The 288,358-nt window shown below is 40.0% G+C and overlaps 3 protein-coding genes and 2 long non-coding RNA genes across 19 annotated transcripts in view; 2 read left to right on the top strand and 3 right to left on the bottom strand.

Moving 5' to 3' along the window:
- The window catches only part of DCBLD1 (discoidin, CUB and LCCL domain containing 1), a 91,599-nt gene extending 83,908 nt beyond the window's left edge, over positions 1-7,691 (bottom strand). The window contains exon 1 of one of the 2 annotated variants that reach the window (XM_043439094.1): positions 7,448-7,687. In XM_043439094.1, the coding sequence (XP_043295029.1) occupies positions 7,448-7,559 (112 nt within the window). In that variant the 5' untranslated portion in view covers positions 7,560-7,687. Of the gene's footprint in view, positions 1-7,447 lie in introns of both variants that reach the window. The other variant, XM_043439095.1, reaches the window with a different exon arrangement.
- Positions 7,692-8,354: 663 nt separating this feature from the next.
- On the top strand, positions 8,355-21,742 carry LOC122422593. Its single transcript, XR_006263892.1, has 3 exons — positions 8,355-8,450; positions 19,036-19,295; positions 21,645-21,742. It is a non-coding gene; the product is annotated as an uncharacterized LOC122422593 (long non-coding RNA).
- A 21,131-nt stretch (positions 21,743-42,873) lies between these two features.
- Positions 42,874-153,788, top strand: ROS1 (ROS proto-oncogene 1, receptor tyrosine kinase). Of its 8 annotated transcripts, none has more exons than XM_043439619.1 (44): positions 42,874-43,492; positions 55,261-55,305; positions 57,733-57,792; positions 60,360-60,386; positions 65,249-65,309; positions 67,608-67,756; positions 68,715-68,853; positions 71,766-71,967; positions 72,630-72,706; positions 74,182-74,304; positions 74,468-74,652; positions 75,848-75,945; positions 77,558-78,054; positions 79,417-79,629; positions 80,329-80,439; positions 81,414-81,592; positions 83,696-83,887; positions 89,404-89,504; positions 94,939-95,156; positions 95,483-95,643; positions 96,017-96,161; positions 98,875-99,137; positions 101,653-101,716; positions 102,475-102,677; positions 104,460-104,665; positions 105,746-106,029; positions 108,993-109,172; positions 110,966-111,168; positions 112,677-112,821; positions 113,684-113,916; positions 114,004-114,180; positions 117,711-117,879; positions 118,584-118,701; positions 121,703-121,893; positions 123,828-123,911; positions 127,461-127,593; positions 128,874-129,036; positions 130,344-130,408; positions 131,370-131,499; positions 137,591-137,688; positions 137,904-138,107; positions 139,478-139,612; positions 147,049-147,212; positions 152,985-153,788. In XM_043439619.1, exons 1-44 carry the CDS (start codon positions 43,370-43,372, stop codon positions 153,293-153,295), a joined length of 7,029 nt encoding a protein of 2,342 aa, XP_043295554.1. In that variant the 5' UTR covers positions 42,874-43,369; the 3' UTR covers positions 153,296-153,788. The 8 variants fall into 8 exon arrangements, with proteins under 8 accessions (XP_043295554.1, XP_043295559.1, XP_043295556.1 ...); XM_043439624.1 differs by having other exon boundaries at positions 108,993-109,127; XM_043439621.1 differs by having other exon boundaries at positions 108,996-109,172.
- Positions 79,650-167,782, bottom strand: LOC122422869. 3 transcript variants are annotated; one of them, XR_006263991.1, is made up of 7 exons: positions 167,654-167,782; positions 163,692-163,784; positions 131,472-131,593; positions 93,649-93,943; positions 83,744-83,876; positions 82,133-82,318; positions 79,650-79,978 (listed from the first exon to the last, which is right to left on the bottom strand). It is a non-coding gene; the product is annotated as an uncharacterized LOC122422869 (long non-coding RNA). The 3 variants fall into 3 exon arrangements; XR_006263990.1 differs by having other exon boundaries at positions 163,645-163,784; XR_006263989.1 differs by lacking the exon at positions 163,692-163,784.
- A 1,932-nt stretch (positions 167,783-169,714) lies between these two features.
- On the bottom strand, positions 169,715-178,071 carry VGLL2 (vestigial like family member 2). 5 transcript variants are annotated; one of them, XM_043439629.1, is made up of 5 exons: positions 177,780-178,070; positions 175,209-175,521; positions 172,722-173,252; positions 171,549-171,611; positions 169,715-171,466 (listed from the first exon to the last, which is right to left on the bottom strand). In XM_043439629.1, exons 1-4 carry the CDS (start codon positions 177,858-177,860, stop codon positions 171,568-171,570), a joined length of 969 nt encoding a protein of 322 aa, XP_043295564.1. In that variant the 5' UTR covers positions 177,861-178,070; the 3' UTR covers positions 169,715-171,466; positions 171,549-171,567. The 5 variants fall into 5 exon arrangements, 4 of the variants coding, with proteins under 4 accessions (XP_043295564.1, XP_043295566.1, XP_043295563.1 ...); XR_006263992.1 differs by having other exon boundaries at positions 171,549-173,252; positions 177,780-178,071; XM_043439631.1 differs by lacking the exon at positions 171,549-171,611.
- Positions 178,072-288,358: the final 110,287 nt, after the last annotated feature.

The following is a 288,358-nucleotide window of genomic DNA, read 5'->3' on the forward strand; positions in this document are numbered from 1 at the left end:
AATGACCATATACAAGCGTATACAAGACAAAGACATTTCTGCAAATATGGGGAATTACGTCTTCCCTGGAGATAGTCCATGAAAACTAGATAAATAGATTAAACAGAAGTGGCATTACACAGTCAAGGCATAGAGGACTCTACGGCTTGACACAGTGCTCATGTCACAAATACCTAAACTAACTGTCCCCAAATGATCTTCAAGGCAAAGCAGGCCCTGCTGCCCTCAAGGTATAAGCACCTGCAGACCTTAGGGGACCACTGGCTCACCTGGCCTAAACCGGTATACCACCTGCTCCCCTGTTCTCAAGACGGCCAGCGCCTAACACGGCAGCTTTGGAGTGTTGTTTGGAAAGGAGTCTCAGATTCCCAGCCCTTTTCAGGGTTGAATTTAGTTATTTTCTGGAACACATGTATGGTATCTCTAAGGACATCACAATAGTCATGTGTGCAATTTCCTCTAAAAACACTTAAGTGACTATTACCCTTCACCTCCTTCTCTCAGACCTCAGCCACAGCGTTCATGCCCTGACTCAGGAAACAGTTATCTGGAAACAGTTATCAGCCAGACACTGAACTTGGTGCTGGTGGTGAATTAAAAGGCTCTGTTTCATTCCTGCCTTCATGAATCTTAGACTTTCCTCCTCTTTTTCTCCCATTCCCTCCCTCCCCACCACCGCCATCCCACAACTAGGACTCAGTTTGAATTTATTTCCACATTGGGTTAAAAATCACCATGTGGCTTTTTCTCCTCATCAATTAAGTCTCTTCCATTCTTGAACTCCCTAAGGCGAAAAACTATTTTTAAAAATTTTATATACAGAGAATGAACATCTGGAAGATGATATCAATGTGACTCTTCAGTTACAGAAAGGCAAAATTACTCCTTAGTCTATCTTACTCCAGACCTGAAAGTCTGGCAATAGTTTTCCTTTCATCTTCAATGCCTTTGAATACACCAGAAGTTCAGTTCAGTTCAGTCCAGACACTCAGTCATGTCCGACTCTTTGCAACCTCATGGACTGCAGCACGCTAGGCTTCCCTGTCCGTCACCAGCTCCCGGAGCTTACTCAAACTCGAGTCCATCAGATTAATGATGTCATCCAACCATCTCTTCCTCTAGTCATCCCCTTCTCCTCCTGCCTTCAATCTTTCCCAGTATCAGGATCTTTTCCAATGAGTCAGTTCTTCTCATTGGGTGGCCAAAGGATTGGAGTTTCAGCTTCAGTGTCAGTCCTTCCAATGAATATTCAGGACTGATTTCCTTTAGGATGGACTGGGTGGATCTCCTTGCAGTCCAAGGGACTCTCAAGAGTCTTCTCCAACACCACAGTTCAAAAGCATCTATTCTTCAGCATTCAGCTTTCTTTATACTCCAACTCTCACATCCATACATGACTACTGGAAAAACCAGAGCTTTGACTAGCTGGACCTTTGCTGGCAAAGTAATGTCTCTGCTTTATAATATGCTGTCTAGGCTGGTCATAGCTTTTCTTCCAAGGAGCAAGTGTCTTTTAATGTCATGGCTGCAGTCACCATCTGCACTGATTTTGGAGCCCCAATAAATAAAGTCTGTCACTTTATTATAAAGTCCATTGTTTCCCCATCTATTTGCCATGAAGTGATGGGACTGGATGCCATGATCTTAGTTTTCTGAATGTTGAGTTTTAACCCAACTTTTTCACTCTCCTCTTTCACTTTCATCAAGAGGCTCTTTAGTTCTTCTTCCCTTTCTGCCATAAGGGTGGTGTCATCTGCATATCTGAGGTTATTGATATTTCTCCTGGCAATCTTGATTCAAGCTTGAGCTTCATCCAGCCTGGCATTTCACATGATGTACTCTGCATATAAGTTAAATAAGCAGGGTGATAATATACAGCCTTGATGTACTCCTTTCCCAGTTTGGAACCAGTCTGTTGTTCCATGTCTAGTTCTAACTGTTCCTTCTTGGCCTGCATACAGATTTCTCAGGAGGCAGGTCAGGTGGTCTGGCATTCCCTTTTCTTGAAGAATTTTCATAGTTTGTCGTGATCCACATAGTCAAAGGCTTTGGCATAGTCAATAAAGCAGAAGTAAGTGTTTTTCTGGAACTCTCTTGCTTTTTCAATGATCCAATAGATATTGGCAATTTGATCTCTGGTTTCTCTGCCTTTTCTAAATCCAGCTTGAACATCTGGAAGTTCATGGTTCACATACTGTTGAAGCCTGGCTTGGAGAATTTTGAGCATTACTTTACTAGCGTGTGAGATGAGTGCAATTGTGCGGTAGTTTGAACATTCTTTGGCATTGCCTTTCTTTGGGATTGGAATGAAAATGAACCTTTTTCCAGTCCTGTGGCCACTGCTGAGTTTTCCAAATTTGCTGGCATATTGAGTGCAGCACTTTCACCGCATCATCTTTTAGGATTGGAAATAGCTCAACTGGAATTCCATCACCTCCACTAGCTGTGTTCGTAGTGATGCTTCCTAAGGCCCACTTGACTTCGCATTCCAGGATATCTGGCTCTAGGTGAGTGATCATACTGCCGTGGTTATCTGAGTCATGAAGATCTTTTTTGTATAGTTCTTCTGTGTATTCTTGCCACCTCTTCTTAATATCTTCTGCTTTTGTATGAGTTCCTCTATTTTAAGTCCATATTTTCAGATTTTCTGTTTACAAATAGCAGTTGGACTAGACATACAACTTCATACTCTGTCTTGTTCAGGTTGTGATTCTCAGCTAGAGTCAGCTCGGAGTCTTCAGCCACAGGGCAGGAACTGGTTCTTCACTGTCTTCTCAGCCTGTCCTCACTGAGCACCCATTTCCTACCGAGCACCCTCCATGTGCTGGCCACTATTCACCACACCAGGCTTCTCATGGACCTCACATTCTCATGGAGGGGAGACAGACAAGAAAGAAAAGTATAAATTACTCTGTTAGAAGATACGGAGTGCTCTGGAGAAAACTGCAAGCAGGGAGCAGGGCATGTGGAGTTCTGGGGAGGACGAGAGGGCTCCAGGTGGTTAGGGCTGGTCTCCTTCCAAAGGCAAGGTCCAAAGAAAGACCAACGGGGAAGGAAGTGTGGACATTTGGGGACAAGCCTGTTCCAGGCAGAGGGAATAGCACATGCAAAGGCTCTGAGCTAGAAGGGAGACTGATACGACCGAGAAATAGAGAGAAAGTCAGTATGCTGGGAACATGCAGTGTGGTAGAGAATGAGGTCCAGGAGGCAGTGGGGGAGGCAGAACAAAGGGTCCCTGTATGTGTCAAATTAATAGTAACAAACAATAATGATTAGTAAGGTAGCTGCCATTTACTGAGTTCTCTGTGCTACCAGCAAGTCCAAATAGGTATTGTGTATTATCTCCTCACCTGGAGGAGGGCATGGCAACCCACTCCAATATTCTTGCCTGGAAAATCCCACAGACAGAGGAGCCTGGCGGGCAACAGTCCATGGGGTTGCAAAGAGTCTGACATGACTAAGCACAGGACATCACCTCCTTAAAATTTCAAAACAACTGGTTGCTCCAATATGCAGAGATTTGACTTCCTGATTCAGGACAAGCACAGCAGTAAGTCCAAAACTCTCTAGGAAATATTTCCCTTCACAAGTCCCTCTCCCCTGTCCCATAACCCCACTGCCTTAACATGACTAAAATCTTTGCTACATGCTGCAGTTAATTTTCCCTTGCACCTGAAAAATAAAAATCTAGTTTCTTATAAATGTCAAATGTCTTGCTTACTTCCAAGTTGTGGTTTTTAATATGATTTTCTAGTCTGCTCCAGTACCCTAAGGTAAAAGGGTTCAACTTATGAAAAGTTGGTAAGTACAGTTTGAGACACTTCAGAGTTCAAATCCTTTTAATAACATCCTTTGATGTGTTTAATTAATCCTTCAGCACAACTTTTTCTCCTCTGAAATATATGGTATAACTTAATGTTTCAGGGTGCCAGTTATAGATTGCACCTACTAGTGCCAAAAGACATATTGTTCTGGTGGCCCCCTCCCTTCTTTCTGCTGCACTTGCATTTAGAAGGCATCCTGGTGTATAAAAATAAGCATGCCAAGAGACCTGGGCTTGCGAAACACAGTTAATTAGTGGAAGCATCAGATGTGCCTTCATAAGAACTTGGGTAGACCCTTCATTACTTAGTTTCCTCTAAGGAGGACAATTTGAAAATATCTTCTAAATAAAAAGACACTGTTCAGTTCAACTTGAGAAACATTTATTGGTCAGGTGCTATGAAGACAAAGACAGTCCCAGTCACTGCCCACCAGAACTTAAAGTTCATCACATTGACCAAATGGCAGACCTTCAAGATGAAGGAAAATCTGGGATAACTGCATGCACTGATGCAGAAGGTGCCAGAAGAAATTGGGAGTACTTTTTAAAAAGCCACTCACCCAAAACATCAGACATCAGCTGTCCCCTGTTGAACCAAATGTAAAGGATGGATGGCTTAAAAGCAGAACTTCTGAAAGTAAAAAGTTAAGAGTTGGGCAGAATCTTATAATCAAATTTTCTGTATCTAATTGTATGCTCACAAGTTTCCACAGAGATTAACTGCTTATTTTTATTCTCCTAATACTTAAACCACAAGAAGGAAATCTTTAATATCCATTTCCAAATATTTTGGTTAAGAGAGACTCAGAGATTTTTAGTTAGCACCAATTCCTCACATGAATAAAAGGTATTTTATTTCACAAAACTGATAATCAAGGTAATAAGACCTAAGCCCAAGCCTGTGGATTTATACAAACTGAAACAATGCTAATCATCAACATACATGTGACATTACTGTTGTTTTAGTCACTAAGTCATTCTTTTGCCAGGCTCCTCTGTCCATGGGATTTTCCAGGCGAGAATACTGGAATGGGTTGTCATTTCCTTCTCTAGGGGATCTTCCCAACCCAGGGATGGAACCCACATCTCCTGCATTGCACCGAGATTCTTTACAGCTAGACCACCTGGGAAGCCCCAAATGTGATATTATGTAAAGTCAAAATGATGTGAAACAATCTGTGGAAATGCTTAACATTAGTTAAGTGGGTCCAGAGGAGCAGGGCATAAGAAGGAGCAAAAATCAGCCCATGTTCTGCTCATCAAGCCCTAATGCCTGGGGCCTGCCTGGCAGTGAATATAGAAGAATGGACTTAAAAAAAAATATATATATATATAGCAAAAACAGCACATAGGCAAGCAGCAGTCTTACAAGGAACCAGTATAGCTTCAGGGGTCACCAGATTCTGACTTTTTTAAAAAAATGAATAATTTCATTGACTAGGCCTATAAATATTCAGATTAATTTATCACATTTATTTTCTGAAACAATACAATGAATAAAAGTCTAATATTAAAGAAATGGTCTATGACACAGATGGTAGTATCACTTTATCATATTATCATTATACAGTATTATATGATATATGTTATAATAATATATATGATATATATAATTAACATTATACAATATCAGATGTTTCCACCATCTCAAAGCTGATTTGAATCAGAATTACCTGTGGGAACTTTTTAGAATCGCATCTTCCCAGGCCCCACCCATTGGATGTTCTGATTCAGACTTTGGGTTTGGGGCTTTACAAAGCTTCTGGAGACAGTGGTGATCAAGCAGGTTGGGGAGCCAAGAAGACTCCCAAGAATGCCAAGAAGGCAGACTAAGCTGCCTTCAAAAACAATGATAGTAAAATGCAATAAACCGTGTCTTCTCAACAAAACCAGACTCACGCTAAGGCACGAGTCTTACTTTTTAAACATTAAGAACACTAATATCACTGAAGATCATCAAACAGCTATATACCCAGTAGCATATTTCAAAACCTAAAATGGTTTTGCATGCTTAAATTTACAAAAACTTGAAAAACAAGTGAGCAAGGGCTAATCCAAAATACCACAGACGTGAGAGATACTAAAAAATCATTGATTATGCCTCTTCACTCAAAAGATATCAGAACTCGAGTTCCTGGATTTTTTTCAGTAAATATGCCAAATCTAAGTTTTACTTCTTTTGTGACTGAATACCTATGCCTTCATTGGTTCTTTTAACGTCCTAAATATACAGGATTCTTCATGGAAACATGACATCTTCTTCCAACAATTTTGTGCAATGAAGTATCAAATGTGAAGCTCTAAGAATCTAAGCAGTCACACTGCTTCCCAGAGACTGCTCTATAAAGCAACCAGTTAACAGTCTGGATGGATATAACGTCTAAAAAAACTGCATTTGGAAAGATGGTGGCAGCTCTGGCCAGACTAGTATAGGAACACGTTGCTGGGTCTATTCATAGATGTACAATACTGAAGGTGCGTCTTCCAACAATGACCTGGGAAACATTTTCTACCGGCTTAAAACACCCATGATCAAAATCCTACATATTTAATAAAAACACACACATTTATCAATATTTTACAACATTCCTAGCATTCTGCTACAGTGCCAAGACACAGTTTGCCTGAACTTCAGGGTTTTTCTTTCTTTCTTTCTTTCCTAACAAATAGGTATGTAAGCTAATTTAGGAACCAAAACCAACATCTTGACTATCAAAGTTTCAGACTGAGAATACAGGGTTCAGTGACCAAAATGCCTGCCTTTGGTTTAGTATTGGTTCTTGTCCCATTAGAAAACACGGGGTGGGGAGCCGTCAGAATAGTCTGGATAGATGCACTGCCATTAAATCATCTGGGTTGCAGAGGGGCAAAAGTAAGGCAGGAGGGAAACCACAGGAAAACTCCGCAGAAAGCTGCCCCTCGCGATCAATAAAGAACTAAATTTCAAGGATTTGCCTACAGCTGGTAAAACGGCTTACTGCTTTCATCTGCTGGATAAGCAGCAGTAAACTCGCCGGTGGGCTAATTAGATCCAACTTGAAGGCAAGCACCGGGTCCAGAGAACGATCAGCCAGGTCGGGAGACTCGCTCAGACACCCAAGAAGGAGCCGAGCCACACGGTTCCAAGTCGGGGCGCAGCAGCACACTCTAGAGGGGCGGCCTGTTTGGGGCTGCCGGCTTCCCAGGGCGGACCTCGGGGAATCATTTCCCAACCATCCGTGCCAGCCAGAAACTCACACGCCGCGCAGGGACGAGAGGCGGCCGGCTGTGGGTAGCTCTGTCAAAAAGTTTGAGAGGCGCCTCCCCCACTAACATCCTCCCCCTAAGGCTGGGGTCTTCATCTCGCGACCCCCCCGGGCCATGTCACTTCTCACGGGGCCCGCAGAGGCAGGAAGTCTGGAAACCAACCGAGAGGGGAGAGAGAGAAAGTTGGGAGGCGCGAAGTGTCTGCGGGAGAAGGAAGGAGTTTGGTGGGGAGCGATCGGAATGCAGTAACTTATTTTTGACCCGAGCCGCCATCGGCCGGAGAGAGCGGGACTCCAGACACAGGCTGCAACTCCGACTTCCCCCCGCGCGCTGTCCCTCCAGGCCCAGCCCGCCGCCCGCCGGACGCGCTCCACTCACCCAGCTCCTCCGCCTGCAGCCAGAGCGGCGCGGAGACCGCGAGCAGCAGGGCCAGGAGGCCGCGCCGGACAGCCCCCGCCTGCGCGCAGCCGCCGCGGGCGCCGGCCACCATGGCCCCGCCGGGCGCCAGCTTGGCAGGCTCGGCTTCCCCTTGGCGCGCGCAGCGCCGCCGCCGCCCCGGCCGGCCGCCTCCTCCGCGGCCGAGCGCAGCGCCTGGACTGGGCGCAGCCGCGGCCGGGCACCGAATCTCATTGGGGCGGCCCGGGGCCCAGCCCGGCGGGGGCGTCTCCTGCCCCGCCCCACACGCCGGCCCCCAAGGAGGAAGTGGCTCCCGGGTGGCGGCGGGCCGCCGGGGTGGAGGCGCCCCGGGAGCTCCCAGCACACGCTCTCTTTTTCCTCCGCCCCTCCTCCCCGGTGCACGTGAACCTGGGAGCCCCGAGGACTCCCGGCGGTGAGACCCGCCCCGAGCCGCACTGTGCCTGGGGCGTCCCGGGAGTGCCGGAGCCAGGGGTGGGCGCGCCGCCTGCTCTCCTCCAGGGCGTTGCTAAGCCCACGGGGTGAGCATGCCATTGACAGTAGCAATGGGGGACTCGAAATATTGTCACGGTAGGATGATGGTGGTGAAAACATCCAGTTCAAGTTCCCTCATTCATTCATTCATTGAAAAGTTACTAGGTTTCAGAAGTGTGCCTTCCAGGCACGGCGGTAAAACTTTGTGACCCTTGGCAGACATTAAAAATAATCAGGCAAGTATGCAATGAAAATTGCAATCGTAGACGAAGAGCTCCAGTGTACACCCAGGAAGGTCTAATTAGACGGCAGGAGTCGAGACTGCAGATAGGAATTACACACGAAAGGCTTCACTTAAAAAGAGGCATCTAAGCTGAGGCTCAGAGAGCGAATGGGGCTCGGGAAAGCTGAAGGCGGGGGACAGGAGAACTTGCCTGCTGCGCAGAAGAGCTGAGGGAGAAAAGGGCCTGCGTGGGGGGAGCAAGGCGGACAGGTGAGTTCATGGCCGGGAGTGGGAAGCCAGAGTACTGAGCAGGGGCCGAACGCGGAGGGCCTGGAAGGGTGTTTAAACTTCATCCTCGGAGCGAGGAGTAGCCGCAGAGGGTTCAGACGAGAGGAAATGTCATATCCCGATTATCTGGCGGGTGAAGGAGGGTTTGGGGGAGGACAGTTTGGAAGAGGGGAGAATTACAAGGCTATTAGCGAATAGCTGGGTGGGAAAGAGGTAGTGGACGTGAACGAGGACGGATTGAATACACATTTTAAAGACCGACGTCTCCAGATCGCTAGACCTCGGCTCTCTACCATAGCCTTCTCGCTACCGCTCCGCGCCCTGCGGTTTTCCTGGGTAACAATTAACACCTGCGGAAGCCGAGAGGCGGAAGTATTGGGACGAGGGGCGGGGGGGGTGGGGGGGGTTACCAGTAGCCTCTCTAAGGTCCAGTAATCAGTCCGTCACGAGCTTTTTGGATACCCCCCGATAAGAGTCTGTTCACACATGCCTTCCTTTTTCCCTCTATTTTTTGACTAAATAAAGTTAGTCGAAACTTCCAATGAGATTATCTTTGGGGCTTTGCTTTCTGGAAGGCAGCAGAACTTAGAGGAAAGAATTTAGGCTTAGAAATGAGGTTGATACAAGTCTGGATCTCAGATCAGCCACTGGCTGGGACTGATTCTCTCTGGATTTCTCTTCACTGGGGAGTATGATACCTAACTTTCCTGGTTGTCACAAAGACAAGATAAAATATGTATAAGAAGTTTTAGCATACTTCCCTGGTGGTCCAGTGGTTAAGAATCCACCTGCCAATGCAGGGGATTTGAGTTGGATCCCTGGTCCGGGAAGATTCCACATGCCATGGGGCAACTAAGCCCAGGGGTCACAACTACAGAAGCCCTAGTGATGTACTATGCTTAGTCGCTCAGTCGTGTCCAACTCTTTGCGACCCCGTCGACTGTGGCCCGCCAGTCTCCTCTGTCCACTGGGATTCTCCAGGCAAGAATACTGGAGTGGGTTGCCATGCTCTCCTCCAGGGGATCTTCCCAACCCAGTGATCAAACCCAGGTCTTCCGCATTGCAGGCGGATTCTTTACCATCTGAGCCCACCAGGAAAGCTCAAGAATACCTAAGTGGGTAGCCTACCCCTTCTCCAGGAGATCTTGCGGGACCCAGGAATCGAACTGGGATCTCCTGCATGTCAGGCGGGTTCTCTACCAGCTGAGCTACCAGGGAAGCCCCACAGAAGGCCTTGGGCAGCCACAAATAAAGAAATAAAAAGGGAGATTTTTTTTTTTTTAATTCTAGCATGTGAGTAATCAGTAAATAATAGGTTTAGTATATTTGTATTGAAAGCAAATTCACACCCATGAAAATATTATATATTCTTGCACACAAAACACAAAAAGATACTTTGATACATTGAATCATTTCCTAACTCCATTTTTCCTGGTTTTTTTTTCTTTCATTCTTTCTAGGAAGGTGGGTATGGGCAGCTTCTGGCTTCTACCAGGTGTGGCTCTGAGCGTAATGAATGAAGATAAACAATGGGAGCATTGTTCACCTGGAGGAATTCCTAGGGTGGGGCAGGTGGGCTCCCTTGGGGATCATTTCTAAGACAGTACCTTGATGGGAATCCAGTAGTTTATTTTACACCAGAATCCTGAGCCAGATCAGGAATTTTGGGATCAGGTAATGAGAAAACTAAAAGGCCAGGTGGATCCTAGTACTTTCAGATGCCATTCTTTCCTTAAAAAAGACAGTCTCTAGTAAAAAAAAAAAAAGCATAGTGAAAGAAAAACATGAAAATGCAACAGATTATCAATTATACTTTTGTATATAGTACAATAAATAAGCCTCATTGAATTGATATACTTCAGCCACACAGACTTTTATGTTAGGCCTGTGTGCATGTTTTATTCTTGAGTTTGTACCATTTTGATTTTTCTGTTATAATGCATCTCTGAAGTTCATGTAAAGTTCCAAGATGCTATTAAAGATTATAGTTGTTAGAATCCATCTACAACATCTCACAAACTAAGATCTAAAAATTACTTACCATGTGAAACATTTTTCAGAAGGGTCTCTCACAGGCTATCTAACCCCTACTCCTACTTACTATCTAATCTTTCTGTATTTTGCATATCTAACTATAATTTATGCTTATATTTGCTAGCCCTTCTGTGAAAATTGAGAACAGCTGGTCAGGGCTCCTTTGTTTTATGTATAAAAAATGTATTCTCTATTGTTTAGATAAGACAGAATTTAAACAGAACTGCAAGCCTAGTTTTATTTTAAAGTAGTTACAGTTCTTCAGATTGTCAATTTGATGACCTAATCAATATTGTCCTTAATATTTAGTAACCCTGTTTGTGACTGTCTGGAGTAGACCAAATGAGGTATCAGTTTGAAACCTTTACAGGCTACGGCTTCCTTAACACTCTTCCTTTTCTGATTCAACTCAAATATATTTTGAATATTTTCTATATGTGAAACAATGTGACAGAGATTCAATTAAAACAAATACAGGTACCTCTCTCCCTCATTCATGATCTATTGATAGAAATTTGAGACAAGTAATTATATAGGTTGATAAATACAATGAATGGAAGAGATCAGAGAGGAGAGAAAGGTTCATAACTTGGGAGGACATGGGAGAGGTAAAGATGGGAAATAGAAATAATGTTTGTCAGATGAGAAGAACTTGTGAGAAAGCAGAGAACTAGACTTGACGGGTGCTTACAGGAATGGAGTCTAATTCTTGGGAGCTGGAACAGTGAGCCTGAGACAGGAGTGGGTGCCTGAAGGCGAGGAAGGAGACAGCAGCAGGATCTGAGGCTCTGAGGGTTATGGGAAGCAGAAAAACTGGTAGAACTCGTTAGATTTGCATTTTTGAAAGACCACACCGGCTGCAGCATGGGGAATGGATTGGAAAAAGAGGCAGGGAGACCATTTAGGAGTTTATACCAATACTCTAGACTAGAGACGATGACACCTCACCTTTTATACTCTAAGTGCCCCGAACCAGCAGCATCTGCAACACGTAGGAGCTTTCCAGAAACACAGACTCCTGTCTCCACCCCACCAGGACCTCTGAACCAGATTCTGCATTATAATTATATTTCCAAGTCAGGATAGAGCCATGGGCAAATCTGAGCAATAAAGGGTGACAATACAAGATGTATATTGAGTCTTAGAATGTAAACAGTGCAAAAAAAGAAAGATTAAATTTTTAATGCAATGGCCAAAATAATTTGTATTATCCACACTATTTCCTCATCTCTAACTCCCTATTGACTTTTCAAAAACTGGTTGCTGCTGTTCACTAGTCACTCCGTCATCTAAGCTCCAGCAGTAATTCTTAAATGCTGTAGCTCACCGTGGCCAGGTCTCACCTTCTGGGCCTCTCTTTTGCGGGCCCAGAAACTTCTTTTCTGTCAATGTGCTTGCCGTGGGTATACTGCTCCATGATTAAGTTAGTCACAGAAGCATAGAAACCAGCACCAATGCCAGTATATTAAATATCAGTGAGAACTATAAGATGGTGAGGTACAGTCTCTTTAGCCTGAAAACAACTTTGGGAGCTAGACTCCATCAGAGGTTGTTAGGTAAACATAAAGAAAAGCAAAGTTGACTGCTTGAGGGATTCTAATGTTAGAAGCAACAAAATAAGGATGTTTGTCCTTCTCACCTCTCAATCCTATTAAAGTACAATCTTGTTCTGACTCTTTTTAAAACTGTAAGGAAGACTTTGTTCAGGACTATTGCAATAGGGGTCAAGACTATGGCAATAGTGGAGAGAGATCAAGGTTCACCTCTGAATATGGCAAAGACAGCCGGGGATTTCCAGGCAAGGAGCAGAATGACAAGGAGTCCATGGGACAATACTAGGAAGAGACAATGCGAGGGGGATTCTTGTTGAACCCACTTAACAGGATTCCTGCTGAAGGCAGGTCAAGGATTTATACCTCAAAGGTGGAGAATGAGGAACTCAATCAGATATCAGGGGTAATCAGACATTAAGGATGGGGGATCCTCCCTAAACTGACTTAGCAGAAATCTTGCTAAAACTGGACTAAGCAGGCCAGAGAGGACTCAAGGATGAGGCGTAATCAGAAAGAGGCTTGGAGGAGTTTGGTGTTAGTTTGATCAAGAAGAGAGTCTTTGTCATCCCCATCTGTGCAGTTCTGCCACCAGCTCTGAGTGAGGAAGTGAGTAAAAGTCACTCCGTTGTGTCCGACTCTTTGCAACCCCATGGACTATACAGTCCACAGAATTCTCCAGGCCAGAATACTGAAGTGGGTAGCCTTTTCCTCCTCCAGGGGATCTTCCCAACTCAGGGATTGAACCCAGGTCTCCCACATTGCAGGCGGATTCTTTATCAGCTGAACCACAAGGGAAGCCACCAATGCCACACAGCTAGAATAAACTGACCAAATCCTCTCCCAGCACAGAGCTTAACAGAGCACTGTCTAGCTTGCCTCCTAAGCTGGCCTTTCTCTAATTTCCATTTCTTCTTTGGATGTTAATGAGAGAGTCAGGCTTTCTCCTGCCGAGACTTTTTCCCATGTTCCCTCATCCTGTTTCCAATTCATTTTCTGTTGATTTACAGTGTTAACTTTCAAGGAATATCCCTGCTTTCAAGTTCTAGCTGCCTGCAATACATTTGTGTAGTTTAAAAAAATAGTTTTGGAAGAACATTTGTATACTTGATCTGAATGGGTTCTTAGTTTACCTAATTGGGGGACACTCAGAGAGCCCCTGAGGCTGGACAAGTTGTGAAGCCAAGAAAGTGATTTATTGAAACTATTGTTTCCCAAATGGATTTGAAATTTTATTTCTGTTTCCTGTGGTGTGTTGGGTGAGATTTAGGGTAACTTCATAGTTTCTATTTTGTTCTTTTTCCAAACACCTTCAGAAGAGGCACAGGTGGGCAGCGTCCCCCTCCAGGCTTAAAAGAGACCATGACTAGCAGTGGCCTGTTTCCACTCTCTTGTGGGAGACTGAGATGGAGGGGAAGATCAGTGTGGATTTTGGAGGAGAGTTCTAGCTTCTGCTGTCATCACAGTTGCCACCTGCAGTCCAAAGACCTGAGTTGTTTGGCTGAGAGGCAGGGAGGGGAATTTTGAGGCTGGCTCATTTCTGCAAACAGGCTGAGCCAGGGTCCTTTTACTTCTCCTGGAACTACATGTCTTTAACAGATGTTATACAGACACCCCACTCATAACAGCCACAAACCCTCAACTTAAGTGTTGAAATTTGTCCTGGGCACTGATTGTCAGGCTTAGTTTATGGGGCTAAGATCATTAGGGCTCCACCCTCATGACCGGAGAAAGGCAATGGCACCCCACTCCAGTACTCTTGCCTGGAAAACCCCATGGACAGAGGAGCCTTGTAGGCTGCAGTCCATGGGGTCACAAGGAGTCGGACACAATTGAGCGACTTCACTTTGACTTTTCATTTTCATGTATCGGAGAAGGAAATGGCAACCCACTCCAGTATTCTTACCTGGAGAATCCCAGGGATGGGGGAGCCTGGTGGGCTGCCGTCTATGGGGTTGCACAGAGTCTGACATGACTGAAGTGACTTACCAGCAGCAGCAGCACCCTCATGACCTGATTACCTCCTAAAGGCTCCACCTTTGAATACAATCGCACTGGGGATTAGAGCTTCAACAAATGAATTCTGGGGAAGACACAGCAATTCAGTCTATAGCAGAGGAGCTACTAAAAACAAAGATATTAAATTCAACTTCCTGGGCCAATGTTTTCTGGCCCTACTTGAAGGTGAATCCAATTGGCTTTATTCCTAAGGCATCTCTTGAGGACTAGGACACACTCAACAGTGGGACTTGATATTATGTACTATTTATCAAATTTAGGGACTGGTGACCGATCACATCTTGACACCCATATTCTTAAGTTTTCTCCTCTGTTGAATGTATTTGAGATTCAATGCACCAGCTTGCAGTCACCAAATTTTCCATGGGAAGTGAGATTGGTCTTACTTTTCATTGGAAGGAAGCAAATACACCTGATTTCCAGCTGCAGATATGACAGGGAAGTATCAAAGACAAAAGAGAGCAATGTTAGGTTCACTGAGACCAAGTAAAAAGTCAAGACTACCAGCCAGAAGTACTATCAGGATGAGGGTCTCAGAGCCAAGTCAACAAACCAACCTGATTTGAGGACAAGGTCTGCTTATGAAGGATAGCAAGTTCTCATCATGCTGATCATGCCCAGCTGACTAAGGTGTGAAAAACGGCTTGGATGCTCAAAGAATAGAAGTACAACAGTGGAAGTGACCAGCTGAGGAATTGCAGATTTTGTTAAGGTTTCAGCTGCTTGCTTCTGCACAGTGTACTGGGTCAGTGGCTCACTTCTATTGGTGTACAAGCTTGATCAGATTATTACCCTGGAGAAAACTGTCTCTTTTCCACCTGCCTGGCTTTGATGACAGTAAGGCTTATTTCTTCCTATTCTTCTGCGTGTTCAGATATTATAGAAGTTCTATAAGCCTCTTAGTTTACTCTGAAGAAAATCTGCTCTAGAATGTACTGTGTGGTGTGTTATCAAAATGTGTCATTTAAAAAGAAGCAGCTTCGATCCCTGGTCTGGGAAGATTCCACATGCCTCGGGACAGCTGGGCCAGGGAGCTGCACTACTGAAGCCCAGGCACCCTGGAGCCCATGCTCCGAAACAATGGAGATCACTGCAATGAGAGACCCCTGTTCACCGCAGCTAGAGAGTAGCTCCCACTCTCCACAACTGGAGAAAGCCCGTGCACAGCAATGAAGACCCAGAGCAGCCATAAAATAAATAAATAAATCTTTAAAAACAAAAAAAGGATTCAAGAAGGTGAATGAATCTCAAACACTATAAATCCAAAGAAATCCACAGAATGGCAAGTCATAATTAAACTTCTAAAAACTAAAGACAAATACAAAAAATTTAGAAAATAGAAAGAGAAAATAACACCTTACTATGGTGGGGGACAATATCAGAATGACAGCAGATTTCTCATCAGAAATCATGGAGACTGGAAGGAAGTTGAACACTATTTTCAAGTACTGAAAGAAGTCAACCAGAATCTTGCATCCAGAGAAAATGTCTTTTAAGAATGAAAACGAAATGAACACATTCTCAAAGGAAGGAAAAATAAGAACTTATCTCCAGTAAATCTTAAAGAATGGCTGAAGAAATTCCTTAAATAGAAAGGGAACTTTAATGGAAGAAACCCTGGCATATAAGAAGGGAAGGAAGAAGACAGAAACCAAAAATACAGGTAAATACAAACTAAACCCATCTCAAGAAGAAGCCAGGAAATAATAAAGGTGAAAACAGAAATAAATGATAGCAATTTTTTTTTAATTACAGAAAATCAATAAAATAGAGAGTTGGATCTTTGGGGGAAAAAAACAAAATTTGACAAATCTCTAGCAAAACTGATAAAACAGAGAGAATATACAAATTACCAATATTAGGAATGAAAATGGAGATAGCAGCACAGATTCTGCAGACATCAAAAGCATCACAAGGGAACATTTACAGTACAAACAACTCTACACACATATATTTGATAACTTAGATGAAATAAACCTCTTTTTTTTTTTTTGAAAGATGTGGACTACTGTAATTCACTCCATATGAAATACTTTGTAGATCCCTGTAACTATTAAGGAAATTCATTTCATAAGTAAAAATCCTCCAAAAAACAAATCTGCAGGCCCAGATGCTTTCACTGGAGAAATCTACCAAACATTAAAAGAAACCAATATCAATTATATACAAACTTCCCAGAAAACAGAAAAGGAGGGAATAATTTCAATTCATCTTATAAAGCTAACTTTACCCTGACTCCAAAATGCACAGCAAACAAAGAAAAAACATCCCAGAAACATGCAGACCAATATTCCTCAACAGTACATATTCTAAATCCCTAACAATGTAGAATTAGCAATGTATAAAAAGAATTATATTCCATAACCAAGTGGGGCTTATTCCAGATTTACAAGGCTGGTTTAATATTTGAAAATAAATCACTGTCATCACCATATTAGAAGGCTAAAAAAGAAAATGTACATGCTCATATCAATTGAAGCTGGGAAAATATTTGGTAATTCGGTATTCACTCACTCACCAAAAAATTCAGAAAAATAGAAATAGAAAGGAAATCCCTCAACTTCATAAAGAAAATCTATCAGAACGCCTACAGCTAACATCATATTTAATGTGAAAGTCTTATGCCTTCCCACTAAGATTGGGAACAAGGTAAGGATGTCTGCTCTCACCATTAGACGCTCTAGTCAGTTCAGTAAGACCCCCCCAAAAAAAGAAAAGAAAGGGCATAAGATCACAAAAAAAGAAAATAAAACTATTCCTTTTTAAAATTAATTAATTTATTTTAATTGCAGCCTAATTATTTTACGATATTGTAGTGGTTTGCTGAAAACATGATTGTCCACATAGGGAAGACCCAGGAATCTACCAAAACTTCCTAGAACACAAAGGTGAGTTTAGCAAGGAATCACTTGATTTGTAAGTTTTTGGGCAGGTCCAGACAGTTCCCTTTCTCTCTTCCCACTTATTAATTTATTGGCGGGAGCAATTCGGTTTGTATTCACTGTAGGATTTGGGGGATATTTTCATTCAACTCATATTTTGTACTTATCAAGTCTGTCTGCCTACACTACCCCAATACTAAAACAAAACAGCTTTTTTATTGAAAGCAGAAAGCTACTATTTTTATATAGCTAAAACAGGTCATATAAATCTTTTCACCTTGATTGTGTAGGGAATAGCACATATAGGTAGCCTAGACTAAACTGTCATAAGAAGAAATATGAACTCATTTAGGTTTCAGAAAGAACTAAAGAATAGCCATAAAGCAAAAATAATTTAGGAGTTTGAAGAAAAAATAAGGATGTCTGTTTTGCAAAGGACATACTGAACAAAATCTGGTAGATGGACATTCTGGACATACTGGTAGATGAAAGACTGGGGGAAGATATTTGTGACTCCTACACAGACAAGGAACCAACATTTGGAATACATTCATATATATGTATATATAAATCACCCTGAAAAATCTAGGACTTGTTTCAGAAAACAGGCAAATTGTATAACATATCATTTACAGAAACTTAAATGACTAACGTGTATCAACAGCTGTCCAAACTTAATAATGAATTTTTTAAAAGTTTTTATTGCAAGATATTGGTTTTACAATGTTGTACTGGTTTCTGCCATACATCAACATGAACCAGTGATAGGTATACATATGTTCCCTCCCTCTGAAGCCTCCCTCCCACCTCCCACCCTGTTCTACCCCTCTAGGTCGTCACAGAGCCCCAGGTGGAGTTCCTCGAGTCATACAGAAAATTCCCACTGGCTATCTATTTTGCATATATTAGTGTATATGTTTCCATGCTACTCTCTCCATTAGTCTTACCCTCTCCTATCTATCCCCATCTCCTTGTGTCCATAAGTCTGTTATCTACGTCTGCCTCAATAATGAATTTTAAATGCTGTGGAACACCATCTTATACTCTGTGAGAATGGCAAAAATAGAAAGTTATATAAAATTTGGTGGGGACGTTGGATAATAGGGACCCTCCTGCACTGCTGGAAGGAGTGTAGATGGGTGCAACCATTCTGGACAGTAATTTGGCAGTACTCAATCAGATTAGGTATCCACAGCTCTGTGACCCAGCTGGGAACGTAATGGGACACGCATGAGGATGTGGAGGAATCAGGACATCCATCACTTGAGGGATTGAGCAAAGTGAAGTGTGGTGTTTGTACACCTTGGAGCACCGTGCAACATTTAGGATAAATAAACTTGATATGCATATAACAACATAGACAGATATTAAAAACAGAAAAGACTCAGAATAGGACTTTGTGTGTGCAAATTTATATAAAGTTTTAAAACACACACTCAAACAACAATGCTTTTTATCAAGTTGCATGTAAACTCAAGAAAACATATAAACTACATTAGTTTTGTTGCCTGTAGTGGAGAAGAAAACAGGGGTGGTGTATAAATAATCAAGCATAAAGGAGCTTTGTATAGACTCTTGACATTGATGACGCTGTGACTTGCAATGAGTATCTTAGCTCAATCCTCTGAATCTAAGGCAATTAATGAAGAAAAGATGGAGTAACGGAAGGCTGGTTGTATAGAAGGGTGAAAGCTGAGATGATTTCATGTAACGTCATCTAAGTGGAGTTGATAAATCAGAAAGAATAGGCATGCACAACTCAGCTGTTTCCTGTTTTCTTGGGAGGGAGGCCTCCATCGTGTAAGCCTGCTTCCGTCCAGGGCTGTCTAGGATTGGGTGGGAACATTTTCCTAATTTTGTAGTTTAGTCAGCAGGCCTAGTTGGATCTCACATTTGCAACCAAGGACTATTGGTAATGGCTTCTGTTTTTACTTTATTACTTAAATTGTTTAAAATGGACAGGGGAGAGGGCTACTATTTATTGGGAGCTGACCCAGAGACTGTGACTGTCACAGGCACTCCGTAACCTGAACTGCGTTGCTTTTATTATTTGGCAACTAATTTTTTCTACCATTTTACCAGCCTGGATCAAGATACAGCCTGGACTTGGCAAAAAGCTGTGGAGTACAGAGTTGAGTCGTAAAGGTCATGATCTCACCACCAGAGTGGAATGAAGCCATTAACAGAGCTTGACATTGATTCCAGGGGTGACGCGCTAAAAGACGGACCTCAGTTCTTGTCTTCTTTGAAGAAAGAATTTGGCCGAGACTGTGAAAAAGACGAAAGCATTTATTAGAAGCAAAGTATGTCTGAAGAAACAAAGTGCGTGGAAGAGCAGGCAGGTGAGCCCAGAGTGAGTTACCCACCATAAGGGCGGCTTAGGTTGCTTATATAGGGGCATCTTCTGGGTTGTCTCTGGCCAGTCACCTCTATAATTGGTCCTGGTGTGGGCATGGAGGGGCTTCCCAGGTGGGATAAAGAGCCCGTTTGCCAATGCAGGAGACGTGAGACGTGGGTTTGATCCCTGGGTCTCGAAGATCCGCTGGAGAAGGGCATGGCAACCCACTCCAGCCTGGAGAATCTTCATGGACAGAGGAGCCTGGCGGGCTACAGTCCATGGGGCTGCACAGGTGAGACTTAGCAGGCAGGCAGGTGGGCGTGGATCTCTCAGTCCAGATGGACTCCGGCTTCTCCCTCCTTTTGTCCTTCCCCTGGACTGAGGGCCTTCTCTGTGCGTGTGTTAGGGAATCCGCAGGAATGCACCCAGTCAGGGCCCATTGCTGCTAAGCCATCGCAAAGTGTTGGCAGGAGACCAGGGCAGCCGCTCAGACTGGGGCCTGGATGTCTCCTACTTCAATGTCAGAGCTTGTTGACTCAAGTTTGTGAGTAAAGTTACATGAGCTTGCTTATCAGTCTTTTTGCTGGCTACTTTCAGTTATTACTGTGTTCTTAGGGTGTGGTATACCAGGAGGGAACGTGAGACGGGGGCTGTGACATTCTGGAAAAAACAGGCAGCGAAGGAGGTAACAAGGGAGCCAGACAGCGTGTAAAACCCTTAGTCATCGCGGCGTGCCTCCCGCAGCAGAGTCCCTGATGTCCCTGAACCGTAGCACAAAGGTGAAGTGTTCCTCCATATATTCTGTTCAGTTAGGCAAGAAAATGTCTGTTACAGCTTTAATAGATTGCCATTAAAACTAAGAGGCTATTTAATACAGCTAACTTCAGCTATCTTAAAAATTGCTCATGTACCACACCTAATTTCCCAATCTTGTTTGATAAAGACTTATGACTTGATTGTACTATTTAAAAATAATTACTGTATTTACAGAGTCTACTCTTGGTACTTTTCTAAAAATGTATATCTTATTCTTCTCCACAGTTGTCGAAGTAATAAATCCAAGTTCATTATTAAGAGTTCCAAGTCCTTTCCTAAAGCCAGTGAAACGTGTAAGAGTTTTAAACAAAAGAGGTATCTGTAGTCTGTCATTATTTATTTCAAGTTCTCTATTGCTTTAGGGAATGTTGTGATTTTGCAACATATATATTTTGTGTTATGTAATTGTACACTTTGATCAGAAACACACAGTTAAATAGTAACCTGTAATACATTTATATTACATATGTAGCTAGGTTTGCAAATTCTCTGTCCAACTTAGAATGATAATAACTTTTAATTTCTTCAGTCCAAGTCTGAGGAAACTGTGACTGTGTTTGAAAACCTGGGCCAGCAGTAATGTTTCTAGCAGGACTGTGTGCCTGTGCTTGGTCACTTAGTCATGTCCAATTCTTTGCAGTGAACTGTAGCCCAACTGGCTTCTCTGTCCATGGAATTTTCCAGGCAGGAATACCGGAGTGGGTTGCCATATGCTACTCCAGGGGATCTCCCTGACCAGGAATCGAACTCATGTCTCCTGCATCAGCAGGCAGATTCTTTACCACTGTGCCACCTGGGAAGCCCCTCTCATAGGACTAGAAACACACATTTTGCAGTGTCTGAACTCTGATCTCTGCAGCCCTCGTATTCACTCAGTTGTTTAAATGTCTGTGTGCCCTGAATTAGAAGGAATCACTATGAATGAGAAAACATCTTTATAATAGACAGTAGAAATTTGCTGGGAATTATCTATTGATCATGCAAACTCCAGAAGCTGAACATAAAGTTTTGAATTATTTTTCTGCTTAAAATACAGTATGTGATTATTGTAAAAAGGTAAAACATTCCAGAAGTGTAGGACAGAATTAGGATTTTTTGTCTTCTTCATTCCTTTTCCTCACCCACACCAGAAAAACACTGTTAGGTTTTTGTGTGAATTCCTCAAGAATTTGCAAAATTGAGTTTTGATTTTGCCTCAAGAACATCACTATTTACATGTAATTAATATTTTGTGATTATATTGCCCATCACATAGACAAAATTTTTTAAAAGCAGGTGAAATTTGGTTCACTATCTGTAAAGTTATCATAGGAACTCACTTCCCAGTGTTAGACGTGACTCATTTTAGATTCCATTCTTTGGAACAAGAAGAGCTGGTTAGGCCTGTTTCTCTTGGTTCCCACAATCTTTTCATGACCCAATCCAACTTTACCTCAAATTGTTACACACCCAGTAAAACTTGCTTTCACATTATTGATATATCTTTACTTTTAATAGTTCTTGGATAAATTGCTTTTTTTGCTTCTTTTCTTTGTAGGGAAGAAGTCAGCTGGTGTAAGTACTAGCAGCTTAAACTTTGATGAAAGCCTCTGTCAAACAAGAAAAGCTTTTGGGGCAATTAATACCACGTTCTTTGTATCCTGTGCTGTGCTGTGCTTATTCGCTCAGTCGTGTCTGACTCTTTGCAATCCTATGGACTCTAGCCTGCCAGGCTCCTCTGTCCATGGGATTCTCCAGGCAAGAATACTGGAGTGGGTTGCCATGCCCTCCTCCAGGGTGGTCTTCCCAACCCAGGGACTGGACCCAGGTCTCCCGCATTGCAGGTGGATTCTTTACTGTCTGAGTCGCCAGGGAAGCCCTCTTTGTATCCTAGATGGATAAAAAAGCTTAGCAATTTGTCATTTTACACTTTCCAGTCCATTAAAGAGGTAGATAATTGATCTCTGTTGATTTGCAACAGAAATTCTTGGCACATTAAATGGATGAATAAAAGCAGCAGAGTAATTCTCAATCTTATGTTTCCAATTAATAATGCTTAATTAAAGTGACAAATGCTTACTAAATAAGTGGATAAATGTGCTTTAAAATTAATGATTAAATACATGGCTTTAACAAAGATGTGGTAATATTTTCTCATCAATAATTGAAAAGCTGAATAGTCTGAGTCCATTCGTTAATTCATTCACTCATTTGTTGTTTGGTTAACATATCCAGTCATCTATGCATCTATCTTTCTTTTTATCCATCTATCTTCTCAAAAAGTACTTTGTGGAACACCTTATCTGGAGGTGGCACTGGGAGAATAAAAAAGCAAAAAAAAAAAAAAAATCCCATAAAACATTAAAGGTATCCTGAGGCTAAACAACAATGCTCTGGATATAATTCTTGAAGTGGATTTTTTTGGGGTAGTGTTTCTCTTTTAAAAATCATAATATTGATGTATATGGATCTGAAGGGGATTTTCTAAGAAACTAAAATTAGAGGTAAAAATGTATACTTTCAAAGTCCCACCCTAGAAGATCTTGATTTAGGAGGTCTGGATCTGTCATTTACTAACTGTGAGCTCTTGTTCAAATAGTTTTATTTTTCTTTGCTGGATTCCTCATCTATAACAGAGAGATAATAAAACCTACCTTTCAAGCTCATCAGGAATATGATGCTATACATAAGAACCTTTGCAACTCCAAAGTGTTATACAGTTCTAAGGTAAGTCATATATAAGGTGCCTCAGTGAAGCACAAACACATTTTCAGGGGTATAGAGCCTTTTTCTTAGTTTTGACAAACACTGTTAATGGCTAATGATGTTCCATTCTAAGTAATCAGTCAATGTTTGTGAGTTAAGAAAAATACATATCTAAAATTTTTTTCTGATTGATTCCAGTGTGGGGTGTGGGGAGGACTAGAGAGAAGAAGGATGGGCAGAGGAGAGAGGGGGTGTGGAACGCCGGGTAAGAAGATGGAATTGGGCAGGAAGAGTTGGTGTATGGGGTGGTGGCTCTGCAGACCACGGCTGACCATGGATGGTCTTGTGCTGGTGATCCTTCTGGGGATCTCAGTCATCCTGAGAGCCCTTGGAAATTTTGGAAGTACACTTTGAAACCCTAGAGTGTTAGCTCTAGAAAAGAATGCACAATTGTCCATTCCAATGTTCCCAGTTTGGAAACAGGAAATAGTACCAGAGAGGTTAAGCGACTCAGTCAAAGTCACACAGCTAGTTAGCGGCAGGGACACATGACAATCAGCATGAGTTGATTTGACACTGGGCCATTTCAGAATTCTAAGACATAAAGTGGTTTAGTTGCTAAGTCATGTCCAACTCTTGTGAACCCAAGGGATTTCCCAGGCAAGAACACTGGTGTTCCATTGTTCCATGTAACACTGGGTTACTATTTCCTGCTCCAGGGAATCTTCCTGACCCAGGGATCGAATCCAGGTCTCGTGCATTTCAGGCAGTCTCCCGCATTGCAGGCAGATTCTTTACTGACTGAGCCACCAGGGAAGCTCTACAACATAAAGTATCGAACTTCTATTTGTTCTTATTTTTAAATAATGTCTACAACAGACATGGGGTGCATCTTCTGCCCATATCACATTGGTGTCAGAATTAGTGAGGGGCTGGGATGGGTGCGGCTCAGCAGCATGCTACTAGAGCACATGTTACTAGCGCTAGCCTGCCGACCACACTAGCTCTTCCCAGATTTTGGCCCCCATTCTATGAGAACGCTCTTATCTCTCCATCGGGTTACGTCTTACCTTCTATGATTTCACTTGTGAAATTACAATATTTTTTATTTTTTATATTTAAATGTGTGCTTTTTTGTTGGTGATGCAAAAAACCAAAATATTGATATTGAATCCAAAGCTATATGTATTCACTTGCTTTAAGTTCTCCATTTATGGAAATGTCACTAAGTAAGTGGAAAGCACCCCAAATATGTACATTTCAACTCTGCCTCTTACTAGCTGGATGAATTTTGGCAAATAACTGGCCTTTCTCAGTATTGGTTTCCTTACTAGAAAAAATTTTACGTAATAAAAGTAGTAATATTTATATAGAGGGCTATAGTGAGTACTGAAGGAGAAAAATGTATGGGAAATAGTCTGTCATAAATAATAGGTCCTCAGTGCAGACCATTTTCTTTATGGAATTTTATCATTTTATCACTTTGTCTCAGCAAATGGTCTTTAATTTTATGAGATAAGGTTCTAGTAGATTTGAATTCTACCTTTCTAAGCAACTTGGTTATAGATTTATGTAGAAGTGTAAGTTGGCAGAAGAGCACAATGTTTATTTTTATTTACCTTAAATTAATAAATATATTTGTCTGCATAACAAAGGAAATGGATTTTCACTTGACAGTCTAGGACATGCCTTAGCTGATGATAGTTTTTCTAACAATGCTAACCTTACTTGAGTGGGTATAGAGAAGACAGGTGATGATGGAGAGATATTTGGATCATAGTATGATCTCCTAGTCTCAGTTCCACACTGTTCCGAAAAATCTACAATTCAATTTTATCATTTCTCTCAGTACTCAGTAACACATATGCTATACTCAAAGTTATCAAATGCCTAAATAATGTTGGTTTTGGCCAACCTTTCTGCAACAGATTTTTAAAAAATGTATCTTCACTGCCTTAAAGATTATAGAAGTAACAGATGTATAAAAAAATTCAGACAAACAGATAAATGAAGTGGAAAGAACCTTGAAATGGGGCAAGGTTAGGGAATGATAAGAGTCAGAGACATACATAATAAAAAATAATGTTCCCACTATTGGGGAAAAAAAAACAGCAAATAACAAGTTTTGGTGAGGATGTGGAAAAATTAGAACCCTTTTGCATTGTTAGTAGGAATGCAAAATGGTGCAGCTGCTATGAAAAGCAGTATAGAGTTTCTTAAAAAAAAAATAAAAGAAAACCCAGAATTACCATATGTTCTGGCAATCCCACTTCTGGGTATATATCCAAAAGTGCTGAAAATAGGATCTTGAAGAGATATTTGCACATCCATGTTCATTAAGGCATTATTCACACTAGCCAAGAGATGGAAGCAACCTGTGTCCATCCACAGATAAATAAACTGTGACATGATACAGGTGTTAAGGCTACAGTGAAAACCATACTGCAACATCTAAATGTATCAATCAAGCCAACACATTGTATACCTTAAACTTACACAATGGTATGTGTCAATTATATCTCTTTTAAAAAAGGGGAAATGTGGTCTATACGTATAACAAAACATTATTTAGCCCTTAAAAAGAAGGAGATTCTGTCATATGCTACAAAATGGATGAAGCTTGTGTACATTGTTCTTAGGAGAGGAAGCCAGTCACAAAAAGACAAATACTGCATGATTTCACTTAAATGAGGGATCTAAAATAGTCAGACTCTGAGACGCACAAAGTTCAAGGCTTGTAGAAGGGGCTGCGGGGAAGTGAAAAAGGAGAGTTGTTTTATGGTGTTTTTTGTAAGATGAAAAAATTGTGAGCTCTGTTGCACAGCAGTGTGCATATAGTTAGCACTAAGAAATGGTTAAGATGGTAAATTTTATGTTTTTTTTTAAGCACAATAAAAAAATAGAACCCACATGTTCTTCAAACAAACAAACCCCAGTGATTATATTTTGATGGAGGGCAAATGTTCTGTCTCAGCAGTTCTGGGGCTGGAGCTGGAGCTCTCCAGCTTTCTAACTTGTGAGTTGGGACGTGTGACCCTCTGCTCTGCTGTCCCTTAGGCTAGAGACACAGATGTTTCCCAGGGAAGCCCCGTCGTCCTTGGGGAAGGAGCCCCCGGACCGCAGAGTGCTGCTGGAGAATCAGCCCCAGCTCCAGAGCACTCTGCACTGGGTACATCTCTGCGTCTCTCAGCCTCAGTTTCCTTGTCTGTACCTGTGGATAAAGCTACTATGCTCTGTTGTGAGGATTAGACCTTGAGCCTTCCCAACTGGCTCAGTGGAAAAGAGCCTGCCTGCCAATGCAGGAGATGAGGGTTCTATCCCTGGGTCTAGAAGATACCCCTGGAGGAAGAAATGGCAACCCACGCCACTATTCTTGTCTGGGAAATCCCATGGACAGAGAAGCCTGGTGGGCTGCAGCCTGTGGGCTCTCAAGAGTTGAACAGGACTTAGTGACTGAACAGCAACAACTTGTTAGCAAAGCATTGTAGCTATTTTGATTGCCACCCCCAGGCTGTTCTAGTTTGATTTTCAGGGCCCCTCTGTTAGCAACTCAGATTCTCAGTGATCCAAGCAGGCAATTCCAGGGGAAGTTCTTGGGGACAAACCTTAATGAGCTCAGAAGGGGGGCATTGCTTTCCAGAGCAACCAACAATAGGCAAGTTATCTGAATAGGTCTTGAAATCTGTTATAAAGGTGAGCAACCATCCCTAAAAGAAACATCAAAGACACAGCTCTCAAAAGCATCATTCATAGCAAAACAGTGCTTATACTGCCTATTTTATCAAACAGGAAGTTGTTATGTAAACTTCGGGATCATTGAGAAACTGTAAGTGGGAAGGGCCTGGCTTCCTGTGGAAGAGAGTGATGGAATTAACTAATTAGTGACTGAGCCCCGCTACATGTATCAGGCAATGCAATTTAGAGAAAGGACTAACTCAAGCAATATATTCCATTTTTGAGGAAAGTAGCTTTCACGGCCTAGATATGTACTTTAGGCCTCAAAGATCCTCTGCCACCGTGAATTGCCGTCCTGGAGGGCACTTGTTAATACAATAATAAAAACAATATTGAAAACAAAAAAATGACACTATTCAATCTAATTATAGCTATTCAGTGTCCATTTTTACAAGAGTTATAAAGGTAGGCATTTAGAATTTCCAAACAGAAGTTCATAGACAGAGTAGGACAAGAATTTAAACATATGCTACCTTCTCTCTTAGAGAATTTGATAGAGTTAGAAAAAATTAGATAGTCACTGTCTACCTGTTCAGATTTCAGCAATGTCATGATAAATACCTGAGTCAAACATGGGCAAACAAGAGACAAGTAAAATTAGGACTAAAGACTCCTAGAAGAAAACAGATCGCAGCACAAGGCACCCTTAGAGATCAGATTGCTTTCTATGCCATGAACGTTGGGACCTGACATTAAAAAGTGAGACAGAATATGTCTCTAGATTCATGTTTAGTCTGTGTTTCTTTTTTTCTCCTTTAATTTTACTCATTTGTTGAATCTGTAGTGCTGCTTTATTAACAAGAGGCGAACGCTGGCCTGGTGCGTGACTTAGAAACTACGACAGGGAAATGGTTTCTCTCAGTAATTTCAGTGTTGTCTTTTCGTCTTGCAAAGACCTCCCTTTACCCCTACCTTTAATGATGTGAACAAAGTTTCCAAACTCCAAGTCTGCTGTCATTTGCAGTAAAATGTATAATTTCCGTCTAGACTCCTTTTTCAAAAGTAAATATAAAAATTTGTGAATATCATGTCTGCAGCATTGGATTTATGCTAATAGAGCCAATTCAAACTAAAGGTAATTGTTTTTGTGCTCATTTTCCAGATAACTTTGAGAATGTTCAAGGAAGGGGTTCAAGAATGTTCAAGAAAGGTTGGACTAGAATTATGTTTTCTCAGTTTAAGAATTTTAACACACCCATGTGTCGAGATTTGGTGTTAAGCATGTAAAAGTAATTTATTTCTATGAAGCAAGTACTGAAGCTAGTGAATGAATAAATTAAAAACTAGACAAGATTCAAGATTATCCTTATATCCCTGTCATGCACCTGAATTTCCAAATTCTTCCTTAAATTGAGGGAAAGGAGTGAAGTTATAATTCATGAAATGTCAGGGGCATGTGTAGTGTCTGAAAATGTGTTTTGTGTTTTTTTGTGGAAAAAAGGCAGAAAACACTGAATTTTGTGATTTTTAAGGCCCTAAGATTCTAAGATTTTGTCAAAAGAAATGTTTAAGAAAGCTTTAACAAGGGCATGCAATGTTAGCCTTTGAACTGTTTGATTAAGTTTGTATTTCTTCTGCCATACAACCCAGCAATCCCACTGCTGGGCATACACACCGAGGAAACCAGAATTAAAAGAGACACGTGTACCCCAGTGTTCATCACAGCACTGTTTACAATAGCCAGGACACGGAAGCAAGCTCGATGCCCATTGGCAGACAAATGGATAAGAAAGCTGTGGTACATATATACAATGGAATATCACTCAGCTATTAAAAAGAATGCATTTGAATTAGTTCTAATGAGGTGAATGAAACTGGGGCCTACTATACAGAGTGAAATAAATCAAAGAAAAACACCAATACAGTATATTAACTCATATATATTGAATTTAGAAAGATGGTAACGATGACCCTATCTGCAAGACAGCAAAAGAGACACAGATGTAAAGAACAGAATTTTGGACTCTGTGGCAGAAGGTGAGGGTGGGATGATTTGAGAAAATAGCATTGAAACATGTATATTACCATATGTGAAACAGATCTCCAGTCTAGGTTTGATGCATGAGACAGGGCGCTCAGGGCTGGTGCACTGGGATGACCCTGAGGGATGGGATGGGGAGGGAGGTGAGAGGGAGGGTCAGGATGGGGAACACATGTACACCCATGGCTGATTCATGTCAATGTATGGCAAAAACCACCACAATATTATAAAGTAATTAGCCTCCAATTAAAATAAAAATTTTTTAAAGTTTGTATTTTTGTTAGGGCTCCAGGGTGGTTTGGAAATATCAATCCTTAACCATCTGGGTCCATTTACCACCCACAAAACAAAGCCACTGATCTCAGGAGGAGTTGATTGGCCTTTGCCATTTCCCTATAAAGATAAAGATCAGGTTTTATTAACACAGGTGTTACTTAAATTCCGTTTGGTTTCATGGAGTGTTACACTGCCACCCTGTGGACATGAGGCTTTTCAGCTTTTGGGGTAGTGGGGCTCAGTCATGTCTGACTCTGTGACCCTGTGGACTGTAACTGGCCAGGCTCCTGTCTCTGGGCATTTTCCAGGCAATAGTACTGGAACGGGTTGCCATTTCCTACTCCAGGGGATCTTCCCCACTTAGGGATTGAACTCATATCTCTTGCATCTCATGCATTGGCAGGTGGTGGATTCTTTACCACTGTGTCTCCTGGGAAGCCTGCTTCAGCTTTTAGGGAGGTCTTTAATTACTAACTAGTACTCCACCTAAAAATATTCAGGGCAAGCAATTGTAACAAACATACCACTTTACTGGGAGACTTTGATTATGGAGGAGGCAATGTATGTGTAGGAGCCGGGGGTATATGGGAAATCTCTGTACCTTCCACTTTTACTGTGAACCTGCTCCCAAAGATAAAGTCTTAAAAAATATCAAACAAGGAAAATAAAAATGCAGGGCAAATAGTATCTATCTACTCACCATCTAGTAGATAAATATATATAACTTTAAAATAGTATATGTGAAATTGTAAAATTTTAGGCATTGTTCACCATGCAGGAATTAAAAGAATAATGGTTTTCTACTCGAATGAAACTATGTAAAACAATAGTTACTCCATAAGCAAGTTTAAAAAATATAACTATACCATCACCAGAAATATGTAAAATGATAGTAGGTATCACAAAAGCCAGTTTAAAAAAATTAACTATACCACCACCAGAAACCACAAAACTCATTTCGGGAAAGTGAGTTTCTTTTTTGAGCTAAGTCCCAGTTGAGATTGGCCAACCATCCTGGTTTGTCGGAACGAAAAGTTTTCCTAGGATGTAGGAATTTCCATGTTAAAACTGGAGAAGTTCTGGGCAAACCAGAGTTCCCTGGTAATGCAGACAGTAAAGAATCTGCCTGCAATGCAGGAGACCTGGGTTCGATCCCTGGGTCGGGAAGATCCCCTGGAGAAGGGAATGGCAACCCACTTTAGTATTCTTGCCTGGAGAATTCCAAGGGTAGACCATGGAGTTGCAAAGAGTTGGACACGACTGAGTGACTAACACTTTCACGATAAACCAGGAAGACTTGATCACCCAAAGTGTGACCCACATATTGCTCTCTTGCCCAGGGATTTTAGCCTTCTTTCTTTCTAGTAATCTGTCACAGACATAGGGAAGCTCATTGTAATCACTAGAGAATAAAAGGAGAGTATGGTGAGCTTGAAGCAAATGGAGCTAGTGTTATGAACAGCATTATTCATAATCATCCCAAAGTGGAAGCAGTCCAAAAGTTTGTCATCTGTTGAATGGACAAATAAAATGTGGTATATTCATACAATGGAATATTATTGAGCAATAAAAATGAATTAAATACTGATACAGGCTACAACCCTGGATAACTCTTGAAGACACCACGCTAAGTAAAAGAAGTGGACCTAAAAGGCCATAGTTGTGATTCCATTTATACGAAATGTCCAGAGTAGGCAAATCCATAGAGACAGAAAGTAGATTAGTGGTTGCCACGGGCTGAAGGGAGGGGGGATGAGGAATGTTAATAGGTATGGGTTTCTTTTTTGAATGATGAAATGTTCTTAGATTAGATAGTGGTAATGATTTCACAACTCTGTAAATAGACTAAAAGCCATGGAATATCACACTTTAAATGGGTGAATTGTCCGGTATGTGAATTATATTTCAATAAAGTTGTTTACAAAAGAGAATAGATCCTCAGTGTCATGCTTCCACTGTAGCAGACTGTCAGGAAGCAGAATGATGAATAATATGGAAAAACGTGAAAAATTAACATATGTGTAAAAGTTTCCATGATTAACCCCTTTCAGGTCTATAAGCTATGGAATCAATTAACTTGCAAATGACTTGAGAGAGTAAGGAAGCCCTCAATTTCAGATGCAACTTTGCCTGAGAGAGTCAGAGATATATCCATCTGGGTTTGACTCCTGACTCCAGCACCTCACTGCTCAAGTCTCGGTTTCCTCACCTGTAGAATGGGCTTGGTAACATGTTCACTGAGTTGAGTCACTGTAAGGACTGAAGGCAGGTGGGTCTTGAGCCATCTGGTTGGCCTCCTGAGACACAATTGTCGTGACTGTTGTTCATGCACATCCTATTTTCCTGTTGTTGTGACCCCAGATACTGACCAAGTGCTGGATTGGGTGAACTGTCACTCTGGGTAAACTGTTCAGTATATTCAGTATAAAATTTAGGGGAGTTTTGGCAAGGCATCCCTGGAGAGGCGCTCCTAACTGAGAGGACAAGTTGCGGTTTTAAACATTTCAATTCAGGAAGGGAAAGTGAAGAAGTGTGTCTGAAGCAGGTGTGTGGCAGTGCAAAATCTAGATTGGGTCCCGGTTCCTCCTTCCACAGGTAGGAGGGTGATCCTGTGGAATTCACCTGTAGGGGCTCCCAGGAGCTCCAGGTATGACTGTTTTGGCTAAATCTACAGAAGAATGAAGAAAACTCTCATGAACAGAAAACTGGCCTAAGATCAAAGCAGTAGAGGGAAACTACTGATGTATTTCAAGTAGGACCCGTTCTTCAGAATTCATTATTGTATTTAACTTTGAAAAAGATGTGTGTGAAACCCAAGCACATTTTTAAAATTAGCATAACTTGAGATTTTTAAAATAACATTTAACACTTCTAATAACAGTTAAAATTAGCGTGATTTGAGATTCTTTTAATAACAGTTAACAATTGCTGAACACACACACCCCCAGAAATCCTAAAACCACAGTGAATGTTTTTTAATGTGTTTGCTTAATAAGTATTTGTTGAACAGGTGTTAGGTTGACTCATGTGAAAGTGATGTTCAGATATCAGCCCATTTCACATGCTTGAACCTATTGGCTAAATTTTAGTTCAAGGAGTCAGCAGTGAGAACTCTTCTACTCTCAAGTGATTGATAATCTAGTAAGGAATACAGCCTTCATACAAATACTGGCAGAGTAATTAATCAGCAAATAATTACAGGTGTGCCAACTGTGAGCCGAAAGAGGGACCCAGGGGACCATGGAATGAGGGCACCAACCTAGTCTTGGGAGGGTCACTGGGGACGTGATGGGAGGGATGGGCAAGAGGAGTCAGATGGAGAAAGGGGTGGGTCTCCTAGGTGGTGCAGACTGAGAGGGAAGGCCGCTGGAGAAGAGAACCAGAAAGAGCTCTGGCCAGCTGGAGGCTGATGTCAGGAGGTGATCAGAGGAAGAGGAGCTGAGCAGGGAGGCTGAGCAGGCCCTTGTAAACCGTATTCATTTTAGGATAGATGTTGAGCAGCTAAAGGGTAAACTGCAGTACATTAATAATTTTAAGAGTTTATGTGAGCAAATACAGATTCTAATGCGGCAACGCCACATCGGAACTCGTTAGGAGGGAAGTGGGTAGAAGTGCTCTGCGGACAGGAGCTAGGGGAGAGACACACAGCTAAGTGAAGAGGCAAAGCAAGGAAATTATTTATCTATTTTATTTGGCCATGCCGCTTGACCTGTGTGATCTTATTTCCCCGACCAGGGATCGAACCCCGACCTGGGCCCCGTGCATTGGCAGCGTGGAGTCTCAACCACTGGACCTCCAGGGAAGTCCCAAGGAAAGTATTTGATTAAGCAGTTGCCTCATTTGGGAAAAGCCCAGTTGGCTGTTCATGATGGATTGTTTTCAGGTTTCAATTTCTCAGCCTCGAGGCATTTACAGACTTAAGTTTTGGTTTGCTTACCTCGACCACCAGAGCATTAGAGCCAACTCAGACTAATGGCCTCCCTGTTTAATTAATTAAACAGTCTAAAGGGAAAGGGGAAGCCACAAAGTGTTTTAGGTAGGGGAGCAGCTGATTTTTATTAATACATTGTGTATTGGTATAGAATTAGTCTCTGAGACCGTCTAGTTGGCATTTCCAAGTCTGAACAGAATGAAGCATCCGAAGTCTGAATTGGTGTCCAGTCTTAGCAGTGAGGGCTGTGCGCCTGTGCCTCTAGAAGGAGTGTCCATTCGTGATGAGGGCAGTGCTCGTCCTGGTGGGCAGGGAGGCAGTGATCACACCACAGCCCTCACAGCTGGGTCCCCTGAGATTCATTCACAGGCTCTCTTGTTCCTCTGAGAAACTGTGACTATTCAGTTTCCAGTGGAACAGATGGAAGCTGAGATTCAGAAAGGAGGTGGCATATGGAAGACATCATACTTCTCTTTTACACTTGAAATAAATGGCTTGGGGTGGATTCGCTGCTGAGAAGTCCCTTCGAAACAACTGAGCCAGGGTTTTAAAGTGACTATTTCAGTGAGAATTCAAGGTAGGTATAAAAGCAACTGAAAGAGTACAATATTGATTACAGTAGTTGATCTGCTTTATATAATCACACTACACATAATATTGAAACACACAGCCATGTTGACTGTAGATAGGGCACCAAGTTTGGTTGTTGTTCCGTCACTAAGTCACGTCCGGCTCTTTGTAACCCCATGGACTGCAGCATGCTAGGCTTCCTTGTCCTTCACTGTCTTCCAGAGTTTGCTCAAACTCATGTCCATTGAATCAATGATGCCATCCAATCATCTCATCCTCTGTCACCCTCTTCTCCTCCTGCCTTCAATCTTTCCCAGTATCAGGGTGTTTGACTTGTCACATCCGGTGGCCAAAGTATTGGAGCTATAACTTCAGCATCAGTCCTTCCAATGAATATTCAGGATTGATTTCCTTTAAGATAGACTAGTTTAATCTCCTTACAGTCCAAGGGACTCTCGAGTCTTCTCTGGCACAATTAAGAAGGATCAATTCTTCGACGCTCAGTCGTCTTTATGGTCCAACTCTCACATCTGTACATGAAATGTCAGAAAAACTATATGCTGGAAAAACATAGCTCTGACTATAGGGACTTTTGTCAGCAAAGTAATGTCTCTGCTTTTTAATATGATGTCTGAGTTTGTTATAGCTTTTCTTCCAAGGAGCAAGCATCTTTTAATTTCGTGGCTGTAAGACTGTTTAATACCTGAAACATACCTTACTAGTAAATAACAGCTCTGTGCTCCTAAAGCTTAATTAGGATCCATCCTTTCCATGTAATTAGGATAAGCTACCAGAAAAAGAAAAATAGAGTTATTGTGAATTTTTGACAGTAAATATTTTCATGTTTGGTACCAATATTATCACCCACAAACACTTTTGTATGACCTGCAAGATGTTAGGCTTCATTTTTATCTGTTATCGTTTCATATACTTTTGTTTTTATTATAGTGTATCACTTTAGAAGCTCTTGACTAAGAATCACAGTAACAAATTGAAAATGTCTTAAACAACACAAACATGATCTCATTTAAAGAAGTCTGAAAGTAGGTGGGCCCAGTGTTAATTCAATAAACTGCTAAATTTGTGCAAATTTTAAAGTCAAAACTAGAGATAGAAAGAAAATTTGGGCTCGTGAATGGCTCAAAGACCAAAACGCAAACCCAAGTCCGGAGATGGCCATCATCCCCACTTAACTCATAAATTCTCCTTTGCTGTCAGAGTTGTCCCAGGGAGAGGACTCAAAAGCACAGAACATTGTGATCTTGTGAACATAGTGGTGTTGGTGGTTAGAACAGGCCAATGAAGTTTAGTTACCTCACACATGTCAGAGGGATTTAGTTGGATCAACTTTTCACAGTTCTAGAGATCAGGGAACAATCTGATTGACCTAATGACATATTCATAAGGACAGTCTTAGTTCCCAGTAAGCCAGAATTTTGGCTTCTGTGGTGGTTTAGGCAGTAAAGAGTTTGCCTGCAATGCGGGAGACCTGGGTTTGATCCCTGGGTCAGGCAGATCCCTTTGAGAAGGGTATGGCTACCCTCTCCAGTATTCTTGCCTGGAGAATTCCACAGACAGAGGAGCCTGGTAAACTGTTACAGTTCATGGGGTCACAAAGAGGCAGACACGACTGAGTGACTAATACTTACTTACTTAAGCCAAAATTTAGTCTCTTGTCCAAACCCTGTTTAGTCTTAGATCTTTGTCTTGGTAACTCCTTTGAGAAATAGGTGGTATATTTCATATATTCTGAGAAATATCTAGCATAATGTAAGTCTTATATAAAGAATGTTACTATTACAAATGATAATAATATACTTAAAATGTTGCCATTCCTCCAAGAGCTTTATTCAAATCTAAAACTTGAGAAATGATTAGTTATAGCAACAATCAGAATGTAATATATTATAATTCAGGGATTGCTTTTCTCCTGTTATTATTATTATCATTGTTTTAAATTTGGGGGTGAAGGTGGGAAGTGGGAACTACTCTAAACTTTAAATTGATAGTGCTAAATAAAATGCATTTCTACCTTAAAAGGACCATTCAATAAATTAGATAGTCCACTTCAGAAAGATGAAAAGATTGCTGATGAGCCACTGAAAACATCACCTGGCTAACGACAGTTTAATGTCGAGGTTAATGTTAAGATTAAGGTTACGGACTTTAGCGTTAGATAAATACGGGTTTCATTCCCAAATTCTGCTACCTTTCATCTGTCTGAACCTAAGAAACTTTTTTAACCTTTCAGACCTCAGTTTTCTTAACTGCAAAGTGGATATGCTAATAGTTGTTTTTTTGAGTCTTAGAGTATAACAAGATAGCCCACATAAACCATTTCTCGGTGTGTAGTGCACAGACGTTGCTCATTCTGTGTGAATTAATCACAACAGCTATATTGTGTGTTGATACAAAACTCATGATAGAAGAAAACCACAAGAACCATCCTGAATTATGTGTGTATATCCAAACAGGGAAATTAAACTCTGACACGTAAACAAAAACATTCGAATAGCATATTTTCCAAACTTCAATTGCAGACGTTTTTCCTCAGTGATTGCCTTTTAAAGGGGAACCCTGATTGAGGCCTGCAAAGCAATTTACTATGCTCTTGCCAGGCAGAAAATGGACACTCATGCCTCCTTGATGATATGAAAGCTCGGCACTGATTGCCGCCTTAGGCTGTTGGCTATTAATGTCCAGATACCTGTGGTTTGAACTAACCTCCTTCTCCAAGCCCAGTCTTTGAAATAAAAAAGTAAATATTATAGTATTTTAAGTTACATTGTTAAATATATTTTTAGTAATATTAAACTACATTGTTTAATGATATTTAATCATATTCTATTATAGCTAATAGTATATCATATTATTACTTATATTTAAAATATTTGATTAAATTTTAAAATTTAAAATATTTAATGGTATAAATCTGTTAATAAGACTTAAATAATTAATAAAAATAAATATTAATTATTTCAAATACAAAATTATATTATTATAAACTATTTTAGAGGGGCTTTGCAATCATTTTGTGTTGTAAAATTTCTAGCAAAAGATTTAATTGGAATGTTTGTCTGAGGTATATGTTGCAATATTTTCAAATGCAGATCTGATGATTTGATAAACAAACAACCTTGCTAAGTCCGAAGTCATGGTTTCCTAGTTCATCATCTCTGAGTTTAAATAGTGTGTCTATCATCCACAATAGCAATAAGGTTTTGAAAGAAAGCACTTTGCTCTCGGCTCTAATCTTTGCTTGTAAGTGGTCGAAGAATTCTTGTTGAAAATATGTGAGAGAGATGGAGACATCTTTTTACTAAACACAAAGAGCTAAATAAAATAATGTTTGTGCAAATGTTTTTAATTTGTGAACAGATAACCTTGTTATATGGAATTAGTTCATATAATGGAACTAGTTTGCTGTTCCAGTTAAAATCACAATCTTATATATATTTAAATAATAAACAAAATTATAAAGAGTTTACTGAGTGCTATAATATTGCATATAGCAACCTGCAAACTCAGCCTTCTATCCCCCCAAATCTGTCCTTTTTCCTCTTCAGAACTTATTAGCATATAATAACTTAGTATGAGTTTTACCTGTTTATGTCTAGTGTGTCTTCTGGTCGCTGCCCAAGTGACGACAGGGATTTTGATCTGTTTGGTCCACTGGTGTCTTCATAGTTCTTTGCATGGTCCTTGGCACACAGTGCCAAATAACTGTTCAAACAGTCAATTCAATAACTGTCAAAGAGTCAATGAACCAGTCATTAGAGCTAATTTAACCTCAACTGGAGCAACCTGGGTACCTAGAGTGACAAAATTCTTAAACGTGAAGAAATTGACCAAGAACATACTAGGTAGCAAGTACTAATACACAGTGATTGAATCTGTTATAATCCCCACCTACAGATGAGGAAATCGAGTCAGACAGAACTGAAGTAACTCCAAAGCTCATCGGTGGAGCCAGGATTGGACACAGGCTAATATAGGAGTCCGTGTTCTAACTACTGTATTATTTCCAGAAGACAGGAAAGGTGAGGGCTCTGACGTCAGAGACATGTTGAAGGTGGGGGACATAAGAGAAATAAAGTGCTTTGAAATCTAATACCATGTCTACCATAATGGTAGTAACTGATCTTTCCATACACGCTAAGGGCGAAGAACTGTTTTCTGACATACCAAGAGCCTTTCTTTACCACTGCAGTAATTTCTGAAGCAAAGAAAAACCTGGAAGACTCCTTTTCTTCTCTTTTCTAGGTGAACTTTAGTGTATTCTTGGAAAGACATTGGTATTTAAAGCCAATTGTTTTTGTGCTCAGACTAAGTCATAAATGGTAAACAACAATAAATGATGTAATAGAAATAAGAAGGAAGGGGCCAGGGCACAACCATTAAAAGAATGACACAGCTGTTGAGGACATAAGGAAAACTGGTTAGAATCTACCAGGCGCAAGATGGTGGAAGATTGGACTTGCCCTAGACCTTGAGCCTCATTATACAGTCATTGTAATGAATTAGCATGCTAAATGACATGCCCACAGGCACCATGACGGTTCTCAGGCTGATCAGCAGGGGCCAAAAAATGGGCAGTGCCCCTGTTCCTGGAAATCTCTACCCATTCTCAGAGATAGAATATTCCTCCCGCTCGGTAGCCTATGAAATTACCCAGCCCTTAAAAACTACTAACAGCCACTCCTGCACCCTGGGGCTGCTGTCACCTTCTGAGATGGACCTTATTCTGATCCAGGAATGTGTATCTCTCTAAATAAACTTGCTTTCACTTTACTATGGATTGCTCTTGAATTCTTTCCTGTGTGAAGCCAGGAGCCCTCACCTGGTGGCCCATCCCAGGAATTCGCCCAAGACCTGGGACAGGACCATCCTCTTGATCCCCATTTTCCTGCAACTTGATTAGTTATTGGGTAAGTTTTCCTGTTTTCACCCCCTCTTTTGTTTGTTTCTCAATATCTGTAGTAAGGGCAATGTTGGCGTTTTGCCCACATCACTCACAGCTTAATAATTGCAATTATAATCCCACATTTCTTAGAGTGCGCGACTTCACTACCAGATAAAAGTCCTGGGACTTGGTTCTCACGCGTCAGGGTCGCTGCCTCCCTTGCCTGCTCCCGTGTCCCATCGAGGTGCCCTGGCTCGGTGAGCTGCGTCCGCGCTTTCTGGCCCTCGGCCCACCTTCTGTCCTCTGGCAGTTGCTCTCTTTGCTCCGCTCATGTATTTCATGCCTGGATCAGGGCTTGAAACGGCAGCAGTTCTGTCCTTGCGGGGTGCTGGTGGGGTGCATGGCGGTCTGCAAGGTGGTGGGTGACAGTGCGGGGTGCCTGGGCCCAGAGCCACACTGGTTGGAGAAGCCTTTTAAGAACAAAGGCTGGGACTTCCCTGGCGTCCAGTGGTTAAGACGCTGCACCTCCGCTGCAGAAAGCACAGGTTCTATCCCTGGTAGGGGAACTGGGATCCTGCATGCTGTGGGGTGTGGTCAAAAAGCAGAAAAAAAGAAACCAAAAGTGGGGAGCACTCTTGTCGGAGAGGAACCATGAGAACCCTGCTGTAGATTCTGACTCCTCTGATCGGGAGGCTGGGAGAAGAGGGCCTGATTTGACGTTTGAAAACCTCTCAACTTTATTACAAAGGCAGTTTTCACTTCAGGGCTGGCTGTAGGTAAAATGTCAAGTGGTCATCCGGTGTCTGGATTCAATCTCTGAAAGTATTTTCCATGACACACAAGGCCTCCTAGTCTCAATTAGATTGAAAAGGCTCGAAAAGTGCAAATACTTTCAAAATAAAACCAAAAAAAAATTGGTAGAAATATATCAGAATATTTTTTTCTCTGAGGGGTGAAGAAAGAAAGAAAGGAGAAAGGAGGGAGGGAGGAAAGGGAAGATGGGAGAGGGAGGGAGAGAGGGAGCTGGTGTTACTTTACATACTTGAGACCAGTCTCAGAACACATATATAATTTTATACACTCCTTTCTACCTAATATTACAGCATTAATTTCCTCAAGCCATTAAAAAACTCCCCCTGAGGCAGATTTTTAAGAACTGTTAAGTACCTCATACAAAGAGCAACCACTTAAAAACCAGCTTCCTAGAACTTTATGATTCTGAGAAAGCTCCAAACTTGGAAGCAGCAGGAAAACAGGCTCTGAACAACAACAATAATAAAATCCCCTGAGCACTCAGAGATAAATAAATATACGAGAAGAGCCGGAAAAAAAAAACAAACCAAATGATGCCTTTATATTGTGATTTTTATCTTTTGTTGTTCTGTGCAAAAAGTGTGGTGTGATTGATATTATTTCCACCTTCAAGTCTCAGGGAAGGAGAATGGAGGACACGAGTGTCTAATAACTCCTCACTTGTGCATTTCAGCCACTGAGGTCCCAGGCTAAAAGAGAGCTTAAATTTGATAATAATGTAGCAAAGCCAAATTGCAGACCAGAAACTGAAATGTGTGTTTCTGGCCTCTGTTCCTCCTGGCGAGGACATTGGCTGTTGAACCTTAAAAGCTAATAATTTAATATTTTCCTCCTTGGCATGCTGTAGCATCACCCCTTCCTTGAGGCATGGAGAGGAGATGCTCTGGCTCTGATGAATGTCAGTGGGGGACCATACCCCCTCGATTGATACCCACCATAGGAATAATTACTGCCTTGGTGATGGCTAGTGTATCTGTCTTTTTAGCCAGTTTCAAGGTTCAGCATATGTGCTGTGGCACACCATGATCAGGCTTCTAGTGGGTCTGATAAAGTAGAAACGCAGGATGGCAAGGCCATGTGCTGGAGTAAGAATTTGCTTGCATGGCAAATTCTTAGGCCATGAATGTTGACGTGGCCCTTTCCAGCCAAGGTCCTTCTCTGGGGCTCCTTTTGATGATTATAAAATTTTATTTCCCTATAAAATTTCATTCCCCATGTGGTACTGATAGACTGCAACTGAGTTTGAGAATGTACATTGTATATTTTCAATATATGTAATTCCAAAACTCAGATGTATTTGATCACATCAAATCTGTTGTTAACCATCTGTAAAGCTTATTCTAACAAAATAGGATTAGAATAAAGGAACATTTTAACAATTTCTCCTTTCATAGTGACACCTCACTGATTCAACTATGAATCAGGCCATTGTTTCAGAATGTGATCTGTTCATTACAGAATTGATCCCATGGGAAAGTCAATTTATTCTAAGGGATTTGCAGGAGTTTAAGTCTTACTTGTTAGGATAACATTGTTAATGCATGTACAAAAATTTTGTTCAAAGCCATCTTGGAGGAACTTGTTTGGTGTGAACTCTAGTCACATGTTTCAAGTATCCTATTCTAACTTGAGATGAATTTGGAGGCTTGCAAGTAAGTCCTATGCTTTCAAATTCTCATTCAGAATATATTAAAAAGTTATTATTTAAATTTTTTGAAGCTGTAGTATGTACACAAGGTACAAAACTCAGACATTACAAATAAATATTAACCTCTTGTCAGATATGTGATTTGCAAATATTTTCTCTCATTCTGTAGGTTGTGTTTTCATTTTGTTGATGAGTTCCTTAGCTATGCAGAAACTTCTTAGTTTTCTATAGTTCTCTTTGTTTATTTTTGCTTATGTTGCCTTTGTTTTTGGTATCAAATCCTCCATTTACATTTGATTCAAATACCACTTCCAGTTTTTTCAGTTTTTATTTCTCTGCTGCAATTTTATTTTTGTCAGTCAATTCCTTTTTTTAATTATCCATTTTCCTAAACATCATTTTGCAAAATGTCATGTGGATTTATCACTGGGAGACAAGGAGGCAACACGATCCCTTGCTTTGCTGTCTGTGTAAGAACCGAATAACAGATATGCAGTGAGTGGTCAACCACTGATAAACTCTGAAAGAAGTGACATGATTGATATCTGATCTTCATGGGCATCTGTTATATACATCTGATTTGTGGACTGCAGAGATAGAAGAGAAGTTTGTATTTAATGCATAATACTCACAGGTAATATATTGTGCTGACTGAAGTTTGAATTGTGTTATTAGTTAACTAAACTGCGGTAACTGAAACGTCTACATTCCAGTCATGACTGCCTACCCAGTGGCAGATTTTATTCCAAAGATGGTGCAATAGTCTCTCCCATCCTACACGTTTTTCTAGGACTTTGCCGTTTCCATCTCAAAAGGTAGGGTCTAATTCCCCTTTTCTTGAGTCAGGGCAGTTTTGTGCCTTTCTGGTAACCAATAAAACAGGGGAAAATAGCCTCATTAAAAAAAAAAATAGCTGAACGATTTCTAAAGATGAATCACGAAAGTCAATACACGTAACACTGGCACACTTTTATCAAAGCTCTAAGTCACCCACCAACTGCTGGGTGACTACTGGGCTGTGAAGAAGTCCAAAGAAGTCTATTTGGAGAAATCACCTGGACAAGTTGTGTGAATTGCTTGATCCACTATTAGATTATTGAAATTTTAGGTTCAGTCTTTTGCTAATATAATTAATTTTATAACAAACATCTTGGAACATACTTCATTTTTCACAAGTGCGAATCTATGTGCCAGTTAGATTCCTCAAATCAGAATAAGCACAAATCTTGATATTGAAAGGATACACCAAAGAATTAGATTAAGTGAGAGTAAAGATTATATTTAGGTTTTCAAGGAAGTATTTAGTGGTCCACTTGGTGAAGTAACAGTTACAAATATTACTTGTGCTAATAAGACAGAAGCTGCTAGTGGCACCGGGAAAAGACACATTTCTTTGGGAAGAGAAAATTCCATAGGCAAGAAAGTTTATTCTCTGACTTAAACATGCTTTTGTAGAAAAATGGCCATATCCTCTGACCAAGAAATTGGAGAGTTGCTTATTCTTTGATCTATGTTCTTTCAAATGCAGACAATGAACAAAAAACAGACAGAGGGTGGGGAATTTTTTCAAGAGAACAGGTTTTAGGGATCAATCTAGAGTCAGTACCATCCTTCTTTATGTTGTTCATCAGTTTGGTTAGCATTTACTAAAGGATGCTCAGCTGGAAACAAACCCTGATGTGGGTGTTCCTCACAATGGGAACTTCACATCATTAACACAAGGGTAAGTTACATCAGTATAATTTATCTAAGAAGACAAGGAAGTTGATTTGATACTATAGATCGTCATAAGAAAAAATACCAACATGACAATATTTGGTCTTAAAGAGTTAACCCTCCGCAATCTAAAAAGTAGCTATCCAGAATGACTCACTTCTGTAAGTTGCAAACTTTTCAAATTCTTTGTTTCTGGCTTGAACTTTATCTCCATGCTGAGTGATTGAAATTTGTACAATGTATCCTTTTCAAGACAGTTACCCTCACACATACCTTAGGTCTCTTTGGTGGCTAGTTTCAGTTCTCTATCTCAATAGACTTGATAAGGCAGTGTTATAGTTAATATGTAGTGAAGTTCTGAAAGTGCCTAACAGACTTCCTTGTCTTTATCTGACCCTCAGAGCATTTGTCTATTAATTTCAGGTTAGTTTGCTTTTTCATTTTAAAGTATGTGTGTTTGGTTTCAAAGGGTTATGTTTTTCCTCTTTGCTGCATCATTTGATTTGGGCGCTTTGAATTTTTTTTTTTTTGATAATTCTTTATTAGAATAGTGTTACTGTTTGCTAAACATGGTTAAAACCCAGTTTCCTGCATAGCTGAACAAACCTCAAAGAAGTGAAGTGGTGGAGGGTCCGCTGAGCCTGATCCCGTCTCAGACTGCACGTGTCACGTGCTGGCTGAAATGCAATTTGCCTTCTCTGCTTTGTTTACTTTCCCTGTGAAGCGCTCTCCTAAGACCTAACCTTTACTCGGTGGGTGACTTTCTTTATGGGAGTAAAAGGAAGCCTCCTTATGAAATCGCTGTTATGGGAATGATACAAGCTATCTAGTATTCAAAGTTCTAAACATTATTTAAAAGGCAAAGATACCCCAACACATCAAAACAAGACCAAAAAGTCCACCAGCCACTCTTTCAACTGAAGTGATGAAACCCAAAGAATTCAGATAGTGAAATGGAGAAAATGAGAAGAAAGTTCATCTGAAAATCCGCCATTAGTGAAGTGATGAAGAACGTTTACTGGCTTAGTCTGAAACTTGTCAAGTTTGCAACTCTTGGCTGCCTATGGATTTCTGTGGTCCAGTGTACAGTTTTAAACAGCTGTTTAAAGTCATGTGTAACTAACCTGGTAAGTTTTCCTGGTCTAATATTTGTCTTTGTAGGAAGTAGAACAGATAGAATTTAGCTTGTTATAGTGGTTGAATTACTTTCTCTTTATGAGAAGTTTTCTCATGAGAAATGATGGCAAGGCAAGAGTCTTTTTTCCAAAATAAATTAGGAGCGTTAGTGATTATAGTAAGGAGGGCAGATCTGCTTTATTTCTTTCAAGTTGTCTCTTCATAGATTGTTATTATTATTATTTTTGCAACTGGGGGCATGGGGTTCTGGCAAAGGAGGCATAAATGAAATCAATTTGCACACCTTAAAAAATACCAGTTAAACTCATTTATTACAAAATCATTTATATTCATCTTAAAGCATGAAATAGGTTCAGCCACAGGGCAATGCCTTGTCATTGCAAGCAAAAGTACTATTTATATTGTGGATAGACGATTGTATCGGGAGGGGGATGATGAGGGAAGCAGATGTGGATGCCATGTAGAACACTTTATCTTATTATTGATCACTATATATTTACATGTTATTTTATGTGTTATATACTTATATATGATTATCATTATTAAATGACAGAATTGTTTGTAAATTCCTGTCTATCTGTGCATTTATAATTTTTTTGGTGAGTTTTTCTGGAAATCTATGATTTTCTTCTCATTTTGGGTATTATTCCTCCTAAATAGTGTTTCATATCTTTACAGTTATATTGTGACTTATTTGTGCTTAAAACAGTCACTGAATCAAATTTAAAAGCCAAATACATTCTAGTCAGGGAAAGATGTACTCTTCTTATCTAAAGACAATGTGACAATACTTATAGTTTTAAAACAAAAAAATACCAAATACAGTATTCATTATTAGGCTAAAGTATTAAAGATAGAAGTCTGTGGTAGAGTAAAAAAGGAAAGGTATTTGTGTGTTATACTCTTGGTTTAATTTAAACCATCATTTTAAACACTACTTAAGCTTACTATTGTTTCGGCACTTTTTAAAAATATGGTTGGTATTTTATAGAATTCTTTGCTGAAGACTTCACTACCGCGGATGTAGAAATATGTGCTTTAGAGTTTTTATAAACCTAAATATCCAAACTTAAAAATGGAAAACTGGGACTATTAAATGTTTTCTTTTTTTATTAAATGTTTTTCTCTGATTATAAAAACAATACATATTCATTTTAAAATGTTTATAAGATAGAGAAGAACAAAAGAAAAAAATCCTGTAATTCCACAACTATCGACCTATAATTATATTTTCTTTCAATGATTTTTCCTCAAGTATGTATATAATTTTTCACACACTGTGCACCCAGCTCTTTCATTGAACATTACTTTGTGGATTTTCCTGTATACCTTGATGTTTTTATGGAAATAAGGTCCTTAATATATTTTAAATATTCCATCATATGAATGTGCCACTATAATTTGTTTATTAATTTCCCGACTACCAAAACTGATGTTGGCTGTTTCTATTATTGGAGTCTCCACTTTATTTTTTAGCTAAACTTAGTTTTATCTTATTTCTGTGTGTGGGCTCCTTGATTTCAGGGTTTGGCAGAAGGAGTAGACAGTCTGTTCCTTTGCTGAGTTGCCTTCCGTTCACCTCCTACAGAGAAAGGCACAGCTGATATGGTGGAACTGCAGAAGACACGGTCTGCCAATTTGACTAGTGATTGTAATCATGTTCTCCATCTGTTCCTCCCACATCAGGGCAGGGGAGACAAAAGCTAGGTGAAAGACCAGTGAATAGAGCCACGGATCAGAGGAACGATATGAAAAGTGCTGGATTTTATTGCACTGTTTGATTTTTTTTTTTTCTGTGCTATTGTTTTTAGCTTGGACTTTGCTATGAAGGTCATCCTTGATTTCATTGGGTGGTTCTTTCTGTTAATTAATTTTTTTATTATCATGCTTGGTAAATAACATACAGCATACCCCCTATAACTGCCAATTCATGTATCTCAACATTTTTAGAAAATTATTAGTCATTATTTCTCAAAAGGTTGCCTCTACTATATCCTTTTCTTGCCTACTGATACTCTGTGCATGTTCAGTCACTCAGTCATATCTGTCTCTTTGCGCCCATGGATTGTAACCTGCCAGGCTCCTCTGGAATTTCCCAGGCAAGGATACTGGAGTGGGTTGCCATTTCCTCCTCCAGCGATCTTTCCTACCCAGGGATCAAAACTGCGTCCCCTGCATCTCTTACACTGGCAGGCAGATTCTTCACCACTGAACCACCTGGGAAACCCTGAGACTCAAATTAGATGTATATTATATTATCATTCCCACTGGGTGATTCTTGATATTGAGGCATCTTTGCCTTTTAAAAAGAAATGAAAGTGTCTTATAGAAAGGAATGTTAAAACTGCTGTCCCAAAATGCATAAATCATAGTTCTATGTTTGAGCATGGGTTTTACACTAATGGAGGAATCTGTATGTATTAGTTGAGTGTATTAACTGACCTGATATTTTAAGATTGCATATGCCATGTGCTGCAGAGAACAAAAAAATAATTATTGTTTTTCAGAACACTAGCATTGTGAGATCCTTTATGAAAAAGAAACAAAAGAGATTCATGGCCAAATAATTTATGGAAATGCTTTTTGCCATACCCTCTTTTTGTAGATTCAACAGGATACAATCTCATATTGGTGACTTTGTTTATAACAATTTTGTGATCTTCTTTGGCAATAAAACTCTCTTTTTTTTTTTTTTTTGAGTAACAAATCCCAACCATGAGGACCTAGTGCTCAGAAGTGCTCTTTTAGAAGCCTCAAGTCAATTCAATAAGATTGTCAGAAATAATAAGATTCAGAAGGTTGTCCTGTTTAAAAAAGTATATATATACATATGTGTGTGTGTGTGTGTGTACAATACTTCTCTTGTATATCAATATACAACTTTATAACATGCGTGCTAAGTTGCTTCAGTTGTGTCTAACTCTTTGCAACCCTATGGACTGTAACCCTCCAGGCTCCTCTGTCCATGGGATTCTCCAGGCAAGAATACTGGAGTGGTTTGCCATGTCCTCCTCCAGGGGATCTTCCCAACCCAGGGATCCAACCTGCGTCTCTTATGTCTCCTGTATTGACAATTGGGTTCTTTACCACTAGCGCCACCAAACCATAACTCCAAAATTCCATAACGTATCCAGAAATTAGTACACCATGCACTGATACAGGAATAGGCAAGCCAGTAAAACAATATGCTCCAGAAATTATACTATGTACATAAGGGAGTGTGGAATATGATAAAGATGATAATTCAAGCCAAAGTGAGGCTATCCATTTAGAATGAAAAATAACTCCTTCCTTCAGTAGGTGAAAGAATAAGTAAACTGACAATTCAGGTAAGGAGATATTATTCAAAGCTACTATAAAAAGAAATGAGCTATCAAGTCATGAAAGACATGGAGGACACCAAAATGCCTATTACTAAGTGAAAGAAGCCAATCTGAAAAAGCTGTGTGGCTCCAACTGTATGATGGTCTGAAGAGGGCAAAGCTACGGAGATACTGGAAACATTGATGGTTGAGAGCGATGGCACTGGGCTCTGGGGAGATAAATGGGCAGAGCACAGAGGATTGTCAGAGCAGTGAAAGTACTCTGTATGGTAATCATTATACTTTTGTCCAAATACCAAGACTGAACCCTAAGGTAAACTGTGGACTTTGGATGATTGTGATTATTCCACTGTAGGCTCATGCTTACTAAAAAATGTGCTATTCTGATGAGTGGTGTTGATAATGGGAGAAGCTATGCATATGTGGGAGCAGAGAGTTGATGGGAAATCTCTGTACCTTAAACTCAATTCTGTTGTACACCTTGAGCTAATCTAAACCAAATAAAGTAAAAAATGAAGTACTCCTTTCTTTGAAAACAAAGGTGAAAAAAAATTCAAAGAATTTCAACTCCTATTAACATATTACTACCAGATTCAAATAAATTCCACGAGGTATTTTAAAAAGATATAATTTAAATACAAACAGACAAAAAAACAGAACAAGACTTCATCCTATAAAATATTTTGATAAGTTAGGAAAGACTATTTGTATAATCTTGGAGTGGGAAAGAAGTCCGTTTCAAACCCTAGACTCACTAAAAGAAATTATTAATAAATTCAACTGCTTAGAAATTAACTATATGACAATAAACAGAAGACAATAAAAACAAATCCAAAGAATGGAAAAAAGTTTTACACATGATAAACACAATTTTACCAGCTCTTATAAAGGAGAGTATTTAAATATTGTTCAGAACAAGAAGGCCTGCTTTTTTTTAAATAAGAAACATTAATGGCTAAGAAACATTAATGACTAAAAAATGTGATAGATGTTCAACCTCACAGCAACATAGAATTGCATAGGAAAAATGAATGATCAATTTTTATTCTATCAGATTGGCAGAGATAAAGACATCTTATAATTGGCCAAGTTTGGATAAGCTGGAACTTCCATGTGCTTTTCATTAGGATGTAAGTTGATAGCATTCTAGAAAATAGTGGGTAAATAAATATCAAAAGAGATAAAAGAGAAAGCATACCTCTAACCCTGAACATCAAGAAATTTATCTGAAGAGATTATTGCGTCAATAATGATATGTCTGCAAAAGGCTGTTTACAGCAAATTTGTGCATAATGTTAATAATAGATTTCTAAGCACCTGGCACTGTACTATAATAATGAATATATAATTTAATTTAACCGTCACAAAACTTTAAGCACTATTTATTATCCTACTTATGTTTCAGATGAGAATACTAAGTTTAAACAACACAGCTAACTTTTAAAATGATCACATCAGGAGCAAATATATGTGGGATTAAAATGCAGATCATTCTGCTCTGTTTCATTACTAAGGCAGGAAGTAAAGAGGGAAGTTAGTTTTGGCTGAGGTGGGCAATATAGGGACACTTGTGCCAAGAAGTAGGAGTTGGGTTAAGGATTTAAGATCTGGGACTGGGATAGTATCTTTCAGGCAGGTAATTGGAAGAGGTGAGCTCAGGTAAACGATGAGAACTCTCACTCCAAAGTGAGGAATTTTGGTACGGTTTATAGGAGGCATCCGTGCTTTGGTTAAGGACATGGGCTCTGGAGGCAATTAGCACCCCATTCAAATCCTAACTCTTGGACAACTTACTAGACCTCTCTGTCTCTCAGCCGCAAAATGAAGTTAATAAAAGTATCTCCCAAATAGGGTTGTTGGGATGTTGACTGAGATTCAGTGTAGAACACCAAGAAGAGTGCTTGGAACTCGAGACTCACTCACTAATGTTAGCTATGATTATGGGGAGGAGGGGGATAGAGAGGGAGTTGGAAATTAGGGAAGAGTGTTGACAGAATCATCTTCATCTGAAACCCCTAGACCTGACTCATGAGGCTACCTTGCCCAAGACCATTTGATGGGCATGCCATTCAGTTTGTTAAACTTAATTTTGAGAGCTGCCAACAGAAAGACTCAATACTATTACAGTGTGACTTAAAGGTCACCAAGAAACATCTCTGTTGTCTCATTGTTTAAAAACTACCCAGGCATCCACCCTTTTGCTTTCATGATCTAACACTGATTTTTGAAGGGATAGGAAAAAATTCAATTGCAAATTCACTGTCTTACCTGTCATTGTATTTGGTTGTATTTCAATCACATAAGGGGGAATCAAAAGCTTCATTTTGAACAAAATTATGAAGACAAAGAACTATGAAGCATGTGGTTGCACAATTAACCTAAAAGATACAGTTCTTACTCTCTATGTACTTAATTATCTAAAAACAAAAAAATATTAAGCTTTCTTCTCCTTTCTCTACAAATATAAATGGTTAGGGCGATCAGAGGACTCTTTCTTCACACACCAAATGAGAGGAAAAGAAGTCAACAATTGTCCTTTGGTTCCTGTGTCTGATTACTTCTCAAGTACTGAGAGTAATCCTTCATGATCCTAGGCCACTGGGTGATGCTTCCAAGGCACTTCTGGACCCCTTCCTGAATAGTAGGCCATCTTGAATTCTTGGATTTATTCCTTCAGCGTATAGTTATGGAACACCATTATCCTTTTGGCATTGTTCTAGAGGCCGGAGAGAGTGAACAGCAAAGTGGATGGTGCTTACACAGAATGGAAAGAGAGGGCTCCATGAACTCAGTGATGGTCATTTTTTTGCTTCCTTCTGAAAAGCACCGGCTGTTCAGAAGGCCACAACAGATGTTTAAGCCACCTTCCGAGCCCTTTTAGATTTTTTATTGTCTCTTGAAACGTATCTTGCTCGCATCGCTGGGTCAGCCCAGGACAGATGGTGTGCCTCCTTGCTAAATTAATCACCTCTCTAATTCAATGGCTCAAATTTAGCAAGTTTTAAGGAGAGGTTCTGGTCAGTACTGGACTTTCTAAGTGACTCCATGGGAAAAGAATTTGCCTGCCAAGGCAGGAGTCACAGGAGGCACCGGTTCCATCCCTGGGTCAGAAAGATCCCCTGAAGGAGGAAATGGCAATCCACTCCAGAATCCTTGCCTGGAAAAGCCCACGAACAGAGGAGTCTGGCGGGCTACCATCCACAGAGTCCGAAAGAGTCGAACACGACTGCGCACAGGCAGATGCTGGTTAGTACCGGTTAGAGTTACTAAAAATATTCACTTAGTTTTCCTCTGCCTATAATTCTAAGTCAATGAGTAGGGCAGGTTGATAACTATATCATAGCCAGGTAACGTTATTTGGGTGCATACCAGGTTATCATAGACTCAGCATTGCCATCTTTTGTAAGCCTTTCTGCTCATGAAGGACTCCACTCAAAAATGACTGGATAGAGGATGAACAATTTATAGACTCTTCCTTCTTAGTTTCCATTTGCTTTCCTGCAGCATAAAAAAGTTCTTAAAATTTGTGAAAATGTGAGAAATAAAAAGAGGAATCTGTTGTTTCACTATATGCAAAATTCTGAATTTGTATATTTCCCTTTGCTCTTAATAAGACTGCTTTTAAAAAAAGAAAAATGCCATGCGCCATGAGGTAGGGTTAGAAGACCCGATCCCTAATTTGTCATATGGCAGCAGTTGCACTTGCTTGCACACATGTATGCAGACACACTGCCTCTGTGTAAAGTCTCAAATGTTTGCACACTGGGCTTTTAAGAATTAATATCAATCTCATATATATCTATGAGAAAAATGAGACTTTAGTATTTGTTTGTTTTAAGAAAAAAACCCTGGGCTTCAATGACCCATCAGCAAAAAATGTTGAGGCCATGACTATATGAATGAAAATAGGATGGTCTTCAATCAAAATGCTGTTAAACCTGCACCAAGCTTGACCTATTGTACTATTTGTGAACAATCTAGAAATTTCTGGGTTGTGATTGTATGCTAACTTGGTAATTCATGGGAAATCCAGATGGGAATCTAATAGTTCTTTTTGCCCGGCATGCGGGATCTTATTTCCCACACCAGGGATTGAACCCGTGCCCCCTACAGCAGAAGGGTGGAGTCCCAGGGGAGTCTGGTGGGAATCTAGTAACTCTTGACTGTTTCATTTTCACAGTAACAGGCTCTAATAGTCACGTACAAGTTGTTTTGTCTGTGAGATTCAAGCAATGTGAAAGGAAGATGGATATAGATACTCAAAAACTTAAATACTAAACAAGGTTGATGGCCCTTATGTTTATGAGAAGCTGAAAAAAAATGGAAAAAATGTTTAATTTTTTTGAAGATTTGCGTCCAAGTTATAGAGATATGAGTCAGGACATCTTTTAAATAGGAGCGCAATTTTAGACTCTGTGCCTTAAGTCTTCATGGCAGACTGATTGAAAATGTAGCGCTACTCTTCATTTAACTATGGATAGTTGACATTTTAGAAGACTGGGTGGCAGAAAATTATTTTTATATAAAAATTGCTTCATCAAATGTGAACACTTTGCAAAGTGGCTTATGAAATTTGCCAAATCTCTTGAAAAAGCAGCAGTTCAAAATGAGGTTGAGGGTGTAATTTGAAACAGGATGTCCTATTTTGTTGGTTTGGCTGCTTTGATTAAAACCTTCTGTGAGGCAACTTTCGTGATCGGCTGAGATGCAAGTTAACAAGACAACAACATATTGACCCAGTAAACAAAAAGAACGATGGCTCTGTAACCATGAACAGATACAGTTACTTCACTGCTTATTGAAAACAGCACACCCTAACCCCTTAACCACTACTTCCTGCCCTTCTGCCCCAAGGAGGGGAAGAAAAGTTTTAGCAGTGACTTCTTTTGGACATATGTAAATCCCTTCATGGAAAAGTTATGAAACCCCAGGAAATCGCTCCTGTGAATCATTGTAGTTTTTGACCCAGAGGTTAGTTCCTATAATGCTTATTTCATGAAAAACTTCCCCCAGCCCCCATTTTTAGTGGTTAGTTTGTATAAAAAAATGCTCAAGACTATAAATCTGAAAAACCATAATTTTCCCAAACAGGCAGGATTTTTGGCAATTAACAGGTTAAGCTCATTATTCAGACAAAGTAAAAGTCTCTGAGTATGTGCATGCCTGCTTAGTCCCTTAGTCTTGTCTGACTCTTTGAGGCCCCATGCACTGTAGCTGGCCAGGCTCCTCTGTCCATGGAATTTTCCAGGCAAGTATACCGGAGTAAGTTGCCAGTTCCTACTACAGAGGATCTTCCTGACCCAGGGATCGAATCCACGTCTCTTGCGTCTCCTGCATTGGCAGGCAGAATCTTTACCACTGAGCCACCTGGGAAGCCCCATGATGGTATAAGCCACAGATTAACTACTATGCTAATCACTATGCTAATCACGCATGTGATTATATGTTGTTGTTGTCAGTTGCTCAGTCATGTCTGATTCTTTGTGACCCCATGGACTGTAGCACTCCAGGCTTCCCTGTCCTTTGCCAACTCCAGGAGCTTGCTCAAACTCAAGTCCCTTGAGTTGGTGATGCCATCCAACCATCTCATCCTCTGTCATCCCTTTCTCCTCCTGCCTTCAATCTTTCCCAGCATCAGGGTCTTTTCAAATGAGTCAGCTCTTCGCCTCAGGTGGCCAAAGTATTGGAGTTTCAGCTTCAGCATCAGTCCTTCCAATGAATATTCAGGACTGATTTCCTTTAGGATGGACTGAATTGATCTCTTTGCAGTCCAAGGGACTCTCAAAAGTCTTCTCCAACACCACAGTTTAATTCAGCTTTCTTTAGGGTCGAACTCTCACATCCATACATGACTACTAGAAAAACCATAACTTTGACTATATGGACTTTTTTTGGCAAAATAATGTCTCTGCTTTTTAATAAGTTATCTAGGTTGGTCATAGCTTTTCTTCCAAGGAGCAAGTGTGTTTTAATTTCATGGCTGCAGTTACCATCTGCACTGATTTTGGAGCCCAAGAAAATAAAGTTTGTCACTGTTTCCATTGTTTCCCCATCTATTTGCCATGAAGTGGTGGGACTGGATGCCATGATCTTCATTTTTTGAATGTTGAGTTTTAAGCCAGCTTTTTCACTCTCCTCTTTCACCTTCTTCAAGAGGCTCTTTAGGTCCTCTTCATTTTCTGCCTTAAGGGTGGTGTCATCTGCATAGCTGAGGTTATTGATATTTCTCCCAGCAATCTTGATTCCAGTTTGTGCTTCATCCAGCCTGGCATTTTGCATGATATACTCTGCATATAAGTTAAATAAACCGGGTGACAATATACAGCCTTGATGTACTCCTTTCCCAATTTAGAACTATGATTATATGTGTCATGTGGAAAAAATCATTCAAAGGACCCTAAGGTGATGATGGTATAGGCCACCATAACCTTGGGGTACTTTGAGTTTTTGCATGACACATATAATTGTATGTCTGATTAGCATAGTCATTAATCCATTTCTGGTATGCATATTCTACGTTTATGTTTTCAAGCTCCCGATATCACCTTCATCTCTGTATGAGACAATTTAAGTGACCTTTGTAATAAGGGCATTGTGGCATTCTCCAAATCATGTGCTTGGAAATTTACTCAAGTAAAGTTGAGTACAATGTTTTTTCATTATTCCTGTTTTGGGGGGCTTCCAGGGCTTCGCAGGTGGCCCTGGCGATAGAGAACCCACCTGGCAATACAGGAGACTTAAGAGATGTGGGTTCGATCCCTGGGTCAGGAAGATACCCTGGAGAAGGAAATGGCCCCTCCAGTATTTTTGCCTGGAAAATCCCATGGACAGAGGAGCTTGATAGGATATGGTCCATAGGGTCGCAAACAGCCCCGCATGGCTGAGTTGACTTTGCACACAAACACTAATTTTTTATACCATAACTTTCTACAAAACTGTTTCATCTGTCTTCTGGTGTATAGTATTTACAACAGAAATGTTGTATGTTAAATGGTGTACTTTTCAAGCAACCCAAACACCTGGTTAGCATAAATCTTTTAGTGGTAATGCCATTCCATTAACTCCTCTGTTTGCAGAACTTCTGAAAATCTCTTTGCTAAAGAGTTGGAGAGTGACTGGTCATATAAACCTCAAATATTTCATAGCCCAATGGCTCAGCTGTAAAGCACCTGCCTGCTAATGCAGGAGATCCAAAAGACGTGGGTCTGATCCCTGGGTTCAGAAGATGCCCTGGAGAAGGAAGTGGCAACCCACTCCAGTATTCTTGCTTGGAGAATCCCATGGACAGAGTAGCCCAGCAGGCCACAGTCCATGGGGTCACAAAGAGTCAGACATGGCTGAGCATGCATGCACACACACACACATTGCCTAGCCATGAGAATTAAGAAACACTGTTCATATTAGTACATGAGACTTTATAAGGAACAAAATCAAGTTGTTTCTGGGCTTCAGGTTATTAACCTCATGGTCAAATAGTCTGTTTAGCTTATGAGTTTATTTTTCCATTTCTTAATTCTGGATCCAAGGGCACTAATGATATTTATACAAGAAGTACTTTCTTGGATGGAGGAAAATAGCTTTTCACATTATAAAAACAAATCCAAGATAATAGGCATAGAAACACGAGGAAGAGATACAGCTTGAAAAAATCTTGCCTAGGGCAGCTGTTATTCACACTTTTATCTTATGTGTCATTAACACAAATGTATACAGATTTAGGTTAGAACATGAATGCATTTTTTGGTATGGTTTGTTATATAATGTTAATTAAATGCAGTCAATTATTTTAGTCTCTTTAAAAAAAAGAGAAATGCAAACGTAATTCATCTCTAATCCAGGAGACCTTGATTGACTAATGTCACAGGCTTATTTAATACTATATCTCCCATTGTTCTTAACCACTTCTTTCAGCTACATCCTGACTCCCACTTTTATCATTTCTACAGAATCTTTAGGCATTTCATCTTATCCAGGCACACTTTGTTTTATTGCACTCTGCATATATTGTGGTTTTTTACAAATTGAAGATTTGTGATAACCTTGTGTTGTTTCACGATGGTTAGCATTTGTTAGCAATAAAACATTTTAAATTAAAGCATGTACTTTTTTAGAAACAGTGCTATTGTACACTTAATAGATTATAGTGTAGTGTGAACATACTTCTACATGCACTGGGAATCCCCCAGATTTGTTGATTTCCTTTGTTTCAGTAGTCTGGAACCAAACTTGTGGAATCTCCAAGGTATTCCTGTAAATTTGCAGAGGCATCTTGTCTGGTTTTATGACTGATTTAATGACTTTAAAACATTTGGCTCCTTAATTTACAGTTAGAAAACACTGGAGAGGCAAAAAAAGGAAGCTCTTTTTTTAATGTTGTGGTAGTTATACCGAACACAAGATTGATAAGGTATTCATTCCCTCCTCCTTCATTTCAGGGCAGACAGCTTGACGTCGGCACACCTCACAATCTGAGTGAACCGGTAAGTAATTGCTTCCACTGCCTGGGACTTTACAGTGTTTGCATTGATAAAAAAAGGGACAAAAGTCAGGTTTGATTACCGTAATAATAAATCCTAAGTAAAAGCTCATTTAATTGTGCCCGATGGAGGAAGCTGGATGGAAAATAGCAAGAAGTCTGCATCACAGATTATTCAAACATGAGTTCAGGGACAGTGCGTTGAAGTGAAAAGAACATAGGACTAAGACAAGACCATGATTTTGATTATACCTAGCTGTGTTCAGTTCAGTTGCTCAGTCGTGTCCGACTCTTTGCAACCCCATGGACTGCAGAACGCCAGGCTTCCCTGTCTATCACCAACTCCCAGAACTTGCTCAAATTCATGTCCTTCGAGTCAGTGATGTCATCCAACCATCTCATCCTCTGTTGTCCCCTTCTCCTCTTGCCTTCAATCTTTCCCAGCATCAGGGTCTTTTCTAATGAGTCAGTTCTTTGCATGAAGTGGCCAAAATATTGGCGCTTCAGCTTTAGTTAGTATCAGTCCTTCCAATGAGTGTGGCTTTGGCCAAATTACTTAAAATTTCTGAGATGTAGTTAAAACTACTAAAATATGGGTATTCTGAGAGGGTTGGATTAGACAGTGTCTGCTCTTTCCTCTATCAATTACATTTATGGTCTTAATTTCTTTCCTGCGCCTGTATCCATTTACACAATACGTGTTTGGTGACTCCAAGTATAGGTATGAACTAGGCACTGTGCTGGGTAGTAGAGACGTAAGAATGAGTAAAATAGAGGCTCTGTTTCAAAGGACTCACAGTCTTGTAGGAGAGACAGACATGTACATAAAATCTTAGCCAGACAGCATTGCGAGAGTCAGAACAGCGGTGGGTGGGAGGAGAAAGAATAATATGCAGGAGGAAAAGCAGTTTGCTTGCCTGCAGGTCTTGCATGGCTAAAACTAGAAAAATGAAGAGTTTTCTAGAAGGACTAGAGGGGAAAAGTACACTAGTCAGAGGGAGCCCTTTGTGTCCAAACCCAAAAGTTTGAGACAGCTGAGTTGTGCAGAAAAGGAGGGGTACTTCAGCTTGCTTGGGGGAGTGTGCATGTGCAGAGACAGGACGGAGAAGACTGGGCTGACAAGCTAGGTGGGGCCAGATGGCGGAGAGCTCGGCATACCATGTTGGGAATATTTGGTTTCAATGACACACAGGGTTTTAGACAGGATAAGGATATGATTAGGTTTTGTTGTCCCCCATGAAGCTGTTAGTAAGCGGTGGTGGGCCCAGAAAAGCAAGAACAGTGAGCAAGCAAGGAATGGAGACAGAGTCCAGGAAACAAAGGAGTGAATCCGTAGAACTTGGTGATGGATTGTCCATGAGGATGGGGTGGGAAGGCAGTGAAAGAAGGAGAAGCTGCCTGATTCCTGGCTCAGACAGCTCAGAAGATGGAAGCATATTAACGGAAAACACAGAAGAGAGAGCAAATTCGAGGGTACAAAGGGAGGAATTTGATGTTTCATATGCTGAATGGGGGGCTTCCCAGGTGGCCCTAGTGGGAAAGAACCTGCTTGCCAATGCAGGAGATGTAAGAGACATGAGTTCAATCCCTGGGTAGAGAAGATCCCCTGGAGGAGGAAATAGCAACTCACTCTGGTATTTGAGGTGCTTGTCCGGACTCAAATGGAGCTATTTAACAAATAATTGAAATCTGGGTCTGGAGCTCAGGAAGGGGTCTCCGCTGAAGTTCAAGTTCGGATGGTTGATGCTGAGAAGGGAGATGAGCTCAGTCTTGGAGAATCTGAAGAGTAAAAAGAGAAAAAGTTGAGGATAGAACATAGACACAAAAGGAAAAAGGAGAGAAAAAAAGAGACGGCAGAGCAGAAGGAACTGAGGAAAAGAGGAAGGCGATTTAGGTGTTATTGTGGCCTTGGACTGAATGGTCTACACAATCACAGGCATAGACAAACCAGGTAAGGAGGCCCCAGCTGAATCTGTCCAGTGGGAGGTCAGGGCGGCCGACTTCCCAAACTATCCACCTACCTCGGTTTTGATGTGCTGCCTCTGCTTGAGTCTCCAGCTTTAGGTTTTGCTTGTTGCGTGACACACCCCAAGGACTTAAATGATGTGCTTGACGCCATGTGGTCCTGGACTTCCCCTGCCCCAAGCACCCAGGGGTCAGTGTGTTCCCAGACAGTCCATCGCTCCCTGGGATCTAGGCCTGCCCGTCCCAGGCTAGACTCCACTCAGCAACCCCGAGCCACACCAAGCCCTCCTCTGTCTGTGAATACGACAGCTCTGCTTAGAGTCTCGGAAGTCCTGATCGCTACAAGGCCACAGATTCCTTGGTAGACAGATTTTTACTCCAGGGACACTTTGTTGCTATTTGCACTTCAGGTGACTAGAAAAATCACACTTCTTCAGTCATCATTATCTCTTACTCTCTCTTATAGTGCATCCAAGGATGTCATTTCTGGAATTCAGCAGATCAGGAAAACTGTGCCTTAAAGTGTGTAAGTATTAATTATGTTTCTGTTTTGATATGAATGTTTCCCTCAAGAGAATCATTCTCCATGAGGATTCCCATTTGAGTTTCCATTGGCTTTTAATTAGCTTGCTTGACTCGAAAGCAAAAGTATGAGTAGTACACAATGGAAATGGAGTAATGCAGAAAATGAGATCGGTTTTTTTTTTTTAATTAATTAATTTGACTTTGTGGGGTCTTAGTTGTGGCACACGGAATCTTGGTTTGCATCACGGGAGATTTTTCACTGTGGTGAATAGACTCTTTGGTTGTGGAGTGAACTCAGGAGTTCCAGTGTGAGGGCTTAGTTGCCCTGTGGCATGTGAGATCTTAATTCCTCAACCAGGGATTGAACATGCATCCTCTGCATTGCAAAGTGGATTCTTAACCCCTGGGCCACCGGGGAAGTCCCCAAATCAACATTATTAACGCAACTGGTGAACTGGCAACCAAGAGAAGTTAATGCAAACCATGGAAGCCAGAAATGACCAATTGCTCCAAACTATAGTGACCTTTTAGTAGAATGTTAAGTATTTGTTAAATTTCCTAGTCCTGTACTTCTCAAATTTTAATATACAAATATCTGGGATCTTGCTGAAATATAGATTCTGATTCACTGGGTTTTGTGGGGGGAACTAGAAATTCTGTGCTTGTAACATGCTCCCAGGTGATGCAATGCTGAGTGTTGCCAGACCACACTTTGAAGGGACCTAGATCACGTTCAAGGTTTCTCTGTGGGGAATGTGGAAGCAGTCTAATCCAGAGGACACACACACCTAGGTTTACTTCACTTCGTGTAGGAAATACATTCCCTAATACTTTTTCATTTTTCATTTATCCTGGCTTTGCCTATTAGTGTGTGACTTCGTTAAGGTACTTGGTACTTTACTTTCCTAATAGGTAAATTAAGATAGTAAGCGAATCCCTGCCAAGGATAGTGCTTGTTACACTATAATTAATTACTTCAATCTCATGGATAACAGTTTTGTAATTTAAAAATGGATTACTTTGTTCAGTTCAGAGATTAAATTAGTTAGGATCATGATAACTTTAGGTAATATCATTTTCTTGAACTTCCTTGGTGGCTGAGATGGTAAAGAATCCGCTTGCAATGTGGGAGACCTGGGTTCAGTCCTTGACTTGGGAAGATCCCCCGGAGGGGTGGCATGGCAGCCCACTCCAGTATTCTTGCTGGAGAATCCCCATGGACAGTGGAGCTTGGCGGGGTAGAGTCCATGGGGTCTCAAAGAGCTGGACACGACTGAGCAGCTAAGCACACAGAATATCATTTTCTATGAATGCCTCAAATTACAGCATTGAGATTTAAATAAGGGTATTAACGTCTTCTTCTGTATAGTCAGTCCTCACAGCTGTTCTTGTACTGTGTCCTCACAGATCTCAGCCACAGGAGTCACTTACACCCACTCTCCTGCTTGTGACACTGTGCTTCATAGACTGGAAGTTACCAAAAGATGGAGCAGATGCTGTTTGGACTTGTGAACAATCACACACTCTAAATACACTTTTCCAGGGACTTCCTGGGTGGCCTGGTGGCTAAGACTCCACACTCCCAAGGCAGAGGGCTGTAGTTTGACCCCTGGTTGGGAATCTAGATCCCACATGCTGCAACTAAGACCCAAGGCAGTCAAGTAAATAAATAAGCCAAAAAATAAAAACACTTTTCCTACTCCTTGGTAGCACATTGTCCAGATGGTAGTTTGAATCATTATTTGCCTAGTCACGTGTTTAATACCCTTTGCTGACATGTAGGGCCATCAGGGGAGGATGTTTTCTGTCTTGATCACACTGTCCTCTGCACCAAACACAATGAGGGGCATGGAGCTAGTGCTCAGACTGCACTGAGCAAGTGAAGGAATGAGAAGTACCATTTGTTGAGGGAATCAGTCCAGGAAGCAGAGTGGATGCTGGAGTGGCCAGTTTGGGCAGAAGAATCTTCTGGCCTTTCCTAATCAGACCTATTGATGGCTTTTCATTTTCGATTCTGTCTCCCTGGGCACCTACCAACATCCCTTCATTCTCTAACCTGGTCGGTCAGTCACGGATTACTGCTTAGTTGAGACTTTCTAGTAGACATCATGTGTCCTTGTTTTTCCAGGGATGCAAAGAACATAATTTTTACAGCAGCTTGTACAGTGAGTGGCCTTCCTGGACGGAAGGCCCAGCTCTGGAATCTTTTGCTTTTGATTATTCTTTATTGATTATTTTGTCGTGTGCTCATGCTCCATTGCTTGGTTTTATCCAACTCTTTGTGACCCTTTGGACCATAGACCCCCAGACTCCTCTGTCCTTGGGATTTTTCAGGCGAGAATACTGGAGGGGGTTGCCATATCCTCCTCCAGAGGGTCTTCCTGACTCAGGGATTGAAGCTGAGTCTCCTGTGTCTCCTGTACTGAAGGTGGATGAACCACTGGGGAAGCATTTTGTTGATGGTGGGGCATGAATTAATTTGGTAGAAATGCCTAGCTAAGTGTCAATAAAATTATTTACAACTTTAAAGATTCTAAGTAATTTTTCTTTCCTTTTTCCTCTATGCAGAATGAAACCTATGCTGCAGTTTGTGAGGTGAGTGCCAGTCACTTGCAAAAAAGGTGTCATTAAACCCCACGTCTTTCTCTCTTATCCTTAAAATGCTGTTAAAATAAGGATAAAGAAAGCCGAGTCATTCTTGGTGCACAGAAATGTTCTTCCTAGGAGTGCTCTAACTCCGGGTGTAAAGATGACTGTATTTCCATCTTTGACTCAGGTATTTGCTGTGCTCTACGTACCTATGTGCATATATAAAATGAATTTATGAACGTACATAGATGTATGTATGCACTCATACGCATTCACACGTGTACATATGTTTTACTCTAATCTGGTTGGAAAGGTTCTTCTGATTCCTGAAGCCTGGGTGGTGGGAAGAGAGGGAAAGGCATAGCGGGGATACCCTCATCTCTGCTGATTTCACCTCCTCCCCCTAAAGCCTGTGGGTTATCATTAAATACAGGGCATTCGAAGAGAACCCTTCATTTATTTGCTTATTTATTTTCTCTTTTGGCCACACTCCACAGCAGGGATTGAACCCAAGCTCCTTGCATAGGAAATGCAGGATCTTAAACACTGAACTACCAAGAAATTCGCAGAAGAGCACTCTTAGGTTGCAATCTTCTTCTTTATTCAGCAAACTCCTTTGACAACACAGCTTTTTAAAATTTAAATTTCAGTTAATTAATTTACTTCTTGCTGTGATATTGAGGGACCTCATACCGACTCTGGCTGCCCAGGTGTCTTCCAATTACCCTCTCTTCTAGCCCCGAGGGAGGTCTCTCCCCTGCACCTGACCTTCTTCTCCTTCAGTCTTCTTCAATTAAAATTTCCTGGCCAAGATTCTGTACCCTGCAGAATTTATTTTAGTTTATTTGACAATAGGTACTTATGATGAAACTGAATTATTTCTGTTTCACATCTATGCTGTATTCTATTTAAAACATCCTTGAAACCAGAGAACAGAACTATCCTATCTTACCTGAGGAAGAGATACAGATGATCATTCATTAGTAAAATAGAAAAAATTCCTTCGAATAGAATATAAAAGCAAAAAATTAAATGGGAATATTCTCTCAATAGTCTGTGGTGACCTTGTATCTGAGTGATTTTTCCTTGGGAGTGAATGGTGATTGAGTTAGCTAAGAAGAAATAAAACAAAGAGGAAAAATTGCTCCTTATATAAATAGACAATTAAAGCTTGTTCCTGGATGAGATTAAAAAAAAAACAACAACTGCCTGAGAACTCTTTTATGTGACCAAAACAAAAGCAGCAGCCAAAATAACAGTCCCTTTGAGGACTGCGATTAGAAGCCAAGCAGTTCAGGGCTGGGTTTCTTTCTCTTTTTTCAAACTTTGTTAATTTAAAGCATTTTTTTTTTTAAATTGGAGGATAATTGCCTTACAATGTTGTGTTAATTTCTGCTTTACAACAACGTGAATCTGCTGTATGTATACATATCTCCCCTCCCTCTCAAGCCTCCTCCCACTCCCTGCATCCCGAGCGCCCGTCTACATCATCACAGGACACAGAGCTGAGCTCCCTGCGTTATGCAGCAGCTTCCCACTAGCTATCTGTTTTACACATGGCAGTGTATACTGATCAATGCTCTTTTCTCAATTCGTCCCACCCCCTTCCCGCCCTGTGTCCACATATCCATTCTCTGCATCGGCATCTCTGTTCCTCGAGGACTGGGTTTCTAGTGCGATAGTTCACTGTTCATCAGTATGCTGCCCACTTGCGCTTATGTAACATGTACCTTTGCTCTCTATTGTAACATGTAATTATTCCATTCTTTTCTATTATATTTTTCTATTTTATACGTTAAATAATGTAGACCTGAACAGTCATACATGCTCGATAGAGGTGGAGGTAAAGAGAGAGATATAGAGATAGATGTTTTTAACTCAGCTGCTCATACCTTTAGGAAATTTGAACTCCTTGACCATCAGTGCTTCCACCTAGAAAGCTTGGGATTTGCCCACGTGTTTCTTGGAGGGAATAGTTTTAGAAGTGGTAGCTTGCAAGGTGTAACTCAGAAAATGATGTGAGTAAGTGAGATGGCTTATCCCTGATAATTTAGAACACAAATTAGATTATCCTAATCTAGAAGGTTCTAAAACCATTTCTATGACTTCTCATTGCCATTTGAGAAAAAGTACAAACTACCAGTGTTTGCTGGCTCATCCACCTCCTCTTGCCTCCTGTTCCTTGTTCTCTGAACCAGCCATACTGGCCTTTCTCTCGTCTCCAAGTCTATGCACCATATTCCTACCTCAAAGCATTTGCCCTTGTCCAGATTTTTGCAAGGCCAGCTCCTTCTAATCACTCAGGTCTTGTCTTGATGGTCACCTCTGCACGGTTCTTCCTGACCACCCTAACTAAAGTTAGTCCCCTTCCTGTCTAGTCATGCCTTATGTCTGACTTTTATCTTCCTCATGGGTGCGTGCTAAGTCTCCTCATTCATGTCCAACTCTTTGTGACCTTTTGGACCATAGCCTACCAGGCTCCTCTGTCCATGGGATTCCCCAGGCAAGAATACATTATCCAAGTGTATTATTTTTTAAGTTAGTTACTTTGTTATTGTGTATTTTCTTCTAAGAGGATATAAATTATGAAGTCAGGGAACTTACTGGTTTTATACATTGCCATAGCCTTAAAATCTAAAACAGTGTTTGACATGTAAAAGTTATCAGTAAATATTTTTTGAATGAATGACTTTTTAGGAGATGAAGCCACAATTCATTTTGAGACTCTGCAATGGAGGCATCCAGGGAGGGTGGTGGGGCCTGTCCTCCTTGAGCTGCAGGAATAACAAAAGTCACCAACAGCAGGTGTGACAGTCAGGGAAACACAGGAGTGGAGCCAGAGGGATGATGGCAAAAGTGATCTCACTGCTGCGAGAACAGAGAGAGCAGATGGGTATAGCCCCTGGGAAGGATGAACTTTGGCTTTCGCAGTGGGAATGGCAGCTCAGTAGCCTGGAATATGTTGTATAAATGCCCCATCCAGGGCTTTCAGCTCGGATTCTGTGAACTTCTTAAATCCAAATTCCTTTAAGTTCTCTCCAGGGCAACTTGAATTTGAGAAACACTGGGTAACTTCATTTGAAGTCTAATGTTAGATTAGAGAGAGAGAGAGAAAGCAAGATAGAGGGCAGAAGGCACAGAAAGAGAGAGAGGGAGAGACAAAAGAAGGAAATCCTATTCAATAGCTTTGCCTCCACTTGAGATAACATTTAAACTCTCTGGAGTACAAACTTCTAGTTATGAGATTAACAAGTTCTGGGAATCTAACGTACAACATGGTGATTATAGCTTATAACACTGTATTATGTTCTTGAATGCTGCTAAAGAGTTGATCTCAAATATTCTCATCATGAAGCAGAAATGGTAATTATATGATGGAATGAAGGTGTTAACTAATGCTATGGTGGTAATCATTTATCTTAATAAAGCTGGGAAAAAAAGGCAAGCTTCATCTAAGTAAACAGAACATTTAAGCTCCTGGATAGGTCGGAACTAGCTGTATTATCAAATACTCATTATTCCATTTCCTTTCTTCTTCCTCAGTTGTCTTTCTTGAAAAGAAAATCCCATGTTAGTGAACCATGTTAGTGATAATTTTGCTGCCACTTGATACATTTATTCTCTGCAGTTAATGAATGTGTTGAGTGTATCTTACTGAAACCTCAAAGAAGATGTGAAAAGTACACTAGACCCTTCAGTTAAATAATCCTGAGCCCAGACTGAGGTATTTAATCCTTAGTTAATTCTTAACTAAGCAAACCTGGGCTTATCAGTCTTCACTTCCTCAGAGAGCACAGATCAAATATGGGACAGTTGAGTATTTGCAAATTAAACAGCCCTTCTCTACCTGGACATTCAGAGTAAGTGCATTGAGTCATGGTTTCCCCTATTATCACGAGAAACAATAGAATGTTGTCCTAGGTGTTATAATTATAAACTGAATGAGAGTGGGAAGATTGATTATGATTGTGTTGTAGTTTTATGATGTGTGCATTTTCTCCTTTTTTTTCCTCCTCCTAACAATTGTTAACGTTAAAAGTTGCAGGAAATTTGTGTCTCAGCCACCAAAATGTTTACTCTGTTTTCAGTTAATGAGATGAGATGTTAATCACCATTAGGTTTTTGTAGACCTTAAAATTTAACTTTGGCCCTAAGACATTCATTGAAATGTTCAGTTGCTCTAAAGTTTACAGTTCACTTTTACTTTTTCAAGGAAGGCGTGGATACATAAAATAAATAGGCCTCATTTTAGGCTAGAGTTTTAAGTAACTCACTAAACGTTTGACTAAGATAGCAAACATATAATTGCATTGTTGACCTCAGTATTTTGTCACCTGTGGGGTGTCACCCATTAGAAGGTCATGAAATTAACTTACTGAATAAAGAGTCAGGATAAATAAAATGACATAGAATAGAACATATAAGATTGCATCACAGCTCAGGATTCCTTTTGGAGACGAAAATGTTCTAAATTCAGATTGTAATGATGATTTTACAATTCTTTGAATGTTCTAAAAACCTCTGAATTATGCGCTTTAAAGGGGTAGATTTTATGGTATGTAAAATATATTTCAATGAAACTGTTTAAAAAAGGGAAAAAACTACCGTTTCAGCAATCTTTTTCACCAACTTGTATGTGTGTAAAAAGTTGTTTTGTTAAATGTATTTTGGAATTTGGGACATGGTCAAAAAAACCTGAAAGGTATTCTAATCCCACTAGCAAGTGGGAACTTGAGTATTACAGCTCAAATTCTTGATATACAGGTATACTTATATATCAGGCATTCATATTTCAAAATTTGGTTGAAGCTTATGAGCAAAAGCAGTACAAGGGCTGCACTGACGGGCTTGCTACCTGTCTTCCACAGAGAGAGTCCTGTGAAGTCGGCTGCAGCAGTGGGGAAGGCGCGTATGAAGAGGAAGTGCTAGGTAAGCAGATTCACACAACTGTTATTGCAAACAATCTACACCACTCCGGGTGCCCATCCTAATGTAGGGGTAATGAGCCATCTCTTAAAATATCTAGACTTCTATGTCTCAGTATGATCTATATCTATCTATATATATCTATATATAATTGAATATATATTTTTTATTAACTTCAAATGTGGAATCCATATTTAGAGACTCAGCAAAAGTCTTCTTTCAGAGAAAATTAGGGGAAACAGCACATGACATGTTTAGAATTTGAGATTTTGCCCTCGGTTCAGTGGATGCAATCACTTCTCTCTTAATGAGAGGAACAAATGTGAATCCTGAGCAACTTGATATCAGGAAATGCCACTGTTTTAATGAACTGAAAGTGTAGAAATATTTTATTTAATGTGAATTTCATTACTCAGCTCACAGTTATTCAATTGAGTACCTTCTATATTTATGGCTCCCTACAACATGTTGGGAAATTTGCAGAATGTGTAGAAGTTATGCTTCTCAGTGTTAGATTTGGAGTAAGTAAGGAGCTTGACTATATATGTCTCCAGTTCCCTCTGACTTATTTCAGAGCAGGTTGGGTGTCTTTAAGAGACTTTGCCTGAGAGTTTTAATTCTCTAGTCGTTTCTGAAGGATCAACACTTTGATAAACTATAGCCTATGTTAGCAGCTAGCTTTTCCAGAATTCCCCAGTTTTCCCTCCCACTGGAAGATAAACAGTTCCTTCTGGAACAAGAGATGATTGGCTTTTCCATAAGCTACAGTCCTTGTTTCAATGGTTGATGAAAATTGGCAGGTGGATCTCGCCTTGCTATCCTGATTTGCTTCTGAATTAGAGTGGTGAAGAAACCTTATCCTCTAAGTTCAGGAAAAGATGCCTGCTTTCGCCATTTCTATAATAGTGGATGTCCTAGCCAAAGCAACTAGGCAAGAAAAAGGCATCCAAATTTGAAAGGTGGAAGTAAAATTATCTTCGTTTGCAGATGATATGATCTTATATGCGGAAAACCCCAAAGATACCACAAAATACCCTGTTAGAACTAATAAACAAATTTGGCAAAGTAGCAGGAAACAAAGTTAAAACTAGAAAATCAATTGCATTACTATGCACAAATCTGAAAAGGAAATTATGGTGAAAATTTCATTTAAAATAGCATCAATAAAATACTTAGAAATTAACCAAGGAGGTGAATGAGTTGTAAAGTGGAATGCTCACAAAACATTTCTGAAACAAATTAAAGAAGGCAAGTAAATGGAAAGACATCCCACATTCATGAATTAAAACACTTGGTATATTGTCAAGATGTCAATATTATCAGAGCAATCTACAGATTTAATGCAATTCCTATCAAAATTCCAAATACATTTTTTACAGATGTTTTACATGGGATAGAAAGACAGGTTCTGCAATTTATATGGAATCTCAAGTGACCCCAAATTCTGAAAAGAACAAAGTTGGAGGATTCATACTCTCTGATTTCAAATTTATTGCAAACCTATAATAATCGAAAGAGTATGGTTCTGGCATTCAGAATTCTAACACTTATACAGTGTCTGGGAAGTAGTACCAATAACTGCATGTACCAATTGTAATGTTGCTAATGCTTAAATGTCATGAAAAAAAAGTCACAATAAAAAAGAGCAGAATATAGGATCCTTTGGAGTTCAGACAGTTACTTGCACATATAAAAATAATGTGTTTGACACAATGGGCTATAGATATATAGTGTAAAATTTTTAAATATCTTGAGATATGTGCTCTGGGTCAGTGGATGGTTCTGTTGCCCTACACATACCCTTGGCACCCACCCCTCTAACCTATATAGAAGTGGTATGACAAGAGAAAACCAGATAGTCTCAGAACACTCCATTTTGCTTGCCTGTAAGAAAAACTATCTTCAAAGATTAGTGGGTAAAGAATCTGCCTGCAATGCTGGAGACACAGGATATGCAGGTTCAATCCCTGGATCAGAAAGACCCCCTGGAGAAGGAAATGGCAACCCACTCCAACATTTTTGCTTGGAAAACCCCACGGACATAGGAGCCTGGTGGGCTACATCCAAAGGGTCACAAAGAGTTGAATACGACTAAGCATGCTGGCAGGATGAGGGGAAAAAAGCTGCCAGACCAACTGGCTGATTTAAAGAAATAAACCAACTGAATTATAGGCATCAGTTACTGTTCAGATGAGTAATTGTGGCAAGATGTAGCAGGAGTGTGCTGAGATGAAGCAGGGACACGCTGTCCTGTGTCGGCAGACATGGGATGTGGTGAATGAAATCTTGTTTTCTCCCCAGAAAATGCAGACCTCCCTACTGCACCCTTTGCTTCTTCCATTGGAAGCCATGGTATGACATTACGATGGAAATCGGCCAACATCTCTGGAGTAAAATACATCATTCAGTGGAAATACACACAACTTCCTGGAAGCTGGACTTACACTGAGGTAAGCACCACTGCCTATGTACCTGCGTGCCCATTCAGTCATGTCCAGCTCTTTGCGACGCCATGGATTGTAGCCCACCTGGCTCCTCTGCCCATGGGATTCTCCAGGCAAGAACACTGGAGTGGGTTGCCACTTCCTACTCCAGGGGATCCCAATCCATGGATCTAACCTGTGCCTCTTGTGTCTCCTGCATTGACAGGTGGATGCTTTACTACCGCTGAACTTCAATCTTTGCTTCTCTTCATGCTAAACCTTTTATTTTTGAGGAAAATATATTATTGGATATAGATATTATTCCTTCAGCTCAGCATCACATAACCAACTACTCATATCATTGGCCATTATCTGTCCATCCCATTGAAAATGAGGCCAACTAGGGTGGAGGTCAGAGAGGTCACCCTGGCAGGTCCCTATTAAGACAGCAAAAGCAGGTTCAGAGAACAGTCCCAAGACACCAAGTATTTTAACACAGAAAATGAAAGGAAAGCCTTGAGGTAAATGCCAAATAATTGAATCCATAATTTTGCGGGTTTGAAGAAGGAAGGAGTTTCGGTGTGAACTGTGTGGACTGAAATCGGGATGTCTCAGCTCTGAGCTCCAGGCCTCCTTTTCAGCTGGTCTGGCAGGCCCTGTGCTGTGTGGGCTAAGTCACTCAGTCGTGTCCCACTCTTTGTGACCCTGTGGACTGTAGCCCTCCAGGCTCCTCTGTCCATGGAATTCTCCAGGCAAGAATACTGGAGTGGGTAGCCATTCCCTTCTCCAGGGGATCTTCCCAACCTAGGGATTGAACCCAGGTCTCTTGCATTGCAGGTGGATTCTTTACTGTTGGAGCCCAGGGAAGTCCTGGATCACTTCATATCCGGAAGTCCATGCATCATTTACAAATGAATCTATGCTCTTAGTTACAATATACAGAAGTGATTCCATAAATACTGATGTTTGATCTCTCATTGATTAGGCCGTGTCCAAGCTCTCCTACGTGGTAGAGCCCCTGCATCCCTTCACTGAATATGTTTTTCGAGTGGTTTGGATCTTCACAGCCCAGCTGCACCTGTATTCCCCTCCAAGTCCCAGTTACAGGACTCATCCTTATGGAGGTATGGCATGCGTACCTTGCTCGAGAAATCAGGAGTCATTCCAAAGCTTTGGTTTAGTTCACTTTTATTTTAAATAGTGAAATAGATTTATTCCTTTGTTAATCAATCCATCTAACAATGGGGTACGTACCTGGGTGTCAAGTCGTCCTCTAGGCGCTCACCATGAAAAGTGAAAGTGCTAGTGGCTCAGTCCTGTCCGACTTTTTGTGACCCCGTGGACTGTAGCCCACCAGGCTCCTCTCTCCCTGGGATTTCCCAGGCAAGAACACCGGAGTGGGCTGCCATTTCCTTCTCCAAGGGATCTTCTTGACCTGGGGATTGAACCCAGGTCTCCCACATTGCAGGCAGATTCTTTACCCTCTGAGCCACTAGGGAAGCCCAGGTGCTCTGATCAAAACAAAAATCTCTGCCCTAGTGAAGTTCTTATTTTGGTGGAAAGGAAATTCCCTCAACAGTAAATCTAATAAATAAGGAAAGTATACTGTGAGTAGGAAGACAGTGGGTTGCTATGGTAAGAAAAATGCTTTGAGCAGGGTCTGTCCGTGAAAAATGGGGAGTACATTAAAGAAGTTGGTCAGAATAAGCCTCGTTATGTGATTAGGAGTTATGGAAGGTTTTAAAGGAGTAATTGCTTCGAATGCTCCTTAAAAAGATAATTGGCAAATACACATAGAATGCATTGAATGATATTGAGTGATAGAGACTGGGAAGTACAGAGGAAGCAAGACCAGCTGGGAGGTTATTATTGTACTTCAACTTTTGGTTAGAGATGATTTTAAAAAATAGTCGATATATTGGAACATTTTCTGATTTCTTCTTTCAAAGATTTGATTTTTATACTGGGAAAAGGATTCAAGCCTAGAGCCTTTCAGAGAGATAAATGCTAGGGAAAGACCTTAAGGGAGAGTTGCTGCTGTTCTCAACAACTGAGTTAGCCGAGGGGACTTGGGAGGGCTTATTCCAAGCCAGATATTGGATGTCCTTACCCCTGAGTTCTGGAGAATCAGCTGCGTGCAGAGACCCTCACACTGAACTAGGCCTTGGACCAAACCTCAGCAGGACAGCTGATGAAGCTGGTTGGGGCATTTTCCCTCTCCCCTGATTAGTGCTTATCAGATTTTAGGGTACATGGGGTCCCTCTGCTGATTATTCCCTGACCATCCTCAGGACCTCAGATTAGACATGGGTCTGGGGCAATATTTGAAATATTCCAGATCAGAGTAGAATACAAAGATCCTTTTTGTTCAGAGAAGTGCCTCATGGACTCCAACAGTATGGGAATATTTTCCAGTACTGGAGACATACTGTGGTCCAGGGCAGATGGTTAGTTAAGTCAAAGTAGTGAAGAAGGCAAATTTTGGTTTCCATTACTGAGTCTTTCTCTGGATATGCAAGCCCCCATACCCTCCACATGTTTCAGTTCTTATACTGGGTATCCTTTCCATGGATAACATCTCATGCTTCAATTCTGTCTCACTTTTTTAGCCACATCAAAACTTATAGAGTTATCCATTTTGTGTTCCATCACCTTGTGGCCCTTTTCTCTTTCAGCTATGGGAAACATATGACTTTAGATGGTTATTATCACCTTTTAATTGGGGCCCTTATGAAGATAATTTCTTAATCAGGTGGAATAATTACCTTGCCTAACCTGACCAGCCTTTTCAGAGACGACATTTGTCAGGAGATTTGGACTACTCACAACTTGCCACGGAGGTGGCATGGAATGTACTTGCAGTGGGGTAGATCATGCCTGTCTGGGTGTGGGCTAAAGAGTTAGGTTTTCTGACATCCTGATTCCGATTCGCTAGGAGATGATTCCTACTTCCCTGTTCATCTGAGTCACTTAGTGCGTGGAGCCAAGGAGTGAGGCAATGATATTTGTGTTTGCTCAAGCTCAGTCTGAGAGTTGGGGAGGAACCGCATCAGAGATCAGTTGAAGGGCCTTTTTAAAACACAGCCAGTGGGAGGGCTGCACTGTCTTCTCTCTCCCCGCTCTAAGCGGACAGGGGTGATGCAGCGCACCTGCCAAAAGTTGTTAGAAGGAGAGAGCCTGCTGAAGAGCGAAGTGATACCAGTCTGTCTTTCTATGAAAAGAGGAAACAAATGGGTGTGGTTGCAGGGCATAGGAGGTATGGAAAGCAGGTGGGGACTGGGCTAGAAGCTAGGCTGTTAGATCATTTGTTTTCCTTTCTGTTCTTTGGTACCGGGGTAGATGCTACAGTCTGTGGGTGAATGCTTGGTTAGCAAATGCATGCTCCTTTTCATCCTTCGTGAGGGAAGGGATGCTGCTAAGGCACAGAAAATCCCCCCCCTGGATTTGGGGGACCTTGAAAGCCGGAGGGGTAGGGGGAGAGTACCGTCTGGGTCAGCAGAGCCGATGCCAGCAAAAGGGAAGCAGACTGTTCTAATTCAGGCTTATCTAAATCCCTATCTTTAGCTAGAACTGGACAGGACACAGGACTCTAGTGAGGGAAAAGGCCCCAGGCCTTACTTCTTTCAACTCATGTTAATCATTGACTTCAGTTTGGTTACTGAGCCTCTTCTCCTTCCTAACCTGGTTCCATACTGTGTTTCAACTCAGTCAGGTATCTGGAGATTTTTAACAGTTTTTTTTGTTCCCCCTACAGCATTATCCTATTTGTATACTTCCACATTTAATTTTATTGCATAAATTAGAAGTGAGGAAGTAACACTTTCTTTAAAGAGTCCCTTAGAAGAGTAGCTAACTGATATTGTTTAGGGATCAAGAATTGTGGTTCATAGATTACCACCTCCTACCACTTATTGTGACTATTAAAGAAAATATTTCATTTATGCAAGTTTCCAAAAAACAAGACTTTTATTACCCTACCCTATTACATTTTTCTCTGTATATTTTCTGCTCATGGTGTTACCATTATCTCTTCTAGTTCCTGAAACTGCTCCTTTCATTAGGAATATTGAAACCTCAAGTCCCGACACGGTGGAAGTCAGTTGGGCTCCACCTCAATTCCCAGGTGGACCTATTTTGGGCTACAACTTAAGGCTGATCAGCAAAAATCAGAAATTAGATTCAGGGACACAGGGAACCAGTTTCCAGTTTTACTCCACTCTACCAAATACCACCTACAGGTAAGAATTTAGTGGTGCGTGAAGAATATGACCAGCATAGGTGCATTCATGATAAGTACCTAAGAAATATAGCTACAAAATAATTTAAAATGTTATTTTGAGAAGTCTCATTGACTTTGTGCTGCTGGTTTGAAGTTGTGGTTTCCCTCAAGTTTGTATGCTTATTAGATTACACCATCCTAAGCAAAAGCATTTTCAAGCATTTCTATTATATTCAGAGAAAAAATACAAATGTGGGCTGATAAATATGAGCTAAAAAAGACAACATAAGCACCATCAATATCATTTCTTCATTTAATCCAACATGAAAAAAGTAAAGAGGATTCTGTTAATGGTATTTTTACATTAACTGTTAAGGGAATTATTTTATTATTGTTAGCTTTTCTAGCATTTACTAAGCCCTCCATAAATTAGAGCATGAATGAGGGTCATGCAGATAGCAGAGTTCAGTTTTTGACCTCTGTGACCCTGAACTATTCTGTGGGGAATGTAAACAAGGACCTGATTGATGGTCATTTTAGAGCTGAGCAGTGCACCAAGTAACTAGATACGCGCATTGCCACCTTGTCCTTTAAATAGAAACGTTATTGCTCCTTCTATTTTTATCCTATGTTCACACCATGCCATGTAAAACACATCTCTCCAAATTGTTTTTGGAATAGGTTTTCTATTGCAGCAGTAAATGAAGTTGGTGAGGGGCCGGAAGCAGAATCTAATATTACCACTTCATCTCCAGCAGGTATAGACTGGGGGTGTGCCTCCTGTTACTGGGAAGTTGAGGGGTGGAAGGGTGGATTCAGGTCTCACAGGTCCCGAGTCATCCAGTGTTCCTTAAGCCCCTACTCGTCTGCCCAAATAACACTGTCTTGTGAATGCTTGATAAGTTTCAATTTTAAATGAGAAATCAGGCCCATCTGACAAACAGGAGTAAGTTGTTAGACCAAAGTTTTCACACTGAAATTTGATATTAAAAAAGAAAAAAAAAGGAATTAAAAAAATGGTCCCAAGCAAACTCTTGGTTTCAGTTAAAGACACTAGTGATTGTGACTTTCATTTACATCCTTAGGGAATACATGTATCCTACTCTAACCTCTGCTTTATGGGTCATCATTTAATAAAGAGCAGATATCTTTTTCTTCCAGTTTCCTTTAGGTTTTCAAATCTATCTGGACTTAATAAGTTACATTTTACTATTCTGAATATTCAAACTACCAAATTAACTTTTGTTATTATTTGGCAAGTACTTTTTTTTCAGCTTCAGCATTTTAACGTTTGCCTTGGGAGACTAAATATTTACTGCATGATTCCCACGTAAGCAAAATTTTAACATAAGAAAATGCTCTCTAAGAAGCAACAGAAATGTTTGGGGGAAAGTTAGTTCAAAGAGTTTGGAATAACCCACGAAAACTCAAACTACTAGGAGTGTGTTTTCTGTCTTCATGGCAACCCTGTTTGCTGACCTGACCTCCCATTCCCTGAATCTGCCCCCAGATATGCCGGTGGGTATTTATTGAATGCCATCCATTACTAACCTTTAGTTTCTTTGGCTGTTACTAGACTCTAGGAAAGGAGAGGTATTTTTGTTATGCAAGAAGCATCCAAAGGACGAGTTAAATATAGAGCAGGTTTAAGGTCATTATTACTGTGATTACTGCATAACATTTATTAATTACCCTCAAAGTGTTGATCAAGGCACAATGCATCAGTCTCCAGTTGAATAGGACATCACGCATAGTTCTGCAGTCTTCGAATTTCACGTAGTACTACAGGCTTTTCTCCTGCCTCAAAGGGAGAGATAATTGAAGACAAAACAGAGGCAACCAAAGTCTGTCTATATGTGTATATTATGCAACCAGCCCCTCCAGCCTGAGCTGGACCACCTCCACTAAGCAGTCAGATTCCCAGGGTGGAGGATAATGAGCTGAGCTCCTATTTGGGCAAGGCTGTTGAGAACAGTGATACTGCATGTGATGTTATTTTGAGGGCATTCAGGGGCACATACCCAGAAATGCTACTTAGTTGACACAGTACTTCCCACCCCAATCATAGAATGCGATTTATACCACAGTTGAAATACCCCAGTATCTTCAGAGAGTATCTGGCGAAGCTCTTCCATGTGCCAGTCCCCTTGTTTTTAAGGGTAGTATTGATCTTTTTTGTGTCAATATGTATATGATTGGGCTGTCTGTCTATAAAGTCGTGTTGTTGTTTTAGTTCAAGAAGAAGAACAGTGGCTCTTTTTATCCAGGAAAACTTCTCTAAGAAAGAGATCTTTAAAACATTTGGTAGATGAAGCACATTGCCTTCAGTCAGATGCCACACACCATAATATTACAGGTCAGTGTAATAGAGAAAAATGTTTCCTTAATGTGTAAGGAAAGATCCAGGTTGACTTCAACTTTAATACCTTCATTAAAGATTAAATAAACGAGTTCTCTTTAGCGTCAGTGTTTTGTCTGGTTGCTACATAGTAACACATGTATGTGCATCACTTTTCCAGGAATATCAGTTCATGTCCACCGGCAAGTTGTTTATTTCTCTGAAGGAACTCTCATCTGGGTGAAGGACGCTGCCAATGTGTCTGATGTGTCTGGCCTGAGAATTTTTTACCGAGGTTCAGGATTAATTTCTTCCATCTCCATAGACTGGCTTTATCAGAAAATGTATTTCATCATGGATGAACTGGTTAGTCTGAGAATTTAAAGTGACAACTAGATGTTAAAAATCTAATGCATATCTTGACATATTAATATTTATAAGGAAATATAATTATTTCATTCAATAATTAATCATTGAGTATTTACTATGTTTTAGATACTGGGTTAGCAATGAATCATACATAGAGTCTTACAGGAGGGTCTAGACTTTACCTAGTACTAAGTACTTTACTTAGTTCTGATATACCATTAAATCATCTTTCTTGTGATTTTTCAGAGCTGTGAGTTTTCACTAATGATAATTTGACTTCCATGAGACAGTGGTACCTGAATTATCACTGGGTAACAACTGTCAATCTTGATTAAAATCAGCTGTGAGCATTTTGTAATTATGTAATAATCATGGATAACTTTAGTAGGACTCTGAAATATTGGTATTATCAAATCTTTGAGAGGACACAGTATGCTGTGTTTCAAGTTTCCTTTTTTGAAAGAGAGACTGGTCTCAGTCACTGTGGCTGGAAGCCCATAAGCTTCAGTTCAGTTCAGTTGCTCAGTTGTGTCCGACTCTTTGCCACCCCATAGACTGCAGAGCGCCAGGCTTCCTTGTCCATCACCAACTCCCAGAGTTTACTCAAACTCATCTCCATTGAGTTGGTGATGCCATCCAACCATCTCATCCTCTGTTGTCCCCTTCTCCTCCCACCTTCAATCTTTCCCAGCATTGGGGTCTTTTCAAATAAGGCTTTTCAAATAAGGTCTTTTCAAATGAGGCTGTTCGCCTCAGGTGGCCCAAGTATTGGAGTTTCAGGTTCAACATCAGTCCTTCCAATGAATATTCAGGACTGATTTCCTTTAGGATAGACTGTTTGGATCTCCTTGCAGTCTAAGGGACTCTCAAGAGTCTTCTCCAACACCACAGTTCAAAAGCATCAATTCTTCAGTGCTTAGATAGGCCCATAAGCTTAGATATAGCTAAGATATTAATAAAAGTAGTTGAGTGTGTCCACAAATATGAAAAATATGTACTTGTATTTCATGGATATCAAGAGGATATGGTTATCATTAGGATATAGGATATAAAACTGTCTTTTAAGGACTTTTTTATGTTTTCAAAAAGTGCTCTGTGACTGGTGAAATTCTAAGCACAGAACAGTTGCTCAAGGAATATTTGTTGGCCAAATTGACTATAGACACTAATGCTACTGATGTATTTTCTCTAGGTATGTGTCTGTGATTTAGAGAACTGCTCAAACATTGAGACAATTACACCTCCCTCAAACATTGCACCTCAAAAAATTGTGGCTGATTCATACAATGGGTAAGTGTTAGCCTTGTAAATGTGAATTCTCTTCCTTTGGCAAGAATCTTGGGGAAGCTTGCTTGCTAATAATATCCTAGTGCCAGATGAGCCAATCTGATTTCATATTTAATTAAATCCAGGCAAAGTTTTCATTCTTATAGAGCTCAGAGGAAATTTCTTTCAAACTTCATCCACAACTTTTCTAGGTAAGCAGGTTTTCCTTTCTCCTTTGCAGTAGATTATGGGCATATGGGAAAAATCTCTTCTCTGGGACTCAGGGACCTGGCTTCTCATCTTGGGTTTGTCATGATTTTATGCATGACTCAGAGTTTTATTCCCCCTCAGCTCTCCCCATGGGAAGCCCTTCCTGCCTATCTTTCCTCTTTTCATTACACCATTTTCTCTTGCTGAGCAGTTCAGTGCCTGTTTGTTTTTCTGGTCTGGCTATCATGTCTGTTAGGAGACGGGTTTAGCATTCTTCCACTGACTTCTTTTTGCTGATTTTGGGTGGTCCTTCCCAGCTGTTTTTACTCAATTGTGGGGTATTTCATCATGATTTTGTAAAATGCTAACACTATTGCCTCACTCAATTGTGAATATTTTTAAAAACTTGTTACTGTTGTTCGGCTACTAAGTCATATCTGACTCTTTGTGACCCCGTGAACTGCAGCATTCCAGGCTTCCCTGTCCCTCACTGTCTCCAGGACTTTGCTCAAACTCAAGTCCACTGAATCAGTGATGCCATCCAACCATCTCATCCTCAGTTGCCCCCTTCTCCTCCTGCCCTTAATCTTCCCCAGCAGCAGGGTCTTTTCCGATGAGTTGGCTTTTCGCATCAAGTGTCCAAAGTATTGGAGCTGCAGCTTCAGCACCAGTTCTTCCAATGAATATTTAGTGTTGATGTCCTATAGGATTGGCCTGTTTAATCTCCTTACAGTCCAAGGGACTCTCAAGAGTCTTCTCCAACACCACAATTTAAAGGCATCAATTCTTCAGCACTCAGCCTTCTTTATGGTCCAGCTCTCACATCCATACTACTGGATAAACCATAGCTATGACCATACGGACCTTTGTCAGCAAAAAGCTTAGTCTAATACAAACGTAGGATTGGTATTGCTGGGTAGCAACTGCAAAATAATACCATGAAGTTTTTAAAAATGGCTTAAATGTTTCTGTTTTCTCCCATTTTGTCATTCACAATGCATAGAATATTTATTGACAGATTTTGACTAAGAATTTCTGTCTATTGGAGAAAAATGTTTCATAATAAATGACAGGTTCAGTCATGTAAGTTTTATATAGTATGCTTTCCTTTAAGAGTAGACTTCATTAGAAAACCTTTAAAGACCCCTGTTGTTCTTAAATTCTGATTCCTTAAAAAGTCACATGTAATAATTAGGAGATTAAGCCTTATAAGAGGGGCTGACATTTTCCAGGATTCCAGCTTCTAACTTAAATGAATAGAGCATGTTTTTAATAAATGCCTTTATCAGTTTGCATCTTGGGAAACCCAGTACTTATCCACTCTGGAGGTACTTGGTTCTGATTGCCCAACAGGATGAGACAATGGTGGTGTTCCGCCGTCACCCTTGCATCGGCTCACACCAGGCTTCTTTTGCCCCTCTGTCAGGTATGTCTTTTATCTCCTGAGAGACGGCATTTATAGAGTCGACCTTCCTGTGCCCTCCGGTGGGGGCTCAGAAGCAATGCATATTGTGCAGAGTGGCACGTTAAAGGACTTTGCAATCAAGCCCCAGTCCAAGCGAATCATTTACTTCAACGACACCGCCCAAGTCTTCATGTCAACCTTTCTGGACGGCTCCGCATCCCACATCGTCCTACCTCATGTCCCCTTTACTAATGTGAAGAGCTTCGCTTGTGAAAACAACGACTTCCTGGTCACAGATGGCAAGGCCGTTTTCCAACAGGATTCGCTGTCTTTTAATGAATTCATCGTGGGATGTGACCTGAGTCACATAGAAGAATTTGGCTTTGGCAACTTGGTCATCTTTGGCTCATACACCCAGCCACACCCGCTGCCGGGCCGCCCGCAGCAGGTCTCTGTGCTGTTCGGCTCCCACCAGGCCCTGGTTCAGTGGAAGCCCCCCACGCTCGCCATCGGAGCCAGTGAGTTCCCTCTCCCGCCTGAAGGCTGGCCTTGTCAGAAGGAGAGGAAGACTTAATAGGCTTGGCATGGCAACTCAACTTTGAGAGCCCTTCTGTGATTATTTAGCCATTAACCCAAAGCCCTCCTTAGCTCTCTCTCTGTCTCTCTCTCCCCCCAACACACATACACACAGTGTTGTAACATTTGTTCTATATTTATCAATTTTGATAAATTAAGAAAATTTCTATATTTCATCATCTACATCCCAACAGAAGGGTTGGAACATTTATTGAGTGTCTCCTTGGAGCCAGGCACTGACATTCTAATTGGAGGGAATGCATTAGCCAAGAGGATGGAACACTTGGGTTGAGATTTTGTATCCAGGGAGACCTTGCATGAATTTGAGCCTAAAACTCTCCGGACTGGAATTTTTATCTCTGGAGAGGCAGCATGTGCGGTGGGTATGCAGGTGGGCTCTAGAGCCAGCCTGCACGGATTCAAAGGCTAGTCTCATCAATTATTAGCAGAATGACCTGGGCAAGTTACTTAACCACTTCATGCATGTTTCCACTACTGGAAATAAAAATATTAATTATATCCTTCTAAGGGATTGTCATATAGATGGAATTAAGATGCATAGGTAGAACCCAGAACAGTATTTAGCATAGCAGTTGGCAATTTCTTTTTCTTTTAACAAAAGAAGGACCAGATAATAAATATTTTCAGTTTTGTGGGTCATACAGTTTCTGGGATAGATACTCAACTCTGTCTTTGTGGTATGTAAGCAGCCATAGATAATATGTAAATAAGTCACTGTGACTGTGTTCCATTACAACTTTATTTATAAAAACAGGCAGTGGGCCAGATTTGGCCTATGGGCTGCATTTTGCCAACCTCTGGTCTCCTAGGAAACATTGGCTACTTTTACTTTAAGACCAAGTTAATTATGCCTGTTTGTTGTATATCTCAAAGATGGCTGAAAATGAATTAGCAAAAGTTTTTAATTTTTATTTTTTGGACTTCTCAGAGAGTGATAGTCTGCTGACACTGGAATGATATTAGAGATTCATCATTAAGTGTTTGTTTATTAGGAGCTTGTATAGTATACCCCTCTGATAGTTCTTTGCAGCCAGTCACAGCACACAGAGAGGGGAACAGTGGCCTCCCGTTTGTTGGCAAGATGTCTCCTTTGATGAGACAAAATAAGTGAGCAGAATGGCCACTGTCCTAATCATGTCATCGTTAACCCTGGTGATTAAGGGGCAACAGGCCCAATTATCCTTCCACTCAAGGTGAAGCTGTAGATAAGTTTACGGACAATCCTTTGTTTGCCCTTGCTGATGTCATCCTAGTCAGTAATATTGTTTAACTCTTCCGCATAGGTCCTTCTGCCTGGCAGGACTGGACTTATGAGGTGAAAGTATCAACTCAAGACCTTCCTGAAACCACTCACGTGTTCTCTAATATAAGTGGGACCATCCTTAACGTACATGACCTTCAGAGTGCTACAAAATATGAGGTTTCTGTGAGAGCAAGTTCTCCCAAGGGGCCAGGCCCTTGGTCAGAGCCCTCAGTGGGAACTACTCTGGTACCAGGTGAGAGAATGCTCTTGATTTAGGGAGTGATTCTGACAAAAAAGGCTTTCTCCCTGTCTTCTTTAAAATTTCTCACCTTAGATGTGGTAAAGAAATGAGAATGAGGGTGCATTGACCCCTTGAGCATGTTTATTTTCTGACATTAGGAAAGCAAGTAAAGCATAGTGTGATATTAATGTTTCTAACGTTCTATTTTATACTGTCCAAGATGTTTTTGAACAAACAATATAATTTTCTTCTTCTTCGTGGTTTTCTCCTTTCTCATGGCTTATTAAGCTGTAGCACTGCTTGGATGCTGAAAGTCTCGACGAGAGAAGTTGAGGGGCTGTGAATTATGTTTAATTCTGTCCTGTTGGTTGAAAGAAAATGGAAAGAACTGACCCATTTATACTACTGTTGCTTCTGAATATCACCAATAGCTAAAGCAAAACAACAAAAAAATTTGCCATGATGTGACATTGCTATAGTGGCAGCATCAATACACTTTTCTCTTCACATTCAATTACAAATATTTACATAAAAATCAAAGTGTGTTTAATATGATAGCATATTCTTTTAAGCAGATACAATTATTCATATACTTCCAGTGTATTTTTCAAAATGCCGATTTACTTTATAAAAGAAATCTAACAAACAAGATGTGTACCTAAAAATGCGTGTTCTCTGTGATATTTCTTTCAATTTTTTTAAACCAAACAGCTGCAGAACCACCATTTATCATGGCTGTGAAAGAAGATGGACTTTGGAGTAAGCCATTAAATAGCTTTGGCCCAGGAGAATTCCTATCCTCTGATATAGGAAATGTGTCAGGTAAACACCAAGTTCCCTGTACACTTGGATGGCAGGTTTCTACTTGTTAGACTTGCTGAGATATTCGACCAGTCAGAAGAATTGAGTGTTTTAATATTAGGTCAATAATGAAAGGAAAAAATATTGACTGAATTATACTGCCAGTGACATGATGAAGAAAATGTCTGTTCTCAAGGATGAGGGCCATTTATTACTCCACCAAATGTGAGGTTATTTAATGATGTATGCCCATTTCAGGAAGGCTTTGATATACTTCTCGTGTATTTTAATCTCTCAATGTCATCTCAAAGTAACAGACTATCTTGTTCCATGAAGATAGCTATAGTTAAGTAATTTGTTATGAGTTTGCTATAAGATGGGAGCACAGAACAGCTATGTGAAGTTCTAAATAAAGCATAAGAAAGAATTTCATGGCAAAGAAGATTATGTAATAAATGCCTAAGGCAAAACTACCCATTTGTTACTTAATGGCATCTTCCATAATTACCTAATTATTTGATTTCTTTATTTGGTCATTAAAAATTACCATAGCACTTCTGACCAAAATGAGTTGGACTTAGGAGGTGGTATGGTACTAATGGAAAAAATGATACTTTGAAGTTGGCTCAAGTCTGGGTTCCTCCTCTTTTCATCTGTGAGACCTCGGGCAAAATAGATAATTTCACTTAGTCTTGGGTTTTCCATGTCAAAAAATGGAAATGATTTCTACTTTAGAGCTTTAAGTGTTGAGTGAGATATATAAAAGTGCCCAGGACAATGTTGGCAAAGAGGAGATGCTCAATGAATAATAGTTCCTGTGTCTAGTTCCAGGGCTTAAGATTTTAGAATAATATTATTGAAACATTCTTGACACATCTCTGAAGCTCTAGTGAATATCTCTGTTATTGTTGAGGTGCATGTGTGATTTGCTGACGTGCTATGTTTACACTGGCATACATGAAAAAATAACTGCTACCAATTCACTTTGTTTTGAGACATGGATTGGTATAACAACAGCCTCTACTACAGCGACATGAAAGGTGATGTTTATGTATGGCTGCTGAATGGGACAGACATCTCAGAGAATTATCACATACCCAACATTGCAGGAGCAGGGGCTTTAGCTTTTGAGTGGCTGGGTCACTTTCTCTACTGGGCTGGAAAGACCTATGTGGTAAGTTAAAGCCTGACACCCTACATGCTCTCAAACAATGCCTACCCACTTCAGTGACTGGAATGTCATTTTCATGATTTTTTTCATACTTGTGTTTCACCCATGTTATTATTTACTTAATATTTGTCTCTAAGCTTACTCACCTTTTAATTAAAATATTTATGTAGAAAGGAAATTCTATATCAGTATTTGATTAGTCATATATTTTCAGTAATATCTTGAAATAAATATATTAAAATGTTCACTGGTGGAGTAGTGTCCTGGGGAAGATGGCACACCCCAAAGGCATAATGAAAAGAAACTAAGTGAGGGGACTATTTTCAACAGTATAGTCGGGGCTAAGGAAAATGAGCATAGGACGATGAAGCATGCTCTGGGCTAGCAAGTGTGGGAGGGTATTACTGCCTCTAGGCATAAAAGACAAGGGAAAGCCAGGAAGGAATGGTGAGGGCTATAGCTTTAGCAGAGTTGCCGACATGAAAACCAGCCATTGTCAAAAGGTATAGTCCAGCAAGGAGTGATACGATAGTACACATGTACCTCCAGCCCTCTTTTCTTCTGCCCTCTGATCTTCTGCCACTGCGTCCATTGGCTGAACCTCCCTGGAAGCCAGGGAGCAGGGAGCTAGGTCGATGCAGTCCATCAGTGTCAGGCTCAGGGCCACTGAGGAGGGAGGACAGCGTGAGATTCGGGGGCAAGATGAAGGCATCCTGTGCGTTGTGCACTCTGAAGAAAAGAACGGTTGATGATGAGATCAACGGTCTAATAGATCCAGAAAAAAACTGTTTCAGTTTTATGACACGAAAAAGTCATTTTGGTTTCATGGCACAAAACTCATTTTCTAATCAGGAGGGCACATGTCCATTTGTTTATTTATTCATTATCTGTTACCAGTATGTTTAGAGCCTTGAAAATAGGCATAGTAGAGAATATGAGGAAAATAGTAGTCATGTCTCTGACCTTGAAAAAAAAACACCAGCTTTGTTGAGATATAATTTATGTACCATAGAACTCACCCTTTGATTACATAAAATGCAGTGGTTTTTAGCATGTTTTGTGCTATGCAACCATCACCACTTGCCCCTGTTCTTTTCATGACATAAAAATAAATTCATGGGGACTTCCTTGGTGGTCCAGTGGCTAAGACTCCACATTCCCAATTCCTGGGGGGGCCTGGGTTTGATTCCTGGTCAGGAAACTAGATCCCACATGCCACAACCAAGACCGGTGCCAAGGAAAGAAAACATCAGGAATCATTAGAAGAAGCATACAGCAACAACTTTGTTGACTCTTTGTGACTCCATAGACTGCAACCCACCAGGCTCCTCTGGCCATGGGATTTTCCATGCAAGACAGAGCATTGTATTTAGAAGCAAAGTAATATGGTATAGTCTGAATCCATAAGTGCCAATGACTTGTAGGCAGAAATGAGCTGAGTGGGGTTAATCAGAGAATGCTTCTGAAAATGGATTAGTTTGAAAATAGTTTTGGAGGAAGAAGTGGAAGAGTAGTACAAAAACTGGTTTCAAGTATTTGCTCTGTTTCTTATAAAATGATTTAACTTCTCGAAAAATCACTTCACCTCTTTGAACCCGGTTTACTTGTGAAAAAGTAGGAAATGGAAATTCTTTACAGGCTTAATGTGAGGGTTATGATAACTAACATTTTAAAGATAAAAAAGAAGTACAGTGCCTGGCATATAATAAGTACTCAATAATGACAGTAATTAATATTAGGGAGATTAAACAGACAGAGAGGAGCAAGGAGAGACATCACTATTTGGAGTATACATCTTTGGGAGTCTAATCAAATACATTCTTATGTTTTGATTATGTGTTGATTGTCTAGGTATATGATTAGGGAGAACAAGTATTAACTCAAAATAAGTGTATCTCCTTTCTCTTCAGAGACATGGAAAGGAGTAAGCTTCCTTGTAATTACATTCCTGAAGCTAGGCACAGGACACAGCATAGAATGCCAGTAAATATTTATGGCTGGAGAAATGAGTGGATGAATGCAGTAACTTACTAACAATTGCAATAAACTATTCAGAAATAATGATGCCATTTGAAAATCACTAACTGAGTTATGATTGTTTTATAGATTCAAAGGCAGTCTGTGTTGACAGGACACACAGACATTGTGACTCACGTGAAGTTGCTGGTAAATGATATGGTGGTGGACTCAGTTGGTGGATATCTCTATTGGACCACATTATATTCAGTTGAAAGTACCAGGCTAAATGGAGAAAGTCCACTTGTACTACAGGCACAGCCTTGGTTTTCTGGGAAAAAGGTGAAAGTTAAAAAAATAAGATCTGATATTTAATTATACTAAATAATGCTGTGTATAATTATAATAATACTATTTCCACTTGCTGTGAATACTTCAGGTAGAATTCAAAAGGAAATACTACTATGATAAGATCTTGGTATAACCAAATTTCTTTAAGTCTTATTTGCTTGTCATAATTGATTAAATAAAATATAATATGGAGATTTTTATATTTTGCTTTATCTTGAATGAACTCACACTTTCAGTTCAGTTCAGTCACTCAGTCATGTCTGACTCTTTGCGACCCCATGAAACGCAGCATGCCAGGCCTCCCTGTCCATCACCAACTCTCAGAGTTTACTCAAACCCATGTCCGTCGAGTTGGTGATGCCATCCAGCCATCTCATCCTCTGTCGTCCCCTTCTCCTCCTGCCCCCAATCCCTCCCAGCAGCAGGGTCTTTTCCAATGAGTCAACTCTTCACATGAGGTGGCCAAAGTACTGGAGTTTCAGCTTCAGCATCAATCCTTCCAATGAACACCCAGGACCAATTTCCCTTAGGATGGACTGTTTGTATCTCCTTGCAGTCCAAGGGACTCTCAAGAGTCTTCTCCAACACCACAGTTCAAAAGCATCAATTTTTCGGTGCTCAGCTTTCTTCACAGTCGTCTTCTCCAACAGGCATCAATTTTTCGGTGCTAGCTTTCTCACAGTCCATCACATGACATACACTGGAAAAACCATAGCCCTGACTAGACGGACCTTTGTTGGCAAAGTAATGTCTCTGCTTTTTAATATGCTGTCTAGGTTGGTCATAACTTTCCTTCCAAGGAGTAAGCATCTTTTAATTTCATGGCTGCAGTCACCATCTGCAGTGATTTTGGACCCCCCAAAAATAAAGTCAGCCACTGTTTCCCCATCTATTTGCCATGAAGTGATGGGACCAGATGCCATGATCTTTGTTTTCTGAATGTTGAGCATTAAGCCAACTTTTTCACTCTCCTCTTTCATCGAGAGGCTCTTTAGTTCTTTACTTTCTGCTATAAGGGTGGTCATCTGCATATTTGAGGTTATTGATATTTCTCCTGGCAATCTTGATTCCAGCTTGTGCTTCTTCCAGCCCAACGTTTCTCATGATGTACTCTGCATATAAGTTAAATAAGCAGGGTGACAATATACAGCCTTGACGTACTCCTTTCCTATTTGGAACCAGTCTGTTGTTCCATGTCCTGTTGCTTCCTGACCTGCATAAAGGTTTTCTCAAGAGGCAGGGTCAGGTGGTCTGGTTGCCCATCTCTTTCAGAATTTTCCACAGTTTATTGTGATCCACGTAGTCAAAGGCTTTGGCATAGTCAATAAAGCAGAAATAGATGTTTTTCTGGAACTCTCCTGCTTTTTCGATGATCCAGCAGATGTTGGCAATTTGATGTGTGGTTCCTCTGACTTTTCTAAAACCAGCTTGAACATCTGGAAGTTCATGGTTCACATATTGCTGAAGCCTGGATTGGAGAATTTTGAGCATTACTTTACTAGCGTGTGAGATGAGTGCAATTGTGCAGTAGTTTGAGAATTCTTTGGGATTGCCTTTCTTTGGGATTGGAATGAAAACTGACCTTTTCCAGTCCTGTGGCCACTGCTGAGTTTTCCAAACTTGCTGGCATGTTGAATGCAGCACTTTAACCACATCGTCTTTTAGGATTTGAAATAGCTCAACTGGAATTCCATCACCTCCACTAGCTTTGTTCGTAGTGATGCTTCCTAAGGCCTACTTGACTTCACATTCCAGGATGTCTGGCTCTAGGTGAGTGATCACACCATCGTGACTATCTGGGTTGTGAAGATCTTTTTTGTACAGTTCTTCTGTGTATTCTTGCCACCTCTTCTTAATATCTTCTGCTTCTGTTAGGTCCATACCATTTCCGTCCTTTATTGATCCCATCTTTGCACGAAATGTTCCCTTGGTATCTCTAATTTTCTTGAAGAGATCTCTAGTCTTTCCCATTCTATTGTTTTCCTCTATTTCTTTGCATTGATCACTGAGGAAGACTTTCTTATCTCTCCTTGCTGTTCTTTGGAACTCTGCATTCAAGTGGGCATATCTTTATTTTTCTCCTTTGGTTTTTGCTTCTCTTCTTTTCACAGCTGTTTGTAAGGCCTCCTCAGACAGTCATTTTGCCTTTTTGCATGTCACGAAACTTCGTCCATCGTTCTTCAGACACTCTCTCAGATCTAGTCCCTTAAATCTACTTCTCACTTCCACTATATAGTCATAAGGGATTTGATTTAGGTCATACTTGAATGGTCTAGTTATTTTCCCTACTTCCTTCAATTTAATTCTGAATTTGGCAATAAGGAGTTCATGATCTGAGCCACAGTCAGCTCCCGGTCTTGTTTTTGCTGACTGTATAGAGCTTCTCCATCTTTGGCTGCAAAGAATATAATCAATCTGAAATCTCACACTTTAAGAGCATTGTTATAGCCTTTAGGATTTCTATTGGATATTTTGGAACTTCTTGGGTGATTATTAGGTGTTTTATTATTTTTAGTCAATTTCTGCTACTGACTGCTCTAATAATGCAGCTCCTATTTGACTTTTCTGTAACTGTTTCATTAACTGGAAAATGGGAATATTAACAACTGTCCTCCCTCTTAGGGTTGTTGTGATGATTAAATGAGATAATTCATGGGAAGTAGTGAGAACAACCACTCAATAGTTAAGTTATATTTTATAACTCAATCTAAAAATGCACTAATATATTAAGAGAAATGATTCTAAGACAAATTTTTTTTTACTTCCTCAACTTCTAGAAGCAATATGTTTTTCATGACCCTATTTAGCTTCCCTCTAGCTATCCATCTATATTTTGAAAATTTATTTTTTCTGATGCTCTTAAGAATATCTCTACTGTAGAAATTTTAGAAATTACTGAAAGGTGTGAGGAAGAAATAAATTATTCATACTATTTCTATCTATTTAATATTTCTTAAAATTTTTTATCCCTTTTTATTGTCAATAGAGATAAAACATACATAATACAGGTATACCAGATCATTTATAAACAAACAAATTGTTGACTTATTCGATCCTCAATTCCGAAAGATGTGCTGGTTATAATTCCTAAGATTTTCATATACAGATTATAACACAGGTATTTAAAAGAAATAGAAGTTACACACCATATCCAGAGATTATTCATTTCTGTCAAATAATGAGAAGATCCCTTAATTGTATTTTGGGGCCACTTGAGATTGAACACAAAGTATATTTTTTATGTTTCAATAAAAAAATGTTAGGGGAAAAACTCTTTTTTGTAAAAGCATATTAAAGATAATAGTATCTCAAGAGTAATTTCCTATTCATCCCCTTGACTTCATCTGTAATCACCCCGCCGTCCTGATCTCGTCCTTCGGGATACATCTACTCAAGATAGCCCTGGGGGGGCCCTTTGGGACTTTTCTATAAATGAGTGAATTTTTAGATGTCTCAGCATGTTTGAGGAAATACATTTTTATTCAAAATCCACTCCAAATTCTCTCACAGGCTGGCTAATGGTGCTGCTGCTTGTGCCAATATGTGTTCTGGTTCCACTGTTTGATGTTTTATTCATCCATCTCTGTTAATGCTAGTGAGTGTTTTGAAGATAATGTTTTGCACTGAGTAAAGCTTTCCCTCTCACTGTCATTCCTTCACATGTTACTCACAAATTTATCATGGAGGCATAAGATACTTCGCAATCAATAGGTATAATAAAATAGTCATTTATAGGAAAGACTCATTTGTATGATGAAAGGGAAAATGAAATGAGATATTCCTTTAAAGTGAAAAGATGTTGGACTCATAGTATACAGTACATTTTACCACAGGATTAAACTTCAAGGTTTTAATTTAGATCAAAGGGATTATTTCCAAGGGATGGGCTTTATTAGACATAATGATGGTTACCAAAGGTTTATGGAACACCCTCTGACACTGTTTAACCATGGGCTCCAATGGCTGGTGTAAAGGAATGGGGTAATGACCCATCCCCTGAATTTGACTTATAGCTGGCATAGTTTGTCGTATTTCAGCAAAGGGAGTTGTAGAATCTTCTTTTTTAAGAGATAGAGTAGAGTTAATCTGTAATTTAGAAAACTCTAGGGCATCTCATTATAGATAAAAAGCAATATTAACCTGGTTTCACTTTAACTGGAAAAATTATCAATAAATCTCTTTTAGCCTGAAGCAAGGACATAATTCAATTCCCCAAAGGCTGGAAATTGCTACAATAGTTTTCTACCTTTTGGAAAAAGAACAGGTTGAGTTTTCTTAAAGACAGAAGGCTGTGATTCATATGATGACTGAAGGTTTTGGCAGCCAGGAAACTTGAGATTATTTCTTTATAGAAAGTCTTAGGTAACCAAGTACTTTTAGTTCTTGGATACTTCATTGTATTCTTTTTATATTTTTCACTGGTTGATGCTTTTGTTTATATGCTGTTATATCTTGCTAAAGACATAGTCATCAACTTTATTTTATCTGATACCTCTTAGCCTCCAGGTCTGCTCTAGAAAGACTCCACTACTCTGAGGTCAGACTCCTAGTAATCTCAATACCTATAAAGCCAAAGAAAGCAAAAAAGATCTCTTGGATTGTAAATTCTGTCTCTTGCACTCTATTTTATAGGAAGACTCAGTCTTTTCCACAGGTCTCACCTAATCAACTGGACTTAAAATTAAGACACAAATTGTAACGAGAAGACAAAGAAAGAGTAATAAAAAGTGGTTGTAAGATGTCAGCTGGAAATGGGACTAAAGTTCCATATGTACACGACTCTATCCAATTATATCACATGAAAACCATGTCTGTATTGTATTTTAGAAAATTATCAGAATGTTTTTGCTTGTAATTAACAGATATTAATATAATTTAAAATGGCTTGAATGGTTGGTTCTCAAACTTGGTGACACATTGGAATTATCTGGGGAATTTGAAGACATACTGGAGACAGTACCATCTCCAGAGATCAAAATTTAACAGGATGCCAGACTGGAAATTGAGATATTTAAAGAATCACAGGTCATTCTAATCTGCAGCAGTGTTTGAGAATAACTGATTTAAACAACAATCAGATTCATTGACTTATGTGGCTGAAGAGTCCAAAGTTGTGCTAGCTTTAGACAAGGCTTGGCACAGTGGTTCAAAGTTTCTCATTCAGAAGGACCTGGAGTGTGGTTGAAACTTTGTATTTGTAACCAGTTCCCAGGTGATGCTGATGCTGGTAGTCCAAAAATCAAACTTTGAGAACCACTAGAGATAAGTATATAGAAGTGAATAATAGATAATTCCTGCCATTTGAGGATTTTTAGGAAACCAGTGCTTATATCCAAACTACATAGTAATAAGCATACTCACATGATATTTATATTCAGTGAAAGGTAAAAATCAGTAAGTTTATTATTCCAAAGAGGATGCTAAGAGAAATCTGTAGCTTAAGTGTGACATAATCACAAAGATTAAACATATATTTGATTTGTTTTCTTTCCTTATTTTCTATTTAGGTAATTGCTCTAACTTTAGACCTTAGTGATGGGTTCCTATATTGGTTGGTTCAAGACAGTCAGTGTATTCACCTGTATACAGCTGTTCTTCGGGGTCAGAGGTGAGTAATACTGAAGGCAATTGGTTGAGAAAAAGAAAGTAACTTGCCCCTTAGTTATAAATGATAGTGCTTAAAAATTCATTTATTCTTTCCATAAACATTTACTAATTATCCACTGTGTTTTCAGGCATTGTGCTTGCAAGGAAAGATGTTTGTAAACAACTAATTACTGTAGAATATGGTGAATATTCTATGGCTTTCCTCTTAGCTCAGTTGGTAAATAATCTACCTGCAATGACGGAGACCTGGGTTCGATTCCTGGGTCAGGAAGATCTCCTGGAGAAGGAAATGGCACCCCACTCCAGTATTCTTGCCTGGAGAAGCCTATGGACAGAAGAACCTAGCAGGCTACAGTCTATGGGGTTGCAAGAGTTGGACATGTCTTAGCTGACTAAACCACCACCATGGTGAATATGGCAATGGGGTATGAAGGGAGTCCAGTAGAGGCACCGAGGAGAATGCCCCTCAAGAGCCTAGGAAATGAGTGGATAGGTTTCTATGCTTCTTAACACAGTCTCCAACTATGATTATAGATAGGCCTATAGTCCTGTTTAGTTGATGTATCTGAATGCTTTGTGTTAGTATTCTTATCTATATACTTGATTATATTTCCTTTTATCACTATAAAATATTCTCATTCATCTATGATAATACTCTTAATCTTAAAGACTATTTTGATATTAGGATATTATAGCAGCATTCTTATGCTTAGTTTGTAGGGCACAGCTCTTTATCTCTTTACTTTCAATTTTTGTCTTTATCTTTAAAGTGTGTTCCTTGTAAACAGCATATAAGTTTTTGCTTTTTTATGCAGTCTGACAGTTTCTGCCTTTTAATTCGGGTGTTTGGTTCATTTACATCTAATATAATCATTTATTAATATGTTTGGATGTAAGTCTACCATCTTGGTGTTTGACTTCCATTTGTCTCATCAGCCATTTATTCCTCTATTCTACTTCTATGCCTTTTTGACAGTGAATAAAATACTATTTTAGTATCCCATTTTATCTCCCCTCATGACATTTAAATTATGTGTATTTATAATTTTCTTTAGATTGCTTTAGAGAGTAAACTAAGCACTTTTAACAGTAAACATCTTCAAGTTACCATCGTCATATTCAAAATGTTCTTATTTCATAAATGATTTTAAAACTTTATGATGATATATTTCCAGTTACTGCCCTCCACTCTTTGTCCTCTCATTGTCATATATTTTATTTTACCTATACTATAAAATCCATGTTTATTACTATTTTTAGTTTAAACAGCCAATAGTTTTTAACTTCAAGGAAACAGTTACATATCTCAAATTAAAATAAGGACAAAAAGTCACTAGAGAACAGCAGTCAGAGGGAGAATTTAGAGGTCATATTATTTCACAGATGAGGACAGTGAAACATTATACACATTGAGATGTATATAAGTTTGCTGACTGTCACACACTAAATTGGAGAGATAGTCAGGAAACCATTAAAGTAAAGCAAAAGGTCCTGCTCTAGGGCAGAGATTTCTAATGTTGGGTTCTTGGACCCCCTAGGGAGTTCATGGCCGGCTTCAGGATGTGTGTGAGTGCTTGGAAGCTGAGCATCCATCATTTCATCAAATTTTCAAAAGAGTCTAATCTTACAAAGGCCAAAAATTCCTGTTCTATGAATACAATTTCAAGATTACTTTTAGATTAAAAAATACTTTTGTTTGGTTTATGGAAAAATTCTTAGTCATAGAGAATATGAAAAAGGAATATGCATACATATATAAACATATAATGGAGTATATATGTATGTATATATAAAGGTGTATGTGCATGCATCCTCAGTCACTCAGTTGTGTACAATTCTTTGTGACCCCATGGACTATAGCCCACCAGGCTCCTCTGTCCTGGAATATTCCAGGCAAGAATACTGGAGTGGGTAGCCATTCCCTTCTCCAGGGGATGTTCCCAAGCCAGGAATTGAACCCAAGTCTCCTGCATTGCAGGCAGATTTTTGCCGTCTGAGCCACCAGGGAAGCCTATATATATATATATATATATATATGTATATATATATAATACATATAGACCTATAATGCATACCTATAATTCATACAATCATATACACAGCAATGTGATTAATCATTTATTTTATATCAGCTATAACATATAGCTCTAGCTAGTTTCCCAATTGTGAACCATAGAAAACTGGCTGTTCCTTTTTCTAGAAGTGTGAAGTACTGGCAATCTGATTGTCAAAAGAATCTGTCTGTGTGATACAGACAGTGCTCAAAGTGACAGTGTGCTGAAGGATCATGATTCTATGTACGTGTCTGCCTATTTCAGAGGACAGTCTAACTGGAATTGTTTGAGAGTCCTGCTCTCAAGTGTCCAGAAAATCAATACTGTTGGATTCAGCAAATAAGAGAAGGAAGTTTCTTCTTTAAAAATGCATTTCTTTATTTAAAGGTTAATTTTCCTTGTATGCATGCCCAATGGAGTGCGGCAGATCTTGACAGGGTTATACAAATGACAGGCATTTTGCCCTCCAAGTAAGTTTGCCTTTTTATCATACCAGAGAAAAGAGTGGTAGATAAAGATAGGAACTCCAGAACCATTTTATAAGCAGAAAATTTTCCCTAATATATAAACCAAAATTCCTTCTACGGCATTTCAAGCTCCTTACCTCTAGTCTAAATCATCACTGCCCAATGCAAATAATGTGAGCTACATACATAATTGTAAATTTCCTCGTTGCTTCATTTTAAAAAGTAAAAACATAGGTAAATTATTAATGAGCTATTTGCACTCTTTTTTCATATTAATTCTAATTAATAGCCTGGGTGTATTTTACAGGCATAGCACATCTCAATTTGCACACTAAATTTTCATAGGAAATATTTGATCTGCAGTTAGATTTTATAAAATTTACAGTTGAAAAGTTGACTTATGTACCCAAGTTTTTCTAAAATACTTGAAAAGTTTTCTAGTAAATCATATATATGATTTATAATGTATAAATAAAATATTAGCTTAAAATTCTAACCTAAATGAACTAAGATTAAATAACATAAAGATTCGGTTTCTTAATTTTAGTAGCTAAGGGCTCAACAGTCACCTGTAGCCTACCTTATTGGACAGCGTAGTTCTAGCATACAGTAGAGATGAGACTGGGTTTCCCTAGTGTCTCAGTGGTAAAGAATCCACCTACCAGTGCAGGAGAAGCAAGATCGATCTCTGGGCCAGAAAGATTGCCTCTAGAAGGAAATGGCAACCCACTCCAGTATTCTTGCCTGGAGAAATCCCATGGACAGAGAAGCCTGGTAGGCTGCAGTCCATGGAGTTGCAAAGAGTCTGACACAGTGACTAAACAACAATAGAGATGAGATTAGCTGTTTGCTGTCTTTCAGCATACTCTGAACTTGACAAGAACTGTAAGTGGCTTTTCAAACTGTCCTTCCCTCTGGTATGTACAGCCATTCCCTTTGGTTTATTAAATAATGAATCTATTATAACACCGTATCTGTCTTGGAGGTTGAAAAGGGTGCATTTGTCGTAAAAGTTCAGGCATATTTAGTCATGTCAGAACTGAGTATATTGCTCTAAAGTTACCCACACCCTGCTGTTCTCTCTGAATAAAATGGTCCCCGAACCTGGTTCTCTTGGTTACTTTGTGTTCAGACTGCAAGGCTCAGCTTAAACATGGTTTTCTCTGAGAGAAGCTTTCTCTGACCAGATCCTATTAGGTCTCCTTGTTAAGGAGCCCACTCTACCTTTCTATTGACAGTGTCATTCAATAATGTAGTCATTTGCTTCCTACCTGCCTACTTTACTAGGCTGTATATTCTAGGAGGGCAGGGATTGTGTTTGTCTTATTTACCACTGTATTCCTAGTGGCCACCACAGAACTAGGCACCAACATTCACTTAATAAATGAGTAAACCTCTAGTAGAGTAACCTCAGCTGACCTCTATAGGTATCACATGCTTCATGGAAGGATTTACCTTTTAGTGATTTTTTGTTGTTGTTGAGCTGTGATTTAAATCCAGCTATACCGGTTGCTGGGGACTGAAGGGTTTGAGGTACTGACTTGCTGCAAGTGAGGAAGTTGTGCTGAAATTGTGATGAACACCGGATGTCAAGAATTTTTGGATTGGCCCAGGAGATACTTACAGAAGAGATGTCTTCAGCTGGGAAAGAGGGGCAGTTCCAGCCAATGACAATTAAGGGATTTCCAGTCTCAGTCTGCAGGGAAGTCTCTGTCCTGGAGACTGTTTTGGGAATGCTGAACAAACCACCTGTGAACAAGGCTAACAGGAATATATCTGTGGGATCTAGGCTGCAGCATCCCTGGGCATGGTCCAGAAGGGCCGGCCGTCTCAGGTCAAGTGCATCCTGCTTGGTGAGCTTCTTTCCATATGGAATTTGGTTTTATATATCTCACGAAGAGATATACTGGAAAGGTCTCCTGAGAAGTGGAAACAAGAAAGTGTAAAATTAGAAAAGGTGAAAATCCAAAAGGCAAGCCAGGGGCTATCTTCACATCTTAGTAGGTATGAATAAAGAATCTTTTACAAGAAAAAGGACTATGGGAATAGTACAAATGAATGCTGTTTTTCTTTATAAGGCTCACAACTCCCAGGTCCTCTGAGGTAATTTCGGTTTTCTCAAGGAGGTATTAATGAAACTCTCAAAACAAAACTTTTATTTATTTTGATTTTAAGTGCCATATTTTTCTAAAAAGGGGAATGTCAACACTTTAAAAGATATAGAAAGATCATTTTTTTAAAGTGAAATGACTACTCCAAAAGGCTGAGAATCATTGAGATAGTTATTATTAAGTACTAGAAAATCCAAGTAATTTTAGAAACAACCAAGCAGATTTTTAAAGTAAAAATCATGATAAAATTCCTCGTCGTTGAGAAAAAACTTTAAAAGCAATTTTAAATGACATTCTGTTTACTTGAATTTCCTGGTCTGAAACAGCATTTGGACTAAACTGTGGAAATTGGTAAGTATCAACGAAGCAACCGACTGTTGGGAATAGTATAAAGCGAAGGATCAAACAGCTTAGAATAAAGATTGGTGAGTAAATAGTACAACTAACCAAGAAGAAGAGGAAGGCAGTGAGGAGAAACCAATCAGTGGGTTGTGCCTACAATGTGAGTTTATTATGAAAAATCACGAGGATTTATTAACATCTGTGTAACACTTGCTATTGCAATATCACGTTCGTAAGAAAAGCCCTGGAAAATCTACTTGAGGAATACTTCCTGAAAAAAATGCAAAAAGTCAACTTTACAGAGACTTAAGAATAAAGAGAATTATTGTCGCAAAGTTTGTTCTCTTTGTTTTCAAACACACACACAAAACAAACACACATTCTCACCTCTTGAATTCTCTACTTGAACACACCAACCCTTACCCGACTCCACGCACACGCTAATTGGCGTCCTGTATCAGCAGTGCCGGGGACACCACCATCACCGAATTCGCAGCCTGGAGCACCTCTGACATTTCTCAGAATGCACTGATGTTCTACAGTGGTCGGCTTTTCTGGATCAACGGCTTCCGGATTATCACAGCTCAGGAAATCGGTCAGAGGACCAGCGTCTCCGTTTTGGAACCAGCCAAATTTAATCAGTTCACGATTGTTCAGACATCCCTCAAGCCTCTGCCAGGTAGGATATTATATTCCTGCTTACCCTCTCTTCTCCATACTTTCTGTTAAATAAATTTTAAGGTTGGGTTTTTTTTTTTTCCTTTAAAATTATGTTTTAAGAGGGAAAAAAGGCTTTAGTAGTTTCTGTGCTTGCAATCCTTTTAACTCTTAACTCAAATTTACAGCCTGAAACAGGCAGAAAAAGATGATTTTCAGGATATATTAAAGGAAAGAAAAATTTTATTTTGGTTCTAATTATCAGTGGTTTCTATTAATATTCCATGTGTCCATGATAATTGATAATCCCCATTTTTTTCTGTCTCTATTCTTTCTTTCCTCCCATAGGGAACTTCTCCTTTACCCCTAAGGTTATCCCAGATGCCATTCCAGAGTCTTCGTTTATGATTGAAGGAAGTGCTTCGAGATTTCACATCCTCTGGAATGCTCCCCCAGCAGTGGATTGGGGCATCATTTTCTACAGTGTGGAATTTAGTGCTCATTCTAAGGTATGGCATTGGTTCTAGTAACTTCTAGTTTTTGAGAGGACTGTGCCATCTGCATCAGGCCTGCCTGTACTGATTTGCACTTAATCTTTACTTAACCGAATCCATCTCCCTCACTGTTCCTGTAGCATTTGGTTATAAAGATTATTCCTGAGAATTCTGTTTTACAGCTAGTCTCTGATTGCTTTATGGTTAGTGTTAACCATTCGTGTGTTACATACACTAGTGTTGTGAAACAACATGGAACTTAGCAACATTAGCATTTCCAAAATCTCAAGGCTAACTTTCATGTGGACTAAAGTTTAAAGATTGTAATTTGGAAAAAAATGTTATGATTCTCTCCCTAAGAAAATAATGTTTTGTGCTTATATTTTAGTTCCTGGCTAGTGAACAACAGTCTAAACCTGTATTTATTGTGGAAGGGCTGGAGCCCTATGCCTTATTTAATCTTTCTGTCACTCCTTATACTTACTGGGGAAAGGGTCCCAAAACATCTCTATCACTCCGAACACCCGAATCAGGTACAAGAGTTAAAATCTCTTTTTTAAAAAGGCAAAATCTTGCTTTCCATGATCTAGAATGGATCATTAATCATTTCTGACAATCATTTTTAGTTTTGTGTAGATGTATTTAGATTCAATACTCTTTCAGTGACTTTTTGGGTATTAGAATAGCAAAATAAATCTGCATAATTAACTTCAAAATAATATTTCAGATTTCTTAAAGACTGTTTCACTTGACTGTGATGATATATGTATCAAATGCAGAAATATGTTTCAGGTTATTTGTGAAATGCTTCCTAAGGACAAAGGGGATTTAAGAACATAAAAATTTCCTGGAAGGCAGGTTTACCCTGGTGTTCTTATAGATGGTAACTCAGAATCTTCTGTAGGTGAATAACTGATGTCTAAACTTTTTAAAAGTGTTTTTCTTTGGAATATATTTTTAAAGAGGAAATTAGCCACATCTTTACATGTGAATATCACTTTAAAAGTGTACAGAGTACATTTATATGTATCATTTCTTTATTAAACATTTATTACATCCCTATCATGTGTCAGAAACATCATTGTATCATTTTATTTGATCCTTACACAGCTCTGCAGTAGGTAGAACAGGTGTTATTATCTCCGTTATGCTAAGAGATAACAATCATTTAGCAGGTTATTACGTTATGTTAAGCCTAGGAGTTGCCACATGTAAGATAGTTAAGTGGCGGGGCTGGGGCTTACTCTGGACTTTTCACTCTGGTTTCTTCAAATCTCCATTCAGTCAGTTTTGTAAACATTGGCAAATGATCATATCACGTTAATTTAATTTATATAAACTTCCCAGCATGGGACCTGGCAGGTAGTAAGAGCACAATAAACATAGAAATCCATTTGCCATTGCATTTTTTTTAAAACTGTTAAGATTTTATCAGCAGTATTTATTCATGAGTCTCTTAACAGGAACATAGTGGAACCTGGGCAGGTTCCGGAGCAGTTAGCATTTGGATTCAGGTGTGCACTCTTTGAGATTGCCTTGGGGATGTTCGCTTTGGTAGAATTCTTCTGTGGAATGGACTTGACTGCATTCACCATGGGATGCACTGGGAACAAGGGATCATCAGTACTCGGCAATAAGGAAGAATGATACGATTTGGCACTTGCCTCTGGGAAATTTATAATATAGTTGGAAATTATTCAAATTGACAAATATTTACTAAGCACTTACTGTGTGCCAGTCCTCTGCTAGATTTGGGGGGATTTAATAAGGATTAAGAAAGGGTGCTTTCTCTCTTTCTCTGATTAAACTCATAAAACAGTTATGAGTTCTGGGGATCAATGTATATCATGGTAACTGTAGTCAACAATACTGTATTATATATCTGAAAGTTGCTAAGAGAGTAGATAGTAAATGTTATCACGACATCAAACAATTATAACTATGTAAGTTGATGTGTTAATTGACCTTAATCATGTTGCAATATATATGTGTGTATCACACCATCACACTGTACACCTTAAACCTAAACAACGTTGTATGTCTATTGAAAGTATTAGTCACTCAGTTGTATACAACTCTTTGCAACCCCGTGGACTGTAGCCTGCCAGGCTCTTCTGTCCATGCAGTTCTCCAGGCAAGAATACTGCAGAGGGTTGCCATTCCCTTCTCCAGGGAATATTCCTGACTCAGGATCTCTGTATCTGGGTCTCCTGCATTGCAGGCGATTCTTTACCGTCTGAGCCACTAGGGAAGCCCATATATCAATTATATCTTAATAAAGCTTGGGGGAAAATTTTTAAAAAATGCAGAGAGATAAACACAGATATTGCTAATAATAATAGAAATGAGACAGTGACAGTTGACTAGCAATAGCGTAGAGTGAATAAACAAGCCATGAAATCTTCACCTCTATCAAGTGAAGCATTCTCAGGAGAGGGCCATGCTTGTGGACTGGTGTGACCAGGGAAGGCCTTCCTTCGGGTAGTGGAAACTTTAGCTGGGCTTTAAGGGATGAAGCAAGAAGAGGTTTATCCCATGTAGGTACAATGTAAAAAGGCCTGGGGATTGGATAATGATGTGAGTGTTGAACATTAAGGAGCAATGGGATTGGAATGAGAGACTGGGAGAAGACCTTGTGGGGGAATCCTGAGAAAGAAGAGGAATGTCTTGGATGGCACAACTTGGAAAACAGGCCGAAGAATTCCTCTTGACTGACGTACACACAGAGAGAGAAATTAATTAAAGGACTGTGAGAGGCTGAATTGCTTGGTTTGGCTCTAGAATAGATGGCAACAGTCAAGCCATACTCTCAGAGAGGGTTCAAGATGAGATGACCTGGACCCTGGATATGCTTTATTTTACACCCTGAACTGACTAAAATCTAGATAGAGATAGTGTCTTCCTTCCATTGGTGACTGCCATTTCCATCTCCAGAATGGGAGTAAATACTGTATTTTATAAGGAGAACTAGCCAGCTTCCATGTATACGGACACAGACTAGAAAGATGAGCCTCAGTGGTAGGAAGCAGGATTTGGGTTGGAGAAAAGGAAGATTAGCAGAAATATCAGGATAGGTTCCTGAAGAAATATATGGCGTATTCTCTCCAGAAGATCTTTAAGGACAAGATAGATACACCTTAACTGTCTGGAATGAGAAATATTTATTACTATGTTGCTCTGTACCCTCATCGTGAGTGATAGAAGTTGACCTTATATTCTTTCCTGCCCTGTGTCTCTGCTTTTCAGTTCCATCAGCACCAGAGAATCCCAGAATATTTATATTACCAAGTGAAAAACACCGTAACAAGAATGAAGTTGTGGTGGAATTTAGGTGGAATAAGCCTCAGCATGAAAACGGTGTGTTAACAAGATTCGAAATTTTCTACCAAATATCCAACCAAAACGACACAAACAAAACATTTGAAGACTGGATTGCTGTCAATGTCACTCCCTCAGTGATGTCTTTTCAGCTGGAGGGCATGAATCCCGGGTACAGCGTTGCCTTCCAGGTACGGGAGTGAAAATGGGGATACGGGGGTCTCAGTGTAAACAGAGAGTGGATTAAAGGACTAGGTTAAGAAGTCTGCTCTGTTAATCATTTGATGTATGCTGTAATCACAGAGGTCGAGTGGGCAGCAAATATGTAGCAGGGAGAGGGGACAGCTAGGATTAAGGACATCTTGACACTTTATTGCTTCCAGATTCAGAACAAATCATTATTTTTGGCTCCATCACTAAAGGCCATGTATCACGGTAGGTGCTTTTATATTGATTATCTCATTTGATCTTCACATTGTCTGTGAAGAAAAAGCCATGTCCCTGGGTGCATCAGGGAGGTACCAAAGCTATGTGGTTGGGAAGTAGTGTGCTGTTTGGTCTGGCTTCTAGAATCCTTTCCATCATATCGCATCAGTTGCTGGGAGGCATCCAACAAGTGGGGATGCCCTTACTTCCAGTTACGGAAGGAAATAGACGCTGAGGGTCTGGGTAGTTGACATCTCACATTTTTCGCCTGGCTGCTGAGAGAGAAGAAATTGAAAGACAGTATGAATCTAAAGGAAAAAGCTACTGCCACCTGTTTTGGCATTTTTAATTTAATATGACAAAGCTTTCCCCTTATGGCAGATGGCTTGATGATTTCTACATCCTCATTATATATCAGGTTAGTGACGAGGTTGTGCATATCTAGAGTTATTTTCCATCCTTTTTGGGAAATGTAAGGTTTTGGGGAGAGTTTTAGAGATTTGTGGTTTCCAGAAGATCTGTTTTATTTTTGCAAAATTGTAATTCAATGATTATTTTTATAATATATTAAGTTCAGTTCAGTTTGGTCGCTCAGTCGTGTCTGACTCTTTGCAACCCCAAGAATCACAGCACGCCAGGCCTCCCTATCCATCACCAACTCCCAGAGTTTACTCAAACTCATGTCCATCGAGTCGGTGATGCCATCCAGCCATCTCATCCTCTGTCGTCCCCTTCTCCTCCTGCCCCCGGTCCCTCCCAGCATCAGGGTCTTTTCCAGTGAGTCAGCTCTTCGCATGAGGTGGCCAAAGTATTGTTAACATGTCGTCCCCTTCTCCTCCTGCCCCCGATCCCTCCCAGCATCAGGGTCTTTTCCAATGAGTCAACTCTTCGCATGAGGTGGCCAAAGTATTGTTAACATATACTAATAAAAATTATACATAAAAGTGAAAGATAATACACATTCCTATTTGTTAAGAATTATGTGTGTTCCAGTTAAACAAATACTCTGGTTTAGTGTGTTTGCCTCTATGGTTTGTTGATGTTGTTTAGTCTCACAGTTGTGTCTGACTCTTGCAACCCTGTTGCAACCCAGAAGACTGTAGCCCACTAGTCTTCTCTGTCCATGGGATATCCCAGGCAAGAATATTTGAGTAGGTTGCCAATTTCTCCTCCAGGGGCTCTTCCCATGTCTCCTGCAGTGGCAGGCATATTCTTTACCGCTGAGCCTGTATGGTTATAGTGGTTCAAATCTCAGGCAGGACAGAACTTTGCAAAGTGACATACATACATAGGCATGAGTTTTACTTGAATAGTCCAGTGCAGAAGTAAAGACTGCTTGATATATATAAAATATACATATATATATATATGTACCATGTTACACACACACATACACACACACACACCATAGACAGATAGTAATAAATAGAATACAGTAGAATAGATTTAATAGAAGTATAATAAAAATGAACCAATGTTTTGTTGATTGAGCGAACACTTGAGGATCTATCTTTCAAGGTCGTCATTATGGACGACAATTTTCTTGTAGGCTATAGTACACAGGCAAGGTTTTGAAGTGGAAATAATTATTATATAATAAAAGACATTTAATAAAAATTGTTAAAAAATGTTGCTGTTGGAATGCAACGTGGCACAGTGGGAAGAAAAGCACACAGACCTCAGAAGACTTAGTTCTTATGCCAGTTCCTACATGTGTCATTGTGGCTGGGTTACCTACCCTAATGATGATCTTTGTCCAGTTTCTACTCTCAGTAGTTGTGAGGATCAAAAGAAATAATATATGTAAAAGTGGTTTGAAACACACAATTCATTTTCAAATATAAGGGTTAATTACTATTTTCTTTTTATAAATCTCCTTTTTAAAAAGTACAGTAAATTTAGTTATTTGAAACTTCATGTTGATTTCACGATAAGTAGTTTACCATAATCTGTATAGTTTTGTTTCTGTTAAATATTCCATGTAAGTTAATTTTGGAACTAGCTAAAGACCTTTTTTAAGAACTTTAGACCTTTTTCAATAGGGATTTGTGCCATTACTTTGTACTTTTCTGGACAATAAAAACCTTACCAACAGTAGTTTAGGACAATATTTTCCCTCATAATTTATTGCTATATACTTAGATGTGACTAACTAAACTATTCATAATGTATCTCATAACTCTGAAATGAACCATTCAATAATTTATCAGTCTTAGAACTTAATTATTGTCACTCAGGACACTTCTGAAGGCATTTCTTTATATCCTTTTCTTTCTTCAGGTTCGAGTCTTCACATCCAAAGGACCTGGACCATTTTCTGACATAGTAAAGTCCAAAACATCAGGTATTTATCATCTGAAACCTGTGCAAGTATTAATAAGAATTAGTGATTTAATTATAATTAAATTTAATTATATATCTATATAATATTAATATATTAATTTTATAGACTATAAATTTGATATAATTATCAAATATTAGTAACAATTAGTGATTTCATTATCAGGAGCTTCCCTGATAGCTCAGTTGGTAAAGAATCCACATGCAATGCAGGAGACCCTGGTTCAATACCTAGGTCGGGAAGATCCCCTGGAGAAGGGACAGGCTACCCACTCTAGTGTTCTTGGGCTTCCCTTGTGGTTCAACTGGTAAAAATCTGCCTGCAATGTGGAAGACCTGGGTTCGATCCCTGGGTTGGGAAGATCCCCTGGAGAAGGGAAAGGCTACCCACTCCAGTATTCTGGCCTGGAGAATTCCATGGACAGTCCATGGGGTCGCAAAGAGTTGGGCACGGCTGAGCGACTTTAACTTCACTCTCTCTCTAGTGATTTAAAAACATTTTGACCGTTAGTATTCTCAGGGATACCCAAATACTATCTCTGAGCTGAAACTAAAGTCAAATAAAGTAATCAGCTTTTATCATCACCAAACCTGCTTATATAAACCTAGGCTTAGAGTGCCTGGGCAGTCTCCATTGAGATGGGTGTAGGTGTAGTTCATGAGCCCAGAGACTCATTGATTTCAAAATGGTCTGATATTGAATCAAGGGATTTTGCTAAAGTTCTTTTTCTCATACATATTATCTACTTGTTTTGTTTTTAGAAATTAACCCATTTCCATACCTCATAACTCTTGTTGACAACAAGATAACTTTATTAGATATGGATCGAAGTCAGGTGGCGTGGACATTTCCAGCAGAAGGCGATGTTGGTGCCGTGGGCTACACAGCTGATGATGCAGTGGGGTACTACGCTCAGGGAGATTCCCTCTTCCTCCTCAAAATGGACAGCCGGTCCAGCACTAAGGTATTTTGCTATGTAATTCCTTTGAACGAAAGTGGAGTATTTGCCTATCACACAAGCCCGTGATTAAAATGACTGGCCAGTGGTTGAGACATTAAGATTAGAATGGCTGAAAAAGACAGGTGTTGTATAATTATTTAGTTACAAATGAATTCAGGTTAGATTTGGGGCAAATGTGATTCAGGCTTAATTTAGCAAACAGTGGCTTTAAGGCACTGTGTTACTTGAGATAGAGGTGAAAAAAAAAAAGCCACTGTCTTTGAACAAATCCAGTCTAGTCTGGATGATGAAGCCTGGATGACATAGTCTAAGATGACGAAGACAGTGTTGCTTAGTGGTTAAGAGGGTGAGCTTTGAAATCTGACAAGCTAGAGTTTAATTCTGACTCTGTTACATGCTAGATCTGTGATCGTCAGCAATTTCTTTAACCACTGTGGTTGCATAGTCCCTCATCTTAGAAGATTAATGAGCTAAGCCTTGGCAGGCACTTAGCACAATGCCTGGCATGTGGTAGGCATTCACTGAATTTAGCTAGTGGAGGGGATAGGCAGAAGACTGTAAGTGCTGTGCTGAGGGCAGGATGCAATGGGACCGCAGAGAATGGATACTTAACCCAGGGTGGAATGGTGGTGGCAGGGGTAGAGTGGAAAGACATCTTGCGTACAAAGATGACGAACCAGGTGAAAGTGGGGCATGGCTGAGCGATCAGCAAAGTCTGGGAAACCAGAGAGTCACAGCCTGTCTGGGGAGCTGTAACTAGAAGGAGGTCTTCCCTGGTGGCTCAGCAGTAAAGAATCTGCCTGCAATGCAGGAAACATGGGTTTGATCCCTGGGTTGGGAAGATCCCCTGGAGAAGGAAATGGCAACCCACTCCTGTGTTCTTGCCTGAGAAATCCCACAGACAGAGGAGCCTGCCGGTCTACAGTCCATGGGGTGGCAGAAGAATTGAACATGATTTGGTGACTACACAAGTAGAAGGAATTTGGAATGGAGATGGAGGTGAGGGCACAGTGAAAGGCAGGGGTTAAAGCCAAAGAGGTGGGCAGGGACCTGAATATAATGGGCCTTCTTTACTGTGCTAAGGAGTTGAGTGTCAATTTTAAAGCCAGCATTAAGCCATTCAAGACATTTAGTGGATCATTAACGCAATCAACCAGTGTTTCAGGAAGACCTCTCTGTTACCTGTCTGAATACCCTTAGAGAAGGTTAAGTCGGAGGCAGTGAGGAGGCTATCACAGAAATCCAGACAGGAAATTTTAAGCAGGAAATGAGAGACAGTGAGTGAGAGAAGAGAGGATAAACTCGGGAGATACTACCTATAATTCACTATGGGTAGTAATGGGAGGAAGAAGTCAAGGGTGAATGACAATTGTCAAGATTGTTCCTCAGGTGAGTGTTGGAAATCCATAATAATATAAAATGCAGGACAAAAGGAGAATTGGGGGTGGAGTGATGCATTCTGTTTTCTGGGATCGTTCATTTGGAGATTTTCAGTAGGTAGTTTGATATTTGAATCAGTAACTCAATGAGCCACCTTGCCTGAAGATGTAGATTTGTAGCACTGGTCTATGGATTACAGTTGAAGTCATGGTGATTGAAATTAACCACGTGTGAAAAGAGGTCCAGTGTTACAATGTTACAGTGTTACACAATCCAGAGTTACCAAGGTTTGATGTTACAAAAGAGAAGTGCAGGTAATAAGTAATATGACTGTTTAAAAAAAGTCATCAGATTTGAGGAAAATGACCACTATCTTCTTGATTGTGCTTTCTACCTGTTGTTAAGATTTTCAGAGATGCACTGGTTTTTGATATCACAATTATTACAATTGACTGGATTTCGAGGCATCTCTACTTTGTGCTGAAAGAATCACAAAACAGAATGCAAATATTTGATATGGATCTTGAAAACAAGGTGAAATATCCCAGGAAGCTGAAAGCTTGCAACAGAAATTCAACAATAACTTCTTTTTCTGTGTATCCTTTTTTAAGGTATGTGAAGTGTATCTGTTTCTATTGTGATGAAATAGACATAAACATATTTAATGTGACATCTTTGGTTTAACATCAGAGTCAATGATGGGACACTAAGATGCTTAATGTTCTTGATGTTAACTTATAGTAAGTAATTCTATGTATGAATAATGAGCCCATAACCACCAATATATAAAATTAATCCATACTGAGAACTCCTTTAACCTAAAGTTAGGTTAATTACCAGCAGGAAACTGAAGTGTATTTTTAATCCAGTGAATTTAATAAACACCCCCAGTTGGTAAGGACAGGAAGGGGATTGAGACAGTGGCAGGGAGTGAGCAGGAGATAGGCAGTTTGTTTTGCACAGTAAATGATATTCTGGGCTCATTCATCCTTAATTAATGTCTTCATTAGATGAATTTTAAGACCTCCATTCAGCAACTGAAGGGCAGTTTTTCAGGTTGCTTATGTTTGTGCCATTAGTATGGTTATAATCTATCTTGAAACTAGATTGGTAACTAGTATTAAGAAGTAGAAACAAAATTAAGGAGAGAGGAATGGAGATGGTGTTGATGGAAAGTATGCAAATGTATTTCATATTTAGAGCCTTTAATGAGCCATTTAATACAATACCTAAGATCATTAAGGTTTCCCTGGTGGCTCAGATGGTAAAGAATTCGCCTGAAATTCAGGAGACACGAGTTCGATCCCTGGGTTGGAAAGATCCCCTGGACAAGGGAATTCACTGCAGTATTGTTGCCTGGAGAATTCCATGGATAGAGGAGCCTGATCGGCTACAGTCCATGGAGCCACAAAGAGTCGGACACAAATGAGTGACTAAACACGCTTACAAGGTCATTATAATCCAAGGCTTTTGTTGTAAACACATTTATTGAGAAATTGTTGTACAATGCTACATACTAGACTTCATGTGACCTTTTCCATCAGAAGGTTTTTGAGCACTGAGACATGTTCTCTCTAAAGGTGGCATTTGTTCCCACAGTCATCAGAAAAGATTTCTCTTCATTAGAAAGTGATATGTGTGATGGTAGGTTTAACTGATTAAACTGGAGGATCTTTTTTTTCCCCCAATAGTCGCCTATATTGGACAGAAGTTTTTGATTCTGGATCTCAGATGTTCTACTACAGTATTATCAAAAAGACTGTGCACCGAATTCTGCAACCCCCAGTCATAAACCATCCAAATGGAAGCCAATGTTCTTGCAATGTGACTGAATCTGAGTTGAGTGGAGCAATGACTATTGACACCTCTGACCTAAAGAAACCACAGATATACTTTGTCAAAGGTCAAGAGATCTGGGCAACAGATCTAGAAGCATGTCAGTGTTGGCAAATTATCATCCTGCCTGCTCTTCTTGGTAAGACACATGTGTGTATGTAGATCTTCACTGGCGATTGGAGACCTTCCTGTCCCATTAAAAAGGGGTTACAGTCAACATATACTCAAATGAATATATATGTACATACATGTATATACATACCTACATATAATATACATATATGGTATTTGCTCCAGACCATGCCAAATATTTTTGTAGAATTCAAGCTGTATTCAGGCAAATTGTACATAGGCATTCACATAATTTTCTGGATCTATTAGGGAGCTTTTTTCTTGTCATTTTACAGTTAACAGAAGTATTAATACAACTTATTGAGCTTAATTACATATTTTAGACAGGTTACTAAATGCATCATTGTATTTGATCTTCAAAATACCTCAGTGAAGTAGATATTAATATATGCGTTTTACAGATAAGGAAACTGAGGCCGAGAAAGGTAAGGTCACATGTCTGTAAGGCCACAATTAATACAGGAGCTGGTGTTTTGAAATTGGGCCTAATTACAGCATCCCTGATCTTCCTACCAGTACTTCACTCCCATGCTGATCTCCATCATTGATCTCCACTCCCATTGCCTCCACATTTAGTGTGACTTGGTCAATATTTGACAGGTCTATTTGTTGAAATTCACAAGCTTGTAGAGGAAATATTTTAAAATCATTTGGAAGTCTCCTAATTAGAAGTACCTGTAAAGTCTAAAAAACACCCTAAACATCCCCATATATTCTTAAAGCTCTAGTCCTCACCATCCAGTATAGTAATCACTCATCACATGTGGTGATTTAAGTTTAAATTAATTAAAATTAAATTAAATTCTAATTTAATTCCTCAGCCACACTAGTCACATTTTAAATGCTCAAAACCCATTAAGTGGCTAAGTTTACTGTACTGGGCAGTATAGATATAAAATATTTCCATCATCAAAAGTGCTATTGGGCATTTTGAAACTGCAAATGTGTGTGTGTGGTATAACTGAATGTATGGTTTTGTTGACATGTCACCCAGAGCATTCTAGAAATAATTCCAATGTACTTTCAGTGGGCTTCAGATTAGAGATAATGTTTTGAACTTCTCTTACTAGGAGAATAACTTGCCTCTATTGAATCTGTGACAAAAGACTCACAAATACACTCACAAAGACTCACAAAGACTCTTTGGTCAAACTTTAATTCCTTATTTTTGGTCTGTGCCTCGTGACCTGCTGGATCTTACTTCCTGTATCCAACCAGTGCCTCATGCCGTAGAAGCATGGAGTCCAGAGTCTTAACCACTGGACTGCCAGGGAAGTCCCTAATTAACCTTTAGTTACACTCCTGTGAGGAATGTAACTGAACTAGGCCTCATATTTGACTTTGCATGTCCATCCTTGCTGAGTCCAGTTTTATCAAGAATCTTGCCAGATCAGTTTAGAGAGAATCCCTCCCGCTCAGTATCTGACCAAGTTCTTTATCCCCCTTTCTTGATGTTCTTGGCTCGCCATTAGCAAAAATCCGATTGGACCAGCTTAGCAGGAACCCCCCGCCCCTTGATGTCTCCTCTCCTCGTTGGCTACAGCCCCTGCTGTCCTTGTATTTGAGTTGTCCACGTCTCCCTCCCCCATTGCAATATTCCAACAGCCTTGATTAAAGTCTTCCCGACCATTTAAACAAGTGTCAGAATAACTTTCCTTAACATCTGATACACAAGGATTATCTAATGGGCCCTTATCTTATAGAACTAGTTAGTCTTTCAGGAAGCCACAATTGAAATCCGTAATCCCAAAAGTAGAAAATTAGAATAACTTTAGAGATAATTTAGCTGATGTAATATTGGAAGAAATCTTCTTTACAAAAACAGCCCTGCTTGAGCTCTTGTTTGTGAAACATTTACTACCTTACAAAGAAGTCTGTTTAATTTTTGTACAATTCTAGATATTATATATTTTTCTTATGTTTAAAGTTTTCTCCCATTTCTCTATTCATTGGCTTGAATTCTGATCTTTAAATTTACAAAGTATAAATCAGTCACTTTCCACATGATAGCCACTTAATTGTAGAAACAGCTGCACTTCCTTTAGAGGAAAAAATTTAAGTATCTATAAGTACTCCTTAGGTGATGTGGCTTCTAGATCTTTCTTTGCCCTGTCCACCCTCCTGAGATTTAACTCTAGCTGCTTAATCCTCTTAAATGGTGCCCCATAATAACTCACTGTACTTTGAATATGTTCTGGTCAGTGCAGAGGACCTCTGACTACTCAGGTCTTCTTTTACTGCAGCTGAAAGTGACATCAGGCCTTTGAGCTGCCTGCCATTTGAAGAACCCATGGTCTTCTTTATGTTAATGATTATAAAGCCAGATTTCTTTCCTAATTTACAGACTTACTTTTAACCTTGAGTTTAGGATGTTATATTTGTTATTAAATTAAATGTTATTGAATTTCCATCCATTTCATGATTCTGCTGTGATATTTTTGAATGGTAAGCCAAAGACTGACTGCACTAGTGACATTAGGATTCATATGTATTATCTGCAAATTTGATAAATATGTTTGCTCTGCATTCATTCTAAATCATGGATAAAAATACTGAGTGAGGCACTGAGCCCTGAGCCTCATCTCTTAACTCCCTTCATTCAGTGTTGTTTCATGTGAAATCACACAGCTAAGTTTCGAATCCTGGTTCTGCCCTTGGACAACTTTGTGGCCTTAAGGGGATTATTTCACCCCTCTAAGCCTCAGTTCCCTAATTACAAAATTAGATGAATAATAATAGTATTTGCTTTGATATGGCTTGATATGGCAAGTTGGCTTGATATGGCACTGAAATGAGAAAATATCTATAAAATACTTAGGCTAAAAATTCAAAATAAAATTATTCTTCTGTACTGAAATAATAGATTCAAAATTGATCGGAAAAAAAGATTTCACATATTGCCTAGAGCAGAAAATGTCAGCTATGTATTTTGTTCATTATGTTCTTTCTTTCATTTATGATTTTTATCAGCAGGAAAAATGCTTGTTAGCTTGACTGTGGATGGAGAATTTCTTTATTGGATCTCCAAAACAGAGGACAGCACACAGATTTATCAAGCAAAGAAAAGCAATGGGGCCATCCTCTCCCAGGTGGAAGCCCCAAGGAGTAAGCATATTTTGGTTTACAGTTCAGTTCTACAGCCTTTTCCAGGTAGGAAAGTCACATTTTTTATAAGCTTGTTCTCCCAGTTTAGGATCAGGAAAATCTCATAGTGTCTCCTCCTCCAGGGCGGTCCTTCCAACTCTTCACTGCGCTCTCAGCATTGCTCCAGATGCTCAGGGTTTGGTGCACGCTGCAATTGCTATTTGCCCTGGGTCACAATTTATCTCCATGTGTACTCGTGGCTTGGGCTGTGGCAGGCCACTTTAGACGTGGGAAATCCTTGTCCTGTCAATCTGTCTGTTCTCTCTCTCTTCTCAGTCACATAGCTTCCCTTCTTTTTGTCTTGTGTTTCCCCTGATGGTATTTTAGACTTCCCAGTGGTGTCAAAAAGCTTTGCATTTAATTTCAGATCTTTTTCAAGGTGAAGTGACTTATGCATTATAGCATTATACATGTCAACTATTTAACGTGTGTGCACGTGTACTACTATTTTTATTGTTTCCATTTTGTTTATTTCATGTGTCATCCATGAAGTTTTCTAGTGTTGTGCTCCTAAATCTATTTTCCCCACAAACCTTCTGGATTTTGTTTAATGCAATGACTTTTAGGAATGTATGTATCAAGACTTCCCTGGTAGCTCAGGCGGTAAAGCTTTCCACCTACAGTGCGGGAGATCTGGGTTCAATCCCTGGCTCAGGAACATCTCCTGGAGAAGGGAATGGTAGTCTTGCCCACCCCCATCCCCCACCACCAACCCCTCCTCAAAAAAAAAAGTGGCTCAAAGGAATGTGTGTATCATATTATGGTGGAACTGACTATATTTTTTGCTGAGAGTCATAATAAAAAATGTTTGAAATATAAAAACCAACCAACCAAAAACAAAAGCAGCATCACATAGCCTTATGGCTGATAGTCAAACCTAAAGTGGTTTTCTTAAGTTCTCTCTTCCATTAAAGTCACAAAGTCATTCTAAATTCAGTATAATTCCCTCTTAGAGATGGACAGAAATGAAGAAAAGAAACTCTCTTTGCTTGAATGTATTCAGTTATAAAATATGTAAGTTATACAGTATGAAAAATGGGAGAATTCATGAATAAGCTGAATGTATATTTTGGTAAATAATTCGTTAAGAGATTCAAAAGGCACATGCAATATCTAGTTGAGATTGAGCACACAGGCATATCTGTAGAATGAAAGTCCTAAAGGTGACATCAGTTTTCATCGTAGGAGTTCATTGAAAAATGGGACTGATAGAATGATCTCATTACTTTCTTCGAAATAAAAAAGGGTCCATTTTGCTACTCTCTAGGTGGCACCCCACTCCAGTACTCTTGCCTGGAGAATCCCATGGACGGAGGAGCCTGTGGGCTGCAGTCCATGGGGTCGCTAAGAGTAGGACACGACTGAGCGACTTTACTTTCCCTTTTCACTTTCATGCATTGGAGAAGGAAATGGCAACCCACTCCAGTGTTCTTGCCTGGAGGATCCCGTGGACAGAGGAGTATGGCCAGCTACAAGCCATAGTGTCGCACAGTCAGACACAACTGAGGGGACTAACGCAGCAGCAGGTACATAATTAAGCGTACTTTCGCTCCATCTGCTGGAGATTGTAAGCAATTACCAGTTACTTTGCTCTCTTTTCCCGAGGCATTTAGCATCTTCAAAATACATGAAAAAAGGTGTCTTCCTGTCCAGAATAACATTTCCAACACTCCAATATATCATACCTTATCTGTTAAATAAAAATGAAATGTGACATTATCCTTGATGTTAGATAAATCTGCTGTTTCTCTCTTATCCATATGTGTGTATATATTTAATCATTTTTATTATTATTTTAGATAGAGCATTTCTGTCTCTAGCTTCCGATATTGCAGAGCCAACTATACTTAACACCACTAACACCAGCCTCACAATCAGATTACCACCCACTCGGACAAAACTCACATGGGACGGCATCACCAGTCCCACTCCCACATACCTGGTTTATTACAAAGAAGTAATTGACATGAAGAACAGCTCTGAACTGAGAGATAAAATGCTGGTAAGGCTGAAGCCAGTTGTCTTGTCTTTTCCCAAGATGCCCTATTTTGATATAAAATCCTCAGCCAAAGTATTTTCTGTATAGTGTTCTGAAATATGCTATTACTTTGATTTTTTACAGCTGAATCATCAAACCATTCTGGATTCTAGTCTCTTGCCTGGGAGTAAGTTAAGCTTTAAGGAAGTACATTAACTCTAACTAATGGTAGATTGCCTTATAGTAACTGTTCCCTGAGTGTCCTAAAAGAGCTGGGTTTGTTGCCTCTCTAGTTATTTTATCTAATTATACCCAGAAAGTGATGGAGTTCTGTTTTTGTGGCCATCCCAACAGATTGAGGGGTAACAAGTAAATTGGGCAGAAAGAACATTATTGTGTACCTCTTTTCCATCATATATAGCTAACATACAAATTGTACTTTATATTTTTATTTTCTATAAATGTGCAATTAGGCAGGGACTACCTTTTCATCCATCATTGTATTCCTAGCACCTAGCATACTACTTGGCATTGAATAGGCATTTACTAGGTATTTCTTGAATGAATGAATGGACACAATTCATTCCATCACTGGCACTGATGTTCTAATTCCACGTGATGGAATCATGTGTTTCTCATATTTTTCTTTGTACTTATATTTTGATCAAGTGAAAAGGTGAAATTGACCATCATCTATTGGAGGTAACAAGTGCTGTACACTTTGACAGAAAGTACATCTGATTCTTGTTACTTCATGTGTCTATTTAAAATATATATATTATTTATTTTTGAATTTTGTCTATTTTAATCTTCCTTTACACATTTCTAAAAGAAGTTGTTTCAGAGACAGATGAGATCATTTGGCTGACTAAGATTGGGCTTCTGGCATTGGCATTTCTCTTATTAGAGCTAATCTACCGTTTTGGCTTCACAGTGATTAACATGGATCAAAGGCAGTGAGTGGTTCTCAACCTTGATAGTGCACTGGAGTTTTTAAAGTCTCTGAGCACATGCTTCACCTAAGACTAATGCAATCATATCTCCAGGCGTGGGACCCAGGCATCAGTGTTTTCTTAAAATTCCCCAGATGATTCCAAAGTATAACCAAAATTGAGAACCACTGGTCTAAGGAAAGCCTTTTCAGTTTCTTAAGCTTTATGTCTAAGAATGATTAGGTAACATAGCTTAATCTTTTACTGTCTTCACTTATGTGTCACATCCTCACAATACCTTCCTGCTGAATTTCTAATGCACAGCTAATAAGACAATTTTGTCCTCTGGGAATTTATCATCCTACATAAAATAGTTAAGTAACAAGTGACTGAGGGCTGCCAATCATTTGGCATTCCTGGAAACATTAAACAACTCAGGTCTGGGCAGACTAGGACAATGAAGACCGTCAGTCATGATCCAAGATTTAAAAATAAATTAAAAATTTTGAGTCTTTTCCTTTTTCTCTCTTTGATTAAATAATTTCTCCCCATTTGTACAAAAATAAGAATAAGTTATTGATTTTTTAAAATTAATTACAGGAATTTCAGGGGAGTATCGCCCTTATTGAAGGTTTACAGCCATTTTCAACATATATGATACAGATAGCTGTAAAGAATTATTATTCAGATCCTTTGGAACAAATACCTCTGGGAAAAGAGATATGGGGAAAAACTAAAAGTGGAGGTGAGTTATGGGCATGGTGTGGGTTTCTAGAGTGGGATTTTGCAATTTATGTGATGTGTGAGCCTGTATTCGGTTTTTATCTGGATGTTAAGAAATCTTTCTTATGTGAGTTTTTTAAGCTTAATAGAAAAATGTGTTTGTAGAAGAATATTCTGATGACATCCTTACTCTAACACCAGAAGATGATGGATAATATTCCATCAAAATGAAAAGCAACTATATAGCAAAACATTGTAACAAATTCTGTTACTGGAAACACATTCTTTGGTCTCACCACACAGTGTCACTCTCTTCCTATATATTTCTAGGTCTCTGCACACGTGGTGAGACCCAGAAAAGTCAAACGTTTTCTCTATGTGAATTTTTAAAAAATTATTTATTTTTTAATTGAAGTTTTAATTTAGTTGCTTTACAGAATTTTGTTGTTTTCTGTCAGACTTCAACATGAATCAACCATAGGTCTACGTGAATTTTACTGAGGGCTACTGAGATGTAAAGTCACGTAACCTCACTGCCTTAAAGAAAATGGATTTAGAGTCTGAAAAATGTGTTTTAAGAGGTGGTGATTATTATGAGGAAATGCCATTTCTTTCACATGTCTCCGATGGCTTTCACAAAACCAGAATTGGCCAGATCCTCGAACTGGAGTCAGAGAATGATTTAGTCATTAGTCAAAAATAAGCCAGAGCCTTTCAGGCAGCCTGGTAACTTACCATTATATAAGAGGCTGGCTTTCCCTTGGAACATCTGTCATTCATTCTGCTCACATGATATGCTTATTCCTCAACCAAGACCCTATGACTTCTTTCCATCTTTCAGTGCTCTTGCAACATCCCTTATTGTGCGCTGCTATTTATTTCAGTACCAGAGGCGGTTTGGCTCCTTAACGCAACCGTGCAGTCAGACACCAGCCTCGTTATATCCTGGACGGAATCTCACAGGCCAAATGGACCGAGAGAGTCCGTCCGCTATCAGGTGGCAATCTCTCATCTGGCTCCCATTCCAGAGATTCCACTAAGGCAAAGTGAATATCCAGATGGGAGTCTCTCTCTCCTCGTTACTAGACTGTCTGGTGGAAAACTCTATGTGTTAAAGGTACGGCCAGTGGATTGGGTACTTTAATTACCACGCTCGAGAGCAAGGTTCGAGAAAGGTTAAGCAATCGTTCTTTTTTACTAAAAGGTTCTGGCCTGCCATGCTGAGGAAATGTGGTGTGCAGAGAGTCACCCTGTCACTGTGGAAACATTTGACTCGCCAGAGAAACCTTATGGCTTTCTTCCAGGGAACACTAGTTTGCAGTTACATTGGAATGCTCCTTCAAATGTTCACCTCATCAGATTTTGGTGTGAACTCCAAAAGGTACATCTCAGCATACACTTTTAATGCAAATCTTTGTTTTATGCTATAGAATAAATCAAAAGGCCTTTTCAAAAAATATCTTGAGGGCATTCACTTGTATTAAATGAGTGATATATTTGACAACATTCATTGATTCAGATTTTCCAGATAGATGTGGTAAGCTACCTAGACTGATTTCTGATGGAAAAAATTCCCAGAGAGATTAATTTGCTCTTAAAAGGCTCCACATAAAAGGGTATAAATTACGGTTAACTGGTTTCATAATGTTTTACTTTAGATGTTATCAGCATGGTTCTCTGGTTTGAAGTCCATAGCAATTTGTTTTATTCTATGGGGAAAAAAAAGAAATGAACAAACATAAACTTAAAACCTGTTTATAAATGTTCTTTCAACCATTTAAGGACTGTGTAGCAACAGGAAAGAAGTAAATGATAAACTAGTTTATTCTAAAGTAGTTGGATCTTAGCTTGTAAACTTTAAATAGCTCCTCATTCAAAAATCTTCATGCTTTAACCAATGTAAAGCTATCCACTGAATTTAAGCATCAATTAATCTAATTAACTCACTTCTAAGGAAAATCTACATTGATTTTTATACTGATACACTTAATAGATTATTAAGTTTTTATAATTGTGACATTTCATTTTTCACTACTATATATTTATGTGTCCATATTTGTAAAGCCTTGTTAGGAGTGTTTTGTAAAAACAAATCAGTATGGTCATGACCTCACTTTTCTTTAAAAATGAAGTTGCTCCCCAGAGGTTTTAAAATTTTACTATATAAAATATTTTTTAGAATCTTGTACTTTTAGATAAAAACTATGAAAAATAAGCAACAGCAGTGATAAGTTGCTCTAAGTATTAAGTTGATAAGACCAAAGACCATAGTTTAATTGGATTTTTTCCATTGAGCATGTTAATGATGATTTGTTGCCTATTTAGAAAATAGTCATTTCATAAAAATTCAGTTTTAAATTGGAGAAACTGAAGGGTCATCTTTTTGGGGAGACATCTATTAAGTAAGCTTAATGCGGTTCAGCTTGAAGTCAAGGAGAGGGATGTAAAGTTCATTTCCCATATCAAAGGTGTGAACTGAGGAAGGACCTTAGAGGTGATTCCAGCTTCTCCTGTTACTGATGAGAGGTTGGAGACTCAGGCAGGTGGCCCGATGAGTCAGAATCACGGCTGGACGGGGAGGACCCTCAGAGCTGACTCATCTCTACAGAGGCTTTCCCTTAGCCCATCTGCAGAAGGAACATGAGTCATCATCACCCACCCCACTTGTTAAAGTTTAGGAGAGGGGCAGCAGACGGGGCCACCTGGTTCTGTCCCCATGACTTTCTTATGATGCTTTTGTTTCAAGACCTCCTCTACCCTTGCTCAGAACAGATTTTTAGATAGATCACTTGAGAAATCATGAAGCTGAAAATGTAAGATGGTAATTTCTACATGCATGATCACCTACAAGTACTAATGTAGAAGGCTGTGTTCTGAGAGGGTTGGTGATGACATCTAGTCGGAAAGGTCTATTTCTTTTGAGCAAGTTGAACCTACCTCATCGTGATAGGAAGTTAGGAACAGTCTTGTAACGCCACACCGAAACCCTGAGGGGTGAATGACAAAGGTGAATATGCATATTTTAATTAATCTTTTTTGTTCCTTTCCACCTCCACCCTTCTCCTTTCTGGAAAGGGAGAAAAAGATAAGCTTCCAGTCTTCATCTTCTCCTTATATGGAAAAATGAGAGTCTTAGAGCACAAGGGCTAAATTTTTATCTTGGTCTTTAGATTTCATAGATTCTTTATTATAATAATGCGTAGAAAAAGAACACATTCAATTTAAGATTGAGGAGAAACAAATAATTTTGCTTTGGTAAATTTTTTTCATGAGAATTCACTAAAATGGTCTTTTTCTCAGCTATCCAGGGGAATCCCTACCAGAACCAGACATTTCCGAAGTTTCTGTCTCTGAGACATCATAGTCTGCACCATTTCCCCCACACCCTTGCTCAAAAATTTGGAAATCCTCTCTGGCAGCCTTCCCCAGCTACACTTGTTGGCCTCTGATGAATGAAGATCCCAACTCCCTTGTGATTTACTGGGGTAACCCATGGCATCTCTCCAAGTTAGTGGTCTGCCCAGGACATTCATTGCTGTGGTGAGGTCAATACTCTACAGTTTTCCAGCAAAACCCTTGGCCAAATATCTCCCTGACATTCCAAGGGGTTCTTATGATTTCTGGGTGGTGTGGAATGTCAGGCCATCTAGACTACTCACTGAAGAGGCATTAAGGAGGCAGGACCAAAAAGGGCTAAAAATTTTCAGCCAGGACTCAACATCTCCCTTCCTCCTTGCCCCTCACCCACTTCAGAAGGTTCAGAATAAATATTATTTTGCATCTGCATCTATTTCATTAGGCTATATGAATCAGTGGGACTGAGACATTTATGAGTTTAACAGGCAATGTCTCTGACATCAGCATTTCTGGTTTTTCTTTTCGTTCCTTCTGTTCCTCTTTCTTTCTGTAATAAGGTGATCTACTTCCTGAAGGTGCTATAGTGAATTATTTCTAACTGAATAGAAAACTAATATAAAGTGCCCATCCAATGAAATGGCATGACCTTGTGAATGCTAAATGAAAAAGGAGATGTAAAGTAAGGTTTATTTATGGAAACTGATCTTCTTAGGAAACTTTACTGGGGAAAATACATGAAGAACCCTTGACAGAAGGCCGTATCCTCTGTCTTCTCCTATTTGTATATTGAAAAAAGTCATCATTTTCATATAAGATATTAAGGGTCTTGTATCTTATTTAAAATACACAGATATTTAAAAATACACAGATTTTTAAAAAGCAGTGTTTCAGAGAAAGAATTTTAATATAGCTATAATTACAGACCCAGTGAAATGAAAGTAACATTTCCTATATTTAACTTCTAACCTTGCTACTTAGTGATTGAGTGACAATAGGCAAAGATTTCCTTCTTTTAGGGAACTAGGCTTCCTATGTAGAAAAATAAGGAATGTTGCTTAGATGCCTGAAGAGGGTTTGGGGAGGAAAAACTAAATGTTTTCATTTATAAGTCACTGTGGACTTCTTCAATATGTGAAATATTGTGAAAATATTACTACTTTGAAATTGGCAAATGTGTGGAATTGAAAATATCACAGTTTTAATTGATCATTTCCCCTCAGCTGTGAATTTGCATCCTCAGCCATCCTGATTTGATAAAGAGGCCTATGATTAGGGATACCAAGAAGCCAAACAATCCTCCCGATGATAAACAGTCAGAGGTGCACGTCGCACCTTGGACTCATCCTCGGGACCATCGTTCAAGTAACTTACAGCTTGTCATAAAAAATAAAATTGCTGTTGGTGGAAGGGGATACTATCTGGGATCTGACACTCATAAAGAAGCTCTTGTTTTAGTATAAACTTCAAGCTTTAATGCTTGCTACAGGCTTTTGAATTTCTATGTTTAAGAACTCACTTAAAGAAACAAACGTTAATTGAGACTTCTTTTCCTAGTGGAAGCACAATGAGTTTTACCATGTTAAAGCTTCGTGCAGCCAAGGTCCTGCTTATGTCTGTAACATCACAGACCTCCAGCCTTATGCTTTCTATAATGTCCGAGTAGTGGTGGTGTATAGGACAGGCGCAAACAGCACGTCGCTTCCGGGAAGTTTTAAGACTAAAGGTGAGTACTATCATATTCAACACTTAGGAAACTCTAGACATCTCTCAATTCTTTTCTCATCGCTCGCTTCACTAATCCTAGAGGTTGAGATTTTTCTTAAAAGAGTAATTTACTCTTTAGAGCCTGACTGAAGAAATTGAAAAGAGGTAGGGGTTTCTTACAGGCAGTAATGAGATAATACTTGTCTGGTTTTGCAGGATCGTAAACTGGAAAAAATTGTTTCACCTTTCATTATTCTGATTTTCTGTCTAGCTATGATATTTTATAGTAAGAAGTAAATGAAAACAGTGTCACTGGGTGTTCAAATATTTACTTATAGGCTACTACAACCAGATGTTAAAAACAAAAAATCTAACAAGTATATTAAATTAACCAGTGTTTTAACAGCTATTCCATAACTCCAAGTTGATCCCTGTAAGAATCAGTGAAAAATGCTCCAAATCTTACAATCATCTTTTTTACTTGCATCACTTATTTTGTGTTCGGCTAAGATCTATTGTTACTCCTATCATAAATCTATCTAATCCATCACTAATAAAAATCTTCAGATACTCACTTAAACATATGCACTCATATGAATGTATTTCTGAACATTTCTTTAATGTATTTGGCTTTTCTCTTAGTAAATGTTGTCTATAGAAGGATGTTACGCAGAATATTTTATATTTCTATCATATCAATCAAATTTTCTTTTGTTTCCAAAGCTGGAGTCCCAAGTAAACCAGGCATTCCAAAATTATTAGAAGGGAGTAAAAATTCAATACAGTGGGAAAAAGCTGATGATAATGGAAACAGACTTATGTACTATATCCTTGAGATCAGGTATGTCTGTTTACAAGAGTGCTTTGTAAACTACAAAGACCTAAGCAGTTGATTTTAAGGTATTATTGGATCAAAATTAACAATATTTATGAACGTGTATTTATAAGTAAACATAAGGGATCTTTAGTGTAAGGGTCTTGCATGCCTCATTACATTCTTTACACAATTCCTAGTGGTCAGCCTTGGCATTCAGTTACAAGGCAGATAGTCATTCTTCTCAGAAATCTGCGACACCTTGTCAGTGGAAACAACTCGGTCTTTTGAGCATGCACCTAATATTTACTTGATTCTGTTTAAGAAGCTAAATTGATGTTTGATGTTAGATAATGGTATGTATGTAAATTTCTGACACTGATTTGTTTTAGAAAGATGAATAAGATCTAGTGAGAACTGACCATGACCTGGTATATTGATTTCAGAAGGTAAAGTCAAGTCAAGATCTGAAATGGTCTGTAGTGTATAGGCAACCCAGGATTCTCTCGCCATTTTCAAGGTTACAGTTTGTAGTGTATTCCCAGGGACTAAAATTGCGCCTTCGATGAAAATCTGATGAACATACGCAACCTCAGATCCGGCCAGTATGGGGAGCTCTGTGAATCATAACTGGCTCAGATGAGCTGACTTTGTGCCAGCTTGAGGAGAGAATTCCAAATTCCACAGACACTCCCCTCACGGGACTATGAAGCCATCTTTTAAGAAGCTCCAAGGACAAAAGTCACTTCCATAATTATAGTCCTGGCAACTTGAGCTTTAGATCTATTTTTGCTTCATCTTGCTCTGGCATTCCCATAACCTTAAAAAAATTTCCTGCTCACACTAGAGAATTATGTTTGCTTATTTCTAACTGAAAACTTCTTGAAATTTCTGGTACTTTTTTTTTTTTTTTAAATGCAGACTGAAGTACACTCTGACCTGTAGAACTGTCTTGGTGGTCTATGACTGCAGTTATGTTCACCAGCCAGGCCACACCATAGTCTTACTATGGCCTTGCTAGGAGCACTGTAGTGTATTCCCCTCAGTAACATGTGAAGTGCATAGCTCCATAAATACTCTGCATTTCCTTGCTCCCAAGTCTCTACTCTCAGGAGAGGGACTGTAGGATAATATAAAGTGTCATCTATCTCAAAGGATCTCATAGTATCTCAGAGTAACTTCTTCGGTCAGGACATTTGTGTGTACTTGCTCGTGTAGTATTGGTGGTGTTAGTGCAAAGTGCATGTACTTGGGAGCTGAGTAGATTGCATGAGTTTCCCAGGGCAGTTTCCCAGGGCAGTCAGAACAAAGTACCACCAACTGGTTGGCTTAAAACCACAGATATGTATTCTCTCACAGTTCTGGAGACTGGAAGTCTTAAGTCAAGGTCTTGGCAGGATGGATTTTAGGGAAGCATCCTCCCTTGCCTCTTCTCAGCTTTTGGTGATGGACCACAATCCTTGGCTTTCCTTGGTGTGTACAGGCATCTCTTCAGTCTCTGGCTCTGTTATCCCATGATGTTCTCCTTCGGTGTGTCTCTTCTTAAGAGGGCACTGGTTATTGGATTTAGAGCCCACCCTAAACTAGGACCATCCCATCTGGGCTTAATTACATCTGAAAAGACTCTGTTTCCAAGCAAGGTCACATTCACAAGGTCTGGGTGGCATGAAGTTTGAGGGGGATTAGCCAACCCAGTACATAGACTACTTAAAATCCTCGCTCTATTTCTTTTTTGAACTTAAGCTTTCTCGTCTGTAAAATGAGATGATGATATCTACCTCTTCAGGTTGTTGTCAAGATTCAGTGAGATGAAACCGCATATGAAAAGCCCCAGTATGATGTATTGTAAATAGAAGGTGCTCAACCAATATAAAAAGTCTTCCTTCTCTTCCTTAGTGGCCAATGTCTGTGAAGAACCAATTTATACATTTAAAAAATTTATTTATTTTTAACTGAAGGATAATTGTTTTACCATTTTATACATGTTTAAAGGTCTCTTTCTTTTGGATCAGAGTTGTTTGGGTTGAAAATTGAAATTGCCAGTTCCCAACATGAGGCTTCACACAATGCAGGAGAAACACTGTCCCACAGCTTTACTTAGGATGGTCCCAAGAACACTTAGCTGCTGGTCACAGTTGTGACCGTCGCTGCTGTCCTGCTCCTCATGATGTCCTAGCTCATCCTCTGTCCCTTGGAGGCTCAGCTTTTGCTGTCCTTGGTGCTCTTTCAGGACAGTCATTCAGTGGGAGCAGAACTGGCTTCCATTATTTATCTTCAAGCTGACTGTGGGTTGGTACCATGCCCTAAAACTGCTGCGGTCTGAAAAGTTTCAGACCTTTGCAGACTTGAAAAGGTCATTGTCAGAAAAGACATAATGGGAAGGCCTTGAGCTTACCTTCGTTCTATGGTTCTGTTAAAAGTCATTTTAGTATGTCTTTTGAACCCAGCTCTTGTTCTCTTTCCGTATTTCATTAGGAAGAGTAATGAGGACTGATACTGAGGTAGAGTGTAGGCTAATTGGAAGCAACAAGGCTCGGAATCTCAGATACAATGATAATTTTGGTGGCTGAACTATTTTATTTTCTTTTTCAATTTTATGTTCTGTGTTTTATCCAGATATGGTATCAGTAAAGGACAGATAGCATAAGAGACTGAAAATTAAGAAAAATTTAAAAATTCCCAGTTAAAAAGTATGAAATCACTGACTTATGTGTTTGGAATTCTGAAGAAAGTTTGCACACTCCAATAGTAAGAAGAGGCTCTTCAGCTGTCTCTCAGCCATTGATTATTCGTCATTTTCCAGATGGGCTGAGTTGGTTGGCTCCAGGCATTGCTGGGATGACTTTATAAGACTCTGCTATGTTCTGTAGCCAAACCATGTGAGAGGAATGAGATCAAGGGCAAAGTGTGCAACAGGAGACGCTCCGGAGTTCTGTCATTAAAATGATATATGAGCATCTAGAAATAACACATATATTGTCTTATATATTTCCTATATTTATGATTCTGCTTTTTTTTTTTTTTGCAGAAAGAGCACTTCAAATGATTCATGGAACCAGAATTTAACATGGAAGATGGCATTTAATGGCTCATGCAATAGCATTTGCACATGGAAGTCCAAAAACCTGAAAGGAACATTTCAGTTCAGAGTAGTAGCTGTAAATAATCTGGGGTTTGGTGAATACAGTGGAATCAGTGATGGTATTATATTAGTTGGAGGTATGTTACCATGTCTGTCTACATACTAACTTATTACACAAGGATTCAGAAATAAAGCTAAGCGTGTTCTTAGCGTTAGCAGTAATTGAGTGACCATATAACTTCACCAAACTACCATAGAAACTATTGAACTATTTATTTTATACTATGTGAGCTTCCTGAAACATCAATATCAACATGTCCTTTTTCTCCTCAGTAGCCATCAGCTGATCTTTAATGCCTACTGCATCAAGTCCATGCTCCTAGATGGACTTCCAAGGTTATTCACGGTCTGGTTTTTATCCAGCCTCATTTTTCTGTTCCTGGATCTCTCATCTGCTACACAACACACCTGAAACTTGCCTTTGTCTCTTCCCCAATATCTACCTCTTCCACTGGGGAGCCTATTTTTGTTTATAATACTTTGTCTTTCTAATCACATAGGCTAGAAATCTCAGTACCATGTTTGATTTTTCCCTTTATTCAGTCACCAAGCTCTGTTGACTTTATTATCTTGACTTCTGTCCACTAAGTTCCCTTCTTCCTGTTTCGATTTTGGCTTTCCTAACTTAAGCTACCACACAAGCCCATGCTCTTGGCTTAACCCCACGGCTGACAGCTAATCCATCTGAAGCACAAGCTGGATCACTGCACCGCTCTCTGAAAATCTTGAAATGGTTCTCCATTCACTGCCTTCAGAATCAAGTACAAACTTTTCTGTGGCATTTAAGGCCTTCCATGATTTGCCCTCCAACTGTGGTTCCTCTTTCCCAATATGTATCCTTACGGCTATAGCCATACCAAACTGGTAAACAAACAAACAAACAAACTTCCATGACACCATGTTCCCTCAGCCTCAGATGCAGGCTTGCACCACCTACCACTTGCCCTTGACTGGGCTTTTCTTTCTCTCACTTTGTCAACTGAAATTCTTCTCATCCCTCAGTATCCATTGTGATGCGTAACTGCTGCTCCTTAGACACACACAGCACATTGTTCTGTGCAAAACTGACGTCATTCTTATTTGTATTGTAGTTAGTTACCTGGAGAAGAGCTCCACAAACCTTTTCTGAAAGAACCAAATAGTAAATATTTTAGGCTTTTCAGGCTACATTCAGTCTCTGTAGCATCTTCTTTTTTTTCTGATAATATTTTTAAAATGTAAAAATTATTCTTGGTTCACGAATAGTACAAAATGAGGCTACTGTGGCCAGATGTGGCCTGCATGCCATAGTTGCCAAGCTCTGGTCCACAAGTTCATCTTCTCAGTGAAACTAAGAGCAGGTACTGTGTTTTCACCAAGTGGCGCTAGTGGCAAAGAACCCGCCTGCCAATGCAGGAGATGTCAGAGATGTGGGTTTGATCCCTGGCTTGGGAAGATCGGGAAGATCCTTGAAGGAGGACATGTCAACCCACTCCAGCATTCTTGCCTCAAGAATCCCATGGACAGAGGAGCCTGGCAGGCTGCAGTACATAGGGTCCCGCAGAGTCAGACATGAGACTAAAGTGACTTAGCAAGCACACACACACATCATGTTTTCATGTTTATATTCCTCAGTTAAATACTCACGGAATTAAATGTATATGAAGACGTTATAGAGGAAATGATGCTCTCAACTATATGATAAATGAAAGTTGAGACGTCTTTGTCCCAAATTCATTAAAAAGATTATTCATGTTTTATCAACCATTTTAAAGTAGAAGATAGTGTGGGTATATTCCAAAGATATATTGGAAACCAGATCACTGTAAATGAAAAAAGAGAAAAAAGCCCCTTGACTTTGATTACTCACAGTGTAAATATACTCTCTCCATGGATGATTTCAAGCTACTGATGGTTTAACTATTGGCTTGCAAAAATTCAGTAGGAGTTAACTTGGCATATTCTGGCATAATACTGAGACAATCGAGTTTCACTCTTTGAATTATGTTCTTTTTCTCATTTATTTTATTAGATGGTTTTTGGATACCAGAAACAAGCTTTATACTTACTATTATAATTGGAATATTTCTGGTTATTACAATCCCATTAGTCTTTGGTAAGTATAATAGATTTTAAAATACATCAATAGGTAATAAACTGCTCACTTGATAGTATTAATTGATTCATCTGAGTTTAATTTATATCTGATTAATTTTCTACATGAAATAGATTCATGAAATTCACAATGTTACCTTTGGCTATGTTTCAATCACCATTAAACCCTGTGAATTTTTTTTCTAATCTGGGGTAACCATTTCATGAAAAATATATTCATATTTATACTTCACAGTATTCTTTAGATAAAACCACTTGCTAAGGCACCAACTTCTAGCCTTTTTTAAAACCATATTACAGACTGGCTATTTAACAAGTGTTTGTAACTTATAGTTTGAAAAAAGTAAAAGAAAAATAACTCTGGGTATAAAAAAAGTGTAGGATTAAAGGGAGACCAGTGAAACCCTTGTTCGGGATAGTCTGGGTTTCCAGGCAGACAGCCTAGTTTAAAATGAACAGGGCCTCTTGCAGAAGATCCATTTCTGGCTTGTAGCATTCACTCTCACTTTTGGATGTCTGATTTATTTGTTTCAAATCTCTGCTCATTTGTAAATAACTAGGAAAGTAGAGCAATTTGGCTAGATTGATAGAAAGCTAGTTATTTCTCATCACTAATTTTATACTAATGTGTTAGTCTTAAAAGTCTTTCTTTAAACATTTAATAATGAGAAAATACAGGGACAAGCCCCCAAAAGGTGATTAAACATTAGACCTTTCAGGTTATCATACATCAGGGCTTCCCTGGTAGCTCAGTCAGTAAAGAATCTGCCTGCAATGCAGGAGACCTGGGTTTGATCCCTGGGTTGGGAAGATCCCCTGTGGAAGGAAAAGGCTATCCAGTATTCTGGACTATATAGTCCATGGGATCACAAAGAGTCAGACATGACTGAGAGACTTTCACTCTCAGGTTATCATAGTGGATCATACATCCTGCTTTATTCCCGTCATTCCATTATAGTCATTCCTACTGCTTTCAGTCTCCTAAAATGGCCTGATTTGGATTATAAGATACACAGTCACTCTGTCATTAACATATGAGTCTCTGACATGCTGAAGCATTACAAAAAAGACGTGATATTTACCAGAAACCAACACTTAAGCATATATTCAGGAAATTGCAGCTTCTTCTTTTTAAATAAATAGGGAAGAATTTAAGGAAAAGTTAACCTTTTCCTTATTCAACAAACATAAAGTTGAACCCTCAGGATAAAGAAAGTCAATATTTCACTCCATGTCCTAAATCTGTATTCTTTCCCCAAACTGATTAGAGTCATAGCCATTAGCATGTTGAAACTTGAATTGAGATTTTTTTTCAAACATTCCACACCAAACAGTATGTGGAATATATGATTCCTTCAGCTAACTTGGAAAGCTAAAAATTTCAGCTGAGCCTGCTAGGATTTTAACCTGTGGTTCCAGGGAGTCTAAGTACTGCACAGCGGATGTTTGTGCCCCTAAGCCAGCCCCTCCAGAATCACGCATATGACTGTAATATATTTGGCAGTTGGCATATACGCTTGACTGTCTGCTTTCCTGCTGGGAAGGAGTATTATGTGAAGGATCCTGCATCTGACCTTTGCCTGCTTACTTGTACATCACCGTTGTCTAAACTCATGACTCTAGTGGATGAACATGAGATAATTTCAGACAACCTATTGTGCTTTCAAGACACTTCGTGGATATCTGACTTTCTCAGGACTTAAAGGTCTTTATTCTACTTGGAACTCATGCATTTTTGAGTGGAGCTAAGCTAATTTGGTTCTTTGGCTTTTAGTAGTAGTGCATGTGGTTTTACTGGTAGGATTGTGTGAGTGCATGAGGAAAGATTGAGTTATTCAAATAATGAAAATACCAATTGTTTAAAAATTTGAATTGTGCTGAGGGCTTTCATCAGTCATACTTATAAACACAAAATTGAAACAAAGATTTTAGAATAAGCATCAACAGCCTACTCTTTGGTGAGTGGTTATATCTACTGTGTAATGTGAGCCTTACACTGGAAGCAAAGGAAAATAGGCTGTAATGGTGCTCTGTGACAACCTAGAGGAGTGTGATGGGGAGTGGGAGGAAAGCTCAAGAGGGAGGGGATATATGTATATTTATGGCTGATTCATGTTGTTGTATGGCAGAAACCAACACAACATTATAAAGCAAGTATCCTCCAATTAAAAGCAAATTAAAAAATATAATTGCTGACCTCAGGAGCTTGTCGTTTAATGGGGGAGGTAAGACATATTGGTTTCCCTTGTGACTCAGCTGGTAAAGAATCTGCCCGCAATGTGGGAGACCTGGGTTCGATCCCTGGGTTGGGAAGATCCCCTGGAGAAGAGAAAGGCTACCCACTCCAGTATTCTGGCCTGGAGAATTGTGTGGACTGTATAGAGGAGTCATAAAGAGTCGTACGCGACAGAGTGACTTTCACTTTCACTTTCAAGACATATCCTGTGCAAAAAGTATAATGAGAGATGTGTTAAACAGTAATAAAAAGAAGTAGTAAATGGAATGTAGAAGACAGTGACACAGCCATGCTGACCGAGAGCCGCAATTGGTCTTATAAGTTCAGAGATGAGATATCAACAGAGGTTGCAGAGGTCTTGGATAGCATCCCTGAGGATATGGAGTCTTGAGCTGGGTCTTTAAAAATGAAAGATGGGTGGTAAGAGCATTTCAGGTTTAGAAAAATTGCATTAGCATAAGTACTTAAGATCTTTTCCTGTGTGGTCCCTCAGATGGAATTTCACTTGCGTAAAACTCTCATCTGTTGGGTACAGAAGCTACTGTGGAATAAAGTTCAAATTTTAATCATCATCTCACAAAGCATCCTTACTGTTTTCAACTTCTGTGCCAATATTCTAGTATAGATGGGCAATCTTAATGACATAAATGTATTTTAATCTTTGAAAAATATAACATGTTTTATGGTTATAAAAATAATATTTGCCCATTGTATGAAGAAAACAATACAAATCGCCCATGATTCCACAACTAGGGAGGATCACTGCTGACACTTGTAGATTTCATTCTAATAATCTTTCCATGTATGTGAGTATGTGTATTATGAAGAACAATGAATATACACTCTGTACTCTGCATTTTAAAATAAAACATGCCATTATATAGAAAGCATCCTTCAGGTCTGCTGAGGAGAATAACCTGGATGTATCTGGATTCAAAAATGAATTTGTTCACTAACAATTATAATGCAAATTTGTTTTGGTTTATTTTGATTCTAGTCTATGAGTGATTTTGTGAAATAAGTTCTGATAGTAGATACTTCCAAGTATTTATAACAGCAATTGGAAACATATTAAGATTTACCCTGAGAAGTGAGGTAAAATGTGATGTGGTATAAGTTATACATTTTCATATGGCTTTTTACCTGGATTTAGTTAGTTTTTCTATTATGGGCCTATTTTTTTCAATCAACTTTGGTTGTTCTATCAATAGTGTTGTTCAGTATAAACTTTAAAAATGTATTGTTAGCAGCATTTTCTAAAGAAAGAGAAAGCAATATTTTATTTGGTAAATTATGCTTTTTTTTTCTTTATAGTCTGGCATAGATTAAAGAATCAAAACACTCCCAAGGAAGGGCTGACGGTTCTCATAAACGAAGACAAAGAATTGGCTGAACTTCGAGGTCTGGCCACTGGAGTAGGGCTGGCTAACGCCTGCTATGCGATTCAGTATGTAACCTGGGCTGGCATTACGGGACACCTAGATGAAAAGTGTGGGCGTGCTAAGTCGCTTCAGGCGTGTTGGACTCTGTGATCCTACTGTGGGCAACTCTAAAAAGACTGTCCATGAGTGCCACTCATTGCCCAGGACTGTCCTGGTTTATGCCCATTATTCTGGCATATTCAAAAATGACATCCCCTTTCATTCTCAGATGTGACCTGGGATGGATGGCAAATTATGTTGTTATCCTATCCTAAGAAACATGAACAAAAATCAAATGTTTTCTAGTGTTTTAGCACATAATTTAAAAATAAGTAAAACAAAGAGATAAATGCTACGTGGAAGGGAGTAGATGGTAGTATGGTTGATTCAACAAGAAAAGACAGATTCTCTTGTGTGTGATATTAAGTCAATTTTTTTCTGTTTTCAGAAATTGTATGGTGATTGTCTACAAAACTTCTCTAAAATATATGAGGTTTTAACTTCCATTGTCATCTTAATTTAAGAAGATATTTAAATGTCTCATTTAAAAGACACTATATTATGCTCCATGCAAAAAGGATTATATATAGTCATAGGCCTTGTTTCTAGAAATTTATTTAAAGACATAAGAACACAGGACTTGAAGTAGACACAGAGGTGACCTAAATATGCTTTTCAGAGATGACTTTTCCTTGAGAAAATATGTAGTGTATCTGATTTTCAAGATTCTCTTTTAAAAACTCAAAGCATTTTTAATGCTGATGAATTTTCTCCTCCTCATAATATTCCAAGTAAGACACTTGACTTTCTAAAAGTTAATCTGATGGACAAGAAATGATGTTATAGTCATAGTAAATTTTGTATTACATGAGAGATTAGGTGTATGAAGTAAAGTAAAAGCTTTAAGCTCATAAGCCCAGCTGTATTTATTACTAATTTGCAATAGCTTTTTATACAAATAGGTGACCTGAAGAAAATACGAACTGATAATTTTAACAAAACAAACTACAGTGAAAAATTTTGAGGCAATGCACTCACAGGCATGTTATCAAAAGGAAGCTGCCTAGAAGTGAAGTAACCTACTCTGTCTGGGTTTCAGAAGACAGAAGGAATATTCTAGAAGGTGGAACAGGACTGGAATAGGGATGCAGACACAATACCATGTCACATTGAAGGCACTACCTTCAATGCGTTGCCAAGCCATGAGATTTCTCTTCCCTTTCTCCTCCTTTTTTACTCTCAAACACTAATACCCATATCCACTTATAAACCATTTTGGGAGATCAAAAACAGCGTTATTTTCCAGTACTCTTCCGACCCAAGAGGAGATTGAAAGTCTTCCTGCCTTCCCTCGGGAAAAACTGACTCTGCGTCTCTTGCTGGGAAGCGGGGCCTTTGGAGAAGTGTATGAAGGGACAGCAGTAGACATCTTAGGAGTTGGAAGTGGAGAAACCAAAGTAGCTGTGAAGGTAATGTGGATCTTTTAACTCCTCGGCTTGTTATGTCTGCATTATTGACAGGGACTTATTTAAATATAACACTGAGAAAAGAGGAGTGATCTTGACTGAAAAGATGACTGGGAGAAGGTAGAAACCTATCCATGGCTACGGAAATCAACAGTCCTTTTTTCCATTTCCTGCATAAGTTCTGTTATTAACAGTTACCTCTGAGGTTACTAATTCACTAAGACCAGCAGAGAGTTTTTCCTTTCGAATATGCTCTAAGAGAACTGCGGTGCTTGGTGCTGGAGCAGATAGTAAATATTTTAGACTTGCTAGCCAGACGGTGTCAGTTCTAGCTATGCAGCTCTGTCACTGCACTGTGAAATCAGCCACAGTCAATATGTGAATGAATGGCTGTGGTTGTGTTCCAGTAATACTTTATTTATAAAAATGGAAATTTTCATTTCACATAATTTTCATGTGTTATGCAGTTCTCTTATTTTTTTTATAACTTTTTTCAACCATTTCAAAATGTAACAAGTTAATTATACCTCAGTAAAACTGGAAAAATAAAAACATAACACCTATTTTCAGATTATAACTGTACAAAAATAGATGATAGGTTAGAATTGGTCCACAGATTGTAGTTTGCTGACCCCTGTACTACAAAGTTATTCATCATAGTGCATCCAATGCAGTTAAAAAGAAGCACTGGATATACTCTTGTATTTTTATAAAACTTTCTTTTGATCAACAGATGACGTATCTTTTATGTAATTGAGTAATATCCTGATTATTGCTTGTTAAGAATTTATTGCTTTGAGAAGTTGTCAGAGAAGTTACAAAATTCTCTCCATTTCCGGTTGATAGTATTTTAACATACTTTAATCTCAAGTGGTTTAAACAAGAGTTTCTTTTTCTTACATAACAAGATGACTTCTGGCTTTGGTGTAGTACTGTGTCAAGCCAGAGCTAGTATATCTGAAATTCTCTCGATTTTGCACGTGTGTGGTGCCTCATGGTTCTAAGATGGCTGCCAAAGAATCAAGTGTCACATCTTCATTCAGGATATGGAAAGAGGGAAGGATAGTGTTAGGTGTATATGTTCAGGAAAGTAAAAAATTTCCACACACCTCCTCAACGACTTACCCCTAACATTTCATTGATCAGGACTGAGTCATATGACCACGCTTGCTTGCAAGAAAGGCTGGGGAGCTGGAGAACAGTTTTGTAAGATAAAGGTGGCTATTACAAAACAAACGTTGTCTCCATTAACTACTTAGCTCACAGAAATGCCTGCTAGACTGATTCCTGGCTTGTTTTATGTTGTGCAGACTTTGAAGAAGGGCTCCACAGACCAGGAGAAGATTGAATTCCTGAAGGAGGCACATCTGATGAGGTATTAGGCAGTTCTGAAATAATTTTCCCTTGGTATGGGTAGGAAGCTTTTACATATGATTAGTGGATTTTTAACTTTCAAAATCAGCTGACATTGCAGATTATGTTCAAAATAAGCGTGGCTGAAATTTTTTTTTTTTTCCATGGCTGAAATTTAAAAGGAAGTATGCCTGGAGTGACAAGTATTCTGTAGAAAAGATTTTTATGATAGATTCTCTGAGACTGGGCACAGGCAGTCCTTTGACAATAGGTCTTCTTTTCTTTTACCTCCAATAAGAATCATGTTTTGCAAGGGATTTCTGAGGCTGATAAGCTTTATACATGCTTATGTTCTTCTAAATGTGTAATCATAAGTCAAGTAGACCAAGTAAGGGAGAGTTCTCTTAAGCACAGTGACATCAGTGCAAATATTCTTGGTCTTGGTAAACTTGTCTTCAAGTTAGAGTTAGTTGACAGTAATGAAAACGACTCAGGTACATTTTAATAATGCTGAGGCGATGGTCGACAGGGTCCCAGGTTGCGGGTTCTGACCATTAGACTGGGGCTTATTTGCTTTGACCTCTTGAGAAAACAATTGTAGCCAAAAATTGCGTGTCTGAATTGTTTCTCTAAAAGGGAGAGAATTATTTCATACTTGTCATGACCAAAAATGTAGTGTTTTAAAATGTCTTTTGAAGAAAGGTATTAGTTAAAGTTACTTTCTTTTCCCAAAACATAAAATACTTGATATAAATGCCACTTCTTCTGAAACTACCCCTATTCTATCCACATGCCTTGGCCACTAGGGGTTGCAATATTCCCTCTGTAAGGCAGGCATGAAAAGGAGGCTTTCATTTATTGGAGGGGGAAAAAATCAGGGGTTGAAAGGAAACCAGAGATAAAGATTTCCTCTGTTTCACAAAGGCCTTCAGGAGACTTCTGTCGCTGACATGTCATCCTGCCTGTCTGTTTCCACCTTTTAGCAAGTTTAATCATCCCAACATTCTGAAGCAGCTTGGAGTTTGTCTGCTGAACGAACCCCAGTACATTATCCTGGAACTGATGGAAGGAGGAGACCTTCTTACCTATTTGCGTAAAGCCCGGATGACGCCGGTAGGAAATGGGGTCCACACTATTGGTTTGGTAACACAGATGACCTTTAGGTTCCTCTTAAACTTCTTTTAAATTCAACAGACTGCAGTTTTGCCTGATGGTAGAAATTTAGAAGACTTCCATCAGAAAAATTCTTGTATTTCCTTCATATTGGATTACTCAAACTAGAACCCTGGGCTGATGTCTGGCCTTTTCTGGCTGATTGAGCCTGTTTTTAGTATCTAATGGAAAAATAGGTTCCCCACCACCACCACGCTGCCAGAATCGTGTTCTCTCAAGAACAGAGAGTATGTGGAGTTTCTCTGTACTTAATTTATCTGCCTTTATGTCACAAATTGTCATTTCCAGCCCTCATGTCTTTACCAAGTACTAGGTTATACGTCCCTCCCCAGCTGACATTTTCTGTATGGATTTTCACAGGCATCTCAAAAACAGATCTCTTGATGTCATGCATCCTCCTTCATGCCCCCCATCCAGTTCCTTACTTTCTCTTTTCCTACCATCATGCTAATAGGTCCTGTCTGCTCTGGGGTTCCTCTTACAACATGCAGCCCCAGTCCATCCTCCCCATCTCCCTGGGGCCGAGAGCAGGTGGTCTCGGCCTGCACAGGTGGTCGTTGGAAATCCAGTGGCCTGTGTGTGTTGAATCAGGCTCATGGGCGGGGTCGATGTCTCAGCTCCTATGGAATTTGCTTTAGGTCTCAGATGAGAAACACTTGAGACAAAACAAGTAACTAAAATTTAAATCTGTAGTTTTAAAATTTCTGTTTTTTATTTCTATCAAAGTACATGTGCGTGCATGTGTGCTAAGTTGCTTCAGTTGTATCCAACTCTTGGCACTCTATGGACTGTAGCCTGCCAGGCTCCTCTGTCCATGGGATTCTCCAGGCAAGAATACTGGAGTGGGTAGCCATTCCCTTCTCCAGGGGATCTTCTCAACCCAGGGATTGAACCCAGGTCTCCTGCATTGTAGGCAGATTCTTTACCGTCTGAGCCACTAGGGAAACCCATCAAAGTACCCATTATATGCATAAAAAACTGAACTATATGACAAGGTTTATGGTGAAAAATAGGTGTCTGCTCATTCCTTCTGGTGTTTACCTCTGCGTTCCTAAGTGCTCTGTGTATATGGTACACAGTGAGTTTTCAGCCTTGGGGGAAATCTATTGACTGTCTACCATGAGAGGCAAAGATTTAACCCCTTAGTCATGTACCAGCCCAGCCCCATCAGCTCTACACCCAGAAAAACTTCATTTTCCCCATTCTTTGACAGTCACCCCGATTTGCAGATAAATCACCTTTGCAGGTTTACTTTGCTATGCCTATTTAATTATTATTTGATACTCAAATACTATGATTGTGATTTTTCTCTTGAGTAGTTTAATAAATGCCTCTTTCCCCCCATTTGCTTAGCTTTCTATATACCTAAACTTTCTGGCAGAACTGTAATCCTTTCTCAACATGGTTAAATGTATCAGGTAATCCAGCGCCTCACAATTCTTCCCCTGGACACTTCCCTCATGGAGTTGATATGGGCACCTTGTCTTCTATCTCTACAGAGCTGTTATCTAGGGGTTTCCTTCATGTTTACCCTGGTAATTTCCATGTTGGGCCCTTATTTCCTCAATTCCATGACTTTATTCTGTTTTAGAAAAGAGAAAGCAAAGTGGCAAAAATCTCCTTTTTTTTTTTCCACTTTGAGGAAATGTTCTTTTTCATTCCCTCACACTGGATTAATGATTTGCTGTGTTCTAGGTTGAGAATCTCTTTTCCTCAAAACTAAATCCTCTTTGTCTTTGTTTTCTAGCTTCTACAATTGCCTTTAAAACCTTTTGTGCCATTCTGATTCCTGGACAAATGATCAGTGACCTGCTTTTTTGCCCTTCTCTTTGGAAAATTTTAGGAACTTCTCCTTATCTGTGGTGCTTTTTACTCATCTGGATGCTCAGCCTGGAAAATCATGCCTTTCAGTTCTGGGATTTTTTTCATATCATTTCTTTGGCAATTAACTCTTTTTTTTCTTTATTTCTTTGTTCTAAAAATCCTATTATTTGGATAATGGTCATCTTTGTTTTATCCTTTTATTAACTATTTGCTCCTATTTTCTACTCTGTATTTTTGCTCTCAATTCTGGTATATTTCCTCAACTTTGAAATAGAATTTAAAAATTTAATTTTCCACAGCTCATTCTTATATTTTGACTGCCTCTTAAAATAGTATTCTGATTTTTCCATACATGCAAAATCGTCTTTTATCTTTCCTAGGATACTAATTATAGTGGTTTTTTTTTTTAAGTGTTAATTTGCTTTCTACATTGTCTTGACTTCCTTTTTGCCTCTTGTTCTGGGATCTGTTTGTAATGTGAGAAGCTTTTCTCAAATGTGTGGTAATTTGTGGCCGGTCTGCATATTTAATAGTGAGCCCTAAGAAGCTGATTGGAGCCTATGTGTCCAAGCAGCTTCCTTTTGTTGTCAGGTGGGACCCTGCTATTCTGTTGGGGTCCCCTAATGACAGCATCTGGATGTCTTCCCTGGCATATGCCAGTTTCCCCCAGAGAGAAGTCGGCTGGTCTCCTGCCTGGGCAATAAATGCGTGAGCCTCAGTTCAAGGAGTTGAAGCAAGGAAGAGAGCTGGGAGTCTCAAGGCTCAGAATGAGGGTGCGTGTTTAATTCCCTTCTCCGTTTTCAGCACAGAGCCTCAGCATGACTGGTATCTTTGAACTTGGAGTTGTTTTGGTTCTGTGTGAATGTGTGTGTAGTGGGTCGGGGGGTGGGTTGCGGTTTGCAGAGGAAAGCCTCCTGCTGCAGTAAGGGACTCTAGTTAGCCCATAAAACAAGCTTTTAAGTATTCACCTTGCTCTTCACTCTACTTCTCACGCCTGTATTCAGAGATACTTGCTGCCTTCAATTCCAGAGTACTTACAGGGTTCTATAGTGAAAAAAACCTCTTAATTCTTGTCTTCTTCTCTGCAGGCAGCTAGCTTTCACCTCTCTGGGCTCAGCTAAATGACCACGCCTCCATCCGCTTTCCTTCCTCCAAAACGTTGGCTGGTGCTCTATCTATTTTCATCTGTTCACCCTCGTGAGATTATAACATTCCCTCTATAAGGTCACTTTAATAAGGTTTGGGAAGAGACTTTAATAAGAAAGTTTGTCGGTAGATTTCTTCATTTAGTTGTTTGTTGGAGAGAGAAGAGACAATGAAGACGGGCTGAAAGAACTCACAGCGCTGCTTCTCTGTAATGAATCCTATTCAGCTAGTGTCCTAGTGGCTCAGATGATCGGTTCTCAAGTGCACATCAGTCATTCTGCTCTTTCCTGCTGGCTACCCAGGCAGCTTCCACGCTTGTCTCCCTTGCCAGGACCCTATAGGACAGGGTGCCCTTAGGTGCTCAGTGCTAGAATTAAGGTCTGGGGTCCGCAGCAGAGCACCACAGGCTCTAAGCTCTCAACAGGCTAAGTTCATGTGGGGCCAGCCGTCTCTCCACGGAGGGTGCTCAGAGGCACCTTTCTAGATTTGCCACAAGCATCCTTCTCCTCATCCCTGCTCTGAGACTGTTTTGTTGAGTTGAATGCCTAGGGATTGACTGCAACTGGGTTTATAAACCTTGGGCTAGTCCTTCATTTTCAGGACGTTCAGTTTCTGCATCTGTAAAGTGGAATATTGAATCTAAACTTTCTCAATTCCTTTTAACTTTGACATTCTAAGATGTACTAAGATAGAAAAAGTGAAAAAACAAAAAGAGTGAAAAAAGAAGGAAAAAAAAGCTCTATCAAAAAAAGCTCTGCAGATACAAATCTATTATTTGTATCTATAATACACATCCATAGCCAGATACGATTGAATTTGTGAAATTTCTGCTGCATATTTATTTCATTTAATACAACAGTGGGGGATGTGGCAGTTGCTTTCAAGGATCTCGCTGTATGGTAGAGTGGGTAAGTCACGTGTGAATAACTCATTTAAGGTAGAAAGAGAGAAGGTTCATTAGAATGGAGTAGAGAATATACTGCTGAAGCTCACATAAGAGAGAGAGATGTTACCTTCTGGGAAGATGCAAGAAGGTAGCATGATGGAGGTTTTCTGTTTGGGACACAATCAAGGTGTGAGAGAGAACAGTTTCTGAAACTACACCCATATGAGTTATAAAAGGCTTTGACTAGGGATAGACAGAGATAGAGATTCGATACATCTGGAGGGTTGGCAAGAGAAGACAGCTGTCCAGGGTAGCGTCTGGAGTTAGAGAGGCCCAACATGGGGTGATGAGGTGTCCCAGTAGGTTGTCACGGGGACTAATAGGTGTAAGTTTTAGTTAGAAATCCAGGCAGGCAAGGAGCATCCGAAAATCTGTCAGCAGGGAACAAGGCACCAGCCATCAGACTGTCATTCAGGAGGAGGATTCTCTGGGAAGAATGTCTTCAAGAGTAGAGTAGGTTTTGCCAGGAGTAAAGCAGGGTTCTGTTCATCAAGGAACCAGTGAACCTGGTGGGACACCCAGCAGGGACTCAGACACAAGGCTATGGGACAGGCTTCTGGTGAACCATAACAGGGCTGCAGGGGACCGATTCTTGGGAGTAAAATCAGGTCGAGTTATAAGATGCAGGTGTGGTTGAGTGGGATCATGGCAATACTGAGTCCCAGATCATCAGGATTCTTCCTACTCTGGGGACAAGACATGAGCTTGTCAGAGGAGGCAGAGGGAACAATATTTAAGAGCACCCGCCTATGAGGAATCAAGGGATTTCAAGGTTGTGAATCCTTTGAGATGCTCAGTGAAGGATGTTGATGGAAATCAAGCATAGGGAAGGCCTTCCAGGAATGATAGCAGGAATAATGTACAGAGGTTGAGAAATGCAGAGCAGGTATAAGGAACTGCAAATGGCCCAGTGTGACCAAAGCACAGATTGTGGGAGGAGAATCTGTGGAAAATAAATAGATGTGAGGAGAGGCTGGTGCAGCCTGGGGCTTCCACGGAGGCTGTGCTCAGGGATCTCTAATAGATGCTGCGGGCAGTGGGTCACAACAAAGTGAGCTAATTAAAGCACAGGGGGCTGGAGACATGGGGAGTTTGGGAAGCGTCAGATAGGAATGATAAAGGCTTGAAATAGGGTAATTTCAGGGAAATAGTAAGGAACAGACATATGAATATAGCCTCCAGGAAGGAACTTTGAATTTTTTCCACATGGTCCTAATAAAAACTCCAACTGGCTTTTTTCATGTAGAAATCATTGCAGCTAGTACAGGCTCAACTATGTGTTTGTACTGGTTCTCCTAGATGAGAGGAGTAATCTGTGACCTTGAAATAGAAGATTGCTAGCAATTTCTATGGGGCTCTTATGGAGAACAAGCCCATTCTCATGACGGACATTATTGCGTGACATTGGGCCAATAATTAAACTATCATAATTACTACTTATGAGAGCAGCTACTGTTTATTAAGTTCCTGGTATGTCCCACCAGATTACATATCTCATCTCAGATCCAACACAATCAGTCTTATTGTTCCCGTTTTATACATGAGAAAGTGGTTTAGTGCATTAAGCCATGTAAGCAAGTTCACACAACTTCTAAGTAGCAGAAATAGGTTTTAACATGGTCCATTTGACTAACACCCTGAGAGTTTTCCACTGAAGATTCTACATTGCCTTGGCTTATTAAACATAGTCTTATTTATGTATATTTTGGTGGAAAGCCTATAAATATAGCTCTTTTCCTCTTTGTTTGAATTCCTTAACCGTAACTAAAAATTCCTTTAAAACATCATATATATGCAGTCATATGTATGCGTGAATGCTAAGTCGCTTCAGTAGTGTCCGACTCTTTGCGATCCTATGGACACCCCAGGCTCCTCTGTTCAAGGGATTCTCCAGGCAAGAATATTGGAGTGGGTTGCCGTGCCCTCTTCCAGGGGATCTTCCTAACCCAGGGATCAACCTGTGTCTCTTAAACCTGTCTTCTGCATCTCTTAAACCTGTCTCCTGCATTGGCAGGAGGGTTCTTTACCTCTAGTGCCACCTGGGAAGCCCAGCCATATCTATATATATAGTGCAAACTGGAAAAGTGCCTCTAATTTTTATTTTGTTTCCTACAGTTTCATGGTCCTTTACTCACCTTGGTTGACCTCGTGGACCTATGTGTAGATATTTCAAAAGGCTGCGTCTACTTGGAGCAGATGCACTTCATTCACAGGTATAGTGACTTTCTGGATACCGGGTTCTTATGAATATTGATACAATAATCACCTTAGTTTGGGTGAAACTTACAAGATAATTAACATTTTCATTCCTTCAAAATAGCAATACTTTCTATTAAAATCTCTCTTCTCTCCAGACTTACTAGTGTTGCTTGTCTGATCTCTGGAACTTTATTGTTATTATTATTATTAAATATAGCTTCTGCTATAGGGATCTGGCAGCTCGGAATTGCCTTGTCTCCATGAAAGACTATACCAGTCCATCACGGATAGTGAAAATTGGGGACTTTGGACTTGCGAGGGACATCTATAAAAACGATTACTATAGGAAGAGAGGAGAAGGTCTGCTCCCTGTTCGGTGGATGGCTCCAGAAAGTTTGATGGATGGAATTTTCACTACTCAGTCTGATGTATGGTGAGCTTACAGGGCACAGAGAAACGTGGGCAGCACCATCAGATATCGGAGCCAGAGGGACCTCAAAAGGTCATCTTGTTTCGTATGTGAGAAAACACAAGACCGTAGAGGTTGAGTGATTTTCCTCAAGCTAAAGTGAAAGCTAGAGGGCAAGAAGAGGCTAGTCCTGGGTCTCAGCAGTTTATACCAATTCTTTTTGATCCTTTAGCTTACTGGTGTATGTTCAAGAGATCCATTTACTTCAACTATCTTATTACTCTTCAAAAATGTAGAGGCTATGACTAATAGGAATTGGCACCTATGAATTAGTGTCCAAGTTTGTGTCCAAATGCCTACTATTTTGGGATGTTTGGTCATTAATTTATAAGCAGAATTTAAACCATGGATCTCAAAAAGATTAGGACATGAGGGAGGTTTGGACAGCTCTTTATTATTTGAATAGAACCCCTCATTTTTGCTTGTTGACCCCAAACTTTTGATTAGAGCTGCTCAAAATGTAAAGATGTATCCAGTAACTTAAAAAGTAATTTTTAAAATTTATTTATTTGGCTATGCTGGGTCTTCGTTAATGCTTGGGCTTTTCTCTAGATGCGGTGAGCGGGCGCTACTGGAACGGGGGCTGCTACCTCGTTGTGGTGAGCGGGCTTCTCATTGCTGTGGTTTCTCTTGTTGCGGAGCACAGGCTCTAGGGCCCTCGGGCTTCAGTAGTTGTGGCTTGTGGGCTCAGCACTTGTGGCTCCCGGACTGAAGAGCACAGACTCAGAAGTTGTGGCACACCAGCTTAGTTACCCTGAGGCATGTGGGATCTTTCCGGACCAGGAATCAAATCCTTGTCACTTGCATTGGCAGACAGATTCTTCACTAGGGAAGCCCTCCAGTAACTTTTAAGCTGGACTGGACCTTTGCAAAATTGGAGATAAGATAAAGTTGGCCCTCAGTGTTGCCGCTTTTTATTCATGCCTTCCCTCTCCACGTTTGCTAGCACTCAAACTCACGTGGATGAAAAGCTTTCTTGCTCACCCCTACTGTGTTTACACAATGAAGCTATGAAAGCCATAGGTAACGGAGGTCTGCGGTGCAGGTTCAGCCAGGAAGGAAGAGCAAAGTGTGTGTGTGTGTGTGTGTGTGTGTGTGCGCGCCCCTGCTAAGCCTTCCTATCACCTTTGAAGTGTTGCTAGTAGGCAGCTGCTTGTTCTACTTTTTCTTGAGGTTGACTTGCTTTTAAGTTTCCCATTTGCCTTTTATGGGGCCAATAATGCCAATCACAAAGTAGACTCTTGATAGCCCCAGGAATAATTATGTTGGAAAAACTACTGTAAACATGATGTTTGTAATAAGTATAATTAAAGCAAATTGTTGAATATCCTTAGGTCTTTTGGAATTCTGATTTGGGAAATTTTAACTCTTGGTCATCAGCCTTACCCAGCTCATTCCAACCTTGATGTTTTAAACTATGTGCAAACAGGAGGGAGACTGGAGCCACCAAGAAATTGTCCTGATGATCTGTAAGTTAATTATGTTCCCATAAGCATCTCAAGAACAAAAACACACGTACATGCATTCTTATGCCTCATTGGTATGGTATTTTTAAATAAAAACTGGAGTTCATGTATTTGTATATCCTATTTAAAATGTAAATTGATTGTGACATTTAACTCACTAAATATATGATGATTTCTTTTTATTTATATACATATACACACATAATACTTTACTTCAGAAGCAAAATCTAGAAGAACAGAATATGTTTATACTCTTGGTTAAGTGAATTCTAATAAGTAAACAAAAGCTCTTTGTGTGTTTGTGTGTGTGTCACACACATACTCATTTTATTTTGGAACATCAGATTTGACTAACATCTTAACCTGCATATTTAGAGGTTCTCTTAAATAGCAATATATTGTTTAAAAGCTGAATTGCTTTTGTTAATAAAGCTGATATTGGTGTATACTACTACTAAAAATATACAACAACCTATATAGGTTGTTATCTATTTATGAACTTAACATAGAGTTAAGTATTAAAGACTCTATCAAATTGGTCCTGGCAACTACTGAATTCTAATAGATTTTTGATCCTTGGAACAGTCTGTGATTTTGATCTAATTATAAAGGGAAAACAAACCAGGTTATTTTGCTGTGGACTAATCTACCTTCTTGTGAACAACCTTTTAGCAGAAATAGGAAGTCTTGACACTTTTCCTACAAGGTGTCTTACCCAAGATGTTTCTGAAAGAACATAGAATCAACAAGTATAAACTCCTCTGTTGTATGTACTGCACCATGCTACAGATTGTGTGGAATACAGAGGTGTTTAAACCAGAGCCACGGCTCTTCAGCATCTCCAAATGTATTTTAAAAGAACAGACACACACATGGAGCAGTTGGATAACAAGCCAACATGTAATAACGTGCTAAACTGTGTGGTACAGAGAAGTGCAAAAGGAATTAGCAGTATGCGGATACGCACCACGGCTGTGCTGCCTTGACTATGCTGTGTTATTTAGAGGATTATTCAGACTGGAGCCAAAAGATGATTAAGAACTGGGCACCTTGGTTGGATGTTCTGTGGGTGAATGTTTTTGTATTATTTAAGTCTTCCAGCTCGAAGAAGATTGGAATCACTGTCTGTTTCTGATTTAGCTTTTATAGCCTCTGGGATATTTACAGAAGGATCAGTTATACACATATCTGAACGAGTTTGGTGGCAGTGCCTAAAAATATGATTCATGATCCTTTGGGGGGCAGATGGAAAAACTTCTATAAGTTAGGGGTAAGAAATTTATACAAAATTTTTAAAAGTTAGTCTAGGGCTTGAGGAAAAAAAAAAAAAACCCTAGCATTCCTAAGTATGAAATATATTTGTATCAAGTAGTTAGCAAACTAATCACTGTTTTGCAGCTCTTATACATCTATTGAATACTCATAAAATTTTCCCCAAATTTCAGTTGCACAAAATTTTCCTTGTGCTGTTAGAATTCTATTTGGCACATCTTCCCCTCTAGGGGGTAATGTATCTCATCATAATTATGCATTTCTTTTTTTTGATAGGCACTCTAGGAATCACTGAATTATACATTTTGATTAATGTGTTCATTCTGTTTGGGGAGGAGGAAGGTAGATAGTTAATTGTCCTATTGTAAGGAAGAAAAATGCAATTATGTTGAACTTTGCCCTCTCCAAAGGTATCCAGAAATTTAACTAGAAGGAGGAGGAAGAAGGAGTGCTAGAAAAGTTCTAGAAAAATATTCCTGATTATGAGTGAAAAAAGATAATGTTCTATATGATTTTATCTTGAGTAATTATTCATTTGGATATATTATTGCTCTAATTTTATGAAAATATAGTTTCCTTGAAGGCAAAATTTCCATTGCTGATTTTGAAGTTCATTTGAACATCAGTAATTAAAAAACAAACAACGCTCCACACCCTCCAAAGGCTGCCTGCTTCAGATCCCCAGGAAGGGTTAACGATCCATGGCCGACTAGGAAGACAAGCCCTGCTAAGGAAATGGAGCTCTCAGCGATGCCATTCATCTGGCCACGGCCTTAAGTTGTCATGATAAAGATTAACTACTCTCCTTAGAGAACAGAGGAAACTGATTTTTATTTGAAGCCTCTCTCTGGGATCACAGGCCAGCTTAGAGGGTTGAAAGTCTGCGCTGAGCCGATCTGCACCTTCCATTCACTGCTTAAATGCTCCGCACCTGGATGCACTCTGGGTCAGGTGAGCCCTTAGACGGCTACGCTGTGCTTAGCTATTAATGGAATGTGCGAGTTCAGAGCATTCCCGCCCTTCGCTCCATAGTCTGGGATGTATGGTGCAAAGCGCAGTCCTCAGTGTTCCCTTCAGCTTTTAGTTTGCACAACAAGCTTAACACTCTCAGGAATAAATGGGATCAAAGGGCAATCTACATCAAGTGAGAGCTCTTTGGGGTTCTCGGCCACAGGTATCACAGGGGAAACTGGAGTTACTGGAGAGTCTCTCCAATGCAGGAGGTCACAATAGAGAACATGGAGGCTCACCATCTTATTTTTACTTTAAGAATATGTATAAGTGTTAGTTGCTCCATCATGTCTGATTCTTTGGGACCCCATGGACTGTAGCCTGTCAGGCTCCTCTGTCCATGGAATTCTCCAGGCAAGAATACTGGACTGGGTGGCCTTTTCCTTCTCCAGGGGATCTTCCTGACCCAGGGATCGAATCCAGGTCTCTTGCATTGCAGACAGATTCTTTACCATCTGAACCACCAGGGAAGCCCAAGAATATGTATATCTGGATGTTAATTGCATCTTTCCAGGATTGCATATAATAAGTAAGGGAATTTTTCAAATCTGAATCTAATGTGATTTGCTTAAACCCCTATTAATTAACCTCCTCTTAATTCTGAAAGATGCCATGCAGTTTTCATCTGTTGAATTTCAATTGCTTTATGAATCCAAGAACTTTACTCATAAAAACTAATAATGAACATGGTTAATGAGTGCTATTTTGGAAAAAATTGAAGCAAAGAGGGGTAATAGGGTTGGTATGGTGAATGGAAGAATTCGAACTGAAGCACTTAGCTAAATGAGATATTTCAAGTATCGGAGTATCTGTTTAGAGGTAGAAACAGCCCAGGTAAATTTTAACAAAATTGAAGGACCTGTCACTTTATTTAGACTAATATGATTGAATATTTGTAACTATAACTTGGTAAAAGTATTTAATGGATGATATTGAATTGTGACAAGTGAAGAAAGACCCCTATTTGTAAGGAAAGACTCCTATACCAAAGAAATAGTTGTTAATTTACAAGATGCAAGAAATGCATTTTTTTGGGGTCTGATAATATTTAAAAGCCTAGTCATCTATTCCATTGCCATTTTCATATTGTTTAAGAGCACAAGTTATGTGTGTGCTCAGTCTGACTCTTTGAGACCCCATGGACTATAACCTGCTCTGCTCCTCTGTCCATAGGATTTCCCAGGCAAGAATACTGGAGTGGGTTGCCATTTCCTTCTCCAGGGGATCTTCCCGACCCAGGGATCGAACTCACGTGTCTTGTGTCTCCTCCATTGGCAGGCAGGTTCTTTACCACTGCACCACCTGGGAAGCCTGAATAAGTTGAACTCTTTACTTTTAAATGACTATTGCTTTAAGGAGTGTGCCTCTTTTCTTAATCTAGGGCATTCCGGTACTCATTTGACCCTGGACAGTGGGAGAGAAAAGTTTTATATATTTATCAGGTCATTTGTTTTTGCCATTAGAGAGTTAAGCAGAATAATGTAAATTAAAGCCTCCACACATGAAAAACTAGGGATATCTGCTTAAATAACTTACATAAATTAAACTTTTGCAGGAAAGTGGGAGTGGGTGAGGTGCAGAGGAGAAGGGGCAATTGTCTGGGTGCTTTCTGTCCTCTCTCCCTCCTTCCTTTTCCTCCTTCCTTCTCACTCTATCATCTTCATTAAGTGTCTTGAATACTTTGTAGAATGAAGTGGATTATAAATAAGGGAAAAACTTCATAACGGAAATATGACAAGTCTTGGGAGATTCAACGTATCCTTTGGTAATATCTCAGAATTACGACTTTGTTTTAGAAGAGGTTAGGTTTCTGGTGGCAAGTTACACTTTACTTTCTCCTTCCACCTGTGTGCTTAGTCAGTCAGTTGTGCTCAGCTCTCTGTGGCCCCACAGACTGTAGCCTGCCAGTCCACAGAATTTTCCTGGCAAGAATACTGGAGGGGGTTGTCACTTCCTACTCCACAGACTCTTCCTGATCCAGGAATAGAACCTACATCTCTTGCGTTTCCTACAATGGCAGGTGGATTCTTTACTGGTAACACCACTTTAGAAGTCCACCCTTAGGTCAGTCATTAAGATTCTATTTTAAATATTGGTTTGAATTCCATGATCGAGTATCAGTTACATGATATTATTTCACAGTTGAATTGTCCTTCTTTGAGTTATTTGTTTCATTCCTGTTGCTAAATGCCAAAGATTATAAAGCAATATGTAAAGGATTAGGTTCTTAGTGATGACTCTAATCTATAAAAAATACAGCCATGTTCAGTACTCTATATCCAGAATGTAAATTGTAATATAAATGAAAAGTCATCAGATCAATACTGAAAAAGATCAGTATTAGGTTTCTCTATAATACTCTGATATTGAGTATTACCACTGACCTGAGGTGCTTGTCAAGAAATAAAAGAGATGGAAGTGGAGTTTTTGTGCCACATATAGGTATTACTATTCAATCAATACCTATGACGATTTCTGGGTCATTGTCCCCTAGAGATTGAATGTATTCTCACTCCATAGTCATTGCTTTAGTCCACCATCATCGCTCACCTAGTGTTCTCTAATAACTTCCTTGCTTCCAACTTGCACCTCTACAATCAATTCTCCATATATATCAGCTACAGTCATCCTTTAAAAATGTAAAGATCATGCCCGCTTAAAAATCTTTGACAGCTTCCATTGTGTTGCATAAAATCTAGCGCCAAGGCTGATCTTTGACCTTTGTGATCTCGCCTTCCTCTCTGGCCTCATCTGTTACACTCTCCCACTCAGGGACTGCTCTATAGCCAATACTGGCTGTCCTTCGCATTCTAAAATGTGCCAAGTTCTTTCCAAAGTTAGGAATTTACACATGCTTTTGCCTCTTCTAGTGTGTTCCCTGACTTTCATCCCCACCCAGTTCCCATGACTAGCATCTTATTTTTCTACAGCGTTCATTGGCTTAAACGTCACCTTTGCAGAAATTCTTCTATGAACAACTTACCAAAAATGTTCCATCTCTAATTAGAGTTCACATTTGTTTTCTATAGTACCATTTTTAGAACTTAACATTTTTATTTATATATTTATCTGTTGATATGGTAGTACTAAAATTTTTAAATACTTCCCAGTTTATGTTTCTTTACTAGTGTTTCTCTCTCTGCCCCCAGTCAGCCTTCTAGCTCCAGAGAGTGAAAGAAGAGAGCAGGTACTGACCTTTTTAGTGAGTCAGCAGACTTGGAAACGATGCTTAGAGCAGAGAGCGGGTTATGTAGAATCTTTTAGCTCCTTGTTAGTTTGCTAAATGGCAATTTTGAGCTACTAAACCTATAATTCTATATAATCTAATAAGCAAGAAGAATTGAAGAGAAACTCCCCTCCTTCTGAGCTCTGGACAAGGGGAGGAAGAGGAAACTTTGACAGAGATAGGAGTGTGAAGATGTTGCATATTTAGGTCCTGAAACCTCTGGAGGCTTCAGTTAGATGAGGTGTGTCTGCTCCCCCAGACACAGGAAGCAGCTGCCTGCTCCTCCCAGCCTGGCAGGATGGCAAGGAGATCCTTGAGCAAGGACCCCCCACATTGACAGGGACACTCAGCATCCTGAGTAGGATGGACTGGCACGTCCAGACAGAGAACATGTAGCTTGAACTTCCAAGCCTCCTTTGTTTCCCTGTGTAAAGTGAACATTTTGTTGAAAGCTATAACTTCGGTTAGGGAGCATCCTGTAGGCATGCAGCAGAAACAGGAAAGGATTCCCTGAGCCTTGTTAGCAGATGTAGGATGTGATGCAGTCTCAGAGAGGCCTGCAGCTAGAGAGAGAAACGGGAGGACCAGTTCCGTGAGAAGGACCAAAAAGAGCAGGTAAAGAGATCATGGATTGCAGATAGCAGCCGATGCCTGCAGGATGGACCAGACCAGTCGCTCCTTATGGAATTCCTCATCATTCCACTCTGAGACTAGAGAAGGCCTGGAGGGCACAGTGGGGCCCAAAGCATCCTTCACGGGGCCAGTACAGCTCATTCAAATCCTGACACCCCCTTGGAGAGGAAGACAGAGGGAGTAGGAATGGCCTGAAGATAAGAGACAGCGAGTTATTAGCCATAAAAGACTGAGGATTACCTAAAAAGGGTGGTTTTCAGAACAGACTAGTTTATAACTGGAATTGTTCTAAATGAAGTTAATTTTCTTCTGCTGGGTGGGGCTTTGAGAATCAGTTACAAAGCTATCAAAAGAGTTATCTTTTCCCCCTGTTCCTGTGAATTGTAGTGGGTAAATTTTGCCACCCTCTTATATGTGCTTTATATATCATATGAGGACAGGAGCCATACTGACACATCTCTTAATCTTGATATTCTGCTCATATATAATGTGTCCAGCAGATCTTTGCTGAATGAATGAATGAACTCATTCATTCATTGAGAGTTCTGTACAGACATGTCTTAGACAATCACTAAGGAAAAGATAATATTAAACAACCAGCTATTTATGGCCAGGGGAACTGAGCATCTTAATTAACCTGACAATGAAGAAACGGATCTGATTTCTGGCTCTGGTTCTGCCACTAAATATCTGTGTGGCTTGGAGTACATCTTAGATTTTGTTTCAGATATCAATGTATAAATGTAAAATTTAATCTCAGCTTCTTCAATAATTTGTATAGCTGTTGGTTTTCTTATTGGTTCGGTAAACATTTTCTAACTGTATATTTATCTATTTATTTGATTAACAATTGTTAAATGTTGGCCTTTCAGAAGGAAGAAGTTTTCTAATAAAGGTAGTTATATTGCCAGCAACTGTTATCTTCCTGACCCGTGGCTCAGCGGTAAAGAATCTGCCTGCAGTACAGGAGACATGGGTTTGACTCCTGGATTGGGACGATCCCCTGGAGAAGGAAATGTATTCCTGCCTGGGAAACCCTACTGACAGAGGCACCTGGCCGGCTACCGTCTGTGGGGTTGCAAAAGAGTCAGACTTGACTGAGCAACTAAACAACAACAAGAAATTAAATAAATAAGAAACAAAAGCTTTTGTTCTGGTTCAGTTATATTAATTATGGAAAACTTGGCAATAACTCAAATTCTTTTCCTTCTGAAATGACCTTACCCAGGTTATCGTTAATGGCTACCTAATGATATCCAGTCACCCTTTACTTTCATGTCTTTACTCATATATCCAGGTGGAATTTAATGACCCAGTGCTGGGCTCAAGAACCTGACCAAAGACCTACCTTCCATAAAATTCAAGAACAACTTCAGTTATTCAGAAATTTTTCCTTAAAGAGTATTTCTCAATGCAGAGGAGAAGCAAACCCCAGTGGAGTCATAAATGAAGGCTTTGAAGGTAAGTTTGATTCTTCCTCAGAATTTCTGGGTTTTCTTTCCAGTGTTAACTGAACAAGGTCAAAATGGGATGTACCTGGAAGATACCTTCCAATTCACAGGAGGAATAATATACTGGCACCATCCTCATAATTAAGTATTTGTTATCCTCCTCTTTGAAAGTAATTTTGGTTTGTTCATTACATTAAAAAAGTAATAATAATGATATGGCCCCTGGATTTATAACCTAAGATAGTAAGGAAGAGAATTAACACATTAGACTCTATTTTCATGAGGCCTGTTCTCTTCATTCTCCACTTCTCATGCCAGTTTGGACCCCAATGTCAGAGATGAGTTAATTACAGTTGATGGTACGTTATCATCGTTGGTCTATGCAGGGTTTCTCTTTCATTTGTTGGTTTAGTCCCTTATATCTGTGTTCCTCTTCTGTTCTATTTCTTCTCTCTACCTGTCAGGTGGCCATTAATGTGTCTCTGTTAATTTGTATGTTTTCTACAAAATGTGTATTGTATGCATGGATACTTTAGTGCTATACAGTGCTTCTCTTCTTCCTTTTCACATTAATACTGTGTCTTTAAAAGTCATCCATGTGTGTATATCTAATCTAGTACTTCAAACTGCCTAGTTAGTTTGCTGTGATTATTGTAGTGGGTCCTACCCTGATAAAGGCTAGTGTAATTCCACCTCGGTATTTTGGTATTAAAACACAATAGTCACTTACTTCATTTCCAAAGACAGATTTATAATACATTTGCCTAACTGGCTGCAGAAAAATAAATTTTAACATGATCCTTTCCAGCTGTTCGTAAACTCCATCACATAATTAAAAGTTCACAGGACCTTTTTCTTTTTTTTTCAAATGCAAACATTCTTGCTTAGAAATAAACCTGGCAAGATGGACCATGACTCAGAATCCCTTGGAAATTAAGCCTCTTGGCTCAGCACTGATTGATTATATAATGGCTGATTGTTGCCCTGGAGGCATCTCTCTACAGTGGGACCTTCGCCTTGAGTGATGCACTTGACTAATAATAGCAGGGAAAAATAAGAAGCCCAGGATGACTATCTGCTTGTCTTGTTTGCTGTGTTTCTAACTACACATTTTGAATAAATTTTGATCCATGACATGAATGGAGATAAGACTCTGATCGTGAGACTTCTTTAACATGAACAGCTAAGTGACAATTTGGAAAGAGATGTGCTTTGAGCATACATCCCGATCCTCCTCAGAATAAGCCTTGTTTATAATCTCACATTGGCGCTATCTGCTATCTCATCATGAAGCTGAGCTGATGATTCTGAGAGTATCAGTGGTAGAAGACAGAAGACTGACTGACTTTTCTTGGTGGGCACTGAGAGAAGTCAGAATGGGAAGAGGAAGGTTGTCATGGAAATTGAAAAGAGAGACTCAGAGTCAGGAATGGTCAAACGCTGCAGAGAAAAAGAGTTCTGTGGGGATATGAGGAATTTACAGTTGACTTGTGTTATATTTCAAAATTCAGCTCTGCTCACAAAAGCCTTTGCTTTTAATGTGTACAGACATTTGTAAAAAAAAAAAAACAAATAGCAAAGGCTGCCATAATGGGTGTTAGAAGGCCTGAGAGCTTAGCTTTACCTTAGGGTCTACCAGATGTCTCCATGAACCCTTACAGAAATCTTTTTACCATGTAGCATTACCTAGTTCATCTATGAAGCTGAAGTAATACCAAACTGCTCACGGTATCTATTAAGGACAAATCCCTTTTAATGAATGGCTTTTAATTGCAATACTATATAACTTTATTTCAGCACTTTTGAATATACCACTTGTGCTATTTAACTCATTAAATCCTTACAATAGCCCTATGAAGTGGGCATTATAATATTACCATTTTACAAATGAAAAGACTGAGGTTAGTAACTTGCCCATGGTCATCCTGCTGAATGGGGCTGGAGCAGGACTCTATTCTAGAGCCTGTACTCTCAGACTTCACAGAGTGGCAGCTAAGGCAAGGAAACTTTGTTATCTTTAGTGTTCTGCATAGCTAGGGGTAGTGAAAGAATTTGCTACTTTTGGCCTGCTAGAAAATCTGTCCTGGTTATATCTAATTTATTGAGGCGCCAAGTTGTTGACAGACTGAATTAAAATTCTAAAGGATATTTTTAAAAAATAGAGAAGCAGACATAACTAGGCAGAATAAGGATACTGGAAGAGGTTAACAGGGAATATAATCAAACTCTAATAATTTTTTAGAAACAAGTCTGTTCCATGACGGATATATGATTTTGGTAACAAGAGAAATTCACATTCTGAAATCTACAACAAATGTAAATCGTGACCACAAGGAATGGAAAGATATATGGGGAATCACCTTTTTTGATAATTGGCATGTGACGGAACAAAAGTGACAGAGAAATGAGATGAAATAGAATGAAAAGCAGAGGTTGAATATATGCAAAGGATAGAAATCATAGAAGTCACTTTAAGGCAAGCTTACACTTAATTGACTTTTAAGTAAAAGAATGTGTTTAATAACAGTTTGCTGTTTTGCAGACTGATGGATGTATTTAACAAAGCAGTAAGAAGTTGTCTTTGTTATTGTCAGAGATATATAAGAAGACAAGTAAAGCCACTAGGAGGACTTTCTTGAAAAAAAAAAAAAAAAGGAGGGGGGCATTAGGATTAAGGGAGCAACAATACCATGCCTATGCTATGGTCCTACTGACCTAATGGGGTGGAGAGGGGATAGAGAGAAGATTAGTAACATATCTGGGCATCTAGTAAAAATATCCTAGTGACTTCATCCAAACATTTGTGTAAACATCACCTCATCAGTCCCAGAGAGTTCTACAGGAAACAAATCTAAATGCTCCTCTGCTGTTCTAAACATAGCCAGTCAGCCGGCATATGTCTCGTCTGTAAATACCCTGTCTTACTTGGAAGTCTTTATTTTAATATTTCCCTCTTAAACCAAGGGTTGCCAAGTGCATGCCGTCTTTGCTCAGGATCTCTGCTCTAAGAACCTGCAAGTTTTCTATTTAGTAGTTTTAAAATCAAAATAAACAACCCGCCCCATCTCTCATAAATTCCTTATGCAATAAGAAGATGTACTCATTGCTGAAAGCTTGCCAGGGTCAAGTTACTAAATATTGTCCTAAGTACTATGAAGAGATGAAATAGTGAGCTAATGATTTTTCTTTGACATATTGCACCAGAATTTGTAAAAATAGAATTTATTTGCCTTATGGAAAAGAATTTTTTTCCAGTGTAGGCAAAAAAATTAAGTCATGTTTCCCAATATACTATTTAATGAGCCAAAGGTATGGCAGTGAAGCGGCTGATAATGTGAGTACCTAGACCTGTGTTATAAGCATATGTTTTTGTTGAAATTTAAACTCCTTTAGCCTAATTTCTTTAAGCCCTTCAGGAATATCATCCTAATTTTCTCAATAATCTGGGCCACTGGGCAGTTTAATCCTATTTCTTCCTATCATTTTTTGATATTTTTATTGCTATTTTCATGCATAGCAAGTTATTCTTATGCATTTCTCAATGGCTATCAGTACATATTGACAATAATCATAACAGTTGGATCCTTCCATATATATTCAGCACATAGGCACTAACCAAATTCAACATCTGATAAGCTTATTTTTGTGGGGGAGATATTTTAGAATAACTGACTATTCACATGGTTTGAAATATACTAGAATGATATCGGAATAATGAAGAGGAACATGGGGTGATACCAAGGAGCCTGCAGCCTGGCCTCTGTGTTATTCAGCAGTGGGGGAGGGCCTGAAAAACGAAATAAACACCTACTAAGACAGAGCAAGAACAGTGATTCATATGTTTTTATAATAAAATAAGCTTTGTAGTTCAGATTTGGAACTTGGTAATAGGTGTGTGCATGTGTGCTAAGTCACTGAGTCATATCTGACTCTTTGGGACCCCATGGACTGTTATTAGCCCGCCAGGCTCCTCTGTCCACAGGGATTCTCCAGGCAAAAATACTGGAGTGGGTTGCCATGCCCTACTCCAGGGAATCTTCCTGACCCAGGGATCAAAACCATGTCTTCTGTGTCTCCTGCATTGCAGGCAGATTCTTTATCGCTGAACCACTGGGGAAGCCCTGGTTAATAGGTAGATCCATTAAATTCCATCAGGGAATAAATACGTGCAATGGTGCCTCCCTTCATCCTTTGAAATTGTTTAAATTTTTCCGGTATTTCAATTTAAATACATTCCAAATAAATCGAGCCTGGGGTATGCACAGAAGCTTGGCAGCCAGACTGGTCTCACCCACACATTTGGATGCTCTTGTGCTGGAAGTATCATTAGGAGAAAGGGAGGGACCTTCATCTATTGACTGAAATGTTTCTGATTTGTAAAATGTGATGCTATGTGAATGGACAGTTATATTTCTGACTGTAAACTTTTCATCCAGGCAGTAACACTCAGGGATTGGAAAACATGGATAAAAAACAAATAATTCCTACAATATACATGTGTATGTTTATCTTGTAGATTCCCTAGAATTTTGTGGAATGTTTCAGAAACTCTGCTATTAGGTTTCAATAGAATTTTTATATGTTTCTAAGTAAGAAGGTCAGTCTTTATTTTTTTATTTTTATTTTTCATTTATTTTTGTTAGTTGGAGGCTAATTACTTTACAATATTGTAGTGGTTTTTGCCATACATTGACATGAATCAGCCATGGATTTACATGTGTTCCCCGAAGGTCAGCCTTTAAGTAAGAAAGAAAATAATATGAGCACAGTTGTGAAGAAGGTCAGATTTCCCTCTGACTATCCGTTTTTCTGCAGGCACCCCCACCTCGCACATGTGCGTCTGGAGTCAGCCCCTCTCAAGGACTCCGGTAGGGTACACTGCCCACTGCCTCCTCTGCACACAGCATGGCAGCTCCTCTCTCTGCCTGGGGAGGTGAATGTGAGGACAGACTCGAGCCAGACAGGTTGGGTTCAGATTCTAGTTGTGTGACCTTGAGCAAAGTATTAAGCTTCTCTGTCCTCAATTTCCTCCTGTGTTGAATGGAGATGGTACCAGTACTTACTTAATAGGGGAAGAATGAGTTAATATATGCATATAGCTTAGAATAGTGCCGGGTATGTAATTAGTACTCTGTAAGTATTAATAACAATTATTATGATTATATTTCATATCAGTGTTTATCTCCACCTGACATAGATTTAGTTGTCCACTAGTTTATTGTCTGTATCCCCCCATTAGAGTGTAAACCCCAAATAGCAACAAATGTGTTTCGTGCCCTGTTATATCATCAATACCTAGCACACAGCCTGGTATGCAGTATGCAGGCAATAAATATTAGCTTAATAAATGATTGACTTCCTTGATCTAAAAAAGTACATCTTTAAAGGTGGATATTTTAGCCGATGTGGCAAGATGAAAGGGTAAGTACTTTATACAAAAAGGGCCATCCTAGGGCCACTTAATTTCTGTCACAAAGACCAGGCCTGTGTCACCTGTTATGGCAGAGTTACCTCTACGCTCTTACTGCTTCATGTATTCCTTTCTTACAGAAGCACACGTAACCTTCCATCACATTTTATTACTTCTGCTCTTGTAACTAGACTGCAGTAGTATCAAGGACAGGGAACATGTCTTTTATCTTTGTGTTCCCTCAATGGTCATCATAAATGTTTACTGAACCAATGAGCAAGGCTGGTGTTTTTCTAATTTTCATAGAGCCTGGATATTACAAATACAGGAAACCAAATAGATGCTAGAATAATGTTTGGTTTTTTTTCACAGATGAAGATGGTCATCCAATTTGTTTGAATTCAGATGACGTTACGTCCGTTGCTTTAATGGAAACCAAGAACCAAGAAGGGTTAAACTACATGGTACTTGCTACAGAATGCAAACAAGGTGAAGCCAATTCTGAGGGTCCTCTAGGCTCTAAGGAATCTGAATCTTGTGGTCTGAGGAAAGAAGAGAAGGAACCACATGCAGACAAAGCTATCTGCCAAGAAAAACAAGTGGCTTACTGCCCTCCTGGCAAGCCTGAAGGCCTAAACTATGCCTGCCTCACTCACAGTGGATATGGAGATGGGTTTGATTAATAGCTCTGTTTGGGACATGCAGGGTTGAGATAAACACTCCTCCCATTAAGTGGTCACTGAAAGAAAACCTAGTAGAGTGATAGATGTTGTGGTGTGGTGGTCTGTGACTCCAAATTAACACTGGACAAAGAAACGTATAGAAGAATTGGATTTTCAGTACAATACACTTACATTACAATCTGGATAATAGAGAAATTTATAGAATATCTGAGGAGAACGGCCCATAAAGTGTCAAATTAATACTCTCCTGTATTCTAATTTTGGTTCTAAGAGCCATTTGGTTTAGGTTGAGACAATCTCCATACCAACAGTCTAACCTTGAGCAGAATTCTGTGGTGAACCTCTGAGCATTTGAAAAGCTTAGAAAGACTAAGATAAAGAACATTACAGCATACTAACACATATATATGGAATTTAGAAAGATGGTAACGATAACCCTATATGCAAAACAGAAAAAGAGACACAGAAATACAGAACAGACTTTTGAACTCTGTGGGAGAAGGTGAGGGTGGGATGTTTCAAAAGAACAGCATGTATACTATCAATGGTGAAACAGATCACCAGCCCAGGTGGAATGCATGAGACAAGTGCTCGGGCCTGGTGCACTGGGAAGACCCAGAGGAATCGGGTGGAGAGGGAGGTGGGAGAGGGGATCGGGATGGGGAATAAGTGTAAATCTATGGCTGATTCATATCAATGTATGACAAAACCCACTGAAATGTTGTGAAGTAATTAGCCTCCAACTAATAAAAAAATTTAAAAAAAAAAAAAGAAAGAGTAATGAGTCTGCAAATGAAACTATAATTCTTTGCCCTGAGGTCCCTTAGGCCCCTTCCCACCCTTCAGTCTGGACTCTAAGAGAAACATTTTAGTTAGATAGAAAAAAAAAAACACTTACGTTCAAAGACCTGAAGGAGGAAAACAAGTGTGCTCAGGGGGCCAAGTGAACTACAGATTATCCCAAGCAGGACAAAGGAAATGACTAAATAATTCTACACATAAAGAAGGAACCAGCACCCAAGACACAAATCATTAAGAAAGCTATTAATACAAAAAAATATTGTCCTTAATGACTACTCTAAAATATTTTGTGTTTTGGAGTCTTGGAACAGCAGTCTCAATCATATTGCAAAGAGGACCATGAAGATCTCTATGTCCTAAAGTTTAGCATTCCATGATCTTTGGATCATATACAAATGACTCTGTGATTTGTGTGCTATTAATATTATAGGAATTAGCTAATATAGATTTTTTATTTGCCATAACTATTTTCTACATAAAATACTTACGATTACATTTACTATGAAATTGTCCTTAAAATTAAATACAAATGATAATATAATGTTAATTCAAGCTGTATGATTTTCAGCAACCATACAAAATAATAGGCACCTAAATGAGAACTATTAAAAAATCGCTTCAGGGAAACACTAATTTAAAGCCAGTCATTCTTTGCAGTTACCCATTTAAATCAGAAAGCCTCAAGCCTTCTCACAACAGATCTAATGAAAGTATTCGATGTGTTATTTAGTTGCAGCATACAGAATGTTCACAAGATACAACGAATACTTTGATCACACTAATAACATTTGCTGAAAACTATTGTGGAAGCAGAACATGGATCCATTTTCGCTTTGGATCATTTAGTTCATTTTAAAATGTGTCCACTGCCTGAGAACTTGCAGCGATGACAGGCTGTGTGGTAAGGTACACAGGGAGGTGAGTGTGTTTGTTCTGTGGTGAACAGCCCCCAAGTAAAGGTCCAGGATTCATGGCCACTCTATCACATCTAGTATCCACTGAACAAGGCAGAGTATTTTCCCTCTGATCTTCAGACTTTTTAATGGGCATTGATCATTCTTTTTGTTGGCCCACCATATGATGCTGCTTCCCCTGTTGGGGAGTTCCCCTACCTTTATCTTCAGATGGGGAGCCATGTTCTATTTGCTTCCCTAAGATCTCATGCAATACGAAGGCAGGCAGTGACCCGAGCCCCCACCACTCAGACACACCCACCACAGGCTTCTAATTGAGAGAGAAGGAAGCAAAGAAACAGGGTCCCCGGTGAGCCATCCCTGGTCACGGTGGCAAGTGGAGTTAGTCTGCTCCCAGAATGCAGCGTCCAGGGCCAGGGGAGCCAGGAGAGCAAGCCTGGAGCCTGGTGCCTCTGGCAGCCGGGGCAGGCAGACTGGGGGCTTGGTTCTGCTGACTGCTTCTAGCAGGGGTTCCCTGCTCCATAGCCTCTGAGTTCGGTTCTCAAGCGCCCCCAAGGATTCTGTGACTTATCTCCATATCCTTTTAATAAATGTTTTTCTTTTAAGTCAGCCAGAGTCAGTTTCTGTTTTTTGCAACTACGACTTTTGCTCTGCCAAAGTAATACAGAAACTTTATTTTGGAATGCACAAAGAAACATATAGAAGAATTGAATTTTCGGTACAATACACTTGCATTACAACCTGGATAATAGATTTACAGAATATCTGAGGAGAACAGCCCATAAATTATCATGCTTTAGCTAGGATATAAGTGCAAATTATTAGACTTTTAAAATTAATTCATAATAAATGGTATTGGTAGAAATATTTACTACAACATAAAATAGACAGTGGCTGAAATCTCATAGGAAAATTTATTATAGATCAAAGTAATTGATAAAAATACAAATGGCTGATAATATTGAAAACTGTAAGTTTATTCTGGAAAAATTAGATTTTGTAATCAAGAGGGAAAAATTGGCTATGGCTAAAATTGGCACTAGTTAAAATGTGTTATTCACTAAAAATTAACAGAAGAATAAAATCTCATTGATAAATTTTTCTATCTGCAAACATGACCTGGGAATATTATACTTGAGAGAAATTATGGCTCCCAAAGGCAGAAGTTATAATTGGTATAAACAAAACAAAACAATACAAAGCCAATCAATAACTCTAACCTTCATTTTAAATTGTTCAAGGAAAAGAAACAGTCTGTAAGAAAAATATTTAAGTTGAAAATCAAAAACATTTTTTTTAACATTGCCAGCTGAACAAAGATTTACCTGGATAAAATTAATATGTTGCTATAATTCTGCTGCAAATGCTTTATTCAAAATGTCCTGGAGAAAAGAACCTGTCCCTGATCTCAGATATTCTGTGTTGCTTACCCATCCTGGTTTTCCCTGGCCTATTGGAATGTTCTCACCTATTCTTCTCTGCTTGTCTAAATTCCAGACATCCTTTAGGGTCAGCTCATATTCCAACTTGTTGGAAAGGCTTGTCTCTAACTCCCTCCCCTCCTTCTTATCAGAATTACTGCTGCTCTTGTCTTTATGTCTTGTTAACTGGCAATCATGGTATTGTGGTATGGTATTTCTACCTTATTTCTATATGTTTTATTAACTTGAATAAATTGCAAGCTTTCCAAACTCAGGTGGTGTCTTTCAACCCTTTGTATCTTTAATATAAAGTAAGTATTCATATTTAATGGGTGAATTGGCTTTCTCATCATCCTTTTCCAACACATTTCACAAGTTTCACTTTTAGCTCATAAAAGAGATGCCAGAAGACTGGTATATTGAGGGACACTTATGAGGATTCTTTTGATCCTGAGTTATCTCTTGAGACCTAGATATATTATAGAAGTTTGTGGACTGCTTTGAGTTTCAGATCAGGCGTAGATGAGCCTGAAATGCTGAAAGTCCTTGAAATGATGGTAAAGGATATTAAAGGAGACAAAAAAATCAGTTTTCTCCCTCATTGTAAACTCAAACTTTTATCCTCGGAATGGCCTTATGGATGTGGAATAGATGTTCAGTTGTCCTTGACTTCTCCTTGACTTTCTCTCTTTGGTAAAGAGGAGCCCATTCAGTGTTGCTTGTTTACAGTTGATCAAGGCTCTGGGTTGCCCAAACTAGAAGACCTATCGCAATCCTTCTCGGCTTCTTCACAACCAGAAGAAACAAAGGGCCAACATATACAACCCAAATGCCATTGTATGTAACTCAGAATATTTCCTTTTAGGTTTCTTTATTTCTTCCTCACTGTGAGCTTATTTTCATGGCTGGGTTAGTTTATCCTTTTTTTCCCACTTACTTTTTTGCACATGATTTCTCTCTTATCATTAAAAATTCCTTGTTTTTCTAATAACTGCATACAACCCCTTAGGATGGATACACTGTAGTTTAGTGTTCCCATGTAGATTCATTCATTCATAAATATTTATTGAATGTTTATTACACAGAAAGCATAGGTGCTAGTCTCTGCCTTGATGGTGGCTACATTCTAGCATTCTAGATGGGGGAGAAGACATAGTAAAAATAAAAAATAAAAGTATGTATGACAATACATTAAAAGGATGATACATCATGATTAAGTGGGCTTTATTCCAGGGTGCAAAGATTTTTAAACATTCACAAATGAGTCAGTGTGATATACTGCATTAACAAAATGATGGATAAACATCATATGATCATCTCAGTAGATGCAGAAAAAGCATTTGACAAAACTCCGCATCCATTTATGATTAAAAACTCTCAGCAAAGTGGGCATAGAGGGAATGTACCTCAACATAATAAAGACAGTATATGACAAACTCCGTTAACATCATAATCAACAGTGAAAAGCTGAAACTTTTTCCTCTAAGGTCAGAAACAAGACAGGGATGACCACTCTCACCACTTTTATTCAGAACAGTATTGGAGTCCTAGCCAGAGTAGTTAGGCAAGAAAAAGAAATAAAAAACATCCAAAGAAGAAGTAAAACTGTCATTATTTGCAGATACTATTATATATAGAAAACTCTAAAGACTCCATAAAAAGACTATTAGCACTAATAAATTCAGTAAAGTTACAGGATACAAAATTAATGCACAAAAGTCTGCCACCTTACTTTACATTAATAATGAACTATCAGAAAGAGAAATTAAGAAAACAATCCCAATTACGACTGCAACAAAAAGAATAAATCTAATCAAGGAAGTAAATGAACTATATTTTGAAAACTATAAGATGTTAACTAAAAAAATTGAAGAAGACAAAAAGACCTTGATTAGCCAAAGCAATCTTGAGAAAGGAGAAGGAAGCTAGAAGCGTCATGTTTCCTGATTTCATACTATATTACAAAGCCATAGAATTAAAATAGTAGTGGTATCGATATAAAACAGACACATAGATCAGTGGAAGAGAACAGAGAAGCCAGAAATAAACACAGGCATATATGGTCAATTAATTTATGACAAAATATGGAGGCAAGAATGTATAATGGGGAAAGGATTGTCCCTTCAATAAATGGCATTGGGCAAATTGGACAGTCCTGTGTAAAAGAATGCAACTGGATCGCTCTCTTATCTACAGCTCCCTTTAGTTAACAAAAGTTAACTTAAAATGGATTAAAGGCTTGAATATAAGACCTGAAACCTTAAAGCTTCTAGAAGAAAACAGGTGGTAAGTTCCTTGACATATGTCTTGGCAATGATGTTTTGAATCTGACACCAAAAGCAAAAGCAGAATTGAACAAGTGGAACTACATCAAATTAAAAAGCTTTTGCACAGTTAAAAAGAAAAATCAACAAAATTAAAAAGCAATCTACTGGATGTGAGAAAATAACTGGAATTATAAATGCGATAAAGGGTTAATACCCCAAATACAGGTTTCCCTGGTGGCTCAGACAGGAAAGAATCTGCCTGCAATGTAGGAGACCTGGGTTTGATCCCTGGGTCGGGAAATCCCCTGGAGAAGGGAAAGGCTACCCACTCCCTACCCCAGCATTCTTGCCTGGAGATTTCCATGGACAGAGGCGCCTGCTGGGCTAAATATACAAGGAATTGATATAACAACAGCGAGTAAAACAAAAGAAAGGGCCGAGAGGAGAGTGGTGGTGGGGGTTGGATCATGCAGGCCACCATACAGACTTTGACTTTTTACCTGATAGGAAGACACTGGGGGGTTCTGAACATACAAAATACATGATTTGATTTGGTTTTAAAAGAATCATTTCAGAGCCTGTGTGAAGAAGGGGCTGAGAGTAGGGTGGGACAGAGAGGTAAAAATAGGAAAATGTTAGAAAGTTATGACGATTAACCATGAGATGATGATGGCTTGGCAGGGAAGGAGATGAAATAGCAGTAAAAGTGAAGAAAGCGGTTGATTCTAAGTTTCGTCTGAAAGTTTTGCTGATGGATTAGATATGGAGTACAAGAGAAGAAAAGATTAAGATTTTCAACCTGAGCAGTGGGAGGAACGTACGTTACCACTTATCAGATGGGAAAGACCGAAGGGGAGACGATTCATTTTGAGAGGTGACATGGCAATTAGAGGTTCAGTTTAGGATGTGTTAGTTTTGAGAGGATTCTTAGAGACCTAAGGGGAGAGGCTGAATATGCAGTGGGAGAGGGGATTAACAAGGGGGTTCTGGCTGGAGAGTTGTCAGTGTATCGATATGGCTGAGACTAGCCACGAGACTGGCCCAGTTCAACCAGCAGTGTGGATAAATAAGAAGGAAGGGCTGAGGGCAGAAGCCAAGGTCTTTCCATGTTAAGACATTAGGGAGCCGAGGAGAGACTAGCAAATAAGACAGAGAAGGAGATGTCAGAAAGGTAGCATGAAAATCAAGAGCCCGTGGAATCCTGGAAGCCAAATAAACACAGTGTTTGAAGAAGGATGGAATTATGAACTGTGTCAAATATTACTGACAGTGATGGTAACCGTATGTCTTAGTTTGCCTGTGTGCTCCCAGTTTATGCCTTTGTCCTGGATTATGACCCATGTTCATTTCACACTTACAAGTGATCTTGTTCAGACCATAAATTACATGGTCCCCTGTGGTGGACACGGAGGGGTGCTGTTTAGATCATCTTTCAAGAGAACCTGCCTTGGGGAGCATGGCTAATTGACACGTCCAGCTGCTGTACCTTCAGATCTACTGTGACATTCATACCAGGTCATGCTTCCCTTGGGCATTTCCAGCCACTGACTAAACACAGGGGAGTACCAGAAATGGGCCATTCCTGCCTGATCTGGACATTATTTGGCCACTGTCAGGCCACTCTGTCTTGGGGACTGACACCTTCTTGGTCTGGCTGACACCTACCCAGAACAGCACTGTAGCCCCAGGCTCTCCTCATCCAATCCTCCTGCCTCTCTCTTCTTAACAGGTTTCAGGCCTGAATTGCAATCTGAAGGTTGTTTTTTTTTTTTAAACCTACTCTTTCTCTCCTTCCCTTTATCTTTCCCAAGCGTTTCTCCCAACAAATCATTTGTGCATCTATTCCTCTTGGCATCTGTTTCTTTGAGGCCCTTAACTAATATAGATAGTAGCAGGAGCAGCCAAAGAAAACAGGTAGCAAGATGGGGTTTGGGGTCTGGCTCACTCATCACTCAGGGGGCTAAGAGGGCCTCATCGTGAGGGATATGTGGGACGTGGACAGTCCTGGGCACAAAGCGGGGGCCCCAAGGGCTAAAGGATTCATCAGCGGTGAATAAGAAAAATGTCCCATGGAGGGGAACCTCTGCCAATGGGATGATTCAAGTCTTTGAAAGACACAGAGGTGACAATGTCTATGAGAACAGAGGAACTGGTTGTCTCTTACTAAGATGCCCTGATTCCCTGAAGAAGGATCATGAGAAATCAAGGTTATGTAACAAATAAAGGCTAAGTATGAGGGCTAGAGGGTGTCTCTGATAGGTTAAAAAGAGGCGTTTATAAACTGTCAAGTAAAAGCAGACACAAGTAAGGGGCAAGCCTTGCATGAGAGGTGGGACCCATGGGTCAAGGTATGTCTGTTGAGAAAACCTAAGACCCTGAAACTCCGGACTGGGGAAAAGAGACTAGATGGATGCCCCCAAGGAATTTGGCTCAGCAGACTGCTCTCACCCCTCCCTGCTTGTCGAGATGGCTCACAGCTCTAATGTAAGAGCCAGCACTCTGTACTGGAACATACTCCGGTGGCCTCTCCACAGCAAGAAACATGGGCCCCCTCGGGAGCTGGGCACACCTCCCCTGGACACGGTCAGCTTGATAACCAGGTTAAATCCCAGACCAGCCTGGCTTGGGATAGACTGGATCTGATAAAGGAGGAAGAGACTACATCTCAAAGGAACTACACAAAGTTTTAGCTAACACCTAATGGTGGGAACCAGGCATCCCTGGCAGCTTAGCGGTGAAGAATCTGCCTGCCAATGCAGGGGACACAGGTTTGATGCCTGGTCGGGGGAAGATCCCACATACCTGCCACAGGGCAACTAAACCCATGTGCCACAACTAATGGAGCCCATGTGCCTAGAGCCCATGCTCCACAATGAGAAGCCACCGCAATGAGAAATCTGAGCACTGCAATGAAGAGCAGCCCCCACCCGCAGAAACTAGAGAAAACCCGTACAAAGCAATGAAGACCCAGTGCAGCCAAATAGGTAAATAAATAATTTTTTAAAATGTGTAATAGGGATTGACATACTTGGTTGGCTCACTGCATCTTTGACCTGTGGGGTGAAATGTATCATGGTGCGTGGAAGGCCAAACAGACATCTCTGGAACTGTGGCTCTCCTCTCTTCCCTCCCTTAGCCGATACAGTAAGTTAAGAATACAGTAGGATCTGGGGGAATTACAATGTTTAGCACCAGCATTTACGTTCCAAAGGTCACAGGGTTCATGGCTTCTGTCTTATTTCCTTCTATTTCACCAGAGCTCCTGAAAAAACTGCATGGATTCTGGAGAATAGCTATAGTGTAGCATGAGTCAAATCAAATACTAACTCTGATTGTAGCTGCCACGCCAGATGTAGTATCTTTGCTGTGTATTGTGCTTAGTATAGTAAGTACTAAGTTACTTAGTACTAAGTTACTTAGTACTGAGTATTAGTTGCTCAGTCGTGTCCAACTCTTTGCAACCCCATGGACTGTAGCCCGCCAGGCTCCTCTGTCCATGGGATTCTCCAGGCAAGAATACTGGAGTGGGCTGCCATGCCTTCCTCCAGGGGATCTTCCCAACCTGGGGATCAAACCCAGGTCTCCCGCATTGCAGGATTCTTTAACATCTGAGCCACTATCTTTGCTAGAATATATTAACGCCTCAAGTGCATGGTATGTGTCTTGACATCTGCTTATCAGAGGATCTTAACTGATGGATCATCCTCTTGCTGAGAGAAATAAAAGATTATTGAAAGCTCATTTTCAGGTTTATATAGAACTAGCTGATGACCTTGACAAGTGTGTGTAGTAGAATCTAAGCTAGAGTTGGTACAAGAGAAGATGTAAAAGTTAGTGGAGAGAGCAAGAAGATGACTCATTTAAGGCCTGTTGCCTTTTAAAGGGAGCAGAGAAATGAGTTACTAAGTAAAAGGTGCTGTGCTGTGCTAAGTCACTCAGTGGTGTTGGATTCTTTGTGACCCCATGGACTGTAGCCCTCCAGGCTGTTCTGTCCATGGGGATTCTCCAGGCACAATACTGGAGTGGGTTGCCATGCCTCCCTCCACGGGACCTTCCCAATCCAGGGATTGAACTGGGTCTCCTGCATTGAAGGTGTATTCTTTACCAGCTGAGCTACCAGGGAAGCCCAGTAACTAAAAGGAGATGGGGTCAAAGAAGGTTGCTTTTTTTTAAGGCAGGAAATATTGCAGCCTGTTTTTATATTAATGGAAATGATCCAGCAGAGGGGGAGAAATGATGGTGCAGGAAACAGAGGACAATAGTTGAAGGGATGTCCTTGAGCAGAAGACCCAGACTGAGGATCCGGATAGAAGCACAGAAAAAGGATGTGTGCACGCATACATGCTCAGTCCTTCAGTCGTGTCTGACTCTTGTGGCCCCATGGACTGTGGCCCACCAGGTGCCTCTGTCCATGGCATTTTCCAGGCAAGAGTACTGGAGTGGGTTGCCATTTCCTACTGCAGGGGATCTTCTTGACCTAGGGTCAAGCCCACCTCTCCTGCATTGGCAGGCAGATTCTTCACCACTGAGCCACTTGGGACACTAATTGCCTCCTAAAAGTGACAGAACCTCTCCCCACTCCTTTTATTAAGAGGATTTTTGTTTTTAACTTAAGCAGGTTTTTAGACTATTTTTCTTTTTTTTTCAACTTGTAATTAAACCTTAGATGAACCTATATTTTAAAATTGCTTTGCACATAATAAAATAAAACAATTAATGCAATAATCTGTGTATTTTTCTCCCAAGAGTTGGTGGTACCTGCTCAATGTACTTAATATCTAGTTGAGGGGGTAAAGAACATTAAAGTCAAGAGAGAAAGATACTCTTTAGGGTTATTGCAACCTTTTAAATCCTGAACTTGTGTCACAAGATGTTAAATAATAAATGGAAAATACATGGCATAGACATTAGGTAGTAAGAGTTCTGATACAGGTGAGACCACTCACTGCGTCTAGTGTGGAGACAAGGCTTTGTGTAAGAGGCAGAACTTAACTGAGACTTCGAAGAATTGATAGCATTTGGATGAAATGGTAGTTGGTTGAAGGTTTCCTAATAGCACAGGAGGGAGGAATTTACCAGGAAGCTTCTGTAGAATAAAAGAAAGACATTGCTGAGTGTGCTAACACAGAGGAGCAGTCTAGTATAATTGTTAGATGATGTACCCTTGAACTGAAAGCATCTGATGGTGAGCTGGGTGTCCTCCTGAGAACTGTGACAAGCCAGATCTAACCTTATTCTGAGCATCCATATGGACATAAGGACTAGGAAGCATAAGAACTAGATCAGGAAATGAGCAGACAACATGGAAAGCAGTTTTTATAATGTCACTTTTAGAACTTTTCTGTTTAAAGTAAGTAAGAAAAAGGAGAATAAAGCATGTGTGAAAAGTGAAAGTGAAGTGTTCAGTCGTGTCCGACTCTTTGCAACCCCATGGACTGTAGCCTACCAGGGTCCTCAGTCCATGGGATTTTCCAGGCAAGAATACTGGAGTGGGCTGCCATTCCCTTCTCCAGGGGATCTTCCCGACCCAGGGATTGAACCCAGGTCTCCCACATTGTAGGCAGACGCTTTACCATCTGAGCTACCAGGGAAGCCTCTAAAGCATGTATAATTGAGTTCAAATTAGAAAGTCCTCTAATAAAGAAGTGACAAAAATTAAATTTGCACTCTAAAGTAGCGGTGAAAATGTAGTCAGAAACTTTCATGATCTAAAGAATATACATTACTAAGTGGTATAATTTTGTTTTAACTTAACGTCTTGCCCTCGTTGTTGCTCTGTGACACATGGAGAGTCAGTGGTACCTGTACTTTCTACCTCAGTCTCCTGAGACCCAAAGCCTCTATTAGCCTGCAGCCTGGTATTTTATGGTAATGAAGCTTTATTTACTTTTCAAGTTTTTATACATTTTATTTATCTTAATTTTTATGGGAGTACAGTTGATTTAAAATAGTTTCAATACAATTTATATCACAAACATACAACCCAAAAAAAGGAGATGGTAGTAAATTACCGGTGAATTAAAAAAATTTTCAGTCCTTAAACGTCAAATACCCAGATGTCCCAAAGTTCAGTGAAAGATGACAGAGCCTATATTATCATTTTTCAAATTTATTAGAGAGTTTGAAACAGTTAAGTGTAAAGTTGTGAATAAAAATTTCCTTCTCATCAATCCCAAGTGAATGTAACTGTATCATGGTTTTCCCTTAGGATACAAGTCTGACACTTCCCTAGACTCTTTTCTTATTCCTTTCAAATAGTACAAGAACGTGTTTTTAGAAGAAGCCTTTGAACAAGGAGGAACAAATATCATAAGCCCTGTTCTTTGTGTTTCTTACCAAATCTGTCAACGCCCTCTGTCAGTTTCTGAGTGTGGAGGAGAAACTGCCTGAGGTCAAAACAGGATTTCACAGTCCACAAGCAAGGTGGAAGAATACAAATACAGAACCTTCAGATATATGGAAACAACCTTCCAGACAAGTCAAGAAATTCCCCCCAAAAGCAGGTACAATGAGAAAAATGCTATGTTAGCAGATGACAAAACATCCCATTGTTTTCTGAAATGTATTACACGGTGGGTAAAATGCACTAGAAGGGAAAAAAAAAAAGGATTGGGCCTAGTAAAAATAAAAAGCAGTAACAGAAAGTTTTATTTTTTGTTTGGTTTCCAACCTGTTTCTTGATAATACCATGACTGGCAAAGGGCCAATAATGTCGTTGCCAAAAATAAGGGCAACGCGGTAATAATGAGAATTAGCAGAAAAAGAAATAATTTCTGACATTCCCATCCATTATAATGCATATCTTAAGCAATCATGTGTTTACATTTTTAAGATACTTGATTTGTTCTTCCTAAATGAAAACAATTTTTTACGTGAAGCATTCTAAAGAAGCTTCCAAATTATGAGGTAAAGAGTGTTTTACTAAATACATATATAGACTATTAATACATATATATATTTGTACATCTATAAGCTATAAATACATATATGATGTATACCTATAAATACATATACAGACTAAACTATGTACTCATTAAATAAATGTTGGTAAAAATCTCTAAGTGGTAACTAGATCATTAGTCATGCAACTAATGATTAGAAATAAAAAGTTAATATTTTAGTTTTGTTTTTCAAATTTTAGCCTTTCACCTAAATTGTTTATAGGTAATAACAATTGTATACTTATCAGTTATACAGTTTTGATAGGAAATGGAAATAATAATGACAGAGGAGGATAGTTTGAACAAAATCACTCTTTAGTGAACCAGAAATTTTGGGAGAAAAGTATAACTATAGCTTACTAGGAGATTCTAAGGACAAAACAAAGGAACAGAAAATATGCTGCTATTGTTTTTCTAGATGAAACAAATGAATTCAATATGATAAAGGAAACTTGCTTCTGTTTTAGAGGAGCTTAGTTCCATAAGAGTTCAATGGTAGACGCCTGGAAACACTGTAATTTAAGGTAGAACATGACACCAAGTGTAGAGAACTTTAGATCTTTCTCTTACTGAGTTAAAAGTTATAAAGTGAAAAAATCCATGATGTTTTACCAAAGTATTAATTATTCCGGTAAACTCACTATATTTACTGCTCTGAACAATGTTTCCCTAAACATTAATTCTTCAGTCAAATATTTAATTCTTTTCCTCCAAAGAGAATGTGTCTATTTTCTTAACGTGAGCTTGGATTAGCAGAAGCACCTCTGCCGACTATCAGTGGCCACTCTGCCTGGATGCAGTGTTTCCACTGGGGTGGAGGTCAAGGCTGGAGACAACTGGGCGCTCCTCCTGAAGGCTGCCTTGCCTTTTTAGGTTATGAGGGTCTCTCTGTGTTTAGGATAACATGATTGACAGCTCTGTTCCAGCTCCAATTAGCACCCTATAATTTATTAGCTTCTGCTTTCAGATTATGCGTTAACTTTACAAATATTCCAACCATGGAAACAGCAGCTATCAAGTGTCTCTTTCCTGATCCAGCCCTCTGGGGCTGGAGTGAAATACAAGGAAAGAGTGGTACAGTTGGTGTCAAGTGAGAATAATCATTTGTGTCTGTGTCTGTCTGAGGGCATGGGGTCTCTGATTTCTCTTTAGGCCTACATTAGTGATGTGTGTGAATGTATGTGGTATTGGTAGATAAATAGATTTTATCATGTGTGCGTATGTGGTATTTGTAGATAAACAGATTCTATCGTGTGTGTGTGTGTGTGTGTGTGTGTGTGTGTACGTGGTATTTATAGATAAACAGATTCTATCGTGTGGATCCTGTATTTGTATTATGAATTTCATTTATTTATGGGACAGGAAGCAGAAATGGTAATGAGGAAGTATGAAATTTATGTTTGCTTTACCCTGTTCTGTTTGTTTAAATGTCAAAACATCAGTTACATGCAGAGAGCAACTGTAATAATGATAGTGCCTTTAGGATGCTTTTTCCTTAACTCCAGATTTTAGAAATATGCAACAAATAATGAATGATGATAAATCCTAAAACTCTTGCAAGGAAGAAGGGAATATAGAGAGCAAAGACTTTCAGAGGTATAATCAAAACATGAATTATCTGCATGCAAATGATCCACTGATTGTTAAAACAATTTTATAAAGGAATCTTATATTTTCTGGTTTCATTTAAAGTCTTTTCGAATATCTTTCTGTTTTTCCTCCATGCTTTGATACCAGGTGAGTTATGTTTAAAAATGCAGCTTATGGAAACGGCATTCATATGGAAAGGAGCTTAAGTTTTATTTTTTAAAATCTCCTCCAACTCTGAAGTAACGAATCACTAAGTGTTTAAAAAAAAAAAAAAAAAAAAGCTTGTTTATTTTGACAGAAGGTATACGGGTGCCTGCATATAAGCACAGGATTTATGATTCTAAGTATTAATAAATGGGAGGTTAAAATTACCTTACGAGTTGTTTCCCCCAGTTTGAAAGGGCACAGAAAACGCAGTACTTACCCAGGAAGAGGGGCAAGGGAAGCTTCCAGTCAGGCAGTCTGCGTTCCCAACACCCACCACCTCTGCCCTCCCTCCCATCCAGGCCTGAATCAATCTTAAGTCATTGCTAGAATTTGCCACGCATTGAAATAGAACTTCAAAGGGGAAATGAGACAAGACGGCAACTCCTATTAAACCAGAGGAGTCGAACAGATAGAGTTCCCTGCAGTTGGGTGACTGAGTTCTCAGCCAGAGGGCAATCGGCAACAGGATTACTTGGTAGCGGAGAGCTGTCTCTCCCCTTTTCGTCACCTCTCCCTCAGCGGAGGCCAAGTGCAAAGGGAAAACCGTGGGTAAGAAGGACACCGGTGCCAACTGGGATAATTAGAGGAGAATCTAATCTCTCTGAGACCCCCAACCGGGTATAATATATGCAAACACATCACGTTTACCTTTCTCATGGCATCCCTCCTTTCCTTCAATGTCTTTTTCTCAACTACTAGGGCCTCCTCTAGTCTGCATGGTTTCACGAACATGCAAGACAAGCATGAGACTTCATCCTTTACATGACTTGGCAGGCCTAACAGAATGTTGAAAAAATGTCAGGGCTACGAATTCACCAAAGTTCCCTCTGAAACTATTAACGCAGATCTGAATGATGGGAGTCCCAGGGCTTCTTGCATTTCTCCTTCGGGAACGTAAAACATGGAGGGAAGGGCCGTGCTCTGTGTGTTCCCCGCGCCAGGTCATCAGAGCCCTGCTCGGCAGCCTGGAAGGTCTGTTCAGGACCGCTCCGAAGGCCAGTTCCAGTGAATGAGTCTCCTCACCAGCAACCTGATATTCAGGTCAGATGCAGCTCAGGAGAGAAGCAGCTCTGCTTCAGTAATCAGAACCTCATGGCTGGGAAAAGGCTCCCTGTGGGTTCTGATCAGAGATCTTGAGTGCTAACATAGGTGGAGCTCAGGGAAGCTTCTGAGAGAGGGAACAGACTACTAGGAAAAGATGTCCAGCAGAGAACATACTTGCTGTCTTCATCTGTACACTCATCGGCAAGTTTTTAAAAGTGCGCTCAAAGGGAACACATTTTATTTATGCTTGTATACACTGGTGATCCATGCCAATGGAACATGGGTTTAAAAAATCACAGAGAAGTCCAAAATTAATTTTAGTTATTGCTTCAGTGTCCAAACCTCAGACTAACATGCTTAACACGACTTGGTTAGGTTGGGTGTGAAGAGCTTCAGAGCAAAGGCGGCTAAAAATACTGAAATGAATTAATAAGAGATGCAATAATAAGTCCTTCCTAGAGATGAATGGAAATCGGCATCTGGGTGCATGGTCTGGAAGTAGGAGTCTGGACAATGTCCTATGATATTTCCTTTGAGACCTGGGACTCTGTACATTCTACTGTGCCAGTCTTTGCTGCCCTGCCTCTCTTCCCTTCTTTATTCATCTTCTGTGGAGGAGAAAGTAAGCCCAAAGTTGAGCATCTCAAGACAAGTCAGAAGTGGATCAGCAGTTACTGCTGTGGGTAACAGCACAGTCTCTGCCCCCTGGATGCCTGGGTTGGTTTCCCGGCTCTGCCACTTACTAGCTATGTGACTGGGCAGATTATTCCTCCTCTGTGAGCCTCTGTAGTAGTAAGTGCCACACAGAATTGTCGTGAGGTTAAGGGAGTTAACCTATATATAAAGCCCTCAGACCAGTGCCTGGAAAAATGATAAACAATTAATATTTGTTATTGCTATATACAATGCAATTATTAATAGTTATTACTGATTGCTATCATATCTGGGGAAATATAATCACATAGTACCTTCCATCTGAGCAAAACCAGTAGCAGGTTCTTTAATGATCACAGTCTACTTAACAGGTACCAGATGACAGAAAGAAGAGATGGGTAACTCTGCTAAGCCATGCTCTGAATAAGGTCCCCTAACTGCAACCAACTCTTGAGAATACTATCCAAGATAAATGGTATTTGCCTCTTGTGTTACAATGAAGGAGGAGGAGAATCCCCATGGGCAGAGGAGCCTGGCGGGCTACAGTAAATGGGGCTGCAAAAAATCAGACACATTATAATGAAGATCAAGATTTGAATTAATATTTTATGCTTTAACAGCGTTCAAGGGCAATTTGGGCACAACATTAACTCTTTCTCTTTAGGGGAAAGAACACAACCTTGGCATCAAGGGAACATAAAACCATTAAGTTTTTAATAAATTCTTTTTTTTTGGCTTAGTTGTATGTTTGGTTTCTTAGCCTAGCTGATCGAAGTATAAATCAACCAAGATTTCAAAAACATTTTTAAACTGAGTACTTTACTATCTTTAAGAGTCTAGAATCTAGGAAGCAACGATAATTCTCTTTTGGAGAATAATGTGTGTATCTGACTGAGTGGTGCACAAGTCGGTTTTCCTATACATTTCTTTTACTTGATGAGGACTATCAGGTAACCCGGGCTTCCTTGGGCCATGATTTTCTCATTTATGAAACAGAGAGGGAATACCTAACTTCTCATCTCCAAGGTTGATACAAGGTGGAAAGGAGTTCTCAGATTTCATGGCATGGCAAACACTTTGGAAAACCAAAAATACTTACACAAAGTGACTTTACTTACTGACATCAGGTCATATTACTATAAATTATTTTATTCTATTAGAGAAAAACTAAGACATTTGTTTTCCTTTGAAGAAATAACACAGCAACCTAGTGGTAAACAAACATCTTTAATGTTCGTTTCTTCTTCATCACCTTCAGTTTTGCCCACAGATGTACCCCCTTCCCCTGTCCCAATACTAAAGTGATCAAATCATGACCATAGAGACTGAGAAGAATATCTGAGGTACCCGAGACTCCACGGACATCTCTTCCCCTTGTGGTGATTCCTAGTTCTTCTTGGAGACCATTGGGGTCTCTCGAGGCTTAATTTTTTTTCCCCTTTCATCCAGAGGAGGATAGAGGGAGGGACAGAACTTGTGGGAGAGAAGGCAGAGAGAGTTTTTTCTTTCATCATAAAATGTCCTTTGTAAAAAATATGATATACACACACATGTATAAAACATATCCAGTGCAATTGCAATTGTTGTGCCAAACACTGGGAAGTGCCACCTTGGTCGATGTATTTCTGGAGTTTTAAACAGTTGTCCTACGACAGCTGCATTTCAGTAAGACTTGGGCAGGTGGCTCCAGATAAGCCACTTGCCACTCACATTCAGGCTGAGGCTTCCATGTTCACAGTCCGAAGGAAAAGGTGTGTCTTTGTGTCTGGAGTGGGTGTTGCAGGGAGGGAGTGGGCAGGAAGGGAGCTGGAGGCTACAGGTGAGGAAGAAAGAATTGGCTTCTTTTGATTTCTCTACCATACAGTCTTCGATGCAAATACAAAGACATTTTCAATGTGAGGATATTGACGTCAGCAGTGCTGTGATCCCACTACTTAATGAAATAATTCACACCAGCATAAAAAAAATATTCACACCAAAACGTCTCTTTTTTTCTTTCCTTCTTTCCAAGAAAACCATGACATCTTGTCACCTGAGTGATCTCACCACGGATAGTTCCAGTGATTTGCCCAAAAGTCATTGAGCTTAATTCAGAGTCTTTGGGTCTGCTCTTTTGGCAGAAGGCATTATTTTTAGATGAAAATTCTGTCGCGTGTGTTTTGATTCTCCCGATACACGGAGCAGTTTGAAGTCTCTGCCTTCCCCCAAGTCCTCATCCATGAAGTGAGAGGCACAGATGCTGAGCCTCCATGGCTGGTCAGAAGGGAAGGGGCAGGGGGAAGGTCAGCAGATCAGCTCAGGAGGGATGCACCACAGAGGGAATAACGACGAGCTGCAAACCAAGATCAGAAGCTGTTACAAACCCACTTGATTTCAGCTCTGAGCGTCACCAATTGCACTATGCAGAGACCTACAGGGAAGAAGGTGGGTTGTCTAAAACCAGTACAGATCCTTGCTTTTGTCCTGAGGCTGCAAACCTGAAAACAGAGAGAAAATAAAAGGGAGAGAGAGAGAGGGAGAAGAGACAGAGAGAGGGAGAGAGAAGGGGGTGGGGGAGGGAAGGCACAAGGTATTTAAAGAAAGAGAAAGACAAACACCAGTGTTTTATTGTGAAAGTCACAGAATTCATCTAAAGGGCATGGATGAAAGTAAAAGCAAAGCAAACAAATGTCACATCTGCACCTGAGGGAACAGAGAGTGGGGCAAGACTACAATCCCATTTATTATGCAAATTTTTTTTTCATTTTGCCCTAAAAATAAAGCAAACAAAAAAGTAAAGCCTTATTTGAATGTACCTTTCAAATTCAACTCTTTAAGCTAGGGACGTAATATTATCACTAACAACATATTCTTGTTAAGTTTTCTGTTTTCAAGAAACTTATTTCATTTGGCAATTAAGTTGTTATCAGTCATGGGTCAAATTTGTATGACTTGTAACTATCACTGGGTGACAAGACCCTCTGTGCCCCTCAAGTTGTAAAGGATTTTAAACTACATTCTTAGCAGGTACTCTAGATCAGCGCTGTCCAATAGAAGCAATGGAAGCCATGGGTATAATTCTAAATTGTCTGGCAGCCACATTGAAAAAAAGTAAAAAGAAACAGGTGAGAATTAATTTAGTAATATATTTTATTTAACCCAATATATATTTAGTGTGCAATGTTGAAACATGCAATCAATATAAAATATAATGAGATGAATTTTACATTCCTTTTGCGGACAAAGTCCTGAATCCTGTGTCTATTATACACTTAAGAGTACACCCCAATTCAGCCTGGCCACGTTTCACGTGCTCAGCCGACACACGTGGCTGCTGGCTACGGTACTGAACAGCACAGAGCTAGAACCTCTCTGACAAATTTTATTCTTAAAAAATCCTCTGTAATATTAACCGGCCACTTTCTCATTTTGTCCACACCGATGACAGAGTCATCTGTCTGCTGAAACACAACCCCGCTGTGTGCAGACCTTCACGCCTCAGGGTCACTGGGGTCTCCAAGGAGAACTAAATGGGGTCCCCGGCTCAGCCCAGTTTGGGGCGCAGGGCAGGAGGGGCCCGGGGATGCCACATCCCCTCTCCCGCTTACCTGAGTCCACGCTGAGGCCCAGACCCCCGGGCACGTCCCCCGCGGGGCTCGCGAAGGGTCCCCCGGGCGCGGCCCACGCGGCGCTGGCCGGCTCGCCCTTGGCGGAGAGCTCGCAGGGCGGGCTGCCGGGCGCGGGGGCCGGGGCCGGCGCGAGGCGGGCCGGACGCCCGGAGGCGGCGGGCATCAGCAGCGGCCCGTAGCGCGGGTCGAAGTGCGGCGCGTAGACCTCGTGCACGGCGGCGGGCCGCGGGTAGGCGGCGGCCTGGGCTCCGAGGGCGCCGCCCAGCGCGTACGGATGGTGCGGGTGCGCGTGGTGCGGGTGCGCGTGGTGCCAGGGCTCAGCCGCGCCCTGGTGCAGGTGGCCGTGTAGCGCGGCCGGTGAGTAGGGGTCGGCGGCGGCGGCGGCGGCGAAGGGCAGCTCCGAGTGCGCGGCGGCCAGCGGGCTGCCCAGCGGCGCGGGCACCGGCGTCTGGTAAGCGCTGTTCCAGAAGGAGGCGGGGAAGCTGCGCTGGCTCATGGGGTAGGAGCCGTCTTCGGGCGGGCGAGGCGGAGGGAAGGGAAGGGAGAGAGAGGAGCGCGTCACCGTCGGGAGACGGTCACCGACCGACCCCGCGCTGCCGCCGCAGAGCTGATGGCTCCGGCTGGGCGAAGGGCTGGAAGGGCGCTTGTCTCGCGGGGCTGCGGCCTGGGAACGCGAGGTCCGGGAGGAGCGCCGCTCCCTCGCAAGTGGCGGACGTATTCCCGCTGCGGGAACCCCGCGAGTGGCGGGGAGAGGGACTGCGGAGCTTCCTTCCCCAGCCCCAGTTTCGGGGCGCGGGGAGCTTCCCTCGGACTCCGAGCCGGGCCACCTCGGGCCAGAAACGGCCTCGCCTTCCCGGCCTGCAGCCTCTTCTCAAGCTAAAGCTACCTCTTCCCACTCTTGGTCGGTCGCCTAGCGATCTCACTACCCACTCTCGCATTTCAGCCTCCCTTACTCCAGAAATCGTGCCCCTCCAAGGCCTCTGATAGACTGGAAGTCCATCGACATATTTCGGAGTCTTGCTATTATTAGCCTCCTTTCTAGAAACTTTCTTTCAAAAAGCTTCCCCCCCTCCCTAGAAAGTAAACTTGACATGTTAAAAGGGCAACAGAGGGACACTAACGGACAAGTCTTTTCCGTTTGAATTAACAAACTTTATGCATCAAAGTGTGGACCCCAGGAATATTATAATAATTATTATTGTCCGTGTCATTGTTGACCCCTAGTGTCTGGAAGCATTTTAAGCGAGCAGCATTTAGATCAAATTTGTTGCCTTTAGTGGGGAGGAAAGGAAGGAAAGGCATTTAATGAAAAGGACCTTGAAGAAGGCATCTGCACTTCATAGTCGATAATTTAAAATGCTTCGAAAATGCATTCTAAGTAGTGAACAGTCTATTAAAAACATTTAGGCAACTGGAGAATAACAGGAATGTTTTGTTTTTGGATCTTGTCTAGGCAAGGTTTGTACAAATTATCGGATTTAAGAAAAAAATGGAAGGTCGATGGTTGTCATTTCCCCCAAAATGTAATACTTGTTTTCCTTTTTACAATAAAGTCCTCATTTCTCATCTTGGTACACATCAAAAACTAAGATTAGTGAGAAATTTTACCAAATAGTTACCTCCACCCTTGTCTCCATAATAAAAGGAGGTGGAGACTTCAGAATAGAACAAGAGCTCCTTGACTTGTCCAAGAAGCCATTGTCCCAGGGTAGCTAAAGCAGGGCTTTGTGAGAATGGTAAAGTAATAAAGAGGGGATGTGTTTGGGGAAAACCTTTAGATGTGTTTTGGCTACCCTTTAAGTCTTATTTCTTTTTTACTTTACTTGCTTATTGAAAGACATTCTCTGCTTCAAGATTTCACAATTAATTGAAATCTGGCAAAAGGCATAAGTAGGTTTTAGGAGACTCTTCAGCAGGTTTTGCTTGCAATGCATTCTCAGACATTTTTCTTTGGAGACATTTTCAGAAAGGAACTAAGGGCCCCGAAAGCCATTGTACTTGAAGATCGACCTCCCCCCACCCCCACACCTGACTTGGGAGACTGTTGGAAACCTCATATTTCCATAGCACATTTACATATATTTTCTAGTTGCCTTACTGTCATCTCCAGGGGTAGTTAAGAGGGCAAGTGTTATTCTAATTTTAGAGACCAGTAAATAGAGTGACCTCCAAGAGGTTAAGAGACTTGCCCAAGGTCATATTGCTAGGGAGTGGTGGAATCCAATGCACAAACCAAGGGCTCCCAATTCAGGGCTATTGATTTTCCTAGGCCACTGCTCTGCTCTGCTTCCTCAAGAAGAGATCTTATGCCTGCCTGTATCTATTCGTCCTCCGATTTCCTTACTCTCCCCCGATGCCCCATCTCACCTCTTCTCTAACACCTATAGTTCTTTCAGCCGCCTCTGCAGGTGGACCCCAGGCTGTGCGAGCTCTCAACCCCCTCTTGCTGGTGAGGCCCGTACTTACCCCGCCAGGGCCCGGAGCTCCGCGGGGCTTTGCTGCTTGAACAGCTCGGGGAATAGCTGCTAGGCTGGCTCAGGGCCCTGCTAAAATGCTCGTCTACAACGGAGCTGATGTCTCCCTGGAAATAGGTGAAAAGGACGCAGCGGGAGTTGATGTACTCCGCCTCTGGTGGGCGCTCTTTCTCCGGGCTGCTTTCTTCTTCTTTTATACTAGCCGGAGTTTGGCTGGAGAAGGAGGAGCTGCCACTGCCGCTGCTGTTGCTGGGGCTGGCGTTGCACTCCTGGGCTTCTTGCATTTTGGAATAATAGGCTAGTTTCTGCTCAAAGGAGAAATAATAGAGAAGTCAATTTCAAAAGACATAACAAGTTGGGTTCGGACTGCACTTCCTCATCCGGATCCCTAAGGTAACCAGGAGCAACTGCCTTCTGTGAGTGCCTGTGCGGGGTCCTCAATAACCTCAATAATGTGGGCCGCAGTCCACAGGCCTTCCAACCTGCAGCTGAGCAAAGGTGGGGTTCCTGAGAGATGAGGTCCTTCTTGGAGCTTGTCTCCCCAGAATTGTTGCTAGGCCACAGAGAAAACTGTCTGAAGGTGTCAGGGTGAAGGTCCTGGAAGAAGGCTAAGCAGTTTGACCGCAGAGGCAGGCTCAAGGCAGATATATTTTTAAAATCAGGCTCCAAGGGTAAAGGGCACCCAAGTCCAGTTACAGCCTGACTGTTCCTTGCTGAGAATTCAGGGCAGATATACAAGATGCAGGATTAAGCATCTCCGTGATAGAACATGAAGGTAACAAAATCAGCTCCACACAACCAGGATGCAAGAACTGCTATGGGGTAAAAACATGGAATAACAACGTGGTATGGATCATTTTAATAAATGGAATTTGGTATGTGGTCATCCATGAACTGGCCATTTTAAAAGTCTCAGCTTCTAGAGAGACCTTCTTTTGAGAAAGGAAAAGCCAGTGGGCTATTTCTACCCTCACCATCAGTGTGTATTGAGGAAAAAAAAAGAAGAGAAGCAGAGGATGATCTTGGCTGTGAGGTTGGGTAAATCATGACTGTCTGATAGTGATTTACAAAACCAAGTGTGGTTGCTGAAAACATTTTCTCAGCAACGAGGAACGGACAATGCAATGCTAAAGCAATATGCAGACAGAGGTGTCCTTCAAGGGAGACCCTGATCATACAAAACTGAACAGAGATCTTGGTGATATAGATTGGTCCAGGGTCAGGGAGAAGAAAGGACCAAACAGATAGAAAACCAACCCACCTTTTTGTCTTTATAATACTCCCAGCCTGGGAAGAAGCTCATCTTAGACACTGAAGCTAAAGGACTAAAGTTATTTAGCTACATCACCATTTCTACCATATTCCCACTTGGCTTAAAATGAGAGACTCTCATTTAAAAGGTGATTCCTAAAGTTAACATTGAGACTACATAAACTCTTAGTTGCAAAGTTTTACAAAGGAGAGGAGGAGGGGAAAAAGCAAAAACCAAAATGCAAAATCTACCCATTCCACCATCAATTCATCAGGAAAATTTCAAATATATATTTTGCAAGCAAACTTTGGCAAAAAACGGGCTCAGGCACTGCGGTGTATTTCAGTTTTCTCAAAACAGGAGTCCAGACTCTCACTTTGGAGCCTGCTCAGGACTCCTAGGAGATCCCCCCTCCACCCACTGGAGTGTATGATCTTATTCATTTCCTTGACTACTGTCACCAGTTTCAACTACATCAGCCGAGGACTGAAAAGAAGAATGTTCAATCAGAAAATACCCAGATAATAGAAAAATTGGAATAATTAAAACTTGAAGGGTTTGCAGAACCGGGGCCAGTGGTTCTCTCGAAAGTGGGTTTGTTGATGGCAGGGCAGCGGGATTCAGCTACTCAGGCTAGCGAAAGGCGAAGTATTAATATTATCTATGAAACTAGCCCCTGCCGGGTCAATCGTACCCAGAACTTTGGGTCAATAATATTCCCCAGAACTTTGCAAAACAAAGATTATAAAGTTAGCCAGTTTCGTGCGGTTCTCTTTATAACGAATTCGCTGGTTCTGAAATTAACTGGTCTGATCGCTTAAGAATTGAAACGGGGATAAAAAAGGCTTTGATAAGCTTACATGGATGAGAACGCGAATCTTTGCATCTCAGAAAGACAGAGGCAGGCCCTTGCCTTTGTTTCGTCGTCACTCCCACGTTTGGGACCAAAGTTTGGTTTTCTCTGCGTGAGCTTTGCTGACATCTCCACGAGCCGGCACGGGGCTCGGAACAATCTGTAGTCCAACACACTCCAAAGAAACAACGCGGTCCGCGCGATCCTGGTCTGATTATTCCCAGGAAATCCGGGGCGCGCATTAGCAGGGCTTAGCTGCCTTCCCGAGAGAGCAAACGGGCAAGCTAAAGGGGTTAGCTCAACCTATTGGGTGGCAGCGCTGGCAATCCCCGCATCTGAAGCTGGTCGGCCTCCCTTGGACCGGCGCGGAGGTACCGGGAACCTCGGAGTACTGGCAGTACTTGGGTCGCCGGGGCGCGCCACCTGTCTACGCGGCCCGAACGAGAGGAGACACGTACCTGGTGGTAGGGGGTGTAGGCGGCTGCGAAGTAAGGCTGGGGAGGACCATAGACTTGGTACATAACATCCAGACAGCTCATGGCTTCCCGCAGCGGAGACTTTTAAATGTTTTATCGTCAACTCTCCTCGGACGGCGGAGGGCAGGGATGCTGCCTGGGCGCCACTTGGCCCCGAGCTCCCGAGTCATCCGCGGCGGAGCGAGGGGCAGCGCGCTCCGCGGCTCGGGATCCCGCTCGCACTCGGCCTTCCCACCCCTGCAGTTCCAGCCGCCACCGCGCTCCGAGCTGGAAGCGCCCGGGCTCCCGCTAGTGGGCATTTAAACCCCACGCGGGGCAGGCGTGCTGACGCCACTCCTGGGCCGCAGAGGCGGGGGGGGTAGGGGGCGTCGGGGCGGGGACCGGGGGGCCAATGGAGTGAGAGGGACTAGGGACCGAGGGGCTGCCGGTGCGTTTCCCCGGGACACCCCGCGGCGAGCCTGTGGCCAGGGGTGCGGCGACCTGCGCAGCCCGGAACTTGAGCCCTGAGGCTTCGCACCGGGAGGAGTAGGGATTTTTCCAGGCTAAAGCCGGAGGGGCGGGAGGACGGAGAGGAGAGGGGGGAACCGGGGATCTTACATTTGGAGAGAGGAAGTTGTGGCGTGGTGGGGAAAGGTCTTTGGGGAGAGCCCCGACTTCACAGTGGAGAACTGAGTGTGTGCCTCTGGGGTGACGAGGTGAGGGAGAGTCTCTGCGCTCGGCTCCTGGGGGGAGGAACGGCGCCATCCCCAGGAATCCCCTAGGAGATCCGGATCTTCGCAGATAGGATGTCAGAGTCCGGGAACTCCTCTCCGCGCGGAGGAGCTCCCTCTGCGGGGAAACGGCTGCAGTCGAAGCCTGTGTAACCATCGCCCTGCGGCACCTCCTTTGCGCCCCCTCGGAGCCGATCTACTCGCCGTCAGCTCCCACACCTCTCAATCCCATTCACTGGGGCGGGACCCTATTACCCCTCTAGAGTAAAATCCCGCCCCTTTCTCCTGGATGTCCTCCATCAGAACCTGCTGGGTCCGCGCTGTTCGCGCCCCGCCTCCGGCTCCTCCCGGTACACGCTGCTTTCGAGGAGTCCAGGAGGCCTTACCCAGCCCCCGGCCGCCCCGAGTCTCCTCGGCCGGCGTCCTTTGAAGTTTCAGTAACTTTTCGGAACAAGGACTCGTTGGCTGCAAGAGGAATTATCTTAGGCACTGCAGGGAGGTCAGAGAGGGCTTTTGCTGACTCTTCAGCCGGTAATAACGGCAGCTGGGAAAGAGTATACACTCCAATTGTGAAACTCGCCTTGCGCATCGCCGTTCTCTTTCCTGAGAGCTCTCCCGGCTCGGACCGGCTTTCTGCGACGCTTTCCATCCTTTCCAAGCACCCCTCCCCCAGCTCTGGTGTGCCCGGTCCTTAGAGGTTAGGAACGTATTGAGACGAGGCTTTTTATCCATCCGGTTAGGCGGGGGAAAGCACGTTACGGAAATACCTGTGGAAATACTTGGAGAGCAGAGAGGGTAGCGTTTGCGAGCTTTGAGAGCCCAGACCCAAGGAAGTGACAGCGTGGATTACTGATAGAAATGACCTCTAGTGAATAACTAGAGTTTAAATACAGTTTAAATACAACAGAAAGTCCACAGTGATTCACAGGCTATTAAAAACTGCGAACAAATGCGCCTTTAAAGATACATTTGTCTTTAAAACGTATTTTAAGCCAAATAGTTTTGGGGTTGAATTTTGGTTTTGCCCGATTTATAAGTTGGTTTCATATCTCCAGTTCGGCTTATAAATGGTGAGAAGTCCTCAGTGACTGAAATGTTTCTTTACTTAACTACAATGCAGTTTATTTAAAGAAAATTAAAATCAAATAAAGACACCTCTGTGGTACAGTTTCAGGCAAGTCTGCTTTTAGCGGCCGGGCTGTCTCGTGGCTGAGCTCCGCGGTTTCTGCAGCCTACCGCGGTCCGGGCGCACACGTGAGGCAGAATGAACATCCCTCCCAGCGTTACACCAGCCCTCCCTCTCCAGGAGTTTCGGAGGAGGGCAACAACCGCCTTATCCATTTCTCTCCTGGGGACAAAAAAGCGAACACTCCAGGGAAGACCACCCTCGTTGCTGGGATCACTTCGCTTCGCACCGCCCTGGGCCCCGGGTGGGCCCGACCCGCAAGCCCCGGGTCAAGAGTAAGGGCCGCGCAGCGCTGAGCGCGGGAACGGATCACCGCCAGCCGGCGCGGCCTCTCTGAGTCACACTCCCCGCTTTCGCTCAGGTCCGGCTGTCCATCCTTGAACACAAGAGTTTCGACTCTGGCTCCCTTGGGTTAGGGCATCTCTAGGCCCGAGCATTCGTCGCCTGAGCGCGCTCCTTGCCTCGCAGCCCGGGCTCCGCAGCGTGGCCAGAGGCTGCCAGTACTGACCTGGGAAAACCGGTAGGAGGCGGGCACCGAATCGCAGGTCTAGCCAGTGCCAGAAAGCTGGAAACCTGTCCCTGACTTCTTCCTAGTAACCACCTCCTATCCCCTGTACCTCCTCACGTTGACATTTTAATTCTACTTTGGCCATGAACTTTACCTTTCCCACAAATGCAGGGAAAAAAAAACAAAACCTTTCAGACTCAGCAAAGCCCAACGAATTGTTATTTTTCACAAGCATTATAGGAGCAACGATTTTCCAAATTTTGAAGGAAGCAAGAAAAGAGAATGTGAGGCCAGCTTCCCCAGGCTGCTTTCTGTTCACATTTCTCAATCCTCTCTTACAGGAAACAGGTTTTTAAAAACATCACTGAACCTAACTAATGGTCCAAGGGACTCTCAAGAGTCTTCTGCAGCACCACAGTTCAAAAGCTGTGCTTTGGCGCTCAGCTTTCTTTATGGACCAACTCTCACATCCATACATGACTACCGGAAAAACCATAGCTTTGACTACATGGACCTTTGTCAGCAAAGTAACGTCTGTGCTTTTTGATATGCTATCCAGATTTGTCATAGCTTTTCTTCCAAGGAGCGAGCGCCTTTTAATTTCATGGCTACAGTCATCATCTGCAGTGTTTTTGGAGCCCAAGAAAATGAAGTCTGTCAGTGTTTCCATTGTTTCCCCATCTATTTGCCATGAAGTGATTGGACCAGATGCCATGATCTTCGTTTTTTGAATGTTGAGTTTTAAGCCATCTTTTTCACTCTCCTCTTTCACTTTCATCAGGAGGCTCTTTAGTTCTTCTTTGCTTTCTGCCATAAGGGTGGTGGTGTCTGCATATCCGAGGTTATTAACATTTCTCCTGGCAATGTTGATTCCAGCTTGTACTTCATCCGGCCCAGCATTTTAGCATGATGTACTCTGCATATACGTTAAATAAGCATGCTGACAATATACAGCCTTGACGTGCTCCTTTCCCAATTTGGAACCAGTCCGTTGTTCCATCTCCTCTTCTGACTGTTGCTTCTTGACCTTTCTAAGGAGGCAGGTAAGGTGGTCTGGTATTCCCATCTCTTTAAGAATTTTCCACAGTTGGACTGCAAGGAGATCCTAAAGGAAGTCAGTCCTAAATATTCATTGAAAGGACTGAGGCTGAAGCTGAAGCTGAAGCTGGAGCTCCGGTACTTTGGCCACCTGATGCGAAGAACTGACTTATTGGAAAAGACCCTGGTGCTGGAAAAGATTGAAGGCAGGAGGAGAAGGGGACGACAGAGGATGAGATGGTTGGATGGCATCACTGACTCCATGGACATGAGTTTGAGCAAGCTCTGGGAGTTGGTGATGGACAGGGAAGCCTGGTGCGCTGCAGTCCATAGGGTCGCAAAGAGTCCGCCAGGACTGAGTGACTGAACTGAACTGAGCTAAGGGTACTGACTGCACTGCACAGGAGCTTAAAGGAATGGGGAGAATTGGGCCAGTGAGCCTCAGTTCTGAATTTAGGCAGGAAAAAATCTTCTTCCTAAAAAAAAAAAAAAAAAAAAAATTTTCTTCCTCCAAATCCAAAGTCAAGAGAGGAAAGCGAAAAGTCTGCAGTACATCCAGTCTTGTCTATATGTCTGAAAAGCTATCATTTACATGTGGGTGGTATTTATCAGTCTGATGAGGTCGCTTCTTGTTTCTGTGTTGAGGCAGAAAGTAAAACAAGTAAATTTAACCCCTCTACTCTCCCAGCCATTCAAATTGCCAAGACATTAGCAGGGTCAAAAGAGTCAGGTTTTGATTCAGGACCTTGGGGATAGGTTACAGGTTGAAGGAGAAAACTCAGAGAAAAGTTTCTCCTTCCCTCTCTCTTGCTTCCTCTTTCACAGTTATTTTAGGAGAAGAGACTACAAACCAAACAGTTGAATGTCTCAGAACTTGGATCCTGAGGAAAAAATGTACTAATATCCCCAGAAAAATCAGCTGTTTTGAATTGCATCTAATCTAATTGTCTGTTAATTTCCTAATTGGGCTGAGGGAAGATAAAACTACTTTTGGAAAGGATTTCTACTTTATGATAGCTTCATGGCAATTTATTGAGCTGCCAAGGTTGGGGGTGGGGGAAGTTGCTATATGAAAATTAAATTAATTCCATCAAAATTCCCTTTGATTACCCTAGTTCTCATGTACAATTCTAACAGTATCTATAACTGTGAAAATAAAAGGTGTCTTTGCTCTCAAATTTAATAAATGAAGCCAAGTTACCTTTGAGTGAGTATATTTCAAGGTAGCATCACAATGAAATTTCCTCTTTAGAAGACCTGCCTTTCATTTTTTAATAAGCCAACTGACTTCGTTATCTTCTGAATTTTTTCTGTTTGCCTGTATTATCTCTTATTCTGAAAACTGCAAAGAAGCTGCTTTAAAGGAAAGATGTATGGAATAGAACTAATTTGGAGCACTGACCTACAGCTAGCCCAACCCCTCTCTTGGCCATAGTTTATTTGAATCATTGAGTGTTGGCATTTTATGCTGCCTTATTTTGCCAGCCAAAGAGGATGAACACATGGTAATCTCACAGGCTGTTTTCCCCTGCTAAACCCATCATTGCCTGTTTTACAGAGCAGAGATGTGTTTGGAATTTGGAGAGTAGCTGACAAGATTTTGTGGATTCAACTTATTATAGTATTAGTTGAAAACATGTCTGCAGAAGCCAGCTTTTTCAGTGTTACTTAGTAGTGATACTGTAGTGATTAATGGAGAGTCTGAATGGTGATTTTATTTTAAAGAAATAAAAAGAAATTCCTGTTCTCTGAAATCTCACTAAAATGCTAAGTGGAGGAATTCCAGTTTGCTTAGTGAAAAACCAAGAGAAAGAGTGTTCAATTATTTTCAGATAAATTAAAGTAGCTCTTAATAGTGTTTTCAAGTAAAAATCCTCCATGGTCTGTCCTGATGAATAGATGAGGCTACTTTGTAATGATTAACATATATTTGATTATTATAAGAATGTTAAACTTTTCCTTCTTTCTATTTTAATGACTATTTTCATGTTAGGTGTAAGAAAACTTTAGCTTAGGCTAAATAATCACAACTTTCTATGTTTTTTTTCTTGAATTCATGTTGACAATAATCAATAGTTCTAGGACTTTAAGACCAAATTCATCTTTCAGAAATGAGTTCTTTTTGCTGGGTCTCTATGAGAAGCTTAGTATAAAGGTATTATTACACAAATATAATTGACAAGACCCAAACCTTTAAAATGAACACAAATGACAAAAAGGTGGATTTGGAATAGCTGTGTGTAAAATACTTTGACTTGTTAGATTTTTACAAGAGGACAAATATTAGAAGGAAATTTACATCCTCTGATAGTTGTTTGGACACAAAGAGTTAATTTAGAGAATATGTATAAATTAGTTCTTAATGGGAAGAATTTGTTTTTCATCTTTTACTTAACTGGAAAAGTCACCCTACTTGTCTTTTATTTCTGACCATACTCTGTCTGACTCACTCATAGGAATTTTTTTTTTCTTTAAAGACACACAGTCTGAAGATAACAGCCTAGACACAAACATAGGCTGGAAACTAACATGTGTGTGAAACCCCTTTTGTAAGACGCAGAGACATAGAGGATTTTGCACATTCTGAAGGTGTAAGTAGACTGAAGGATTTAAATTGTTGACTTAGATATTTGACAGTATTGGTGTTGATCCATTCCCAAACTTCTGTTTATAAACTTCATTTCAGCAGGATGCTAAAGGGATTAAAAGGAGACCACAGAAATAACAGACAGAAGGTGAAGATACCCGTCTGAGTGTGATGTCCTGTCACATGCCTCAAGAGGTCTTGAAACAGCTTCTTAGGAACTCACTCATAGCAAGTTTCTCTTGGCATGTGTGGAAGAAATTTTAGCACTGACTCCCAGGCTGGCATTTTTCTGTTTTTAACTTCTTTGGTTATCATGATTGATTTTTAAGTATATTTCACCATGGTATAAATCAGTTGACTCTAACTATGTTTTAAGTGTAACATGTAGAAAGAAGATCGATGGTGCACATAGCTTAGCAGACCTCCAGGCAGACTTCACATTTAATTTTGTTCTTAACTTTATGGTATAAATACTGTGCATCATATTTGAAAGTAAAAGTTTGGCTATTGACCATGACTTTTTTATCTTTCTTTATGAGAGGAATGAATCAATTTGTAAAATAACCTAACCCATGACATTACCTGAAAAAAATTGAAGTTTTAAAAATTTGAAATGTACAATTTAGGAACAGTACATCCTGTTCAATTTATATGCCTCATGCAAGATGTTGCCACACAGGAAATCGAAGTGAAAATTTGGGGCTTCCCTGGTGGCTCAGTGGTAAAGAATCCCCCTGCCAGTGCAGGAGACACGGGTTCGATCCCCAGTCTGGAAAGATGTCACATTCTGTGGAGCAACTAAGCCCATGTGCCACAATTTTTCAACCTTTGCTCTAGAGCCTGGGAGCTGCAGCTACGAAGCCCACACACCTAAAGCCTGAGCCCCGCAACAAGAGAAGCCACCTCGATGAAAAGCTCTCATACCGCAACTAGAGAGTAGACCCCTGCTCACCACAGCTAGAGAAAAGGTCCTGAAGCAGCCAAGACCCAGCACAGCCAAAAATAATAAATAAATAAAAATATGTAAAAAGAGAAAATTTGGCAGTCATCCAGCTAATTTGGAGTGAAAACCAGCTAAATATGACCATGTCAGAAATCAAACTGAGAAATTCAAATCTCAAAGTGGGCTTTCACCAAGGAAGTTTCTTATTCTTCTGAGTGCTTATACTCTTGAGCACAGCTAATTCTCCAAAGAAATCATGTACTCAGAATGTGGCCATGACCTTAGTAGTGTCTGTTGGTGTTTGATATTTTAAGAAGATGGTGATTTTGAAATGGTTCAAAATTAATATGTATTTTTATCTTTTAGCTTTCTTTTTCTCTGCAAGAATTCAGTGGTTAAAATAAATTTGAATCCCCGCCCTGCATCAATGTGTATAGCTTTGTTTCTGGGCGTATGAGGGAATAGCGAAAAAGCAAGGCACTACTCTTTATTATTTTTGTAATGGATGTGGTAAAACAGCTTTTCAGAAATGCTGTAGGATAACTGTTAGTAAACAACTATTGGAGTGGTGAAGAATCTGCCTGCTAATGCAGGAGATGCAAGAGACATAGGTTCAATCCCTGGATCAGGGGAAAGATCCCTGGGAGAAGGAAATAGCAACCCACTCCAGCGTTCTTGCCTGGAAAATCCCATGGGCAGAGGAGCCGGTGGGCTACAGTCCATGGGGCTGCAAAGAGTCAGGCATGACTGAATGACTGCACATGCTCACAGGTATTTGCTATTAGAAAAATAGGCTGCAGCTGTACATTTAAAACAAAGGACTGTCAATAAATTAGGGACTTCCCTGGCAGTCCAGTGGTTAGGACTCTGTACTTCCAATGCAGGGAGCATGGGTTCTTTCCCTGGTGGAGAACTGAGATCCCATATGCCAGCATGCAGCTGAAAAGTTAAAACAGGAAATAAAACCAAGTGCTAAATTAAAGAAACTCTCCCAACAAGTTAAAGAGAAACCAAGATCCTTTCCTCCCCTTTTTTACCCTGGATAATAGACCTGAAAACTACACAGAGTTATTTCAGTAGAAAGAAAATTCCAATAGCTGATGTCAAAAAGAAGACAGTGGGTTTCCCTGGTGGCTCAGTGGTAAAGAATCCACCTGCCAGGAGACACGGGTTTAATCCTGATCCCACGTGACTTGGAGCAACTAAGCCCGTGCATCATAACTATTGAGCCTGTGCCCTAGAGCCCAGGAATCAAAACTGTTGAGCATGCATGCTACAGCTGCTGAAGCCTGTGCCCCGAGAGCCTGCGCTCCTCAACAAGAGAAGCCACCGCAATAAGAAGGCCTCCTACTGCAATGAAGAGCTGCAGCTAGAGTTGTGAGTTGCAATGAAGAGTTGCCCTGCTCATCACAAAAGAGAAAAGCCAGTGCAGCAGTGAAGACCCAGCACAGCCAAAAATAAATAAGTGAATACTTAAATTAGAAAAAGAAGACATTTCAGGGCACATGTTGTCAAATAGTTATGTGAACAAGCAGTTGAAGAGCCGGAGAGACCCCTTAGCTCTCAAAAGGAGAGGGGAAAGGTGGAAAGGCATGCTGCTGATTGCCACCTTTGAAGCACAGAAGGCTGCAGACTTAATCCCTGGGTGCCTGTAGCTGCGGAGGTCACATATTTTGGGATCTCGGCCCAGTGGCCGCATTTCATGGGACATTGCCCTGTCTTCTCTCTGAAAGTAATACACCCTCAACCTGATGACACTGTCTTAGTTACTTTCCTAAGAATGGAGGCGGCTAATGAGTAGCATGGAAGGAGTGATGGACTGGGTATCAAGACACTGGGTACTGACCTGTGGTGTGAAATGTTGTCACCTCTTAAGCCCTCAGTTTGCTCATGTCCACAAAGTAGAAACTGGACTAGCTGATCTCTATCGAAGGATGTTTATGATTCCAAACTCTGAAATGGGAACAAACTCACAGTTGATTTGAAAACAGTGTATAGTAGTTTTTAAAAATTTCTACTAAGAGTGTTACTTCCAACCGAAGATCCTGCTTGAAGATGTAAAGATCAACTTTACTTGAAAATGTCCTGTGTTGCCCAAATCTCACCAAGCAAGGGCCTGTTCTTAAATGTTGGACAGAAGTAGTTAGCCAGGGATCCTTTAGAATTCCAGGGAAATGTAATACAAAAGGGAGATGAGTAAAGCTGAGATCTCTGGCATGCAGTATTGGAAGTAAACCTCTCATTACATTTGCTTTCTGTGGGCCTGAGTACATGTATGTATATACAGTGTCTGTTCCTTGGGAAATAAAAGTACAGCCTTTCTGAACTTGAGACCAAGAGCAGAAGATAACCATGTTTTTTTAATCTGGTAAAGCTGAGACTTTGAAACTAGAACTTTTTCAGTAATATGTAATTACCATAATTTCAGTGTGCAGTAATACATAGCTTACTTAATGGAGGAAACAAATTACTAGAATTATTAGCTGTAATATCCAGCTTAGTGAGTACCCATAAATGCCCTTTCTCGGGACAGGTGAAATGGTAGATTACTGGAAGAAAACAGGCAACAACACACATTATGTAAGGAGTCTTAGTTTAGATAGAAATTGTATTATTTGGTTTTTCTTAAAGAATACATGAAAATCACTTTCTGTAGAGATGAGAGTGAATTAACCGTTAGATCCACTCCTTTTGCTTCAACCGTATACAGATAGTAAAGAAAATGTAAAAAGAGATAACCAGAAAACACAACAGGACCCCAAAACGCATTCTAAGATAAAAAATAAAAAGAAAACTCAAAGCTGTGAGCTAGGCTGATGCCCCGGGTGCCTCCTAGTCCACAACCTGGTTTTAAGAGTGTTTTTCAGAGCTCCTGCTGCTCTTGGATAACAAAGACAGTGTGGATCTAGGCACTGGGTCAAAAGCCATCTGGCTCAGTCCTTGTTCATGAGGCTGTTGCCTGTCCCTCCCTTTCCCCACCCAGCCAGGATGAGAGCCTTAATAAAGATATAGCCATTTTTCCTTTCAGCTTCGTTGTGAGTATGAAAGCCCTAGAACAAGCCTTGATTTAGGTCGTATGTCCAGCTCAGAAATTTTCATCTGGTTTCCCTTCAGGAATCAAGCACCTGATTGCCAGCTTCCAGCCCAGAGCCCAGCAAGCCTATGGCTGTACATTTTTATGGGTAGGTAAGTAGTACAGTTGTCCTTCGGAGCCTTTGGGGGATTGCTTCCAGGATACCCATGGATACAAAAATACATGATGCTCAAGTCTCTTATCTAAAACGGTGTATTTTATAACCTACACACAACCTCTTGTATACTTTAAATCATCTCTTTGTTGTTGTTCAGTCCCTAAGTTGTGTCTGACTCTTTGTCACCCCATGGATTGTAGCCCACCAGGCTTCTCTGTCCTCCACTGTCTCTCAGAATTTGCTCATGTCCATTAAGTTCGGACAGATCTTCTTTAGATTACTTTTAATACATGCTTGTATACCCATTTGCTTCAGTCATATCCCACTCTTTGGGACCCTGTGAACTGTAGCCCTCCAGACTTCTCTGTCTGTGGGATTCTCCAGGCAAGAATACTGGAGTAGGTTGCCATGTCCTCCTTTAGAGGATCTTCCTGACCCAGGGATTGAACCAGCATCTCCTGCAGCTCCTGCATTGCAGGAGAATTCTTTGCCACTGAGCTACCAGGGAAGCCCTTATAACACATAATGCAATGTAATTGCTTGTAAATACTTGTAAATATAATGTAAATGGTTGCCATCATGTGAAAAATTCAAATTTTGTTTTTGGAATGTTTTGGAATTTAAAAACATTATTTATTGAAATAGATGATTACAATGTTATTTTAGTTTTAGGAAAAGAAATGCAAAGAGGCAAAATGGTTGTCTGAGAAGGCCTTACAAATAGCTGTGAAAAGAAGAGATGCAAAAAGCAAAGGAGAAAGGGAAAGATATTACCGTTTGAATGCAGAGTTCCAAAGAATAGCCAGGAGAGATAAGAAAGCCTTCCACAGCAATCAGTGCAAAGAAATAGAGGAAAACAACAGAATGGGAAAGACTAGAGATCTCGTCAAGAAAATTAGAGATACCAAGGGAACATTTCATGCAAAGATGGGCTTGATAAAGGACAGAAATGGTATGAACCTGACAGAAGCAGAAGATATTAAGAAGAGGTGGCAAGAATACACAGAAGAACTGTACAAAAAAGATCTTCATGACCCAGACAATCGCAATGGTGTGATCACTCACCTAGAGCCAGACATCCTGGAATGTTAAGTCAAGTGGGCCTTAGGAAGCATCACTACGAACAAAGCTAGTGGAGGTGATGGAATTCCAGTTGAGCTATTTCAATTCCTGAATGATGATGCTGTGAAAGTGCTGCACTCAATATGCCAGCAAATTTGGAAAACTAGCAGTGGCCACAGGACTGGAAAAGGTCAGTTTTCATTCCAATCCCAAAGAAAGGCAATGCCAAAGAATGCTCAAACTACCACACAATTGCACTCATCTCACACGCTAGTAAAGTAATGCTCAAAATTCTCCAAGCCAGGCTTCAGCAATACGTGAACCGTGAACTTCCAGATATTCAAGCTGGTTTTAGAAAAGGCAGGGGAACCAGAGATCAAAGCTGCCAACATCTGCTGGATCATCAAAAAAGCAAGAGATTTCCAGAAAAACATCTATTTCTGCTTTATTGACTATGCCAAAGCCTTTGACTGTGTAGATCACAATAAACTGTGGAAAATTCTGAAAGAGATGGGCATACCAGACCACCTGACCTGTCTCTTGAGAAACCTATATGCAGGTCAGGAAGCAACAGTTAGAACTGGACATGGAACAACAGATTGGTTCCGAATAGGAAAAGGAGTACATCAAGGCTGCATATTTTCACCCTGCTTATTTAACTTATATGCAGAGTGCATCATGAGAAACACTGGGCTGGAAGAAGCACAAGCTGGAATCAAGATTGCTGGGAGAAATATCAATAACCTCAGATATGCAGATGACACCACCCTCATGGCAGAAAGTGAAGAGGAACCAAAAAGCCTCTTGATGAAAGTGAAAGAGGAGAGTGAAAAAGTTGGCTTAAAGCTCAACATTCAGAAAACGAAGATCATGGCATCTTGTCCCATCACTTCATGGGAAATAGATGGGGAAACAGTGGAAACAGTTGCTGACTTTATTTTTTGGGGCTCCAAAATCACTGCAGATGGTGATTGTAGCCATGAAATTAAAAGACGCTTACTCCTTGGAAGGAAAGTTATGACCAACCTAGACAGCGTATTAAAAAGCAGAGACATTACTTTGCCAACAAAGGTCTGTGTAGTCAAGGCTATGGTTTTTCCAGTGGTCATGTATGGATGTGAGAGTTGGACTGTGAAGAAAGCTGAGTGCCGAAGAATTGATGCTTTTGAACTGTGGTGTTGGAGAAGACTCTTGAGAGTCCCTTGGACTGCAAGGAAATCCAACCAGTCCATCCTAAAGGAGACTAGTTCTGGGTATTCATTGGAAGGTCTGATGCTGAAGCTGAAACTCCAATACTTTGGCCACCTCAGGCGAAGAGTTGACTCATTGGAAAAGACCCTGATGTTGGGAGGGATTGGGGGCAGGAGGAGAAGGGGACGACAGAGGGTGAGATGGCTGGATGGCATCACCAACTCGATGGGCATGAGTTTGAGTAAACTCCTGGAGTTGGTGATGGACAGGGAGGCCTGGCGTGCTGCGATTCATGGGGTCGCGAAGAGTTGGACACAACTGAGCGACTGAACTGAACTGACATGGTTATTTGACATTGCATATTCTGAAATGATCATGAAGATAAGAATGGTAACCATCTGTCTCCATACAAACTTATTACATATTATCAACCATAGTCCTTATGCTGTATATTACATTCCTGTGATTTAGAAGTGTACCTCTTAATCCCCTTAACCATCCCTTCTCTGGTAACTACTCCTTTGCTTTCTGTTTCTATGAATCTGTTTCCATTTTGTTTTGTTTTCAGATTCTACATGTAAATGAGATCATGTAGGGTTTATTTTTCTGTTTCACTTATTTCACTTAGAATAATGCCCTCTAGATCAATTCATGTTGTCACAAAGGGCGAGATTTTATTTTATTTTTCATGGCTAAGTAATACTCCAGTGTGTGTTTTTGTGTGTGTGTATAGAAATTAGTGTTTTTGTTTGCTTCAGCTAAATACTCGGAACTGAAATTGATGGATCATATATCAGGTCTTTTTAAAAATTTTTGAGGAAAGTCTATACTGTTTAATCATTGTGACTGTACCAATTCACAATCTCACCAACAGTCTATGACGGTTCCCTTTTCTCCACATCCTTTCAAAAACTTGGTATTTGTTGCTTTTTGATAATAGCCATTCTAACATATGTGAGGTGGCATCTAATTGTGGCTTTGAATTGCACTTCCCTGATAATTAGTGATATTGAGCATCTTTTTGTGTGTCTTTTGGCCATCTGTATGTCTTTTTATTTATATATTTTTTCATCTGTATGTCTTCTTAAGAAAAATGTCTGTTCAGGTCATCTGGCTATATTTAAATCAGGTTGTTTGCTTTTTTTGATGTTAAGTTGTATGTGTTCTTTGCATATTTTTTGTATTAACTCATTATATATATAGTTTGGAAGTGTCTTCTCTCATTTGAGATAGGCTGCCTTTTCATTTTGTTGATAGTTTCCTTTGCTGTGCAAAAGCATATTTGTTTGATGTAGTCCCATTTGCTTATTTTTGCTTTTGTTTCCCTTTCCTGAAGTCACATATCCAAAAAAATATTGCTAAAACTAAAGTCAAAGTGCATACTGCCTATGTTTTCCTCTAGTTTTATGATTTCAGCTCTTACATTTAAGTCTTGAATCCATTTTGAGTTGTGTATGGACAACAGAGGATGAGATGGTTGGGTGGCATCACTGACTCGACGGACATGAGTTTGAGCAAGCTCCAGGAGTTCATGATGGACAGGGAGGCCTGGCGTGTGGCAGTCTGTGGGGTTGCAGAGTCAGACATGACTGAGCGACTAACCTGAACTGAGATTGTTGTCCTGCTTGATTTATTTGCACGCAGCTCTCCAGTCTCCCTGGCACCATTTACTGAAGAGGTTGCCTTTACCCCACAGTATTGGGTTGGCCAAAAAGTTGTTTGGATTTTTCCATAAGATATAACAGAAAAACCCAAATGAACTTTTTGGCCAGTCCAATATATTCTTGCTTCCTTTGCTGGAGACTAATTGACCATATAAGTGTGAATTGACTTCTGGGTTCTATTCTGTTCCATTGCTCTATGCATCTGTTTTTGTGCCAATTCATACTGTTTTGATTTCTGTAGCTTTGTCATGTAGTTTGAAATCAGGATGCTTCCATTTAAATGAGCTAATTTTTTCTCTTAACTATTAAATAAGATTTGAAATGTGTCTTTCTGAGAGATGCCCAAAAGATCTCTGTCCCTTGGAGTTTCTGAAAATGTATCACCTACCACTTCAGGATACACCTGCACATATCAATTTTTTAGGAAGCAAAAGAAACAGTTGAATTTTCCAGCTAATGAATGTATTGATTTAGACCTCTATTTTCTTTACATAAGGAATCTTTAGGCCAATGAATTTACTTAAGAAAAACTTTCATAACTCAAACAATAACAGAAATATCTTGTGAACATTCTAAATTATCAGGGCCCCAGGTTAACATAGTTGTTACTGATTTAATATTTTAATAATTGCATTAATAATAGATAACATTTTGAATACTTAATAGGCACTTTGCATATATTTTATTTAAGTTTTCTAACAGCCCTCTTATCTTAATTTTATTTATTAGGGAGATTATTTTTAGGAGTTCAGTAATCCTTCTGAAGTCACAGAGTAAACAGATGAGAGAGCCAGAATTCACATTTGCATTTTACTGATTCCATGACCTTTTCTCTGAAAGATGATTAGCATAGTTTTTCACTCTGAGTTACAAGAAGGATTTATGTAGATTTAAGTTTTATTTAGGGAAATGCTGCGTAAATGCTCAGTTAAGATCTTAATGGTTCTATAATTATCCAATATTTACTTAGCAAGGCCTCAAATTTAAACATCTATTAATATCTTCCCTTGTAGCTCAGTGGGGAAAGAATCTGCTTGCAGTGCAGGAGACCCGGGCTCAATTCCTGGGTCAGGTGGTAAAGTTAGGGCTCCCTTGGTGGCTTAGATGGTAAAGCGTCTGCCTGTAGACGCTTCTACACTTGTAGAAGACCTGGGTTTGATCCCTGGGTCAGGATGATCCCCTGGAGAAGCAATGGCAACCCATTGCAGTACTGTTGCCTGGAAAATCCCGTGGAGGGAGGAACCTGGTATGCGACAGTCCATGGGGTTGCAAAGAGTCGGACACCACTGAGTGACTTCCCTTCACTAGCGACCAAACCACCACCATTAATATCTTTTGTCTTGATAAACATTGAACTGTATGAACAACTTAAGGTATAACTAGATTTCAACAGGTTTATCATAGCAATCTTCTTTGTATTTATTTTCTTTTTGTGTTTGACAAATATCGTTTATTCGCTAAGTCATATTTGACTCTTTTGCAACCCCATGGACTATAGCCCACTAGGCTTCTCTATCCATGGAATTCACCAGTCAAGAATATTTGAAAGGCAATCTGCCATTTCCTTCTGCAGGGGATCTTCCTCACCCAGGGATTGAACCCTCGTCTCCTGCATTGGCAAGCATACTTTTACCACTGTACCACCAGGGAAGCGCCTAACAATTATGTCCTCATTATAAATTTATAAAGTATCTCTACTACATGAAGTTAGAGGCTATTGGCCATTCTTCTTAAGTTTCTTTTGAGATAAATATTCTTGTATTTTGTGAATAATAATATGGATCAGAGTTCTATGGTCTCAGTGTACAATTCATAACTAAAGTCCTGTCTGCTGCGGAAATGAAGAACTGATCTCTAAAAATTAAAGATTCAACTGAGTCAGAAAAGTATTTAACTCAGTGTTTAAATAAAGCATTTCCTTCTTTTTTTACCCCAATTTTACCGTCTGTGATGGACATGGTTAAACAATGTGTCATTTAGTTTTGTCTCTTTATGAACTTCATGTAAATTGACTCATATTGCTTGTGTACTGTGAGCTGCTTCTTTCACTCTGATTTATGTTTTTGCTATTTAATCAGGTTGATATGTAAAGCTGTAGTCCATTTTCTTCCTGTTGTGTGTACTACTGTAAGTAGTCTGTTGTAGAGAATAAAACTACAGTTTTATTCATTCTATTGTTAAGGGGCATTTCAGGCGTTCATAGTTTTTTGTCTGTTTGTTTGTCTTTTGACCGTGCCACCTGGCTTGCAGGATCCTAGTTCCCTGACTAGGGATTGAACCCAGGCCCTGGGCAATGAAAGTGTGGAGTTCTAACCACTGGGCCGCCAGGGAATTCCCAGTGTCCACAGTTCTTTGATACTGAAAAAAGATGCAACTATGGACATGTCTCCTGGTACATACATGTACAAAAATTTCTCTAAAGTATGTCATACTTGGGAGTAAAATGGTTAATCATAGAGTTTTTGCATGTTTAACTCTACTAAGGAATGCCAACATGTATTTCTAATTGATTGTACCTGTTTGTCATTGTTGTTCAGTCAGCCAGTCATGTCTGACTCTTTATGACCCCATGGACTGTAGCCAGGCCTCTCTGTCCCTCACCATCTCCCAGAGTTTGCCCAAGTTCATGTCCATTGCATCAGTAATGCCTTGAGGCCATCTCATCCTCTGACACCCTCTTCTCCTTTTGTCCTCCATCTTTCCCAGAATCAGGGACTTTTCCAGTGAGTCAGCTGTTTGCATCAGATGACCACAATCCTGGAGTTTCAGCTTCAGCATCAATCCTTCCAACAAGTATTCAGGGTTGATTTCCCTTAGGATTCTGTTTTGATAGCTTCATTGAGTTACACAAGCCCCTTTGCCATGACAAGGCAGTGATCCGTGAAGCAGGTACCTGTTTATACTCCCACAAATAAGGGATGAGAGAGTTCCCATTCCTAAACATTTTCCCCAGCACATGGTTTTGATTATTAAATTGGCCAATATGTTGTGTGTGTATTGGAGTTATACCCATTTTCTTTTTCTTGATTACTTATAACAATTAGCCATTAATGTTTTGTCTTTCATGAAATGTTATGCATTCTGCACACTTTTCCTGTTTGGTTGCTTGTTTTTTCTTTTAAATTCATAGAAGTTTCACATATATATATTGAACACTCATCCTTTGTTCTATGCGTTGTAAATATCTTCTCCCATTTGTGGCTTGCCTTTCTACTCCTTTATGGTAGGGTGTATTTCCATACCTTGTGGCTTCTCTTTAGAGCATCCTGGACATATTTCTATTTTGAATCACCATATAAAATTTTAAATTAGCTTGCTAGGTTCCATGTAAAATCTTCTAGATCTATTTGGGGATCATTGACATCTTTTTACCATTGGATATATTCTGTATGAATACACACAATAGCTCTCTATTTATTTAGGTCTTTTAAAATGTCTTTCAAGATGTATTCCTAGGTATTCTCCATTTTTTGTTCCTCTTTTTAATGATATCTTTTTAAAATTAAATTTTCTAATTTATTGTTGCCGGTAAAGACAGATAGTTGTGCATTGATTTTTTTTTAAAATCCAGCCAACTTGCTAAACTTGCTTATAAATACCAATAATTTACTTATAGATTTTTCAGTATATATTATGTGGACACTAATATCATCTATAAATGGTGATGACTTTACTTCTCACATTGAGTTAATTGAAATGACCAAACTTTCTCCTTAATCTATTAATGTGGAGAATTTCATCAGTTGATTTTCTGTTGATAATATTAACCAACCATGGTGATGATGTCTTGTTATTTTTTCATAATTTTTTGGATTTGGTTGTGAATATCTTGTTTAGGAATTTGTGTATATGTTCATGAGTGAAGTTGTATTTTTTCTCTTTTGTAGTATGTTTAGCTGGCTTTGTTATCAAGACTATGCTAACTTTATGTAAAGAGTTGGAGATGTTCCCCTGTTTTTATTTTCTAAAATAATTTACTAATGATGGAACACACTTGCAAAGATCAACACAAAAGCATCTGAACCTATTCCTGAAGTCGTTTTTAAAAAACATTGTGTGTGACTAAAGAAAATTTAAATCCTTTCAACTTTAGAAGATTTTAGTTTGGGAAAATTATAGCAGTAGAGAAAGTATATCCTGTTGCATCTAATACTGCTTCTCTTTGTTTCTGTCATCTAAATTCTTCTTTATGATGAAAAGAATTCACAGCTATGCTATGGGGTAATTTATACTGGTATATGAAATCTAATAAAAGTTCGATACAGGAAAAAGAGGAAATACTAATTCACCATCTCCTAACTGGTCAGTAGTCTTGGAAAGTATCCAGCAATTTGAGAAAAAAAGTTGCTTGTTAAAATTTGGGGATTTCCTTGCTGAGGAGGGTGGGAAGACTGACAAACTGGAAAAGTGGCCTGGGAAAGTCACAATAACACCTCAAGTCTTAAGATTGTCAGCTTCTTGAAAAGGAAGGAAACCTACTTTAGTTTATGTAATCAAATACACTTTACTCTGAAAGTCAGAGGGCAGAGTATAATTATCTTCAGGAACATGTGTTCTTTGTTTAACTATTGCATGGTTGAAGCCCGTGTTTGTTAAATTGGGTCACCATACCAGTTGATTCCAAAGGATTATCTTGGCAACCGATTCCAGACAATTTTCTCCTAAACCTTTATTGTAAAAGTTCAGCTCCTTTATAACTGCCAGAAGATTGGGTTACTGCTTATAGTAACTGCTCATTTATGTTCTTCAGTCTCAAAATAAGGACTTTCAAAACATTTTACTTAAAACACATTCCATTTCTACATAAAAAGTCTTCAAGTGAGATACCTTTTTAGTCTGGGTTACATTTGAGACATAAGTATGTCAGAATTTAAATGGAGTGGAATAAATAAGTGAATTGTGCATTTTTATCTCCAGTCTAACTGCTGAGGTTTGTCAAAACAGTCTGAAGATGCATCAATAACTTCTAGATACTCTTGACTTCCAACTAGCAGTTATGATCTAACTTTCACGAGTAGTGAGTGGGGTGTCAAAAACTGAAGATGCAAGAAGTTGGAGAAAAATCACCAACCAAATTATAGCATTGTAACATTTGAACATGTCCTTATATTTTTCTTGCCCTTTTTATTAAAGAATGAGTCACAAGAACAATTTATCATTATACTTGAGGAAATACTTTAGTATTTTTTTGTTTCAGTTTGTTTATTTAATTACTTTTTTTGGTGTGTGTGAACATTTTTTGCATTCATTTTGTTTACAGTAAATTTTTTTATGATTGTTGTGTTAGTTTTTGCCATACAATGCAAATCAGCCATCATTGTACATACATCCCTTCTCTCCCTAGTTTCTCTCCCCTTCCCCTCCTGTCTCTCCAGGTCATCGTAGAGTGCCAGACTGGGCTCCCTGTGGTACACGGCAACTTCCCACCAGCTATCCATCTTACACCTCGTAGTGTATATATGTTGATGCTTCTTTTTCTATACATCCCACTCTCTCCCTCCCCCACTGTGTGCTCAAGTTCATGCTCTCCCTCTACATCTCCTTTCCTTCCCTGCAAATAGATTCATCAATATAATGTCTCTAGATTTCATACATATGCGTTAATACACTATATTTCTTTTTCTCTTTCTGACTTACTTCACTATGTATAACAGGCTCTAGGTTCCTCCAACTCACTAGAACTGACTCAAATTTGTTCTTTTTTTATTGGTGAGTAATATTCCATTACTTTCCATTCCATTCCATTCCATTACTTTCCATTCCACGTCTTTACCCATTTATCAGTTGATGGACATCTAGGTTGCTTTCATGTTCTGGCTACTATAAACAGTGCGGCTATGAACATTGAAGTACATGTGTCTTTTTCAATCATGGTTTTCTTGGAGTACATGCCCAGCAGTGGAGTTCTTGGGTCATATAGTAGATTTATTCTTTTTTGTTTTTTTTTTGAGGAATCACCGTATTGTTCTCCATAATGGCTGTATCAGTTCACATTCCCACCAGCAGTGTAGGAGGGTTCTCTTTTCTCCACATCCTCTCCAACATTTATTGTTTGTAGATTCTATGATGATGGCCGTTCTGGCTGGTGTGAAGGAATACCTTATTATAGTTTTGATTTGCATTTCTCTGATAATTAGTGATGTTGAGCACTTTTCTTGTGTTCATTGGCCATGTGTATATCTTCTTTGGAGAAATGTCTGTTTAGGTCTTCTGCCCATTTTTTGACTGGTCTTTTTATACCTTAGTATTATAATCCCATTTGTTCCTTAGTAAGAGAATAAATGATACAATTAGTTCAATACATTTTATAGTTTATTTGTGCTTGCAGGAGATGATTAATTGCTTGAAGGCTATAGTTTTTAACTTTACCTTTTTTTTTTCCTATTCTTTTTTCGGTTCCTAAAACTTAAGAGATAGTGGATTTGAGGGAGGAAGACAGGTCTGTCTTGGTATCACATTTGGGAAAGATAGACGATTTCACTGCTCTTTTAATAGAGAGAATAATTAGGATCTTAGGGAAATTTCCATTTTTATACATTCAGAATGATTTTATCCTGTATTCCTAATCTTTCTGACATCATCTGATGTTAGCTAAAAAACATCAAGAATTGTTATTCTTCTTTCTTAACTGATGTTCTTTGTGGATGGTTTTTGGTTGGTATCATGGGTTTTCCAGTAGTCATGTACAGATGTGAGAGTTGGACCATGAAGAAGGCTGAGCACCAAAGAATTGATGCTTTGAAACTGTAGTGCCGGAGAAGACTGTTGAAAGTCCCTGGGACAGCAAGGAGATCCAACCAGTCAATCTAAAGAAATCAACCCTAAATATTCATTGAAAGGACTGATACTGAAGCTGAAGCTCCAATACTTTGGCCACCTGATATGAAGAGCCGACATTGGAAAAGACCCTGGTGCTGGAAAAGATTGAGGGCTGGAGGAGAAAGAGGTTACAGAGGATGAGATGGTTGAATGGCATCATCAACTCAATGAACATGAGTTTGAGCAAACTGTGGGAAATAGTGAAGGACAGGGAAACCTGCTGTGCTGCAGTCCGTGGGGTCGCAAAGAGTCAGAACAATGTGTGACAGAACTGCATGACAGAACAACGTGTACTCTAGGGTTTATGAATTAAAGTTTGCTAAGAGTTACTGTGAAAGTTTCTAAGCTTCATCGTCTAATCCAAATCACTTAATTTGGTGTGGAAAGTCAAAACACAGAAAAGATTGTCTTCAAAATAATGAGATACTGCTTGGTCATGCTGTTTTACTTGTTTGGTTTAAGCTAGCAGTAGAATCTTTCTTTTTATTGAATTTTTTGAGAAGTAAGGAAAATATTTTATTGTCATTTTTATGAAAAGAGGAAAAGGGAAGGGACATTTAAAAATATTGATCCTAAGGAAGGGAAAATGAAGCATGTCATTTATTGGAAGTTGACAATTATTTGAGGACAGCTAATTTCTGCACTGTGTATGCACTGCCGTATCTAAATGTTTTCCTGCATGAATTCTACTCTTAAATGTTAAGAATTGTTTTCTGTAGGTCAAAAAAGCGAATCACACTGCTTTCTAAAATACCCACACACATAAGCACACACATATAGAACTTTACCTTTCAGATCTCAGTATAAATCAGCTGACTTTGTCAATTAATTTGTACCTTTTTTCAGTTACCAAAGAGCTGAGAAAATGACACCAAATCCCAAATGAGAGGGAATAAAAGAGTTCAGAAAAGAACTGAGATTACTCAATGACTCTGTTTCAGCTGTCACTGATCTGGTGAGTGAAATGATTATAATTTTATAACATGCACATGCACGCATATGTGTGTACACACACACACACACACACACACACACACACACACACACACACACACACACACACACACACACACTGGTGGCATGGATGTAACTACCTCCAGGGAAATGACATCACAGCAGAAGCATACTTCAGATGAACTTCCCAGGTCCTATGTATTTCACCTTGTGCCTACTTCTGGATCACAGCTGACTAGTGTTACTTGAGTTGTGGACAGGGCTGATGTAATGTAAGCCACGAGTGTGGAAAGAAACGTGGACTTGGAAATGTAACGTCTGAGGTCAAGTTCCACACCGACCTCTTACCAGCTTTTTTACCTGGGATTGCTCACACCTTTTCTGACCTTTCTGGCTTTTGCCTCTAAAAGGGGCACTGTACCACATGTCTTTCTTCCCTAGGGTTTCAGATGAAATCGTCAAAGTGAACAATCTTTGTAAATGCTGTGCATAGTTCAAGAGGAAGACAGTACTAATATTATTCTATCACTATTAACAAGTATAAAACTTTTGAGAATCAGGATGTGAAAACAGTGATGAAGGGCAACCACGGAAGACCTACACATCCTGAGTACAGAGAGAATCATATCACACTGAGAGCATTTGAAGAAGCACTGAATGATTGCTTATCTTCTTTCTCACTTTCTCTAAATGACGTTCATGGCTCCTAGGAACCCACGTCTCCTCATGGAACTTCCTGAATTAATCTCAAAATAATGAGAAAACTTTAAATCTCTTTTTGGGTTTCCACAATAGCTCAGTTGTAAAGAAACCACCTGCAATGCAGGAGACCCTGGTTCAATCCCTGGGTCAGGAAGATCCACTGGAGAAGGGATAGGCTACCCACTCCAGGATTCTTGGGCTTCTCAGCTGGTAAAGAATCCGCCTGTAATGCAGGAGACCTGGATTTGATCCCTGGGTGAGGAAGATCCCCTGAAGAAGGAAAAGGCTACCCGCTCCAGTATTCTGGCCTGGAGAATTCCAGGGACTGTATAGTCCATGGTGTCCAAAGAGTTGGACAAGACTAAGCGACTTTCACTTTTTTTTTCTTCACTTTTCACAGTGCTTTCTCTTCCTCAAGACTTTTCTATCCCTCTCTTAAAGACTGAGTTTTGCTGGGATGTTGAAGCCTTGAACTGCCCCCCCACTCCCGCCAGTGAAATGGAGAAAGTGGCTGCACGCTGAAAAATGCAAGGCATGTGGAAAGAGTGCCCCAAGGCTGCAATGTGCCCTGGTGACCAGCTGGCTGCCTGTATCCTGTTCTCTCATTCTTTTATTCCCTCCAGACTTCCTTGGTTTCTTTTCCAGCCCTGAGTAGTAATGACTTCTTCATCTGGCACAGCCACTGGAGAGGGAGAGTGAGGGCCTTCCCAGGCCTTGGGGACCATGTCCTGCATCTATTGGCTGGAAGAGATGATGGACGAGCAGCAGATGCTGCTGTCAGCTCATCCCCATTGCTTTGCCTCCGGAGATTATTGATACACAGAAGAGGCTGGTCAGCTGTTCGGTGGAGGAGACCCAGGGTCAATATGGGTCCCCAATCCAGGAATATTGGAGTTCTCAGAAAGCAACTGCTTCTCAGCTGGACACAGAGAATGGCAGCGTCCAGAAAAGTGAAGTGAAAGTCGCTCAGTCGTGTCCGACTCTTGGCAACCCCATGGACTGTAGCCTGCCAGGCTCCCTTGTCCGTGGAATTCTCCAGGCCAGAATACTGGAGGGGGTAGCCGTTCCCTTCTTCAGGGGATCTTCCCAACCCAGGGATCGAACCCAGGTCCCTTGCATTGCTGGCGGATTCTTCACCATCTGAGCCACTAGGGAAGCCTGATAGCATCATCTCAAAACTTGACACTTAAGTGTACTCCCCAAATATACACTCGCAAAAAAGCAGCTGTGGAACATTCACTGATCTCTCCATTCCAGGGTCCCAGAGAGGTCCTAGCACTTATTGGGTGTTGCCTCTTTCTTGCCCCACTTCCTCCTTTCCACCTTACTCTATTTCCAGATTTAGTGGCCGTGGCATTCCTGAGACACATCTGACAGTGCTGCAAACCCCAGTCTGTGAAACACTGTCCACCGATTAGTGCTGACCCAGTCCTAGGCTCCAGAATGCCTGCTCAGACCCTTTTGCTTTTACCTAGTTTTCTCTCAGGAACTAAGGTTGGCCTGTTAATTGCCCTTCAGCACCTAAATCTTTGATATACCTGCAGCCCGAGTCCCTAGTTTGTACTGTGTTTGTGAAGAGAAAAGGGGATGGAGACACTGTTTTTTCTATGACCCAGACCTCAGATTCAGGTAAAAGTGCACACGTTGCTGGCCCTCTACCTGGTCTCCATAATGAACAGCTGAGTGATCTCTTGATGTATTTCAGTCCAGGATTTCTGTAGGGTGGAGGTGGAGCCTGGGATTGACTGAGGCAGCAGCTGCTGCCATCCATCACTCTCTGTCTGGCCAATAGGCAGAGGGAAGGACCTGCCTATAGGCAGGATAGGCTGAGTGCTAACTGACAAATGAAGGATCATTACTCAGGGTTGCAAGAGAAGCCTGGCATGATGGGGTGTAAGTCTTTGATAGTAGACCTATGCTCCAGGGCTCCTTTGATAGGTCAAATGCTTTTCAGATTCAAAAATGTCTGTTGACAATCTGTCATTGATATTAATTCCTTATGATCGGATTGCATGGTTTAGGGGCAGGATGTTATTTTGGGAAAAATGACATGGCTCATAAGGCTACCTAAATATATCCTTACTGCTGAAGACTTGAAAATATGAAACATAAATTATTACAAAGTTAATCTGACTGGCAAAAGTAGTGCAGAATTAACTTACACTTCAATGCATAACAAATAGGTTAAAGCAAATATTTTTTTTAAATGGTAGAGAAATAAAACATTTAATTTTTCCTTTCTTGCAGTGACCTTTCTGGTATTCTTGCCTAGAATAAACTCATATTCTGGGTATAGTTTCTGTTGCCTGCCTGTGGGACCTCAGCTAGCACCACTCTCCAAGGCCACAGCACCCCCTCTTCGGGACAGCCTGAAGTCCAGGACTTGTCAGTGGGAAGTGTAGTGCCTCATGCCTTTGCCAAGTAAGGTCTTTTTGTGAAGGCCTCACAGTTCAACTTCCCCTTCTGCCCGATCCTGCTTCCTTCTCTTCCCTTCTCTTTCCCTCAGCAGGTATTGATCTAATGAACACTCTTCAGTGAACTTCCTGCATACAAATCTGATAATCAGAATCTGCTTCTTTTTATTGAGGAACCCAATAAATGACAAGGAAAGAGTTTTTTTAAAAAAATATTCATTTTAATTGGAGGATAATTACTTTACAGTATTGTGGTGGTTTTTGCATACATCAACATGAATCAGCCATAGGTGCACATGTGTTCCCCCATCCTGAACCCCCAATCCACCTCCCTTCCCCACCCCATCCCTCTGGGTTGTCCCAGAGCACTGGATTTAAGTGCCCTGCTTCATGTATCGAACTTGCACTGGTCATTTATTTTACATATGGTAATATACATGTTTCAATGCTATTCTCTCAAATCATCCCACGCTTGCCTTCTCCCACAGAGTCCAAAAGTCTGTTCTTTACATCTGTGTCTCTTTTGCTGCCTTGCATATTGGATCGTCATTTCTGTCTTTCTAAATTCCATATATATATGCGTTAATATACAGTATTAGTTCTCTTTCCGGCTTACTTCACTCAATAGTCTCCAGTTTCATCGACCTCATTAGATGACAAAAAAAGAGTTTTTAAAAGTTAAAATATTACATTTCTGAAGTGTAAAGAATTAAATAGAAACACTGGTAGATAATGTCAAGAAAATCTCCCAGAACTTAGAGTAACTAAGTGAGATGTAAGAAAAAATCTGATGTTCCTCCAAAAGGAGTTTTGGAGAAGGAGGGAACAAGGAAAAAAAGAATAATTAAAAAGATAGAAAAAAATTCCCAGACTTAAAAGGATGCATGTCTTCAGATCGAAAGCATTCATAGAGTATTCAGCTAGATGGATGGAATGAAGATTCACCTTTGTTTATTTATTTTTAATTATTTGGCTGTGAGGCACGGCATGTGGGGTCTTAAGTTCCCTGACCAGGGATTAAACCTGTATTCCCTTCAGTGGAAGCACAGAGTCTTAACCGCTGGGCCATCAGGGAAGTCCCAGGATTCACCTTTAGACACATCATCATTCCATTTTAGAACATTGACAATAAAGAGAAGGAAGAAGAAGGAAGGTTTAACTGCCACTTTTAGGGAATAGATCTGGGTTGGAGGCAGGGAGGGTGTAGGAGTTTTTTTATTTTTCATTTAATACTATTCATATACTGCTTGCAAGAACTACTTTGTAACAGACATACAGATGAGTAAATAAAATCGTCCCATCTTTGATTCCATGTAATTTAATGGTCTAGGAAGTTACAGGGCTTCCCTGGTGGCTCAGACATTAAAGAATCTGCCTGTCATGCAGGAGACCCGGGTTTAATCCCTGGGTCAGGAAGATCCCCTGGGGAAAGGCATGGCAACCCACTGCAGTATTCTTGCCTGGAGAATTCCATGGACAGAGAAGCCTGGCAGGCTACAGTCCATGGGGTCACAAAGAGTCTAACACGACTGAGTGACTAACATACAGGAAGTTACAGAAGATTTTGAGTTCAGGCTCTGGAGTAAAACTCTGCAGTTGACCCCTGACTTTCCTGTGTTCTTCTAGTGTGGACTTGGACAGTTTCCTTAACCTCTCTACGTCATCCATCCCCTGTAATGGGGATAACAATAGAACCTATTCGTAGACTCTTTGAAGCTTAAAGGAGGTAATATATGCATTTAGCTCAGACACAGGCACATAGTAAGAAAAGCAATGAATGTTAACTGTTATTACTTTATGAACATAAGCATAATAAAGCTACAGATAAAGTTATATACAAGATATTTATTCCAGTGTAATTTGATAGTAAAAACCTGAAACAATTCAGATGTTTAGCAATAGGCAAATGTTTAAATGTTATGTGGTATTTATAAGACAGTAGTCAGCTGTTAAGAAAAATCTGGCTTCCTAAGAGTGTTTATCGACATGAAAAAAGACAGGCATACAATTACCTGTATCTGCATACAATACACATACATACTACGTATATAGATGTACATTCTAATTTTGTCAAAGAAAAATTTTAGGTATATATTGATAGTAAAAGCCTGAAAGAAAATAACTAAAGTGTTAATGGTGATAGTCTCTTTAGGTGATGGGGTTCCAGGTAATGTTTACTGTCTTCTTCATGGAGCTCCCATGGGAGGGGAGTCATTTGTCTCTTTTGAAGAGAGTACCTCCCTAAAGTGGAGGCTCTCCACACGGCCTGTGGTTGCCTGTCATGCTGCTGGAGTTCTGCTGCTTTGTCTGTTTCTCACGGAAGCACCGGACAATGGATGGGGAAAGGAGAGAATAGGGAGGAAGCGGATGGGTAGAGTGGGAAGGTTGGCAACTCACTGTCTTCAGGGCCGTGATAGATCAGCAGGGACAACTATGACACCATGAGCTGTGGGATCCGAGATGTAAGGAAATGCTCTCTATCGAGATCCACAAGGTTTGGTGAGCAATGAGGAGTTAGGAAAAGTGAGTAGAGGCTGTGCATCTAGCTGTGTGGCTTAGAGGACGTTTGAAGAAACACCTATTCAGGTTCTTCGCCCATTTTTTAATTGAGTTGTTTGATTTTTTGCTTTTGAATTATCAGCCTTTCGGATATTAGCCCCTTACCAGGTATATGCTCTGCTAATATTGCTTCCCATTCCATGAGTTGTGTTTTCCTGTTGTTCACTTTGCTGCTTCCCACTGCCTCCTAACCTCATTGCCCACGTTTCCTCAGTCGGACCCACCTTTCCTGCCAGCTTGGCTGATGTGCAGACAGGCCTGTCATTCCCCACGCCCCCTTCCCTGGGTCGTTCCACTGCCTGCAGGCTTCCTGGTGGCTCCGATAGTAAAGAATCTGCCCGCAATGTGGAACACCTGGGTTCGATCCCTAGGTTGAGAAGATCCCTGGGAGAAGGGAATGGTACCCACTCCAGTATTCTTGCCTGGAGAATCCCAAGGACAGAGGAGTCTGGTGGGCTACCGTCCATGGGGTTGCAAAGATTCAGACATGACTGAGCACCTAACCCACACACTCCACTGCCTGCAGCCCTCTCCCCCTTCACCTGATGAAACACTGTGCTGTAAACATTTTTTGGTGGAAAACCTTGTCTTCATCACTTTCATCTACCCTAAGCCTTATATAGTGTTTGCACTTAGTGAATATTCAATAAATACCCACAGCCTCCTGTCCTCTTTTCGAAGGATCCAGCAGGTATCCTTTGGCTCGGTTTCATCCTTCAGATCCGTGGTGGCCCAGCACTGATCCCTGCACGGACACACATGTCTTTCAGTGCTGCCCTCTCCTTCCAGCCCATGCTTGCCAGCCCTCCTTTAATCTCCTGCCTTCCAGCAGCCTGCGCACCCAGCGCTCCACGCATTCCACTGGGTCAGGACTCAGCTCCCAGGGCTCTGTCATCATTGGAAGACCGGACAGTTGTTGCTAAGCAGAGTATACAGGGCACAACTGTAGCCAACTGTTTAACTCAAGCTAATTCATGGTATTTCTCAGTTTGCCTGGATTATCAGTGGGGGAAGCAATGATTTCCCAGTTTACTGCAAAGTTGATATACCTCGATGACCTGTTAATGAAAATGATATTTATGTCCTATGACTTTAATTTTACTCAGACCCCAGGAAGCAAACATTTATTCAGTTTACATTATTTGTGGCCTAGTGGTTAGCTCTGCAGGAAAATAAGAAGTCACAGGAGAAATAGGTGACACTGAACCTGGGTTAGACGGTAAGACCTCATTTTTGAATCGGGACAGATTGGCATTTATGTGGTTGCTTTCTCTTCAGTTTTTTAAAATTGAAATACAGTTGAATTGCAATTTCGTGCTTGCATTTTGTTCCATTTAGCCAAGTGATAGAGTAAATTGTGTATGCCTGCACAAGTTCTGAACTCTGACACATGGAGATCACTTGAAATTAAAGAAAACTAAAATCAAATTCTGGTTCCACCTTGTACGAGCGTTGTGATAGGTGGCCAATTGTCTCACTTCTCTGAGTCTCAGGACTTCTCCAGTGGCTCAGATGGTAAAGAATTCACCTGCAATGTAGGAGACGGGAGTTCGATCCCTGGGTCAGGAAGATCCCCTGGAGAAGGGAATGGCTACTTACTCCAGTATTCTTGCCTGGAAAATTCCATGGACAGAGGAGCCTGGTGGGCCACAGTCCATGGGGTTGCAAAGACTGACTGGACATGGGGGTGTCCAGTTGCTCTGGACATGGAACAGGTAATGCTTTGACTTTTTCTGAGTCTGTGAAGAGGAGGTGATAATAGTCACTGTGAAAGTAGACAAACAGTGTGAAAGTAGACATGTATGTAAAGGGGCTTCTCTGTGCACCTACAAGGCCATTGCTCCCCCACCAACAATGTCTGTTATATGGACTTCAGTGTAAAGCTGAACTTTGTTTTAATCCTGAAAAACTGCTAAAATAGTCGATATTTATTTATGAAGGAATAATAAATACTGTGAGGATTGGTACAGTGGGAAACGGAATGATCATTTGGAACTTTCTGTCCTGACATCATTTCTGACTTAATTCAAACTCAGTGTCATTGGTTGTGGAGAGCTGGCTGGAGACCTGATGAAGTAACTCCATGGGTCTCATTCTCCTAGTTTTTACATATATGATGAAATATCATATAGCCCAGCCTTATCAGATTCCAAGATCTTAACGGTTAAATGGATGGGAAATATCAAGCCTGGTGTCTTTATCATAGTAGATGAACATTTTTTTGTTATTGTTGTATGATGAAGGCATAGTGATTTTCAGGCTGGAGGCTGTGACTGATTCCGTGTGTGGAGTTCAGGGATGTTCACTGTGGGAGAGCTCTCACCTGCTCTGGGGTAGGTAATAGAAGAGCCTTTAAACATCCTCCTCCTGTGACTGACAGGCTGTTGACATTTATTGGATGCTGCCGGGGTGCTAATCACCTCACTCATTTACATCCTTATCTCTTTCATTTCTCCCAACCATGCCTTCCCATGGACAGTTACTGAACCAAATCAGAGCAGTGTCTCCACAGTTTGGAAAATTCACACATTTCCCAAAGCCCTTTGGGCAAATTTATGGTCATTGACACATAGAGGACAGTTAGGTGGGGGTACCAGCTTAGGGGAAAAAAGCTAAACCAAACCAAATTAAACTTGAGCATAGTGAGAACATGACTCTCAGAGAATTAGTAAGGAAAGGAAAGTAATATTTGTGTACTGCCAACTATGTATTTGGCACTATGCATACGTGACCTTGAAAGAATCTGCTGCAGTGTCTTCCCTTTTAGACCCCAGCCCTCTATTGCATAGGATCTTTGAAATACACATGAAATAAACATGGACAAGCTGGAGAAATTTGTAGGGTGTAGGAGAGGGGAAAATGTTAAGGGAAACTTTGCCTCTTTCCTGTCCCTAAAGCTTTCCATAAATCTGTCACCATACTCTGGGGTGTCCTTCTTGAGCTTAGAAGTGATGCCTGATGGGGAGAGCATGATCTCAGGGCTTAATTCTGGCTCTGCTCTCCTTACTGTATGACTTTGGGAAGCTAGACTCTGACGGTTTCAGCAGCCTCATGTGCAAAATGGGGATAATATGTACCTCAGAGGGTTATTTGGGGATTAGAAACAATGTCAGTAAAGTGCCTAGCACATATTTAGCACTCAAAATGCTATGGTTATTATTTGAATCTATAACTGTCACTATATCCAGTGTCTTATAATCACTTGCTGAGATTATATAAATTTTTTAGTTGATCCACTAGTATCGTTACCTGATTCAGCATCAGAGTAATCTTTTTAAAATAGAAATTTAGTGTTCTTTTTCCACTTCAGCATCTTAAGTGCCTCAATCTTTAGTGTTCTTTCTTAAGGCATTTAAAGAGCTTTAAAACTTGTCCCCATACTATTTGAATAAGCTTTCTTTGTATCCTCCATCCCCAAGGCAGGCTCCTCAAGCACGCGTTTGTACAGTCACACAGGTCCCTGCTTTCAAAAGGAACCCCATTCTTGGTCAAATGCTCTGCTATGCGCTTCTTGAAATTATTGGTGGTTTTATCTTTGAAGTTCTATTCTGTGAGCTACCACACAAGTATCAATAATAATAGAGCATGGGCATAAGCAGTGCAGACATGTTAGGCTGTAGCTTACTTGTGCATGAGCTCAGCTCTGCTGCAGCTAATGTCTGCATTGCCTGGCCTCCTGGCATGTACCTCGGACAGTCTGGGATGACTTGGGTTCCCCAGGGGGCATCCAGATTTAGAGCCTGGACCAAGATTGGCAGTGGCCATGGCAGCACTAGAAGCCGAAGCTGTAGCAGTGGAGGCAGTTATGTCCCTGGGGGAGAGGAGGGCTTTTGTATGGGCTGAGCACCTGCACGGTGGTGGGAGACAGGCTTCTTGTCCATCCCTGGAACCCATCCGTGTGCATTTGCACAAATATGAGCTGGATCTCCAGCCTGAGTGCAGGGTCAGGAACTCTGGAGACCGGGTAGTAAACTTCGTTTGTAAATAATTACAAAGTCGAAGCGTACACACAGATATTGCAATAAAGCATATCAGGAAGTTATTAGAATTTTTCAAAGAGTTTTGAATTCCTGATTTTGAAAACTGCTGCAGCATTATAAAGCAAATATCCACAGGCTTAGAAGCAGAAATTAAATTTAAGAATGATCACATTTGACAAAAAAGAATTCTATTTTCATGTGACACTTTACATGAATCATTATAAGGAGACAATTACAAAATCAGGTTTTCCTTGTAATCGAAGATACAGAGATGGATTGTATAAACAGGTACTTTGAATTATATGCAAATCATGAAGTTACTTTTAGCTTCTTGTACAACCTCCACTAGTTTTAGGAAATGTCAGAGGAAACATTAAAATGTCATTGTATAAATTTACATTTAAAATTAAATTGAGATCTACATGAAATTGATTCACAGGAAAAGTCAAATCTTTAAAAAAAAATTGTTCTGCAAGAGTTATTGGCTCTAGATGTACTAAAATTCATATTATTAAATAATTTATCAGAAATGTATCTCAGTGTAGCCACTCCATATGGAATACCCTTAACAAGTGAATTTAAGTAAATTTGTGTCAGCAGAAAGACCATTAGGAATTATCAAAAAATATTTGTGATCTATTTGTGTTAGCAGCTGACATTGCTTTTAATTATATTGTTTGAAAACTAAGTTCCTAAGAGTACACTGGAGAAGGAAATGGCAACCCACTCCAGTACTCTTGCCTGGAAAATCCCATGGACGGAGAGCATGGTAAGCTACAGTCCATGGGGTCGCAAAGAGTCGGACACGACTGAGCGACTTCATTTCACTTCAAGAGTACACCTTCTTTTTTCTTTGTAAATGAATTTGTAGAAAAATGAGTTAGAAACCAAGATACCACATTAATAAATATTATTATTCATTGTGTTACATAAAATTATGACATAAAATGTTATCTTTTTTGCAATTTAAAAGTATATATTCATATATCACTATTATGAGCCTATTACTTTTTTTTTTTTAAAGGAAAAAGCTTTTTTTAGTACCTTTAATTGCACTTTTCTCCCTGGTTTTTGAAGTAAGGCCTCACAAATATATAGCTGCCCATCCCCCCTACCATTGTAGGTGTGGTAGTTGCTCAGTTGTGTCTGACTCTTTGCAACCCCATGAACTGTAGCCTCCAGGCTCTTCTGTCTATGGGAATTCTCCAGGCAAGCGTACCAAAGTGGGTAGCCATTCCCTTCTCCAGGGGATCTTCCCTGGCCCAGGGATTGAACCAGGTCTCCTGCATTGCAGGCAGATTCTTTACCGTCTGAGCCACCTGGGAAGCCCCTACCATTGCTCACCTCCTATTAGGCCCTAAACAAACTTCTTTCTAACATTTGAATCCACAGTGTTCTTCCGTATTGGCATTTCTTTGGTTATGATGTTTCTCCTGCTGAGAATGATCTCCATGCCGTCTTTCCTGTATAAGTCCTACCTATCCTTTAATTCTCAGTTCCGCCTATAGACATATTCTTATAGCACTTTTTTACATACATTAGCTATAGCCTTACTATTTTGTGATGTCATTAGTTGTTTATATGTTTCTTACTTTTGCTAGATTCTGATCTCCTTGAGGGCAAAGACTCTACTTCTTTAGTGGATACTGTTTCTTAGTACCTAATAACTGTGCTATTCATATTTTAGGACTTTAATTCATATTTTAAGAATTTAATGAATATGATTAAACAGAGTATTGAGCAGAACAGCAGTCAGCATCATTAATAATAAGGAGGTACTGATCATTTGGCTGAAGCATTGATGCGGGTTTGTCCACCTGATCAGCAAGCATCCTTGCTTTTTCGGTGCTATATTCTTGGAGAAGTGGCATAGAATCCAAAGTCTGACAAAAGGGAGGAGGTGAGAAGAAGGCAGCCTTAAAGCAGAAGGGATATCAGATGTACAGACCCAGAGAACATGGTGAGTCCCAGGAACTCAACATGCTTTCTTTCCCAAGATATATCCTTGTCCTGAGAAGGTGTCCTTCATGAAGAGATAAGGAATGTTTTTTGACCAAAAATTATAGAAATATTTTTCTCCCTCTCCAGGACCCCCAAATAAACTCTTAGAATTCATCTCTAGGTCAAAGATGATGGCAGTCAAAATATTTAACAAAATATTTCATGTAATGGGCATGTGCTCAGATGCTCACTCGTGTCCAACTCTTTGCAACCCCAGGGACTATAGCCCACAAGGCTTCTCTGTCCATGGAATTTTCCAGGCAAGAATACTGGAGTGGGTTGGCATTTTCTCCTCCAGGGGATCTTCCTGACCCAGGGATCAAACCTGGGTCTCTTATGTCTCCTGTATTGGCAGGTGGATTCTTTACCACTGGTGCCACCTGGGAAGCCCAATGTAATGGATGGAACTTTATCCCTAAAGTTTGGGCTTCCCTGGTGTCTCAGATGGTAAAGAATCTGCCAGCAATGTGGAAGACCTGGGTTCAATCCCTGGGTTAGGAAGATTCCCTGCCAGAGAGCATGGCAACCTACTCCAGTATTCTTGCCTGGAGAATCCCCATGGACAGAAGAGCCTGGTGGGCAATGGGGTCGCAAAGAGCTGGACACGACTGAGTGACTAAGCACAGCACAAAGTTTGAATCATTAGGTGTGTCCCTAGACCCTTTCCATCTACCAGCTCATTAGCTAATCAGTGATGTTATTGATCCAATTGGATGGCCTCCTGAGTTAATTAGCCTTTGCCACAGAGGTTCACTTCTGGGTATGGGATGGATAAGGATGACTTAGGTCTGTAGTTAGATACGGTGTCCCTACCTTCTGTGTCCAAGTCACAGTGGGAAACAGATAAGAACAAAGGATGATGGCAAACACAATCAGCACAAGAAAAAAAAAATAGCTTCTTAAAGTCTTCGCATACAAAGGGGAACTCGAGTCTGGTTTTCTAAATCCAGTGTGAAGGTCATATGTCTCCCCGAGTGGGACACATGCCTTAAGAGTTTCCCTAGGGTAAAATGCTTTTCTTTCTTTCTTTTTTAGTTCAGAACTTTAATTACATCTTAAAATATTGTAGTTGGTTGTATTATTTGTTGATTCCTTGATTTTGGCAGCTGTAGGTAACTAACAACTAGAAAAAAATCTGAAAAAAACCTGAAGATTTTATGCTGATTAAGGTCACAGGGCTTCTTTGTCTTTTCTGATCCTTGAGACTTTTGTTTTTAATGTGTCTTTCTTAAGTAGTCTAAGGAATCAATCCTAGAAAAAGAATTTATAAATATGATATTTTTGCATTTGTCCTATAATGTCTTAACATATGGCAAAAATTTCTATAAAAAGGGTATGAAAGCCCTCAAAAGGGTATGAAAGCGCCCAAAAGTAAAAGAGACATGAGCATACAACTAAATTTAGGTATTTATAAATACAAGTTATGTTTATGGGCTTGTAAATAATTTTCTTATTAAATATACTTCAATTACTGCTGATAATCAGGAGAAGGAAAGATAAGAGTGAGAATTCATATTTCACTTACAAAAACAACAAGTCCAAATGAAAGGTCGTGAGTGAAAGAAGAAGAATGAGTTTGTTTTGTATAGTAAAAGATGTTAAGAGTATATGTTATAAGCTGAGGCTGTCTTGGGACTTTAAAGATGCACCCTGTGAAATTTTAGAAGTTATTGATGAAATAGTATACCAAGGTGAACTATATTAAAATACTTTTGCCAGCCATTCTAGAAATCATGGTCCAAGTTGGCAAGGCAGTCAAGGCTGGTAGGTCGTGCACTTTTGACTGTCGCTTGGATTGCTGGGAGACACATCTTCCTCATTGGTTTCAGGTGACAGCTCAGTTCACTGTACAGGAGAGAGCCACTTGTAGAGAAAGAGAGAAGAGAGAGAGAAAGATTTAGCACTGCATTTTCACAGGGCAAGAAATTCCACCCCAGCTCCAATGTGTGTTGGCCCGTTGCCTGGGATCTCGTTAAGCACATGACCATCACTCTTCTGCCTATTTCTGGCCTGGATTTGGAGCTTGGTGGCTAAGCAAACTCTAGTCGGAGCTAAAATTAGGCAGCCACATTGCGACAAGACATGCTTGTCTTCAACAAAGAGGAGAAATCTATTTGAGAAAAAGTGGGGACTTCCCTGGTGGTGCAGTGGATGAGAGTCTGCCTCTCAATGCAGAGGACATGGGTTTGATCTCTGGGTTGGGAAGATTCCGTGTGTGACAGGTTAGCTCAGCCCATGTGCCACAACTGCTGAGCCCACGTGCAACTGCTGAAGCCCAGGCACCTGGAGGCCATGCTCTGCCAACAGAAGAAACCACCACAGTAAGAAGCCGTACACTGCAATCAAGAGTAGCCCCTGCTCACCACAACTAGAGCAAGGAGCAGCAACGAAGACCCAAGGCAGCCAAAAATGGATAAATAAATATTTTTTAAAAAAGAGAAAAGTTGGATCTGTCCTTGGGTCAATGTCAGTTGCATGCATCTTAGCAGTCTGTCTGTATTGTGCAAAATCTGAACTAAAATAAACCAACTAACTAGACTGAATTCTGATTTCCAACCCTCTAGTACTGCCACAGTAGCCCAGTTCTGTTATAAATACTAGTCTGGTTTAGCTGGAGAAGAGTTTAAGGAGTGTGGCAATGTAATGAACTATGGACATGGATGGTGAAAAACTGTGGGAATAGTTATAACCCTATCCTTTGGATTAAGGTAACTTTGTGATTTCAAAGATGTCAAAAATTTGAAGTCATTTGCATCTTAGGAGGAATGTATTTAAAGTCTGAGAGTTACAGCATTCTCTTTCACTTGATGAGTATCTAATAGAAGAGGGATTGTCATCAAAACTAAAGCAAAGTATAGTAACACTATGCCTTATTTAAAACATATTTTTCATTGTTAGTATATAGGAATGCAAGGGATTTCTGTGTGTTAATTTTATATCCTGCAACTTTACTATATTCGTTGATTAGTTCTAGTAATTTTCTGGTAGAGTCTTTAGGGTTTTCTATATAGAGGATCATGTTATCTGCAAACAGTGAGAGTTTCACTTCTTCTTTTCCTATCTGGATTCCTTTTACTTCTTTTTCTGCTCTGATTGTTGTGGCCAAAACTTCCAACACTATGTTGAACAGTAGTGGTGAGAGTGGGCACCCTTGTCTTGTTCCTGATTTCAGGGGAAATGCTTTCAATTTTTCACCATTGAGGGTGATGCTTGCTGTGGGTTTGTCATATATAGCTTTTATTATGTTGAGGTATGTTCCTTCTATTCCTGCTTTTTGAAGAGTTTTAATCATAAATGAGTGTTGAATTTTGTCAAAGGCTTTCTCTGCATCTATTGAGATAATCATATGGTTTTTATCTTTCAATTTGTTAATGTGGTGTATTACATTGATTGATTTGCGGATATTGAAGAATCCTTGCATTCCTGGGATAAAGCCCACTTGGTCGTGGTGTATGATTTTTTTAATATGTTGTTGGATTCTGTTTGCTAGAATTTTGTTAAGGATTTTTGCATCTATGTTCATCAGTGATATTGGCCTGTAGTTTTCTTTTTTGTGGCATCTTTGTCTGGTTTTGGAATTAGGGTGATGGTGCCTCATAGAATGAGTTTGGAAGTTTACTTTCTTCTGCAATTTTCTGGAAGAGTTTGAGTAAGATAGGTGTTAGCTCTTCTCTAAATTTTTGGTAGAATTCAGCTGTGAAGCCATCTGGTCCTGGGCTTTTGTTTGCTGGAAGATTTTTGATTACAGTTTCGATTTCCTTGCTTGTGATGGGTCTGTTAAGATCTTCTATTTCTTCCTGGTTCAGTTTTGGAAAGTTATACTTTTCTAAGAATTTGTCCATTTCATCCAAGTTGTCCATTTTATGGCATAGAGCTGCTGGTAGTAGCTCTTATTGATCCTTTGTATTTCAGTGTTGTCTGTTGTGATCTCTCCATTTTCATTTCTAATTTTGTTAATTTGGTTCTTCTCTCTTTGTTTCTTAATGAGTCTTGCTAATGGTTTGTCAATTTTGTTTATTTTTTCAAAAAACCAGCTTTTAGCTTTGTTGATTTTTGCTATGGTCTCTTTAGTTTTTTTGCATTTATTTCTGCCCTAATTTTTAAGATTTCTTTCCTTCTGCTAACCCTGGGGTTCTTCATTTCTTCCTTCTCTAGTTGCTTTAGGTGTAGAGTTAGGTTATTTATTTGGCTTTTTTCTTGTTTCTTGATGTAAGCCTGTAATGCTATGAACCTTCCCCTTAGCACTGCTTTTACAGTGTCCCATAGGTTTTGGGTTGTTGTGTTTTCATTTTCATTCATTTCTATACATATTTTGATTTCTTTTTTGATTTCTTCTATGATTTGTTGGTTATTCAGAGCATGTAAACATACCGTGTTCATGGATTGGAAGAAATCAATATTTCAAAATGGCTATTCTACCCAAAGCAATCTATAGATTCAATGCAATCCCTATCAAGCTACCAACGGTATTTTTCACAGAACTAGACCAAAGAATTTCACAATTTGTATGGAAATACAAAAAACCTCGAATAGCCAAAGTAATCTTGAGAAAGAAGAATGGAACTGGAAGAATCAACCTGCCTGACTTCAGACTATACTACAAAGCCACAGTCATCAAGACAGTATGGTACTGTCACAAAGACAGAAATATAGATCAGTGGGACAGAATAGAAAGCCCAGAGATAAATCCACGAACCTATGGACACCTTATCTTCGACAAAGGAGGCAAGGATATACAATGGAAAAAAGACAAACTCTTTAACAAGTGGTGCTGGGAAAACTGGTCAACCACTTGTAAAAGAATGAAACTAGAACACTTTCTAACACCATACACAAAAATGAACTCAAAATGTATTCAAGATCTAAATGTAAGACCAGAACTATAAAACTCCTAGAGGAGAACATAGGCAAAACACTCTCCGACATAAATCACAGCAAGATCCTCTATGACCCACCTCCCAGAATATTGGAAATAAAAGCAAAACTAAACAAATGGGACCTAATGAAACTTAAAAGCTTTTGCACTACAAAGGAAACTATAAGTAAGGTGAAAAGACAGCCCTCAGATTGGGAGAAAATAATAGCAAATGAAGAAACAGACAAAGGATTAATCTCAAAAATATACAAGCAACTCCTGCAGCTCAATTCCAGAAAAATAATGACCCAACAAAAAATGGGCCAAAGAACTAAACAGACATTTCTCCAAAGAAGACATACAGATGGCTAACAAACACATGAAAAGATGCTCAACATCACTCATTATCAGAGAAATGCAAATCAAAACCACAATGAGGTACCATTACACGCCAGTCAGGATGGCTGCTATCCAAAAGTCTACAAGCAATAAATGCTGGAGAGGGTGTGGAGAAAAGGGAACCCTCTTACACTGTTGTGGGAATGCAAACTAGTACAGCCACTATGGAGAACAGTGTGGAGATTCCTTAAAAAACTGGAAATAGAAACTGCCATTATGACCCGCAATCCCACTCTGGGCATACACACTGAGGGAACCAGATCTGAAAGAGACACGTGCACCCCAATGTTCATCGCAGCACTGTTTATAATAGCCAGGACATGGAAGCAACCTAGATGCCCATCAGCAGACGAATGGATAAGGAAGCTGTGGTACATATACACCATGGAATATTACTCAGCCATTAAAAAGAATTCATTTGAATCAGTTCTAATGAGATGGATGAAACTGGAGCCCATTATACAGAGTGAAGTAAGCCAGAAAGATAAAGAACATTACAGCATACTAACACATATATATGGAATTTAGAAAGATGGTAACGATAACCCTATATGCAAAACAGAAAAAGAGACACAGAAATACAGAACAGACTTTTGAACTCTGTGGGAGAAGGTGAGGGTGGGATGTTTCAAAAGAACAGCATGTATACTATCTATGGTGAAACAGATCACCAGCCCAGGTGGGATGCATGAGACAAGTGCTTGGGCCTGGTGCACTGGGAAGACCCAGAGGAATCGGGTGGAGAGGGAGGTGGGAGGGGGGATCGGGATGGGGAATACGTGTAAATCTATGGCTGATTCATATCAATGTATGACAAAACCCACTGAAATGTTGTGAAGTAATTAGCCTCCAACTAATAAAAAAATTAAAAAAAAAAAAACAAGAAAAAAAAACCAACATATTTTTACATATACTTTTCTAAACATCTCAGCCAAGATCTTTTGATCACCCACTTTATGACTGACTGAAAGATGAATGACTGAGATAAATCAGAGATTTCTCTGGCTTTCTAGGAGCATAGGTTATATATTGAGAGGCAAGAAATAAACACAGGGAAAATGAAATAGCAAAAAAGAATTCAATAGCAGTTTGAGATAAGATAGAGGCAATAGTTGTTATTATACAGGAGATACAGAGCTATACACTTACTTGAGAGATGAAGCTCTTGTAAGTCCAGAGGAAGTCTAAAGACAGAGTTCTTCAGCTCTTTTGTGCAAGGTCTCAAGCTCGAGGAACCAGACAATTAGATTGTTACTCTTTACACTATACAATATGTAATACTAGGGCCAAAATACAAACAACAGCAACAAAAAGGAACCAAACTAAATCACCCTCTTCTCTCCTCCAAATATAATAACCACTTTAAGGCCCCTGGTAATGCTAGGTTGATAACTTCTTTGTCATCGAAGTGATTAATCCCATTTCTCTTAAGACAGCTCACATATACTACCTCATTATGATCACGCTCCCATCTCTGTTCTTGCAGAGTATCTTAGCTCTGTGAATTGCATTACCATCCATCCATTCTCCTCAACCTTTGTATCAGGATTGAGCTTTTGTCTTGTTGACTCCTTGTCATGTCTAGTCCTTCTATCTAGTGGGGAGGAAGAGATTTAGCAGAATAACACCAAAGTTATATTCTAGTGGGAGGGGGATCAAATTAGGAAAGGAGAGGTGTGCTTGTATTATGGGTGCTGTATTCTGAGAAATACCAGGATCCCCTGCTGCTTTCCCGGAGTAGAGGCAGAACTGAGTTTTGCCAGCTTGAGACAAAAGGGGTTGGAATCTTGCTGGCCTCAGCCACAAGGGGCATGCAGTTGCAGGCTGGAGCCTGCACTATCAGGGTCATAAGATAAAGGAAGGAGGTTCTAGGCATCTTTATGAGTCCAACATTTTGAATTGAAATAGCAAAAAATTATTTTATACCCTGCCTTGAACCCTAACCCGATAACTAACTCAGTAAAGGTAGTTTCTGTTTGGTGACAGATTAAGTCTTCCCAGACACCATGGAGCATGTAAGAGCAAGGTTACATTGGAAACCTCTGGGTCATCATTGATCCATTGGATTGCCTCGAAAAAAGTTCACTACATTTCCACTTCTTCCTTATTTCAGGTGTCCAATTGCCTTCTAAAATCTATAAATTCTTTCTCTTGAAGATCTTTGGATCAGTCCAACTCTTTGCAATACAACTAACATCAGCTTAACATCAGCTCCCACTTTGGACTCCCATCATGACGTATTAAATGGCTTCACTACCTTTAGCTTTGATCTCTTGAAACCTTCCTCCAAGCAGTGGCCACCACTTCTGGTCAGGCCATTCCCTTGCTTAAAATTCTTCTGTGGTTTTCCACTGCCCTCTGGGTCAAGACATGTTAACTGCTTTTAGGTTGTCAAATGTGCTCTACCTCGTCTCAGAAACTGCCAACATTTTCTCTTTCTAGCCTAGAAGACCATTCCCTCTGTTTTTACTTCACGAATTCCAGCTCCTCCATCATGTCTTTCCTAACGCCTCCCACTTCTCCCCCACCTTAGGTTGTATATTCTTGTTTCTACAGCTTCTTGTACTCACCCTCCCCCACAACATAGCATCCATGATGTTTTTTATAGTTGGTTTTAAATTTAAAGTAGTCTTCCCCACAAACCTATAAGCTTTGTGAAGTTAGGGACCATGATATCTTGCTCATTGCAGTATGACCTGACTCATAGTTCATCAATGAAAGCTTGCTCTAATAAATCCAAGAGAGACCCCTCTTATTATACGATCAATGAAATATAAAGCATTTTGCATGAGGTAAGATAACCTTATAATGAGTTCTATAAGGTATTTTAAGCAGCTGCACAATAATTAAAATAATCAAATCAAAGCATCCAAGGGAAGTATAAACTTCTACTGATCTTATTTCATGTCACACTGAACAGTTGTATTCATTTAATCCAGATTCTCTAACGAGCACATATGTATGCCAGGTTTTGTTCTAGGTATTGGGAAACAGAAGTGACCTATTCAGATGGCTATTATCTGTGCTTTCATGGGGCTTCCATTCTAGTGGGGATAGAGAGACAGTTAAGTAATAAATATCAGTGACATAATTTTACTTATAAAGTGTAAAAGCAGAGAGTGGGAGTTGGAAGGCAATTACCCATGGAGATGGTATTGGAGTTGAGACATGGATGAAGACTAAATATATATATTTATTGGAAATATATGTATATATATTCCTTATTCTATGATACAATATCATAGAACCTGAAAGAACTTTACATAGTTACATAGTTATATCTATTGACATTTATTATATTAGAAATTAAAACTGAGAATTAACTAATATTTGCTTATTAATTTACTAAAAATAATAAATCTATTACATGTTAACATATTTTTTATAAAATATAGCTATACTTTCCAAGACAAAATAATTTTGGTGAGAATAGTGGCATTGTTCTATATTTTTTCGTCTCTTTAATATCTAGCTTAACAAAAGAGTTGGATTCTCATATCTGCTTCTGTATTTAATCTGTTGCCATATCATGTATCCTATACCCTCTGGAAAACTCCACTGTTTACTCATACAAGAGTAAAAGAGAAAAAGACAAATAGCATCTTAGTAATATTATGAAAATAGTTCATGGATTTTCCCTGAAATGGTTTGAGAGCCCTAGGGTTCCCTGAAACACATCTTGAAAACCATTTCTTTATACTTCTCTTATTTTTTCCCAGAGTGTGGGGCCTGAAGTAGATGTTCAATATATATCAATATTTATTTACACATAGAAATTGAAATGTGGTTTAACTGTTTTTCTGCCTGCAGTTTTATTATCCTTGCATATGAAAAGATACAGAAATCAACCAGTTTTCAGCCAGTGCAGAATTATAACTGTTTATTTGGTGAAGTGATGCAATTTAAGCATGTGGAGGGGTGGGGAACGTATATAATGCACACACTGCCCTGGGTCACCTAAAAATGTCAGTGCACACATGGGCAAGAGAAAGCTGGGATTGCAGGAGTTTCAGGAACCTGAGAGAGTGCCGGGAGGATGGATATGGAGCCAGTACTTGGTGCATTAATACAAGAGGTGCTTAGTCAGTGTGATTTTAATGCTCAAGAGAATGGAATAGGAGTTGGTGAGGTCTCATGGTTCATGAAAGATCCACTTTCCAGGCTAGGGTGAAACCTTGTGGATACTAATTCTCTCTAACCATTCATAAATCTCAAATGGCTTGTATGTGTGCGTGGTAAGTCGCTTCAGTCATGTCCAACTCTTTGCAACCCCATGGATTGTAGCCTGCCAGGCTTCTCTTTCCATGGCGATTCTCCAGGCAAAACTACTGCAGTGAGTTACCCTTCCCTCTTCCAGCGGATCTTCCAGAACCAGGGATCAAACCTGTGTCTCTTATGTCTTCTGTATTGGCAGGCAGGTTCTTCAGGTTCTTTACCACTAGCACCACCTGGGAAACCCTCAAATGACTTGATTTGTTATTAATATTAAAGTACATTCAGACTTTGTATGACACTGACTATAGCATCTAATAAAGTTTAGTAAAAGACAGAGATGCTGAGAAATGGGCACCCTCAACCTCCTTACAAATGATCTTTGTAGAAGAGCTTACCAGTAAGGTTTGCAAATGACAGAGCACCATGTAACCAGAGAGTAATGATGGTTCTGACAGAGGAAACCTCTCAGCATGGACATCTAACAAGCCAAATGACAGATTGCTAACTGAGTAGATTGTTTGGAGGGCCTTTTCTCTAAATTCCTGGGCTTCCCTGGTGGCTCAGATGGTAAAGAATTTGCCCATAGTGCAGGAGACCCAGGTTCAATCTCTGGGTTGGGAGAATCCCCTGGAGAAGGTAATGGCTACCCACTTCAGTATTCTTGCTTAGAGAATCCCAGAGCCAGAGGAATCTGGCCGGCTACAATCCATGGGGTCGCAAAGAGTCATATACAACTGAGCGACTAACACTTTCACTTTCTCTAAATTCCTATAGGAACGAAAAGCTCCATAATATTTTATGGAGTATGTGATATTTCTAAGTCATGGAGGGTTTTAGTTATACTGTACTGAGGACACGTGAAAGCAAAGACCCTTCTGAAGCTTTTAAAAAATGTATGAAAGTACCAATTTACTCCCCAGAAATCTAGTACTGTTACTTCAGAAAAACATCAGAGAAGAATAGAGGAAAACTAAGACACCGATGATATTTCTAGTGAAATTGGTGGCCAGCCTTTGTGCAGAGTCACAGTAGTGATGATAATTCTTTGGTTAAAATTCAGACATCAGAAGTTGGAACGGGAAGAATGTGAGACACCGAAGGAATCTCTTAAGGATTTATGTATCAAGTATTTTCTAATAAGGATGCATGTTTGGCCTTTTATAAGTGAACTAGAATGCGAGTGAGCTTTTCCCCTGAAGCACCTCTTGTGTTGCTCAATTCAGGCATGACCTTGACACTTGAGAAGCCAGGTCGTTCTGTTTCTTTCCTGAAGTCATCTGTTAACACCAGAAGTGTCCAGGCTGAGGGGAAATGAGATTTATGGTGGGCCAAGAAGATGGAGGAAGAGACGAAAAGTTTTATGAACATCTTATGACTTAATTTTACATTGCTTTCCTTAGACTGGAAGTTCAATTAGAAAATAAAGGATGTTTAATTGACTCAAAGACACTGTTGAAAAGTGCAAAATTTATGAATCATACAGTCATTCTAATGTGACTGATTTTTTCATGTTGACTTCCCCCTCTTCCTTGCGTTAACCTAACTATGTGAATTAGCTGGAGGTAACCTTAAGATATTCAGTATGCCTAGCTGGTTTTTCCAGAATATCTTAAAAGAATTTAGATCCAGTACTCCATAGCAGGATGAAGGCCAATATTTTACAGGCGTTGTGCTAAATAGAAATTTCACTGTTGTTCATTAATAAGATAAGACTCCTTCCTGATTTGGGGTTTCAAGGAATTTCTTCGATGTGTTCCTTGAGTCATCAACAAATTGAAAATATAGAAAATATCTGTAGAAAATGAAACAACATTCCATCCCCCCCAAAACCAAACAATGAAGGACAGCTGCTGACAGGGAGATTGGATTAACAAAGGAGCAAGTGTATGAAATGCAGTGGTATTTGCCCAGACACTGAGTTTCTTTCAGCCTCTCAGGCTGGCAGTGGTGACAGCCATCTGTCCTATCGTCTTGCCCTCTGCAGTCAGCCATCAATTTTCCACAAGGGCTCTCAGTGACAGCTCCCTCATAGTGACCATACTTGGACATGGGGTGTATGATACGTTTTATGAGAGTAGCTTCAAAGATTCAGGACCTAAGATACTGAGTCTGTGGAGAAGGAGGAATAGAAACATTTGTAGACAAGTCAAAGGCAGATGAAAACTTATAGACATTTACTAATTTGAGGAAACCGCAATATTTCTTTGTTATGTTTGATCGTGAAATCCCATGTCGTATGGGTCTGACTCTTGGTTCACATATCCTGGGGCTTGTTGTCTGAGTAAATCTAGAAAGATCTTAATAGGTTGCTCCTGAAAGTCAGAGAAAAGGTAAAACACAAACTTTCCTACATCTCACTTTGAGATGATTTTCCTTTTTTGTTTTAATAGCAAGGTCCACAAAATTCTCTTCTACTTCCCAGTTCTCTCTCTCTCTCCCGCAGCTGTTCTGCCCTCACTAGAAATAATATGCATAAAAGAGTATTCTCCAAATATGCATCAAAATTGGCATGCTATTTTCCTCCTGCTTGCACTGATGCTAGAGAGCACTCAGGCTTGGGTTTTAGAGCTCTAGGTTTCATGAAGAAAGATTTCAAGGATACATTTAAAATAATCTCCTTGAAATATTATTCTGATAAAAGAGCATGAGGTCATTGTGAATAGCCCTGGAAAACCAACATTTCATTTCAGGGAGAATTCAATAGCTACTTAGAATTGCTTTTGGTTGTTCTGAAGTTTTATCATCTCCAGTGCTGTTCATAATAAGTGAACTTATTTTCTGGGTAAAGAAGCATTTTTGTGATTTGAGGAGATACAAAATATAGGAATTGGGGCTAGGAATTCTACTTTTCTCTGTGTGTGTGCTGTAGAGGACAGAACTTTATATGTCTAAGATCATTTGCAAAATGTCTTAAGACTCAGGCTAGAACTTAGCTTAAACTCTAATCTAGAGAAGAAGTTTACTAGTCAATATGCTTGATTCTGGTTGGTAAGAAACAAATTTTAGAACACAGAGTTTTGGATGACTATTTAGCATCAGCAAATGTCAGAGGTCAGAGAGGAGAAGACAAAAGACACATAGAAATTAAGAAGTTACCAAAACAAAAAGCAGATTAGGAGAAAATGCAATGCAACAAAATATGAACTTCTCTGAATATAAGGAGCTCCTACAAAAATGTAAGATGATGTAAACACAAAAATGAGCCAAGAATATAGTCAAGTAATTCACAAAAAGAATGGTAAAGATTGAATAAATAATTGAAAATATGTTCAACCCAATAAGTAATTGGAGAAATACCAATAGAAAAAAGAAAGATAATTTTGCCTATTTTTTGGAAGGTAATAAATATACATCCAGTGTTGGAAAGGGGGTAGAAAAAGAACAAAATATGTTAAGAGGACCTTTGATCTAACTTTACAAAGACACACAGCTATGCTGAGACAGTTGGGGAAATTTTAAATATGGTTTGGGTATTAGAAGGCATGAGGGGATTGTGGTTGAAAAATCAACCACAATCAAATGCACAATTGGCGTGATATAGCTTATAAATATGTAAAAAGTTCTCATTAAGATGCAAAGTAAAATATTTACAGGTGAAATTGCATGATGGTCTAAGATTTGCATTAAACACACTCCAGAATAAAAAATATGTGGGTGTGGGATAGATGGAATCATATTGAGAAAATGTTGGTAATTTTTAGAGATGGGTGTATTAGCTTATTATAGTTGTCGTAACAAATACCACAGACAGTCGTTTAAATAACAGAAATCGATTTTCCACAGTTCTGGAGCCTAGAAGTCCAAGCGTAGGGTGTCGATGGTTTGGTTTCTTCTGAAGCCTCTCTCCTGACCTTGTAGCGACCGCATTGTTGCCATGTCCTCATGTGGTCCTTCCTCTGAACATACACATCCCTGGTGTTTCTTCTGTGTGTCCAAATTTCCTCTTCTTATAAGGACTCTAGACAGATTGGGTTAGGGTTTACCCCAGTGACTTCATTTTAACACAATCACCTCTTTAAAAGCACTATTCTCTAAATACAGTCATATCCCGAGATACTGGAGGTTAGGGCTTCCACATGTGAATTTGAGAGGGATAGAATTCAGTTCATAACAACAGTAGAAAATGAGTTTATATGGATTTATTATGCTCTTCTCTCTGCTTTTGGTACTCAATGGGTAAACATTTCCATAACATATTTTTTTAAAAGCACATTTGCTTGTACTATTTAGAAAAAAGAGGAAAAGAAAACGGTGAAGTAAAACCTATTTCCTATCTATCTCCTAATCTGTCTATGTTATTGCAGAAAGGGCTTCCTAGGTGACACTAATGGTGAAGAACCAATCTGCCTACGCAAGAGATGTAAAAGATGCAGATTTGACCCCTAGATCAGGAAGATCCCCTGGAGGAGGGCATGACAACCCACTCCAGTATTCTTGCCTGGAGAATTGCATGGACAGAGGAGCCTGGAGGGCTGTGGTCCATAGGGTCGCAAAGAGTCAGACACGACTGAAGTGACTTAGCACCCACAATTGCAGAAAAAATGGGTGGCAGTACACAGACCAAACTGCTAACAGCTGTTACTTCTGGAGAGGGTAGTGGGATAAGGGGAGGTAAAGGGGTCTTTTATATTTACTTCATGTTTTCTATACATTCACCATATGTTTTTTGTTCTTTGCTCTCTCTGTTGAATTGACAGTTTGCTTCTTTTTTAAACACAAAAAGAAAAATTTAATCTTTTATTGTAATCTGATAGCTTGAAAGTGATTTTTAAAAAATACATACGCACTTAGGTAAATATATTGAAGTCTTCCAAACAATAGAAGATATATTACTTTATTATTTCACTTACTACTGTATAATTTTTAAAAATATATGTTACTTTTTATATTAGTTTTAGGGCTTCCCTAGCAGTCCGGTGGCTAAGACTCTGTGTTTCCAGTGCAGGGGGTGGGAATTCAGTCCTTGGTCAGGGAACTAAGATCCCACATGCCATGTGGTATGGCCAAAAATTTTTAAAAATTAAAGTAGTTTTAGGTTCATAGCAAAACTGAGCAGAAGGCAAAGAGATTTCCCATGTGCTACCAGCTCCCATATGTACACAACCCACTCCAGTATCAAAATCCTACACCAGACTGGTACATTGGTTACAATTGACAAACTTAGACTGACTCGTCATTATCACTTAGAGTCCTTAGTTTATGTTAGAGTTTCCATTCTGTGGATTTTGACAAATGAATGATGACATGTATCCACCATTAGAGTATCATACAGAGTAGTTTCACGGCCCTAAAAATCATCTGTGCTTCACCTATTTATCCTTCCTTCTTCACCAACCTCCGATGAGCACTGATTCTTTTACTGTCTGAATAATTCCTTTTTCAGAATGTATTATAGCTGGAATCATACGGCATATAATCTTTTCATTTTGTAATATGCGGTTAAAGTTCCTTTGTGTCTTTGCTTGGCTTGATAGCTCCTTTCTTTGTAGTGCTAATAATCTATTGTCTGGAAGTATGAGAGTTTGCTTATCCATTCACCTGCTGAAGGACACCTTGGTTACTTCTAAGTTTTGTTAATTATAAATAATGCTGCTATAAACATTCATGTGCATGTTTTTGTGTAGACATAGGTTTTCAGCTCTTTTGTTAAATATTAAGGAGTGCAATTGCTGATCATGTGATAAGAGTATGTTTAGTTTTGTAGAAAACTGCCAACTGTCTTTCAAAGTGTCTGCACCAATTTGCATTCCCACCATTGTGATTGAGAATTCCTGGTCCTCTGCATAATATTGTCAGCATTTAGTGTTGTCAGTGTTCTAGATTGTGGCCATTCTGTTAAGTGTGTAATGGTATCTCACTGTTATCTTGTTTTGGATTTTCCTGATGATATTATGATGTGCAGCATCTTTCCATGTACTTATTTGCCATCTGTATAGCTTCTTTAGTGTGGAGTCTATTCAGGTCTTTAGTCCACATTTTAATGGTTGTTTAGGCTGTGAATTTTCTTATAGTTGAGTTTTATTTTTGCTTCTTCTTTTTTTCTCTGGTGCTATGGATCTTATTATCCTTTATTTTAGATTTTTTGGCTCTTTTAATGATTACCCTTAGTATTTTAATATGTCTTTAAAAAGCTGATGTCTGAGAATAATCTGAATCTGTATTTTCTCAATGAACAAACAAAATGTTTTAGCATAGTTTTACTTGTCTATATACATCACTGTTTTTGTCTCACATTTTGCAACCATTTGGATTTTTAGATTCAGTTTGTTAATGGTTTTATTAAACATTGTTAATCAACCATTGTTTAGACTTGATTATGTGATTGATTTATGTCTTGGTTCACTACAGTTTCTTTAATCCTGTATCATTCCTTCTCTGGTTTTTTTTTTTTTTCCCTCTCCAGAAAAAGATTTGTAATGAATAAGTATTCTCAATTCTTACATGTCTGAAATAACTTTTGCCCTGGAACTTAATGCTAGTTTGGCTGGGTATAGAATTGTAGGTCAAAATATTTTCCTTCAGGTCTTCAAAGTATTGCTGTATTGTCTTCTAGATTCCACTGTTGCTTGTTTAGAAGTCTCATACCAATTGGAATCTTTTTCCTATTAAAATAACTTTCTCCTTCTTTCTGGAAACTTTAAAAATTTTCTATTTATCTTATATATTTTGAAATTTCACAATGATTTTCTCATCTATAAATCTTTTTATTTATTTTGACTAGCATTCTTCAAAATGAAGGCTAATACTTTTCTAAAGTTCTAGGAAATTTTCTTTGATTAACTGTATTTTCTTCTTTTCCTTATAAAACTTCTATTAATATGTGTACAGAGAATGGAACTTCTACATCTACCCTTGTAGCTCTTAATTTTATTCCAAAACCTCTTTGTGTCTTTTTTTTCCCCTTGCATAATGTTCTGGAGTAATTATGTGATTTGGTGGGGCAGCTTACTGATTTGTTTTACTTTTTGATTGTTATGCTAGTTAATTCATGCATTGAGTTTTAAAAAGCAACAGATTTAAAATTTCCAAGCTCTTTAGTAGTTTCTTTTTCAAGGGGAGGCATGCTACCATTTCAGATCTCTCTGAGGATGTCAGTAATACTTATTTTCAATTATTGTTGTTTGTCCTGTTTTTTAAAAGTGTGTTTATTATAATATCTTTTCCCTTGATTATTAGTCATTTCATTTCTGCTTTCTTTAGACACTTGGTACTTCCTGGCTGTGCACTCAATTTTGTATTTGATAATTCTCATTAATGTGTTCATAGAGTCTAGTTGTGTGTAAAAAAAAACAATTTGTGGATTTGACTAGGTGTGCTATCAAATGTTCATATCTTTCTTGAGTGAGGGTTCCCTGTTCTTCTGGTTGTGCCTGCTACTTGGAGCTTCACCTATCTAGGCTAAGTTCCCATACTTCCTTTTACTTGACAATGGATCTATATTACTTAGTAACTTTAAAAGCAATAAAAATAAAATTTAAAGCATTAAAATATTTAAAAGATGGAATGTCAGTGTTTTACTGCAATAAATGATTTCTCACTTCCTGAATCTAGCCAGTGCACCTTTAAGTTTACATTTCAAAAAAAAATGGTTAGGGTGTGATTACCTCTTAATAAACTGTGTGACAGTTGAGAATCTTTACCTTCTAATAAAACCTTTTAGTGAGAAATAAATATATATGATATTAAATGTATATTTATTACATTAAATACATTTATATATCTATAAATTTATTTTTATAATAGTTTGCATATATTAAAAAGTGAATGTTTGCATATGTCAGAAAAAAGCAAGTAGGTTTGTGTTAGTATTGTTATTTCTTACCATTCTTTGATGTTGTCCTAGGGAAAATTCTTACTAACTTGAGTTTTATTTGTCAGGGCAGGAACTAAATCTATTATACTATTTGAACAAGCACGACTCTGAAAGGTTAACCAAATTCAAGGGTTATTAAAAGTAAGTCACTCAGAATATTTTGTAAGCATAATTTTGGGAGGAAGGTAATGAGACAAAGATAGAAACTGAAATTATTTTCCTTACCAAAAATCAGTAATGTATAATCATTTCTATATCATTTCTGTAATGGCAGTTTTAAATAGTGATAGTCAGGCACAAATATAAACTCCCAACCATTGCAAACATAGATTGTCCTTAATACCATTTATTCCAGTTAGTTTGAAGATTATCTGAAATATGTCACTATTGATATCCTTAATTGATAACTGCTACAATAGAGATGGTCAAAGTCATTTTACAACTAGAGGACTTAAAGCTCAGACTTAAATATCCTTATCAAAAACACACACAATCAATTAAAAATGTCTGAAAAGTAACTTGGATTCTAGATGAATAGTTTTTGTTATTCTCTGCACTAGATTGATTTATTTATTCTTTTATTCATTTAACCACACTCCACTCAACTGACTATCTGATATTTAACAATAAATACTCACTAAACAATGTAGTTCTGCATGTGTCTGTTGGCTGTCCCAAGTCGTTTATAATGCTTTGAATAAATTTTGAAAACCTACTAGAATTGATAACTTTGATTCAGCCTGTGCTAAAATGAGTTATGTCAATTAGCACTTTCATGGAAGTTTCCTTAATGTTAAGTGGAAAAGAGTTAAACAGATTTTTTACTAACGGACTTTTTCAGAGCCTTGACTAAGCTAATGGTCACTTTTCATATCCTAGTAGGAATAGTATACTGAGTTTTTCAAACTTATTTTACCAAGAAGTACTTTTTTTCTTCTCCCCCAAACATCTTGTTCATTGATGTTCTGTGGGATACACTTAGTATTACTGGGTTGAGAGTTACTTTCTTCTTGTTTTCTGTCTTGTATAACATGCTTTGCTTTTTTCTTCTTGGATATTCCAGTAATAGTGTGAGAAGAATCAATAATTTTCACTGTAATTCTTTTTCTGTAAATATGTTATTCTATGACCTATCAAGTACATGCAGAATGATACAGATATATAGGAATCCTAGTAGATACTGCTGTGATGGTGATTTATCTCTAATCGAAAACAATACTTGTCTTTTTCCTCGGTGGCCACATGAGGGAGCTAAAAAGAGTTAAAGCTTTACTTTTTTTCTTTAATACGAAATTTTTTATCCACTTTAAAATATTGATGTGAGTGACTTAATATCAAATTTTACTTTTTTCAAGTTCATTTTTAAGAAGTCTGTTAACAGTATTATCTCAGGGAAAAGAAAAGTATCGACAGAGGAGCAGTACTCTATATTGCCACAAAAATTCAGGTGAGTATGTATGTGTATGTGTGTGTGTGTGATTTTTTTCTCAGTGGACCAGAGGCTAAGGAGGTATAAACTTTCAGAAGGAAATCTGTACATTTATATATCTAAGAATTAAGGTTGTATTTTAATATGATACATATTTTATGTTTTAAATTACTTACAGTTAGTCTTCTGAGCATTTTTTCCACAATATAATATTATATCTAAAATTCATCCTAGTTGTGCATGGAAATGTATTTCACTTATTTTCACTGGTATATTAACATTCCATTTTTTTTTGTCCTTGCCACAAATTATTCACCGGTTTTATGTATATATACATGGATTTTATTTTTAATCTTGTTCGAATGGAGACTACATTTTCATACTATGTCTCATGGTGCAAATGCAAAGTAATTTTCCAAGGATAGTCTGAATTCCTTGGAATAGAGTTGTGCACATATTTGTATTAAAAAGATAATTCTCGTTTTATTTCAAAGTTTGTTCTAGAAGTGAATAAGAATTCCTATTGCTCTACATCTTTGCCAACACTTTTTTTTTCACAATTAAAAATATTACCAATTGAGTATATTTCAAATGTTATATTATTGAGATCTTAACGAACATTGCTTTAATCTCTATTGAGATTTTTAATATATGTATACTTATTAATTTATGACTGTGCCGGGTCTTTGTTGCTTTGCACGGGCTTTCTCTAGCTCTCTAGTGAGACCTCTTCTTTGTTGTGGTATGCGGCTTCTCATCTGTGGTGGACTCGCTTGCTGCGGAGCGTGGGCTCAGGGTTGCAGGCTTTGGTAGTTGCACCTCCTGGGCGCTCGAGCCCAGTCTCAGCAGTTGTGGCACGTGGGCTTAGCTGCTCCGCAGCATGTGGAATCTTCCTGGATCGAACTTTTGTTTCCTGCATTGGCAGGTGGATTCTTATCCACTTCCCTGCCAGGGAAGTCCCTATTGAGGTTTTTTAAATAGGCTTGTTGGGCATTTGTGTTTCCTCTTTTGTGAAATGCCAATTTATGACCTTTGTCTATTTTCCTTTTGGAGTGTTTGTGTTCTCATTGTTTTGTGCAGTTTTTATCGTCTATATATGAATCTTTTATGGTTATTATGTACATTTTGCCTTCTTATTCTCCTTACGGTATATTTTGGTAAAACGATCTTAATTTTAGTTTTTGAATTTATCAGTTTTTCTTTATGGTTTGTGCTTTTTTGTGCTCTTTTAAATATTTTTTTTAAAGATTTTTTGATGTGGACCATTTTTACAGTCTTTATTGAATTTGTAACAATATTGCTACTGTTTTATGTTTTTGTTTTTTGGACCCAAGACCTGTGGGATCTTAGCTCCTTGACCAGAGATTGAACCCACATCTCCTGTGGTGGAAGGAGAATTATTAACCACTGGACTGCAGGGAAGTCCCTGGGCCCTGTTTAAAAATCTTTCTCTGTGTGTGGCGGAGGTCAGTAAGATACGATATTCTAAATGTTTACATATTTTGACTTTCACATCTTCACTTTTAAAAAAATCTGAATTGATTTTTGTGTAGAAGATGATAAAGGGATGCAATTTGATTATTTTTATATTGTTAATCAATTTTAACAGCTTCAGTAGTTGAATAGTTTATCCTTTCTTATAACTAGCCTCCTATATTAAACTCTCATTAATTCTAATAATTTGTAGGTTATTTTGGAGTTTTCTATGTTAATCTGAATATTATGATTTTCTGTTTCTTTTCTTCCCAATAATTGTACCTTTTTGGTTCTTCTCATCTTTACATATTTATCAGGTATCTTGTCTCATTTCTGTTCCATTGATCTATATTTCTGTCTTTGTGCCAGTACCATACTGTCTTGATGACTGTGGCTGTGTAGTAGAGTCTGAAGTCAGGCAGGTTGATTCCTCCAGTTCCATTCTTCTTTCTCAAGATTACTTTGGCTATTCGAGGTTTTTTTTGTGTAGAAGATCATAAAGGGATGCAATTTGATTATTTTTATATTGTTAATCAATTTTAACAGCTTCAGTAGTTGAATAGTTTATCCTTTCTTATAACTAGCCTCCTATATTAAACTCTCATTAATTCTAATAATTTGTAGGTTATTTTGGAGTTTTCTATGTTAATCTGAATATTATGATTTTCTGTTTCTTTTCTTCCCAATAATTGTAACTTTTTGGTTCTTCTCATCTTTACATATTTATCAGGTATCTTGTCTCATTCCTTATTTTAAAAAGAATATTTCCAATATTTCACCACTAAAATAATTTGATTTTTGGAGGTTAACCCTTTGCCAGCTTAAAATATTTCCCTTCTATCCCCAGTTTGGTTAGAGTATTTACTAAAAATGAGAACTGAATTTTATGAAATCTATCCTCTACACTTATTAGGATTGTCATAGGTTTTTTTCCCTAAACAGTTAACATGATAAATGACATCAGTGGATTTGCTAGATTTGATTTACAAATATTCTAAATAGTTTATTCAGCATTTTGTGTTCATGTTTATGAATGTCCTAGGAAAGTAATTTTCTTTTCTTTTTTTTTAAATATCATGCTATATTAGCAACTTAGAATTAGTTGGGATGTATTTCCTCTTTTGCTTATTCTGATAGAGATTGCATAAGGTCGGAGTGGTCTATTCCTTGAAAGTTTGACAAAACTTGTCTGTAACTTGCTTAAAAGTTTGATAGAATCAGATGCTTCCTTTGTAGAATAACCTGCAAGTGTGATACAGTTTATTTAGTAGGTCTTTTGAAGACTATACAAGCTTTCTATTTCTTTTGCAGTTGATTTTGGTAAGTTTTATAATAGTGGGAAACTTTAATACCCCACTCACACCTATGGATAGATCAACTAAACAGAAAATTAACAAGGAAACACAAACTTTAAATGACACAATGGACCAGCTAGACCTAATTGATATCTATAGGACATTTCACCCCATGACAATCAACTTCACCTTTTTCTCAAGTGCACATGGAACCTTCTCCAGAATAGATCACTTCCTTGGCCATAAATCTAGCCTTGGTAAATTCAAAAAAACTGAAATCATTCCAGTCATCTTTTCTGACCACAGTGCAGTAAGATTAGATCTCAATTACAGGAAAAAAATTATTAAAAATTCAAACATATGGAGGCTAAATAACACGCTTCTGAATAACCAACAAATCATAGAAGAAATCAAAAAAGAAATCAAAATATACATAGAAATGAATGAAAATGAAAACACAACAACCCAAAACCTATGGGACACTGTAAAAGCAGTGCTAAGGGGAAGGTTCATAGCATTACAGGCTTACCTCAAGAAACAAGAAAAAAGTCAAATAAATAACCTAACTCTACACCTAAAGGTAAGTTTTAAAAATAAGAGTTTAGCTAGTTCATCCTAGTTTTCCAATTACATGAAAGAATTTATAGTAGTAGTTTCTTAACTTTTTAATTACTGCTGTATCTGTGACTATATTTTTTCTTTTAACTAGTGTTTTAAATATTAGTAGTTTTGATTTTTCCCCCTTTGCTCAAACTTGCTAGAGATTTGTCAATTTTATTAGTATGTTTAAACACTCAAATTTTGACTTTATTGGGCCTCTCATAGTTTTATTTCCTTCCTTTAAAAATAAAATTTTTCTTTATCAAAATTTTCTGAACACACAACTTAAGCAGTAAAATAATTTTAAAAATTAGTTTTCAGAAAATCGTAGGCTTCTGACTTTTTTCTCCCATTCCTGCCTTCTTGGACACATGACTTTCATTTCTTTTTGCTGATTATTTTGATATTTATTGCCGAGACTCTAAATGACAGATTTTTACTGTTACTTCCTATTTTTTTAAGGTCAGTGTTAATTAACAGTGATAAATCTCATTCTAGTCTCCTATGCTTGCTTATTTGTAAGTTACTAGTCCCAGAGTAAGAAATCTGGCTCTTAGTTAATTGCTTAATTCTTATATATACATGTGTATATATACATGTATGTATATGTCGGTAGAAGTATCAGAATTGTTCATTTGTACCTTCATTGGAAATGACTTTATTAACTAGAGAATACTGCCTACGTGCTGTTTCTTTTGCCTTTAGTTTCGCAGACTCCATTAATTTTTAAGTTACTGAGGACAACGTACCCCCCTACTCCCCAACCTCAGGGTATTGTTTCATATATTTGTAATAGATCGTGTCACTTTCTGCCTTCCAATCTGTGATTCTCCTCAACCATCTAAATAATTTCTAAAAATGTGCATTCATTACGGTTATTCTTTGTGCTGTAAAGTTCTGTAGTCGTAGTGGCTCAGTTGTGTCTGGCTCTTTGCGACCCCATGGACTGTAGCCCTCCAGGCAGGGATTCTGGAGTGGGTTGCCATTTTCTTCTTCAGGGGACCAAACCCAGGTCTGCATTGCAGGCAGATACTTTACTGTTTGAGCTACACGGGAAGCCCAAAAAAGTTCTGTGGATTTTGACAAATACATACTGTTTTGTAACTTTAATTACAGTATCATATAGAACATTTTCACTGCCCTAAAAGTCACCTGTACTTATCATAGTCAGCTCCTCCTCCTTATCCTGAAACCTCTGACAACCACTAGTGTTTTTACTTTTGCATTTTTCAGAATGTCGTAGTGTTGGAATCATACAGTATATAGCCTTTTAGATGCTCCCTTTAACTTAGCAACAAGCATTTAAGGTTTATGTATGCTTTTTGAGGGTTGATACCTAATTTCTTTTTTAAAAAAATGTTTATTTGATGTGCTGGGTCTTATTTGTGGCACGTGGGATCTTTAGTTCTGGCTTACGGGATCTTTTCCTTTTAGATGGGCATGTGCACTCTTGGTTGCCACGTGGGATCTAATTCCCTGACTAGGGATCGAACCTGGGCCCCCTGCACTGGGAGCGCAGGGTCTTAGCCACTGGACCACCAGGGGAGTCTTGCTAACTTCCTTTTAACATTGAATAATGTTCCATTGTATGAATGTGACATAGTTTTGTTTTTTTTTTAATCCTTTCACCCATTGAAGGACTTCTTCATTGCCTTTAGTTTTGGGAGATTATGAGTAAAGCTATTATATATGTTTGTGTGCAAGATTTATGAAAACATGTTTTTAAATCAACTGGGTAAATATCCAGAAGTGTAGTTGCTGGACTGTATGGTAAAATCATGTTTAGTTTTGTAATAAAGTATCAAACTGCCTTCCAAAATGGCTATGTCATTTTGCATTCCCAGCAGCACCGAATGGAAATTCCTGTTGCTTTTCACCCTTGCCAGCACTTGGCATTGTTGGTTTTTTGTATGTCATTCATTCTAATAAGTGTGTGGTGGTATCCCATTATTGTCCTAAAATAGTTTTAAATAGTGAATTAAATCAAAACCATTTGTATTAATTAGTGATTTGGATTAGCTGATATATCTGATTAACTTTTAGTTGTTTTTAAAAATAACTTGATTGCATTTAAAAATACTACTTATTTCATTTTTAAGACCTGCACATATACCTCAGATATTTAATGGAATGTAAACACTTGTGAGAACTAGAGAAAAAGACATGATTCTCCTATATAAATATATTGAGATCAGTTGCCTCCTATAAAATGCAATATTAATACAAAGATTGATTTCTAAATTTTCTTATATGGTATATTGAGAGTTCAATTTATTTAAGAACCATTTGAATTATTTTTCAATTTTATATTAAAAAGTTTAATGTCTTAAAAAGACCAAACTAATGGGGGAAGAGACCAAGGTATTTGCATATCCCCACAAAAGGAAAATCCTATAGAAGTGAAATTGCACAATAATAAGGAAACAGAAGGAAACAGAATGAGAGAGCCCGTGTACTGTATTATTTGTTAAATGTTTGCTGAATTATGAATGAATTCATTCATTCAGTTCAACTATTTTTTGAGCCTTTCCTATATAGTAGATAGCTAGGAACACAACAGTGAATAAAAACAGGCAAGATCCTTACTCTTATGCAACTTCTAGGCTAGTAAATGAATTTGGAGGATGAATGAATGAGTAAATACTACAACATTCTTTAATGGTCATGTCATAAGCTCTTGCGGTCTTAAATAATTTGAATGAAATATTTGAAATTTCATCTCACCAGATGCTACTTGTGCTGTGACTGCTTATCTCCTTGCCCGTTTTTAGGTTAATTTTGCTCTAGAAATCCCCAGGCTTGGTCATGTGCATGGCTGCTGTCTGCAAGGTAACATCCAGAGAGCTCATTACATCCATATGCTGGGGGGATAGGGAACATGTTTCTGGGATGGGTGAATGATTTTTCACTTCTGTCAGAGAGATCAAATTATCAGCAGGGCTGCTAATCTGCCTATCTGCAAAAATAGCCAGAAATATGCACAAATGTAAACATAAAAGGAGACACTCATAATTTGCATAGCTCTCGTGTTTGTCCGTCAGTCACCCTAAGTGCTTGTAAGCTGTGAGGCCGGACACAAATGTGCTGTAGCTTGAGGAATTGTCGTTTTATCTTCTGATGAGATACTTTATTATCGCCATTAATTGATTAAACATTTTCAACACTCTCGGAGTAAACCCGTCACGCCGTCTATTTCTACCTTGGGCTTCTGTTGATGGTCAGAGTGTGCCAAACATCCAGACTAAATGAAAATATACCCTCCAGGAACCATGCGCGGCATCCTCATAACAAGCTACGGCACCTCTCTGAAGCACGGCTGCTATGTCGTGGGGAATCCCGGGAATCTTTAGCTTAACTCAGGGTGCTTGGAGGGCGGGAGTGTGAGTGGCGCTGGAGGCTTCATGCGTGCGGATGATTGGCATACTCAGGTCCCTCATTTTGAGGGCAAAGGAGTAGTGTCAAGGCACAGATTAGGTACCCTGGGATAACTGGGATTTGTGACGATCCCTCAGTTGACAATGTGAGTTCCAGCCAGATCTCAGAAGCTGTCCCGGGGCTGAACTTCTGTGGTTTGGTGGATCAAGAGAGGGTGCTGATTTCCCTGTTGCATGTGCCTTTCCCGTTTAAAATTCTCTATCAAATTCAAGTGAAGAGAGAAATGATCCCCCGCTTGCTGCTCCATCGCCAAGATGGTTCTAAAGCCTGGGAAAGAGAGTGGGGGTGGGGAAAGGGACGAGCTTGGCTAAATGGAAAGTGTTGAGATGATTCAAAGGGCTTGTGCTGACAGAGCAGGGGTGGCTTGACCTTCTGTGGGGGCCGCAGAGGCAGCTTCCTACTGGTGGTTATTTAGGGTGCTGGAAAGCCTGCCTGCCCTGAAATATCTCTCCGTGCCATCTTGCCAGGTTCTGAAATTCCCACAAGAGTCAGCCACCACTTAAAGGCATTGTGTCTCCAGGAGGCCCGGCCAGGAGCGCAGCCGTCCATAGGGTCACTGGACACAATTAACCCGTAGTCGCCCGGAAACCCGGAACCTGGCTGCGGAGAACAGCTCCCAGCTGTTGGTAACCCAACACTGCCTTGCTAAGAGAAGCTTTTCGACAGCCTCTTCACATAAGTGGGGGAAATGGGTGCCGCAAAGCTCTGGATCGGGAGCGTAATGGCTTCCATGGGAGCAGCCAGATCGCCACAGTGATGGTGTCTCCATTCCATCCTCCCTGGGTAGGGAAGGCTAGACTGCAGCTACTGAGAGGAATGTGGAAATGCAAACAGCATCCAGCAGCGCACATACGTTCATGGGTGATGGGTCCTACGTGGAATCAGGGAGCTCTTGAGTCACACCCTTAGCTGGTTAACTCTGAGGGAAGAAGACCACTGTCTACCGTGATTTGGTGTTCATCTCCCTCCCCCCCAATATCCTGTCATTGGTCAGTAAATATGTCTGAAAGTTTCTCCGCGGTTATTTCTTTGGAGGGTTATTTCTAGGAGGCACCTGTTAAAAGGTAAACATGTTCTCAGAGAGGGATAACCTGGCATTTTTCAGAACTGAGAGCATTCACGAGAATTAAATCATCTCATAGGATAGTCTGAAAGAAAGCTTGGAAGCTTGGTATGCTGCTGCTATGCATGAGAAAAACATTCTTCACAAAGTACTAGACCCGCCAGCCAGCTAGCAGGGGAGTGACCCCCTTCCTACTAAGGGTGGTTAGAGGGTTACCTGCTCTCTTCCTAAAACTAAATTCTTGGGATGGTTATTTAGGGCTGCCTTTCTCTCTTCTGGCTTTGCTTCTCTTCTTTCTTTGTCTTGGTGTCTCTTTTTGAATTCCCTCCAGGGGATGGAAAGCTGCACCCGCATATCCCCCTCTACTTTCCTCAGGGGCAGGCCGGCCGCCCTTCCTTAGAACGTGCTTCTGGGAGCTGGCTATGTACCTGTGCCTCGCAGGCCGCCTACCGACAGTGTGGCAGTTTAGGAGCAGACTCCCTGAACGGGCCCTGCTGGCGAATCTTCCCTAAAAGCAACAACTGTGGGTCCCAACAGAGAAAGGGTAGCGATCACGCCCCCCCAGGGGACAGACAGGAGCCTATAAAAGAGCCTAGAAACAATAGGGGCCTCAAAGTCAAGGAGTACTAGGAATGCCAAAGAGAGAGCATTGGATTGGATGTGAGAAGAAGTCAGATGGACTTGGGTTTAAAACTCAGTAAAATTTTAAAGTGTGCCTCCTTGAAGTTACTTAATGTCTTTGAGCCTAAATTTTCTTTTACAAATGATAGATGAATAGTAATATCTGCTTCATGAGGTGTAATTAAAAGCACATGGTTGATCAGCACTGTGATCCTGGCTCAAATAGGCATTTAAAATATTCATTGTCATGCTGATAGTTAACAGCATTTTCAGCAGAGTGGTGAACTGAGCGTGAATAGGAAGTTAGGAAGTGAAGTCCAGTTGGAAAGGGAGATAGAGTTACAGGATTAACTTTTGGCTCAGGTGGGGTGGAAATAATGATTTTTTTAGGATGAAGGAAACTTGAGCATGGGTGTATATTCAAAGAGAAGTTAGAGATGTGATATTCAAGAAAAAAGGATAGTTTATAAATCAATAATAACTAAATAATGCTGAATAACTCAATAGGAAGTAGATGTGATCTCAAGACAAGGATTATTATCCTAAAGGAGCAGGGACACGTTTTACTTTGAAAGAAAGGGAAGCCTTGTAAGGGTGGATAAATATTTCATGAGTTTTGAAGTGGTGGAAACAGAGGGAATTTGAGAGATTCATGCCTCGTGGATTCGAATCTATAGAAAGCATTGGTAGTAACTATAGCATCATGGCCTTTGGAAGAATAATAAAGCCTTGCAAAACCACAAATCTACACGCCAGTGCTCTTCACCATCCAGGGGCTGTTACTGGACTTCAATATGAGACATCATAAGGGGATTATAAGTGAAAGTCAAAGTGAAGTCACTCAGTTGTGTCCGACTCTTTGCGACCCCATGAACTGTAGCCCACCAGGCTCCTCAGTCCATGGAATTTTCCAGGCAAGAGTACTAGAGTGGGTTGCCATTTCCTTCTCCAGGGGATCTTCCCAACCCAGGGATCGAACCCGGGTCTCCTGCACTGCAGGCAGACACTTTACCGTCTGAGCCACCAGGGAAGCCCAAGGGGATTATACCAGAATGTAAATCAGTTGTATGGCTAAGGGCATTAGTTAATTCAGCCATGTTTTTTTTTTTCCCCCTTAGCAAGACTTTCTCAATGGTAGAAAGAGTTTTCTTTTAGATTCTGATGCTAGCTTCTTGCCTTGTCGTAGAATGGTAACACATAGTCACACATAGCCATGTTGACTGGCTACATAGAGTTGCATTGCTATAAGCCACTGAATTTTGGAGGGTTGTTTGTTGTTGCAGCTGAGACTGACCCAGTCAATTGCTATGGTCTGAATATTTGTGTCCTCCCCAAATTCAGACTTTGAAATCTTAACCCACAAAGATGATGGTATTAGGAGGCAAGATCTGTGGGAGGTGCTTCAGTCATGAGAGTGGAGCCCTCAGTAAGTCTGTGTGTGTGTGTGTGTGTGCGCACGCGCTAAGTTGCTTCAGTCATGTCTGACTCTCTGCAACCATATGGACTGCAACCTGCCAGGCTCCTCTGTCCATGGGATTTCCCAGGCAAAAATACTAGAGTGGGTTGCCATGCCCTCCTCCAGGGCGTCTTCCTGACCCTGGGATCCAACCCATGTCTCCTGCATTGGCAGGTGGATCCTTTACCTCTAGCGCCACCTAGGAAGTTCTCAGTGAGTGTAATTAGTGCCTTATAAAAGAAGGTCCAGAGAGAGACTGCCAGCCCCTTCTGCCATTTGAGAACACATGGTGAGGAGGCTCTGGTATGACCAGAACACCACCGTGCTGGTGCCTTGATCATGGAATTCGTAGCCTCCAGAACTGTGAGCAAAAGCCACCCAGCCTATGATATTTCATTGTAACAGCCCTAACAGACTAGGACAGCTAACACAGCAGGTTTGGGGAAATAGAAGAAAAGGCAAGGGTAAGTAGATTGTAGTCAGAGAAGGAACATTCAGGATTGCAGATGTCAGGGGACTTGTGGAATGCTTTGTGTGCCTTAGGTGTAGGGAGGCAGAAAGATGGGTGCTAAAGACCAAGTCCATAAATGGAATGTAATGGCTTTAGAATTCCAGTTGGAATTTGGTGTAGCATTCTGTCGTCATTTAAACATTCTTTTTCCATGTATGGTGAGGATAGTTGGAGGACAGTTGTCTATGTCTATGGAGATTTTGGAGTTAAAATTGCCTAGACCTGTATCTTGGCTCCATCACTGTCTGGTTGTTGTCCTTGAGCAAGACACTTTGCTGAAATTCATTTTCCTCGTCTGTGAACTTATGGACAACCCTGTGTACTCTACAGTGTGGAGTACAGTTCATGACAACCCGGGATAAGACGTGTAAAGCAAATGGCATCTGAGCGCTTATTGAGCCCCTAATGCAAATGACTTTCTCTTGTTTCTGTCATAGCCAGAGTGGAGGCCTTCCTGATCTTGCTACATGGCCACTCTCCAATGCAACTTTTTTGCAGCTATAGGGATGTCTATAATCTACACCTTCCAATGTGGTAGATATTACCTCTTTGTGGCCGAATACTTGAAATGTTTGCCAGTGCAGCTGAAGACTGATAGTTTAATTTTGTATCATTTTAATTAATTTAAAATTTAATTTAAATAGCTACATGTGACTAGTGGGTACCATATTGGATGACATGGCTGGCCTATAGGCATTATTGTTCTAATCTCTTCCAATCTGTCTTTTTCTGGTCCATCTTGTGTACCGCTGTCTGAGTTAGCTTACAGAAGCACCCCTTTTGTCATATGATTCTTTCATCTCAAACATCTTTAGTAGTTCTGTGTTTTCTAGAAAACAAAATGAGATAGAGTCTGAGCAAGGAAAGAAGAGGCCAAGAAAAGAGAAGTGAGAGTCAGTCTTCTTTGGAGAAACAGAAGCAACAGAATATGTACATATATGTATGCATAGATAGATATATAGATAAGAATTTATCTTAGAGAATTGGCTCATGTGGCTGTGGAAGATGGCAAGTCTAAAATCTGCTGGGTAGGCTACAGGCTGGAGATCTGGTAGAGAGTAGATTTTGTGGTCCAAAGACTGACTCCTGACAGAATTCCCTCTTCTGTGAAAGATCAGTCTTTTTCTAGAAGGCCTTTCACTGATTAGATGAGGTCCACCCACAATATGAAGAGTAATCTGTGTTACTGATATAAATGTCAATCTCAATGAGAAAACTAACCTTCAGAGTAACATCTAGAATGATGTTTGACCAAATATCTGAGTACCATGACCTATTCAAGTTAACACATGACATTTACCATCATACCTAATAATACCTCTGTCTAGACAGTCATCACCCATCCTTGGTATCAAAGAAGAAGCAAAGTCAGGCTTTCCACACGGGGACAACATTCTGCCATACCATGGGGCAGGCACTTTAAAGCTTTGTTTTTCTTTCAAAACCTCTATCCCCTGTCTCTTTGACCATCTCTGTGGACCACACCCAGGTCTTTGGCCCATTTCTTGTTTCCAAAAACTCAGCACTTGGCTCTGCTGTCTCCATGTGGGTTCTTATCAGACTGATTCTGGAAATGACCCCTGACACTGGGTCTACAGGGTCTTGGCCAGCAGCATGTGCACTTGGGTCTCTTCTGCACTGGGGTTGGCCTGATTAACCAGGGACTTGGAGGGGAAAATCTTTATATCTTGTTATCAGTTCACTGAGTCATTTAGCCTCTGCCTAACTGTAAATGTGATGGTGTTACTAACAGCTTGAGCCCAATTTGATTTATTGGTGAAATTAAATTCTATACTTCCACAATGATGTCAGTACTTCCTGGGTCTTAAAAAAAAAAAAAAAAAAGGCAAAGCAGCAACTGCAGGCTTAACTGGTTAATCCATAAGTTGTCCAGGCCAGTTGCTCTCTAGATGTCAGGAGAGCAGTGCTCTGCCCATTTGGCTCTGGGGAACACAAAAAGAAACCTCATCTTCAAATGTCCAGTGCAGTCAAGCTGTTAAAATAAAATACTAAGCCCTCTCTCAAAATATTTTGGGGAAAGATTGTAATTTGCACTTCTGACTTTTAATGGTGTCTTTTAATGATGGGATTATTATGAAAGCAAATTTTCTTCCTCACAGTATGTAGCAAGATTTTTCAAGAAGGAGATAAATATGTGAAGCACAATTTATTATTATTATTGAAATTAAGCTGGCAAATGTGGTCTACTTGACAATATGAAGATGACAATCTGTTACAGCTATGAAGATTGGTAAATTATGTGAGCATTTCTATACTCTGCAAAATCATTCTTACACTGTGTTTTAGGAAAGCCCAGCTGTAGAAGAAGCCATATGCAGTTAAATAAAACACAGTTGATACAACTGCAATGTTCATCTCAAAAATACTGACATTGGGGAAAGAATTTGGATAGTCCATTTTAATAGATGACACAGCCCACCCGCCTGGTAAGTGTAACTAATGGGGAAAGACAGGATGGTGAAATCTGAGCTCCCAGCATCTCCAAAAAACAGGTTTTCACTCGTGAAAGTAAAACGGGACTTATAAAAAGTAAACCTTCATGTAAATCTATTATTTCTTTGTGGACATGTAGAGTGTGACTCTATTAGTCAGCTTCATGTTTGTTTGAATTGAAATTGAGCAGCCTGTTTGGATTAAGGGATTTTTTTGGGGGTCCTAGAAGATGGGGGTAAATTGACTTCAATCTTGTATAGACGCCGTTGTTAAAAAGATGCAATATCAGTGTTATAAAATGATTTTGTATAAAGTGTCTGGTTGCAATTTGGAAAAGATTGCATGGACCATGAGCACACAATAAGGATGAACAAATCCAATTAGTGCTGTATATACATGACTGCTTCTGATGAGGAGCTGAATATCACTCACGGGGTTCTTGGCTGCCTGTTGCCCAGATCTCTAGAGAGAGGAATACTCTTCAGTTCATCAGTGTTTGACCTGAGATGCTGTCAGGCCTCCTAGCCATGCCAAGCATGTTCTTCAATCCCAGGAAACTATAATTATGATCAAGTGATTTAAAACACCAGTGCTTTACGATACAAAGGAAATCCATTCTTAAGAAATCTGACGGGGATGGTGTAGATGTGAGCGTGCAAAAAGTGAGGCAGAAGTTGAAGCCAGAATAAGTGGGATAAAATATTGGATTGGATTCAGATGTGCATTTGTTTGAGGAAATCTGTCCTGTCTGGGTGGTCTGGGCCTTCTTGTCCTTCTCCAAGCCTTTGCTACAGAACAACAATCTCTCCTTGAGGTTAGAGTCAACTTTTTATTTTGCTTTCATGACATTCATGCGATTGTGAATGTTGTCGTTGCTGTCCAGTCACTAAACTGTATTCGATTCTTTGTGACCCCGTGGACTGTCGCATGCCAGGCTCCTCTGTCCTGCACTATCTCCTGGCGTTTGCTCAAATTCATGTCCACTGAGTCAGTGATGCTCTCTAACCATTTCATCCTCTGCCATACCCTCCTTCTTTTGCCTTCAGTCTTTCCCAGCACCAGGGTCTTTTCCAAGAAAACCATTTCCCTGGGTGTTATGCTGTTGAACTGAGTTGCCTTGTTTATGGTATTTAGAGCTCCCTCAGGCTTGATTGTTGGAAATCTCCAGTAGTGTTTAAATTAGAATTTAAAACTAGAAGCATAGCATTTTAGGAAAGAAAGAGAATGTAGTATACATGTGTCTGCAAAACTACAGATGGTGAGGCCACACATTATACATGAGCACTATGCATATGTGTGTATATCACTGCGCATCTGTTTATATTCTGTGAAGTAGTTATTTTGGAATCTGGGTCCAAGTACATAGATTTTCTCAAGTCACATCTGTTGGGCTACTTTAAATATAGTCATAAATTAAAGGAACTTAAATTTTCCTTTATTCTATTTCCTTGCATACATTTTTCCCTGATGTTTTCTTTCTAGATGGTAGAAGCCTTGTACTGTATCAGTTCAGACCAAGTTTGGATACAAGTAATGTAATACTTAAGAGAGATTTTTTGCCATGGTATGAAGCATTCTTGAAGTTAATGGTGCAGGCATGCATTCAGTTTCTCAATGGTGTTAGGAAGCCATATATTTATCCACATAATTGCATTCTAATTTTTTTCTCCTTTATGAGAGCATATTATTTTGAAATGTTGCTTGGCATTTACTTTTTCCTTTTTGGAAATCCCTTTTCTTTTCTTTTTCTTTTTTTTTAAAAAACAACTCTGTAGCTCTTCCACCACTATGATAGACAATGATTAAGCGTTTTTGGCTTCAGGGAGGGAATCCCTGAAAGCAGCAAAGAGCCAAATTATTGGCTTTCAAACAGTTAAGTAGACTTTTCTAAATTTATACCAGAGCCAATATGCTTGAAAGATATGACTTTCAAATGGAAGAGTCAGTTGGGCCATGGATAAGGTTATTTTGGAATTCACTTAAAAGTATTCGTTGAGTACTTACAATGTGCTGGGTGCTGTAAATATTAATAAACAAAATACCCTACTCTCACAGCACTTATATTCTAGCCAAGAGAAGAAGACAAGAAATACAGTAGGACATAAGCAAATTATTAGGAGGTATGGTGGATACAGTAATGTTCCACTGGAAAATTCTGATAGAACCTGGCCTTCAGCTGTCAGTCTCCTCTTGGGATTGCCTTGAAACAAAACTCCTCACTCAAGGTTGGGTCTCTTTCCAGAGGTAGCCCATGTCCAGACACAAAGGCCCAACCCTTTCATCCTAACTTGGAATATCTGAGCTCCAGAACTCCCAGAAGGTCAGCTGAGACCTCTTCACTGGGACCACACTACTGTTCAGCCTTCCCCCTCTCTGCCCTGTTCCCCTGCCCTCACTTTCACAGCTACCTGGTCCCAGGTACTCTCTAATGACAGTCTGCTTGCTTTTCAACATCTGAGAATCTGCAACCCAAGGGAACTACTGAGAAAGTGGGTGATAAACACGGTTAAGAGGAAAAAGAAATGAAGATGGGCAGTTCATTTGAGGTGGGGCAAGGTTGTAGCATGAATCAAAGTGTTCAGAGTAGGCAGCATGAAGGAGGTGGGATCTGAGCAGAGATAGGAAGGTGTTGAGGGGGTTATCAAGGAGGTTTTGGGGAGCAGGACATTCCAGGAAGAGAGAAGAATTAGAGCAAAGGCCATCAGGTGTTAGGTGCATGCCCGGTGTGTTCAGGGAGCGTTTGCAAGGTCAGGAGGCCTGGAGTTAGGGAGGTCGGAGTTAAGAGGGTTGAAGTCATGTGGGGCCTTGGAGGCTGTGGTAAGGCCTTCAGCTTTCACTGAATGAAATAAAGAGCAGCTGCTCGGTTAGAATAGTGTAACAGAATCTGACATGTTTTAGGCAGATTGCTCCAGCTTCTTTGTGGAGAATAGACTTTGAGAAAATAAGAGTAGAAGCAAGGAGTCCAGAAGGAGACTTAACCCATTTGAGCTGCTATAATGGAGTACCATCAGTTGGGTAGCTTACAAACAATGGACATTTATTTCTCACAGTTCCAGAGGCTGGAAGTCCAAGTTCAGGGCATTGGTGGATTCAGTGTCTGGTGGACCTGCTTACTGATTCACAGACAGTATCCTGTCTAACAGTATCCTGTGTCTTCACGTGATGGAAGGCCGGGGAGGGGAGGGAGCTCTCTGGGGTTCTCTTTTAGAAAGGCACTCATCCCATGGATGAGGGCTTTATCTTAAGGATTTGATCACCCCAAGTACCATCCTAACACCATCACTTCGGACATTAGGTTTCAACACATGAATTTCGGGGGGACACAAATATTCAGCCTATGGCAGAGTCTATGGGAGTAGTCCAGGTGAGAGGTGACAATGACTTGGAGTAGAATGGCAGTAGAAGAGATTATGAAGTTGGGTTCTGAGTACGTGGTGAAAGGCCTCAGAGCCAATAGGGTTTCTTGATGATTTGGATAGGAGAGCTGGCTTGCAGTTTTATGTAATCTGGCCTGAAAGATTAAGTGTCAAAAATGGAATGAAGACGCCATGGAGTTTATTTCTAAGTAATGCGCTATGAGAAGAATATACCATGAATTCTGAAAGAAATGAAAAGGCTGACCAACTCATGGCAAGGAGGAGATCTGGAGAGGATGTAATCAATTTGCAGTCTGTCTTTGAGAAATGCCCAGTATCCTCACCCTTCCTGCTCCAAAACCCTGGGGGTTGACTGAGCAGTGACCACTCTGGACAGGCTGAGGGGAAGGTGAGGACCATTGCCAGGCTTCCCATATAGCCTGGAAGATGGAAAGAGTAAGGGAGAAGATCCTAGTCCAACACAACGTTTGAGCAGTGGTTTATCTGTGAGTGAGGGAGGCATCTGGGTAGATGGGCCTGAGAGGAGCCTCGGTGTCCTCTGCCTCAGAGTGGTGTGGGGGAGCGTCTGAACAGAGAGAGCCATAGGCACGGTTGCCGTAGTAGAGACCTGTATGAATGAAGGAGCCCCAGTGCCCAGCGTGCCCCAGTGAGTAGAGATTGTGGGGAGACCAAGAACGCCAGTGATGGACACCAGAACACGACAAGATAAGCTGAGGCAAGCTGTCCCTCTGAGGTTCGTATAGATGGAGGAGAGCAGTGGCGTCACAGACTCTACCTGGGCGCCATGATGACATGTGAGGCAGAGGTTGATGCTGGGAGAGAGTGGCCTACTTTGCGTTGTCCACTTTGAGTTTTCTAATGTAAAACCTTCGATGGACATGAGCTCTTAAGAGCTAAATTAATTCCAGTTAATATAAAAGGAAGAAGAGTGCATCTTGACACCCTGAACTTTTATGACTTGAAAATTAATACCTAGTAGATATTTATTCATTATCCAAAATTACAGTGTGAACCTAAATCTTTGGCATTTTTAGTGTCTAAAGATGTTTCTTTGGCCACCTGATATGAAGAGCTCGACTGTTGGGAAAAGACCCTGATGCTGGCAAAGATTGAGGGCAGGAGGAGAAGGGGGCAACAGAGGATGAGATGGTTGGATGGCATCACTGACTCAATGGACATGAGCTTGAGCAAGACCCCGGAGATGGTGAAGGATGCGGAAGCCTCGTGTGCTACAGTCTATAGGGTTGCAAAGAGTTGGACATGACAGCAACTGAACAACAACAACAGATACTTCTGAATTAATTTAGTGCTAACAGTTATATATGTGTGACATCCTGATGGACAGGGAGGCCTGGTGTGCTGCAATTCATGGGGTCGCAAAGAGTTGGACACGACTGAGCGACTGAACTGGACTGAACATCCTGATGACATGCTGTTTTTCATAATCTACACTGATTATCCTGATCTCTTTAGCATCTTCAGGGTTGACACTATAAATTAGAAGTATATCAAAGAATGTTGGTGTTTTTGTCCCCATTTCTTCATTAGTTAAATCTATAGTTACTCACCCCCTGCTTAATTAGGGACTTCCCAGGTGGTGCTAGTGGATAAGAACCCACCTGCTAGTGCAGGAGATGTAAGAGATATGGGTTCGATCCCTGGGTTGGGAAGTTCCCCTGAAGGAGGGCATGGCAACCTGGAAAATCCCATGGACAGGGGAATCTGGTGGGCTACAGTTCATAGGGTCGCAAAGAGTCCGACATGACTGAAGCAACTTAGCATCACTTAATTAAATTCCCTGTAGCTAAAACTTATACTCATTAATTTGAAAAGAAGCCCAAATTCTTTTTTTTTTAATTGAGGTATAATTTACATCTAATGAAGTATACACATTAAAGTGAACATTTGAAGTGTTTAGATAGTGTGTACACCCATGAAAGGCTTCCCTGGTGGCTCAGAGGGTAAAGAATCTGCCTGCAAGGCAGGAGACCTGGGTTCGATTCCTGGGTTGGGAAGATTCCCTGGAGAAGAAAATGGCAACCCACTCCAATATTCTTGCCTGGAGAATCCCATGGACAGAGGAGCCTGGCGGGCTACAGTCCGTGGGATCGAAAAGAGTCAGATACTACTGAGCGACTCACACACACACACACACACACACACACACACACACACACACACACGAAACCAAAAACCATCACCACAATCAAGATGGTGGCCATTTCCATCACCTCCAAAAGATTCCTCATGATTCTTTGCTCTCTCCCTCAGCTGCTAAATCCAGGCAATCACTGATCTGATTTCTTTCACTACATATTCACATTTTCTAGAATTTTACATAAATAGAGTCATTAGTATAGACTTTTTGGGTCCAGCCTTTTTCACTTGGCATCACAATTTTGAGATTCCTCCATGTTGATAGCTAGGTGGAATTCCATTGTACTGAGATAACACTTATTATTCATTCACCTGTTTTTGTGCATCCCCACTTACCATGCAAAAATGAAAGTGTTAGTCGCTTAGTCTTGTCTGACTCTTTGCGACCCCGTGGACTATAGCCCACCAGGCTCCTATGTTAATGGAATTCTCCAGTCAAGAATACTGGAGTGGGTAGCAATTCCCTTCTCTAGAGGATCTTCTTGACCACACCTGGTAGTAGGTTAAATTGTGTTCCCTAATCCCATGTGTTCGAATCCTAAGCTTTAGTACTTGACTATGTGACCTTATTTGAAAATAGGGTCTTTGCAGATATAATTGGCTGACGTGAGGTCATCCTGGATTAAGGTGAACCTTGAATCCGTTCACAGGTGGCCTTATAAGAAAAGGACAGACACATAGAGACACAAAGGGAAGAAAGCTATATGATAACAGAAGAAGAGCTCAGAGAGATGCAGCTGCAGTCCCAGGGAATGCCAGGCATTGCCCAGCCACCCCCAGAAGCTAGGAGAGAGGCATGGAACAGATCCCTCCCTGGAGCCTCTAGAAGCAACGCATCTGCTGACTCCTGGTTTCCTGAACTGTGAGAGAAATCAGTTTCTGTTGTTTAAGCCCCTCGGTTGGTGGTAATTTGTTACAGCAGCTCTAGGAAACTAATATATCCAGTTTTCAGCAATTTGACTTAGACTGCTATGAATAGTCACATATCATGGTGTGGATATATGTTCTCATTTCTTTGGGATAAATATTTAGGAGAGGAATGGCTGGAACATAGGTTTAACTGGCATTTTAGTTCCCCAAACAGGGATTGAACCCCTGTCCCCTGCATTGGAAGGCAGATTCTTAACCACTGGACCACCAGGGAAGCCTCAGGTTTAACTTTTAAAGGAACTGCCACGTAGCTTTCCAAAGTGATTGTACCACTTTACATTTCCACCAGCGAGGTATGAGGGTTCCAGGTGCCTACCTCTTTGATGAATTGTATTACAGCATTGCCAATATTTTTAATTTGTCATTCGAACATGTATGTAGTAGTATTCTTTGAGCTTTAAAATTTCTGTTTTGTTTATTTATGAAATTTAATTGACTTACTATATTAGATTCAGGTTAAACACAATTTAACTTACTATAATAGATTAGAATCACAATATAGTGATTCATTATTTTTACACATTATAAAATGATCACCCCAATAAGTCTGGTTACCATCTGTCACCATAGAAAGATATTACAGTATTATTGACTATGGTCCATGTGCTGTACATTGCATCCCTGTGACTTATTTTAAAACTGGAAGTTTGAACATCTTAGCCTTTTTAACCTATTTCACTCATTCCCCCTACCTCTTCCCTCTCCTCTGGTAACCACCAGTTCATTCTCTGGACCCATGAGTCTGATTCTGTTTTGTTATATTTGTTTATTTTGTCTTGCAGGTTCCCAAAGAAGGGAAATCACACAATACATGTCTTTTTCTATATGACTTATTTCACTTGGCAAAATATCCTCTTAGTCCATCCATGTTGTAACAAGTGGCAAGATTTTATTCTTTTTATGGCTGAGTAATATTCCATTGTACATATATACCACATCTTCTTTGTCCAGTCATCTACTGATGGACACTTAAGTTGCTTCTATATCTTGAGCTGGACTGAGCTGTGTCCAGCTCTTTGTGACCTGTAGCCCATAAACTGTATCCCACCAGGCTCCTGTGTCCGTGGGGTTTTTCAGGCAAGAATACTGGAGTGGGTTTCCATTTCCTTCTCCAGCAGATCTTCCAGACCAAGGGACTGAACTCGCATCTCCTATAGTGGTGGCAGGTTCTTTACCGCTGAGCCTCCCGGGAGCCCTCCTTCACGTTACTGACTTTCAATGCTGCTACCAGAAAAACTGTGTTCTGTTTCATGTCTCCTTGCTTCCGTGATTGTTCCCTGTTGTTGGATACTTAAAAAGCAACATCTACTAATTGAGAAGGATTCATTTCAAATACACCATCTAATTTCTATAATTTTTTAATCTCTGGGACACTTTGCCTGATGAAGGTCCTATTTATCATCCTTATGTTCTCAGGGGCCTCAGGGTCTATATCTGTGTAGCACCTATAAGTTTGATAAATCCTTTCTAGAAACTCTGATGGATCCTCAGGTGGATTTTGTTTCCTCTCCTGAATTTTTGCGTAAGCTCTTTTATCTAGGTTCCCTGTTGAGTTTTTCCTCAGACCTCCACGCCATACAGTGGTAGTCCTCTGACTCTTTTTTCTCCTGATGCAGTATTATAAATGCTTCTGCATATGGTGTCTCATCTCTTTTCCCTGATCTTTTACGAAACACTTCTAACTGTGAGATGGCATAATAGTTGAGTGAGCCATTCAGAGGCCATTGCTCTTCTGTTCCTAACATATATTGGGTCCACACCCTATTATAGTAGTGTAGTCGTAGGCTTACAATTATATTTTGCCCATTTATCCAATATATGCCCAAAAGGGCTCTCCTTTGAGAAAGATGGAGTAACTCCCATTTATAGATGGAATAATTCCCATTTTTAAAAGTATGACCACACCACAACACAAAAGATGCACAGCAACTCCAATATAAAGAATTCCACACAAAAAATTGCAGCATCGATACACCAACAAATTGGCTCCCAGCTCCCAAACTTACCCTGCAAGCCAAAGGACTAATTCCAACTAGGGTAGACTTACCCCCACAAGAACTAGTTCACCAGTAATGTGGTTCCAACTGAACATGTTCCCAACTCAGGTAAATAAACTTACCTTTCTGTATCTTGGCTATTGTAAATAATGCTGCAATGAATATTGGGGTGCATATATCTTTTTGAACTAGTGTTTTAATTTTCTTCAGATAAATACACAGAAGTGAAATTGCTGGATCATATGCTAGTTGGCCTTGTTTTCCCAGTGACCATTTTGTCACACCAGGTGAGAACAAGAGGAACAGCTGTAGATAATGGGTAGGATTTCATGGCCAGAGTAACACCTATCATTAAAACTGAAAGAATATTTACAGCAGAGGTTATGGTGCTCCACACAGCCTTTTTCTATATAATCCTATCATTGAGAAAAAACTTTGTTTCCAAGATTGAATTCTAACTGCTCATAGCTCACTTGCAATAAGTCAACTTTGGATGACATTTGAGAGATAGCCTCTTCTAGATTGCAAGTCACTGAGCTGATAGGATAAATGAGGCTGACCCTAGTTCTGACTCAACCCAAATATTAGATGTAGTATATAAGAAATCTTGGAGAAGGAAATGGCAACCCACTCCAGTATTCTTGCCTGGAGAATCCCATGGACAAAGGAGCCTGGTGGGCTACAGTCCATGGGGTCTCAAAGATTCAGACACGACTGAGCAGCAAACACACACACATGCTAGTTCTAGTTTAGGTTTTTGAGGAATCTCTATACTATTTTCCATAGTGGATATTATGATTTTAATTTGCATTTCTCTAGTACCATTTAGCCTTTTATATATCTTTTCGCTGTTCAAAACTTTTAGGAGTTTTGTCTTATAATTCTGAATAAAAGTGTTTTTATATGCATGTGTATGTATAATATATATATATTCCCTCATTATATCCTATGTTCACCTTTTTATTTTTTAATGGTATCTTTTAAAAAAGTATTTATTTATTTTTATTTATTTGCCTGAGCTGGGTCATAGTAGTGGCATGTGGGGTCTAGTTCCCTGACCAGGGATTGAATCTGGGTCTCCTGCATAGCGAGTGTGAAGTCAGCCACTGGACTACCAGAGAAGCCCTTTAGTGGTATATTTTGAAAGGAAAAAAAGTTATTAATTTTGACTATATAGCATCAATATATTTTTTGTGTTTTCTATCTTTTTGGCCTTTCTATAAAGATGTGAAGTTCCCTTACACCCCCAGTGACAAATACTTGCTGTGTTTTCCACAAACGTATGTTCCACAACTCTGCTTCTATGCTTTGACACGCACAGTGCTTTTTGTTTCAGTGTTATATCATGTTATAGTATTTTAAAGATACTTTAAGCACAATTACAAATTAAAGATCCACGTTGAGTTAAATCCAAATAGCTCAACCAAAGTGGCAATTGAATGAGTTGACTCATTTGGCAAATCCATCAGTAAGTTGTCACGTGCTTCACATCCTCCTGTTGGTGGGTGGTACTCAGGAGGTGCTGACATTCATCCACTCACCCACCTTCCTTCACTGCTGGTGTGTGTGGACATTGACATTACAGCTCTAGCCTCTGCCTGGGGAAGGAGAGAGGAAGGCGGAGACAAAGAAGGCAGATGAGGAGCAGCAAAGAGTAGTGAAGAACTTTTTGCCCAAACCACAGCCATGGAAAGAGCCAGCTGCAGTTTTAATATAACTTTGCCTGCTGTGATCAGGCCAAAGCACTTTCCCATTAAAGAAACTTGACTGCAACAGTTGCTCTTTTAGTGTGTTAAAAACTGGGGATGAGGAAAACATTAAAAAAAAACAACACAAAAAACCCAAGTTGTGTGGTGGTGTGAGGATGGAGGGAGGGTTTAATTTCATGGGAGGGGAGAAAATATAAAGTTAAAAATCTAAAGATGTTTCCAAAAAGTTTTCATCTGACTTATGTTGATGTACAGTTGGAGTCTAATTAAAGCATCTTAATTCTGTAGTGTGGGCTTCCCAAGTGGTTCAGTGGTAAAGAACCTGCCTGCCAATGTAGGAGATGTAGGCTTGATCCCTGGTGGGGAAGATCCCCTGGAGGCGGAAATGACTATCCACTCCTCCACTCCAGTATTCTTGCCTGGAAATCCCATGGACAGAAGAGCCTCTCGGGCTACAGTTCATGGAGTTGCAAAGAGGCAGACATAGGGCTAGACATAGGGTAGACTGAGCAACTGAGCACCCATGGATGCATTTCTTTAATGTGGCAAGCCTACAGGAATGATCAAAATCTAAAGTGACCATAAAACTAAATTAAGGACATATAATATAAATTGTCCACAATAGGTTATTTAAGTTTATACCACAAGCATAACACTTCCACTAATTGTTTTCCAGTTTCATTTCCATATGATGCAGCTCATTTCTCTCTCCTTTTCACACTCCTTGGCACCCCTTGAAGCTGGATTGAAGGACGGAGTGACAGAGTGGGAAGAGGTGTTAAGAAGTTTACATTTTGCAGCTATAAAGGACGGCAAATGTGGTAGAGCTGGGAGTTAGGGAACTGCTGCCTTATGGAATTCCAGAAGGATTTAGTCAATTTGATTTTCTGTTTGACTCCCAGTAATGGGAGACATTCCAATCCCACTGCTTTTTGTGGATCAAATGTATTGTTTTTTGGCCACCCAGCTGGGCGACTGGGACTTGGCAAGAGTAAGAAACCGTCTCCTGAAGAGCTGTGAGCGCCAGGAGGAGGGGTGAGTGCTCCCACCGGAGTCTGGGCTATAAAGGCCTTGCAGAGAAACGTTAAAGACGAGCAAAGACACCTGCTCTGGCGTGCTCTGCAGGAGCGGCAGGCTCCAAGTGAGTGTGACTTTGGATTTAAAATGTTCTAGGCAACTGAAATGGGAATCACATCGGAAACCAGGAGATAACTTGTGTTTCAACGACACCGTAACTCACAGTCTACAAATGCGGCAGCAGCAAGCAAGGATAGATCCTTGTAGATACTTGATTGCTTATCTTTTATGGTACCCGTGCTCCTCTCAAATTTCTACCCATTCATTCAACCAGTATTCCCCAAGAACACATAGTGCATCTGGCCGCTATTGCAGGTACGAGGGGTACAGTTGTGAACCAAATAAAACCTCTCCTCTAGGAGCTGACATTCTAGGTGGGGGAGGCAGGCCACAAACAAACAAACAAACATTCCATGCCAAATAGTGAGAAATACTATGGGGAAAAAATACCAGGTTAAAGACAGAGGCAGTTTTAGGGTAATACATTTTGGAATGTGAACAAGCTTTCCACTTTGTTAAATTGATACCGCTTACAAATGTGTGAAGGCCAGGCAAGGTGCCTGACAGACACATTTGTTGGACACCATGTTTATATAACGATATCTATGAATATTGTGTTTTCACTTATATTTCCTTTCTGGCTGTCACAACCACCCCCACATGGGAAACAGGGCAAGTGTGCTCCTCCTGGGATACTGAGACTTGGAGAGGTTAGTGATCTGCTCACTGATATGCACTTGGTTAGAAGCAGACTTCAGATTTAAGTAAGTGACTTATACCATGCTTATATCACAGTTAATTTTTCATTCACTCAGCAAATATTTATTTAGTGCCTGGAATTTTGTGGGTCTGGTTTTGATTTCTGTGTCAGTGGCCAAAGATATAGATACTGATCCAGACTCATGGAGTCGAGAGTGTTGTGGGGAGACAGATATTAAGCAAATGATTAGATGTGACATGAAAGTTAGGAAGAGATGTTTTGAGCTGGGGAATCTAGACAAGGAAACCTGACCTTGTCTGGCCTAAGAAATAGTCATCTGAATATCTAGTTATAGTTAGAAAACCATAATGTAATCTTGTTGCATTAAAATTCCTGAATATGGCATAGTGGAAAAAATGTTAGTCGCTCAGTTGTGTCCGACTCTTTGTGACCCCATGGACTGTAGCCCGCAAGGTTCCTCTGTCTGTAGAATTCTCTAGGCAAGAATACTGAGTGGGTTGCCATTTCCTTCTCCAGGAAGGAATTACCTAGGGGTCGAACCTGTGTCTCCTGCATTGCAGGCATATTCTTTACCAACTGAACCACCGGGGAAGCCCAAATATAGCATATTTAAAGTTAATTGGTTGGCCAAAATTGTAACTTATGTGTGCGCCGTTAAAAATTGAACTTGTACCCTCATATATTTGTATATGTATGCAATTCTCCCTTGGCCATGACTGAATAGCTCTAGGGTCACAACACCTTGGAGATAATATCCAGGTCTTTTCTTGGTGTATCATGAAGAAAAGACCACTGCTTATTTATTAACTTTATAGTGATGGTAATTGCCCTTTGTGTATGGTTGTAAAATGGTAAAGAGCTACTCATAATATTTTATCATTATCCTGACTTATGCAGAATTTTGAATACTTGAAATTTACCCATTTACCCGTCATGTCTTCTCAAATAAATAGTGATGATTAGCTTCAGTGGAGCCCTTTGCTATGTCCTGGTCACTGAGTGAGACAGTATTCATGTAGTATTCACCTGCGGGGCAGCTTCTAGTAAAGCCCGTGTTTACTTGTGGTTAAATGGAAGCTCTAAGGAGTTAATAAAGCTGCTCAAGGTCATAGAGCTGGTAAGTGGGGAAGCCGGAGTTTGAATGCTTGACTCTTATGCTATGATGAATGAGTAAAAGCAAAGCTGTGAGTGTAAAAGGAGTTTGATAGCTGCAACTGCTTTTGTAGCATCAGGTCCCAACTAATCTGTGCTCACTGTGGGACTGAAACACATGCCGAGCTTATGTGGACATCACTGGGGGACATTCACTGAGAGACTGAGTTGGCAATGGAGGAGGAAGTCACCCAAAGGGAAGCAGGCTTCAGGAAGCAGCAGTTTGGTTCAAGGACAGCAGTCAGCATTGGAAGGCGGTCATATTCCCAGCCAGCCCCGCGACTGTCATCTGAGTGCTCTCTGACCCTCTGGCCTGCCCTGTGCCTTCATGCATGAATTCTGGGGCAGGAGTGAGGATGCTGGGGGTGGGGGGAGAAGGATCAGTGTGTGTCGGGGGAGCAGAATAAGAGTCCAGGAACTCCAGAATCTCTGTGGGAAGCACAGGTTGAAACAGGAGCATCAGTATCTGTGTTATTAGGGATGGAGGGTGACATTTTAATGTCAGGAGAAACATAGAAACACTGACCATGATAATGTGTGGAAGAGACTTTTCTACACTTACCCAACCCTAAGCCTCAGCTCCTCTCCAACCCTACCCCAGTAGGCTCAGAGATGGGATAAAAAAACCCTCTCTGTTTTGTATCATAAACTTTTAAGGATGTACGACATATGTGCAGAAGAATGCACTAGTTATAAATGGACAGCAGAGTGAGTTTTCATGAAGTGGACACCATATGAAGGCCAAGAGGCAAAACTTAAATGTATCCCCACAGCCCCTCACTCTTCACCTCACTGTCTTGACTTCTCACAGCGTATGTTAGTGGAATATACTGCATTTTAAATATTTTTAATAAAATTAGTTCAAAGACCAATGAAAGTCTCCAACTGTAAGCCTTTTTTTTTCCTAGTTGATAAAAGAATTTTCAGCAACCAAATTACTTAGTGATGGAAACTTTTCCAAAATATTCTTTTAGAAGCATGAATGTCTTTCAAAAAGCAACTACTTTCCCCCTCATCTCCCTTACAAGAAACCCATTTCTGAGTTTCTGACTCAGGAAGCCTGGGGTGGGACCCTAGAATTGGTATTTCTAACAAGGTCCCAGGTGAATTGATGCTGCTAGTCTGCCTTGAGAGCCTTGAGCATGACTGCTTGAAGCGAAGAGCTAATGGGGAAAAGATGAATAGGTTTGCAAGACTCCAGGCTGGAAGCCAGAATTTATTTTAGCTGATGGGTAAGGAGTCACCTCGCCCCTTCTGGGCAAGGAATATGGAGGCCTGCCTATGCCAAAGATCGCCACACTTGGCAGGCTCCTTCCAGAAGCTTCAGGTGTCTATGAGCAGTGGCTCCGTCACACTTCCCTTTGAGACCAACAAATACGTCACATGCACATCTTGAGAAACTGTGTAGAGGGTCTCTCTTATTCATCGTCTCCTAGGTGCAGATGATAACAATTTATGCCGAATTGTTCTAATTTTCTTACTTTCTATCTGAGATATATATGATTTATGTAAATATCCCATTGATTATAAAAATTTTTTTAAAATTCTTTTTATTTATTTTTGGCCATGCTGGATGTTTGTTGCTGCATGGATTTTCTCTAGTTGCAGTGAGTAGGGACTACTCTTTAGTTGCAGTGCATGGGCTTCCCATTGTGGGGGCTTCTCTTGCAGGGGCTTCTCTTGTTGCAGGGCTCTAGGGCTTGCAGGCTTCAGTAGTTGCGGCAGCTGGGGTCAGTGCAGCTTCCAGGTTCTACAGCACAGACTGAATAGTTGTGATGCATGGGCTTAGTTGTTCTGAGACATGTGGGAATCTTCCCAGATCAGGATCAAATCCATGTCTCCTGCATTGGCTGGCAGATTCTTTACCACTGAGCCACCAGGGAAGACCTTAATTTATATATATATATATATATAAAATATCCTATATTTTCCTATTTATTCTTATTCCTAAAATTACTTCCTATTTATGCTGTAAATCTCATTAAGAGACAAGACCGTTATGCTTGAATTTTTAAAACTATATTGCCATAAGTCCCCACAGTATTTTAGAGCTCTTATCATTTGCTTTTTCTAGGCATTTGTTTTCATCAGAGTTCTGATGGATTAAATACTGCAGGGTGTCATTTGCTTATGACACATCCACATTGAAGATACAAGTTATAGATCTGTAATTAAAGGGAGCAGACATTTGAAATGAAACATCAGTGTTGATGAAAGAGAATTATATGATGCTGATAAGATTGTGTGTGTGTGTGTGTGTGTGTGTGTGTGTTAGTTGCTCAGTCATGTCCAGCTCTTTGTGATTCCATGGGTTGTAGCCCGCCAGGCTTCTATGTCCATGGGATTCTCCAGGCAAGCATACCGGAGTGGGGTGCCACTCCCTTCTCCGAGATTGCTTATATACTACATCTAATATTTGGGCTGAGTCGGAACTAGGGTCAGCCTCATTTATCCTATCAGCTCAGTGACTTGCAATCTAGAAGAGGCTATCTCTCAAATGTCATCCAAAGTTGACTTATTGCAAGTGAGCTATGAGCAGTTAGAATTCAATCTTGGAAACAAAAGTTTTTTCTCAATGATAGGGTTATATGGAAACAGGCTGTGTGGAGCACTATAACCTCTGCTGTAAATATTCTTTCAGTTTTAATGATAGGTGTTACTCTGGCCATGAAATCCTACCCATTATCTACAGCTGTTGCTCTTGTTCTCACCCGGTGTGACAAAATGGTCACGGGAACACAAGGTGAACTACTGTGATGCTCTCGGAGGGTTAAATCCTGCTTATCGACATCTGCCGGGATCTTATGCAGACTTTACTGCAGGCCCGGGTTCCTTCCACTGTGGAATTTACTCCTGCTGGTGCTCACGCTCTTTGCCATGTAACTTTCAGAGTCTTTTAACTATGGGGGGAGTCTCTCTCTACACCTTGACTTTTGGTTTAACACGTGCCTTGTTTAGGCTAATAGGATAGGCAGAAGTAATGATGTGCCAGTTCTGAACCTAGGCCTCAGGAGGTCTTACATGTTTCTGTCTGTTCTCTTGCACCTCCCATCACCACGAAAGAACATCTGGAATAGCCTATAGATCCCAGCATTAGAATAAGAGACACATGGATCTGAATTGCCCTTGCCAAGTTGTACTGGCCAAACCCAGCTTAAAGCAGAGCCACCATTCAATCCTCAGATACATGAGCAAGCTAAGCCTAGTTCAGTTGATCCCCCGCTGACTGTAGATGTATGAGCAAGCCTTGCTGCGATCAGCAGAGTCATACAGCTGAGCCAAGCCTCCATCAGCCAATCTGTGGCCAACTCACAGATTGCATAAGCTATAATAGATGATTGTTGTTCTAAGCCACTGAGTCTTGAGGTGCTTTGTTAATGCAGCTGTAGCTGGTTGATATGTTTTCTGATGCCAAAGAGATCACCAAAATGTGACAAAAAAGGAAATAGAAATCGATTGTGTGGAGAACTGAAAGCTAATGTCATACATTTCTGTGTAAAAGATACATCAGTAGTAAAAGGAATGGGATTTCAAAATAGGAAGAAAAGAAAGATGTTTAGAGACAAGGATTAGCCAAAAGGTAAGATAAGATTAGATATATCACTGAACAAAAGCATATAGAATAAATGCACAGTGGATGGTAAAAACAGTGCTCTCTGAGGATTCTGGAAAATCTTCAGGCTTCCCAATTAGATGACCGAGCTATATACTTTCTGGAAAAAAGATCTACTTGAGGAGACAGAAGGCAAAAATGTTGAAAACTTTACTTAAATAGTAACTCATTTATTCAACCCAGTGACTGCTAATTTCTAGGCATGAAATGTTCATAAAATGGCTGTAATTGAAGGCATTTTGCTCCAATAGAGTAAAATTTAATCTTAAATCCATGGCATTTAAACTTATTTGTATGATATTCTGGTAAATGCTTTTTGGACAGCGTCAATCCTTAGAAATGTATGAGCTTTTGTTTGTTTTTGCTCAATATGGATACCATGAGGGAAAACATGAGCTCATTGGATCAGTATGACTGAAACAGCTTTTATTTTTGTAGTCAGTTCCTAATTTGCAGTGTATCTTGTTATTGACAGTGTTGTTGATGTCATTATCATCCTTAATTTATAAGTAAAGTAAATTACTTGAGGCTCAGAGAACTTAAGTGGCTTGGGATTCAGTTATTTCCGGCTCTGGTTTCAGGTAGTGACGTGTCCATCAGCGTTGCTCTTTTTTAATAGTTTATTACTTATTTATTTTTGGCTGTGCTGGCTCTTCGCTGTTGCATGGGCTTTTCTCTGGTTGCAGCGAGCCGGGGCTACTCTCTAGTTGCAGCGCACGAGCTTCTCATTTCCGGGGCTCCTCTTGTTGCAGAGCACACTCAGGCTGTAGAGGCGTGGGCTTTAGTAGCTGCAGCGTGTGGGCTCAGTCGTTAGGGCTCTTGGGCTCTAGAGCGCAGGCACAGTAGTTGTGGTGCACAGGCTTATTTGCCCGGCGGCACATGGGTTCTTCCCAGACCAGGGATTGAACCCACGTCTCCTGTATTGGCAGGCAGATTCTTTACCACCGAGGCACCAGCCAAGTCCAGTGTTGTTCTTTTTAACATAAATGTTGGAGACAAGCTTTAAGCAATTCTTCAATCTGAATTATAGGAGTTAAGATGGAAGTATTACCATTCTGACATAATTCTTTTTAAAAAATTAATTTATTTTAATTGGAGGCTAATAACTTTACAATATTGTAGTGGTTTTTGCCATACATTGAAATGAATCAGCCATGGGTGTACATGTATCTCCTATCCTGAACCCCCCTCCCACCGCCCTCCCCATCCCATCCCTCTGGGTTGTCCCAGTGCACTGGCTTTGAGTGCCCTGTTTCATGCATCGAACTTGGACTGGTGATCTGTTTCACATATGGTAATGTACATGTTTCAGTGCTATTCTCTCAAATCATCCCACTCTTGCCTTTTCCCACAGGGTCCAAAAGTCTGTTCTTTATATCTGTGTCTCTTTTTCTGTCTCACATATAGTGTCATCATTACCATCTTTCTAAATTCCATATATATGTGTTAATACACTGTATTGATGTTTTTCTTTCTGACTTACTTCAGTCTGTATAATAGGCTCCAGTTTCATCCACCTCATTAGAACTGATTTAAATGCATTCTTTTTGATAGCTGAGTAATATTCCATGGTGTACATGTACCACAGCTTTCTTATCCATTGCTGATGGACATCTAGGTTGCTTCCATGTCCTGGCTATTGTAAACAGTGCTGCGATGAACATTGGGGTACATGTGTCTCTTTCAGTTCTGGTTTCCTTGGTGTGTATGCCCAGGAGTGGGATTGCTGGGTCATATGGCAGTTCTATTTCCAGTTTTTTAAGGAATCTCCACACTGTTCTCCATAGTGGCTGTACTAGTTTGCATTCCCCACCAACAGTGTAAGAGGGTTCCCTTTTCTCCACACCCTCTCCAGCATTTATTGTTTGTAGACTTTCTGATAGCAGCCATTCTGACTGGCATGAGATGGGACCTCATTGTGGTTTTGATTTGCATTTCTCTGATAATGAGTGATGTTGAGCATCTTTTCATGTGTTTGTTAGCCATCTGTATGTCTTTTTTGGAGAAATGTCTGTTTAGTTCTTTGTTCCATTGTTTGATTGGGTCATTTATTTTTCTGGTATTGAGCTGCAGGAGCTGCTTGTATATTTTTGAGATTAATTCTTTGCATTCTGACATAATTCTGAGAGAATTCTTTAAGCTCTGAAATAAGATACATTAGAAATGGTTAAGGGTGGAAGGAGGCTCAAGAGGAAGGGGATGTATGTGTGTGTGTGTGTATATATAATATACACATATAAAACTGATTCACATTGTTGTACAGAAGAAACTAACACAATAAGACAATTATACTCCAATTAAAAAATTAAAAAAAATGGTTGGGAATTCTGGGGAAATATTCAATATAGACTGCTCTGAGAGAGCTAAAAATGTGTCATATATTTAGAGTGCTAGATTGAATAACACTCAGCATTTAAATTGTTTGGTTTGGGCACTTGGGTGCACACTGCCTTTTTCAGTGTATTTTATGGATGTGTCTTATCTACCCATATGATTATTCCACTCATATATTTCCCCAATTTCTTAGAAGAAGCCAGGAATTCTCTTGGGGCATTTCACTAATGTTAGTTTTCTTTATCTCACAAACTTCTTTTAAAGGATGTCTGGCCCACTGCAGGCAGGAAGCAAACGTGTAAAATCAATGAGCATGGCCACGCTAAGGGGCCGCTTGCTGCCAGCAGTAATCGTGAATCTGTGTGATAAAAATAGACCGCCGTTGTGCTAGATGCCTCACGTATGTTATTTCCATTCATCTTTATAACAATACCATCCAGTACGCATTCTTTTCCCTATTTGCAGATGAGGAAAACGAGGCTCACAGAGATTAAGCCGTTTGCACAGCGTTAAGTGGCCAAGGCTAGATTCATATCTGGGTTTGAAAGACCAGAAGCCTAAAATTGTTTGTCTCTACTTCTTTTCCTGGATTGGGAAGATCCCCTGGAGAAGGGAAAGGCTACCCGCTCCAGTATTCTGGCCTAGAGGATTCCATGGATTGTATAGTTCCATGGGGTCGCAAAGAGTTGGACACGACTGAGCGACTTTCACTTTCACAGCTCCTTTCCTCAACAAATCAAGAAAGCTGAGCTGTTTCCTTATCATTCCTGTAAGAGGGAAGAAAATAACGAGCTGTAAAGTGCAGTTTTCATTGTGTTCCTTTGTATTTAACCTGAAGTAGATCTTGCAGGTGGGCCTCAGAGGTCTTAGGTCTCGGTCCAAGCTCAGGGCTTTCCCCACCCATCTTCTACTCTTTCGTTCTTATTTTTTTTTAAAGTTTTAGTATACTTGCTTTATAATGTTGTGTCAGTGTCTGTAGTACAACACAGTGAATCAGCTCTATGTATACATACATCTCCCCTCTCCTGAGCCTCCCTCCCGCCCCCACCATCCCACCCCTGTAGGTCATCACAGAGCGCTGAGCTGAGCTCCCTGTATACACTTGACCCTCTCTTCATGCCCATGAGCTGACACTTCTTGATGATTGCTCACAAACATGCATTCTGATGAAACTCAGAGCTTTCTCAGATGCTTGCTTGCCCATGGCTCTTTAGAGATTTTCCAGCATCTGAGTGCTCTGGACAAACCTCCCCTCCTCACCTCCCCCTTAGCATGTCACACTTGCAGACTTGGTCCGGTTTGTGGGATGGTGTAGCTGGGTGGGAAAGGGGTGCAGCAGTGGAGGGATATAACTTCAGAGGACCTTACCACAAAGATCAAGATGGTGGGCACAGTAGCTAGAGCTGAGATTGGATGTGAAATATTTGGTGATCCCCAGTTATTTTAGTGACCTTTTCTTTGAGCTTGTGAACCCTTTGTCTTCCCATGAGATTATCTTCTGTGATATAGCTGAAGGGGCAAGCTAGAAGTGACTGGGACCTTGCTCATGTGAAACCCAAACTAATATATAGATTGTTGATTGCTAAACTAATATATAGATTGTTGATTGCTAGGATTCTGGAAAGAAGGAAAAGGCCAGCTGACAGATAACCCTGGACTTCCACCAAGACTCTATTTTCCACTCATTAAAAATAGGAACTAAATTTGGTATGAAACCACCAAATAAAAATTGATCAAAGAATGCAGTGTCCATGTTTTTATACTGGCATTGCAGTCATCCCACAAGCCAATAATAATAATTTCCCAAGTTGCCTTTGGCCAGGTCCAGACCTTTCGCCTTAAGCATGTTTCCCCCTTGATGTCATACTGCCTCCTCTTTGGCATTTTACTAGATCTTGTGGGTCTCCGCCAAGGGCACCAGACAAGCTTTCTGTCAGGAGTTTTTCCAGGCCAGGAGCCAAAAAAGTGGCTTGGGGTTGTCCAAAACCTCCTTAACTGTTCTTTTCAGCCTCATCAGTTATAATAGAGGTGAGAGGGTGCAGGACACAATGGCTTATGTCATTGGGTGGGTTTGCTGACTGTTTATTAATTGGCAACATATAGAAATCTGTAAGGAGAATGTGACTTGTTACTACCAGCATGCAAGTTATGTATAGCAGGAAGGAACTAAGAATTGGAAATGGGAAATATCTTCCAATTTGATTGGTCTTCACCAAAGGAAGGAAAATCTTCTGGTTTCACCAGTGTGAAAGCTCCAATTGCAACCAATAATCAGCTTGATATTTGAGTCCTGTGTTCATTGTGGTTTTCACGTTGTGTGAAGTCGCCTGGACTTACATTGTCACACAGACATCGCACTGGAGCTTTCTGACCCAAGATGGAAAGTTGAGCTGCCTATCAGTAAGCAATATTTTTAAGATCTTGGAGCCTTTTCATCATGACGTCATTTGGGTTCACAGCTCAGATTGCTTCCTAGCTGATATTCTTTCCATCCAGAGTTACAACGTGCGCCTTGTGGCGCTTGGGAAATGCCTTGAGACTTTCACTCTGCTTTTACTTATAAATAGATTTCCACCGTTACCATATAAATCAAGTTAAGATTAAGTCACCTTGTATTAGTATCCAGAATATTACCATAAATTGGAATGTGGAAGAAGCTGTAATGAGACCAAACTCAGTTAGTGGCACAAAAATATGAGCAGCTAACAGATTCACAGTTTATCCAGTTAAAAATATTGTTTCAATTAAAAATATTTTTAAAAATTCCTTTTCATCTAACTCAAGTTAACTTGCTTAGGTTTCCATTTTGTATTATTTCTTTTAGGGAGATTAGAAAATCATCATCAATTGCCTCCTGGGGTTATTTAATTTGAATTTTGAATTGCCTGTTTATCTACAGGATACCTGAAGTTAATAGTTTAGATTGCAAAGCACAGTTCAAAAACAGGCAAGCAGCCTCAGAATAAATACTCCAACTTATTTTTTTCATAGATTGCTTAAATTCTGTTATATTCAACTGTGTAGAGACAAACAGAGAATGCCTTTAGCAAGATGAGCCATCGCTTTATTTTTAAAGCTCGCTTATGTCAACGCTTTCTATCCATGGCTAGGTTAGCCACCATTATTCAGGGGTGAGATCAGAGTCCTTTTCTTTCCTGGAGCTGCTTGCCATTTTCTCTACACCTGCCTTACAAGTGACAGCTCTGTGGGTGTCCTCATAAATTACAAATCATGTGCCTTGGTCCTGATGCCTTGGGACAGGCACAAAGTTAGAAACTGTCCTGTAACTTTAGAACTGTAGCTGCAGGATGGGACAGCTGAGTAGAGAACGGAGATGCACATCAGCAGGGGTTCTGTTAAGACACTACCAAGCCCCCTGCCTGAGGCTGGTGGACAATTTGTCCAATTTGTACTGGAAGCTCAGTAGAACTTGTAAAAGGAAATGGGATGGTCAGCAGACAAAGGGGATGGGAGGATGCATCTGAAAGGGAGGGTTTTTTTCCCTTTATGGTAATAATCAGGTCTGTGATCACGTGGTAAAAATATACTCCCATTCAGCATCCTCACTTTGTTTAAAAACTTACGGGACTTGCTGAGACCGATGACATTCTGATATCCGAATGGAATAAGGATTTTAATTTCCTCCTTTAAAATTTCTCCTCCCATAGATTTCATAATAAAAGCTTGAAGTAAACATAAGAACAGCCAAAAATGTAAATGTATATAATGAGTAACTTTCCACATAATTTTTCCTAGATATACCACATAACTGACACACCTATAAAGAAACACAGTATATCAGTTAGCTCTAGCTGTGTAACAAATCACCCCCAAAGCTTACTGACTTAAGAAAATCATTTATTATTTCTCATGGGTCCACAGTTCTGATGGTCAGTTTTCCTAGTCTGAGCTACAGTCAACTGAACTCATTCAGGAATCCATGATCAATAACAGGTTCACTAGGCAGCACTGTTAATCTTGGCCAAATTCTCTCATGTATCTAGGGCTTCATTTAGGACAGCTGGGCAGATCTGACTTTGTTCCACATATTGCAAACTTACCTGAGCATGTAATCATTGTGAAAGTTTAGGAATGTAAAGACAGTAGATGTGCAATAATTGTGCAAAAGCTTTATAAAGTCTCTGCTTATGTCAATTTGCTGCTGTCCAATTGCAAGAAGATCCAACCAGTCCATCCTAAAGGAAATCAGTCCTGAATATTCATTGGAAGGACTGATGCTAAAGCTGAAACTCCAATATTTTGGCCACCTGATGCGAAGAACTGACTCATTGGAAAAAACCCTGATGCTAGGAAAGATTGAAGGCAGGAGGAGAAGGGGACGACAGAGGATGAGATAGTTGGAGGCATCACCGACTCGATGGACATGAGTTTGAGTAAACTCTGAGAGCTGGCGATGGACAGGGAGGCCTGGCGTGCTGCAGTCCGTGGGGTCACAAAGAGTTAGACACAACTGAGCGACTGAACTGAACTGAACTGAACTGGCTGAAGCAAATCATATGGCAAATCCCAGAGTTAGTGTGGGAGGAAGCAACAGTGTAGATACATGAACACATAAAAAAACAGATTTTTTTTTTTTTTTGGTATTCCACACATGGCAAGCAGCCTAACTCTTCCAACTGAATTATTGATGTAATAGAATGTTATGATTAGAGCTGTACTGACCAGGAACTATGGAGGCAGTCTGAAAGACCTCTCCACTCCCCCAACCCCCACCAACCTGTCAGGTGTTATTCTTCCACCTAGAATAAGTTTATTTATAATATTAGGACTAAAACATAAAGGTCATGTCTTTGAAATTCCTTGGTTGTATTACAACAGCAAATCTCACTATGTCTGCCTTCTTAAATGAAGAAAAAGGTTAGAAGGAGAGTTAAGGGACTCTCTTCCCCACCCCCCACCCCCTCCCCCCCCACCCCACACCTGAAATATGTGTTTTTCAGGGATGGAAGCTGCAGTTGACCTGCACTGATATTTAATAGTGCATTCCTAGGATAAATCAGGCGCTTTGCTGATGCTACGCTTAGCAAGGAAAAAATTAATCAAGTTTCCTGACATATGGGTTTTACCAGGTGTCTAGTTTGGTCTTGATGATAGAGGATTTTCTCTTTTGCCCCCTGCTAGAGTGGAACCAAGGCTTAGGGCCACACAGGCAGACATGCTGTATGTTCTGATTTAGAAGCAGACCTCATCTTCTCCAAGACAGAGCAAAATTGTTCATGGCCTTGATGAGCTCCACCTGCCCTGTTCTTCTAGTGTGGTAGAGGCAATTCTAGGAAATCTACTGACCACCCAGTGTGTGTGTGTGTGTGTGTGTGTGTGTGTGTGTGTGTGCACGCTTGTGTGTGTGTTTGAACTAATAATGATATAATGGTCAGTGTTTTTCTCTCCGGGACAACACTCTGTCCTGGGAATCTGAAAGTTGGGTGACAGGTTAGTGCTCTCGGCGTATGGACCAGCAGCCTCAGAATCATCTGGGAACTTGTTTTAAGTGCACAGTCTGGAACCTTCACCCCATTCCCACTGACTCTGAACCTGAGTGGAGGAAGAGATCAAGCAATCTGATCTGTGTTTTAGCAGGCCTTCAAGGAGATTCTGATACTTGCTCAAGTTGGAAATCACTCATTTGGAGCTTCTGTAGCTGTGCTGTCCAGTATGATAGCCACTACCCACCTGTGGCTATTTACATTGACATTACTTAAAACTTAAAATTCAGTTTCTCAGCCACACTTGCTATGTTTCAAGTGCTCAATAACCATGTGTAGCTAGAGGCGACTATGTTACATGGTGTAAATCTGGAGAATTTCATCTATCACTGCAGTTCTGTTGCATAGCTCTCTCCTGTAGCTTTTCAAGTCTCCAGCTAACACTCTGGGACTCTCGGTCCTTCAAGTACTCCTCTCCAGGGTGCTTCCCTTTTCAACTGGGAGGGTCTTGACTCTTGAAAACTCCGGGGTCTTTTATTATCTTGGGTATCTTGTGCATATGACGGCTTCCTTTCCTCCTTGTCTAATGTTCTAATTGGCACACGGTGGCGCTAGCAGTAAAGAACCTGTCTGCCAATGCAGGGGACGTAAGAGACGTGGGTCTGATCCCAGGGTTGGAAAGATCCCCTGGAGGAAGGCATGGCATCCCACTCCAGTATTCTTGCCTGGAGAATCCCGTGGACAGAGGCGCCTGATGGGCTACAATCCATACGGTCCCAAAGAGCTGGACATGTCTGAAGCGACTTAGCAGCAACAGCATGCTTAACAATGGAATTAATTTCCATCACTGAAAATTGGGATTATTTCTTATACAAAAATTTTCATTTATCTCCAAAAAAATTGGAATATCTGGCCACCAGGACTTCTACCTGCCTATAATCTGCTGGGCTGGGCAGCAGTTTCCCCCTCTAGTTGGGTGTGTAACTCCAGTTTGCCCCAAGTCTCCTCTACCCAATTCACTCATTTATGGTTCCTGCCTCACACCTCACTTGAATTTTGGATTGCCTGATATAGGCCATCTCATCTTCTCTTCCTTAGTTCCTCATTTCAGGGGCCATTGGGATTCTCAAAATCTCTGTAAAAGTCTCTGACAAGTTCTCTGATGACAGGTTGGATTGTAGTTCCTCGATGAAATAAGTTTTTTTAAGAGAACTTTTAACAGGCCACCCAAAGTAACTGAAAGAAGCCGATCAGTTAGCTGAGAGTGATATGTTCACGGACACCATCTCACTTCCAAGGCAGGATCCGTGACCACTAACTTCCGTTTGACTCAAGGCAAGGCTGTCCGGGTTGCATTGAGGAGTCTTTAAGACTTTTCAGGCAGGGCCTGTCTCAGGAAGCAAGAGTACTTTACAAAAACCCTAGAGAAATCTTCATATGTCTTTATAGAGAGCAGAGAAATCAGATAGAAATGTATATAATGCAAATGGAAATCTTGAATTACAAAAGAGAAGCTGGGGATATATTTTCAAAAATGGAAGTGTAGTTGATGTACAATATGATGTTAGTTCCAAGTGTGCAGCTTAACGGTCTGGCAGTCAGATACATTAGGAAATGATCAGGACCACAAGCCCAGTAACCATCTGTTACTGAACAAAATTATGGCAATGTTTTTGCCTATATTTCTTGTGCTATATATTATATTCCTGTGATTTGCTTATTTTATTTATTTTTTTTCTTTTTTTTCTTTTTTTTTGATTTGCTTATTTTATACCTGGAAGTTTGTACTTCTTAATCAGCTCCTCCTATTTTGTTCAACCTCCGACCCATACCTCTCACCAGTGGCAGTTACCAGTTTGCTTCTGTCTGTATCTGTAAGTCTGATTCTGTTTTATTTGTTCATTTGTTTTGTTTTCTAGATTATACCTATAAGTCAGGTCATACAGTAGTTGTCTCTCTGCCTGACTTACTCACTTAGCATAATACCCTCTAGATCCATCCATGTTGTCCGAAAAAACAAGATTTTATTCATTTTTATGGCCAAGCAATATTCCATTGCATATATTAATATATAGCACACCTTCTTTATCATTTTATCTATCAGTAAACATTTAGGTTGCTTCCATATCTGGCCACTGTATATAATACTGCGATAAGCTTAGGGGTACATACTGTGAAGTTGCTCAGTCATGTCTGACTCTTTGCAACCTCATGGACTGTAGCTTACCAGGCTCCTCAGTCCATGGAATTTTCCAGGCAAGAGTACTGGAGTGGGTTGCCATTTCCTTCTCCAGGGGATCTTCCCAACCCAGGGATTGAACCCGGGTCTCCAGCACTACAGGCAGACGCTTTACCATCTGAGCCACCAGGAAAGTGTACATATATCTTTTCAAATTAGTGTTTTTTTGTTTTCTTCAGTTAGCTACCCAGAAGTGGAATTGGTGGACCATATGGTGCATGAATTCATGTGAAGTCACTTCAGTCACGTCCAACTCTTTGTTACCTTATGGACCGTAGCCTGCCAGGCTCCTCTGTCCATGGGATTCTCCAGGCAAGAATACTGGAGTGGATTGCCATTTCCTTCTCCAAAGGATCTTCCCGACCCAGGGATCAAACCTGTGTCTCTTAAGTCTCTAGCATTGGCAGGCGGGGTAGTTCTATTCTTAATTTTTTGATGAAGCTCCATTTTGTTTTCCTTTTAGTTGCACCAACTTACATTCCCATTAACAGTTTATGAGGGCTCCCTTTTCTCTACATTCTCACAAACCCTTGCTATTTGTTGTGTTTTTTTGATGATAGTTATTCTGATAGGTGTGATGTGATATCTTATTGTGGTTTTGGTTCACCTTTCCCTTACAATCAGTGATGTTGAGCACCTTTTCATGTGCCTGTTGGCCATTTAAATATCTTCTTTGGAAAAAATATCAGTTTAGGCCTTTGACCATTTTAAAATTGGAATATTTCATTTTTTGTGGTATTGAATTGTGTAAACTCTTTATATAATTTAAATATTAACCTTTTATCAGATATATCATTGCAAATACTTTCTCCCATTCAATAGATGGCCTTTTCATTTTGTTGATGACTTCCTTCACTGTGCAAATGCATCTTAGTTTGATGTCGTCCAGTTTTTTATTTTTGCTTTTGACGCCCTTCCCTGAGGAAACAGATCCAAAAAAATACTGTTAATACTGATGTCAAAGTTTACTACCCATGGTTTTTTTTTTTTTTTAATGAGTTTTATGGTTTCACTTCTTAGATTTAAGTCCTTAATCTATTTTGATTCAAGTTTTACACATGGTGTAAGAAAATGGTCCAGTTTTATTTTTTGTATATAGCTGTCTAATTTTCCCAACACTTATTAAAAGACTGTCTTTCCCCCCTTGTATACTCTTGCCTCCTTTGAAGAGACTGATTGACTGCAAAAGCATAGGTTTTCTTCTGGATTTTATATTCTGTACCATTGGTCTATGTTTGGTCTATGATGACCGCAAAAGCATAGGTCTTCTTCTGGATTTTATATTCTGTACCATTGGTCTATGTTTGGTCTATGATGACCGCAAAAGCATAGGTCTTCTTCTGGATTTTATATTCTGTACCATTGGTCTATGTTTGGTCTATGATGACCGCAAAAGCATAGGTCTTCTTCTGGATTTTATATTCTGTACCATTGGTCTATGTTTGGTCTATGATGACCGCAAAAGCATAGGTCTTCTTCTGGATTTTATATTCTGTACCATTGGTCTATGTTTGGTCTATGATGACCGCAAAAGCATAGGTCTTCTTCTGGATTTTATATTCTGTACCATTGGTCTATGTTTGGTCTATGATGACCGCAAAAGCATAGGTCTTCTTCTGGATTTTATATTCTGTACCATTGGTCTATGTTTGGTCTATGATGACCGCAAAAGCATAGGTCTTCTTCTGGATTTTATATTCTGTACCATTGGTCTATGTTTGGTCTATGATGACCGCAAAAGCATAGGTCTTCTTCTGGATTTTATATTCTGTACCATTGGTCTATGTTTGGTCTATGATGACCGCAAAAGCATAGGTCTTCTTCTGGATTTTATATTCTGTACCATTGGTCTATGTTTGGTTTATGATGACTGCAAAAGCATAGGTCTTCTTCTGGATTTTATATTCTGTACCATTGGTCTATGTTTCGGTCTTTGAGCCAGTACCATACTGTTTTGATTACTGTATTTTTGCAGTATAGTTTGAAAAAAGGGAGTGTGATGTCTTCAACTTTGTTCTTTCTTAAGATCAATTTGGATATTCAGGGTATTTTGTTGCTCCATACAAATTTTAAAATTTTTTGTTTTAGTTCTGTGAAAAAAAATGCCATTGGCATTTTGATAGGGATCACAGTGAATCAGTAGATTTCTCTGGCCAAGGTCAGAGTCATTGTTGGAAGGCATTACCATAGGTTGTAGATACATGAGTGTAAACAATAAGGAAATCAATCCATAATAATGTTTAAGGAATACATAAAATAATTATATTTTATACATTGAAATATAGTAAAGAGGAGATGATACTTTTCTCCAGAGGCATATTATAAACTCAATCCAGTTTCAGTTCAGTTCAGTCGCTCAGTCATGTCTGACTCTTTGTGACCCCATGAATCGCAGCATGCCAGGCCTCCCTGTCCATCACCAACTTTTGGAGTTTACTCAGACTCATGTCCATCGAGTCAGTGATGCCATCCAGCCATCTCATCCTCTGTTGTCCCCTTCTCCTCCTGCCCCCAATCCCTCCCAGCATCAGGGTCTTTTCCAATGAGTCAGTTCTTCACATGAAGTGGCCAAAGTATAAAGAGTTTCAGCTTCAGCATCAGTCCTTCCAATGCACACCCAGGACTGATCTCCTTTAGGATGGACTGGTTGTGAATCCTATTTGACCACTATTTTCCCTAGGCTGTAAAACTGGAATAATAATACCTACTGCATTGTATTTTTTTGAGAACTATGTGAAATAATTAACATGCAGTCTTTCCACCAGGCTTGGCACAAAGTCATCCTCAGCATTCACTTGTTTCTTTTTTCTACCTTCCTCCTGTCTCTAGACTCCTCTGTAAGCACCCTTAGTTTTTCACTATTTAACTATGTTATATGAGGCTATTGAGAGATATTTCAGTGGCAGAATAGATGTATTTTAGAGATGAATCAATTGACTTAGACATATAGTGGTAGTATCACCTTGAAATGCCTTAAAAAGAAAATTCTCATATTGTATAACATCAGTGAAAAGCACAACTCATCATTATTACATATCTCAGTCTTTTCCAGGAGTTGTGGTCACATTCTGATCCCACGTACTTTGTTTTATGTGAAGATGTTGCTTAGTAACCTTGTATTAAGGGAAAATGGGCAAGAAAGCTGTCTCAGGCATTTCCAATGCAAGTCAATACCACTATATCCTTGATATGAAATTGGGAAATTCTACTCAAGGTCAATGGACTAAATAACATTTTTCCTTGGTTCCAGCCTTTTTCTCTGTAACACATGATTTAAACTTGAAACATTAACTACTAAGCAGGTCTAAATCATCATTAAATTCAGGCTGAGTATCTTACTGTTCTTTGGGACTTTGCACTTTTCTTGAGACATAATAAATGCTCAAAATGGGAGGATCGTTCGAAGTTTGGCAACTATTTTAGAAAGTCCATTTTAAAAAAGATATTTAAAAGTCAAAGGGGATGCTATTGCCTCTATATTTGTTTATAAAGGATATTAGTAATCCATTCAACATTTATTCAAGTTTATAAAGTTTTATACATTCAATCTGATTAATATATATTGAGTGCCTTTTGAGTGTAAGTTATTGTGCCAGCACTAACTATGCTGAAACTCAACAGGAAGGTCCTCATGGTACAGGTCAGTTAAAAGCATTAATGACAGAACAATGCAGTGATGGTGAACTAGCAAACCCCTAACTCACGATTACTATGTTGACTGTCATGATTGCTTTGTGTCCTCTGTCCAGGTATTCCGTCTCCACAACAGGCCTGCAGTCAGCTAGGATTTATTTCTCAATAAGAGAAGGGTTGATTGATTGAAAAATGTACATGGCTTTGTTTCAGAATACTCATGAATGACTGTGATTATTGACTGGTCAAGATTAGGTCTCATTTCTATTCTGCTGTTTTGTGATGGTAGGATCTGGCCAAGGTAGGACCCAGGACCCCCTTTTGTTTGGGATGGCAAACAATCCACCATGATTATTATTCCACCATGATGACACAAAATGGGTTGAGTAATTTCTCAAATTAAAATAGGAATGAGAGGATGTAGGAATGGATGCTGGTTGGATAAAATAAGACATGTCTAGTTTTCAATCATATGGCATCTAGCAACCTCAATGATTTTGTGATATCTGTAACTCTCAGAATATTGTGTTCTCTTTCAACATTAGAGGTACAAAAATCTACTTCTCCTTTTAGACCTTCTCAAATTTCACTTTTTTCCTTGATGACCTGCCCACTTTTCTGAAGCAAAATAAGGAATTGGTCATACACTCTCCGACAAATGCTTAGCTCATAGAGGCTATATCTCACACATCTTCAAAGCTGCAACAACAGGAAGGCACCGTCCCCACACTCCAGCATCTCAAAGGCCTCCAGTCTTGGCCTCTAGGCAATTAGACTTTTGCTTCTGTCAGTGAGAAGGGACTCAGCCTACCCTGATGAAGGGGTCCAAGAAAATCTTCCCAGTGCAGGGGCATGCATTTCCCACCTCTCCTTTCAAAAGATTTTTCCTTCCTATTTCCATGCCTGTTTACATCTCCTAATGGATTTGCAGAGATGTAGACATTCATGTCTTCTAACTAGCTTGTTCATCTCACTAAATTCAGACATAAAATTTGAATGCACAAGGGTCACTATAAGGTGCAAATTAGAAATCAGCAAAGGAAGAAATATTTTCCTTCGGAGGGTAAAGTGCTGATATCTTAGGTAGGTTCTCATAAAAGCAGACCTTGAGACAAAGATATGAGTGCAAGTAGCTACTTGTTTGGAGTCTATAAAATAAAATAAAATCCCTTCTCTTGCAGAAGTGGAAAAAGACAGATACTCAGATGTGTGATTGGCAAACGAAGAGGTCGAGGCAAATTCTACTGATAGAAATAATTAAACAAATTCTCCAGTTTCAACCCCACCCTCACATATTTGCCTTCCCCAGCTCCAAGCCCTGAATCTTTCTTGGTCTTGTGTTTCATCTGCATTTCACCCTTAGCACTTCAGTTAGGCTTCCTCAAGTATAAGACAATGCCCACTTGTCCACTTATTTTCCATCTTTCAAATGTTGTTGGCACTTCTTAAATATTTTGTCTCTTTTCCCATTTGCAAAATAATTTATAAATCCCTTGTATTGTTCTATAGTGTGGTTTAAGGAGGACACAGAGATAGAATACATAGGTACAGCTAGATATAGATATGGATACAAATGTAGATATAAGTGACTTCCCTCGTGACTCAGGAAAGAATTCACCTGCAATGCAGGAGACCCGGGTTTGATTCCTGGGTCGGGAAGATCCCCTGGAGAAGGAAATGGCAACCCACTCCAGTATCCTTGCCTGGGAAATCCCATGGACAGAGAAGCCTGGCAGGCTACAATCCATGGGTTGCAAGAATTGGACATGGTTTAGTGACTAAACCAGCACTGTAGATATATAAAGAGGCAGATAAGAGTTTGGCTCTGGTGCTAAGCTGGAGCCATCTCATATTGTCTAAAGTATACGTCTAAGAGACAGTGGACATCTTTAATTCCTGTGATCTAGTGGACACAAATGTTTGGATGACTATATGATATTAAGAGAGCATATAGTCATCCAAATATGTGTCACCACTAGATCCTGGATTAAGTGGTCTCCTACTTTCTTATTAGGTGGAGTAGAAAACAATTTTGTTAAAATTAAAAGAAGGAACTATTGAATTTCCATTCCCTCTGCTTGAAACATAGACAAGTAATAAGCCATGGTTTTAGTGGTATTTGGGAAAGGAGAGGGATGTACACACACATATACACAGAAGTATGCATATACACTAATTTTTTCTGAGAACTTAAACATCTTTGTAGGTTCTGTGCTTTGCACAGGAAAGTTTGGTCTGTAAAAATAGAATTTATTGAATTTTTCAAAGAAGTCACTATTTCTGGTTTCCTCTCTATTAGTGAGGTAAGGGAATAGGGGCATAATGAAAAATTCACCTAGAATGAAAGCCGAAGCCTTGAGCCAGGGTACGTATCTTTTCACGGACCCAGCTGCTCAGGAAACATCAGACTGAGATATGTCCAAATACATCAATTTGGTCTCTCATCCTGGGCTTAAATTTACCAAGCATTAGTGAATGTCACTGCAGTTCCCAGAGACTAAAGAGACATCAACTTCTCTGTGTAGCCTGTAAGAAAACCATTATTCTGTTACTCAATTAACTGCTATGGAGACAGAGAACTATGTGCCCAGGAGAGAAAACCTTCCTTTGTGGGCTAATCAAAATCCAATGGCTTCTGAAAAGGGCTTGAAAAGATCTTTAATTAGGAAGGAGGCCTAAATTTGGCATTCAAGAAAATGGTGTACAAGTCTAACAATAAAGGCATAAAAGTCTACAGACTATAAGGAGGTCTGGGCTCTTCCTGACGTACCCACTAAGGCTTCTGTGCTCCATATGTATCTCTAATTACTGTTTAACCATTTGAATTTGATGGTGGGATTCTTAGGATCCTTTTTATATATTTATCCCTCTGATTTTTTAACCACCCCAAGAACAATGCACCAAACCAGGAATGGGAAACAGAGGGGCAATTTATGTATTAAACTGTTATAAGTAAACAATTTAGAGGAACACAGGCTGTTTGCTATCTTAACCATTTGGAGATGACTTTTTGACTTCAGACTCTAGTTGATAGATAGATAGATCATCAATGTTGCTTACACAAATGATCAAAATATTACTTATTTCCTGTGTCAGAGTCATTCTAATTGTCTATGGATTGGACAGATCACTTATCTTGTGTGGAAAGATGGAAAGAACACAAAAGTTGAATGCAAAGAGGTTGAAGCTGATGGGGTCGCATGATTGTGTGCAGATTCCCCTTGGATTTCTGTTCTGCCTATATCCACAGAGTGACTGACGGGTCTCTGTTAAAACAGGGTGCGAATCTGATCTGTAAAAGCCTCTATGAAATGCAACTAAGTATAAGAAAAAGCTCTTTTGCATTTTATAAGTAGGGGCTTCGGAGTAACATTTAATCACAATTTTTGTTTTTGTGCTTTTTTTTTCACCCCATAGATCATTTCCTGAAGACCTAAACTCCCAACTTCACCTACCTGAAATATAAAAATAATGAATTGGATAGGGATTTTTTTCTGCAATTAATGATTAGTATTTTTGATCCACTTGTGTTAGTTTATATATTTTATTGGCAGTTCAAATTGTGAAGCTATCTTAGAATAAAACTTGATTGCCTTAATAAAGAAACTACCACTGTTCTAGTAGTATAATGTTGATAGTTTGTTTACCTTGCATGTGAGAATCCAGGGAAGGTGACCCAACTTGGTGGACCTTTCTGCTTCATGGTCATTCAGCCACCATGGTCCTATGCCTTTTATATTCTGCCATCCCTTAAGGCATTGTTTACATTGGTCAAAACTAAGTTATTGTTATAGTAGGGTGTAGCTGGCAAAAGAACAGCTTCTTTATTGTCCCAAGAAGCCAGTCCTCACTAGCAAAGCTTTAGACCATGGCTAAGCGTCTACGATGACTCAGCAGGTGAAGAATCTGTCTGCAGTGTAGGAGACATAGGAGGCACAGGTTTGATCCCTGGGTCGGGAAGATCCGCTGCAGAAGGAAATGGCAACCCCACTCCAGTATTCTTGCCTGGGAAATCCTATGGACAGAGGAGCCTGGTGAGCTACAGTCCAAAGGGTCGCAAAGAGTTAGACATGAGTGAGTGGGTAAGTACACTATCTTAACTACAAAGGAGGCTGGGAGACATGACCTAGAATGGTAGTCAAACTTTTCTTAAGGGTCAGATAGTAAATACTTTGGACTTTATTTGCCAGACTAGTTCTGCTGTTGTAGCTCGAAAACAGTAATAGGCAAAATGAAAAGAATGAATATGGCTGTGTTTTAAGAAAACTTTATTTACAAAATAGGCTATCAGCCTGCCAATCCCTTACATGTCCACCAAGCCTATTGTGATGGAAGAAGTGGCAAAGACCTTTGTACAAAGCCAGCAGCTTCTGCCATAGCAGCAACAGATTTTAAAAATCAGCCTTATGTTTCTTATACAGATATAACTTTTGCCAATTCTCCATATAGACCCATACCAGGCTAATATTTGGTTTGTAAATCACCTTGTAGATTAGATAAAAAGAATGGAAACAAATAGCTAGACCAGAGTTATGGTATTTAATGAGGCTCAAAACCTTTATTTTTTGTTTCCTCAAACTGCACTGAGTTTGGAAGTTGAGAATATTTTTATTCTCATGAGTTTTTCCAGATGTCTTTATGCTGAATAAGAACTGGCTGATTTTTTTTTAAAAATTAAAAAATTTGTTTTTTTTGATTATTTGAATATTTTTCGTGTGTGCGTGCATGCTTAGTTGCTAAGTCATGTCTGACTCTTTCGTGACCCCATGGAGTATATAGTCCATCGGGCTTCTCTATCCATAGGATTTCCCAGGCAAGAATACTGGAGTGGGTTGCCACTTCCTTCTACAGGGGATATTCCTGACCCATGGATCAAACCCACATCTCCTGTATTGGCAGGTGGGTTCTTTACCACTGAGCCACCAGGGAAGCCTGGATATCTTTTGTAAAAATACCTCCAATAAAGCTCTTGCAAATTCCTATCAATGAATGATTTTAAAGTCTGTACTGTATTATCAGATTCTTGAAGTAGATGTTTTGTGCATCAAAAGTGGCTGTGATAAGGTTGTTACAAATCCACAAAATCTTTGATGGCACTCCCATTAAAAATTTCTCCTCCATCCAGTCTGGGATGACCGTGTGACTGTTGAACAGTAGAATATGGTGGAAGTAATACTGTGCCAGTTTCCCGGCCTGGGCCTTGAAATATCAGTGGCTTCTACTTCCTGTCTCCTTCGGCACTCTCGGGAAGACCTGAGTCACCTTTTTAAAAGTCTGATGACCCTGGGAATTCCCTTGGCAGTCTAGTCGTTAGGGCTCCATGCTTCCACTGCAGGGAGAACAAGGTTGATCCCTGGTCAAGGAACTAAAATCCTGCATGCTACCATTGAGCCAAAGGAAAAAAATGCCTGATGGTACTGAGACCTCCATGTTTGAGAGGTTAGTGTAAGATGCGTCAGTTGACAGTTCCAACCTAGCCCTGCCCTCCAGCCATCCCACCTGGACCCAGGCAGAGCGAAGCTGCCCTGGAGCCTCGGGCTCAGCCAGTCAGCCAACTGAATCCTGCCCAGTGACTTCAGCCACGTGGAGCATAAAAAAGGACCGGCTAAGCAAGACCTACTCAAATTCCCGACCCACAAAAATAATGAGATATAATAAAACGGATGATGTTTTATAGTGCTAAGTTTTAGAGTAATTTGTTCTGCAGGAACAGATACCCAGAAAAGGAAAAATGGAAAATAAAGGGGAAAATCTCACCATTTGGTCAATTGTTGCTGTATGATTTTTTCTTAAATTTCACGCTAATGCTAGTTGCAATTAATAGCAATTTAAATTAGATCACAAGGTATTTTCATAGTGACAATATGGTCTAAAATTTTCCATAAGGAAAGCAAATTGTCTCCCCAGGTATAAAAGTGCCTTAAGAATAAAGTTTAAAAATGTGAAACACCAAAAAGGATCCTGATTGAAGATATATATAATTCAAAATGGAAATCTATGAACAAGGCTAAAATAGCAGAGTGAAAATAGAAAATGTCTTGCGAAGTGTTTGCAAGTGGGAGATGACATGTCTTGTGGAAGGATTCGGTGCTTTGCAGTTAGACCCAAGGTCGTAATCCTTCCAGTGGTTGGGTGACCCAGGGCAAGTTACTTATCCCTCCTGAGCTTGGGTTTCCTGAGCTATAAAATGGGGATAAAACTGCCTTCCTCATAGGGTTACTATGAGGATTAAGAGAGATAATGTATACAAAGCACTCAGCAGAACACCTGCCATGTGGTAGGTGCTTAATGAATGGCCATTCCCTTCTCTTTTTCAACAAGAAAGTGAAAAAACTGAATGCACTGGTAATACATACGGTAGTTCTGCACAGAAAACCTCTTCCACATCTGATTCTGAAAATTATGGTGAGATCCAGTTTCTTAATATGTGACTATCCTGAATATAGGCAAATAAAAAAAGGAGAGAAGGATTTGAGAGGCAAATGCATTGTTTGTTAATGTAGAAAAAGTAGGACTTTAAACAAAAAAATTTGAAAACAATGCATTTTGGAAAATCTATGCTTTTGAAATGTTGTGTTCATCCAAACTTATATAGTTTTTGTTTTCAATTTTAGATAAATGTCAAATATTAGCTTGGATTTGATAAATTGGTAGAACATTGATATGTGGTGAAAATACTGGAATACTGACTCCCTAGGCTTGGTTTCTATGGAGTAACATATCCAGAGCAAAAATAACAGGACTTTTCAGAGCTCACTCTGAAAAACCTCGTCTTCTCAGACAGGTTGTTGAAAATTACTCTTTTCAGATCACTGTTCTCATGATTATCTCCTTTAAAGTTCTATTACGTGTGGTAGAAAGCTGAAGTTGTAGCCGTGAGGAGTCAACTTTTAACCTTAAATTTTCAGTTTTGCTTATATTAGAGTAATAATAGCTGGCATCAAGAATGTGAGGTGCTTGTATTTAAAAATTTCTCAACAGCTGGGCTTAAATCAGGAATTATATCTCTTCAGTATTCCTAGATAAGTATGATTTAGTTGAATGTAGTTATTTTCAATAAACATGATTCATTACTTATATATACTTTTAGATGTATACCTTTTCTTCTTTATTCATTTCTATTCCACCCTTTACAAAAAAGATTCAAAGATTACATGAAACTGCAGATTATGCAAAATTAAGATCTGTAAGAAAAAAAAGGAAAAACAAGTATAAGTAAAATGCAACTAAGAGTGTGACTATCACAATGGGGATAGACTGTAGCATGTTCTTATTTAATTATATCCTTATAGATTTTCATAAAAAGAATCTAATAAACCTGAAAAAATATCACAATCATATTACCTGTCCTGGTTTTGGGGTCAGGAAATACCAGCAACATATATGTAAATAAAGTGATTTTCCAAGACTCCACAATGGAGGAAGGCAGCAGGTGAGGGAACCATTGGCTCAGCTGGCGGGGTCAAAGGCTGATGATGAATGTATCATCACTCTCATGGTCTATTCACAGGGAAAAATGGTGGGCTTGCCTATCTGCTCTTCCATACACACCTCTGAGGTCTCCACAATATCTTTCATCCACTAGAATCCCCTTTATGCAAGCTTAGTCTGTATTCCTCATCTCCAGAAGTGTTCTGTTAGCCCCCTTAGCTTTCTCTTCCCTTTGCAGGTGGAATTTATCCTGCTGTTCCCATTGGTCCTGCAATACTTTGTTTACAGAGCCAGCACAGTTTAATAGTATTTTAGAGTTGTGCAGTGTATCTCTAGTCTCCTCCCTGTCCATGATTGTGAGTTTTTAACAGGGAAGGACTGTGTCTTTCCTATATCTTATTCTATTTCCCCTTTCCCATTGCAATCCACTGTCTAGACTCTAGAATATCATCTAACCATGCTGCTGCTAAGTCACTTCAGTTATGTCCGACTTTGTGTGACCCTATGGACTGTAGCTCGCCAGGCTCTTCTCTCCATGGGGTTCTCCAGGCAAGAATACTGAAGTGGGTTGCCATTCCCTCCTCCAGGGATCTTCCCAACCCAGGGATCGAACCCACATCTCTTACATCTTCTATATTGGCAGGCAGATTCTTGAATACTAGCACCACCTGGGAAGTCCTAGAATACACCTAAACATAGTAGGCATATAATAAAGGTTGTACTGAAGCATCTTCCTTTTTAGAGTCATCCTTGGTATACAGTTCAATTTAATCAGTTATACCAATAGAAGTGTTGAGATGAGGATGACAGAGGGGGATGATTTGTTCTGACTGTTGCTGCCCTGGGGAAATCCCCATTCCTTGGGTATTTATTGTAGAATTCTGTTCTAAGATTCTAGCTTGGCTCATGCTCTCAGGAGAGTCTGGCTCAATCCCTGTTGTTTGTGCAAGGTAGCCCCGTGACTCTCATTCCATATACCCCAGATCTGGTTGATTTCACTGAGCATCATGGGCTTTACATTTTCGTCATTTTTTAAAAAAATGTGTGACTTGCTTAGCACCCTGTGCAAAGCTGTTAATAAAATTTAAAAGCCCATGGAAGCTTTGCTAATCTACTGCTCTCTAACTGGCAGGTGTATGGAAGCTGCTGTATGCAGCAAAGCTTCCGAAGCTGCGGATGTTTCCTTTCAATGGAAGGAGAATGTTGGGCTTAGTCTTGTCTGTTGAAAGAAGATGAAAAGAAGCCTAAAAAACGGTTATGGAAAGGGAACGGACCCAGAGAATAGCTGAGAAGTCACAAAAGGAAGATGTGAGCGAGCAGCACCCCTGACTGCTAAGCAGTTTCTAAGCAACTTTTAATGGAAGGTCAGACATAAGCAAGATAAAGAGAGGAGGAAGCAACATTATTTGACACAATAAAATGACTGTGAATGCTGTCAGTTAGAGGGAAAAATAGGCTGATCAGTCTTGGCACTTGTTCATGTGTGTAGGTTTTTGTGTGTGTGTGAATACAAATGAAAATCTTTCATAAAAGAGCCTATCTAATTTGAACAACTGTCATAATCCTGGCAACATGTATATATTATGATTAAAAAAGGATTTTTGTAAAACACACTGGGATTTACCAACAAGCACTGATGCTCTCCTTTCTCCCCATGCCAGTCCACAGGCATTTCATTCACTCATTTTTCTTCTCTGGATTGGATACTTTGCTAGATCCAAAGAGAGAGGTGATCCCCAGGCTTTGACTCCGGGGCACTCAGAGTCCAGCCCAGTCCATCAGTGAGTACAAGGCAATGTCGGAAATGGCTCAGGGTCCCTGGAGAACAGGCACATGGGTGTCCTTGGGGCTATCAGGGCAGGCTTCCTAGAGAAGACAGATCAAAGCCAATTTTCAATCAGTTTTCTCAGCTCTGGCTTAGTTTTCTTCATTCAGGTAACTTCGGAATGTTATTTTTTTCTTTCATGGGAAGAATACAAAATGACCTTTCTTATTCCTTCAACTTGTCTGTGCAGAAGAAACTGTTAAGTGAGTGCTTGTGAATGTCAACACTGAAATTTATACAAAGTCATTAATGGTGTCCCAACTACTACATGTAATGGCCTTTTGGAAATAGTCTTATTTGACATGGACTAATTCTTTGACAGGTGCTCTCTTCTCCAAGCTGCAGTTACACTGGATTTTCTAAGTGATGCTTCTACCTCTCCAGGTGATCTGTCTCTCTTTCAGTCCTTTTCTCTCCTCTTATTCCCAGAGTCTGCTCTTTCCCTCATCAATTTAACACTTCCTCATGCCTTGAACTCATGAGTTTATGCTTACACTTCTCAGAGCTTTAGCTCTGTCTTCTCACACAGGCTCCAGCTCCATATTTATAGATATCTCAGGGTATTTCCATCCCACTCCAGTATTCTTGCATGGAGAATCCCATAGCCTAAACAGAGGAGCCTGGCAGGCTATGGTCCATGGAGTCGCAAAGAGTCAGACATGACTGAAGTGACCGAGCACAATCACAAGGGTATTTCCACTCTGATATTTCATCATCACTTACAATCAGCCTTTCCAAAGCCGCAACAACAGTCCAAGATCCATAAAACATGCACAATCACCCCAGTAATATACAATCGCCAGCTGGCTTGCGTGTGTGTGTGCTAAGTCACTTCAGTTGTGCCCATGGACTGTAGCCTGTCAAGCTACTCTGTCCATGGGATTCTCTAGGAAAGAACACTGGAATGGATTGCCATGCCCGCCTCCAGGGGATCTTCCCAACCCAGGGACCGAACGCACGTCTCCTGAGTCTCCCGCATTGGCAAGCAGGTTCATTACCACTGAGCCACCTGAAAAGCCCCCAGCTGGCTTGGGGAATCCCATATTGTCCATCCAGGCGGACGGGATGGATGGTGGTGGGCAACGACCCGGTTGAAGTGTGAAGGTGGGTAGTGTAGATGGGTCACAAGGTGTGTGCAAATCGTATTGTTTTCCTAAACCATGCTCTGAGGAGTAGTGATGAGAAATTTAATCTTATCATTACTCACTTTCACTACATTGAATAGCAATGGAGAGAACAAAGGAATGTTATTCTGGTAACTTTGGGCTCCTGTGTGGGGAGCTGAAGGATATACAGACATAGGTAATATATTCATTTCTTCTAGGCATGATCTCAGTGAATTCTTAGATTTATTCCAGAAAAGATTTGAGTCAGAGAAAATATGGACTTATTTCTGGTTTATTCTAGAGAGGTGATCTCCCACAGAAGGATGAAATGAATTTAATGAAGTTTCCGAAATTTTATCAGCCTAATCCAGGGTTTGAAAACTGAAATTTGAGGTTTTAGGAGAATATCCAAATACAGTCAGAAACTATGAAGGATAATATACGTGACAAAGAGAGATAAGCAGCCATGCATAGTATTTTGCCAGAGAAAATAAGAAGGGCATTTATTACAATCATGTTCCTAACTGGAGTACATATGTGAAATAAAATCAGAAAGTTCTTTTGATCAGGGTTTCCCAAGATGATGAATGAATGAAAGATTAATATTATGGTAACATTTTCATAACTTTTTTTCTTAATGAATCCCTAGAAAAAGCCCAATGGACATGAGACCTTCTGACATCATCAAGCAATAATTTGTTCTTTTCATGGGAAGTGAGCTCCTTCCAAGAAGCTTTATTTCTTAAAAAATAGGCCCTATACCACAACAAAGGATAAAAAATGTTATATTTGCAATTTTCGTAGTAGGAACAGCTGTTTGTTTAGCAATTGTTCTGACTTACTTTCCGTGCATTATGATAGAATAAATTTTTTTTCCTGTGTCTTGAGTGCTAAATTAGATGGATACTTAGGGCACATAATGTCTGCCTCAAGAGGACAAAAATAAAAGGAATTAGACTACCTCCCCTCTTTGGGAATAGTGTCCGTTTTCCCTTACAGAGCTTGGCTGTGAGTTGCTTCAATTTTCTTTGGGTTTTCCCATCATCGGACAGCCATGTTAGTGGGAGGCCTGGAGGTGATCAGAAATTGAAGAATTCTGCCTTAGAAGAGGCCTGGAAACAGCAAGGGAATATTTGAATGTTGCTTATGATTATATTTTTTAGGAAATAAAGGGATTATGATATCCTGTTACTGGCTTCTGCCTCTCAGTAATCTGAAATTTTCATTTCATTGCAATGAACAGAATCAAACTAAGGTCTAGCCTAATTCTAAGGTTTAAGATAGTCTTTGAAGGATAATATGTGATCTATATTAAGTGAACTATGACCTAGCTTTTTGACATTCATTTCAAAATATTTTACTTGAGAATGTAGATTTTTGGATCTGGTGGGGGGAATAGGTTCCAGGTGGGGAATAGCAGTGAAGTTCATGATAAGCGAGTGAATTCCTGACAAAGAATCCTAGATCAGTTGTTCTCAGAATGTGGTCCCTAGAAAAGCAGAATTTGCATCCTTTGGGAACTTGTTAGAAATGGAAATTCTCTGGTTCCACCTCAGATTTACTGAATCAGAACTGTATGTGTGTGTGTATGTGTGTGCACACATGTGTGTGCACATTCAAGGCAGAGCAATCTTTGTTTTCATTTCTATTAGCACTCTAGGTGATTCTGATGCCCCATAAAGTTTGAGAACTCTACATATAATCCAAATACTCAAAGGTAAAGAGTTTATTAGGCAAATTGTTGGTGCCAGTGCAACGGGCTGTCATGTTCTCATTAAAAATAACATTTTTTTTGTAGATAAACAAAAGAATAAGTTTAAAACATAGAACTCAGAATTACATATAAATTATAATATGAGGTAATTAAATTGTGTATAACAGGAAATTGGAATTCCAAATTTTTAAAATTGGAGATAGAGTATTGCTTTGATTGCACACATGTGATCATTTTATTGTCACTGTTGTTGAGTAGGAGTTTATCTTTTATTGTCAAGGTAAATACACATTGAAAAGAAAGAAAATATGCCTACCACTAGAAATAACTTATTTATTTAAAATATATAATAAAATATAATTATTTGTTGAATGTATTTAAAATGCATATTAATTGCTTAAAAAGCAATATTTAAAGTTTCTCAGATTGAAAGGCCAGTTACTTTGGGATATCTTTCTTGTTTTTAAGTGAAACACACACAGCTGGGAGAAGCAGAGGCTTTCTTGCCAATACATCTGCTTTCTTTACACTGTTCATAAAATACTTCACACTCTCCAGTTGGAGAACAGCTTTCCCCAGGGTGCCACAACTGAAACATTCCAGTTAAAATACTTCATAACACTCAGAGGTTGGAATCCCCCCACACTCTTTTTTCTTTTTCTCAACCTCTGACTTGCCAAAGGGGAAAAATCCATATATCCTGATTTCATGGATATAAATGCAAGAACAGAAGCAAACGTATACCATTTGATTCATTAGTATCTGTAGATTATGAATGATTCAATTTTTAAAAGTTCATGATGTCTGAGGATTGGGTTATTTGAGAGCTTTCACTTAAATTAAGGCCCTTTCACCTCAAAATCATCATTTAGAATCTAGCCATGGACAATGACAAAGTGTTATAAACTCCTGACCCCTAAGATTTGTTCCAGTTCTAAATGCTTGTTGATTCTATGATTCAACTGGTGTTTCATGGCTATGCATATTTTGCAGTCTCAATGTGTTTTGTGGAACAGAATATACATTATGTCATTTAGGAAGATATTACAATAGTCCAAGAGCAAGGCCATATTTTTCTGACTGGAGAAGTGACAAGTCTGAACAGATAACAACTAAATTTTGAAAGAGATGCTGTAAGGACTCAGTCTGGTCACATATATACCTTAGACCCCTCTAAAAGAATGTTCAGAGAAATAAATTTTCATAAGCAAAAATAGATGGACAGAAGGCCCTCCCCTTCAAAATGTGACCTCATCACATTCAGACTGATCAATGTTCTAGCGTATCATAGAGTGTTTGGAGCATATATGTTTTGTTTCATGGTTTAATCTAATAGCATCCAGTATATCTGGAGGTATTTAAGAAAATCCACTGAGGTGTGGAGAGGATATATTTACATTAAAATTTTACCTAGAAATAAGAAAAAAATATGCTTTACTTCTGCTTCATGGACTGTGTTACAGCCTTTGACAGTGTGGATCACAACAAACTGGAAAATTTTTAATGAAATGGGAGTATCAGACCACCTTAACCTGTCACCTGAGAAACCTGTATGCAGGTCAAGAAGCCAACAGTTAGAACTGGACATGGAACAACTGACTGGTTCAAAATTGGGAAAGGAGTATGTCAAGGCTATACATTGCCACCCTGCTTATTTAACTTATACGCAGAGTACATCATGCAAAATGCCAGACTGCCTGAGTCACAAGCTGAAATAAAGACTGCTGGGAAAAATATCAACAACCTCAGATATGCAGATGATACCACTCCAATGGCAGAAAGTGAAGACGAACTAAAGAACCTCTTGATGAGGCTAAAAGAGGAGAGTGAAAACCTGGCTTGAGAGTCAACATTCATAAAATAAGATCATGGCATATGGTCCCATCACTTCATGGCAAATAGAAAGGGGGAAAAGTGGAAACAGTGACAGATTTTGTTTACCTGGGCTCCAAAATCACTGAAGACAGTGACTGTAGTCATGAAATTAAAAAACACTTGCTCCTTGGATGGAAAAGTATTACAAACCTAGTTAGCATATTAAAAAGCAGAGACACCACTTTGCCGACAAAGGTGTGTATAGTCAAAGCTGTTCTTTTTCCAGTAGTCACGTATGGATGTGAGAAAGTGTAAAGTGAAAGTGTTAGCTGCTCAGTCGTGTCCGACTCTTTGTGACCCCATGGACTGTAGCCTGCCAGGCTCCTCTGTCCATGGAATTCTCCAGGCAAGAATACTGGAGTGGGTTGCCATGCCCTTCCCCAGGGAATCTTCCCCATTCAGGGACTGAACCCAGGTCTCCTGCACTGCAGGCAGATTCTGTACCTTTTGGTTGCCCGGGAAGCCATGGATATGAGAGTTGGATCATAATGAAGGCTGAACGCTGAAGAATTGATACTTTAGAATTGTGGTGCTGGAGAAGACTCTTGAGAGAGCCTTGGAGTGCAAAGATGTCAAACCAGTCAATCCTAAAGGAGATCAACCCTGAATTTTCATTGGAAGGACTGTTGCTGAAACTGAAACTCCAATGCTTTGGCCATCTGATGTGAAGAGCCAATTCCTTGGAAAAGACCCTAATGCTGGGAATGATTGAAGGCAAAAGGAGAAAGGGGCAGCAGAGGGTGAGGTGGTTAGATAAAATCATGGACTCAATGGACATGAGTCCATTTCATGCCCAAATTCCATGCTCAAATGGAATTTGAGCAAACTCTGGGAGATAATGGAGGATGGAGGAGCCTGGTTTGCTACAGTCCATGGAGTCAGAGAGTCGGATACAACTTAACAACTGAATAACAACAGCAATGCTTTACTAGTATTTAACATGTAAAATGGAACATGTGTCTTCGCTCAGTCCATATGCTACATTAGTTATGTAAGGTATCCCAAGGAAAAGGTGAAAGTTCCACCAATAAAGAGGTTGACAATACAGCTTCCCTCATTGAATTATTCACTTGTGGGTCATTTTTCCATAGTTCAG

The sequence above is a fragment of the Cervus canadensis genome, chromosome 20 (genome assembly GCF_019320065.1).
Source record: "Cervus canadensis isolate Bull #8, Minnesota chromosome 20, ASM1932006v1, whole genome shotgun sequence".
NCBI lineage: Eukaryota > Metazoa > Chordata > Mammalia > Artiodactyla > Cervidae > Cervus > Cervus canadensis.

Bases quoted from the DNA above. Each gene is read 5' to 3' on its own strand.
- ROS1 (XM_043439619.1), top strand. From the start codon at position 43,370: ATGAAGAACGTTTACTGGCTTAGTCTGAAACTTGTCAAGTTTGCAACT. The intron at 95,644-96,016 runs GTATGGCATTGG...CTTATATTTTAG, and splicing joins AATTTAGTGCTCATTCTAAG to TTCCTGGCTAGTGAACAACA. The intron at 99,138-101,652 runs GTACGGGAGTGA...TTCTTTCTTCAG, and splicing joins GGTACAGCGTTGCCTTCCAG to GTTCGAGTCTTCACATCCAA.
- VGLL2 (XM_043439629.1), bottom strand. From the start codon at position 177,860: ATGAGCTGTCTGGATGTTATGTACCAAGTCTATGGTCCTCCCCAGCCT. The intron at 173,253-175,208 runs GTAAGTACGGGC...GCCCGCCCGAAG, and splicing joins GAGCTCCGGGCCCTGGCGGG to ACGGCTCCTACCCCATGAGC. The intron at 171,612-172,721 runs GTAAGCGGGAGA...CTCTGTTTTCAG, and splicing joins GGGCCTCAGCGTGGACTCAG to GTTTGCAGCCTCAGGACAAA.